Source organism: Lithobates pipiens, unplaced genomic scaffold (assembly GCF_037356315.1).
Source record: "Lithobates pipiens isolate NorthernLeopardFrog02 unplaced genomic scaffold, aLitPip1_a1.2 Scaffold_8, whole genome shotgun sequence".
Taxonomy (NCBI): domain Eukaryota; kingdom Metazoa; phylum Chordata; class Amphibia; order Anura; family Ranidae; genus Lithobates; species Lithobates pipiens.
The window spans coordinates 531,534,035-531,822,392 of record NW_027507903.1 but is presented as its reverse complement, the minus strand read 5'-3'; the positions used below and the strand labels follow the sequence as shown (position 1 = coordinate 531,822,392).

The 288,358-nt window shown below is 43.8% G+C and overlaps 3 protein-coding genes across 5 annotated transcripts in view; 2 read left to right on the top strand and 1 right to left on the bottom strand.

Annotated features, from left to right (window-relative positions):
• The first annotated feature begins 58,560 nt into the window (after positions 1 to 58,560).
• Positions 58,561 to 201,124, top strand: LOC143960710 (uncharacterized). 3 transcript variants are annotated; one of them, XM_077469537.1, is made up of 18 exons: positions 58,561 to 58,789; positions 87,945 to 88,109; positions 90,536 to 90,584; positions 90,691 to 90,840; positions 130,579 to 130,651; positions 131,852 to 132,046; positions 135,068 to 135,149; positions 135,240 to 135,356; positions 135,544 to 137,226; positions 138,218 to 138,381; positions 158,792 to 158,915; positions 159,190 to 159,369; positions 164,506 to 164,632; positions 170,405 to 170,529; positions 171,742 to 171,927; positions 172,867 to 172,992; positions 181,541 to 181,654; positions 200,498 to 201,124. In XM_077469537.1, exons 1-18 carry the CDS (start codon positions 58,643 to 58,645, stop codon positions 200,513 to 200,515), a joined length of 3,825 nt encoding a protein of 1,274 aa, XP_077325663.1. In that variant the 5' UTR covers positions 58,561 to 58,642; the 3' UTR covers positions 200,516 to 201,124. The 3 variants fall into 3 exon arrangements, 2 of the variants coding, with proteins under 2 accessions (XP_077325663.1, XP_077325661.1); XM_077469535.1 differs by lacking the exon at positions 200,498 to 201,124 and adding an exon at positions 188,506 to 188,858; XR_013270363.1 differs by lacking the exons at positions 164,506 to 164,632; positions 172,867 to 172,992; positions 181,541 to 181,654; positions 200,498 to 201,124 and having other exon boundaries at positions 171,742 to 171,884.
• Positions 188,704 to 248,220, bottom strand: NCAPH (non-SMC condensin I complex subunit H). The gene is made up of 18 exons (XM_077469538.1): positions 248,082 to 248,220; positions 231,385 to 231,625; positions 227,561 to 227,651; positions 223,393 to 223,485; positions 223,180 to 223,318; positions 221,669 to 221,784; positions 217,767 to 217,959; positions 211,454 to 211,545; positions 209,207 to 209,403; positions 206,068 to 206,216; positions 205,580 to 205,683; positions 202,225 to 202,347; positions 202,042 to 202,149; positions 201,809 to 201,946; positions 193,268 to 193,378; positions 191,975 to 192,051; positions 191,814 to 191,889; positions 188,704 to 188,988 (listed from the first exon to the last, which is right to left on the bottom strand). Exons 2-18 carry the CDS (start codon positions 231,618 to 231,620, stop codon positions 188,929 to 188,931), a joined length of 2,103 nt encoding a protein of 700 aa, XP_077325664.1. The 5' UTR covers positions 231,621 to 231,625; positions 248,082 to 248,220; the 3' UTR covers positions 188,704 to 188,928.
• A 27,304-nt stretch (positions 248,221 to 275,524) lies between these two features.
• Positions 275,525 to 288,358, top strand: part of SNRNP200 (small nuclear ribonucleoprotein U5 subunit 200) — a 67,998-nt gene continuing 55,164 nt past the window's right edge. Inside the window, exons 1-4 of the mRNA XM_077469531.1 lie at positions 275,525 to 275,692; positions 286,290 to 286,453; positions 286,878 to 287,049; positions 287,791 to 287,983. Coding sequence (XP_077325657.1) covers positions 275,648 to 275,692; positions 286,290 to 286,453; positions 286,878 to 287,049; positions 287,791 to 287,983 — 574 coding nt within the window. The 5' untranslated portion in view covers positions 275,525 to 275,647. The remainder of the gene's footprint in view (positions 275,693 to 286,289; positions 286,454 to 286,877; positions 287,050 to 287,790; positions 287,984 to 288,358) is intronic.

Genomic DNA, 288,358 nt, shown 5'->3' with positions numbered 1-288,358 from the left:
TCATTGGATCAACATGAAAGCAAGGCATTGATTTTTTGCAGGAGGAGTTCTGCTATGCCTTTTTAGCACACTTTTACTTTAAACTAAGGTGTATTTAAAAGCCGCAATGTCCTAATGCAGGATGTAAGCATAGGCCCCTCTAGCTCACTCAACATCCTTCTATGGTCCATCCAGAAAGGTATGGCTTGTTACTGTTCAATAAATCTCTAATATTTATATAGTATCTCACAAAAGTGAGTACACCCCTCACATTTTTGTAAATATTTTATTATATCTTTTCATGTGACAGCACTGAAGAAATGACACTTTACTACAATGTAAAGTAGTGAGTGTACAGCTTGTATAACAGTGTAAATTTGCTGTCCTCTCAAAATAACTCAACACGCAGCCATTAATGTCTAAACTGCTGGCAATGAAAGTGAGTACACCCCTAAGTGAAAATGTCCAAATTGGTCCCCAAGTGTCAATATTTTGTGTGGCCACCATTATTTTCCTACACTGCCTTAACCCTTTTGGGCATGGAGTTCACCAGAGATTTACAAGTTGTCACTGGAGTCCTCTTCCACTCCTCCATGACGACATCACGGAGCTGATGGATGTTAGAGATCTTGCACTCCTCCACCTTTCATTTGAGGATGCCCCACAGATGCTCAATAGGGTTTAGGTCTGGAGACATGCTTGGCCAGACCATCACCTTTACCCTCAACTTCTTTAGCAAGGCAGTGGTCATCTTGGAGGTGTGTTTGGGGTTGTTATCATGTTGGAATACTGCCCTGCGGCCCGGTCTCTGAAGGGAGGGGATCATCTCTGCTTCAGTATGTCACAGTACATGTTGGCATTCATGGTTCCCTCAATGAACTGTAGCTCCCCAGTGCCAGCAGCCCTCATGCAGCCCCAGACCATGACACTCCCACCACCATGCTGACTGTAGGCAAGACACACTTGTCTTTGTAATCCTCACCTGGTTGCCACCACACACGCTTGACACCATCTGAACCAAATAAGTTTATCTTGGACTCTTCAGACCACAGGACATGGTTCCAGTAATCCAAGTCTGCTTGTCTTCAGCAAACCGTTTGTGGACTTTTTTGTGCATCATCTTTAGAAGAGGTTTCCTTCTGTGACAACAGCCAAGCAGACCAATTTGATGCAGTGTGTGGTGTATGGTCTGAGCACTGACAGGCTGACCCCCCACCCCTTCAACCTCTGCAGCAATGCTGGCAGAACTCATACGTCTATTTCCCAAAGACAACATCGGGATATGACGCTGAGCATGTGCACTCAACCTCTTTGGTTGACCATGGCGAGACCTGTTCTGAGTGGAACTTGTCCTGTTAAACCGCTGTATGGTCTTGGCCACCATGCTGCAGCTCAGTTTCAGGGTCTTGGCAATCTTCTTATAGCCTAGGCTATCTTTATGTAGAGCAAAAATTATTATTTTTTTCAGATCCTCTGATAGTTCTTTGCCATGAGGTGTCACGTTGAACTTCCACTCACTAGTATGAGAGAGTGAGAGCAATAACACCAAATTTAACACACCTGCTCCCCATTCACACCTGAGACCTTGTAACACTAACGAGTCACATGACATTGGGGAGGGAAAATGGCTAATTGGGCCCAATTTTGACATTTCCACTTAGGGGTGTACTCATTTTTGTTGCCAGCGGTTTAGACAATAACGGCTGTGTGTTGAGTTATTTTGAGGGGACAGCAAATGTACACTGTTATACAAGCTGTACACTCACTACTTAACACTGAAGAAATTACACTTTGCTACAATGTAGTCACATGAAAAGATATAATAAAATTTACAAAAATGTGGGGGGCTACTAATTTTTGTGAGATACTGTATATATATATATATATATATATATATATATATATATATATATAATTATTCTGCACAGTAAATATATGTGAGCACTTGGCAGGCTAATAAATAGCAGCTTTGATTGGCCCCATGGTTATTCATGACCACTGTTTGTAAGCAAGAAAGATAGATTTGGGATAACTTAAAGAGGGAGTAAACCCTGATAAGTTTACTTCCTCTTTCATTCCCTGCAAAGGTAAAGCATAATGGACTACTATGCATCGCATAGTAGTCCATTATGTGTCACTTACCCGACACAGGAGCCAGCGATGTCACCGCTGTCCCCTGTAGTCCGGTGCATCCATCTTCTGGGTGAGTGTCGCTGCTCCACCACTGTCATTTGGCAAAGCCGCGATGACGTCACTCCCGCGCTTGCGCACGGGAGCCGCCACGCGCCGCATATTCGCAGTTGACGATGCCGCGCTCAGTGCGCCTGGTGCCTGTCTTTCGGCAAATATCTCCTAAACCGTGTAGGTTTAGGAGAGATTTCTTGGACCTACATTTAAGCCTTAATCTAGGTTTACATGTAGGTCAAAGTGTGTTGTAAGGGTTTACAACCACTTTAAAGAGAATAGGAAGATGTATGGTTTTGAGTACCCATGGCGTCCAGCCAAAATTTAGCTCCAAGCAGCTTGCTGATCCTATGACTTGCCAAACATAATTTTCTCTTTTCTTTTTATCATCTTATAGGTAACCTATTTCAATATAACACAGAAGTATATTCAAAAACAGATGTTCCCCCTTCACACGCTTCTTGTAATAGTCAACAAGCTGTTTGCCTAAGGTGTATTTACATCAGTTTTTTATTTATAACTGCTACAGGGATAACGTCATACTTTGCAATAACAACAATGTTTGCTGACAGTAACCACCCAGATCATATGAGCAATAACATGCTTCCCTATCGATAATATACTTAGTGAGGCCTTTACATTTCATCTAGGTCATAAAAATACATATTTATCGAGTTGCTTCAAACTGAAATAATGCCATCTTCCAAAAAGGGGTCATTTGGGGGAGGTGTTTGTACTATCCTGGTGTTTCAGAGTATGTGATAGGTAGTGAGGAAGCAATATGAGGAAATACACCCTTTGAAAACCTCAAGGTGGTCATTGGATTTTGTTGGCCTGCATGTGGCCTGGCTGCCAAAAAGTCTCTCACATGTGGTATCTCCATACCCAGGAGAAGCAGCAGAATGTGTTTTTGGGTGCAATTCCACATATACCCATGGCAGGTGTGAAAAATATCTCATTAAACTGACAATGTTTTCCAAGAACTTGTGGCAAAAAAATTAATCTTTCATGCACTTAACATGTCTTTCAGCAAATACCTTGGGGTGTAATTTGGGTAGTGTATGTACTATCCTGGCATTTCTGGGCCTCCAAAACTGTGATAGGTAGTCAGGAAATGAAGTGAGGGAATTGTGTCCTTTGATAGCCTGAAAGGTGGTCATTGGTTTTTGGCACCCGTACACAGCTAGGCTCCCAAAAAGTCTCACACATGTGGCATCGAAGTAGCAGAATGTGTTCTGGGGTGTAATTCCACATATACCCATGACATGTGTGAGAAATATCTCATTAAACTGACAACTTTGTTTAAAAAAAATATATATATCATTTTTCAAAAACTTGAGGCAAAAAATAAAATCTTCCATGCACTCAACATGCCCCCCAGCAAATACCCTGGGGTGTCTACTTTGTGTAACACCCTGGAGTTTAGGCAGGGATGCTCCTCACAATTTCCTTGCCAGGAGTAGTTGCCCTAGTCGATTGTTATAGATCTATTGATTTCTACCTAAGTTTGGCCTTGCTCACCTTTCTCTTCTATCCCTAAGTGGCCAGGTACTTGGTGGTACTAGATATGAAAAGGACAATCCAAGGTCAGGTTATGGGTATATGGGGTATCTCAGCCAATGTGCAGGGGTTTTCTTGAATCCCTTGGCCTGCTAGGAGAGCCTATATATTTGGGTGGAGTCAGGTTCATGTTCTGTGCCACCTGGACGGTTGTCTGGGTGGACATGTGTTGTATGGCCTGGGCTGCTAGGCCGGAGATTGGGCCTACCCCAGGCACATCTGGCTGCTAGGCTGTCTGAGGGCCTATCCAGTAGCAAGAGAGAGAGCGGCGCAGGGTTGGGACTGCAGCTTGCAGTCCAACCAGAAGTGACAGTTCTGCCGACGGAACCTGTCATGGTCGAAGCTGTCGCCACTAAGGGACCAACCACCTTATTACCAGGGATCACAGTGAGTAACTGAAGCAAGTATTGGAGCAGTATTCTCACCAACCGGTGACAATGAAGAATCGGGAAACTTCAGTGGGTATCAAGCCAGGGACCCAGCCAGCGGAGGTGATGCTTGCAGAGCAGCCTTGTGTGTCAAGCCAGGGACTGAGCAGGCCAGTGGGGTGACGCTTGTGAGGTATCTTGAGTGCCAAGCTAGGGACCCAGCAGAGAAGCGGGGGTGACGCTTGAGGAAGATACCACTGTGAAGATTGGTGGAGCTCAAGAAATTCAGTGGCAGTGCATCAGCACATCTAGTGAAAGACCGGGAGCTCAGTGGGCTGAAGAACTACAAGGAGAGGTTGTAGTGAAAGAGAAAGGAACTGTTACGTTTGTGTTAGGAACTGTTAAAGACTGGTGCCATAGAAGACAGCATTCGAGCACATGCAGATGTGGCATCTTGCTGGATGGCTGTCTTCCTGTTGAAGTCTTGGAGTCTGCCAATTGAACTTGCAACTACCTAAGGGTGTCCTGGCCCTAACCCTTTTTCCCCCAAAAGTTTGTTAAGAGAAATAAACTCTCTTTTGCATTCAAGTAGTGTTTGGCGTCCAACGACTTTAATCATCTTGCACCCACCATGCCTCACAACCCACTATATACAGAAGGATTTGTCAGCTTTTTCTGGCCCTGGAGGTTCTCATTAGACCGAAGGAGGCCTGGGACATTGCTACATTTGAAAAAAAATTGTCATTTGGGGGTTGTTTGTACTGCCCTGGCATTTTAGCACCTCAGGAATTGTGAAAGTTAGAGCTGCGCAAATTCCAGTATACATGTCATAGGTTGTAGACACTATAACTTTCATGTACCAATATACATATATTGTTTTTTTTTTTTTTTTACCAAAGACATGTAGCAGAATACATTTTGCCCTAAATTTATGATGCATTTTAATTTTATTAGAGAAAAGTAGAAAAAAAAATCAGGTTTTTTTTTCAAAAATGTCAGTCTTTTTTAGTTTAAATGACAAATAATAAAAAACCCAGTGGTGATCAAATACCACCAAAAGAAAGCTTTTTTTTTGTGAAAACAATGATATCAATGTATTTTGAGTACAGCATTACATGACAGTGCAATTGCCAGTAAAAGTAGCTCAGTGCCGAATAGCAAAAAATGGCCTAGTCATGAGAGGGTAAAATCTTTTGGAGTTGAAGTGGTTAATATATAAAACCAATGATATGAATGAAAATATTTAATCCACCACCAGGAGGCAGTAAGATTCAGGTAAAATGAAACCCTTTAACAGTTGCAGCTTATGGAATGCTTGGCATACATATTGTTTCTTTGCAGCTCTACAGCCCAAACAATTCTGTTGCAGATACGTGCAATGCTTCCTTGTGTTGCCTTGAAGTGGATTACTTCAGAAAATGTTTTGAGGCAACCTGATCATGGATAAAAAAATGTTTTTTTTGCATCTCAGTGCAGATAGTTCCCTCCAACATCTTAACGTCTGTCTATGTGCACTCACTGCAGCATCTGCTGCACATCATTGCTCTGGAGCAGCTTCCTGATAGTGACAGCAGCAGGCCATGTCTGCATAATGTGTGTCGACACTGCCTACCCTGGGGCGCATGGGACAGGGTGACAATACAAGAACACAGCGGTCATGCTTTAACATAAAATATCTAGGCAAGGATGGCAGGATTATCCAGTATTCTCTGCTAATTCACTATATGGACTGAACTAATGCAATTTAATATCTTGATTTAAGGTGAATTGCATTAGGGGAGCCCATTTGTTATGAATGGCATGGCAGTGGACAAAAAAAATGACCCTTTTTAAAAACATTGCACCACAGCGCAGATCGTGTGTTCAGGTGACTGTAGAATGGGTGCGTCTGCTATTGTAGTTGTGCATTGTCATACATCCTAAATTTGCAAAGTAAAGTGGTATTAAACCCTAAACCAAAAATGTAATTGTAATACTTTACCAATCATTAGATGTGGTAGCTGCATTAGTTTCCTTTCTTAAGCTTTTTTTTTTCTCCTCTGTTTTCACCTGATGATCTGGCTAGTAACACACCTCCTGTATTAGACTGGGTTCACACTGCTGCGGCTACGAGAACCGGATGTGATTCGCACCGCACTGCAGTGCAAATCACATCCGATCTGTGTGCGATGCGAGTTCAGCCATACAGATAGTATGGCTGAATTTGCATCGCACCCGTCCCAAACTCGCACAGGACCCTTTTTTTGGTCCGCAGCAGAATCGGATCGCATGGGTGTTCACACCATGCAATCCGATTCCTGTCCGAGTTTGCAGATCGCACTGCCATATGCAAACTGATCTGGGGGTGTCATTAACATTTCACTGACACTCCCAGCAGTTCGCATAGGGCAGTGTGAACTGCCGCCGGGAGGCATGCGATGCGGGAACCCACCACGGATTTGCGGCGTTCCCGCATCGCTGTAGTGTGAACCCAGACTTAGTGTGCCTCCACTCTGGATGAAGGAACACAGGGAGCACAGCTGACAGCAGCATTGTTAACCACTTCCTACCCAGCCACTGCACATATACGGCCGGGTGGGTGCTTCCTCCTTCTGAGTGGACTTCAGGAACGTCCCTTAGAAGGAGGGGGAATGCACGCCCGTGTTCCCGCGCAGATGCATGATCCCGATGCGCTCGTGTCACCTGGACACGGCACATCTCGGATCGGCAGGAGGGCTCTGTGATTGGCCCTTCTGATCACATGATGACTGTGTCCAATCATAGCCATCATGTGATGTAAATAGAGTTGCTTTCCCTCTCCTCACACGGAAGTTGTCAGTGAGGAGAGGGAGAGTGGATCGTTGCAGCCGACGGTGATCAGTGAGTATGAGCTGTTTTTTTTACAGCTTTTTACACATTGATCGCCAGCCCATTGTCCCACACAGTAAAAAATCCTGTCCCACATATGTCCCAGTAAAATCACCTATCCCAATGATCATCTGCACACATCTGTCCATGATCACACATATAATTTATTATACACTTATCGAGATTTTTTTTTTTTTACCAAAGACATGTAGCAGAATAAATTTTGGCCTAAATTTATGACAAAATTAGATTTTATTGGATTTCTTTTAACCAGTTGCCGACCGCCGCACGCCGATGTATGTCGGTAGAATGGCACGGGCAGGCATAAGGACATACATGTACGTCCCTTGCCTCCCGCGGGTCGGGGGCCCGATCGGGCCCCCGCCCGGTGTCTGCGGCGGTCGGTTTTCGTCCGGGAGCGATCCGGGACGAGGGGGCGGCCATTCATTCATGGCCACCCCCTCGCGATCGCTCCCGACGAATAGAAATCCCCGGTGACATCACTTCCTCTCCTGTAATGTAAACACAGGAGAGGAAGTGATGTATTCTCTCCTCCGTGTCGGTATTTTTCGTTCCGACACGGAGGAGAGCGGATCGGTGAGTTGCACCAACACTCTACACACACAGTAGAACATGCCAGGCACACTCACACCCCCCCTTTACCCCCCGATCACCCCCCCCAATTACCCCTGCCCCCCCAGTCACAGTGACACCAATGTCATTTTTTTTTTTTTGCATTGGTGTCATTTGTGACTGTAATAACTGTTAGGGCAGTTAGAGTTAGCCCCCTTTAGTTCTAATGTACCCCCCTAACCCCCCCAATAAAGGTTTAACCCCGTGATCACCCCCCGTCGCCAGTGTCACTAAGGCTGGGTTCACATTGCAGCGGTTTATGAGAACGAATGTGATTCGCACCGCACTGCAGTGCAAATCACATCCGATCTCTGTGCGATTCGAGTTCAGCCATTCGCCTCACCCGCCGCACTCGCCACACCCGCCGCACCCGCCGCAAATTCGCACGGGACCCTTTTTTTGGCCCGCAGCAGAATCGGATCGCATGGTGTGAACACCATGCGATCCGAGTTTGCAGATCGCACTGCGATATGCGAACTGATCTGGGGGTGTCAGTAACATTTCACTGACACTCCCAGCAGTTCGCATAGGGCAGTGTGAACTGCCGCCGGGAGGCATGCGATGCGGGAACCCGCCGCGGATTTGCGGCGTTTCCGCATCGCTCCAGTGTGAACCCAGCCTAATAAGCGATCATTTTTCTGATCGCCGTATTAGTGTCACAGGTGACGCTAGTTAGGCAGGTAGGTATTTAGGTTCGCCGCAGCTTTTTATAGCGCCAGGGACCCCCATATACTACCGCATAAAGCCCCCTGATTGCCCCCTAGTTAACCCTTTCACCAGTGATCACCATATAACTGTTACAGGTGACGCTGGTTGGTTAGTTATTTTTTTATAGTTTCAGGGCACCCGCCATTTATTACCTAATAAAGGTTTAACCCCCTGATCACCCGGCGGGTGTCATTTGTGACTAATAACTGTTAGGGCAGTTAGGGTTAGCCCCCTTTAGTTCTAAGGTACCCCCCTAACCCCCCCAATAAAGGTTTAACCCCGTGATCACCCCCCGTCGCCAGTGTCACTAAGGCTGGGTTCACATTGCAGCGGTTTATGAGAACGGATGTGATTCGCACCGCACTGCAGTGCAAATCACATCCGATCTCTGTGCGATTCGAGTTCAGCCATTCGCCGCACCCGCCGCAAATTCGCACGGGACCCTTTTTTTGGCCCGCAGCAGAATCGGATCGCATGGGTGTTCACACCATGCGATCCGAGTTTGCAGATCGCACTGCGATATGCGAACTGATCTGGGGGTGTCAGTAACATTTCACTGACACTCCCAGCAGTTCGCATAGGGCAGTGTGAACTGCCGCCGGGAGGCATGCGATGCGGGAACCCGCCGCGCATTCGTGGCGTTCCCGCATCGCTCCAGTGTGAACCCAGCCTAATAAGCGATCGTTTTTCTGATCGCTGTATTAGTGTCACAGGTGACGCTAGTTAGGCAGGTAGGTATTTAGGTTCGCTGCAGCTTTTTATAGCGCCAGGGACCCCCATATACTACCGCATAAAGCCCCCTAATTGCCCCCTAGTTAACCCTTTCACCAGTGATCACCATATAACTGTTACAGGTGACGCTGGTTGGTTAGTTATTTTTTTATAGTTTCAGGGCACCCGCCATTTATTACCTAGTCTCACTAGTGTACCCCTAAATTTAGGGGTGTCTACTTTCCAAAATGGGGTCATTTGGGGGGGGTTTGTGCCATCTTGGCATTTTATGGCCTTCAAAACTGTAACGCCCTTAGAAAGCCTGAAGGCGGTGCTTGGTTTTCGGGGCCCCGTACGCGGCTAGGCTCCCAAAAAGTCCCACATATGTGGTATCCCCGTACTCAGGAGAAGCAGCAGAATTTATTTTGGGGTGTCATTTCACATATGCCCATGGCATGCGTGAGCAATATATCATTTAGTGACAACTTTGTTAAAAAAAAAAAAAAAGTTTGTAATTTTCCCGCAACTTGTGGCAAAATATAAAATATTCCATGAACTCAACATGCCTCTCAGCAAATAGCTTGGGGTGTCTACTTTCTAAAATGGGGTCATTTGTGGGGGTTTTGTGCCATCTTGGCATTTTATGGCCTTCAAAACTGTAATAGGTAGTGAGAAGTGAACTCAAAAATTTACGCCCTTAGAAAGCCTGAAGGCAGTGCTTGGTTTTCGGGGCCCCGTACGCGGCTAGGCTCCCAAAAAGTCCCACATATGTGGTATCCCCGTACTCAGGAGAAGCAGCAGAATTTATTTTGGGGTGTCATTTCACATATGCCCATGGCATGCATGAGCAATATATCATTTAGTGACAACTTTGTTAAAAAAAAAAAAAAAGTTTGTAATTTTCCCGCAACTTGTGGCAAAATATAAAATATTCCATGAACTCAACATGCCTCTCAGCAAATAGCTTGGGGTGTCTACTTTCTAAAATGGGGTCATTTGTGGGGGTTTTGTGCCATCTTGGCATTTTATGGCCTTCAAAACTGTAATAGGTAGTGAGAAGTGAACTCAAAAATTTACGCCCTTAGAAAGCCTGAAGGCGGTGCTTGGTTTTCGGGGCCCCGTACGCGGCTAGGCTCCCAAAAAGTCCCACATATGTGGTATCCCCATACTCAGGAGAAGCAGCAGAATTTATTTTGGGGTGTCATTTCACATACGCCCATAGCATGTGTGAGCAATATATCATTTAGTGACAACTTTGTGTAAAAAAAAAAAAAAAATTTTTTTTTTGTCATTATTCAATCGCTTGAGGCAAAAAAATAAAATATTCAATGGGCTCAACATGCCTCTTATCAATTTCCTTAGGGGGTCTACTTTCCAAAATGGGGTCATTTGGGGGGGTTTTGTACTGCCCTGCCATTTTAGCACCTCAAGAAATGAGATAGGCAGTCGTAAACTAAAAGCTGCGTAAATTCCAGAAAACGTACCTTAGTTTGTAGATGTGACAACTTTTGCGCAAACCAATAAATATACAATTATTGACTTTTTTTTTACCAAAGACATGTGGCTGAATACATTTTGGCCTAAATGTATGACTAAAATTGAGTTTATTGGATTTTTCTAATAACAAAAAGTAGAATATATCATTTTTTTTCAAAATTTGCGGTCTTTTTACGTTTATATCGCAAAAAATAAAAATCGCAGAGGCAATCAAATACCATCAAAAGAAAGCTCTATTTGTGGGAAGAAAAGGACGCAAATTTTGTTTGGGTACAACATTGCATGACCGCGCAATTACCAGTTAAAGCAGCGCAGTGCCAAAGTGTAAAAAGACCTCTGGTCATTTACCAGCAAAATGGTCCGGTCTGAAAGTGGTTAAAACAGAGTATACATTTTTATTTTTTTCAAAATTTTAGCTCTTTTTTCACTTGTATCGCAAAAAATACAAAAAACAAGTGGTGAATAAATATCACCAAAAGAAAGGTCTATTTGTGGGAACAAAATGATAAGAATTTAATTTGGGTACAGTGTATGAGCGCACAATTCTCATTGAAAGTGCAAGAGTGCAGAAAGCTGAAAATTGCTCTGGGAAGGAAGGGGGTGAAAGTGCCCAGTATTGCAGTGGTTAATCTGGTGGGGGTGTTAGGCATATTAATTTAAATACACTAACAAAATTAAGCCAAACTCCAGCTAACACTGCAATTACACAAAGAGTTACTGCAATAGGATTTTTCTTTTGGGATAAAGGTTGTATATTCTGTAAATAAATAAAAGCTAATCATTGTATGCACTCCTGTCAGTGGTAAATGGTTTGTCTCAACACTCTTAACTGATACATTTACAGGTTATTCTTTTGAAAAACAACAGGCAGATCACCAGATGAAAATAAAAAAATAAAACAAGTACAGCCATAACATCTAAAAATTGGTATGCTGTCATAGGTGTGCGCACAGGGTGTGCCAGGTGTGCTTGGGCACACCCTAATTACCCTATGTGGCGCAGACTCCCCCTGTTTAGACCCCTGATATTTCACCAATGCCACCTAACGGCGGTCCTAACAATACTGTAAAAATATAAATAAATAAATAAAACCACTGACATCAATTATTGCCCTACTGACACTGTCAGTATCTATACACACACACACACACACACACGTGTTTGAGCTATGGGGTGCACATCCTAATACAATAGGCTGTGCACAACTATGTATGCTGCAATATAATAAATGTTTGCTTTTGGGTTTAATACCATTTTGAAAGTTCCAGTCATCCGGAAAGGTCTTGTTGCACTTTCTCATGACAGTATCAGAACCTTCTGCTTGTCTGCCGTCAGAACTTCTGAATATTAAACTGCTAATTAATTCATTTCAGCTGTCATTTCTCCTGCCTTGCACCTGAATGTGCAGAATGGCGGTGCCGGGCGGTGGAGTGTTGCAGGACAATGCTCAAGACTGTGGGACTGCAGAATTTGTATCAAAAGCCAGGGCAGTTCTGCAGAATCTGGGACTGTTTGGAGGTTTGCAGTGCAGTGCCATTCTAACTACACATTACTGTGTGATGCAGTAATGCATGCTAAAAGCTGTGTTTTGCTGCACAATAGCACAATGCACAAGTGTAAATGAGCCATTAAAGTATGATTTAGCCTTAGAGGCAGAAGACATCAGCAGAGGAGGCAGAAAAGCCAGAGAGGGGAGAAGAGATCAAAAGAGACGACGGAGCTGCCTTAATAAATTTGTTTAAAAACCTGTGTACTGTGTTTTATTTTTGACACTTTTTTTTTTAGGTGAATGGTTAGAGGTACAATGTACCCCATACTCATTCACATATCGTGGGGCCCGGGATCTGGGGGCCCCCTGTTAAAGGGGGCTTCCAGATTCCGATAAGCCCCCCCGCCCGCAGGCCCAGACAACCAATGGCCAGGGTTGTCGGGAAGAGGCCCTTGTCCTCATCAACATAGGGACAAGGTGCTTTGGGGTGGGGGGCGTCGGACCGCCGTCTTAACTGGCCCGACTTTGGCATGAGACTTGTGCTCTGAGGATCCTGAATGGGAACTCCACGCTAATATTTTTTTTAAAAACGGCATGGGTTCCCCCTCCAAGAGCATACCAGGCTCTTTGGTGTGATATGGATTTTCAGGGGAACCCCCACGCTGAAAAAGCGGCATTGGGGTCCCCCCAAGATCCATACCAGACCCTTATCCAAGCACACAGCCCGGCAGGTCAGGAAAGGGGATGGGGATGAGCGAAGGCCCCCCCTCCTGAACTGTACCAGGTCACATGCCCTCAACATGGGGGCTGGGTGCTTTGGGGCAAGAGGGCCCTGCCCCCCACCTCAAAGCACCTTGTCCCCATGTTGATAAGGACAAGGGCCTCTTCCCGACAACCCTGGCCCTTGTTGGGGTCTGCGGGCGGGGGGCTTATCAGAATCTGGACACATTGTACCCCTACCCATTCACCTAAAAAAAAATTCAAAAATAAAACACATTACACATATTTTTAAAGTAACTTATTAAGGCAGATCCGGCATCTCTTCTCATCTCTCTGGCTTTTCTGCCTCCTCTGCTGACGTCTTCTGCTTCTGCCGGTTTTTCTCCCCTCTCCAGTTTATCTCACCTCTTCGCTGATGTCTTCTAGCCCTCTCTGGCTCGTCTCCCTCTGTCTGCTGTCTTTTGCCTCTGCTGGGTCTTCTCCACTATCTTCTTGCTCTTTTGCCCGGTCTTCTCCGCTGTCTTCTCCCAATGTTGTTGTGCCACTACTTATATTGGCATGGGGTCACTGGGTGATGTCATCCGGAGGCCCCTTTCCTTATGACGTCACTACAGGGGCATGATGGGCGGTGACGTTATAAAGGACGGGCCCCTGGTGACCCCGCCCCATGCCAATATAAGTAGTGGCACACCGCGCACCCAGCATTAGAGGGGAGAGAGCGTTGAGTCAACATTGGAAGAAGAACAGAGGCAGAAGATAGCAGAGAAGACCCAGCAAAAGAGCGACAGCGGGGAAGACCTAGCAGAAGACAGATGACAGAGGGAGAAGAACCGGAGAAACCTAGAAAACATCAGCAGAGAGCAGAGAAGACCCGGAGAGGGGGGAAGAACGGACACAGTCAAAAGACACCAGTGGAGGAGGCAAAAGAGCCAGAGAGGGGAGAAGAAGTCGGAAGAGACGATTGGAGCTGCCCTAATTATAATTTTAACACCCTGTGTACTGTGTTTTATTTTTGACACTTTTTTCAGGTGAATGGGTAGGGGTATGATGTACCCCATACTCATTCCCATAGGGTGGGGGCCAGGATTTGGGGGTCCCCTTGTTAAAGAGGGCTTCCAGATTCCGATAAGCCCCCCACCCGCAGACCCTGACAACCAACAGCCAGGGTTGTCGGGAAGAGGCCTGGTACGGTTCAGGAGGGGGGGGGGAGCTCAGATAAGGGTCTGGTATGGAGTTCGGGGGGACCCCAATGCCGTTTTTTCAGCGTGGGGGTTCCCCTTTAAATCCATACTAGGCAGAAGGGCCTGCTATGCTCCTTGAGGGGAAAACCCATGCCGTTTTTTTTTTTTTTTTTACACTGTTGATGGAGTACCCCCTAAAGATTCATACCAGACACAGTGCCTGGTATTGTCAGGGATCAAAGTCGGATCCCTGTTCATTGAAGTCGGATGCATGTGGGACTTCAAGTCACAGGGCATAGTCGGATCCAAAGTGATATGACTGTCGTGTCGTACCAGTGTGAACCTGGCCTTAGTCTGTAGGGTTCAATATTGAGTTATCCCACCATTTGCAGCTATAACACAACTCTTCTGGGAAGGCTGTCCACAAGGTTTAGGAGTGTGTCTATGGGAATGTCTTCCAGAAGAGCATTTGTGAGGTCAAGCACTGATGTTGAAAGAGAAATCTCTCTTATTTATCCCAAAGGTGTTCTATCATTTTGAGGTGTAGACCAGTCACGTTTCTCTACCCCAAACTCGCTCATCCATGTCTTTATGGACCTTGCTTTGTGCACTGGTGCGCAGTCATGTTGGAACAGGAAGGGGTCATCCTCAAACTGTTCCCACAAAGTTGGGAGCATGAAATTGTCCAAAATGTCTTGGTATGCTAAAGCCTTAAGAGTTCTCTTCACTGGAACTACTGGGCCAAGCCCAACCCCTGAAAAACAATCCCACACCATAATCCTCTTTCCACCAAATGATTTGGATCGGTGCACAAAGCAACGTCCATAAAAATATGGATGAGCGAGTTTGGGGTGGAGGAACTTGACTGACCTCAACCTGATAGAACACCTTTAGGATTAATTAGAACAGAGACTGCGAGCCAGGCCTTCTCATCCAACATCAGTGCCTGGCCTCAAAAATGCGCTTCTGGAAGAATGGTCAAACATTCCCATAGACACACTCCTAAACCTTGTGGACAGCCTGCCCAGAAAATTTTAATCTGTTAAAGCTGCAAAGGGTGGGCCAACTCAATATTGAACTCTACGGACTAAGATTGGGATACCATACTAAGTTCATGTGAGTGTAAAGGCAGGCTTTCCAATACTTTTGGTAATATAGTGTATATAAATATACAGTATCTCACAAAAGTGAGTACACCCCTCACATTTTTGTAAATATTTTATTATATCTTTTCATGTGACAACACTGAAGTAATTACATTTTGCTACAATGTAAAGTAGTGAATGTACAGCTTGTATAACAGTGTAAATTTGCTGTCCCCTCAAAATAACTCAACACACAGCCATTAATGTCTAAACCGCTGGCAACAAAAGTGAGTACACCCCTAAGTGAAAATGTCCAAATTGGGCCCAATTAGCCATTTTCCCTCCCCTGTGTCATGTGACTCATTAACACACCTGCTCCCCATTCAGGTGTGAATGGGGAGCAGGTGTGTTAAATTTGGTGTTATCACTCTCACTCTCTAATACTGGTCACTAGAAGTTCAACATAGTACCTCATGGCAAAGAGCTCTCTGAGGATCTGAAAAAAAGAATTGTTGATCTACATAAAGATGGCCTAGGCTATAAGAAGATTGCCAAGACCCTGAAACTGAGCTGCAGCACGGAGTCCAAGACCATACAGTAGTTTAGCAGGGCAGGTTCCACTCAGAACAGGCCTCGCCATGGTTGACCAAAGAAGTTGAGTGCACATGCTCAGTGTCATATCCAGAGATTATCTTTGGGAAATAGACATATGAGTGCTGCCAGCATTGCTGCAAAGGTTGTAGGGGTGTGGAGTCGCACAATGCATCAAATTGGTTTGCATGGCTGTCATCCCAGAAGGAAGCCTCTTCTAAAGATGATGCATAAGAAAGCTCGCAAACAGTTTGCTGAAGACAAGCAGACTAAGGACATGGATTACTGGAACCATGTCCTGTGGTCTGATGAGACCAAGATAAACTTATTTGGTTCAGATTGTATCAAGTGTGTGTGGCGGCAACCAGCTGATGAGTACAAAGACAAGTGTGTCTTGCCTACAGTCAATCATTTGGTGGGAGTGTCATGGTCTGGGGCTACATGAGTGCTGCCAGCACTGGGGAGCTACAGTTCTGGTGATGAGCCGAACACCCCCCGGTTTGGTTCGCACCAGAACCTTCGAACGGACCTAAAGTTCATACGAACTTTAGAACCCTATTAAAGTCTATGGGACTCGAACATTCAAAATCAAAAGTGCTAATTTTAAGGGCTAATATGCAAGATATGCAACAGACAACACCAGCAATAAGGGGTATCTTCAGGTGTATACTGTGCTGGAGGCACACAACACCCACTTTAACTCCTGCAGATGCCTGTATTAGAGAACACCAGCAATAAAGGGTAGATACAGGTGTATACTGTGCTGTGCTGGAGGCACACAACACCCACTAACTCCTGCCGATGCCTTTATTATAGAACACCAACAATAAAGGGTAGATACAGGTGTATACTGTGCTGGAGGCACACAACACCCACTAACTGCTGCAGATGCCTTAATTAGAGAAAAACAGCAATAAAGGATAGATACAGGTGTATACTGTGCTGGAGGCACACAACACCCACTAACTGCTGCAGATGCCTTAATTAGAGAAAAACAGCAATAAAGGATAGATACAGGTGTATACTATGCTGGAGGCACACAACACCCACTTTAACTTTAAGATGCCTGAGAAAAGAACACCCTGTCCCTGCCTATCTAGCTCTTTCCCTGCATGCCGGAACACACTACACAAGGCCGCCTCGCTGGCAGCCTTATATAGTGTGGGGCGTGTACTAAACCCCCTGAGCTATAATTGGCCACAGGCATCCTGCCTGTGGCCAATTATGGCTTTCCTCCCTGCCGGCGCTGTGATTGGCCAAGCAAGCGGGGTCACAGTGCATGCTTGGCCAACCATGAGCCAGCAATGCACTGCGATGGTGTAGTGCATTGTGGGCCGTTTGTGCCACACGAATTTGGTGCGAACGGTCCACAAAGTTCTGAATTCGCCAAACAGACGAAAGGCCAATGTTCGAGTCAAACACGCATTCCAGGCGAACACCGAGCTCATCCCTATACAGTTCATTGAGGGAACCATGATTACCAGCTGTGACGTACTGAAGCAGAGCATGATCCCCTACCTTCGGGACCTGGGCCGCAGGGCAGTATTCCAACATGATAACGACCCCAAACACACCTCCAAGATGACCACTGCCTTGCTAAAGAAGCTGGGGGTAAAGGTGATGGACTGGCCAAGCATGTCTCCAGACCTAAACCCTACTGAGCATCTGTGGGGTATTCTCGAACGGAAGGTGGAGGAGCTCAAGGTCTCTAATATCCACCAGCTCTGTGATGTCGTCATGGAGGAGTGGAAGAGGAGCCCAATTTGGACATTTTCACTTAGGGGTGTACTCATTTTTGTTGTCAGCTTTTTAGACATTAATGGCTGTGTGTTGAGTGATTTTGAGGGGACAACAAATTTACCCTGTTATACAAGCTGTACACTCACTACTTTTACATTGTAGCAAAGTGTAATTTCTTCAGTGTTGTCACATGAAAAGTTATAATAAAATATTTACATTTTTGGTGAGGGGTGTACTCACTTTTGTGAGATACTGTAAATACATACTGCAGCATGCACTTAATTGTATATTCATTTGTGCTTAGAGTTTTCTGTTGGTCCCTCTGCAAATTCCTAAAGTCCCTGTTAATTTGGCAGTAAACTCACTTTTTTTATATTTACTTACAGGTAAGCTTATAATAAAGCCTACCTGTAGGTAAAATGAATATCTCCTAAATGTGCACCGTTTAGGAGATATCCTAGCAGGCAGCAGCTGGTGACGTCGCCATTCCTTCAGAGCTGTGTGTCATGGCCGAGACTCCTACGCTCATGCGCAGGAAAGATGTCATCACAGCTTGGCCATTCAATCGGCTTCAGCCCCCTGAACCTGGAAGGAAGACCAGGTGAAGATGGAAGCTGCTGCAGCAGTGACAGTAAACTACTGGAGTGCTTCATTTTAAGGTAAGCCTTTCATAATGTGCTAGTATGCATCTGCCGCAGACATCGCTGGACCCTGGGACAGGTAAGTGTCCATTTATTAAAAGTCAGCAGCTGCAATATTAGTAGCTGCTGGCTTTTAATATTTTTTTTTTAGGTGCAGAACCGCTTTAAGCCTACTAATGAAGTCCACCTATGTAGGCTGTGCCTGTTTGAACTACAGTGGCATGAGAAAAACGTTGTTGAGCCATTACTGTCTGCATTCTCACTGCTAGTTCATAAGCCTGTAGGGTTTCATTCAGTAGGTGGCCACACCTAGACCTGCCTACTGCTTTCTGAACTGTTTGGGTTGGCGTAACTGTCTGTACTGCTGAAACCCTCCTGGGGGAGTGTGTGAGACAAATGAAGGAGAATTTGTACGTTTTTTTCCTCTTGTATCACGGGATTTGAGTCCTGTAAAGACTGCCACACAGAAGCCTTTACATGAATTTTAATGAATACTGCGGGTTTTTCAAGATTGAAATCAGCTTATGAAATTGGATTAATATTTTATGGTTTTTATTAGATTTAGTGATTGGGTTCAGATCAACTTTAATCAAAATATGCGTTAGAAATGTTTTGAATTTAGGTAGATAGGTAGATATGCCCCTCTACTTAAAGCAGTATTAAACTCAAAAGCAAACATTTATTATATAGCAGCTTACAAGTTCTCAGATGTATGGCTACATTTGTTTCCTTTTTTAGGCTGTCTTTCCTTTATTTTCTCCTGGTGATTCTGCCAGTAAATCTGTTGTTTTTAAACAGAACAAATTGTCCTAAAGATGTAGTATGTTGGGACAAATCATTTACTACTGGAAGGGGTGCTTACAATGATCAGTTTGTATTTATTTTTGTAAAACCTTTTATCCCAAAAGGAATAAAACTGTTGCCGTAAGTGCTTAAACAGTGTTATCTGGAGTTTGTCTTTAATTTGCATAGTGTATCTAAATCTTATTTATTACATTTAACCCTCCCCTCCAACTGACAATGCTGCTGTTGCTCCTTCATTCTTCATTTTAATACAGGAAGTGTGTTACTTGCCAGATCACCAGGACAAAAGATGGAAAACAGAGGGGGGGAAAAGCCTAAAGAAATGTAATGCAGCCACCACATCCAGGGCCGTCTTTAAAATTGATTGGGCCCTGGGCAAAAATTTGCTTAGGGCCCCCCTCCCCCCATGCAATTTCGCTCTCCACCTTCTCTGAGACATACAATAAATAGCAGCTAGACTTAAAATCAGTTTACTGTATCAGATCAGGCAGCGATTGCGATTGGTTGCCAGAGATTACAGCATATCATTACTGCTTACTGACTGGTTGCTAGAGGTTACATCACTCCTTAAAGGCTCACTGATTAGTTGCTAGAGGTTACAGCACATGATTTTGGCTTGTTGATTGGCTGCTAGAGATTACTGTGCAGTAATACTGCTCACTGGTTGCTGTAGGTTACAGCACATCATCTCCTCACTGCAGGGGGCATGATATACATATGAATGTTGCCTTATTTACATGTCAATGCTGTTGGCCTCAGCTATTTACATATGCATGTCACTGCTATTTACATATGAATGCTGGCTATTTACATGTAAACACAGGGTCTGCTGGTGAGTCGTCTGTACACAACAACAGGACTAAAACCTCAAGGGACAAGGGAATGTAAACTGGGATAGTTGGCAAGTATGAGGCAGCTGCTTTGGGCCCCACAACAATGACAGGGCCCAGGGCAGCTGCCCCTTTTGCCCTGCCTTAAAGACGGCCCTGACCACATCGAATGATTGGTAAGCTGCAATATATTACATTTTAGATTTTGGGTTAAATACCACTTTAAAGAGGAAGTGAACCCTGATGGGTTTTATGTCCTCTTTTGCTCTCCGCAAGGCCTGCAAATGAAAAGCATAATGGACTAGTATGCATCCCATACTAGCCCATTATACAACACTTACCTGTAAACGAAGCCTGCGCTGTCCCCTGAGCAGGCCACGTCCATCTTTGCCCCTGTTCCTTTCGGGCCCACGGACGCCGGCTCTGTGGCTGGCCGGAGTCGCGTGACGTCACTCTCACGCATGCGCACGAGAGCCCTCAGTCACTGCACATGCTGGGGGAAAAAACATCACAGTGACGACATTGGCGCACTACAAGTGAAATATCTCCTAAATTGCGCACGTTTAGGAGGTATTTCCACTACCTATAGGTAAGCCTTATTCTAGGTTTACATATAGGTAAAAGTCAACAAAAAGGGTTTACAATCACTTTAATGTGGCACTCTATTATTTGAGCTTGACATGCTGGCCAGGTGACATCAGGAGATGCCTTTGGGGCTGTTTGTTGATAGATGTAGAATTTAATATGTTCACTTGCTATGACTGACTATGCAGGGAGTTTTTTTTAATATTCTATGAATACTACAGTGTTAGTAGATTATTTTCTTAGCATGGTGTGGAAACCCAAATTCATGGAAGTGTAAAAATGTTTCAGAAAGCTAAATACTTAATGTGCAAATAATGTGTACAGTGACCTATAAACTATGAGAAGACACAACTACAGAATGCTTCATCAGCCATGAGAGATAAGAAGTTCAACCCCCATGGATGCTATCTCAACCTTACATGATAACTGTCCCTTTGTTCCCTATATGCCAGGCGTTATTAGCTATACAGAAAATTTTAATCGCTTGTGAGTATGAAATTTAACCCCTTGTTGAAAGATATTATAGAAACCAAAGGTTCCAAATCTTTGCAAACCAATACTCATAAAACAATCTAACCACAATAAAGAGCTGCATGTTGTAAAGTGTAAAAAACACCTATAACGTGAAAAAGAAACAAAGGAACCGCGTTCTTATGGCTTATATGTCATAAATTACATATCATGAATCACCATAGTGAATAAACAAATAAATCTTAATTTAAATTATATAAAAACATAAAAATTGTGAAGTTCATGTATAGATCCCACACGTGAATAAACGTCCTCAGTGACTATAGGAAAGGTTCTTCTCCACCCGCATGCAGACACACTATGCACACTATGCACTCACCAGACTTAATTGTCCCGTATATATGTATATATATAAAAGGTTGGATTGCACTTACATCAAAGAAGACAAAGATCAGCATGCATTGTATAGTAGGGATGAGACAAACACAACCCCGCGCACCCCCCGGTTTCGGTTTGCACCAGAACTTGCGAACAGGCAAAAAATGTGTGCAAAGTCTATGGGACACAAACATGAAAACTCTAAAGTGCTCATTTTAAAGGCTTATATGCAAGTTATTGTCATAAAAAGGGTTTGGGGTACACAGGTCCTGCCCCAGGACATGTATCAATGCAAAAAAAAGTTATAAAAACATCAGTTTTTTCGGGAGTAGTGATTTTAATAATGCTTAACCACTTACGTTGCTACCTTGAAGAGTAATACAGTTGTTATGGTAACAGCTAGCTACCATAACCCTGGTATCTTCTTCTTCAGCGGCTGGTCCGCTTCAAGATAAAAGTGGCCTCTACCACGGATTAGCCACGAGATCACTTTTATCAGCAGAGGGAGAGGTCCACCCCCCCCCCCCCTGGAGCTCTCCGGTGCCCTCCACCACTACCGACCGCTCCGGTAAGCGGTTGGATCCTCTTCCTAGCCTGACATGGAGATGACATATCACTGTAGGGCAGGGGTGCCCAACCAGTTGCCCGCGGAGCCCTCTGATGTGGCTCGCGACCTTCTGCTCTGGGATGGCTGGTTGACAAGCCCAGATCACAGGTTCTCAACCCGGCATCCCAGAGCATCAGTGTTGTGAATGAAGCCGGCGGTAGAGGAAGCAATCGGTTACGTAGCAGAGCCACATAAGGCACTGCTTCCTGTATAGCGCCACCTCCTGTCACAGACGGACTGATACCAAATGTACTCTGCCTTGAACAGCAACAGCTGGCGATACCCAAGTTGAAGACTGTTATTAAAGGTATGTTTAATACTATAATCTGCAGTGGTTACTGGGCTGCTTTCAAACTGCACTGAGCCATAGGCCTCTGTTATTACCTACGGGTTTGGTGCGCTTCCAGAAAGTGCACATCACCTGCAGGATATAACAGAATTCTATGGCAAAGTGCAGCTAACTCCAAGAAAAGCCAGAGGTGCACTGCTCTGGGTAGACCACAGCACATCAGTGTGAAAGCAGCCTTAGGCCCCTTTCACATGATTGATCCGACCCAATCAGATCCTCCATTTACCTCTATGGAGCAGAAAATTTAAACAGACTTGTGTCCGTTTACACCTGCATACCTTCAATCCGATCTGCTAAAAGAAGAAAAAAACAGAAGGGAATCTGTCCCCTTCCATCTGGACGGATAGGAGGGCCCATAGAGTAGAGTGGGCTGTGTCCGCTCTGCATATGCGGAGTGTACATGGACCTGTCATCCGCCCACTCTGCTCATTGTGGCCCGCGACTGGTTACCAAGTCACTTAAGTGGCCCTTGCTCTTCAAAAGGTTGGCCATCCCTGCTGTAAGGTATCACTGTAGGGCGGAAGTGACATTTTGACAATGACAATGCTCTTAAAGGGACAATTTTTATTTATTTTTTTCTTATTGCATTTTAGTGTAAATATAAGATCTGGGGTCTTTTTGACCCCAGCTCTCATATTTAAGAGGTCCTGTCATGTTTTTTTTCTATTACAAGGGATGTTTACATTCCTTGTAATAGTAATAAAAGTGACACTTTTTTTTTAAAAGAACAGCGTAAAATCAAAAATAAAAGGTAAAATAAGAAAAAGAAAACTTTTTTTTAAAAGCACCCTGTCCCACCGAGCCCACGTGCAGAAGCGAACGCATACATGAGCAGCACCCCCATATGAAAACAGTGTGCGATCGGTAGAGCAATAATTCTAGCCCTAGACCTCCTCTGTAACTCAAAACATGCAACCTGTAGAATTTTTTTTTTTAAACGGTGCCTATGGAGGCTTTTAAGGTTAAAAGTTTGTCTCCATTCCACAAGCGGCACAACTTTGAAGAGTGACACGTTGGGTATCAATTTACTTGGTGTAACATTATCTTTTACAATATAAAAAAAATTGGGCTAACTTTACTGTTGTCTTATTTTTTTAACATTTTATTCACTAGGGTTTTAGAGAAAAAAAAATATATATAATTTTCTGTTTTTAACTTGTAAACACCAAATCTCAGTCCTTAAGTAGTTAAAGTGAAACAATAAAAAAGTGAAACAATAAAAAAGAAATATTCCTTTAAATATCGTGCCGGGGGGTATCCTTAGTATGCCTGTAAAGTAGTGCATCTTTCCCATGTTAAGAAGAGTACCACAGCAAAATGCCATTTCTAAAGGAAAAAAATTTAATTTAAAACTGCTCGCGGCTGTAATGAATTGTTGGATCCCGTTTTTTTTCCCCCGGTGGTGAACATTTCTTGTTCACCACCGTGTACTGATGTGGCATACAAAGGACATCATGGTCATGCCTCCGACAGAGGGAAATATCAACCTGCCTCCAGCTTCCATCCTCTCTGATCACATATTCCCCCAATATAGTGCTGAATACATCCCTCCTCGGTTACTCCTCAGAAATAAGCGTCCTTGAATGAGCCTCATTCCGTGTACGCACATCTCTGGGAGTAAGCCACTGGTACAATGACTGCACTTGATTCAGTGTATATTCAGCACATACAGTATCTCACAAAAGTGAATACACCCCTCACAATTTTGTAAATATTTTATTATATCTTTTCATGTGACAACACTGAAGAAATTACACTTTGATACGATGTAAAGTAGTGAGCGTACAGCTTGTATAGCAGTGTAAATTTGCTTTCCCCTCAAAATAACTCAAGACACAGCCAATAATGTCTAAACCACTGGCAACAAAAGTGAGTACACCCCTAAGTGAAAACGTCCAAATTGGGCCCAAAGTATCAATATTTTATGTGACCGCCATTATTTTCACAGGTTGCCACTGGAGTCCTCTTCCACTCCTCCATGACAACATCACGGTGCTGGTGGATGTTAGAGACCTTGCGCTCCTCCACCTTTGATTTGAGGATGCCCCACACATGCTCAATAGTGTTTAGGCCTGGAGACATGCTTGGCCAGTCCATCACCTTTTACCCTCAGCTTCTTTTTTTTAAGGTAGTGGTCGTCTTGGAGGTGTGTTTGAGGTCGTTATCCAATTGGAATACTGCCCTGCTGTCCAGTCTCCAAAGTGAGGGGATCATGCTCTGCTGTAGTATGTCACAGTACATGTCGGCATTCGTGGTTCCCTCACTGAACTGTAGTTCCCAGTGCTGGCAGCACTCATGCAGCCCCCGACCATGACACTCCCACCACCATGCTTGACTGTAGGCGAGACACTTGTCTTTGTATTCATCATCTGGTTGCCGCCACACACTCTTGACACCATCTGAACCAAATAAGTTTATCTTGGTCTCATTAGACCAGTAATCCATGTCCTTAGTCTGCTTGTCTGCCTCAGCAAACTGTTTGTGGGCTTTTTTTATGCATTATCTTTAGAATACGACAGCCATGCAGACCAATTTGATGCAGTGTGCAGCATATGGACTGAGCACTGAAAGGCTTACAACCCACCCCTTCAATCTCTGCATCAATTCTGGCAGCACTCATACAGCTATTTCCCAAAGACAACCTCTGGATATGACGCTGAGCACATGCACTCAACTTCTTTGGTCGACCATGGCGAGGCCTATTCTGAGTGGAACCTGTCCTGTTAAACTGCTGTATGGCCACTGTGCTGCAGCTCAGTTTCAGGGTCTTGGCAATCTTCTTATACCCTATGCCATCTTTACGTAGAGCAACAATTGTTTTTTTCAGATCCTCAGAGAGTTATTTGCCATGAGGTGCCATGTTGAACTTCCAGTGACCAGTTTGAGAGAGTGAAAGCGATAACACCAAATTTAACATACCTAATCCCCATTCACACCCGAGACCTTGTAGCTCTAACGAGTCACATGACACCGGGGAGGGAAAATGTCTAATTGGGCCCAATTTTGATATTTTTAACTTAGGGGTGTACTCACTTTTGTTGCCAGTGGTTTAGAAACTATTGGCTGTGTGTTGAGTTTTTTTGAGGGGACAGCAAATCTACACTGTTATGCAAGATGTACACTCACTACTTTACATTATAGCAAAGTGTAATTTCTTCAGTGTTGTCACATGAAAAGATATAATAAATTATTTACAAAAATGTGAGGGGTGTACTCACTTTTGTGAGATAGTGTATAGGTAATAGGATCCTATTAATCACTGTGAGACATTGACGCGCCAATTGGTGAAGGCATACTGTACCCTGGTAGCCAGCATTTGGGAAGAGCTTAGCTCTATTTGTTTTCTTTCAATTCCTCCCTCCAAAAAAAAATGTAGTTTACATTTCTTGTTCTGAAGGATGGGATAGGTTATATTCCTTCCCTAACCTCCAAACCATTGCACATGTATTCTTAGTATGTTTGCATTCATAAATGACAGACAAAATGTTCCACAAGTCTTGTTGCTTGGCACAGTCTTTCAGATGCAGCATTAGCACTAAATTGTCCATAGGGAAAATAAACCTTAGATTGCACGTATTAATCTGAATGTTTTCATTTGTCCCTTCTCCCCTGAATGTTTGTCAGAATAAATTTGCGGTGTAGCATAGCACAGACAAACTGCCAACCAGGTGAACACCTTTCAACCATGTTCCAGAGACCTCTCCAAATTCTCGCTCCACCAGGAATTGAAAAACAAGAACAGAATCAAATTCTTATCCACGATATCTACTCGCTTGCTATGTTTACTTATAGTTCCCTCCTTGGAACCCAGGAACTTAGTATTCCTGGCTTCTGCAACTCTGAACAAATTATCAAAACAACCATTTCTTTAGAATGAACCCACTCGTAAATGGATCCCCAGGAGAAGAGGAATTTTTTTTTTTTTAAATGAACGTTGCTTCTTAAAAATTCTCATTTTAAAAGCTAAAAAAAATGCATTTATCTGTACCTTAAGACCTCTGCACTAACTCCCCTTTCAGGTGGACAAAACCCAAACATTTTGGATTTTTTTCCACCTGAATGAAAATAAAAAATAAAAAACCTAGAATACCTTCAGCGGCTAAAAATGGCTTTCTACCATTCAGCAGCTAATTGAGGGCAAAGTCAATGACCTCCTTTTCAGGTGGACTTAACCAACAATTTGGAGATTTTTCCACCTGAACAAAACTAAAATAAAATAAATGAATAAACATAAAAAAAGTGAGAGAAAATATTTTAAAAAGAATTAAAAATAAAAATAAGAAAAAAAAGCTATAAAAAAATTAAAAATATAAACCCAGGCGTATCCTTGAAAACACTAAAAATACATCAAGGTCCCAAAACTGAAGGCCAAATCTCTGAAACTCACATCTAAACCTTAGAGTCCATTCACACAGGGGCAACACGACTTCCAGCACAACTTTGGGAGGCAACTAGGACATGACTTGAGTATGAATCACAGCGTGATTTGGGGCGACTTCAACACGACTTGGGGTGACTTACAACAAGACTTCAAGTCGCCCCCAGGCCAGGAGACTTTGGCTGTGGCCAATCACAGAATAATCAGCTCTCTAGGGGGAACTCCACAACAAGTTTTAAATAAAGAGCATATCAGGCCCTTAGGTCTGGTATGGATTTTAAGGGAAGCCCCCTATGCTGAAAAACTGGCATGGGGTTCCCCCCAAAATCAATACCAGACCCTTATCCGAGCACGCAACCCGGCTGGTCAGGAAAGGGGGTGGGGACGAGCGAGCACCCCCCTCCTGAACCATTCCAGGCCATATGCCTTCAACATAGGGCCCAGCATGCCCCAGGACTGTGGCTTAATAAGGGGTGGGGTCACTGGGTGACATCACCCGGTGACCACGCCCCATGCCTATATAAGTCATTGCGCAACTCACACATGGCATTACACCGGGAGAGAGCGTTGTGTCAACATCTGAAGAAGAGAAGAGGGATCAAGATGATGGAGAAGACCGAGAAAACCGGGCCACCGCTAGCAAAAGAGTGGTAAAAGATAGCAGAGGAGCCCAGCAGAAGAACTGGAGAGCAGGAGAAGAGGCCGGAGAGAGCGGAGATGTCGGAAGAGTCCCCCGAAGTCAGAAGAAGAGCTCCAGAGCTGCCTAATAAATTACTTTAAAAACCTGCCTAGTGTGTTTTTTTATTGGCACTTTTTTCCCTCAGGTGAATGGGTAGGAGTACGATGTACCCCATACTCATTCACATAGGTTGGGGACCGGGATCTGGGGGCCCCCTTATTAAAGGGGGCTCCTGGATTCCGATAAGGCCCCTGCCCGCAGACCCCGACAACCAACAGCCAAGGTTGTCGGAAAGAGGCCCTTGTCCTCATCAACATGGGGACAAGGTGCTTTGGGATGGGGAGGCCGTGGGGCGCCCCCCTTCCCCAAAGCACCCTTCCCCCCCATGTTGAGGGCATGCGGCCTGGTATGGTTCAGGAGGGGCGCTCGCTCGTCCCCACCCCCTTTCCTGACCAGCTGGGCTGCGTGCTTGGATAGGGGTCTGGTATGGATTTTGGGGGGGGGCCTCAACGTTTTTTTGGCGTAGGGGTTCCCCTTAAAATCCATACCAGACCTAAGGGCCTGGTTTCCCCCTGGAGGGGAACCCATGCCAGTTTTTATTATTAGAGAGGCGACTTTTCCAGTAAAGTCGCTTCAATATAGATGGAGATCCGACTCGGCGACGACTTCCATTGAATTCTATGGGTACAAGTCACCTAGAAGTCGGATTGAAGTAGTACAGGAACCTTTTCTGAAGTCGGAGCGACTGCAGTAGTGTGAATTAAGATGGATCCATTCACTTACATTGATTTTTTTCATGTAGTACGACATGAGGCGACTAGGGGCGACTTGAAATCAGATCCAAAGTTGCCCCTGTGTGAATGGACTCTTATTCATAGCAAAGAAACCTTAACCAGAAATTCTTACCATCCATGTGACTCATTAAGGGCTGTTGACTAAAGATTTGTTTCCCCCAGTGCTATACTATATATACTATACTATACTATACTATATACTATTATACTAATGAATATGCTGCTACCTCCATTTTGAGTTTATGCTGCTATTCTACATAGTGATGCCTTTCCTGCCTTAACTGACTATTTTCAGTTTGTAGTCTCTGCATTTGGGATTTAAAAAGGACACGGGTTTGATTACTATGGCCACTATGCCTTGGATCGCTACCCCATCTCGCAGAATAAACATCATAACGCCTTGGTGTAGTTTTAGGGTAGTGCGATATCCTTTGCATATTATTATTAGCCACCAAACAATTCCAAGCGATGTGACCCCCCTTTTTACACAAAAAGCATTTGAAAGCTGGTCTCCCTGCATAGGCCCTTCTCTGAGCATATGGCAATGGAAACTCACATTGTTGCATAACATTACTATGATTGGAATCAACAGACCTTACACTTTCATTGTCTGAGGAGTCACTAGCAATGGACTCATCAGAAGTCTCCACTGTCATCGTGTTACTATTCTTGAAAAGATCAGGTGCGTTTTCCATTTCAACTCCTGAATCACTTTTGTTTAAATACTCCTACATATTACCAAAATTAATTTCAACCAAAGCAACATCCCTTGCAGTCACAATAGCATTTGGCTTTCCTAAATGTTGTTCTAGAGCAGGGATCTCAAACTGGCGGCCCTCCAGCTGTTGAGAAACTACAATTCCCATGAGGCATTGCAAGGCTGTCAGTTACAAGCATGACTCCCACAGGTAGAGGCATGATGGGACTTGTAGTTTTGCAACAGCTGGAGGGCCGCCAGTTTGAGACTCCTGTTCTAGAGCCTCTATCTTTGCTGAGCACTGCTACTGTTCAGCTTTTGCATGTTTGGAGGATAACTCCATTATAGCTGCCTGTACTCCCTGTAATTCCTTCCTAAGCAGTATTATAATACGCTTATTCTCAGCCTCTCTTTAATTCAAAGAAGCAATGCAATTTTCTCTTAGTTTACACGTTTGTTCCAATTCATCAATTTTCTGTTCCAATACACACTTCTCAGTCACCAATTGTTCAACGTGATCGCAAACATTTGCATCTGCCTTTGCAGCCATTATTAATATATTCTAACTTACACTTTCTATCTGCTCTATTATTTCTGTTCTGTCCTTATACCATTGTATTTCTTTATTTTCAGCAATGCCTTTTATTCTCAATGACATACATATCACATTCGCCATTCTGACTTTCTTGCCTTTCTTCGATGACGGTTTATGATTTATATCATTTTAAATATCACATTGTCTCAATAACTCTTTTAATTGGTGGATCAAAGCGTTTGCCACCGAAGTGTTGAAATTAGCAGAAGCATGCTTTTTAACCACTTCAATACCAGGCACTTAAACACCTTCCTGCCCAGACCAATTTTCAGCTTTCAACGCTGTCGCTAAACAAATAAAAAAAGGCCGAAAATTTTGAAAAAAAAAAGTTTTTTGTTTCAGTTTTAAAACTTTGTAAATAAGTACATTTTCTTCTTCACTGATGGGCACTGATGGGGCTGCACTGACGGGGACTGATAAGGCGGCACTGATGGGCACCGATGAGGTGGCACCAATGAAGTGGCAAAGATGAGGTGGCATTAATGGGCACTGATATGTGGCACTGATAGGCGGCACTGATGGGCGACATGGATGGGCACTGATAGGTGGCACAAATTGGCACTGATAGGTGGCACGGATTGGCATGGATAGGTGGCATGGATGGGCATAGATAGGCGCCATGGATGGGCATGTATAGGCGGCACGGATGAGCATGGATGGGCACTGATAGGCAGCATGGATGGGCACAGATAGATGGCATGGATGGGCACTGATAGGTGGCATGGATGGGTACTGATAGGTGGCACAGATGGGCACTGATAGGTGGCATTGTATTGTACTAATGGATGCCAATCGGTGATGCCCATTGTGAGCACTGATTGGCATCCATTGTGGGCACTGACTGGCATCCCTGGTAGTCTAGGATGGCATACCTGGTGCTGGGCATCGCTGGTGGTGTGGTGGCATCCCCGGTGGTCCAGTGTGGACATCCTCGAGGGGGCTGCACTGATAATCAATCAGCACAGACCCCCCCTGTCAGAGGAGCAGCCGATCAGCTCGCCTCTACTCGCGTCCGACAGACGCAAGTGAGGAAAAGCCGATCAATGGCTCTTCCTATTTACACTGTGATCAGCCATGATTGGACATGACTGATCACGTGGTAATGAGTCTCCGTCAGAGACTCTTTACCGAGATCGTAGTTGCGGGGTGTCAAACTGACACCCCGCAACAACGATCGTCACGATGCACGCCCCCGGGGGCTCGCAGCGCCTCAATATTCTGAGGACGTCATATGACGCCCAGCCAGGATTTTGAAACCACTTTGCCGCCGTCATATTCTGCTATATGGCGGGCAGCAAGTGGTTAAGGAACATTCCAATGAGTTACATTGACATGTTAACTAAGTTCACACTGAAGGTTGTCTAAGCAGTTTTTACAACAGCTACAGACACAAGACATATAGAGAAACAGAGACACCTCTATTCAAAAGCTAATATGGACTTGTAGTCCTCCACAAGGATGAACACACTAACTTTACTATATCCCTATTACCACAGATTTTAGTCCTTTCAGATCATAGGCCACATGTAAATTCTATTGGAACAAAAAGCTATTTGACTTCCACGTGGATATAAAAAAATATAAAATATAATTTATATTTCTCCCACTTTCTCCTCAAAGATGTATGGTTTATTCTATAAATCTGCAGGGTACATCAGTTAACCAAGGTTGATCAGCCCCTCACTTGCCGTCACACTTGACCAGCTGCACAGAACTAACACAATTTGCATTAACAACACAATTAACTTTAAAATATACACATATGGGGGCGTGGCCTGGACATGGCTGAGTGAGGTAGCACGTTTGGAGAGCTCCCGGCCCTATCCCTCACCACCCGGCATTATCCAGCAATGTATACCGGCATGAGCGCACAAAAACGGTACAGGACTAGAGCGATTACTTGGGGCACCCCTTTCGGAGAAAACCTGGGCGAGATCCAACGATATTTTAGGAGACTGCAGGAGATCTCTCTCTCCTATCCTGCGTGGCCCAGCGTGACATCGCAGCGAAGCCTGGAGACTTGGAGCCTATTGCACGGTCGCCGCCTGGGAGCTCCACAGAGGATTCCCCGCTATCCCAGGGGGTGGAGATGGCCTGCTCACAGCCTCCGGAGGCCTCTCTGCTGGACCAGGACATCCGGGACATGCTGCAGGCTCTGCCCACACAGTACGCTATTGAGGCCCTGATCCTCAGGCTGGAGGAAACGCACAGGAGGGACATCCAGGAGGTCAGGGGTGAGATATCCTCTCTGGCGGAGCGGGTTACCACCGGGGAGTCCTCGCTGACCACCCTAGACGCACGTGTGGCAGTGCTTGAGCGAGACCGAGACTGCCACCAGGATACGGTGGTGTCATTGCAGCTCCACCTCGAGAACATTGAGGACCGGAGCCGCCGCAACAACTTGCGGCTCTGGGGAGTCCCTGAAACATCTGAGGTGGAGCAGGTTGGCGACACAGTCAGGGGTATTCTCCGAGAAGTTTTGGAGGACCCTGCAGCAAACATTATTCTGGACAGGACCCATAGAGCTCTGGGCCCCAAGTCCACTGAACCAAGCAGACCATGGGACATAATATGCAGGCTCCATTAGTTTACACAGAAGGAAGAGGTTCGGCGGAGAGCGTGGGAGCAAGGGGATGTGGCGATCCAGGGATCCCCGATTAAAATATTACAGGACTTATCCAGGGCTACCCTCCGACGCACAGCCATCCTCCGGCCAATCCTGGATCTGGCCAAACAGAATGGATCTATGTACCGCTAGGGCTACCCACTATCCGTGATCTTTCACAAGGAGACTGGCTCCTTCATCCTGCAAACACTGGCAGATCAACCAGCCCTGTTCCTATTTCTGGGCACAGAGCCTCTTCAGGTCCCTGATTGGCTACAGCTTGTCCCACGGCAACTAGGCAAGTCGGTACCGACAGCAAACCATGGCCCCCTGCCAGTTTCGCAACCGGGGAAGACGCCGTTCAAGATCCAGGGACGCCCTGCGTGAGTAGGCCTTGAGCCATTTCTGTTTATGACTTGTCCCCTGACCTGGCCCCCCCCGGGCCTTCCTTTGCCCTTCAGCACGGAGCACTTAGCCCGACACTGTCGGGAACATTAACATTGTCGGGCCTCCGGACTTGCCCCCTGCCCTGGAAGGGAGTTCCTGTTCCTCCCTCCCTTTTTTTTTGCATCCCACACACCGCCAGGCCCTGTGGAGGTGGCCTCATCCGAGCCCATCGCATCAGATGACCAGAGCCGGCCTAGGCTACACAGTGGGTCATGCACGTTCGCGGGGAGCGGACGTACCCACCATGGCTCTTCTGGGCGCTCTCCCTATGAACGTCATGCTGGCACAAACTAGACACACATTTTGCCTGTTTTAAGGCTGTTGCCCACGGACCTGATCACCGGGCTGGACTACTTGTGTGGGGGGGTGAGAAGTGGGTTGAGAAGTGGGGGGAGGATGGGATGTTACAGAGTGTTGTGGTGGGCGGGGCTGGGCGGGGGGGCCATTGGGGGTCTTAGCACGATCACCATGTGGCCGGGGGGCGGTATCTGACCTCCCCGCCTCTTCGCTCCTCTTGTGGCGTGCACCTGTTCAATGGATAAATGTTTTATGTTTTATGCTTGGTTCTGCTTTAAATGTTAACTTTATGAAGCCTGTAAGGCCGTTTAGATGTGGGATTTACCCTGCGCCAGTATCGATCTCACTATCCAACACTTTACGCCGGGGATGGGTGGAGCTGGGCATGGGTACATATCCCAGTTCTGTTCTTCTACTCCCCCACTTAGGACTGTGCTCCATATCCAGGGAACCCCTGGGGAGTGCTACAGTCACATAGGCTACCTTAGTCAATCCTTTTTCAGCGATACAGCTCTGTGTCGTTTTTCTTTTCTTTCCCTGCTACTTTCCTGTAACCCTCGCTGCTCCGTCTGAACTCTCCTCACCCTCTTCTTATACCCTCCCCCCCACGAACATGGATTCTCTTCACATAGTATCGTTAAATGCCAAGGGCCTAAACACGCCCGAAAAAAGGCGGATGCTGTTAAACGATATGCACCGGGCCAAGGCGGATATAGTCATGCTACAGGAGACACACTTTCGGGAGAATAGCCTCCTGCTGCTTAAGAATAGATTTTACCTCCTGGTCCACCATTCAAACTATACTGAAGCTAAGTCCAGAGGGGTATCTATCCTTATCTCTGCTAGGGTGCCCTGGACTCTTACAGCCTCACAGACAGACAAAAACAGCCGGTATTTGTACTTAACGGGGACGGTAGGTGACCAAAAGGTAACGTTTGCCAATCTCTATGCCCCCAACGATTGACAGAATGCCTTCATTGAAAAGAGACTGGCCCATCTCTTGCGATTCTCCGAGGGCCAGCTTATTTTAGGAGATGACTTGAACATGCCCCTTAACCCGGTGGAGGACACCTCCTCGGGCACCTCATCCACTTCTCGGGAGACACGCCGGCGTATCGGTCAGGCACTACACAATACGCAACTCGTGGATGCGTGGCGTCTTTTTAACCCTGGCGAACGCGACTACACCTTTTACTCGGCACCCCACCACAATTATTCACTTGTCGATTACTTTTTGATACCCCACAAACACTTACACGCGATCGAGAATACCTCCATTGGGTCAATTACGTGGTCGGATCACGCCCCGATTAGCATCTCCTTCACTCTATCGGACACGAGACCGGGACAATGCCCACCATGGTGCCTTAACGAGGGCCTGTTACAGGATCCGATGGTCCTGGCCTATGTGGTTACAGAGTTGGGTCATTACTTCGCCATTAATGCAACTCCTGACAGTGATAGGGGGGTGGTTTGGGAAGCCCATAAGGCTGTTATAAGAGGGTGTCTTATCAAACATGGCTCCAGACTGAAGCAGGCACGGACAGCTCAGCTAGACTCGTTACTCACTAAACTTCGAGACCTAGAACTTGCACATAAGTCGGCACCGACCGGGGACCTGGGAGCGGAGCTCGACACGGTTAGATCACAAATAACAGACCTTTTACAAATTAAGGCCAAGGCAGCGTTACAGGTATGCCGTAGAAAAACTTACCAAGGGGGGAATAAATGTGGGAAGTTGTTAGCACGTTCCATTGAGACCCAGCGGGCTGCGGCCTATATCCAGCACATCATAAGTGCTTCAGGACAGAAGCTCTCGTTGCCACAACAGATCACACAGGAGTTCAGATCCTACTACAGCTCCCTATACAATCTAACCACGCCCCCACCCTCACGATTGGATATGGCCGACTATCTTGATCTGGCTCAGATGCTGACACTCCTGAGGGAATCACAGGAATCCCTGGAGGAACCCATCACTTTACCCGAGATACAGCAAGCCATGAAAGCTATGAAGCCGGGCAAGGCCCCAGGGCCTGACCGCCTCATCAGTGGCGGAATTATAGGGGTCGCCAAGATCGCCATGGCGACCGGGCCCCTTGCTGCAGGGGGCCTTTGAGGGCCCCCTGTACTCTTCGATAGGAGGGGAGGCTGACAGGAGCTCCCCGATCATCAGCCGAACTGAAATCGGCACTGCGTGGGGAGCTCCGTTCTCACATTAGCCTAAGTAAAAGCACAGTGTGTGCTCTTTGTCTCCCCCTAGAGTGCAGTACCCAGCAGGAAAAGCAGAGGTAAATGTCTGCCGTTTTTTTTTGTTTTTTTTTATAATTCTATCTACTGTATTTGTCTTTATATGTGTGTGTGTGTGTGTGTGAGCATGCCTGTATGTGTGTGTGTGTGTGTGTGTGTGTGTGTGTGTGTGTGTGTGTGTGTGAGCATGCCTGTATGTGTGTGTGTGTGTGTGCCTGTATGTGTGTGTGTGTGAGCATGCATGTATGTGTGCGTGTGAGCATGCATGTATGTGTGCGTGTGAGCATGCTTGTGTGTGTGTGTGTGTGTGAGCATGCTTATATGTGTGTGTGTGAGTGTGTGTGCATACTTGTATGTGTGTGTGTGAGCATGCTTGTATGTGTGTGTGTGAGCATGCTTGTATGTGTGCGTGTGAGCATGCTTGTATGTGTGCGTGTGAGCATGCTTATATGTGTGTGTGTGAGTGTGTGTGCATACTTGTATGTGTGTGTGTGAGCATGCTTATATGTGTGTGTGTGAGTGTGTGTGCATACTTGTATGTGTGTGTGTGTGAGCATGCTTGTATGTGTGCATGTGAGCATGCTTGTATGTGTGCGTGTGAGCATGCATGTATGTGTGCATGTGAGCATGTATGTGTGCGTGGGAGCATGCATGTATGTGTGTGTGTGAGCAGTGAGCATGCATGTATGTGTGCATATGTGCATGCTTGTATGTGTGTGTGTGAGCATGCTTATATGTGTGTGAGTGTGTGTGCATGCTTGTATGTGTGTGTGTGTGAGCATGCTTGTATGTGTGTGTGCATGCATGTATGTGTGTGTGTGCATGCTTGTATGTGTGCGCGAGCATGCATGTGTGTGTGTGTGTGTGAGCATGCTTGTATGTGTGTGTGAGCATGCTTGTATGTGTGTGTGTGTGAGCATGCTTGTATGTGTGAGCATGCTTGTATGTGTGTGTGTGAGCATGCTTGTATGTGTGTGTGTGAGCATGCATGTATGTGTGTGTGTGTGAGCATGCATGTGTGTGTGTGTGAGCATGCATGTATGTGTGTATGTGTGTGTGTGTGTGTGTGTGTGAGCATGCTTGTATGTGTGAGCATGCTTGTATGTGTGTGTGTGTGAGCATGTTTGTGTGTGTGTGAGGATGCTTGTATGTGTGCGTGCGAGCATGCATGTATGTGTGCGTGTGAGCATGCATGTATGTGTGTGTGTGTGAGCATGCTTGTATGTGTGTGTGTGAGCATGCATGTATGTGTGTGAGCAGTGAGCATGCATGTATGTGTGCATGTGTGTGTGCATGCTTGTATGTGTGTGTGTGAGCATGTGTGTGTGCATGTGTGTGCATGTATGTGTGTGTGAGCATGCATGTGTGTGTGTGTGTGAGCATGCTTGTGTGTGTGTGTGAACATGCTTGTATGTGTGTGTGAACATGCTTGTATGTGTGTGTGTGTGTGTTCATATATGTATGTGTGCATGTATATGAGTGTGCATGTATGTATGTATGTGAATGTGCATGTGTTTATCAGTGGCGGAGCATCCAAAAGGGCGCACAGGTACCGCCCCCTCTCTCCAGCCACCCCCTCTATGACCAATGGATAAATTCATGCATAGCATAGCATGAATCTATCCATGGCCACCGCTGCCACCCCCATATTTAGATGTCTGGTCCCTTTTGGGGTGTCGGGTGCCTGAATTACAGCAGCGGGGGGTGTTTTTGCAGCACCTGATTAGAGCCATAGGCTCTAATAGGCTTCAAAATAGGTGAACTGCGAGCGCCATGCTTGACGCTCACAGTCCACCCAGGTGTGTTAGAAAAGTGAATTAATATTCACTTTCCTAACACTAAACCGCCTCTCCACCAATCGGGTCTGTTATCCATCACCTGATAGGCGTCCAATAGCTGCGCCTATCATTTCAGACAATCAGGAGGAGAGGACGGGAGATGAGGATGGCAGGAGATGCATGGAGGACCCCGCTAATGGCCTTTACCCGCTGCCCCACCAAGACAGGGTAAGTGGCAGGCAGACAGCGAGCGGGCGGTGGGGATTCACAGTGGCAGCATTTGATGTGCACAGTGGCTCCATTTGATGGCCACAGTGGCAGAGCTTGATGGGCACAGTGGCAGAGCTTGATGGGCACAGTGGCAGCATTTGATGGGCACACTGGTGGCATTTGATGGCACAGCGGCAGAGTTTGATGGGCACAGTGATGACATTTGATGGCACAGTGGTGGCGTTTGATGGTACAGTGGCTGTAATTTATGTTTTTTTCTGAATTTTTCAGTTTGCTTGCACCCCCCTAAAAATTTTGAGCACCAGCTGCCACTGGTTTATATGTGTGTGCATATGTGAATTTTCCTTCCTGCAGCCGCTGAATGCCTGTGGGTAGGAGAGGAGAAAAAGCGGGGGGAAATGGAGAAATCGGTTCCTTTATAGGGCAGCCACCCACTTGGGACCGGGCCCTGGTGTTCCACCATCGGGCTCGGAGAAAAGAGCCCTGTACGGAGGTGGGGGGGGGCCCTCCATGGTTTCTTGCATCGGGGCCCTGAAGGTTCTAGTTACGCCACTGCGCCTCATAACCTCATATTTCAAAACGCTACTACCCACCCTGGGCCAACATATGGTGACCTTGTTTAACAGTCTTGGCGCTGGGCTCCAACTCCATGCCACTTCACTGCAGGCACAGATTACGGTCATTCCCAAGGAGGGTAAGGACCCTGGTCTGTGCGGCAGCTACCGCCCCATCTCCCTCCTGAACACTGACCTAAAAATATTCACCAAAATCTTGGCATCCAGACTCCAACACCATTTGCCCCATCTTATCCACCTGGACCAGGTGGGCTTTGTCCTGACTAGGGAGGCTAGGGACAACATCTCCAAAGTCCTTAACCTAATCCACCTGGCAACTAGCAGAACGCCGAGCATCTTCTTGGGCACAGATGCTGAAAAGGCGTTTGATTGCGTCAATTGGCAGTTCATGTCTGAGACCCTCCGGCGAGGAGACCTGGGAGACAGGATGATGCTCTGGATTGCCGCAGCTTACACCGCTCCTTCGGCCAGGGTGAGGGCGAATGGCTTCCTTTCTGAGGCCTTCCTGATTACAAACGGGACTAGGCAGGGCTGTTCCCTTTCACCCCTACTATTTGCCCTGATCCTGGAACCGTTCCTGTGGCATGTCCGGCTTAACCCGGACATTACTGGCATTGGCACCAAAGAGCCACGGCATAAGGTCTCCGCTTACGATCAATTTGACATCCCACTCCATAGGACACCCTGGTGTTTCCCTGAACTGTTGCCCGCCCTTGCACACCACCCCCTGGTGGGTACTATGGCCCAAATTTGCTCACAAATACTGTTGAAACCCGGCATCTCCACATGTGCCTCCCCCTTGAGGCACGTCATCAGGCACCCCCGTTTCGAGGCCTGAGGGACAAGAAATTTACGGGCCTTGGGCCTGTTTCAGGCTTCCCACTTTAGTGCCTCGGGGAAGTGGAGGACGCACAGGGAACTGTCTGATCCTGATGGCCAATACAAACTGGACTTTCTAAGAGCTTCACAACTCAGCCATTTTCTTAGCAGTATTCCGCCCCCACCTAATGACACACAACAGCCCCTCACACCTTTGGAGATGATTTGTACAGAGGCTGGGGTAATTTCCCATACCCTCTCTTTGTCCTACGCCTTACTGACAGAAGTTCCGGGGGATTATCAACCCCCTGGTCTTCTCAAATGGGAAAGAGACCTAAGTGACGGCTTCACGACCCAAATGTCCCAACATATCCTTACTTTCACTCATAAATCCTCCCTCTGCACTAAAACCCAGGAAAGTAATTATAAGATCCTCATGCGCTGGTACAGGACCCTCACCCTCCTACATAAACTTTTCCCAGTGACTTCTGAATGCTGTTGGAGATATCAAGCTGAGGAGGGTACTATTTTACACATTTTTTGGTCTTGCCCCTGTTTGCGACACTACTGGACAGAGGTCCGCCGAATAACCCTACTTTTCACGGACCGGCCGGTACTGGATGATCCGGCATTCTTCCTCCTTCATGCGACCAGCGTTCCAGCACAACGATACAAAAAATCAGTGGTTCACCACCTCCTGGACACGGCCAAGGCCTGCATTCCAATGAACTGGAAATCCTCTCACCCGCCATCCATAACTTAATAGCTTCACAAAGTGGATGCAGTCAGCAGGATGGAGGACTTGGTTCTCACCAGTCAATATAAGCAGGAGGGCTACTCCAGGACGTCACAGGCATGAAACGGGACGGAAACTTAGGAGGACTGACTAGTCGATCAGGACTGATGAGATCCGACTCCCTTCCCCTAACGGGGACAGCTGAGAGGGCCTGACCTTGAGGGGCGAGAGCCACCGAATCCATGTTCACCCCCTTCCCCTCCTACCCCCCCCCTCTTGCCTCCCCCCCTTCCCTACCTCCCCAGACTCCCCCTCTTCCCCTCTTTTCTAATTTTTTTTTCTCTCCACTCTTTTCTGCCTACCTCTTTTCTACTTCTCCCTCCTTTAGTGGTCTCGGATCACACTTTCTGCTTTGATAAAGGTTAAAAGTGGGGAGGATGCTGAATCCACGGGGTTTACGTTGCACTCCTATGTTTGTAGGACTTCTGCCTCATGGACGGGGCAATGGAGCATTATATGCGACTATTTTAATGTATACCTGTGACGTCTGTTGTCTCATTTTCATGTATTGTGATCCCTGTGGATCAGTTTTTTCTTTCCCTTGTTATAAATAAAAAAAATATATATATATACACATATACCAGCCAAAATTCGTTCACAGAACTTTCAGGACCACTCAAGCAGGGCTTCAGAATTCACGGAACCAACGCAAATCTTGTCCACAGTAGAGAAATGCTTTCAATTCTGGGTCTCATAAAGGATTTCTCAGCTTATAGGAACTCGAGACAAAATATACATTAGGGTTTGAATTCTGTGCAGAAATAAATTCCACACTCCTGCTGGGGTGCCAAATGAAATAAATATTGGGTGGTTATGGATCCCACCTATTTATTATACATACAGGGCCATCTTTAAGGCAGGGCAAAAGGGGCAGCTGCCCTGGGCCCTGTGATTGTTGTGGGGACCAAAACAGCTGCCTCATACTTGCCAACAATCCAGGTTTAAATAACTTTGTCCCTTGAAGTTTTATTCCTGTGCTGTGTCCCAATATCTCAATGTGAAGTGCTGGTACTAATGCTTCCCAGCTCTGCCCTATTGTTGTGTGCAGCTGACTCACCAGCAAACCCTGTGTTTACATGTAAATAACAGGCATTCGTATGTAAATAGCGGTGACAATACTGAGTAAATAGCTGCGGCTGGTGGCATTGATATGTAAATAAAGGCGGCATTCCTATGTATATCATGCTCCCTTGCTGTCAGGAGGTGATGTGCTGTAACCTCTAGCAACTAATCAGTAGGCAGTAATGATATGCTGTAGTTGCTGGCAACCAATCGCAATTGCTGCCTGATCTGATACAGAAAACAAATTTTAAGTCAAGCTGCTATTTATTGTATGTCTCAGAGAAGGTGGAGAGGGAAATTGCTTGGGGGGCCCCAAGAAAAATTTTGCCCAGGGTCCAATCTATATTAAAGACGGGCCTGTATATATATGTATTATTTTTAGGGATGCACCGAATGGGTTTTTTGGTGCCGAAACGATACCGAAAATGAAAAATACACTAGGCCGAAAACCGAAACCGATACAGAAACAGCACCGATACCGAAAATGACTGTTTTTAAAAAAATATTTTTATACAGGAGGTGGTCAGAGACTGGGGACATGGTACAGGAGGTGGTTAGAGGCTGGCGACATGGTACAGGAGGTGGTCAGAGACTGGCGACATGGTACAGTAGGTGGTCAGAGACTGGCGACATGGTACAGGAGGTGGTCAGAGACTGGCGGCATGGTACAGGAGGTGGTCAGAGACTGGCGGCATGGTACAGGAGGTGGTCAGAGACTGGCCGCATTGGTACAGGAGATGGTCAGAGACTGGCCGCATTGGTACAGGAGGTGGTCAGAGACTGGCGACATGGTACAGGAGGTGGTCAGAGACCGGCGGCATGGTACAGGAGGTGGTCAGAGACTGGCGGCATGGTACAGGAGGTGGTCAGAGACTGGCGGCATGGTACAGGAGGTGGTCAGAGACTGGCGGCATGGTACAGGAGGTGGTCAGAGACTGGCGGCATGGTACAGGAGGTGGTGAGAGACTGCTGGCATGGTTCAGGAGGTGGTCAGAGACTGGGGACATGGTACAGGAGGTGGTCAGAGACTGGGGACATGGTACAGGAGGTGGTCAGAGACTGGGGACACGGTACAGGAGGTGGTCAGAGACTGGGGACATGGCACAGGAGGTGGTCAGAGACTGGGGACACGGTACAGAAGGTGGTCAGAGACTGGGGACACGGTACAGGAGGTGGTCAGAGACTGGGGACATGGTACAGGAGGTGGTTAGAGGCTGGCGACATGGTACAGGAGGTGGTCAGAGACTGGCGACATGGTACAGTAGGTGGTCAGAGACTGGCGACATGGTACAGGAGGTGGTCAGAGACTGGCGGCATGGTACAGGAGGTGGTCAGAGACTGGCGGCATGGTACAGGAGGTGGTCAGAGACTGGCCGCATTGGTACAGGAGATGGTCAGAGACTGGCCGCATTGGTACAGGAGGTGGTCAGAGACTGGCGACATGGTACAGGAGGTGGTCAGAGACTGGCGGCATGGTACAGGAGGTGGTCAGAGACTGGCGGCATTGGTACAGGAGGTGGTCAGAGACTGGCGGCATGGTACAGGAGGTGGTCAGAGACTGGCGGCATGGTACAGGAGGTGGTCAGAGACTGGCGGCATGGTACAGGAGGTGGTCAGAGACTGCTGGCATGGTTCAGGAGGTGGTCAGAGACTGGGGACATGGTACAGGAGGTGGTCAGAGACTGGGGACATGGTACAGGAGGTGGTCAGAGACTGGGGACACGGTACAGGAGGTGGTCAGAGACTGGGGACATCACACAGGAGGTGGTCAGAGACTGGGGACACGGTACAGAAGGTGGTCAGAGACTGGGGACACGGTACAGGAGGTGGTCAGAGACTGGGGACACGGTACAGGAGGTGGTCAGAGACTGGGGACACGGTACAGGAGGTGGTCAGAGACTGGGGACACGGTACAGGAGGTGGTCAGAGACTGGGGACACGGTACAGGAAGTGGTCAGAGACTGGGGACACGGTACAGGAGGTGGTCAGAGACTGGGGACACGGTACAGGAGGTGGTTAGAGACTGGGGACACGGTACAGGGTGTGGTCAGAGACTGGGGACATGGTACAGGAGGTGGTCAGAGACTTGGGACACGGGACAGGAGGTGGTCAGAGACTGGGGACACGGTACAGGAGATGGTCAGAGACAGGGGACACGGTACAGGAGATGGTCAGACTGGGGACACGGTACAGAAGATGGTCAGACTGGGGACATGGTACAGGAGATGGTCAGAGACAGAGGATGTGGTTGTTATATCCTCTGTGTTGTGAGAGACACAAGACTCTGGTCTGGAACAATGGAAGTTTATTTCCAGTACTCAGTGTACACTGCAACATGCATCTCAGGACAGTACATCTTATTAGGCTCTTACATGTGTCCAAGATGGCTACCATACCCCTTGACCCTTGGCATCACTCCTGGGTGGAGCCAGCCTTAAAGTGGCAGTACATGTGGAACCCTTCAGGTATAACACCTTCCATCCATCCCTAAAAAAAACAAAACAAAAAAAAAACAAACAAAAAAAAACGAGAAAAGGCACAAAACATTAACTAATAACTGTCCAATAACAGTCCTCCAAACACAGGAGATGCACAGGACTTTTCCTGCATCCAGATGTGAGAGCAAGATTCCAGGGACAGTTGCGGGGATACAATGTCATTGGATCACTTACGACGGCCCCGTCGAAAGTCTCGTAACCGGTCTTGAAGCTGAAACCGGTCAGGAGGGCGACAGTGTCGTTGAGGGCGGGCACCCATCGACTCGGGATCGGAGGAAACAGGGTCGACTGGAATGGGCACTGGCGGTGCCAAGAAGGGATCCCCCAGCTCAGTGGGTGAACCAACCTCCGGACCAGGGCTGGAGGGCTCTGTTGGAGCTGAGTTCAAAAGATCAGAGTCCCCCCAATCATCAGTTCCCATGCATCCTGATCCGCTGGGAGCAGTTCCTTGCAACACTGGTGGTTCAGCCGGCGACAGGGATTCATGCAGTTGAAAACGAGGGCGCAGTTGGTCCGCATGCCTTCTGCAAATGGAACCATCTTCCAGGCAGACCCTATACATCTTGGGTCCCAAAGTCTCTGCAATGACAGCAGGAAGCCAACGGGTGTTGGAAGCCCCATAAGATCGGGCCCATACCTTTTGTTGGGCTGTGAATCGGGGGATCTCATGGTGTTTGACCATCTTGTCTTGGGACTGCAGTACATGTTCCTGGACTGTTTGTGGGCGGAGCATGTCCAAAACAGTCCATGGCTGCCGACCCAGAAGAAGTTCTGCTGGGGTTTTCCCGGTGGTTGCATGCGGTGTGTTTCTGTAAGCAGAAAGGAAGGAGTCCAGCTGCTGGGGTGACAGGGACTGCTGTTTACTTGTAGCCACTGTAGCTTTGAAATAGCGTTTAAAAGTCTGCACAAACCGCTCTGCTTGACCATTTGTAGCTGGGTGGTAAGGTCAACTTGTGTTTGATGTTGTGGGCAGTCAAGAAACGCTGAAACTCCTGACTGGTGAATTGTGCACCGTTGTCTGTGACGATTTCTCTGGGGTATCCAAATGTAGCAGCGAGATGTAACAGTATGGAAACTGTTGCTTTAGTTGTTGGCTGAGTAACAGGAATGACCTCAGGCCACTTTGAATGGGCGTCCACTATGATCAAGAAGGTGTGTCCTCTGATCGGACCTGCAAAGTCCAGAATGTGTCTCCGGAGGGTCTGTGGAATGATCACTCGGTCTCCCCATAAAACACAGTTACCAGCCACAGTTAATTCCATACGCCTACGGAAATAAGGTTCATAATCCTGTGTGACGGTTGCAGGCCAACCGGACCGTACCCAGGAGAGTATTGTTTTCAGAAAGGTATCCTTGGCTGTATGGGCTGCTATCTCCCCAGAAGACAAGAAGGACAGGCTGGTGTAACGACAACTCTTGACCGGTGGAGAGGAGTCCATTGACCTCCCTGTCAGTCGGGACATTGCGTCTGCATTAGCATTGGCATCATGACCGCGATACTGGATTTTATAACTGTACGCTCCCAAGAACAGGGCATAGCGTTGGAGGCGGGCCGCAGTAGTCTGAGAGATGCCTTTGTCAGGGCTAAAGATCTGAAGGAGTGGTTTATGGTCTGTCAGTATGGTGAATTCCCTACCATACAGGTAAAGATGAAACTTCTTAATTGCCCATATCAGCGCAAGAGCCTCTTTGTCAATGTGAGAGTAATTGCTTTCTGCTTTTGTCAAAGACCTGGAGGCAAATGCCACTGGTTTTTCTGACCCATCAGGTAAGATGTGAGACAGTACAGCCCCCAGACCATAGGGTGAGGCATCACAAGCCAAGGTCAGAGGCTTCTGGAGGTCATAGTGAACAAGCATGCGTGACGCCAACAGCTTCCGCTTAGAGACTTCAAAAGCGCGTTGGCATGCAGCCGACCAGTCCCATCTGGAGTGTTTCTCCAAAAGCTTGTTCAACGGAAACAAGGTGTGTGCCAGATCTGGCAGAAATTTGTGGTAATAATTCAGCAAGCCAAGGTATGATCGCAGCTGCTGGACATTGGTTGGGGCAGGAGCTTTGACTAAGGCATCAACCTTGGCTTCTGTGGTGTGTATACCGTCTGCATCCACAAGGTGGCCACAAAACTCCAATTTTGGCACCATGAATTGGCATTTTGCTAAGTTCACTTTCAGACCCTGCTCTTGGAGTCTTTCCAACACAAGCTCCACGTTTTGCTTGTGTTCCTGGTCCGTCCGTCCCGTGATGAGCATGTCATCTAACAGGCACTGAGTGAAAGGAATGTCCGCCAAAATCTCATCCATCTTCCGTTGCCAAATGGCTGGGGCAGAGGCTACACCAAACACCATCCGATTGTACTCATACAGTCCCTTGTGGGTGTTGATGGTCAGAAACTTGCGGGAAGAAGGATGGACCTCAAACTGTAAATATGCTTGTTTGAGATCAAGCTTGGTGAACTTTTGACCCCCTGCAAGAGAAGCAAAAATGTCATCTACTCTGGGTAGAGGGTACTGGTCTATTTCCAGTTGGGAGTTCAGTGCCATGCGGAAATCGCCACAAATGCGCAAGTCCCCATTCACTTTCTTCACTGGTACAACAGGTGATGCCCACTCACTGTGCTCTACCTTTGAGATGACACCTTGTTCCTCCAGCCGACTTAGTTCTGCTTCCACTCCTGCTCGGAGTGCGAAAGGTACTGTGCGAGCTTTGAAGAACTTCGGCTGGGCGTTGGGTTTCAGCTTGAGTCTCACACAGTCATGCTTTATTTTCCCCAACTGGTCATCAAAGATCTTTGGGAACCGCTGCTTCAGGGACACCACCCATCCCTCATTATCTCCTAATGGAATTGTCACAGTGTTACAGGGATTTATGGCGATGTCTGGCATACCAAAGTGAGCAATCCAGTCTCTCCCAAAGAGAGGGGGTCCCCCATTCTCTAGTATATATAATGGCAGTCTCTTTGTCTGACCCTTGTACAATACCTGCACTTTTGCATAACCCAGTGGGTGGAGTATCTGCTTTGAGTATGTCTGCAGTTTGATTGGCGTTGGGCGGACAGTTGTTCGGGTCTGAAGTTGTCTCCATTGTTTCTGAGTGATAACTGAAACTGCTGCTCCTGTGTCTACATCCATCTTTAGTTTCTTTCCCTCAATGGTTACCTCTACAGTCATTGCAGAGGGTGCTGAATGCATATGATGTATGTCTAAACTGTGGAGCACTTCCTCATCCTCTGACTCAGATGATGATGTATATCTTCCCACCATATAGGTCTTTGTCTTGGGGTTCAGAGGTTGTTTATCTCGCACCTTCTTGCTCCGGCAAACTCGTTTCAGATGTCCTGTTTTACCACAATTATGACAGGTCTGATCCTTAAACCTGCAGACTTTGTGATCATGGTCTGTATTCCCACAACGGTAGCAAGCTGACCCCCGGCTTGGTGGAGGTCTGTATTTCCAGTTTGTGACTGTGGGCTTGACTGCTGTTCTGAAAACTTCTTGTTTCACCTCTTCCCTTCTGCCCTGAGAGTTCAATTCCTCTGTATCTTTCACAGCCATTTCCATCATTGAAGCTATCTCAATTGCCTTTGCAAGGGTAAGGTCTTTCTCTGTTAACAGTCTCTTTTGGCTAGAGTCACAATTCAGTCCCATGACAAACTTATCTCTCAGTGCAGTAGGTAGGTACTCCCCAAAAGAACAGGTAGAGGCTAGTCTGCGAAGGGCGAGCACATAAGCTTTAATTTCTTCACCTGGCTGCTGCTGCCTCTGATAAAAACGAAATCTTTCTGCAATCTCTAGTGGTTTAGGCTGGAAGTGACCCTCTAACAGTGTCAGGAGCTCTGCCAATGTCTTAGTTGCTGGTTTTACAGGGGAAAGGAGATCCCTGAGAGTGTCATATGTCTGAGCACCGACCACTGTCAGAAATACTGCTACTTGCCTTTCACCTGGGATGCCATTTGCACTGAAATACTGTTCCAGTCTCTCCACCCAGGAACTCCAGGATGTCTGTTCTCCATCAAATTCACTTAATGTCCCGATCAATGACATTTTCCTGCTGGGATCTGTGATTGCTTTTATCCAGATAACAATCCACAATGTCTTTGTCTCTCTCTCAGACTGATAGACACTTTGTAAATCCCATCCTCGTCGCCACTGTTATATCCTCTGTGTTGTGAGAGACACAAGACTCTGGTCTGGAACAATGGAAGTTTATTTCCAGTACTCAGTGTACACTGCAACATGCATCTCAGGACAGTACATCTTATTAGGCTCTTACATGTGTCCAAGATGGCTACCATACCCCTTGACCCTTGGCATCACTCCTGGGTGGAGCCAGCCTTAAAGTGGCAGTACATGTGGAACCCTTCAGGTATAACAGTGGTACAGGAGGCATCCCCCATTGCAGCGAGTGTGCCTGTGCCCCATTGCAGCCAGTGTGCCCCATTGCAGCCAGTGTGCCCCATTGCAGCCAGCCTGTGTAGGGAAGAGAGCCGCCTCCGCCGCCTGTTTGTTCACAGAGCCGGGAACATCACAGCTTTCATTTCAATAGCTGTGTGTTCCCTGCCGCGCGCCGTCACACACAGCCCCTCCCCCTTGTCCGGGCACTTTGATAGACAGATCATCCGTCCAATCCTGCGGGTGATCTGTCTATCTAAGTGCCCGGACAAGGGGGAGGGGCTGTGTGTGGCGGCACGCGGCCGGGAACACACAGCTATTGAAATGAAAGCTGTGATGTTCCCGGCGCTGTGATCAAACAGGCGGCGGAGGCGGCTCTCCTGCGCTATACACCCCCCGTGATGGGCGTCACCAGGGGTGGGGGCGGAGCCCTGCCCCCACCCAGGCCACGCCCCATTTTCGGCTCCATTATCGGCCGTTTTTCTCTTTCGGCAAATTGCCGAAAAGGGCATTTTCGGCCGATATGTTTTGGTGGCCGAAATTTCGGTGCATCCCTAATTATTTTGTCTATTCCTATGATTAGCTAGATTATCAAAGCTCTATTATAGTTAAAGTAGAACTCCAGTATTTTCAAAAAATACCCCATTAGTACCCCCCCCCCCACTATTAACCCCCCCCCCCAGACACACACACAAACATAAAACACTAAACAGTTATTACATTTGTGAAATTTCTTACCGTTTAAGAGATATGTCTGATTTATTTTTCAGGAAGTCAGCTCTATGATTAAAAAAAAGCTTAATCTTTTCTGGCAGGGAGGATCTCTTAGAACAGTGATTGCATCATATCCTCTTCTCTCCCTCTAACTGTATTCAGCCTACATTTCCCATAAATCCATGGGATGGGAGTGAATGTGGGAGGTAAACTAGGCTTGTACATGTAAATGTGAACGTGCCCACTTCAACATAAATCCCGCCCCTCCTCATTCTGCAGCCAGCAAGCCATACATAACAAATGGTATGATAGATTACAGCCTTATAAATGCAAAGCATTTTAATATAAATGTATATTAATATAATATTTAATACATTTAATAAATACATTTAAATAAAATTAATAAATTTTATGCATTTAATATAAATGCAAACTAGTGCAGCTTATCGGTGTCCACCAGTGCCGCATGTCAGGGCCCACCAGTGCAGCATGTCAGGGACCACCAGTGCAGCATGTCAGGGACCACCAGTGCAGCATGTCAGGGGCCACCATGTCAGGGACCACCAGTGGCGATTGCCAGGGACCACCAGTGCCGCTTGTCAGGGACCAGCAGTCAAGCACCACCATGCCAAGGACCACCATTTCAGGGACCACCAGTGTCGCTTGTCAGTCTTGTATGACACAGGATCTCCCGTGGTGTCAGGTATTGTATATGAGAACTCCGATCACTGATGCCCCACCTCCCCCATGGATTGTGATTGAAAGCACACTGTCCCTATATAGGCAGGAGGCGGACATCAGTGATTGGTGTTCTCATATACTATACCTGACACAGTAGTAGATCACCGCTGTGTCATACAAGTAATTATGATGATAATCCCCACTCTGCACGGAGATAGCAGGCGGGGGGTGGTGCGGTGGGAACAGAGTGGAGAGGCAGTGACTGGCAGGAGCGGGGAAGAGGAGGCAGGAGAGAGAAGGAGGGCACCTCCTCCATGGGTGGCAAAGACCGTGGGTTGTGTGAGCCCTTCCACCCACAACATGTCTGCTTCCTCCCTGCTCGCTTTCAGAAAACTACAACTGGGTGTGTCAGACCGCTGGCTGAGCATAGGCGAGGAATAGAAGCCAGCGGTCTTACAAACAGGATGTCAGCAGGCAATAACAGTTTTTCAGCAAGTTCAGCAGTCTATTACAGAGGAACTACAGAGCTCAGAAGAACATGGATGGCTTAGTTGGTAAAGGTAGGAGATCAGCAACAAGGACATGGAAAATTTTTAGCACAGAGTTCTGCTTTAATGGTGATTGTACAATAATAAGGTTAGCTATTAAAATAAACACACTGCTTATATAAACAAGGGTCTTATTTATTTCCCAAGAAAATAGGAATGCTAACATAGAATACTAAAAGAAAATGTTACAAAGCATATAAAACAAAAGAACATATAAGATACTTTACGTAAGGTCCTCCTTTGTGTTCAATAGCTTTCAGCTGGGATCAAATGGCAAGAGAGCCATGAGGCAAGAGAGAGATTATCCATTCAGTGAGCACCTTTAAAATGCATTCAGACCCCACCCATATGCAACACCCATCTAGCCTTCTATCCAATGGAAAATAAAGAGGCAGCCCTTTTTAATATCTGTCCATCCTTCAGGAAGCATGCTGTAGTTAAATGATATTAAACCATGTTGCCTTCCAACAGTCTCCTATGCGATAGCAATAAAAGTTATGTACAAATAAATAAAAATTAAACCAAAATGTTTTTAGCATATAAGGATGTTTTAAAGTCCCCCCCCCCCCCATATACACACACACACACACACACACCTACAAAAAATGCGGGCGTTGGGGCACCTACGTATGAAAATGGAGATTGTCCTACATATCTTATATATTGGCGTGCCCACCAGAGTAAGAGCAACAAATTTAGCAGCAGTGCTCCCGCATAACTCTAAACTGATGACCTGTAGGGGCTTTTAAAGCGTTGTGGGCACACACAATTTTAAGGTTTGACACGGGTGTCTATTTACTTGGCGCAACCTTATCTTTTATATTTTACCAAAAGAAAAAGGGTAATAAATATTTTATGCACCTTCGCTTAAGTAGAAAAAAGTCCTTGCACCGGCCTTGTGTGGTATCATTCTCTGTGCTGTTGTAGGCATGTACAACTGCTGAGATATGCCTGCTACACTGTTGTTTCTTCTCGTCAGGGAGCATCCTGAGCATATCTAATAGGGTGCGGTTGAATTGTTCTGGTTGTGGATCTCTTTGCGGGTGATAAGGGGTTGTTCTGGACTTCTGAATGCCCAATAGATCTAGTCGTTTCTTAATGAGTCTACTCTCAAAGTCAGAGTGGATACTTTGAGGCAGGTTGTAATGGACAAAGAACTTCTCTACTGTCAGGAAGGCACTAGCCATACTACAGATAATTACGTACAAAGAAAAAGTGACACTAAATATAGAAAGTACAAAACTTCCCTAAAAGTGTCCAAATATTAAATCATAACAAAACAAGCTGTGTGTAAAAATTTTGTGAAAAATATACACAAAAAATATTTTTAAATAATGTCCATAAAGTGCAAAAAAGTGAATAGATAACATTGATCGATGAAATCCGCCACCATACACCAACACCCAGCATACACCTTTTACCAGATAGCGTGGATCATGGATTATATTAGTCATAAAGGCATGAGGCAACCTGACATCTATAATAGGCAATGGCTGCTCAGCAGCAGCTCCAAATAGATCAAGCATGAAAAAAATGAATAAGCATAGTGCCTGCTACCATTAAAATCCAATTATTTAAATCTATAAGACGTACCTTTAGGTAATTTATAAACAAGCAGAAATCATATCCAGACCAGCAGATTGTCTGTATGTGAGAGAATGCCGTGAGTAGCAGTTGAGCAAGCATGGTGTCATCAGTAACAGCCAATCCCAATGCGTTTTGTCATCAATGACTTCTTCCTTGGAGCTGCTGCAGAGCAGTCATCGCCTGTCCACTTGAATCAGGTTCCAAGCACAGAAAGTCCATGCACACCAACTCCATTTGCTCTTGGCTTTGGAGGTGGCCCATCAGGGTGACTCTGGTGTGTAAAAAATTTCTCTGTATATTTTGTAGGGAGGAATGACAGTAGCCTTCAACTTCAGCCTGTATGCAGGGCCAATAGAAGCAGTCTGCAACTAGCTTAAATGACCATCATCATCATGCATCTGGATTTCAGCCCTCTAAAGCCTTTAAAGCATTTGTTAACCCCCAAAAAATATAGATTTTCTGGTACCTTAAAGCAGATTAAACAGCACAGTGCTTGTGCTGTGTAATCTGTCACCCTCTAAACTATAACCCCCCCCCCCCCCCGCCCCGCTGAATCTTGCACTTTCTGTATCCCCTCTCTAATTAGACCACAAAAATCAGGGTAGCCCCACCCTGATCACTGTGGTCTAATTGTGGCCCTTCGTCATATGCTGCTCTCCTCTCTCCCCCCTCCCCCCTCCTTCTTTCATGTCAGCTCAAGTCTGTGTCTCCGTCTCTGCCCCCTGCTGCTTCTAGTAAAATTTTTAATCTTTTTTCCTCACTGCAAGCAACTTTCATATCCTGGCAGAGCACACTGTACCTTTCTTTTAGAAAAACTAGCACTGTAAATGGGAGAGGCTGACTGGCCATGTGATCTCCTCGGCTGACGTCAGAGGGAGATCATGGCCCCTACTGCAGTATCCATCCATCGGAGCTGTACAGCGGCCTGAAAACAGCTCTAAATCAGTATTTACAATGCTCATTTTTCTAAAAGAAAGGTACAGTGTGTTCTGCCAGGCGCTAATAGAGAGTCTGGCAGAGTTTGGGTTATATGGGTTAACAACCCTTTAATGTTAAACTGCAGCAAGGGTCATTTCTATGATCCTTTCTCAAGTTTTTCTTTGAGATCTTGGATAGGCCTTCATCCCTTACTTGGGAAAAGTCACAATAGTACTTTATTTAGACACCAGCAACTGAGACTCCAATGGCTTCAGCCCCTGTTATTCATCTGGCCTGAAGCTCTACTCCTTGGAACACGGCCTGCATCCCTTCCAATGTCAGTTGAGCCTATTCTTGGGATGGAGTCATAGGGTCTCCTTGATAGGGCATCCACATCTCTGTTCCCGATCCCTGGGCAAAACTTCAGGCTAAAGCGGAACCCCAATAGGGTGGCCAAGCACCTATTCCCAGTGGCATACTTGGCAACTTACTTAACACCATACAAGAAGTCTCTCAGTTTATTCACCACTGCCAACTTCAAGGCCAAGAATTCTATCTTGTGTGTGGGATAGTTCTTCTCAGCAGGAGTAAGACTTCTGCACATATACACAACTGGTCACAAGTATCCATTAGGGAGACATTCTTCTTCCTCTCTATCACATTATGAGATAGGCATTAAAATTTTGTGACTCTCAAATAATGACTGTTCTTTTTAACTCTGTGAATTGTTCACAAAGGTCTTCCAAATCACCCAACAGACTGCTCTTTCTCTAAAGGGCTTGTCTTGTCTTCCTAAAAGCAAATTCCGTGTTGCGTCTTTTTTGTGCAAGTAATTTTTTGGAGAACATCTCTCACCATCTCAAGAGTTGGGGTTTGGCTCTCTCCCTCCATTAGGGTGAAAGTGGGGTGTTTTGAGGGTAGAACCTTTCTACTGGGATTTCATCTTCTGCTCCCCACACCATATCAGATATGAGATTGGATTAGCTGGAATCACTTGTCCAATCAGCATTCAGGCCTAGAGTGTCAGTAAGGTTGCAAACACTGACAGAAATCTTCCCATAACTTTGTTGTAAGGCCCTAGCCGACATTACGCGGTGGTCTTTTACCCCCAATATATGGCTCCAGGGGACAACAAAGGGTCCTGGCTGATCCCAGTTGAACTTGAGTGAATCTCTTAGACAAGCCAATTCCACCAGGTGTGTTTCAGGGTACTTCAAGATTCCACCATCTTCTCAATTTTGTAGCTGAATCATGATGGGGTCTAAGTTCTGAGCTCACATTAGAACCTGTTGAGCCCAAACTTCATCTACGGATCTGGAACCTATACTTTTCTTCAGCAACTGCTCATGCATTATCTTGTCAAGACACCTCATATTCAGACAGCTTCTCCCCCTCTTTCTGATGGGTATGTTCCAACGTGGTACATGAGGTCAGAGGCCTTCTCTGTTTTCCTGAAGACATCTTTAAGGATACTTAGGTAATCATAGGCATTAAAGTACTGTTTTCTGAGTTTCGGGCCGCAAATAGCTTTTGAGGTAGGCCCTCTTCCAAGGCTTGTATGGTATGCTCCAGCCACACCTCAAAACTCTCTTCACCTGCAGGCACTGGCTGTTACCCTGAAAGGGCCCTCGGTTTCTGATACCCAGGCTCAGTGTATGTTGGATTATTCTACCGGCATTTTCCCACAAAGTCTCCCAGTGCGCAATGAATCCAGGCCCTATCATAGCCACAGGTGCTGGAAGAGAGGTTCCTTCTGTTGGAGTCACCTGACTTGGCATCTGTCACTCACAGCTAAACCAGGTGGGTTTCAACATCATAAGTCAGCTGCAGACTAGCCCAGGAAAGTAGGCAGGGATCCCCCTTCTCCATTCCAGAAATACATAGGCATGAAAAGGGAAATCATTTGTTTTCATGTCCAGTACGACTAACTAGTGCTGTCACTACTTTCTGGATCTGCCCTTCAGTCCAATTATCACCGGGCATGTTGACTACCACCCTCAAATCCAGTCAACCATTTTGTTCTTGGCATCACTCGGTAGCCCTAGCAGGATTCATATTGCACTCGGTAGCTGTAGCAGGATCCACATTGACTGTCTCTGGCTCATAGTCTTGGGTGTCTACAGTCAGAACAGATATATCCTGGATGATGGTGCTACATGTAGTGCTACTCCCACTAAAAACTTGGGTTATCTGTTCTTTTGCCTTGACTCTGAGCACAACTTCAGCCCCACTGCCACAGCAAGTGAAGCAAGTGGATGCTGCACTGCTACTGGGAGCACAAATATAGATCTTTAGCCAGCTAGCGTTGGGGCCCAGCCTTTATGGTGGTCCACATGAGTAATGCTGCTAGATAAATGGTCAGTCCCTATGTGCTTAGTCTCTACTAGCAGCAACCGGTTAATGGCAGCAGTGTCCTCTCACCAGTTCCAGCAATACAGCAACAGGGGAATCATTATTCAGATGTCAGCTCTCTCCCACTTTCTCTTTATACCTGGCTCACATTGGAAATTGTAGTTCTATAGACCATTGACTCCCATAGCGTGATCCTTCCCCTGCACTACATCTCCCATGATTAGGATCTCAAATCTCTTAAGCTAATTTTGCTTGTCTGCTCCCCCTGGTGAAAGGAGGGGAGGTGGTGTTAACCCATTGAGCTGAAGTCCGTTGGGAGCACAGAGAGCACCGCAGCACATTGATTTAAATCACGTTGTCTCTAGCCAAACACCTGGTTACATAAATATAATAATAACCAGTTATATTCTGTGCATTTAGAAACAATTCCAACCTTTTTTTTTATCCAAACTAAAGCATTGGTTAGAACTAGCTTTGGAAGTCTATGCCTAACTTTCACAACTCTTTTAGGTTTGGTTACCCAGTCATCTCTATATACCAGTGATGGCGAACCTTGGCACTCCAGATGTTTTGGAACTAGATGTTCTATGATGCTCAACTACACTGCAGAGTGCATGAACATCATGGGAAATGTAATTCCAAAACATCTGGGGTGCCAAGGTTCGCCATCACTGCTATATACTGTATATTTCACCTGGAAGTTTAAGCCATTCAAACAGTATGAGAGCTTAAAGTATAACTAAGGCAAAACATTTTATAAGGAAGAGTTATAACTCGTCAGGTTTTTTTTGGGCAGCTGTGTCCCATAGGGGAGATTTCCCTTCAATTTCTGTTCCATCTCCAAAACAGTTAGTCAGCAGAAAACCCTCCAACGGAAGGGAATCCTGGCATGTCAACAGAACTAGTGTCCCCATTGGAAGATTTCCCCTCTATTACTGTTCTGGTGTCAACCCAAAATTTGGGATTGTCTTTTACTTTCACTTTCGATGATAACGGTAAACAGGACAAATAGAGAGGGTTAATCTCCCCAATGGGGACACAGACAGCAACAAAAAAACAAAAAACTGATAGGTGCTCTAATCCCTCTCCACTCTATCCAAAACTAAAAAAAAAAAAATGTTTTACCTTTAGTTACACTTTTTCTTTTTTTACAAGTAGAAAGCCTTAAGTTACACTTTAGTGAATTCAAACATAGCTGAATGTTATAATGTTTTGATCTCAAAATTTACTGACTTCACGTTTCCTGTATGACAATGGGTATGTGACATCAGGTACAATTATTAAAAAACATTCTGACATATCTGAACTGGCAGTGATGTAATGACATTGGGAAGATGGTATTTGTTCAAATATAAATTATGAATGTAAAACTTTTTATACATTTTTATACATATAACATTTTACAATCAAATACATGGGTAATGGTAGTGTTCGAAACAATGGCGGCCCACCCATGCGCCACGACCCTAATCTACATGCATGGCGCGGTTGTATGGCTTCCAATTGGGTTTTCTTTTTTGAAGCACATGATTAGAGCCTGAGGCTCTAATTGGCTTAAAAAATGGATGTGTTTGCCGCCGACCTAAGATATTAAACACCAGCCGCCACTGGTTCTAGCTCATTTACAATTTATCCCAAAAATAAAACATAATTATGGCTGAAATAAACCTTTCAAATCTGAGCAATTCACACTAAGTCTATAAAGAAAATATTCATAAACAAAGGTTACATTCAGAAGCCATATGTCAAAATTAACAGTATTTCTAGAAATACAGGAAAAGCAAGATTTATGCAAAACTTGGCTTTTTCTGTAAAGACTGGACTTGCCCAAATCCCACATCCCAAGTAATGAGATATCCCCATCACAATAAAGTTAAACTAAACTTTGACTTGTATCCCTGATGTAAAATAGCAGTGCACTTCCTTTGCCTAGGTAATTCTGTTCTGTAGCCTCCCAAGTCTAGCTGTATATCTACAGTGTGAGATCTAAGCTACTTAATGCCTGACTATTTGTCAGGGAGTTCTTGTTATCGCTGCTGTGGTGCTCCCTGATCTCCTTGCTGAAGAGAAAGCTGCAATGCCTGCATCACTTTCTTTTTAATTCATTCTGTGGATCTGTGCTTGTAAAACCTCTGCCACTGAAGCCTAAAGTGATATTAAAGGTTCATTAAAAGAAAATAAAAAAAACATGTTATACTTACCTGCTCTAGGTAGTAGTTTTGCACAGAGCAGCCCCAATCCTCCTTTTTTCGGGCCCCCTGTCGGTGCTTCTCCTCTTCAGCCAGTGCCCTCCATAGCATGCCCTGCTATTTTCTCTGGAGACACTGGTGCGAGCTCGCTTCTAAGCCTGGCTCCATGCGTCCATAAGTCTACATTGGCTCACTGGCTGTGACTGACAGTAGCAGGAGCCAATGGCTCTCACTGCTGTCTCAGCCAATGAGGAATGAGAGACCCAGCAGAAGCTCAGCTTTCGTGCACATCACTGGATCGAGAGGGAGTTCAGGTAAGTATTAGGGTGGGCTGGGGGGGCCGCTGCAAACAGAAGTTTTTTTTTACCTTCATGCATATGATGCATGAAGGTAAAAAAAACTTGAACTTGTAAAACAAAATGTAATTACCGTATATACTCGAGTATAGGCCGACCCGAATATAAGCCGAGGCCCCCAATTTACCCCCAAAAAAACTGGCAAACTTATTGACTCGTGTATAAGCTGAGGGTGAGACATGCCTGTCCATCCCTGTGTGTGTGTCCGTCCATCCCTGTGTGTCCGTCCATCCCTGTGTGTCCGTCCATCCCTGTGTGTCCGTCCATCCATCCCTGTGTGTGTGTGTGTCCATCCATCCATCCATCCCTGTGTGTGTGTGTCTCCATCCATCCATCCATCCATCCCTGTGTGTGTGTGTCTCCATCCATCCATCCATCCCTGTGTGTGTGTGTCTCCATCCATCCATCCATCCATCCCTGTGTGTGTGTGTATCCATCCATCCCTGTGTGTGTGTGTGTGTGTGTGTGTCTCCATCCATCCATCCATCCGTGTGTGTGTGTCTCCATCCGTGTGTGTGTGTGTGTGTGTGTGTGTGTGTGTGTGTGTGTGTGTGTGTGTGTGTGTGTGTGTGTGTGTGTCCAGCCTACCTGTGTCCCGAGCCTTTGTCCCGAGCCTCCGTCCCGTGTCGTGCCTTGCCTTCGTCCCGTGCCGTCCCGTCCCGTCCCGTCCCGTCCCGTGCCGTGCCTTGCCTTGCCTCCGTCCCGTGCCCTCTTCGTCGGCGGCCATTGTAAAATTCAAAAGCCGCGCCTCCTCCTTCGCCTGTGATAGGCGGAACACTGAATTTCCCAGCAGCCTGTGTTCCGCCTATCACGGACGTCGTATCATCCTCGTCCGTAGTACGAGGATGAGCGGATGCCTGTGATAGGCGGAACACAGGCTGCTGGGAAATTCAGTGTTCCGCCTATCACAGGCGAAGGCGGAGCCGGAGGCGCGGCTTTTGAATCATAGAATGGCCGCTGTCTGTCTGCTCGACACGCTGATCGAGCGGGCAGACAGCGATGACTCGAGTATAAGCCGAGGGGGGCACTTTCAGCCTCAAAAAAGAGGCTGAAAATCTCGGCTTATACTCGAGTATATACGGTATGCTTCCATCAGTCATTAGATAACCAGTAATTGGGGGGGTTACAACCATGGTAAGTCAGACCTGGAGAAAGTTCAAGAGACCACAGCTAGCTCAGGGGTCAATACAAATGTAATTGAAAAAGTCAGTCAAAAAAAAATCGCATGCTCTGGATCTAGTGGAAAAGCTATTTTAGCCTCAATAAAGGAAAAGAAACTTAAGCTAAGGCGACAGTTGTCAGAGGGTAACACCAAAGGTTCCGGATACAGTCCCAGCATGTGTTACACAAAGGTCACACAACTTCTATTTGACACGGTTCACTTCTCCATCATAATGATATAAACTGCTTCTGAAACCTGGTTGCCTAACTTTTTTTAAAGCATGGTCCAGCAGTTTAGTCTAACTTCTACATCACTGTCACATGTAAAGAACAGAGAACACTACAGTCAAATTGAATCTAGAGTATAGCAATTATTCCTCTCTGTTGGCTCCAGTACATAATAACAATTTGTGCAGAGACTTCACAGTAACTGGTGACCCCTTCCAAGGAAATGAAGGTATAATCTTGCTACTGCGGCCTGTGATAAGTAAATGCACATTTGCCAGAGTAAGATAAACCAGTAACTGGGTCAAATGGACTGCTTATTAGTTTACTTCCTCAGCTGTATGGGGCCAATCTTTGACCCTAAGAAGGCAGATTATGTCACTGATGATGTGCTATACCCATATGGTTGTGTACTATGGAATCTTAATAAATATAGTACATTGAATTACTACTTGGTCAGCAGAGGTGATCAGCTAGTATTGGAAGTGAACCAGTACGGTAATCCACTTTCCTTTTTCAGCAATGGGCTGAAAAGTGCTGGCTACCAGTTCAGTTATGAAAATAATTTACTTTGTTTTGGAGTTACTTGCGCAAATATTTAAAAAAATCTACCTTTGTTCAACCTATTACATTTTTGGTGAATCCCACTTCAGGCAGATGTATTAGTTTACCATTTTGATATTATGATAATTACAATTGCCACTACAGTGTTCATGCATGACATCTCTCCTATCAAAAGAGAAATTAAGAGAGTGAAAAGGATCTACGGTGTAAGTTTTGATCTCTATAAATAATCAGCAGAAATAGAAAAGAGTAGTTGGCTGTTATAACAATAGAAGAAACATACTTCTCAAAATCTGATCCTACGCAGCCCCCTTAGTGAGGCTTTATCACTAATGAAGATGCGGTGAGGAGGAGGGGAATATTTTGATATTTGGTTTCTGTCACCCATCACCCAGCTTCCTGCACCTTGTGTCTCACTGAGAGAAAGGAAGTATAGTTCTGCCAGATTGTCCACGCTGCTCTGAGAGTATACACTTACAAATGCTCTGAAATTTAAAATTATGGCATTTATCTTAAAGCTCTTTGGATATGGAGGGGATAAGAAGCACGTGGTGGAAAGTCCTTGGCTCACACGTGACAACAATCCAGAACAGACTTGGGAAATTTTGAGTGAGCTAGGTGATGGAGCCTATGGGAAGGTTTACAAGGTAATTTTGCTCACAATTTTGTTACAATGTCATTACATGGCTCTTTACTTCAATAAGATCTTCATCTTTGCTTGACAAAAATTATGTAATGTTTGTTCAGATGACTGTAATACATATGACATTGTTAATGAGCACACAGAAAATGTGGAACTGTTCAATTACTTCGCTTTTAACTTTTGTTTGTAGTAAGCTATGCTTCTCCGATGGGTCCCAGCAGAAGAGGGTGCCCTGTATTATCTAGCTGCATAGTGGTTTATCCAGGCAATGAATGCAACTGGGAAATCATTTTGGATAATTTTACTGCATATATAGTTTATTTTGGTAAGAAAATCAGTTTTAGCAATAACCCAGGCACATATCATGGGACTAAGATGACATTAAAAGGTGTGTGATAACCTAAGCCCCCCCTAGAAATGAATTAATTAACCTGCTACAAACCATCATCTTCTTATTAATCTATTTGGTGGGTTGGTCATTTAACAGATGTACTGTTTATTTGAATACTTGATGGAACACATGTTTCATTCACGATTCTCTTACTATTTTGCAATGCTTCTTGTACTCTCAATGGTCAACTGTAATGGCTCCTATATAGATTCTAGCTTAATTTTGTATTTTTTTTTTCAGTCCAAATGTTGCGTCCTTTGTTTGTCAACTACAATTGTACTCATTAAATAAAAACAAAATAAAAGAAACAGGGTATGCTACATTCGTTTTGCCCAACAGACATAGTTACACCACTATAATATAAAATGTTCAGATTATTTTCTTTTATAATTTAAATTTACAAGATCAGCAAATTTAGCCTTGCACATTAAGTCCTGATGCCATATGTTCAATTTCAAGCCAATACTGTTGTATTTTTTATGGCAATAATGTTATTTTATTGATAAAAAAGCACACCTAAATCAGTAATGTAAGGTGACATTCAGTTGTTAAGTCAGCCAAATACATTAGAATATGGTTAGGCCTTAAATATATATATGTAGTGAGTATAGCCCAGTCTATTCTATGTACAAATGCACAAAAAAAGTGTTTTTGTCCAATTATGGCAGACACCTGCATTAATATATCTTTTATATTTTTGGATTGATGAAAAGATTGGGGAAAGGTGAGGATTAAACACTGTGCAAACTCAATTTGGTGTCAGCTGAATATACGACCCCATCGCTGTAGGTGTACATTGTTATTTATTTAGCATGTCTCCCAATATGTGCTGCAATCTTTTACAACCCATTTCCTGTTCATTTATAGTTGTTTTGAAGTTGCATCTGTAAGGCTATGGCAGTTTGTGTGTATAAATGAAATAGTATTTGGCACAGGTATCTTTCAGTGCAGGTCAAAGCAAAAGATTTGTTTTGATGCCCCCCTGCCCAGCAGTGCTTTTCCTTGGCTTGCTTGTTGCTCCATTTAGCTGCTGAGAGAAAACATCCATTCCTTTCCGTTATGTAAGGAATTTTGCTTAAAGTGGAAGAAAAGCCTAAATTTAACTAAATGTCCCCCCCCCCCCCTTACCTATGCTGCTTAACCTGTATAAAAAAAGATGTGTGTATATACCTATTTAAATCCACTCTAGTCCAGTCACGTGATCCTGAAGCTCTGGCTCAGGGTGCGCTCAATAACAGCTGGGAATCATTGGTGCCGGGACTTCACCCATAGGCTCCCATGGCCAAGACATTGTTAGAGCTACCCTTTCTACCCTTCAGCAGCCACTCACTGACACAGGGAAGTGCTACTCCCATCGGACCCACAGGAATTTTGTCCAGGTCTTCCCAAATTTCAGCCTCACAACCAGGCACACAGTATTTTCAGCAGCCAAATGCAGACAACAATTATGCTTGTTTCTTCAATAACCAGTCTAATGTATGTTGTTTTTATTTTTGGAGAACTTGGATAGGAATGAGGGTAGTGGTGGGATACTTCAAAATTAAGAACTATGTACACTGAGGACCTAAACTTCCTTTCTTGCTTAAGTAGTAGTAAAACTTGTAGAGCAAAGACCCTTTTCTGTAGTGGACAGTATATGGAGTGAGCTGTTCAGGACCACCAGCTGGTGTCCCCTTTGAATAGACCCACAGCTGACTATACTAGGCACCAGAGGGGTAGGTAAAGCACAAGGTCCCCAAGATCCAGCAATGTCGGTAATCACAAGGCCCAAGGACAGATGGTTGCTGCTTGCCAATCTTCCTAGGAATGCCCTCCATTAATACCAGACAGATCTATGGTGAACAGCTCTCCGCAGTCAGCTTCTTCAAAAGCACCTGGGTCTCTGTATTCCTCTCCTTAGGTCGCCCACCTGAGGTCTCTTTCAGCACCTCCCCCAGGCTGGACTCCTCCACTGTGGGACAAGACCCAGAACTAAGTGAGTTCTTTGCATATATACAGTCTCCAATCAGCCTGCATTTCTGGGATAGGCTGGGGCTGTATCAATATTTATGCGGCTATCTACATAGCTCCACACCTATGATCCAGAATGTTCTACTAACTTATGGAAAGCAGAGGGTGCTATAGGCAGCATAGCAGCAGCAGAACACACTGAGCAGACCTAACTAGGACCTAAGATTGTGGTTGCACTGAGTACGTTGAGCCAAATACACTTTTGCCTGTCAGACCAAACATGGCCACACTTTATGACTTATGCCCCCCGTACACACAAGCGAAATTTCCATCGGAAAAACCATCCAAGATTTTTCCAACGGAAATTTCGCTGCTCAAGCTTGGCTTGCATACACATGGTCACACAAAAGTTCTCTGAACTTTAACTGTCATAAACGTGGTGATGCACAACACTACGACAAGCCGAGAAAAAGAAATTCAATGCTTCTGAGAATGCATTGAATTGTTTCCAATCATGCGTAGGAATTTTACATGTCGGAATTGCTACAGACGATTGGAATTTCCAATCTGAACTTTTTCCGTCGGAAAAATAGAGAACCTGCTCTCAATCTTTTACTGGCAGAAATTCCGTCAGCAAATTCCGTCAGCAAAAGTTCGATGGAGCATACACACGGTTGGAATTTCCAACTAAAAGCTCACATCGGACTTTTGCTGGCAGAATTTCCGATCATGTGTACAGGGCATAAGGCCTATGTAAGAAACTGAAGCACATCAATCATAAAGAGAAGCAAAAAGTGGCTGATGACCATGAGTCTTACTTGCCTTATCAGATAACTGGAGTACCGGCTCACCCAAGTATTGGGTGGAGTTCATCTTAGGTTAGACAATACCAATGACTAAAAAGATGGAGTTCTCCTTATCTCAAAAGGTCCCCCCAGTCCGGGTTCATGGAGGCAGGCATGCTGGTACCCTAGGGGATTCCCAGGACTCCCTTCAGCCCCCCCTTATACCCTTTTCAGTCATACCATAAATTGACGGCTAGTAATGGTTAAGATTTGTCGTTGTACCAACATGATCATGATTCCGGGGATATATTTTTAACCAGACAACATTGTCATTTTTTAAAGGAACCACTATGCTTATTGCTTATTGTCATTGTTTTTGCCACTATGTCAGATATATTTTTAAATAAAGTTTAATTTTTGGAGTATACTGCAGCCTGTTCCCTTCTTTCCTTTTGAGATAAGGACAACTTTGGGATCCTATCCCTCCTCCCCCTGCCTCTTTTTGAAGCGCATTAATAACTACAGATATTGATTCCTTTTTTTGGATGGATTTAATAAAATCATACATATTTTATTTTTGAGACATCGTGGTGCTGGATATTTTTCTCTTTGATTAAAAACAGCCACACTGCCTACAGTGTGGCAACTAGATTTGCCTATCAAAACAAAACTAAAGCTAACCTATCTAATACCTAGCGCTTACCTAGGAGGGTGATTATGCAGGATGGGTAGGAGGAAACATTTTTAAGAATAATTTGATTTAGAGCCCTTTCACACTGAGCCACCCCGGGCATCAGCGGTAAAATTCCACTATTTTAGCGGTGCTTTACCGTAGTTTTTGCGTCGCTATTCGGCCACTATCAGAGAGCTTATAACCCCCGCTAGCGGCCGAAAAAAGGTTAAAACCACCCGCAAAGAGCTGCTACAGTGGCTCTTTGCTGGCAGTTCGGCGGTGCTGCCCATTGATTTCAATGGTTAGGGGCGCTTTAGGAGCAGTGAGTTCACCGCTCCTAATGCACTCCAAAGAAGCTGCTGGCAGGGCTTTTTCTGATGCCCTGCCAGCGCACCGCTCTGGTGTGAAAGCCCTTGAGCGTATAGATATAGTCTTCAGTCACGTGTAAGCTCAAACTACAGCAAATAGAAGCTTACACTGGGTTTCCTGTCCACGGTTTGGTGAGTATGTGATGTTCTTTAAAGAATACCTGTTGTTTTGACCTACACGGCAGAGGTTTTCTTAATGGGAATGTGAGGATTACAGGGACAGTTAGTGTTCAGGTTGTAAGGAAGGTTAGAATATGGGGGTCTTAGAGTACAGCATTGTTGGTCTTCCATTTATAAAAGGAGTTAACCAAAGTAGGACTTCAGTGCCAGTAATTTTTAGCAAAGAAAGGTTACTCCTCAGTCCAAAGATTTCTGGTTAGGTTTATTTAAAAGAGGATTTGTGATAGGATTGAGGTTAAGTTAGAGTTGGAGTTAAGATTGGGATTAAGGGAGGGTTAGTGTTAAATAAAGGCTGCAAGGGAAAGAAGGGAGCGCTGACAACATTTGTGCCATCCCTGAGTCAGAGATGCAGGATCACATGACCATACAGGAGTGGATTAAAAATAGGCAAGTATACAGATCTTGTTTACACATGCCTAGACAGAATAGGTAGGAGGAGGGGGGAGAGAACATTTTAGGAATAGTATGACTTTAAGCTTTTCTTACACTTTATAGTTTCAGGGAGAGTTATTCTGAGGGTTAGAAATACATAGTGTTAGGGTTACAAAGAGGGTTAGTGAGGTTAGTGTTGAAGTGATTGTAAAGCTTTGTTTTGTTTTTTTGTAAATAACAAACATGTCATACTTACCTCCACTGTGCAGTTTGTTTTGCACAGTGTGACCCCAATCATCCTCTTCTGGGGTCTGCCAGAGGCTCCTCCCCACATCGTATAACTCCCTAGGAGAAGCGCACTTGCGGGGGGTTACCTTGTGGGTGCGCTCCCGAGTCCAGCATTTGCATCCATAAACACAAAATGTAAGACTTGGCCTCGCCCCTGGGGCCCACATCATTGGATTTGATTGACAGCAACAGGAGCCAATGGTTGCGTTGCTATCAATCTATCCAATCAAGAGCCGGCAGAGAGGTCCAGCGTGTCTCTGCCGAGGGATCGAGGGGGGGTAGGTGAGTAAAACAGGGGTGCTAGGGGGCCGGTCACTGTCAGAAGTAGGTAAAAAAACACAACTGTTTCCAACCCCTTTAAGATAACAGGGAGGGACAATTATAGGGTGGGTGGCTTCAGGCAGGGTTCGTTTTAGGGTTGCAGGGAAAGATAATGTAAAGGAGGCTTTGGGGTAGGGCCTCACTCTTTGTTTTGATGCCAAAAACTACACCAAATCTCTGGTAATGGAAGCTTAATGAGTTGTTAGTTACTATTGGCTATAATTAATTCTAAGATGGAATTTTGAAATAACATTATCTACAGTTGAGTCAAACATTAGTCAAGAAATTATCTTTGTTTGTTTTGCAAAAAAAACTTAACTGCTTGTTAAACACTGGGGTAAAGAAAATAAGCAGTGTTCTCCATGTTTGTTGCCCCAGAGAAGTTGTGGAATATGATTGCTTGTTGTCAGCATGCTTTTTTATTTTTGTATCATGTAATACAAGGCTGAACTAATGGAGAAAAAGGAGAGGAAGAAATGTTTTAAGGCGAAAGAGAGAATTTTTTTTCTCAAAGACCTTTTTATACACTTCTGTCAGGTATCCAGCAAATGGATCCTAATTTCAAGGGTTACAATCTCGGTAATTCACCCATTCCAGCATGCTTAATTTACCAGGGTTAGGGCCCCTTCAGGGGACAGCCCTAATGCTGCTCCAATACTATTCACCTAAGGATAAAGCATTATCAGGCGACAGCCCTACCACTGCTCCAATACTATTCCCCAAAGATAAAATATTACCAGGAGACAATCCTAAAAATGCTCCAATACTTTTCACCCAAAGATAGAGTATTACCAGGAGACAGCCCTACCACTGCTACAATTTATTCAGCATGCAATCAACACATCTATTCTCATTTCTCTCATAGGTCCCTGTTTAAAGTGGTTTAAACCCTTACAACACACTTTGACCTACAGGTAAGCCTAAATTAAGGCTTACCTGTAGGTGCAAGAAATATCTCCTAAACCTACACGGTTTAGGAGATATTTGCCGAAAGACAGGCACCGCGCACTGAGGGCGGCACCCGTCAACGGTGATATGCCGCGCGTGGCAGCTCCTGTGCGCATGCGCGGGAGTGACGTCATTGCGGCTTTGCCGAATGACAGCGGCGGAGCAGCGAGACCTACCGAGAAGATGGATGCCCCGGACTACAGGGGACAGCGGTAACATCGCTGGGTCCTGTGTCAGGTAAGTGACACATAAAGGACTACTATGCGAATATGAGAAATAACATAAAAGAAGAAATAGAAAAGAAAGAGGGGAAAGAGAGTTTAAGGAGAAAGATAAGAAAGGAGAAATGGGAAGGTAAAGTAGTATCTCAATCATCAGCTCAGGGCGGGTCCTCTGTGATGCCACTCCTCTCAGGCCTTATCGTGCATTTCTAGCCTATCCTGTAACCCAGCTGTCATTTTTTCCATAAGCTCCACATCTTTTATTCTGGCATACAGAGCATCTTGGGGGGGTGGGCTGTGCTGCTTCCAGTTGAGGGCAACCAGACATCGTGCAGCTGTAAGGACTTGTCTAAGTAGCTTCTTGCATGGTTTGGCTAATTGTAGTGGTAACACACCAAGCAGGAAGAATTTTGACGTCACAGGGACCTGTACCCCAAAGAGGCGGGACAACAAGCTCTGCGTCGCAGTCCAGAAGGACACTATCATGGGGCAACTCCAGTAAATATGGTAGAGGTTACCTTTGTCTCCCTGACAGCGCCAGCACCGATCAAAGCTAGAGGGGTAGATAACGTGGAGTACCAAAAGTAAAGGATTTTATAAGCATTCTCCTTGTAGAGCATACAAAAGGAGCTCTTAGCTGCCTGGGACCAGATCGTCTGCCACGTCATCTCCGGGATTTCTTCCCCCTAATATCTTTTCCCAGCGGAGCATGTAGGCATGTTTACCCTGATTTGGTATAGAGTAGGAATTAAGTAGCCTGTATATGTCAGAGATCAGACCCCGGCACGCTGATCCCTCTAACATTACGTTCTCGAAGGGGGGTGGTGCTGAGAATTGCAGATATTTTTCCTGGAGTTCAGTAAACGTTAGTAAATTACGTTATCTAGGGTCTACCAAATGACCAAAGTGGAATAAGTTCTGCGTTGCCCAAGGTGAAGACATCTGGTGAGTGAGACTAGCAGGCATCTTGGGGTTGCAGAGGAAAGAGGTCAACAGCGACTGTTCTGAGCTAAGCTGATGTTTGCAGGATATTTTGCGCCAGAGCGATCTGAGTTGAGACATAGACCCCAAAAGCCTATCAGGGTCCACCTCCACATTCGTACTCCAGAGTACGCTAATTGGGTGTATAGGCGCAAGCCATATCTTTTCAATCTCTGTCCATTTATTATAGGATCTTTGCGGGAACCAGGAAGTCAAGGCACGCAGTTGGGTCGCTTGATAGTATTTTACCAGGTTAGGGGACACTAGTCCCCTCATCGGAGCGGGACGCCATTAAGACTGAACGGGGTATCCTGTGTCTCCTGTCGTTTCAGACAGAGAGTATCAGATCTTCTTGAAGCTTTCTTAAATGTGCATAAGGGACAGGGATAGGCAGTGTCTGGAATAGATACAGGAGTTTAGGGAGAATGGTCATCTTCACAGAGGCCATTTGCCCCAGAAGGGAAATGTGGTGGGTCTTCCATGTTTGCAGTAGATCTCTTATGGAGCGAAACAGGAGGGAAGTTCACTTGATATAAGGTGGGAAAAGTCGGGGTGATATGAACCCCTAGATATTTCAGGGCTGAGGTCTTCCAATTACAGGGGAAACATGTTTGCAGGTGGTGCACTTTGGCTGCCGGGATGTTAATTGGAAGGGCCTCCAATTTGGTCGCATTTATTTTATAACCCGAGAGGGACCTATAGGTGTCGAGTTCAGCTTGCAAGTTGGGTAGGGAGATTCTGGGTTGAGTCAATGTGAGTATAACATCACCCGCAAACAGTCATAGTTTAAACTCCTTCCCTCTGACTAGGATACCCGAATGTCTGGGTTTCTGTGAAAGGAGGCCGCCAGGGGTTCAACACATAGTGCAAACAATAGAGGTGAGAGTGGGCACCCCTGGTGGGTACCATTAGCAATCGGGAAAGAGGGAGACAGAGCAAAAAGAGTTTTCACTTGATGTAGGGTTGGTATAGAGGTGTAGAATAGCCCGTAGAAAGGGCCCCTGGAATCCCATGTGGCGTAAAGTGGCAAACAAGAAAGGCTAACCAAGGCGGTCAAAGGTCTTTTCCGCATCCAGACCAAGGACTAAGGACTCCAGGCCATCCCTGTTTGCCACATCAATTTAGTCTATAACCCTTCTTGTGTTGTCCCCTGCCTGACAGAGAGGGACAAAGCCCACATGATCTTTGTGAATTAAAGAGGGTAATATCACGTTCAGGCATATTGAGAGAAGTTTAGTAAAGATTTTCAGAATTCAAAAGTGCTATAGGCCTATAGCTAGTACATAAAGAGGGGTCTTTGTCTGGTTTTGTATTAAAGTAAGGAATGATCTTTGCATGACTGAGGAAATGGGAGTCTGCTGAAGGGAGGCGTTAAAGAGTTTACACATATGCGGTATCAGTATGGGAAGAAAGGATTTATAATACTCGTAGGGGAGACGGTCTGGACCAGGGGATTTACGCGTAGGTAGGGTTTTGATGGTTGACATGAGTTCCTCCTCAGTGATGGGTGCATTGAGGGAAAGGAGGTCCCAAGCCTGAAGTCGGGGGATTCCACTCCATTCTAGATAGTGGTTCATGCGGTCAACTAGTTTGGGGGGAGGGGAGTCATGAGGGATCTTAGGTTTGATGTATAAAGTGGTGTAGAACTCCTCAAAGAGGGGGAAAATATCCTGAGGATGAGATAGTAGGCAGCCCAGTCTGTTTTTAATTTAATGTAAAGTAGTCGTGTGAGAGCGCTCAGCCAATTTCAGAGCTAATAGAGAGTGGGCCTTATTACGCTTATCATTATATAGTTGTCTTAGCCTAGTCAGGGCCTAGTGCCAGGTCTTTAAGAGTCATACGGAGACGGATGATTTTTTTTGAGCAGGGGTAGGGATGGGGAGGTTTGTAGTCAAAGTTATAGGGCCCTAACTTCCCTCTCAGCTTGTGATTGGGTGGCCCTTGCGTCTGTTTCCTTAGCCGAAGTGTGCGTAATGCAGCAACCTTGCTGTTTATGCAAGTCACACCTAAAATCGCACAGGAACCTTTTTTTAAATCAGTGCGGCAGCCCAAAGTCGGAGTCACGTGGATTTGAACGGTTCTATTGCCGTCAATAGGCTGTGACTTTCCATGCAATTTGAAACTGTCAAATAGCATGACAAGTTGAACGGGGGTTGAGACCTCGTTCACACAGGCATACTTAACCATGCACCCGTGCAAGGGCTGTGTTTGTCTGCACAGGATAAACAGGTGTTCCTTACTTCCTTGTGTGGTGCATTCTCATTTATGTCTATTAAGAGCAGTGGCTACACGGACACTGCTCCTAATTTGCCAACTCTTTGGATGTGTGTCCCTGAACGCACACAGTGTGAGTAAGGGGACATGCACCCAAAGTTGCCCAGATCTTAAACTGGGAGCAGTGCCACTGCTCCCAATAGACATGAATGGGACTGCCCGCACGATGATGCATGGGTGTACGCTTAATTACACCTGTGTGAATGAGGCCTAACTATTTATTGCCCATCTTCTCATTAACAGCACATTGGTTTCAATGATGCTAATTTACTAAAGGAGTTGAGAATCTTTACACAATCTGCAGATTATATAATTATTCAAAAGGTGAACCTGTAATTTTGCTTCTTACATAATTGAATAACTGGAGTGAATATTTACTCAATTTATTGTGTGAACATTCTCAACTCTTCAGTAAATCAGATGAAAGGTGCTTCAAATGAGAATATTGCTATCGATTAGTTAAATATCTCAATTGAAAAGAGGTGGCCAGTGTAGCCCAAGTCTTCACAGTACAATCCTAGTTTAGACTTTATAGAGTAGTACATGCAAATTGTTGAACTTACAATGTATCACTTTGAACACGAACAAGGGTTTACAATAAATCTTGTGGGACGTGATGCAAAGTAAAAATTATTGCCCCGTGACATCTCATTGTTATTAATAGTATATCATATTTACACGGATGCTTTACACAACACAACTTGTGCGCAACTAAGATTCTTCTAATTTGGGCTCTCAACTGCTCTTTTAGGAGGAAAGTTTCTTCAAAGTGATGTTCTGTCGTCCTTCAATTTTTCTCAATCTACAAACCCCAAACATTGAAAAACACCAGCTGTAGAGTGTGTGCAGAAAGCCAGAGGCTTGCTAATATGTAAATTAGAACTGTGATCACAGCTGAGATTTAGACAGATGAACAGTTTTACTTGTCAACATTTTAATCATTCTATTCAGCTACTGTTGTAATCCACACACTTCTGCCAGACAGCATAGCCAGAAGGCTGACGCCCCTATTTCCAGTTGCAAATGTATGTATCACTTGCCTGCTCATTGAGTTACTGTATATCACAATACCAAGCTGTTCTCTGTGCAACTGTTCTCCTGTCATTTAAATACATCCCTCTATGTAGCCCCCTGTACCTGGAAGCATTATGCCCCATACATATGACCGGACTATCCGGCGGGCCAGAGTCCGCCGAACAATCCGCCCGTGTGTGGGCTCCGGCAGACTTTTTTTCCCAAAAGTCCGGCGGACAATCAGCCCGTCTGTGTGCTAGTCCGCCAGACTTTTGAAATGAACTGACTTGCCCACACACGGCGTAAAGTCTGTTCATTTTGAACGTGGCTCCAGGTAGACGAAACTAGTGCAGGAAGTCAATGTCGCTGCTTCCATCGGCGAGATTGACACCTCGCTGGCCCCGTCACATGGTATGGACTTAAAGGGGAAGCATTACGCCAAAAAAAATGTCCCCCCAAAGTCCATATCAGACCCTTATCCGAGCACGCAGCCCGGCCAGTCAGGAAAGGGGGTGGACGAGCAAGCGCCCCTCCCCCCCTCCTGAGCCGTACCAGGCCGCGTGCCCTCAACATGGGGGGTGCTTTGGGGAAGGGGGAGCCCTGTGCCCCCCCCTTCCCCAAAGCACCTTGTCCCCATATTGATGAGGACAAGGGCCTCTTCCCAACAACCCTGGCCATTGATTGTCGGGGTCTACGGGCGGGGGGCTTATCGGAATCCGGGAGCTCCCACCCTATGTGAATGAGTATGGGGTACCATGTACCCCTACCCATTCACCTGGTGTAAATAAAAAAAACACAACACATGTTTTTAAAATAATTTATTGGACAGCTCCTGTGGTCTTCCGTCTTGGGGGGTCTTCTCGCCAGACTCCTCCGCTATCTTCTGCTCTTTTGCTAGCTCTTTAACTAGTGGAGGAGCCCGGCTTTCTTCTTCGTCGTTGCCGCTGCCACCCGGGGTCTTCTTCCGACTTCGGGGTCTTGTCCCACTCTTTGAGGGTCTTGTCCCCCTCTTCGGTTCTTCTGCCGGGCCTCCGCTATCTTCTTCCAGCTCTTTTACTAGCTTTGGCCCGGTCTTCTGTCGCTGTCGCCGCCTTCTTCTTCTCTTCTTCTTCTTCTTGCACGAACCAAGAAGAAAAATTAGGGAACATGTCAGCCTTTTCAGTGGTGACAGTACAGTGCTGGAAGGCTTTGTTCCAAGGTGGAGTATTTCATAATGTGCTAGTATGCGATGCATACTAGCATATTATGCCATTACCTTGCAGATGTTTTTTTTTTTAACATCCACGGTTTACAACCGTTTTAACCTTACTTTTATGTAATGAGCTAAAAAAATGTTCTTTAAGACTCAGTGTTGTCAAAATTTTGGAAATTGTTCTTGTGTTCATTAACCACTTCAGCCCCAAGCCTTGTTTTGAGATTTGTTGTTTACAAGTTAAAATCATTAATTTTTTCTAGAAAATTACTTGGAATTCCCAAACATTAGGTATCTTTTTTTTCCAGACACCCTAGAGAATAAAATGGCGGTCATTGCAATACTTTATGTCACACCGTATTTGCGCAGCGATCTTACAAGAGCAATTTTCCCAGGCACCCTGTGTGCACGGCTATGCTAATGTGTATCAATATATGTATCTTCTCCCAATTACTTTGATTAGATTAATGATTCATGTCCCTGGAAGGGAATCCCCTCTGTTCACAGAGGCCCTGTCCTGAGTGAAGGCTCTGCCAACTTTATTATCAATATATAGAAAACATAAAGGTAGCCAAAGTGCAAGAATCAGTAAATCCATAGCAACATTTAATAAAAAAAACACATATCCATGCTTATATTGGGGCAAGAGAAGTGCTGTTTGAACATAGAGGGAAAGCAATGCATGTTGTGGCTGGAATCCAGTGTCTGCAGAATACACTGGATTCATAGTCACACCTATAGTCCTTTAAATTTGTGCTGCAGCTGGGATGCCTCATTTTCTGTCAGAAAAGGCATGCAAATTCTACCATTTACAAAGCTTTATTAAACTCAGTCCACTTTGGTCTGGAGGATTTTTTTCTCTAAGTGGCAGGGCAAGATCCCCGATCTTGATTCGGAAGACTGGGAAGACGCCTGGGAGTATCCTTTTCTACAACTTATCTCCATCAGAGATCAGTTGATACAATTTAAACTGATTCACAGGGTTTATTTGTCACCCCAAAGATTATACAAAATGTACCCAAATTCCTCCTCCAACTGTTGGAAGTGTGGCTTAGCAGATGCTGACTGCAACCATATGTTATGGTCCTGTCCCATCATCCAGTCCTATCTGACAGAGATCGCAAACTTCATTGAAACTTTGATCATGATCCATGTTCCCCTGAATGTGTTTGCTGGGTCTGGTGGGCTCCCTGGGCCGCCATCGACCAATCAGTACTCCAATATTACTCCTATTATTTTATGCTAGGATGGCTTTACTCATAAAATGAAATGGAAACAACCAGAGGTACCCACTTTAAATTCATGGAAATCATTGATCAACTGCCCAGCTAAGTTTGACTAAATTTGGCACGTGTGGCACGTGTGGTTAGAATAAGACATCACAAACGCAACACAATAGGATCTGGATCCCTTTGTTTGTTTACTATAACTAAATGTCTTGTAGCAGCGAAGACCTAAATTTGCTGTTATCTGATGGTACACCTAGATGCGTGCATTATCCTCAACCTCAACATCTCTCCCTGAAGTGGTTATCCTTCCTCGTATCCCTCCAATTTAACGACACGAGTAGTTTAAGTTTGTAGTTGTTTCAATAGAATACATTAGAACTTATAGGACTGTTACAATGTATGTTGTTTAAGCCGGGGTATGCCCAGAGGCTTTATTATGTAACCCTTTTTTTCACATGAAAACTCAATAAAAAGCAATAAAAAGCATTAAAAAAAAAAGAAAAGGCATGCAAGTGATGTTGTGTGGGCATTACTTATGGAGGAAGAGGTTGACCTCACAGTACACCAGTGCTGAATCAGTCCGCTCCTCCTGTCTGGCCCGTAGAAAAGCATTATGGAGCGACATTGCAGCTACTTCTGCCAGGCAATAGTAGCTCCAGCTTTGTCAAAGAAGATTTTCTATGCTGGGAAGAGCGGAGAAATTCCAGCACCACTGCGACTTTTAAGCCAGACTGACAACTGTGTGTGACATTAGACTTGATTGTCAGTGGCACCCTTAGAGCTGCAGTATGTGTTGTCGGGCATGCCACTGTCCCCCATGCCACTGTCCCCCATCCTCCCCCAAGTACAGAGCTCCCACCTTCCCAGTACACAGAGCTGCCCTCCTCCCCAGACCCCTCAGAACAGACCCCCCCTCCTTCCGCCCCTCCCAGTACACAGAATCCCCCCAAGTAAAGTGGTACTGCAGAACGCTCCATGCCTAGCATCCTGGCAGCTGTTTCTCCTAAACTGAGCAGCAGGCGCTGTCACATAAGGCACACTGCCATTTGTAAACCCAGGATCAGTGCAGGAAGCTGTCTCTGTGTTTACAAGAGACAGTGGCCAGTGGGTAGCGCAGGGCTAAAGCCGGACATTGGCTGGAAAAAAATCACTGCTGACAGGAGTCACTTCTGTCAGTAAGAGGCTGAGAGAGGGGAGCTCCCAGCCCCCCCCCCCAACTGCACATACAGTCACCTTTCCCTTATGCCCCTCATTGTCCCAACTCTATCTATACAATTAGCACTGTGTCCTGTTTTGGGTGGGCCATTTCTCAAAACCCTCCTAAAAGAGGGCTACATATTTATTCCATGTGGGTATTTAGCGGTTTGCCTGGAGCTCCATTGTAAATGAAACTGCTTAAAGTGGCTGTAAAGGGATTTTTTTTTTTAAATAACGTGTTATACTTACCTCCACTGTGCAGCTCATTTTGCACAGCGTGGCCCCGAACCTGGTCTTCGGGGGTCCCACGGCGGCTGTCTCGGCTTCCCCCCACAAGTACTTCTCACGTTCATGCGAGTACCCTCACATGGTGAGAAGTACTTGCGTGGGCACTCCCGTGATATATCCGGCGGCTATAGCCGCTCACTGTATCACTCGGCCCCTCCCCCTGGCTCGCTGCGTAATTGGATGTGATTGACAGCAGTGCGAGCCAATGGCTGCGCTGCTTTCAATCCATCCACTCTAGCCAATCATCGGCCAGGCTGAGTGGCGAAGAGGATGTTGGAGGCGAGCGCGGGACTTTCGAGGGGTCAGGTAAGTAAAACGGGGGGCTGGGGGGGCCGGCACTGTCAGATGTTTTTTCACATTAATGCATAGAATGTATTAAGGTGAAAAAACTTTTACCTTTACAACCACTTTAAAGTGAGCCTGTCAAAGTAAAAGATAATCCTAAAGAAATGTTTCCTGCAAAAGAGGAGATTATATACTTATTCCCAGCTGCCTCTGTGTCCTACCTTCCCTCTCTCCCAGCACAACAGCCTCTGCCAGTTTCTTTTCAAGGTGAGAAGGATGGAAGATAGATTAATAACATATTGAAAGCAGCAACTGTGTGCAGTAACCCATGATCACTGCATCTGGTTAGCATTTTTGGCTAAGAAAAATGCTGTTTCAGAAATGGACATCATTCATAAATCTCTTATTATTATCACTTTCTGATCACTATCTGCTTTTATTTATAATTTGGTCATATAAACCCTGAATTGATTTTATGTTAAAAAAATGCTGTGCAGCTCGCTGTAAGATGAAAGTAAGATAGCTACGTGATGCTCTGCTTTCGGAAGCCAGTGTGGTTTTTCTACTACCTGGAAGGAAATACCCAGACAGACTGAGCAGACTGAGCAGTTAAGTCCATGCAGACAAAACAATGATGATGGTAGCCAGAAGAAGTTGCCACCAGCTCATAACATAACTAAAAAAGAAAGTAACCCTACTTTTTCTGAAAGCTACAGTAGTTTGGGTCACTTTTATTTTATTTATTTTTTGTTAAGTTGGTGAGCTTTTAAGCTTTTTATATATTTTGCAGTTCAAATAAAATTTTTGTTTTACAAATAAAAATGGAATACAAATGGAAACTATGAAAAAGTATTCCCAAAGTTCTATAGGTTTTTCAGGTTTAGATGGTGATGTGAATTTGCTTAACCACTTGCAGACCGGACCATTTTGCTGGTCAAAGACCAGACCACTTTTTGCGATTCGGCACTGCGTCGATTTAACTGACAATTGCGCGGTCATGCGACGTGGCTCCCAAACAAAATTGACGTCCTTTTTTTTCCCACAAATAGAGCTTTCTTTTGGTGGTATTTGATCACCCCTGCGGTTTTTATTTTTTGCGCTATAAACAAAAATAGAGCGACAATTTTGAAAAAAACACATTATTTTTTACTTTTTGTTATAATAAATATCCCCCAAAAATATATAAAAAAAATTTTTTTCCCTCAGTTTAGGCCGATATGTATTCTACATATTTTTGGTAAAAAAAATCGCAATAAGCGATTATTGATTGGTTTGCGCAAAAGTTATAGCGTTTACAAAATAGGGTAGTTTTATAGCATTTTTATTATTAATTTTTTATTATTATTTTTTTTACTAGTAATGGCGGCGATCAGCGATTTTTATTGTGACTGCGACATTGTGGGGGACCCATCGGACATTTTTGACACATTTTTGGGACCATTGTCATTTATACAGTAATCACTGCTATATAAATGCACTGATTCCTGTGTAAATGACACTGGCAGTGAAGGGGTTAACCAGTGGGTGGCAGTGTAGGGGTTAAGTGTTCCTAGGGGTGTGTTACTAACTGTGGGGGGGTTGGGCTTTCATTTAGTGAACACTGATCTATGCTCCAATCACATGGAGCAGAGATCAGCGTCACTAGTTGCTAGGCAGAATGGAAAAATGCTGTTTACACGGCATTTCCTCCATTCGGCCGCTCCGTGAGATGTTCGCGGGGATGCCTGTACGCCAATATGCCTGCCCGTGCCATTCTGTCGACGTACATTGTCGTGAGCTGGTCGGGAAGTGGTTAAATGAAGCAAGATGAAGCTTATTATCGAGGATTCACTGACTATAAGAGAGATTATTTTGATCTGGGCACAGAATGTTTTTGGCTGACTGTATTACTGCAAAATCTGCAACTAGCGAGGCATCTTGTGATACAAATTGCATTTATTTATATATTTCTTTACATTATACATTTTGTGGTGAAAGTTTGTACATTAAATGTGTTAATATTATTTAATGATGTAGCATATAAATGTATTGCTAGTGGTGGAGGGGTGTATTGATTTACTTATATAGAAAATATTACAATATACTGTATTTACAAACGGCATCTCTGCTATTGAAACTAAACAAAGAGCAGAATGCACACAGTAGGTAGGAAGGGAAGGAATCATGCTCTCTCATATATATCACTGATTTAATTCCAGAGCATTTTACTCCTGATGATTGGCATGAACCATGAAACTGATGCTTAGACATTTTTTGGCTTACCATGAAAAATCGATTATGTTATTTGAACTTTTATGAATGGATGAGTGTCCTTTTGTAACTATAATGCTTATTATGTTTTATCTTAGGCCGCGTACACACGGGCGGACAGTCTGTCCAACTTAGTCCGCTGAAACGTGTTTCAGCGGACAATCCGCTCGTGTGTGGGCTTCAGCGGACTTTTTCAGCGGACAGTCTGGCGGACTAAGTCTTTCGGAATTTCCGTAATACAGTCCGTCCAAACTTGGTTTCAGCGGACAGTCCGCTCGTGAGTAGGCAAGTTGGACGGACTATGTATGGCGCATGCTCAGAAAGGATTTACACGGCCGAAGGTTGTATTGCAGTGTATTGGACGTCGTATTTCTAGTCCCTTCGTACGTGCTGTACACGTCATCGCGCAAGCTTTCAGCGGACTGTCTGTTCATCGTGTGTGGTCAAGTCCGTTCATTCAAAAGTAGGACGGACTGTCTGTCGGATTGTCTGACGGATTTAGTTGGACGGATAGTCCGCCCGTGTGTACGCGGCCTTACTCTGTATAACTATTACATATTCATGCAAATGTATTACAGTATACTGTGTCCTGTATTTCAGATTGACACCCTCTATAATGTGATTTTTTATGAATAACAGGATTTTTAAAACAGTTTACCTGTAAAATCCTTTTCTTTGATGTACATCGGGGGACACAGCGCCATAGTACTTACTATGTGGGTTATAGGGGCCACTGATAGGTGATGGACACTGGCACGCCCTAAGAAGTGTACTCCCTATATAACCTCTCCCACTACTTGGAGTCCTCAGTCCTCAGTTTTGTAGCCAAGCAATACAAGTGTTTACCAAGAAGGGAAGGACCTCTGTCTCCCCTTTTGTACATCAAAGAAAAGGATTTTACAGGTAAGCTGTTTTCTTTTCTTACATCAGGGGACACAGAGCCATAATACTTACTATGTGAGATGTCCCATAGCAATGGCAACTGAAGGGAGGGAGACACAAAAAGTAGACCAGAGGACTCATACTGCAGTACACTGCGCCCAAAGGCAATACCTCATGACCTTTAACATTGATTTGATAAAATCTGGTAAACTTATGAACTGAAGACCAAGTTGCGGCCTTACAGATCTGAGCCATAGAGGCCTGATGATGCACCACCCAAGAGGCACTAGTCGCCCTGGTTGAGTGTGCTTTAACATGAAAAGAAGGAATTTTCATCTTTAAACCATAAGCTTGAATAATGACTTGACAAATCCATTTGGAAATAGTAGATTTTGATGCTGCCTGTCCCCTTTTTGGACCTTCTGGCAGTACAAATAAAACATCTGTTTTGCGAATCTGAGTGGTCGCCTTTAAATACACTCTGATTGCTCTTACTACATCAAGGGAATGTAGTGCCTTCTCTTCCCTAGTTTGAGGCTCTGGGAAGAAAGAAGGAAGAACAATATCTTGGTTCAAGTGAAAACCTGTCACCACCTTTGGTAGGAAATCAGGGTAAGGACGTAAAACCACCTTATCCTTATGTATGATCAAATACGGCTCTTTACAAGACAGAGCCGCTAGTTCTGATACTCTTCTAGCAGAAGAAATGGCAACCAGAAAGATTATCTTTCTAGTCAAAAGAACCAAGGGAATTTCACGTAAAGGCTGATTCTGCAAAGCCGATAAGACCAAGTTTAAATCCAAAGGATTTAGAGGTTCCTTGATAGGGGGATTAATTAGTGTTACCCCCTGTGTAAAGCTATGCACCAGAGAGTGAGAAGCCAGAGGCTGTTGAAAAAATACTGACAAGGCAGAGATCTGGCCCTTGATAGTACTCAAGGCCAGCTTCATCTCTAATCCCGCTTGCAGGAAATCAAGGATCCTACCTATGACATATTTTCTGGGGCGCCAACCCCTGAATCCACACCAAGAAACATATGCTTTCCAGACTCTATAGTAAATGATTCTGGAAGCCGGCTTCCTGGCATTAATCAAGGTAGACACTACTGAAGGAGACAACCCACGATCCTTTAGAATGTGGGTCTCAATAGCCAAACCGTTAAATTTAGTGTCTGTAAGGTAGGATGGAATACCGGACCTTGTGCGAGAAAGTCTGGCCATAATGGCAGAGTCCAAGGGACTCCTACTGCCATCTTTATGATCTCAGCAAACCAAGATCTTCTGGGCCACGCTGGGGCCACCAGAATTACCTCCTTTCGTTCCTGCTTGGTCCTGCAAAGAAGATGCGGAAGTAGCAAAACTAGAGGAAATGCATAGATCAGTGAAAACTGATCCCATGGGAAGACTAATGCATCTGTTCCGCAAGCTAGCGGATCCCTTGTTCTCGACACAAAATTGTTGACCTTGTTGTTGAATCTGGACGCAAACAGGTCCACGTCCAGAGTACCCCACCTCTGACATATTGCTAGAAAGATGTCAAGGTGAAGAGACCATTCCCCCTGAAAAAATTGTTGGCGACTTAAGTAGTCCACCTGCCAATTTTCTATTCCCGGAATAAATATTGCCGATAGGCAAGGAATGTTGTGTTCTGCCCAAGCTAGAACATGATTCACCTCTTTTTGAGCTGCAGGACTTCTCGTGATTGATGTAAGCCACAGCCGTGGCATTGTCAGACTGAATGACTGAATGATCTGGCTATATATACATGCACACATGTGTGTTTCAGCTTTGGGGTGCACACCCTAATGCAATAGGCTGTGCACACCAGTATGGGACTAAAGCAAGTTTTATATACCAAAAGGCCATAGTACATCTAATGTACAAATAGGTAATATCAACAAAGGGCCCAACAGAAGTGCTGGTGGAATAGTGCACATACTGTATATCCAGGTATATAAAGTTATTGATAGAGATACCTCCAGATGAATGTTGCAGCAAAGTCCAGTTACAGGGGTACCTGAGGATGATCACTGTGCAGCATACATTTTTTTGTCAAAAACCTGAAGACATAAATGATGATGGGAGCTCATTCAACCATCATCCAGCCAGCCTAGAATATGCAGCTTCTCACCAGCAGAAACTATAGTGTGATACTGGAACTCAGAGTCAATCTCTGCCATGCATGTGGATCTCTAACTACTTAAGTGGCTATCGGATGCCTAACCTGGCTGTTTTTTTTTTTTTTTTAAACTCCGTTTTTTATTAATAATATTTGGCACAGACATATATAATAAGCAGACTGTATACATCTTTGTGGGATATAAACATAACTTGATAAACAATGACAAGCCGTACAACAATAATTGCCCTGTACCTCAGTTATATCAAAATCATATTCCACTTGTATTTTTTATTTCCACCCTCCCAACAACAACAAACAACCCAACAAAGAACAGATGCACTCATAAGGATGCCAATTAGGTGGGTATGAGGTCTAGAACCTCAAATCATCCTGTCAAGGGCCTAGAAATCCCATGGCAGCGCTAATTACCGCACAACAGATCATAGAGGAGCAGAATTACATGTATCTATCCCATCCACCCAGTCTCCCCATATTTTGAGGAATTTCCCTGGCTTACCCCTTGTTTCATACGTTATTTTATATATTGGCAAGTCTTGGTTAATTAAAGCTTTCCATTTGTTCAGGGAGACCAATGATGTGCGCGTCCAATGTAATAGGACCGTCTTCCTAGCATAATAAAGGAGAAAACGCAAAAATTGTTTCTGATGGTTACTAATGCCAACCTCCTCAAAAACTGAGAGGAGGCACCATTTAGGGCTACAAATATTGGGGAGGTCAAAGGTAGTCGCCACAAAGTGGGTCACCTGAGACCAAAATGGTCTTATCCGCTCACAGTCCCACAACATATGTAGTAGGTTACCTTCTTCCCTACCACATTTATGACACAGAGGAGAAGGCAGTTTCCGCATACGGAAAAGGCGTAGAGGAGTATAGTATATCCTATGAAAAATGCGTATCTGGATCATCTTATCTCTGGCGGAAATAGCAGTGCTAAAATAAGTATCTAGAAGTTCCTCCCAATTATCGTCCGACAGGTCAGGTACATCCCTCGTCCATTGTTGTCTCAGGATTTGCAATCTAGAAATTTTAGGCTCATTCAATAATTTGTAATAATTGGAAACCAGTTTAGTATGTTCTGGTTGGGCAAGCGCCCCTTCCAAAGTAGAATTCTGAAAGGTAACAGCCCGGAGCCCAAGTTGAGACTCGGCCGCATGCTGCAACTGTAAATATCTAAACCTCCAGGATTCAGGTATACCCAACTCTTGTCGGAACGCCGGGAAGGTTTTAAATCTACCCTCCTCGTACAATTGGTGGACATATTTCAAACCCCTTTCGGCCCAATTGCCAGCGAAAGGGAGATCTCTAAAATGTGGGAACACCGGATTATTCCATATGGGTTGATTAGGAGAAATCGTGGGGTGGGGTTCAGGCACCAGTGTCTTACATATCTTAAAGATTTTGAGAGAGTTTGCAATCATATCTGTACCCCTCCTCTCAGAAATCGCTCCTCTAAAGATCACATTTGACAGTGTTTCATAGGAGGAGAGCAACGCTGCCTCTGTTGCAGTAGCAGCATTGTTCAACTGTGGAAATAGCCACCAATGAACATATACCAACTGTGATGCATAGTAGTACAATCGCAGATTCGGTATTGCTAGCCCCCCTTTGTGTATAGGTAATTGTAAAGTAGCCAATGCAATCCGTGGATTCTTGGGAGACCATAAAAATGTAGATATCAAAGAGTCAATCTCTTGAAAGATCTTCTTTGGTACATACACTGGGCAATTCGCCAAGACATACAGCAACTTAGGGAAAAACACCATTTTAAATAAATTAGCCCTCCCCATCAATGTAAGAGGTAAACCCACCCAGTTATTGAGTTTAGCCTTAAGCGAAGCTATACAAGGAAGAAGGTTATCCTGGATGTATGCCGAAATCGGTAGCCTAACCACCACCCCCAAGTATTTAAACGATGTTGTGAATTGAAGCGGACAATGTTGTGGCAAGTGGGCAGGGGACTCTGAGTCTAACGAAAATACAGTGGACTTAGTCCAGTTAATCTTCAGGCCTGAATATACGCCAAAATCAGTGATCAACCTCAGCATTTTGGGAATCGTGTATTTAGGGTTTGACAAGTAGCGCAACATATCATCAGCATATAGCGAGATACGTTCTTCCAAGGAGCCAATCCACATGCCCTGAAGTTCCGGAGAACTCCTCAATAACCTCGCTAGAGGTTCCACTGCCAGGGCATACAACAGGGGTGACAGAGGACAACCCTGTCTGGTGCCCCTGTGGATTCTGAAGGGTCTAGAAATAATCCCATTAAGCCTAAGACGGGCAATAGGTTGATCATACAATATCCTAATCCAGGTGATAACATTCTGTCCAAAACCGAATTTTTCCATAATATATATAAGGTACGGCCACTCCACGGAATCAAATGCCTTGTGGGCATCTAAAGATACAATAGCTCGGGGGACAGACAATTTATTGGGGGCTTGTAAATTAGTGTATAATCTGCGAATATTACTATAAGTGGACCTACCAGGGATAAAGCCAGTTTGGTCTGGATTAATAAGAGCAGTAATGATGGTATTTAGACGGGTGGCCAAAATCTTAGATTCAATTTTTAAGTCCGTATTAATTAACGAGATGGGTCTGTAGGATTCACAGTATTGTGGGTCTTTATTGGGCTTGGGAATTAATACAATTAGGGCCTCCTTCATAGATGATGGTAAGCAGCCTTGCTCAAAAATAGTCGAGTAAAGCTTTCTTAGTCTAGGGATTAGGACATCTTGATATTCTAAATACCACTCTATAGGGAAGCCATCTGGGCCTGGAGTTTTATGTTTAGCAAAACTTTTAATGGTAAGCAGTATCTCCTCGGCGGAGATAGGTGATTCTAGAGACATCTTTTGTTCTAAGGGTAGTACCGGGAAGTCAATTCTATCCACATATTCATATAATTCCGGGATGGTATAATGGGCTTGGGAGCGGTACAATTCCGTGTAAAATTTGTAAAAAGTTTCTACGATCTCCTCCTGAGTATCCCTGAGAGTGTTTGAGGTATCATAAACACAGGGGATGAAAATAGGGTCCGGGAGCGGAGCGGCCAAAAACGCCAGCAATTTCCCGCTTCTGTCCCCCATCTCAAAAATCCGTTGACGTTGGTATAGATTTTTCTTTTGTGTTTTCGAGAGCAGTGCAAGTTCATACTCCCTACTAACACTTTGCAGAGTTTGATAATGATGAGGAGAGGGATCTCTAACGTAAGAGTCTTCTGCCCCCTGTAACTGATTGGCCAGAGTTCTCAAACAATCCCCAGTCGCTCTCTTGAAATCCGATACTCCTTGCATATACGCCCCCCTAGAGACCGCTTTGAAAGCATCCCAGGTGATTAGTTCGGGGACCTCTTCCCTATTTTCCTTCCAAAAGTGTGTCACTGCGTCCCTACAAATTGATGCTACCATGGTCTCCTGCAACCAATATGGGCTCATCCGCCACACACGCTCACCCAGGACAATGCCCGCTCTCATAGTCAGTTGTAGAGGTGAGTGATCCGATATAGCCCTGGGTAGATAGGAGATAGCCTCCACCTCTGGCAATGCAGCCCCAGGAAGGAAAAACATGTCCAATCTAGAAAGCGATCTATAGGATGCCGATGCACAAGAGAATTCTCGGGTATCCGGGTGCTTCCATCGCCAGACCTCCTTGAGGTCATAGGACGCAGCCCAGTCACTTAACACCGTAGATGATGGTCTAGTGCAGCGTAGCCTATCCTGATCAGCATTCATGACCTGGTTAAAATCCCCTCCCATAATAAGGTGACCACGCAACATAGGGAGAACCACCGCCATGCAGGCTCCCAATCTTTGTAAATCAAATGGTGGGGGCATGTAAAGGTTTACCAAAGTGTATAACACACCCAGGTATTGCAGTATGACCACTACATAGCACCCCTGCGGGTCAGTCCTAACCTCTAGTATCTGGACAGGTAGGGACCGTAATATGAGTATAGATACCCCTCTAGAATAGGTCGAGTAAGTGGCATGGAAAGCATGAGCAATATGCCTCTTTTTCAGGGCCATAACCTTTGAACCCATCAGGTGAGTTTCCTGAAGCATAATTATTTGCGCCTTAGTGCGTTTCAAATAGTCAAAGACCAGTGATCTCTTAATCTTCGAGTTCAGCCCCCTGACATTCCAAGTAAGACAGTTAAAGCTCATTCGTATAACGCAGTAGTCATATGGAGGGGGGAGAGGAGAGAGGGCAGGACAGCAAAAGGGTCCCACTCCCCTCCCCTCCCCCCCGACACATTATAGACAATAAACCTAAAATGAAAAAGTTGAAACTCCCACCAATATTTTCGGTGTCGTTGCGTGCGTGCATCAGGTATACCAAGGAAAAAAAACAGGAGCAAACATCTCCAGACTAACCTTCCCCATTCCCCCCTCCCCCCTCCCTGCTCATTACCCCCAACCATAATGAGCTTTAGCCCAAAAAGAAAACCAAAAAGGGAAGAAAAACAGAAAAACTGTTTAGTCCAGGGAGTGACCAGTCGTTGCTCCCAGTGTCAGTTTAGTAAAAAAAAAACTATGTCAGATCAGAAAAGAGGAAGCTTGTGCCTCCTCCGGCAAAACATATCACAAATAAGGCACCTGATACAGTAGCCAAAGAAAGATATGCGCATCCCAGAGTAATTGTAGACGCCAGGTCCGGGTCCGCCAGCAGGGCAAAATGGCGGTTCAGTGTCAATTCCGGTGCTTTGGGTAGGACAACTGCAAAGAGGAACAAGAACAGAATAAAGTCAACCAGAAAGTACCGTATAGAGTGGTCGTCCTCCGCCATGTGTATAGAATTCCATCATAAACTGTAGGGAAGGCACACAACGTGACGGCCATGAGAAAACAGGCAGGGACCGGAATGTTACAGTCCATCCAACCAATCCGAGGCTTCATTGGGTGAAAGGAAAAATTGTACCTTGCCGTCATTAACAACTCGTAATTTGGCCGGGTACATCATACTATATGGAAGATTTTTCTCTCGGAGGCGTTTCTTAACATGGAGGAAGGCCGCTCTTTGCTTTTGAGTAGTAGCAGAAAAATCCGGGAAAATGGAGATCTTTTTTCCGTTGTATTGTATATCTTGTAAGTTCCGCGCGGTACGCATAATGCATTCTTTATCCCGAAAATGAAGGATCTTGGCTAAAATGGGTCGCGGAGGGGCTCCAGGGGGCATAGGGCGCATGGGCACCCTATGAGCCCGTTCGATTGCAAACAGAGGTGACAGTGCCTCCCGTCCCAACAGAGTGCTCAACCATTGCTCCAGGAATTGCTCCGCGTCCTTGCCCTCCGCACCCTCAGGGAATCCCACGAAACGTAAATTATTCCTGCGCATTCGGTCCTCAAGGTCTCCCAATTTAGCAGCATGTTCAGTAATCTCTTGTTGATGTGTGCGGAGAGTAGCAGACATAGGTTGCATATTGTCCTCCACCTCACTGATTCTTTGCTCCGCAGTGGAAATCCTAGAGCGAATCTTTTGCATGTCATGCTTAACAATAGAGAGATCCAGCCTAACCGTTTCGATCTGTGTGGTCAGAGTGGTTTGGCATTGATGGATAGCGTCCATAACATGCTTCAAAGTAAGTTCCTCCTCACCCTCTGCCGTTCTCTCCCCCTCCGACCCCCTGTCCACCTGTGGAGTGGGGTCCCCCGGATCGCTGTCTCTCTCCCAGGCCTCACCCTCCTCCCAGGGGTCTACGGCCTGCTCTGCTCTCGGGGACGCTGGGGGGGGGGTATGCTGTCCATGCGGAGAATCCGCAAAATGTTCCCTGATAGTTGTCGGTGGTTTTCGGCTTACCCGGAATACCGGAGGGCACATGTGAGTTCGCCGAGGGGCCGGAGTCAGCTTTCGCCTGTGCCTTGCCTTTAGAGGATTTCCCCGTGGTGGAGGACGCGCCGGCGCCATCTTTGGTCTTGCTGCCCGTCAGCGTGGCCGCCCGGTCCGCGGCGGATTTCTGGCTCGCAGGACCGTTCCGACCCATTCCAGCGGGTGCCCGTGAAGGTAGTGGGCAGTGCGGTGGTGGCTACAAGGTCGGTATCTAGGTAGGGATAACGGATGCTGTTCAGGATGAATCGGTGCCGGAGGAGCTCCGTAAGCTTGCTGCTCACATGTCCGCCGCTGGCCACGCCCCCTAACCTGGCTGTTTACTGAGCCCTGAGCTAAAACTATCTATATAATCCCAAATCAGAAAGGACAGGGATAACTAAAATAACAGGAACTGCATATAAACTCTATTGCAATAAACAGGTTCACCAACTAACTTCAGCAAGGTGATCGCTACACATGCACACCGTATCACAGACTCAGCTATCTGGTATAGTGCATGTAAGAAAACAAAAAGGGGGCTAATACACTTCTGTCACCAGTCTTTCAACATATACATATATGCACCGAGAAGCAATGGGTAACCTTTTAAACATAGGAACACTTGCCCAATAATCCTTGCTTTTGGTCTGGATTTTTCAGTTTCATTTTGCCTACAGGTCTCCTCCCCACACCCTCCCTGTGGGCTCTTTCACGTGGACAATCAGGGGGCGGTAAGAACAGGTGGCTGAGTTGCAGTTTTACATCATTACCCTGGCCGTCCACCCAAATAACATTGCAGCCTGATAAGGCTGTACACATGCCTCGGCCACAATGCTGTGCAGTCGCAACAATTTTAACTCAGGCCGCAGAATTTGATAGGTGACACAGCCTGTCAAGCTCAGACATTTAGATCATAAAGGCTGCACTACAACCACAAGCCAAATTATTGGCTCAGAGCTGTGGCACGGTGCTGAAATGTAAAACAAGTAATAAAAAAAAACAAGAAAACAGTCATCAGGTGGAGCCAGTAGCACCTCCTGAATGCCTGTCAGCCTCTATACCAACCTCTGAAATCTGGAAACCTCTATATTATTGATAAAAAAGCAACTAGTGTTCTGCACCACTTGAGGAATTACCTTTGAGATGGAGATTTGTTGAAGGACTACATTGCACATAGTAATACCTAGTGAAGGGACACTTTACAAGTAACAAATACTTAGAGCAACAAAGTTCACTTATTCTTGCATGCAACATGCCAAAATTGACTGATTCAGGCTCTCAGGGCTAAAAACGAATTTGTTGGCAAAAGAGGCTGCAGAATATAAATTACAGCTCTGGGGACTTTTCATGGGAATCTCAGGTTTTCTAAGCAAGCCTGAACAATTGTGAAACCTACCAATTTTATGAGAATAGAACAGATAAATGGTAACCCAAGTATTAAAACAGAAACAGAAAATAATTAGGAACAGCTCATTAAAAAAACAAGAGCGTACCCTATAAAAAAGACTAGTACACCACATCCTCACAGCTGCACGCTGTCTCATAGCCCTAAACTGAAAAAGACGTCCCCCCTTCCCTTGAGGTCCTTTTCACCAGAATTAAAGATGTGGAATTGATGGAGAAAATGACGGCTAGGATGCAGGACAGACTAGAGGCTTACAATAAGGCACCTTCGGGAAGGCCCACCATGATCAGGTAAAAAGTCTACTATGATGAATTCTTAGGCCGCGTACACACGGGCGGATTGTCTGCCCAACTAAGTTCGTCAGACAATCCGACAGACAGTCCGTCCAAATTTTGAATGAACGGACTTGACCACACACGATGAACAGACAGTCCGCTGAAAACTTGCGCGATGACGTGTACAGCACGTACGACGGGACTAGAAAAACGACGTCCAATACACTGCAATGCAACCTTCGGCCGTGTAAATCCTTTCTGAGCATGCGCCATACTTAGTCCGTCCAACTTGCCTACACACGAGCGGACTGTCCGCTGAAACCAAGTTTGGACGGACAAAACCAAGTTTGGACGGACAAAATTACGGAAATTCCGAAAGACAAAGTCCGTCAGACTGTCCGCTGAAAAAGTCCGCTGAAGCCCACACACGAGCGGATTGTCCGCTGAAACACGGTTCAGCGGACTAAGTTGGGCAGACAATCCGCCCGTGTGTACGCGGCCTTACTTTCTTCTTTCCCTCACCCTTTCCTTCCCTCTCACTTTGAGTATTCTCATTGCTTTATATAAGTTGCTACATGTTACTAAAAGAAACCATGATACATATACAACCAAGTGATAACTCTAAATATGTAACTACTACTGTCTTTGAGCATAGTGCAAGAAGTTACAAGTAAATGTCTAAAAGGATTGATGCACAATATGTTTTGTGCCTTTGAATTTGTTTTTTCTTGTATTGCAAATACAAACAATAATAAAAAAAAATTACTTTGGGAAAAAAAAAAAAAAACAAGAGCATAAATACAACTACTCAATGGATCATTAACACAGGATCATAAGTACAGTTCATGGGGCCACAAATTTTAATGGGTGCCCTTGGCAACCTCTGTCTTTTGAACCCTCCAGTGCCACTCCCCTGGACACATAGCAGATACCAGGGCTGCTATGGCTATTGTTATTAAAAACAAATAATGTACCAAGTGCAAAAAGGTTCCAAGGGGATAAGTAGATAATCACAGTGAGGGCAGTTTCAACTATCTGACCAGTAATGGGACATGAGCACAAAACAACAAATAAAGGAGCGCTCCCAGCCCTGTAGAAGTCAATAGAGCCCTACTGTAAGCCCAGGAATAGATAAAAATCGAAATTCACTTATAAAGTTTTTTACAATAAACTGAATTTAGATTTTTTTTCCTGGGCTTGTTGCTCTATTGACTTCCACAGGGCTGGGAGCGCTCCTTTATTTTTTGTTTTATGGCTGTTATACCACCCCATTAAGAGTAATGTGCAAAAACCAGTAACTTTAGAAGGCAGTTAGCAAGTAATTTATATCACTCTCAGGTTCGTAAGCTGATGAAAGAGAAAACTCATTGGTTGCTGTTGGTTTCTGCAATATCTTATTTCAATTCATTAAATTATCCTTTTCATATATTATTTAGGTACATCACAAAGAAACGGAAGCATTGGCTGCAGTGAAAATACTTGAAATTTCCTCTGAAGAAGCTCTAGAAGATCATATATCTGAAATTAATATTCTGGGACAGTGTCAACACCCGAATGTTCTCAGACTCATAGAGGCAGATTTCTGGGGTCGACAGCTGTGGGTAAGATGGTAAAATGGAAGATGAGCAGAAATGTATCACTGTGCAGACAGAGTAACATTTTTAAAACAGGAGAAGATGATGCACATAGGCATGGAAGGAAAACGTGTACAACTGACACAAGTGGTTTTGAGGAGAAAAAAAATATATAGGACTAGCTAGAGGGTATAACCAGAGAAAATAAATTCAGAACTAGGGCAGAAGGCATAGAGGAAGAAATGACAGCAGAGAGACACCAAGGTGGCATAAGAAGATTTAGGCAAGGTCTCTGCAGGACTGCTTTAGAGGGTTTTAAGAAAGAAAAAAGATGAAGGGAAGGCATCAGTGGGTAAAGAGAAACAAAATATAAAGCAATGCTATCAAAGGACATAAAAGCAAAATATTCATATATAGCTGTCAGACATATCAAACGCGTGTTTTCAGAGCCACATACAGGCCTCCCACTCCTTCCTTGCGGCCCTCAGCCAGTTTGAGAATTTAGAATGCATGAGACACCAACTAATAAGCCAAATGTGTCAAATTATGTTTCATGGACCTTTCCCAGGTTTAAATATTGCAAGTAACAGTTACTACTTTAATGGTAATTACCAAAGTGATGTCATTTTTGAGTTTGACATGCCTGATATAGGGGGAGATTGTGAACAAAAGATTGATGATGACAGAGCATAATGAGGGGAAAAAAATAATACATGATTGACATGAGATACAGAATTATATACAGGGCTGTATTTAAACATCAAGCTTTTCTTGGCATACCTGAATGAGGAATTCCCTTTGTAAAAGCTAAATCTAATGCTGAAATGTAATGGAGGCAGCAGGCTGTCTACTTTATATGGAGAACTGTAAAGACCAACAAACAGGGGAAAAGAGAGAACGTTTCCTGTTTCCTGAACTATAAAGAGTCGTGTGACTCTTGCAACTTTATTTGCACTCCATTATCTTCAGAGTTATCTTGCTTAATTTAGCGAAAAATGTTCAGGTGAAGATTGAACCAAAATAAAGAAAAAATGTTATTTCAATTTGGAAATTTTAAGGCTTTGTGATGTCCACAATACCTCTCTGCACTGACCAACAAGTGTATTGTGGTAAACAGAGCAATAAATATACAAGATTTAATAGCATTAGGGGGAGAACATTAAGAACAAGAACAATGGGGAAAAGGCACACAAGGGATTGACAGAAGAAGGAAAAAGTATACATAATGTATATACAACTGGAAGCAAAGGGTATCGATGAGGAACATACACACATGCTTCAAAAAGACAAAGCGCTAACAGGCTTTCTGGAAAAAGAATAATCCCACACAGGGCTGAAAGTTGAGGGCACAGAACAAAATAAATCATAATCAACAATCAGTATAATGGGCATAGAGAGCAGAATGATAGCAGCAAATGGGACAGGAGTTATAATCTTGGTAAGGTTGAGATACCTCAGCAGATATATACATGACTACAGCCAGTGTTTCTGAACAATATGGGGGCAGTGTAAAGAACGGTACATGTCAAAATCATAAGTGATAACCTGTGGACATAATTGGTAGCAGCATGTAGGAGCGACCAAACCAGTATACCCAAGTATTGAGTAAACACGCTTGGATACCGAAATTGTGTTTATGCCATAGCAATTGAATGTTCACAGAAATAAGGCAATTTACAGTTCTATAGTTGTTGCAGGTCATCCAGGCAGAAGTGGGAACTGTTTATCCACAGGGCACTTTCCAATAGTAATATTACAGCAATAGCACTGCATATGTTGCAGGTCATACCCTTCTTCAGGCAGAAGAGGGCACTGTTTATCCACAAGGCACTTTGCATTAGTAGTGTGTCAAGCACTTACAGACCACATGATGCCAGAGGAGCACTTCCCTTGGAGGGGGCTAGTATATTGATTGGTCACACTGCTGTCCCCAAATTTCCTTGCAGCCATCCAGCTGCAAGTGGAAGACTGTTCCAGGAAGCTGCCAGAAGAGACAACCCGTGATGGGATGCCTATTTTTTCCCTCCTTAGCAGTTACCGCTCACTAATGCTACTCCTACTCTCTCCCTACCCAGCTTAGGGTTTATCCCTGTCTTACTCCCCCACTGCAAGCACCCTGAATGACACAGAATCTCTAATATAATTCTGTGTGAAGATGGCCACCCAAATCTCAAAGGATTTTGATATCCAGTAAGATATGCCGTCCTCCCCAAGATGGCTGCCTAGAGCCTATAGTAAGGGACAATTAGTCCTCAATCCTCAATGGTCTCCTGCCTGACTGGAGGAATGGCACAGTGCCACCTTCAGGTTGGAGGATATATTGCAGAATCCAACTGCCTGCAAGCAGATAAAAAAGTGCAAAGGACTGGCAGAATTTTACACATACCAGTAAAGAAAAACTATATTGAGTAGAAGCATGTAAGACTGACAGTTGTGGTTTCTATTTTTCTCAGATCATGGTGGAGTTCTGTGCTGGAGGAGCACTTGATGCTGTCATGATGGGTCAGTATGCAGTATTTGCTGTATTTTATTGTAGTATTGTGGGAAGAAATCAAATGACTATATCAATCTATGTGATCATCTCTGTTCAAATCCCCCAAATATGCAGAGCTGGGCCATGGGCTGTCAGAGAATCAGATTCGTGTAGTCTGTCTACAGACCCTGCAGGGACTCCAATATTTGCATTCCCATAAAATCATCCATAGGGACCTTAAAGCTGGAAATATCCTCCTCACACAACATGGAGACATCCGATTGGGTGAGTATGTTGTATATTATTGAATATTCAATTACATCATTACTGATTAAATGCTCAAATACATCATAGCTGATTTATGAATATGTTTTACCGTCATGTACCACAAGCAGGTTGCTTTACACCAAAATGTGGACAGAAACACCTATGTGATTAAATAGCTTGATCAGTCAATGTTACGAACATCTTAGATGGCAGATGTACTTGCTGCAGAACATATGGAAACTCCTGATCCCGTGTGTAAATATTGTTGATGTGTATTTGTAGTTAAAGCCTTTTTTTTTAGTTTTGGATAGAGTAGGGAAGGATTAGAGCCCCTGTCAGTTTTCACTGCTGTCTGTGGTTTCATTATAGAGAGTTACCATTACTCACTGTCCTCTGGGCAACCTTTTAATCAGATAAGAAGTCAATGAAGCCATTTGCAAAAGAGAGAATAATAAAAATGCTTTTTTGTAAATTAACTAGGGGAATGCTAGAACTAATTTCAGCTTTTTTATTGGTCTCAGTTGTTTCTCTCACTTCTTCTCTGGTTAGCAGAAGAAAAATTGATTTGAAATCTTTCTAACAGAGCCCTGGATAGTAATAAAGCCTAGCAGGGATTCTAGCTCATCCCCATTCTGTCTAAACTAAAAAAAGGTTTGGATACAGATACACTTTAAGATTGGTGATATGGTTACAGTTAGTAATTTTAGTTTAATGTTGGCTGTGAAAGGGGTCGTGTATCAAAAAAAGTTATTACCTTTAATAACTGTAGCAGTATCAATGTAAGGGTTCCAGCCACAAAGCTGCTGCCTGATTCTGATAACCTTTATATGCTCAATAAGAGCTCTTGTGCTTTAAAGGTAGCTCAAAGGTGTGTTATGAATGCAGTAGGCAAAATCATCAGGTGATCCCTCTCCCTTTTGTCACAGCAAAAAATGTTTGTTTTTTTGTCCTGCACTGAATATTAGGCATGGTAAAAAGGGGTGTGGTTAAATAGAGTTTTAGACAATTGTAAAAAAGCACACAGAAGGGCGCAAATGACTAGTGCATTACTAAAGGTTTATTATAATAAATAAAACAGCCAAATGCATACTCACAAAGATGAAAAATATGCATGCCTTGTATTACACCAAATCACGATCCAGTAGGGATAACATGTGGCCTGACCTGATGTACCAAAGAGTTGGCACGTTTCAGGGGGACGCACTCCCTTTTTCAGAGCTATCATATTCATAGCTCTGAAGAAGGTGGAGCGTCCAACGAGATGCGTCACCTTGCCAATGCTTTGGTGCATCAGGTCAGGCCACATGTTATCCCTGTTGGATGGTGATTTGCTGTAATACCAAGCATGTATATTTCCCATCTTTGTGAGCATGCACTTAACTGTTTTGTTTTTTTATTATAATAAATCTTTAGTAATGCACTAGGCATTTGTACCCTCCTGTGTGCTTTTTTACAGTTATCTGTCAGAATCCCCCATCTGAAAAGGGCTGCACTGGTGAAGCATACCAGAAGAAGTTCTGCATACGACTGTTAATGGTCCGCATAGCATTAGGACTTTAAATCAGTACTCTAAGCACTGTAGGTGTTTTGTATGTTAAAGTTTTAGGCAAATTGCATAGTATAGTGCAGAATGTACAGACAATATACAGAATGGAACAGTGTCGAATAGGGTATGTACAGCACTGTATTAAAGAATTTGGCTCACAGTGGGATAAAATAAGCTCCATATTATCGGTGTCAATAGAACAAAATAAGCCCCATATCAATAGTGTCAGTGAGATTAACTACACCTTAAAACCTTAATATTATATGAACACTATACCAGTGTCCAGAACCCCATCCTCCAGAGTGCTGCAGAGCACCTTCCTACGCTGACTGCAGGGGGGGTGGGTAGGGACACTGATACTATTGTGGCTGCATGAGGTGGAGCGATCTATGGCACTATGATCATGCCACAGACACCCACTCCTCTGCAACGACTAAAGCTCTTAAGGTCCCTTTTACATGACTATTCCGATCAGGTCCACCTGTCAATTTTTCAGGCTGACCTGATCGAACAGTCTATTCACCCCTATGGACCAGTGGGTGTAAATTGACTTGTGTACGTTTACACCCGCCTACCTCTGATCCAGAGGCGTAACTAGCATCTTCAGGGCCCCGGTGCAAGAAACCATGAAGGGCCCCCATCAAGGTTGTTGCTAGGTCTACAAAAGATCTGGGGCTAGAGCCCATAGCAGCGAAGAAAATAAAGTCATACACTTGGGCGGGCTTACGCATGTATATTAGAGATATACATTGCCTTGCGAAAGTATTCGGCCCCCTTGAACTTTTCAACCTTTTGCCACATTTCAGGCTTCAAACATAAAGATATAAAATTTTAATTTTTTGTGAAGAATCACCAACAAGTGGGACACAATTGCGAAGTGGAACGAAATCTATTGGATAATTTAAACTTTTTTAGCAAATAAAAAACTGAAAAGTTGTGCGTGCAAAATTATGCGGCCCCGTCTCAACGCATCATCTCCTTGGCCCATAAGACCTCCTGTTGTACGAAAATACAAGAGACAAACTTTAAAATACTTAAAACAGAGGGATAGGGTGCGCTATGGAATCTGTTATACAGAGAGTATGTAGTGTAATATAGGTAAGAGCAGCCTCTATTATGTTTCCATCCAGATGGATGGAACAGTAAAATAGGTGAAAGAAGGAAAATAGATGTGGCGCTATACCTTATTAAACTCACAAAAAAATTTAAAATGTAATATACTATAAATAAAATTGTACACATTTTCCAGCTTGCTGGCTAGTATTTTTTAAAAAACAGCGAGAAACCTTAATGGACTGTATAGTAAAATCAATAGTAAAATCAATAAATAATAAAGTGCTGGGGGTTAGTCCTTATTAAATAGTGAATGCAAAGTGAATATAAATTTTCCAGCCTGCTGGTTAGTAAATGCAATAAAACTGTACGGTCCACTCAAATTAGGTAAAGGTGAATAAATAAATAGTTAAATAAATAATTAGTAAAACTATCATGAATCAATCAATATACAATAGTGAAAACTACTAAAGTTGCTTGTGACTATGATTGTAGCACAAACAAATGAATGAACACAAGGGGAACAATCAAACCTATATAGACGTGAATACTGGTGGGGTGGTGGGTGTAAACACACTGTGTCAAATCTCAAAACATGCCGAAAATACCACAATATAAAAATAGAAAAATAGAAAATTAAATACAGTTAGGAAATGAAAAATAATAAAAGATTAAAAAGTTTTAGTCCAGAAAGTAAAAAGTAAAAAATCTTGCGGTGACAAGTCTAATATGAAAGTCCAATTGAATAAAGTTTAAAATTAATATTTAAACATGAAACGAATATTTGGTGGTGAAAAAAGTAAGTGAAGAAAGTGACTTCAATATTCGTTCGCAGTGAACGTTTGCAGTGAACGTTTATGGATTTTGCTCTCACCAGAGATATGACCCCGTCCGGGGTGGATCAGCCTCCACAGTATAAGCCACTGTGTCGCTTCTTGGGCTGTCTCTGCTATGCTGCTGGGGAGATCCCTCGTTCTTCCGTGGGGATGTTGTACCTCGTTTACATGTGATAGAAAAGAGGACTGCCCATGGTGTAGTATGTTTGAAACTCAGTTTATTTGAAACAACCTTAAAAATACTCACATTTAGTACGAAAAAAACACGTATTGTATTAAAAGCGTTCGGAACATCCACTCGGCTGACACGCCGTTTGTGCTGAAGGTGTACGTATCTGGCCACGCCCTACGCGTTTCGTCATTCAGACGTCATCTGGAGCCCAGATGACGTCTGAATGACGAAACGCGTAGGGCGTGGCCAGATACGTACACCTTCAGCACAAACGGCGTGTCAGCCGAGTGGATGTTCCGAACGCTTTTAATACAATACGTGTTTTTTTCGTACTAAATGTGAGTATTTTTAAGGTTGTTTCAAATAAACTGAGTTTCAAACATACTACACCATGGGCAGTCCTCTTTTCTATCACATGTAAACGAGGTACAACATCCCCACGGAAGAACGAGGGATCTCCCCAGCAGCATAGCAGAGACAGCCCAAGAAGCGACACAGTGGCTTATACTGTGGAGGCTGATCCACCCCGGACGGGGTCATATCTCTGGTGAGAGCAAAATCCATAAACGTTCACTGCAAACGTTCACTGCGAACGAATATTGAAGTCACTTTCTTCACTTACTTTTTTCACCACCAAATATTCGTTTCATGTTTAAATATTAATTTTAAACTTTATTCAATTGGACTTTCATATTAGACTTGTCACCGCAAGATTTTTTACTTTTTACTTTCTGGACTAAAACTTTTTAATCTTTTATTATTTTTCATTTCCTAACTGTATTTAATTTTCTATTTTTCTATTTTTATATTGTGGTATTTTCGGCATGTTTTGAGATTTGACACAGTGTGTTTACACCCACCACCCCACCAGTATTCACGTCTATATAGGTTTGATTGTTCCCCTTGTGTTCATTCATTTGTTTGTGCTACAATCATAGTCACAAGCAACTTTAGTAGTTTTCACTATTGTATATTGATTGATTCATGATAGTTTTACTAATTATTTATTTAACTATTTATTTATTCACCTTTACCTAATTTGAGTGGACCGTACAGTTTTATTGCATTTACTAACCAGCAGGCTGGAAAATTTATATTCACTTTGCATTCACTATTTAATAAGGACTAACCCCCAGCACTTTATTATTTATTGATTTTACTATTGATTTTACTATACAGTCCATTAAGGTTTCTCGCTGTTTTTTAAAAAATACTAGCCAGCAAGCTGGAAAATTTGTAAAACTTTAAAATACTTACCCGCTGGTACCTGACACCCTCCAGATTACAGAAATGCTTTCCCACCGCCACGGACAGATGTTGGCGCTGCAACGAGGAGAGGGGCACCCTCCTCCATATCTTCTGGTCCTGTCCCAGACTGCAGGGGTTCTGGGGGGAAGTTCGTCGTATCTCCCAGAAGTTTACAGACTATGAAATCCCAGAGGAGGTGGCCTTTTTCCTCCTGCATCATTCCAAGATTCCTGTTGCTCGGTATAGGAAATCGCTATTGAGACACCTGCTCAATGCAGCCAAGGCTTGCATCCCCCTCCTATGGAAGCAACAGACTCCCCCATCCATAGCACTTTGGCTGCGGAAAGTAGAGGAAGTGAGAAAATTTGAAGACCTGATACTCACTGCGCAACATAAGCAGGAATCCTTTAAAAAAACTTGGGACGTCTGGAATGTTTTTATTTTCTCTGTGGAGGGCCAGCACCTTCTGGAACAGGGTTGAGCTCCCCTCCCCTACCGTGATTCTCCCCTGTTTGAAGTCGGCTTAGTGCCAGCCGCTGCCGTGCCCCCCCCCCTCTTCTACTCCCCTACCCCTCCTTTCCCATTAGTTTTCCCCCCCCTCTCTTTCTCTTTCTCTCTTTCCGCCATTGTTATTTACCTTGACCCCTTATCCTGTTTAGAAAATTGGAAACTGGTGGGGGGACCCCCGCACTTCGGCACGGGGAGCAGTACGCCTCTCCAGCTTTATAGCGGAGGTATTTGTACTTCTTATTTTAATTTTACTCTTTCTTGCCCCCGATTCAAGCACCAATTTATATGTTATATTCATGTTCCTCTTAGTGTGCTTGCTACATGGACATTCTATGTACTTCTGTTTGTAATGCGGGGTCTCCGCCCCACGGTTGGTGTTTTTTTTTTAATAAACTTTATATTTGCAAAAAAAAAATTATGCGGCCCCTTTACTTTCAGTGCAGCAAACTCACTCCAGAAGTTCAGCGAGGATCTCTGAATGATCCAATGTTGTCCTAAATGACTGATGGTGATAAATAGAATCCACCTGTGTGTAATCAAGTCTCTGTATAAATGAACCTGCTCTGTGATAGTCTCAGGGTTCTGTTGAAAGCGCAGAGAGCATCATGAAGACCAAGGAACACACCAGGCAGGTCCGTAATACTGTTGTGGAGAAGTTTAAAGCCGGATTTGGATACAAAAAAGATTTCCCAAGCTTTAAACATCCCAAGGAGCACTGTGCAAGCAATCATTTTGAAATGGAAGGAGTATCAGACCACTGCAAATCTACCAAGACCTGGCCGTCCCTCTAAACTTTCAGCTCAGACAAGGAGAAGACTGATCAGAGATGCAGCCAAGAGGCCCATGATCACTCTGGATGAACTGCAGATAACTACAGCTGAGGTGGGAGAGTCTGTCCATAGGACAACAATCAGTCGTACACTGCACAAATCTGGCCTTTATGGAAGAGTGGCAAGAAGAAAGCCATTTCTCAAAGATATCCATAAAAAGTCTCGTCTAAAGTTTGCCACAAGCCACCTAGGAGACACACCAAACATGTGGAAGAAGGTGCTCTGGTCAGATGAAACCAAAATCGAACTTTTTGCCCACAATGCAAAACGATATGTTTGGCGTAAAAACAACACAGCTCATCACCCTCAACACACCATCCCCACTGTCAAACATGGTGGTGGCAGCATCATGGTTTGGGTCTGCTTTTCTTCAGCAGGGACAGGGAAGATGGTTAAAATTGAGGGGAAGATGGATGCAGTCAAATACAGGACCATTCTGGATGAAAACCTGTTGGAGTCTGCAAAAGACCTAAAACTGGGACGGAGATTTATCTTCCAACAAGACAATGATCCCAAACATACAGCAAAATCTACAGAGGAATGGTTCACAAATAAATGTATCCAGGTGTTAGAATGGCCAAGTCAAAGTCCAGACCTGAATCCAATCGAGAATCTGTGGAAAGAGCTGAAAATTGCTGTTCATAAACGCTCTCCATCCAACCTCACTGAGCTCGAGCTGTTTTGCAAGGAAGAATGGGCAAGAATTTCAGTCTTTCGATGTGCAAAACTGATAGAGACATACCCCAAGCGACTTGCAGCTGTAATCGCAGCAAAAGGTGGCTCTACAAAGTATTAACACAAGGGGGCCGAATAATTTTGCACGCCCCACTTTTCATTTTTTTTATTAGTTAAAAAAGTTTCAAAAATCCAATAGATTTCGTTCCACTTCACAATTGTGTCCGACTTGTTGGTGATTCTTCACAAAAAATAAAAATGTTTGAAGCCTGAAATGTGGCAAAAGGTTGAAAAGTTCAAGGGAGCCTAATACTTTCGCAAGGCACTGTATATATATATATGTGATTACATATCTGAGTACGGCTCCCCCACTTACATCAGGGTCCCCAGAGAACTTTCCTACTTATATCAGGGACCCCAGAGAACCTCCCTACTTATATTAGGGTCCCTAGAGAGCCTCCCCTTACATCAGGGTCCCCAGAAATCCCCCCTTACATCAGGATCCCCAGAGAGCCTCCCCTTACATCAGATTCCCCATAGATCCCCTCCTTACATCAGGATCCCCAGAGAGCCTCCCTTACATCAGTGTCCCCAGAGAGCCCCTCCTTACATCAGGGTACCCAGAGAGCCTCCCCTTACATCAAAGTCCCCATAGATCCCCTCTTTACATCAGGGTCCCCAGAGAGCCTCCCCCTACATTAGGTTCCCCAGAGAGCCTCCCTCTACATTAGGTTCACCAGAGAGCCCCCCCTTACATCAGGGTCCCCAGAGAGCCCCCTTACATCAAGGTCCCCAGAGAGCCTCACCCTAAATTAGGGTCCCCAGAGAGCCTTCCCCTACATTAGGGTCCCCAGAGGGCCTCCCCCTACATTAGGGTCCCCAGAGAGCCTCCCCCTACATTAGGGTCCCCAGAGAGCCTCCCCCTACATTAGGGTCCCCAGAGAGCCTCCCCTTCCATCAGAGTCTCCAGAGAGCCCCCTCCTTACATCAGGGTCCCCAGAAAGCCCCCTCCTTACACCAGGGTCCCCAAAGAGCCCCCTCCTTATATAAGGGTCCCCAGAGAGCCCCCTCCTTACATAAGGGCCCCAGAGAGCAACCCCTCTTACATTAGTCTCCCCAGAGGGCCCCTTCCTTACATTAGTGTCCCCAGAGGGCCCCCCTTTACATCAGGGTACCCAGACAGCTGACCCCCCCTTCCAGAGGTTTCTCTGTACCTGGCTGGTGGAGGTGGGAGGTGGCGATCGGGAACTCTATGGTGTCCACAGGCAGGGATCCCTGGGGGTTGTAGCTCTTCTCCCGAGTGTATACAGTGGAGAAGAGAGGGGCCTCTGACCAGGGCATGTATCAGAAACAGTGTACAAGCAGAGCGACTCACTGAAAGTGAAACTGATACCTGCCAGGGTCAGAGACCCCTCCCCTTTCCTCTCCACTGTATACACTGACACTCGGGAAGAGAGAACTACAAGCCCCAGGCAGATCCTGTCGCCCACAGGCAGCATAGACCTGCCGATCGCCGCTTTCCACCTCTCACCCCAGTGTTTTCTAAAGTGCCAGCCAGAGGTGCAGGGGAGATGCCAGGTCTTGGGCCCCCCACAGCGGCAGAACGGCAGGGCCCAGTCGCAAGTGCGACTGCAGCGACCCCTATAGTTCCGCCGCTGCTCTGATCTGATCTGGCTAGCTACAAATAAACAGAAGGGGATTTATCCTCTTTCATCTAGGCAGATCAGATCGGAGGGCAGTCAGGTGTAAACGGACAGTGGAGTCAGTTTATACCCGGCCGTCCCTTAGAGCAGAGCAGGCTCTGTCTGTGTCTGCATAAACTACGCAGACACAGACCTGCCATCTGCCCACTCTGCTCTGATCCGCAGGGCATCAGCAGACAGATCCCCTGCTGATCAACAGGGGCCCGCCCTGTGTGAAAGGAGACTTAGACTGCCTATCCATTTCCAAACTCCCCATCCCACCCTAGTGATTTCTAACCCTTACATATACCCACCAGTGGCGGCCACTCCATAATCTACTGTACATGCAGGGCGCCAGATGCATTGATTCCAATTAGTTTTTGTTTTTTTCAATCACGTGATTAGACCTTGAGGCTCTGATAGGCTTCAAAAAAGGGTGGGCTCAGGGTACAGAGTACTGCGCCCTGAGCCCACCCACTTGTGTGACAATAGCGAATGAATGAATATTCGGTATTGTCTTCCTCATTCTCCTCTCGGCCAATCAGGAATCCCCTATTGGCCAGGGAGTCTCCTGCATGGGGGGTGTTGGTTTGTAACCTCTCCTTTAGAGCCTTCTAAGCCCTTGTACACACGGTCGGAGAATCTGTCGGAATGAGTCTTATCGGACCGTGTCGTCAAATAATCCGACTGTGTGTGGTATGCATCGGACTGATTCCGTCCGAATCTCCGTCCGACCCAATTTTCCAACATGTTGGAAATATTTCCCGACCAACTGGGCCGGACGGACCTAATCCGATCATGTGTAGAGCATTTTCATCGGACCAAGTGCCACGCATGCTCATTTCAAATTCCTACATCAAAGCTATTGGCTACTAGCCTGAGTGTAGTCCCATCGTAACGAAATTACGTCATCACGTTCTGAAAGATCGGATTTTTCGCCAACTTGGCCCGACCGTGTGTATGCAACAGTTTCGGACACAATCCGTCTGACTAAATCCGACGGGCAAAATCCGACGGATTTGGTTGGCTAAATCTCCGACCGTGTGTACGTGGGCTTAGGCCCCTTGCACACACGATTTAAAACTACCACTCTTTTACTGATCTGTTTATAGATGCATTGAGTAAAGATGAGTAATACAGCCATGAGTACAGAGCCGCAAAACATAAAAAGAAAATTTTACACCTGATTGCATACTTGTGTTTATGTGTGTATATGCCAGGGCCAATCCTGGGTGGGTGCGCAGGGTGCACTGTACGCAGGTGCCGCAGAGGTGGGCACCAAAGTGACAGAGCGCTTTCCTCCCTCTTCTTCTGTGTGTCTGAAATTCCTGGTGTTCTGGCAGTGTCAGGATCAGTGGGGGGCCCCATGAGCTTACTATGGGGACAGCAGTCATTGCTTCTAACTACATACACTGCCCAGCAGTGTATGCAGTAGTTAGAAGCTCCGATCCTGGTGTCTGCCTCCATCTTACCCTATAGTCTTCTGCACTCACTGTGTGATCTCTGCTTCACATCCCCCCATCCTCTCCCATCAGCAATGCTGTGGGCTGGGAGAATCGGGAGACAGAGCACACTGCAGGAAGGTGAGCTGAGCTGTTCTGGGGGAAGTATGGGAGTATGGGGAGGTAAGCTGAAAAGCTTCTGCTAGGGGGTATTTGTTTTTCAGTGAAGGGTCCTACTCCTATGTGACAAGGAGAATTGGAAAAGACAGCTAGTGTGTGTGTGTGTGGGGGGGGGGGGGATTAATCTGAGTCAGCAGCAACCCCCCAGAGCTGACAGACATTTCCCAAACTGAAACACAGCCTGTCTATATAAACAACCCCTAATTATTTTGTCAAGATAATGTGAACCTAAAGAGAAGTAAAGGATTACATTTTTTTTCAAATTTATACTTACCTAGGTGGATGCTGCATCTGTCCCCTGGCGCTTCTGCACTGAGAACCGAGCGATCAAATACCGTCGATTGCTCCGTTTTTACAGCTCCGTGAGTAGAGAGCTGTAGATTGTCAGTCACAGCTCTCTGCTTATCTCCCTCTGCTCTCATTGGAGTGTTGGGAGGCTGGGTGTCAGTCCAGGCCCTTGGCAGATCTAGCCTCCCCTTGTCGTGACGACGTGGTGCCTGGACAGACATTGGTGGCATCAGCAGAGAGCGGACCTTAGTCCACTCTCTGCTGAAAATGGGTCACAGGAGTGCAAAACAAATTGCACTCCTGTGATCCATAGGAGAAGCACATCCAAACAAGCCCAGGCTGGACTTGTTTTAACTCTGTGTTAACCAAACTCAGTACAACCCAAAACTCACCATCTAAACACTCGGAACATAAAATAACAGTCCTTGACCACTTTCCGCTGGCTGTATTTATATACGTATCCTAAATGTAAACATTTGGCGGGCATGTCCAAGATGGCGACGGGAGTGGGCGTGTTTTAGAGCTGCTCCATCGTTTGGATCTCTTGCCATGTGTTACTGCAGTGCAGAAAGACTGTCACCTGCCTTGTCTGGCGCTCCTGGCTGCCCGGATTTGACTGTCTATGCCCGGATACAGACGGGGCGGCTCCTTTCGCAAACAAATCAAGAAAGAGAACTCTCCACATGCCGAGGGTAAGGCCACAGCCATAACCTTCACTACTATGGCCTCTCAGATGGAGGAGGTGAGTCAGACGACCGCAGCTCCTTTGGCTCCTCCGGAGCACACAGCCCTCATAGAGCATATTAATGCCTGCAAAACTGCCCTGATGGAGAAAATGGATCATGTATATCCTGAACTGGGGCTGATTACGAGAGACATTGACACTTTTAGGGGTTGGGTGAATGAGGTGGAATAGCATGCATCCTCGGCAGAGGATGCACAGCGGGAACACACGGCAGACCTCCGTACCCAGAAAATTAAAGTAAAACACTTGGAATCGAGGGCTGAAGACACCAAAAATCGTAACAGGTGCAATAATTTGCGCATTCTGGGGTTGCCTTAGGGAGCGGAGGGTAATGACACTACTCTATTCCTGAAACACTGCTGCTCTCTCTCCTACATCGTGCCTCAGGGTAACTCAGGGAGCACCCCCACGCACCTTCATCTTTAAATTGCTGAACTTTCATGATCGTGATCTGATCCTGTGAGAGGCAAGAAATCTGGGTGAGCTGAAAGATGAAAACGCTAAGCTCCTTATATTTCCAGATTATTCCATTGAAACGGTTTGTTTTCTTGGTTATTGTTTTACTGTTTCTAATAACTATGTATGTGTGACACAGTCAGTTGTGCTCAACTTGAACCTGACTTTATTAGGCAACTTAGCTTGTGGCATTTTGCTGGGTGCTTTTGCTCCATCTGGGTCAGTACTGATCCCTGACTCCGCTCCTCTAATTATGTACAGGGTGAGTGAATGGTATCTCTTAGGCCCCTTTCACACTGGGGTGGTGCGGGCATCGGCGCTATGTTTAGCGGCACTTTACCGTCGTTTTAGCGGCGGTCTGCGGCCACTAGCGGGGGTTAAAAGGGCTTAAAACCGCCCGCAAATCGCTGCTGCAGCGGCGCTTTGCCGGCGGTATAGCCGCGCTGCCCCATTGATTTCAATGGGTAGGAGCGGTTTAGGAGCGGTGAATACACCGCTCCAAAGATGTGGCTAGCAGGACTTTTTTCACCATCCTGCTAGCGCACTGCTCCAGTGTGAAAGCCCCTCGGGCTTTCACACTGGAGTGAAAGGGGCCAGTTTTTTCAGGCACTACACAGGCGCTATTTTTAGCGCTGTAACGCCTGAAAACCTCCCCAGTGTGAAAGGGGGCTTACTGTAAACTCCTGGAACACCAGAGGCCTCAATTCTCCTATAAAACAGTCCTTGGTATTCCAATTCTTGAAGAGCTATAATCCTCATATCTGTGTCTTCCAGGAGACCCACTTGATGGGGAAAAAAACCCCAGTCTTAAGAAACCCTGTGTGGGACACCAGTACCACTCGAGCTACTCCAATTTTGCCAGGGGTGTCAGTGTTCTGGTATGCAAATCCTTGCCTTTTAGACTTTTGGATCTTGTACTTGACCCAGATGGATGACTAAAGCCGCATACACACGGGCGGATTGTATGGCCTACTTAGTCTGTCATACAATCCGACGGACAGTCCGTCCTACTTTCGAATGAACGGACTTGACCACACACGGATGCACAAACAGTCCGTCGAAAGCTTGCGCGATGACATGTACAGCACGTACGACGGGACTAGAAATAGGAAGTCCAATACACAGCAATGCAACCTTTCGCCGTGTAAATCCTTTCTGAGCATGCGCCATTCTTAGTCCGTCGAACTAGCCTACTGACGAGCGGATTGTCCGCTGAAACCAAAGTATGACGGACAGTATTTCGAAAATTCCGAAATACTTAGTACGCCAGACTGCACGCTGAAAAAGTCCACTAAAGCCCACACACGAGCGGACTGTCCGCTGAAATGTGTTTCGACGGACTAAGTAGGCCATACAGTCCGCCCGTGTGTACGCGGCATAATTTGTAATTCACGCAATGGTGGAATGTTTAGAAATCATGCTGGTGGGACTATACATACCTCCTTCTGCTTCGATTAGGTTGCTCCACAAGATAAATTCTCTTGTTGCCAAATATGCAACAGACAATGTGCTTCTTATGGGGGATTTTAATATGCCATCTAACTCTGAGCTTGACTGATTTGCCTCCTCAGGGGGGTTCTACTTCAGACCTCTCCGGATGGGTGGAGGCATATGGGCTGACGGATCTGTGGAGGTGGAGACATCCCCTCGAAAGGTCCTTCACGTGCCACTCTGCAACTTATAAGAGTTTATCCCGCATAGATCTGATGTATGTGGGTGGTTCCATCCTACCCAGGATCCAGCAGGTTTAAATTTTGCCGAGGGGGATCTCTGACCATTCACCGATGCTGCTCCAGTTGTCCCTGGAGGGGTCTCCCTTGGATAAGTTGTGGAGGCTGTCGAGGTTCTGGATCTCCGACTCCAGGGTGGACTCTGGGTTTCGCCAGCAAATGCTTGTGTATTGGGGCCTTAACCCGGGGTTTGCTTTGAATGCTGTAGTTTGGGACACCTTTAAGGCCTTCTCCAGGGCCACTACCAGTCACTCATTGGAGGGGTGCATAGAAAGTTGAAGGCTGACATAGTTAGGGCCGAGGGACTAGCTACTTCCTTGAAGCAACAATACACACAAACCAAAGAGCCGTGATTCATGATCAGCTTCAGGAGATTACCAGGGCAGTTCTTATGCTCCGTACTTCCCTGACCAAAAAGAAAATGCTCCAACAGTCTCAAATTATTTTTGAGAAGGGTGAGCATAGCGGTAGACTGCTGGCCTGGTTGGTGCGTGAACAGTCGCCCTCTATGAGTGTCCCCTTGGTGGTTGACAAAGACGGAATTAGACAGACTGCATCTAGGGCAATCACTGACTGTTTTGCTTCCTACTATACACATCTTTACTCCTCCCGGGTAAACTATTCAATGGAAGATCTTCACATATGACTCTCTGATGTTGACTTCCCTGTCCTGACTTCACCCTATATAGATCAGCTTGACTCCCCTATTACCCTTAAAGAGGTTCGCCAGGCCATGTCCTCTCTCCAGGCTGGGGAAACGCCTGGCCCTGATGGATTCGCCAGTGAATTTTATAGCATATATACTCAGACTTCACTCTATGATTTTGTTTTAGTTTAGGAACGGGTCCTTGCCGGCCTCCATATCTGAGATTGTGATAGTGGTGATCCCCAAGCCTGACAAAGACCAGAACTCTGTAAATCTTATCGCCTGATCTCCCTGATAAATGTGAATGCCAAGCTTCTAGCAAAGATATTGGCTAATCGGCTGAATACGGTGATCACGGCTTTGGTGTATCCGGTAGTCTGGAATTCTAGACAAACCTCTCCCCTCCATCTACTTTTGTCTGTCTATGGCCCACTCAACCTCTCTGATGAAAGTGTATGATAAGTCGAAGGCTGATATCCCAGGACTGACTGAGGAAGATTGGGAGGACTCTGTGAGTGGTTATATACTACTATGATCTCTGCAAAAGATCGTTCTTCCAAATTAAGTTTCCCCACCGAGCCTACTACACCCCTGTGAGGTTGGCCAGCATTTATTCTGAGATAAGTTACCTCTGCTCCAGGTGCCTGTCCTGAATATGGTGATCACGGCTTTGGTGTATCCGGTATTCTGGAATTCTAGACAAACCTCTCCCCTCCATCTACTTTTATCTGTCTATGGCCCACATGATCTCTCTGATGAAAGTGTATGATAAGTCGAAGGCTGATATCTCAGGACTGACTGAGAAAGATTGGGAGGACTCTGTGAGTAGTTATATTACTACTATGATCTCTGCAAAAGATCGTTCCTCCAAATTAAGTTTCTCCACCGAGCATACTACACCCCTGTGAGGTTGGCCAGCATTTATTCTGAGATAAGTCCCCTCTGCTCCAGGTGCCTGTCCTCCCCGGGTACATTCTTTCACATGGTATGGACTTTTCCTTTGATCTGTCCTTTTTGGGAGAGTGTACCTTTGGCCCTGAGTGCCTTTGGAGATTGGTCCCTTGGCCTGGACCCGGACTTGGCTCTACTTGGCAGTATTGAAGATGTGGTGGCCTCTAGACACCTGAAATTATTCCTCTTTTATGCTTTGTATTACGCTGGAAGAGAAATTCTCCTCAGGTGGAAGCAAATTACACTGCCTGTGCTTAATATGTGGAAAGCAACAATTAACTCTGTCCTGCCACTGTATAAACTGACCTATAAGAGCAGGAACTGCCCTAAAAAATTTGATAAGGTATGGTCGCAATGGATAGATGCACATGACTCAGAACCCTAAGATACCTTGGGATGTTTAATATGCTACACTCCTGTTTGCATCCTAATCCTGTAATGAAATGTAATTTTTATATATATATATATATATATATATATATATATATATATAAATATATACTCCTATGATTTTATCCCCCCCTTTTACCCCTCCCCTCCCACTCCCTATTAGGGGATTAAGGTGGGTGTGATTGTTGTGATGCTCGTTCTGCCTGTAGCTGTGTTAGATGCGCCGCTCATTAGTAGATTCACTTGATCTCGTGTCTTCCTTTTGGCTTTATGTTTTCATGTATTAACTGTGCACTGTGCCAATGTTACTGTGTACATTTACAAATAAACTTTATTTCTGTTAATAAAAAAAAAATTCTGTGCTACGACTGTGCGCACGTCACACTTCAAGCATATTTACTAACAAGAGCTGAAACAGTCCCAATGCATTCCCTACCTTCCCATCATCCCTCCCTATTCACACCTCAGACACAGCCAGTAAAATAAATATCTCCCCAAGTAAAAGACATCCCCCCACAACTGCCTTCATACCATATGCACTTCCTTGCTGCATGCAGTAATCCCCTACACATTCCTCTCCTGTACATACCACCCACTATCATACCCTTCACACTCTTCTCCTATACATACCACCCACTGTCATACCATCCACACTCCACTCATGCACATACCGCCCACTGTCATACCCTCAACATTCCTCTTCTGTGCATACTGCTGGTGGGCACTGGCATGCTGCATCTGGTGGGCACTGGCAGGCTGCATTTGGTGTGCACTGGTAGGCTGCATTTGGTAGGCACTGATAAGCTGCATTTGATGAGTACTAGCACTGATAGGCTGCATTCGATGGGCACTGATGAGGCTGCATTTGATGGGCACTGGTAGGCTGCATTTGATGAGCGCTTCTAGGCAGCATTTAGTCGGCACTAATGAGGCTGCAATTGGTGGGCACTGGTAGGCTGCATTTGATGCATCGATCTCTTGTATCCTGTCTGCAGTCTCTGTCCATCTCTTGTATCCTGTCTCCAGTCTCTGACCATCTCTTGTATCCTGTGGGGGAAAAAAACAATCCTCGCCAAAATAAACTTCTTCCTCCTATAACTAAATGTGTAAAATCACCAATGTATGTGACTGCACAGCTTCTGAACACTTACAGTGATATACCACACCAAATTCAATATTGTTTTCTAAATCTGTGTCTGCGTCTCAGTAAATAATGTGCATACAAAATGTATATTAAACATTTAATGATCAAAAAAAAAAAATTAAAATGGCAAAAAATTGGAGAAAACAACAGTTGATCTGTGTCAATGCTTCCAAAACAATGACCGCTGTGTGTGTGTTCATCCTCAAAAGGACCAATATCCAGTGCACACCTCCACCAGCTAAAGTGCCTGCTCACCTCAAAGATGAATGTAAATGCATAGACAAATCACTCCCTGTGTCCACCACAATGGATCAACTTTCACTCTCCAATGGTAATCCTACAGTCTCCAGGCTGCTCCTCTGTGTGGGTAATCAGTGTTTGTATTGCCGTCAGACAAACCTTCCTTCACTTTCTCATAAGTGTTCAATCACCTTATTACTTCCGTAGGTTATAGACGTGAAACAACAAACACAAGTGCCATAGTGTACTCTGTTTGCCTGTTTATTAAAACCCCCCAAAACAAATACACTTTGGCTGCACTATTTAGAAAACAATATTGAATTTGGTGTGGTGTATCACTGTAAGTGTTCAGCAGCTGTGCAGTCGCATATATTGATGATTTCACACATTTACCCTGTTATAGGAGGAAGTAATTTATTTTGGTGCTGATTGTTTTTTCTTTTCCACAGGATACAAGAGATGGTCAGAGACTGCAGACAGGATACAAAAGATTGATGCATCAAATACAGCCTACCAGTGCCCACCAAATGCTGAATATATATATGTATATATAGTGGCAGGTCTGTTATTCTTCGCTAGCTAGTTGGTGCTCGTTAACTGTAATCTGTTTGGTTGCATATGAAAGGATGGATTCCAAGTGGTGAAGGCCTAAGGAATCTGAGTGCAGTGTTCCAGCTATGCAGTAAAGTGTTCTTGGGTAGGGATGTGTGCGCACTGTGTTCTGTAATGGTGGTAGTGAATAGATAAAGATCGAGCAGCTTTCTCTCACACCAACGACCCAAATCAATCTTCAGTCTTCTGGACAGGAACATGGATGATGACACTCCGGAAATGGATCCTCTGTCTTGGCCTTCTGTAGTGCCTTTCTCCACACGTCTGCACCGATAGGTAGGCGCTGTAAATGATGCTAGTAACAGGATGTCCGACAGTGGGTAGCAGGACTAGGCCTCTCAGGCCTCATGGTGGAAGCAGTGTTCCGCGTGGTAGGCTGCGACATCTCTCTCTCTGTCACACAGAGAGGTCCATCTTGTGTCAGGCCCAGGAGGAAGAGAGCCCACACTGGGTTCTAAGCTCCTTTTATCACCCCACCCAGCAACCTTCAGGCCACTGCAAGGGTCCCTGGGATTTGTAGTCTTAGGTACAAATTTTTGTCTCATAGTTTCATAGTTAGTTAGGTTGAATAAAGACATCAGTCCATCCAGTTCAACCTGAGTGAGTGTCTACAATTATCCCTATCCCTGTACATTGCACACTTACATCAGTCCCTACCCTCAAGGAGCCCACAATCCAAGGTCCCCATTCATATACTAGGGCCAATTTTTGGACAGAAGCCAATTAACCTACCTGCATGTCTTTGGAGTGTGGGAGGAAACCGGAGTACCCGGAGGAAACCCATGCAGGCACAGGGAGAACATGCAAACTCCAGGCAGGTAGTGTCGTGGTTGGGATTTGAACCAGCGACCCTTCTTACTGCTAGGTGAGAGTGCTAACCACTACACCACTGTGCTGCCAGTGATAGTGTTGTCGTTATAGTCCTTATCGCTACATCCTCCCCCCCACTTGAAAGTCTTTGGTCCTCAAAGACAGGATATGACCCAAATTACTTTACTGCATTAGCTAGTCAATTATTTGTCTACTAAATTAGAGGTGGCAACAGCTAATAACTGGCTTAATGAATGATCCTCTGATAATAAATTATATACATCAGTAGGGGAGGAGATCATATTAAGTTTATGACAGGTCAAAAGTAGATCAGTGGCCCACCCAGTAGTGTCAGGGAGTGGATCAAGGTCATCCTTTACCAAAGACTTAGCAAAAGAGGCAAGTGCTTGTGTGGGCCGATGAGCAGTGGGTATGAGTTGATCAGAGTTTTCTCCAAGAGTATCATAGGTCAACCTCTTTTGGGGGCCATATTTACCCTCTCAGTTGAGAGTGCACGTCTTCCACAGAATCAGGTCCCTGTTCTGTTCCCCATTAGCTGCATCCAGCTTCTGGTTCAGACTCTGCCCCAGTCTCTGGTCCACTTCAGGTTCTGGTTCAATCAGAGGTTCTGACTCTGGTTCAGGCTCTGGAGTTATCTCTCCTTCAGTTCTTTCAGTAAGAGGGAGGGTGCATCAACTGGAGCAAGTACTTCACTGAGTTCCAACTTGACTTCTTCAGCTTCCAACAGTGGACCAGAAGTTATGGCCTCAGTATAAGGCATGTGAGGGCCTGTCCTTAAACTGGTTGAGCTGCAGGGTCTAGAGGATCATCTCCCATAGAGTGGACCCACAACCAATCCAAAGGTACTTCCTCATCATCATTTTCCTCTTCTAGAGATGTGAGGGCACATGGTTTTCTGTTCCGAAATCTCAATGTTGGAGGCTGAGATGGCTCAGAATAAGGAGCAGAAGTTTCCCATACAGCCTCTGAAATAGGCAATAGGTGATTCCGATTCCAAGTCTGATTTGATATACAGGAAGTCCCGGTAGTCGTAGACAAACAATGTACGGTTGGGAACGCCATCAATCTGATAGTTTATGTTTTCCTGGCACTCCAAGATTGCATAACACCCGATCCCCAGGTTGCAGATCTTGAACTCTTACTTTAAGATCAAAGTTCCTCTTATTCCTTTATTCTCTGATATGAGAGGCTTGCTTTGCCTGTTCATAGGCTACCTTTATATTCTTCCTTAGCCTGTCTACATAGCCCTTGTAAGTGGCTTGAGAGGTGTGATCAGTGGAGGTTCCAAAGGCTAGATTTACTGGTAAGCGAGCCTCCCTCCCAAACATCAGTTTGTAAGGGGAGTATGCGGTAGCATCATTTGAGGTACTTTTGTAGGCGTGGACTATTGCAGCAATATGGTCTCCCCAATGCTGTTTCTTCCCTAGTGGGAGGGTTCCCAGCATATTCAAGAGTGTACAGTTAAACCGGCTGTGGATCACCGTGAGGGTGGGGGTAGTTCTCGGTTTCTTTATGTTCAAGAGTTCACACAGTCTGCGGACTAATCGACTTTAGAAGTCTTTGCTCTGAGTGTAGATGCTATCAATTGATACTGCACTTGGGTGGGCTGGGCTGAGCTGGGCGAAGGGGCTAAACACCAGTATCTGGGCTGATCCCACTAACACTGCATTTTTGGGAACCCTAAACTGCTGGGGACGCTAGTATAGATTTGATCAGATCAGATATTGATCCGTTCAGACACTATACTACTAATGGAGGTGTATGGCACGTGCTTGGGTTTTAGCGCTACTGGCACTGACGCTGCCTGGGGTGACGCAGACCCTATCTGGCACTAAAACCTAACTTATATCACCCGGGCGATCAGGGGGTTAAACCTTTATTGGGTAATATACGACGGGTGCCCGGATGCTATAAAAAGAAAACTGACTAACCAGCGTCACCTGTAACACTAATACGGTGATTACTGGTGACAGGGGGTGAAAGGGTTAACTAGGGGGCAATCAGGTGGTTAAAACCTTTATTAGGTAATAAATGGGGGTACCCAAGGCTATAAAAACCTGGCAGTGAAACGAATCACCTAACTGACTAACTAGCGTCACCAGTGACACAAATACGGCGATCAATTAGTGACACTGGCGACAGGTGGTGAAAGGGTTAACTTGGGGTGATCAAGGGGTTAAACCTTTATTAGGGGGTTTAGGGGGGTAACCTAGACCTAACGGGGGCTACTACTAACTGCCCTAACAGTTATTGAAGTCACAAATGACACCAATGCAGTGGTCAGTGAAAAATCTGAAAACTGTAATTGGTGACACAGTGACAGGGAGTGAAAGGGTTAACTGAAGGACGACCTGGGGGTGATCAGGGGGTGGAAAGTGTACCTATGTGTGCTAATGTCAGTGTTCTGTTGGTGTAAATCACGTTTAGCTGTCTCCTCTCTCTCTTTAGCTGTCTCCTCCAAAAGACTCCACAAGGAGAGATGACATCATTTTCTCCTGCCTGTGTTTACACTTACACAAGCAGGGGAAGGTTTTCATTTGTTGGGAGCAATCGCCCTCTAATGAACCCAACCGCGGGGTGGGGGCACAATCGCGCATACGGGGGGTGGGATGTACAGGTGCACCCATTTTCCCACCTGTGCCATTCTGCCGACGTATATCGGCGTACGGTGGTTGGGAAGGGGTTAAAAAAAAGCAGGATGAAAAATGCTGATGGCGCTTTTGTGCCAGCTTTTATTAGCATTTTAGTAGCTTTTATGAGCATTAGCATTTTTCTAGTGTTTTTGCAGTGCATGAAGAGGAAAAACCCTCCAAGAAACACAAAAACAATAACAATTTAGTTTCTGCTCCTAGACACGGAAGCTCTAAAAATGCTAATAGCCTAACGTAGTGTGCATGCACACATAGGATAACACTATTTATCTTCTAGGACCAGAAATAAAAATACTAATAACAGCTTCTAGGAGATTTAAAAAATGGTGCATGGAGACTTACTTGTACTAGTTTCTTCCATAAAGCAGCATAATCACATCATCTCATATTTACCAAATACAATTAGAAACATTCTATTTAGTTTCAGTCACTCTTCTTTAAATATTACATTCCATAGTACAAACCGAGTTATATTAAAAAAGTATACTTTTCCTATGAGAGATTAATCAGTTGTTAAAAATAGAAAAAGGCCAAGGACAACTCTCTACAAACTGAGATTGTTCCTGGAAATTAGAGATAGTTGTCAGATACTCTTCTATAGCCATGTTTTCCTTTATGGACCAAGGCTAAATACCTATTTTTTAACAAAGAGCATGTGGAATTTCTCCAAAGGCATGCATGTTAATGTGCCTATTGAAAAGAGGGCATCTTCAATGGTCAGACCATTTGTTCGTCTTGTCTCAGTCCTGGGCTTTCAGTTGCAGACAGGAGGCAGAGAATCCCTTATGCCCCATACATACGGTTGGATTTTGAAATGGAAAATGTTCGATGGGAGCTTTTTGTCGAAAGTTCCGACTGTGTGTAGGCTCCATCGGACATTTTCAATTGGAATTTCTGACACACAAAATTTGAGATCTGGAGAGCGGATTTTGTTGTCGGAAAATCCGACAACAAAAATTGTGTGTACACAATTCCGACGCACAAAGTTCCACGCATGGAAGCTCTAAAAATGCTAATAGCCTAACGTAGTGTGCATGCACACATAGGATAACACTATTTATCTTCTAGGACCAGAAATAAAAATACTAATAACAGCTTCTAGGAGATTTAAAAAATGGTGCATGGAGACTTACTTGTACTAGTTTCTTCCATACAGCAGCATAATCACATCATCTCATATTTACCAAATACAATTAGAAACATTCTATTTAGTTTCAGTCACTCTTCTTTAAATATTACATTCCATAGTACAAACCGAGTTATATTAAAAAAGTATACTTTTCCTATGAGAGATTAATCAGTGGTTAAAAATAGAAAAAGGCCAAGGACAACTCTCTACAAACTGAGATTGTTCCTGGAAATTAGAGATAGTTGTCAGATACTCTTCTATAGCCATGTTTTCCTTTATGGACCAAGGCTAAATACCTATTTTTTAACAAAGGGCATGTGGAATTTCTCCAAAGGCATGCATGTTAATGTGCCTATTGAAAAGAGAGCATCTTCAATGGTCAGACCATTTGTTCGTCTTGTCTCAGTCCTGGGCTTTCAGTTGCAGGCAGGAGGCAGAGAATCCCTTATGCCCCATACATACGGTTGGATTTTCAAATGGAAAATGTTCGATGGGAGCTTTTTGTCGAAAGTTCCGACTGTGTGTAGGCTTCATCGGACATTTTCAATTGGAATTTCTGACGCACAAAATTTGAGATCTGGAGAGCGGATTTTGTTGTCGGAAATTCCGACAACAAAAATTGTGTGTACACAATTCCGACGCACAAAGTTTCACGCATGCTCAGCATCAAACAGAAGAGCTGCACTGGCCATCAAACTTCATTTTTATTGGCTCGTCCTACGTGTTGTACGTTACCACGTTCTTGATGTTCGCAATTTTCTCAACTTTGTGTGACCGTCTGTATGCAAGACGAGTTTGAGTCAACATCCATCGGAAAAAATCCATGGATTTTGTTGTCAGAATGTCCGATCAATGTCCGATCGTGTGTACAGGGCATTACAGTTCAGTAGCAGATATGAGCCTAGCAGGTCACAGACACTGAGTGGTGGGTCCATAGTCTAGCACTGCCTTTTTAAAGATCATAGTCCTAATCCTGTTGGCAACTTTTTTGCAGCAGACACAGTGAAAAACTTGGTCAAAACTGCAAGTAAGAAGGCACATAAGCATGGCCAACAAAAGAAACACGTAAAAGATGACACAATGAATAGAACAAAAAGCGCCACTCTAAGCGCAATAAGTCTGGTTATTTTAATAAAAGGCCAAAAGCATGATACTCACAAAAGTACAAACATGTCAGGCATATAGACATGTAATGCCGCATGTCCGTAGGATGAATTGATTTCATGAACTGGATGGCAGCAGTATCCGGAAAGCAGGCTGGAACGAAATATGCTGACACTTCCTGTGGGTGGAACGCAAGCCGACAACCAAGAGCACAACGTCACTTTCGGGAACAGCAGCCAATAGGCGAAGCGTTTGCGGAGCTACGCTCCTTCCTCAGGCCTAATGTAGGCTGTAATTGGGGCAGTTTTTATGTTACCAGAGAATAGTTCCAATTGGTTGACAAGAAGTGCGGCTCAATGGATGACGTTGTGGTCATTCACAGCATAGAAACACTGACAAAATTAAATACATAAAAATTATTTCTTAAAAATATATCATCTGGTTAAAAGAGTGAACTGGAAAAACAACAACAGCCTAAAAAGCACAATTTGGAAGAATATATTTTGTCTTATCTTAATCTTGTGTACAATAATCATGTGAAAACTGATATGAGTAGGTAATGGAGAAAATGTGAGTGTGTGTATTAAAACTGATTGTGGATTGGTTTGCTGGCATTTTTGATATGAGAGATAATTACTGCGAATATACATAACTGATTTTAATTTTATATAATTGATTTTAATTTTAATTTGCTATTACGGGCTGAATGTAATGTGTACTAACAGTGTTTTAAGGAAAAAATACACTATATTGTCTTTGGACGGACCAATAGTTCTAATGCCGCGTACACACGATCAAACAATCCGGTGGAAAAGTCCAGCAAACTCAAGTCCGCCGGACAATCCACCCGTGTGTAGCTTCCGGCGGACTTTTTTTACCCAAAAGTACGGCAGACTTAGAAAGTAGTTTTGCACTCCAATCTTGTCCCCATGTTGATGAGGACAAGGGCCTCTTCCCGACAACCCTGGCTGTTGGTTGTCGGGGTCTGCGGGCGGGGGGCTTATCAGAATCCTGAGCCCCCTTTAATAAGGGGGCCCCCGGATACCGGCCCCCCACCCATTCACCTGTGGAAAAAAGTAAAAATAAAACACAACACACAAGAGTTAAAATAGTTTATTGCACAGCTTCGGGGGTCTTCTCGCCGGACTCCTCCGCTATCTTCTGCTAGCTCTTTTGCTAGCGGACGAGCCCGGCTTTCTTCTTCGCCGCCCTCTTCTTCCGACTTCCGGGGTCTTGTCCCCCTCTTCGGGGGTCTTGTCCCCCTCTTTGATTCTTCTTGCCGGGCCACCGCGCCTTCTTCTAGCTCTTTTACAGGCGGTGACCCGGTACTCTGTCGCCGCTGTCGCCGTCTTCTGTTAGTCTGTTCTTCTCTTCTTCTCTTCAGATGTTGCCTCGTTGCATCCTCCGCTCACAATGGCAGGGACGCTGCACGCGGTGACTTATATAGGGACATCACCGGATGATGTCCCCGCTCATTATGATGTCACAGTCCCAGCATCCTTCTTACTTGTCACCATCCAAGATGGATCTAAAATATTCCAAAAAGTCAATTTTGCAGACTGCGTAGAAATTGCACTAGAGAATCTGACTATATCACAGAAGGATTACTGTTAAAACAAAAATTCAATGAAAAATCATTTCCACCAAAACTTATTGAAGAATCCTTTGAGCTATATCTGACAGAGCATCCAACTTCCACCAGGGACACAGACCAATACCCAACCTGTTAGATTTGTGACTCAATTCCATACTCAACATAAAGCAATGGAACGTATTTTGAACAAACACTGGTCCATCTTACACCAAGACCCTCAGTTAAAATCTATAATTACATCTAAACCTAAATTTACATATAGGAAGACACAAAATATTAAAAATCTGTTAGCACCTAGTAAATATAAGTCCCAACAGGGATCCACAATCACATTTTGATGTCTTATTCCCCTAGCAGGCATGTATCAGTGCCGCAAAAAACTGTGCTTGATATGTAAGCACATCGAGCATGGTCAAAAAGAGTTCACGAACAAAGGTAAAACGTATCAGATCAGTAATTTCTACAATTGATCTACAGAGTTTGTAGTTTACTGCTTGATCTGTCCGTGTGGGCTGCACTACATGGGCAGAACCATACGCACTCTGAGAAAGAGGTTTGGGGAGCACCGCCGTCTCGTAGAGGCAGAAGACGACACAAAGAGTGTTCCCCTACACTTTCTTAGGAAACACGATCATTCTTTGTCAGGCCTTAGGGTCTGGATTATTGAGTCCATTCCGTTCCCACTGGCAGAGCGTTTTAAACTTGTAGTACCATGCAGGAAGTTTGGTAATACAGTTCTTAGTTCTAATGTAAAGAAATATATCTGAATTTGGCAAGTGAAATTCTTTTTGAAGTGAGGGAAATGTTTTAATTTCCCCATTATCAATTAGGTCACTTAGATATTTTATACCTTTCTGTACCCATGAAATTATGTAGTGTTTCCAAAGGAATTTGGGCTGCGGTTACAAGAGGATGTGAAGAGGTAGGTTTTAGAAATCGGGTCCAGGATTTAAGAGTTGCTGAGACTGAGTTGCGCGAGACTGTTGGAGACATACGAGATGGAATCTTGGAACCAAGTGCTATAGAAGGTATCCATAAAGATTAATTACCCCCTGGGATTTTTGCAAATTCCATCTTCCCCCATATTGTGGATTGAGAAGACATAAACCATTCTTTGGATTGCGTGAGTACTGAAGCCAAATAATAATCTTGAAAATCTACATAACCCGTACCACCTGCTTGTCGACGTTTTATTAGGTTCCCATGACCACATCTGGATTTTTACCCTGCCAAATAAATTTAGAGAAGATAGTCTGGAGTGATTTGAAGTATGTAGATGGTATTTGGGAATGTCCTAAAGAAATATAAAATTTGGGGGAGGTGTAGCATTTTAAAGGCTGCCAATTTACCCATCCAGGAGAATTCATATGATGCTAATTTGGTGAGGTCTCCCTTTAATTTAGTGCGGAGTAGCATATAGTTGTGTTGAAATAAAGATTTGGAAGAGTTAGACAGTTGAATCCCTAAATATTTTATTGTATTTTTGGCCTAAAGAATAAGGAAATGTTGTTTTTAGATGTTCGCTGGTGTGCTTATCTATACCCAAATTGAGAATATATGACTTAGTATCATTAATTTTATAATAAGAAATATTACTAAACCAATTTAGAGTTTTCTGAATTTCTGGTAAGGAGATTAAGGGGTCTGTAACCATGAGGATGACGTCATCCGCAAAAAGGCTGATTTTATGCTCTTGGTCAGCAATGGAAATTCCTAGAATTTTCTGATTGGTCCTAATGCTTTCAGCCAGGGGTTCCATAATGAGGTTGAAAATGTATTTTAATTGTCTCGTATCATTGGTGATTTGAAATGGCAGCGATAGGGAATACGTTGTGTATACTCGAGCTGATGGGACAGAGTATAAGGCCATAATTTCTTTATGTATTTGACCCTGTAATCCAAATTTTTTGAGTGCTGATGATAGGTAACCCCAATGTACTCAATCAAATGCTTTTTCCGAGTAAAGTGATAGAATTAAGGATGGTGTCTTTGTAATTTCTACATTGTGGATCGCATTTATTACTCGCCTGGTAGCATCTGATGCTTGGCGACCCTTTGTAAAACCCGATTGATCTCTGTGTATAAGAGAAAGAAGAATATTTTCTAATCTTTTGGCTATCGTTTTCGCATATATTTTCAAGTCCAAGTTAAGCAGGGATATAGGACGGAAATTTTTTGGCGATGAAGGCTCCTTGTCTGGTTTGGGGAGGGTCACAACTAAAGCGTTAAGCATTTCAATGGGGAATGATGAAGTATCGGCGGCTAAATTAAAGCTCTTACACAAATTATGAGCTAAGGTACATTGACATTTTTTTATAGTATTCTCCAGTGAAGCCATCCGGACCAGGGGATTTAGCGTTAGGAAGATTACGGATGACTTGTAGTATTTCTTGGACAGTGAAGAAATTATTAATTTCTTCTTGGGAAGGTTGGTGTGTAGTAGCATGATCTTTAATGCTGTACAATTCTGTATAATATGCACTAAATGCATTGGCAATAGAATCAGGTTTGAGCAGTTTTTCATTATTATGTGGATGATAGAGGAATGGGATTTTAGTTCTTGATCTATAAACTTTACTTTGCAATGACATTGCTTTCTCAGCTTTGTTTCCCGTTGCGTATGTAGTGACTTTGAATTTTTTATATGATTTTTAATACGTCTCTAAAAGTAAGGATCTCAATTCATGGCGTAATGAAAACATTTTTGATTTAAGATGAGGAGGATTATTTTTGTTAAGATCCTCAGTATGAGCTATTTCTTTAGTAAATTTGTCTAATCTCTGGGTTCTCTTTTTCTTTGCTCTAGCGCCTAGTTGTATAAACATGCCTCTCATAACAGCTTTATGAGCATTCCACATCACCATCGGATCGGACATATCCATTGAATCAATTGAAAAAAATTAATCTAGATGTTGTTGAAGAATCGTGGAGTAATAATCGTTTTGGCGGAGATAATTATTAACTCTCCAAACGTACGAATTAGGTTGAGATGATTTGGCGGCTAAAGTAGTGCTAATAGGTGCATGGTCCGACCAGGTGGCAGTGTGGATTTGGGAAGCTGAAATGTTCTGAAGTAACCATTTGTCCGTCAAGAATAAATCTATTCTCAAATAAGTATTTGACGTGGCGATAAATAGGCATAATCTTGTTTGCTAGCATGACAGCATCTCCATACATCAAATAAATCATTAGAGGTGATTAACTCAGCTAGTGGAGAAGCATATCTTTTGGAAGCAGCAGTGGAGTCCATATCATTTTTAGGAATTGAATTGAATTCTCCACATATTAGGAGATGTCCTTTTTGGACTTTTTTCGCTGCACAGATTGTTTTCTTAATAAAGTGCATTTGTTATACATTTGGGGCATAAATGGATACCAATGTATAAGTTATGTTATTAATAGTGCAAATTAAAAATACATATCTACCTTCCGGATCTGTAATACAGTTGTCTAATTGAAAAGAAAGAATATTTCTGACAGCTATCAACACACCTCTCTGTTTTTTTAGAGTAATTTGATTGAAAAATATGTGGAAATTGTTTGTGTTTGCATTGGGGAGATGCATCTTGAACAAAATGTGTCTTTTGGACACTTAAAATATCACAGTTGAGTGATAAAGCAGACCTCCATAGAGAGGAACGTTTTGCTGGATGGTTCAGTCTACCTGCATTTAGGAACAATATATTAATGGACATACTGAAATATATATATAGGTAAAACACAATTATATAAAATATAATCCTAAAAATAATTCTCGGCTATATCTCTAGGTATGAGTTTTAAGAAAGATAAAAGAGATACAATAACTAAACTATTTAGATGACACTATAAGAATGTCAATAATTCAATACTTGTTGTGAAAAGTAAGCAAACAGAGTTAGCACACTACATATAATGAATAGTTAATATATGTTACTAGTAGGCAAGTATTAATCAAAAAAGAAAAGAAAAATAAAGAAAAAAATATATAATTATCAATAACAAAAAAATCAAATAAATTAAACAATAAGTAGTTCAAAAAGGACAGGCACGAAAGTCAGCAGTAAATGACTCTAGGAGATGCTGACCTACAAAAGGGGGAAAGTTCAGACAATAAGATTTCGAGCATAAAGCCTGACCGGACATGTAACTATTAATCAATAATTATCGGGCAGGAAGATTTCACTTGTATTAGGCTTTGCTCTGTTCCTTGTTATGTCCGAAATGAAACACTTTTGTTTTTTCTCGCAGGTCATGAACATTTTGTGGGGGGTCTAGTATGATACCCCATGAATAGAGTAGCTGCATACCACCATCAATAGTAGATATGGCATGTTGTTTGCCATTGTAGGTGGTTAGTATAGTGGCTGGGTGGAGCCATTTGTAAATAATTTTATGGTTGGATAGTGCTTTTGTTATCGTCTTTAGTTGATGTCTCATTTGCAATGTAAATTGCGAAAGATCCACAAAAAGTTGTATATCTGAATATGGAGCTGGGAGAATTTTTAATTCTCTGGCTTTTGATAGGATTTGAATTGATCAGGCTTGATAGAAGTGAATTTGCAGAATGACATCTCTGGGAATCGATTCTTCTAGGTGTCGCGGTTTGGGAAGTCTATGAATACGATCAATAGTAAGTTAAATTGGAGATAAATCTGGTAGTAATGTTGAAAACATTGTGCTGGCATAGTTACGTAATTCCGTGGGTGGAACCGACTCTGGTACTACTCTTATTTTAATATTATTACGTCGAGAACGGTCTTCGAGATCTGCCAGCTTTGCCTTGACCCACAAGGAATCATCCTTTTGTTCCACATATGCATCAACTTGTTTGTTAACTGTAAGACCCCGTACACAAGGTCAGAGATTCCGACAACCAAATCCGTCTGAGTTATTCCGACGGATTAATTCCAGAAGAGGTCTGGAAGTGATGTTGCATACACACAGTCAGACTCAGTTGTCAGAAAATCCGATTGTACATAACGTGATGACGTTATTTCGTTACGACTGGACTACGTTCAGGCTAGTAGCCAATAGCTTTGGTCTAGGAATTTGATCTGAGCATGCATGGCACTTTGTCCGTCGGAGTAGGCTACACATGATCGGAGTATGTCCGATAAGAGCATTTTGTCTGAAAATTTTACCGGCAAGTTGGAAAAGTTGGTCCGTCGGATATTCCGACGGAAACAGTCTGATGGAGACCACACACAGACGGAATATCCGACAAAAAGGTCCGATAGGACACATTTTTCCTTCGGAATGTCCGACCGTGTGTACAAGGGCTTACAGTGCATTCCTCCATTTTATCTTCCATATAATGTAATCTACCATCCATATGTTTCATTTCTAGGGAGAAGTTGTGAATTAAGGAGGATAAATTTGATACAATTGAGGATTTCAATGACATTAGCATATATTTCATTGTGGTATCCAAAACCGGCTGTCCTGAGGTTGGGAAAGCAGCAATGGATGATTGCAGTGAAGATATGGTACTCTCACTTTGTATTACTGTATTCATTGCGTCCGTGTTCTGGTGATATGAGTCCATTTTCATGTGTGATTTTGCGGGGCTCTGAGAAGTCGGCGATGATTTCATTCATATGGCCATGTTTTTGATCAGTATATAGCACTGTATTATTCTCCTCAGCTCCAGCGGCGCCATTTTGTTTTTTCCTCAGCGCACCGCTCTGTTTAAATGAAAAGTTTGTGAGCTTTTTTGGACCCCCGTTCCTGGCTCCTTTTAGGAGACATAATGGTCTCCGATAACTGGGGAGTAGTTTGCATAGTTAAGGCGGCACTAATAGGCACAGATAAGGAGAAATGTTTAAACTTTTCCCATTAGACATCCTTTTGATGTTCATCCAGATCGTCCCCAAATAGCCATTTATCATGAAAGGGGAAACTGGCCAAGAGTTTCTTACATGGTGCTTCGGCTGACCAATTTTTCAGCTACAGAACTCTGCGAGAATGCACTAGTCCTAGCATAAGCCGTGAGGCTTGGATGATAGAATCTTTCATAGCATCTACTGTGAAACATAGTGCGTCTGATACGCCAGCCCATTGCTGGGCTTGCTGATCAGGCAGAATCTTAAGTATCTCCACAAACTGTTCCTTAATGGACTGAGATACACAAATTGCCCCAAGAACTGGCTGCACTACTGAACTTGCTAAAGACATATTGCTTTTAGAAAGAAGTTCCAACTTTTTACCTGTTGGATCTTTTAACATCAGCGCATTATCCACTGGACACGTGAGACTCTTGTTCACTGAGGCAATTGCAGCATCGATTGCTGGAACCCCCCATTTCTTATAGAGATCTTCCTCCATAGGATATAGTGTAGACAACTTTCTGGGAGGATAATACTGTTTATGATGTTCCCATTCAGAATATATAAGCTTTTTTAGCCATAAATGAATAGGAAAAGCATCCCCAGATGGGGGAGGTTTTAGTGATCCCAAACCAGAGGTGAGTTCATCAAGAGCCTGCGCTGTAGGCAGCAAAAAGTTTGAACGAACCAATTTCAAAGATCATTTTTACAGCAAATAAAAAAAATATCAGTTGATCTTGCCAGAAATGTGGTGTCCTTGTTGCTTCCTGTGAGATACACTGGAAAACAGTGTTATCTTTCTAGTAATCCCATTACCCCATTACCCCTATGTAATGATGAACAAAAGTTAACATGTTTAAAGTTCAGAGTGAAAATGAATGATTTGACTCAATACTTACCTCATTCTTGTGGGGGTCCTCCCCCACAAGGATCTTGTTGAAGACCCTAAAACTGCCCAGCACAGGGGGAGGCCTGGTACTTCCAGACTTACCAATATGTTATCTGGCTGCGCAGTTGTTATACTTACATTCGTGGATGTTCCTCCTCTTGAGCAACGTGGTGATAGCAACTGAGGCCGAGGTGGCATCCTCCTATGAGGCCCTACTGGATTCATTATATAGGCATTCAGTGCCTAGATCTGAGGGGCGGGAATTTTTTCCATTTTCTTGGAAAATCTTTGTGCTGTCTTCAAGGTAGTGGAGGATGCTCCTTTGTCCAGGTCACCTAATGCTCCCCTATGGCTCAACCCACTATTGCAAGAGTTTTACAAAGTGGAAGGGGGTCATTGGTGTGCACAATATAATGATAAATACACTCACCAACTGTATGTGGATGACACTTTTGTTTATGACATATACAGTTAGAAAAAGGGGTCCTTCCAATACTTTCAAATAAAACAAATGGTAAATGCTCAGTTTGGGGGAGGGGAGGTGCCCCTTCAAATGACTCGGTTAGAACAATTGTTATTATCCCTTGATCATTCTAAGTTGGTATCTCAATACCTTGCTTACTGGAGAGAATAGAAGTACACATGCAAGACAATGATGGGTGGGTGCGTTGCCGAGTTTATCGCAAAAGTTATGAACGGAAATCCTCAATACTTATTTAGACACTGTTATCTCATTGAAAGATAAGATGATTCAAATGAGATATCACCACCACCAAACATACTTTACACCACTATGTTTGTTCAAAAAGGGGAAGAGAGATAATTCCTTTTGCCATACGTGCAATAATGCAAAAGGTTAATTTATACAGATGCTTTGGTATTGTGACAAAGTGAGAGATGCTTCTTGGGTCTGATAGAAGATGAGGAATTGGATGCTGCCACAAAACTATTTCTACGTATACAATACTCCTACACAAAGAAGGTGATAGCTCTGACCAGGTTGATATACAGTGGTGTGAAAAAGTGTTTGCCCCCTTCCTCATTTCCTGTTCCTTTGCATGTTTGTCACACTTAAGTGTTTCGGAACATCAAACCAATTTAAACAATAGTCAAGGACAACACAAGTAAACACAAAATGCAATTTGTAAATGAAGGTGTTTATTATTAAAGGTGAAAAAAAAATCCAAACCATCATGGCCCTGTGTGAAAAAGTGATTGCCCCCCTTGTTAAAACATACTATAACTGTGGTTGTCCACACCTGAGTTCAATTTCTCTAGCCACACCCAGGCCTGATTATTGCCACACCTGTTCACAATCAAGGCATCACTTAAATAGGAGCTGCTTGACATAGTAAGGTCCACCAGAAGATCCTTAAAAGCTACACATCATGCCGAGACCCAAAGAAATTCAGGAACAATTGAGAAAGAAAGTAATTGAGATCTATCAGTCTGGAAAGGGTTATAAAGCCATTTCCAAAGCTTTGGGAATCCAGCGAACCACAGTGAGAGCCATTATCCACAAATGGCGAAGACATGGAACAGTGGTGAACCTTCCCAGGAGTGGCCGGCCGCCCAAAATTACCCCAAGAGCGCAGCGACGACTCATCCAAGAGGTCACAAAAGACCCCACAACAACGTCCAAGGAACTGCAGGCCTCACTTGCCTCAGTTAAGGTCAGCGTTCATGCCTCCACCATCAGGAAAAGACTGGGCAAAAATGGCCTGCATGGCAGAGTTCCAAGGAGAAAACCACTGCTGAGCAAAAAGAACATCAAAGCTCGTCTCAATTTCTCCACAACACATCTTGATGATCCCCAAGACTTTTGGCACAACATTCTGTGGACCGATAAGACAAAAGTGGAACTCTTTGGAAGGTGTGTGTCCAAGTATATCTGGCGTAGAAGGAACACTGCATTTCATAAAAAGAACATTATACCAACAGTAAAATATGGTGGTGGTAGTGTGATGGTCTGGGGCTCTTTTGCTGCTTCAGGACCTGGAAGACTTGCCGTGATAAAAGGAACTATGAATTCTGCTGTCTACCAAGAGATCCTGAAGGAGAATGTCCGACCATTTGTTCGTGTACTCAAGCTGAAACGAACTTGGGTTCTGCAGCAGGACAATGATCCTAAACACACCAGCAAGTCCACCACCGAATGGCTGAAGAAAAACAAAATGAAGACTTTGGAGTGGCCTAGCCAAAGTCCTGACCTGAATCCTATTGAGATGTTGTGGTATGACCTTAAAAAGGCCGTTCATGCTCGAAAACCCTCTAATGTAACTGAATTAGGACAATTCTGCAAAGATGAGTGGGCCAAAATTCCTCCAGGACGCTGTAAAAGCCTCATTGCACGTTATCGCAAACGCTTGGTTGCAGTTGTTGCTGCTAAGGGTGGCCCAACCAGTTATTAGGTTTAGGGGGCAATCACTTTTTCACACAGGGCCATGGTGGTTTGGATTTTTTTTCACCTTTAATAATAAACACCTTCATTTACAAATTGCATTTTGTGTTTACTTGTGTTGTCCTTGACTATTGTTTAAATTGGTTTGATGTTCCGAAACACTTAAGTGTGACAAACATGCAAAGGAACAGGAAATGAGGAAGGGGGCAAACACTTTTTCACACCACTGTAGATGCTTTGAATAAACTGATTGATTCAAACCTTCCTTTATATAAAGTGACCTATGAAGCTTGTGGTTATCTCAAAAAAATTAACAAAATATGGTTTAGATGGGTAGATTTACAAGATACCCTGGAAAACAATTGAGCCCTGTGTAGTGGATGTGAACACATTTCCAGCAGTTGAGCCTTGGGTAGAGAGGGAGAAAACTGTACTTGTAATAAATTTGATGCAATCCACATTTTGTTTTTGTTTTTTATAGGTTTAGTCTATTGCCTTTCTTATATTGTATGTTATACATATACTGATGCCAACTATGAACATTACAGAATTCGGTGTATTTCGATGTCTAGGCTTAAACTGGCTACAAGTTGCTATACTCCTGTACAACTCTTCCTAAAACATTCTGGAGAATTGATTGTACAGTATAAAGTGACTTCACAAGCACTGTAAAATATGGAAGGTATCTCTTTATCTATGGCAAAGACTGTGATTGCTATGTGTAAATAAACCTAAAAAAAAAAATCCTGCTTGGGTGGCAAGATTATGGGGAACTGTGTCAAATGCTTTTGCAAAATCCAGATATGCCACGTCTACGGGCCTTCCTTTATCTAGATGGCAGCTCACCTCCTCATAGAAGGTTAACATATTGGTTTGGCGAGAACGATTCTTCATGAATCCATGCTGATTACTGCTAATGATACAGTTTTCATTATTAAAATCTTGTATATAGTCCCTTATAATCCCCTCCAAGAGCTTGCATACTATTGATGTTAGGCTAACTGGTCTGTAATTCCCAGGAATGTATGTTGGCCCTTTTTTAAATATTGGTACTACATTGGCTTTTCTCCAATCAGCTAGTACCATTCCAGTCAGTAGACTGTCAGTAAAAATTAGGAACAATGGTCTGGCAATTACTTGACTGAGTTCCCTAAGGAGTCTCGGGTGCAAGCCATCTGGTCCCGATGATCTTTTAATGTTAAGTTTTCCAAGTCTATTTCTAATTCTGTCCTCTGTTAGCCATGAGGGTGCTTCTTGTAATATGTCATGAGGATAAACACTGCAGTTTGGATCACTGAAGCCCCCCGATTCCCTTGTGAAGACTAAGTACATAGAGAAAGAGGTCGGGACTTTAAATGAGGTGTCTATATTGTGGCTAATCGAAGGAGTCAAAGTGAAACATGAACAAGTATTTATTTGTTTGTCATGATTCAGTAGGTAAATGGCAGACAATACATGCAATAATGGCAGATAATATAACAAATCATGTATCCAATACATTTACATGTTAAAAGCATGAATAGAATATACAATAGTATTGTCCTCAATAATATAACAATCATTATAATATAACAGTTATAATCCAAGGCATTGCCTGAATCCAAAGACCATGTAAGTATGTATGCATTGCATCTAGTTTAGGTCTGACGCGTTTCATGGGATCTATCCAATCTTCAGGGGCAGATGCATGCTACATCTATAAAAATAAGTATATCAAAATCAACCATTCATAGACAAAAATGGAAAAGAATGAATATACATACAGGGAGGATGATATGGTCATCCCTATAAGACTCACATATGCTTAGTGTGAAACAAACACACCGCTGGGGTGCTAGGGCCAAAAGGAATGCCTGGTCCGGAAGCTGTGGTAGTAGGGTCCAATAGGAACACAGGGAGCATGAGTATAGATGTAACCCAGAGTATCTGGAACAGAATGACAAAGGGGCTCCATTCTGTGGATCAATAAAAAACATAAACTGATATCAAGGCAGCGTAAGTCCCCAGAAAATTTAATAAAATCCTGGGATTAAAACCACATATGAAATAAATGTCATAATGCTAGTGGTAGTTACCTAGTGTTTCTGATATAGGAGTAAAAGTAAGCGATGTCTGGTGCTGACTGCACAGGATGTGTATCAGTCAGAGGACTGACTGTGAATGAAAGAAGTGTGTTTAAATGCTCCCTGTGTAATGAGCGGACCCCGTCCAGTGGGAGTGTACACCAGTAGTAACAGGTGCAGACTGCACAGATTATGTATCAATGTGAGAACTGGCTGTAAATGAAAAAAGTCTATTTGGATGATCCCTGTGTAGCACGCGGACCTCACCCAGTATCACACAAGGCATGACATTTAGGACGGGTGCCAGAGTCAGGGCAGAAACCGCTCATTGAACCCCAGACATCCATCCCACCGTCAGCGAAGATGGTAACACCTGCTTGTGTCAGCAAAAGATGCAAAGCATCGACTGGAGATGCATGTTACCATGCTTGTGAGACTAAGGAGAAGAATAAATTCAATACCTTCGCCATCTCCCCATCCTTTGTAACCGGATTTCCTTCCTCATTCTTTATGGGGCCAATATGATCTGTCCACACACTTTTTTACTATTTATATACTTAAAGAATTTCTTGGGAATTTTTTTGCTCTCCTCTGCCTTTCGTGTTCTATCTTAGCCACCCTAATTGCACCCTTACATTTCTTGTTACATTCTTTGTAAAGTCTGAATGCTGATGATGATCCCTCAGCCTTGTCTTTTTTGAAGGCCTTCTCCTTTGCTTTTATATGCATTTTTACATTGGAGTTAAGCCATCTAGGACTTTTTTTTGCTCTTTTAAATGTATTTCCCAATGGCATGCACTGGCTAAGATACACTGTGTTAGATACACTGTAAGTGAAGCTTTGAGTTTAGCAAAAGTTTTCCTAAGGTTTGTCTTTAAAAATAAAGGATCTGACGTGTATCTATCGGCATGAGCATGTCAGTTTTGTCTTTTATTATAGGAGAATGATTTTTTGTGCAGTCTTGCTGGTGTAAACAGTAACAGCAGGTGTTGAGTGGTACCTAGAAAAGAGGAACTATCTTTCTATAACTAAATTTACCACTCAATGTAAAAACAGCATCAATACATTTTTTATTGCTGTGTATATATAATATAACATACATATGTAGAGATTCTATTGGATCTCTACCATTAAGTCTTATTATGATATTACAGGATTGTATTATAATACAGGATTTATATAGTGCCAACAGTTTGCTCAGCGCTTTACAACATGAGGGCAGACTGTACAGTTACAATACAATTCAATACATCGGTAGTACCAGTATCAATAACATATGTGAAGCAGCTAGAGACATTTTTGGGGACATTCTCTTTTGATACTCATCAGGTCAATCATAGAACACTTTGCATTCACTGAGAATGCAAATGTGGAGAAGTAGGGAAGTAGGGAGATGATGTCATGATCTCTACTTTATCTAATCAGGGAACGCTTTGCATTCAAAGGGAATAATGGAAGGCATTCTGTGAACAGTGTGTGTGCCACACAAGAGCCCCCTGTGGTTACTAAGCAGCAGGGAAGCCACTCAGCAGAAGACCCAGAAGTCAGTGGCGATAATTGTAGTAGCAGTGAATACTACAGTGATTCTCAGTTTCAGCAGTGGTCCCACATGTATGGCATATGCTTACTTACATTGGTACAAGCCACACCATTGTATCTGTAGCACTGTATATTTGGTTCTGTACTTTGCCTCTTAAAGTTGTAAACCCTTACAAACCACTTTGACCTACAGGTAAGCCTAGATTAAGGGCTTACCTGTAGGTCCAAGAAATATCTCCTAAACCTACACAGTTTAGGAGATATTTACAAAAAGACAGGCACCGTTGTCTACGGCGCAGGCGCACTGGGTATGCCGCTGCTAACGGCGATATGCCGTTAGTGGTGGCTCCCGTAGACATGCACGGGAGTGACGTCATCGCTGCTCCGGTGCTGTGCACATACCCAGAAGAAGATGGACTCTCTGTGCTACAGGGGACAGCAGTGATAACGCTGGCTCCTGTGTCAGGTAAGTGACACATAATGGGCTACTATGCTAAACAGTAGACAAATATAGCTCAAATAATGACTGTGAATCAAAAGCAATAGAACTCTATGGTACTATCTGGATGATTTCAGGGGACTCCTCAAGATGCGTAACCCTGAGAGCAGAGGCAAAAACTTGAAAAATCCACAAATCACTAAATGGCAGACACTGTAATGGACTGACCACCTCTCTATTTGGACTGGGCTCAATGAGTCCAGGGAGGAGGAGAGCAGAAGAATGACCCTTTCTTATATCAGACCTTTTCCTCTGTCCCCTGGCACCACAGGCCCACAAATTCATAAACACTGCACCTAGTTCCGTGGTTAATAGCGTAACTCTCAAGCCAGACTACCCCGCTCATGCACTACATATACTGAGCCCCAGGTATGTGTGTGCGTGCCCGTATGGCACCAATAACTTCAGTCCCTTGGAAGAAGAAAGCCTTGAATCTTCGGCTAGCCACTTTAGTAGGAGCGATGCGAAGTGTACTGTGCGACTCCTGGAGCAGAAAGAACACTTTTACTGCCTGGCAGTGGGTGAGTACAGCACAGTGTTCTTTTTATGTAGGTAACCACAGGCAATGTTGTCTGCATGTAGTGTCTCTGTATCTCTGTAAAATGGGCAAGTGCCCGCTAAACAATCCTGCGATCGAGGCCCAAACTAAATGTCCTGGATCAAGAAAACTCTTCAGGTAGTCTGACTGGTCACCTCACAACTGGAACGCTTCACGCAACACCTCTCCCCGAGTCTGGTCTTCTCCTTGCCTCGTAATATCTGCCCCAAGCCTCAACTCCCGGTCAGCCTCCGGGTCTCTCTCTTCTTTTTCCCCAGAGCATACTGGGGTGTCCCGTTCTGTTCCCATAGAAGGCTATGAGGCTGTTTGTGTTAAGGACCACATGTTCCACATAAGGTAAATCTAGAAGAAATGTGAAAAGGAGGGGATAGGTATGGCGCTGCTCTTATTAAGAGGTGACCTACAACCTCTAAATACTTGAGGGGTGTGTGTCACGGGTGCATTTAGTGAAAAAAGTGACTAAACGTGCACAAAATAAATATTAATCATAATACAATCATAATACAATCACAATGTACAATCATTAGTGCGTGTTATAGCACACGATAATGTGCATTGCCTTAAAGCAGCCCGTTCATAGTGAATGGGCTGCCAACAGAACACAGCAGATAAAAATTTGTGTGATGCTTTTTTTTAACAATGCGGCACAACATATGGTATTGTGCGTTAGGCTCTACTGTACACTGCGTTTAGGGTGCATTCACAATGAATGGCACCACACATAGGCATTGCCCTGCGTGGTAACACGTTTAACATGTATTGCCACAATGCAGAAGGATAATTAGGCCCTCACTGTTTGCCTTCATACAGGAAACTATTTCAGAAGAGATAGATAGAATTTGATTCACAATGTACGCTTCCATAAGTCTCTTCCCATTCCAAAACATCAGCCTCATCCCCCTGCTGCATGTTATAAGTCCTGATGCTGCTCTGTGGTGGTGCAGTATGATACATTTTGAGTGTGCTGTGAATGCAACAGACAAAAAACTGGATTAGCTTCATTATTTCACTGTAGCATGAGCGTTGTAGTGTGCTGCAGGCTACTGTGCTTGTACTTTTGGGAGCCATTCTAAATACTGGTCCAAGATGCTAAAAGTGTAGAATTAGTATTCTGTTAAGTGAAATAGTTACATAGATAGTCTGGTTAAAAAAAGACACAAGTTCATTTAGTTCAACAAATAAAAGGGAAATAATTCAGGGCAATAATGTCCATTGGAAAGATAGTGTCTGATAAGACTGCTAATTTTTACTTACTGTTTTTTTAATTTTTTACACATATGTATAATTAAGTAATTTGTGTCCTTTTTATATAAGCGGATTTTGGTGTCTCTGCGGTGAACAACCAGGCGTTACAGCGACGGAGCTCTTTTATTGGAACGCCTTACTGGTGAGTACAATTAATTATGCAGTACAGAGTTTCTTTAACTGTACATTGTAATAAGCATAGAATGACTATATGGCTTTGAAATTAAAGGGGATATCTGGATTGTTTAATTCTGCTTTAAACACTGTGATCTTGCTTCTTTTTGTTCTTGGGCAGGGGCTTATAAAACCTTAATGATATTACCAGTTCATCAGAGTCTGATAAGCACCAATATAATTTAGTGAACCTACCTCTTTTCAGTTGTACTGCTCCTTTTGACCCGGGGCATTGTGCATTCAGTCTTGTGACAGATTTTTTTTATGTGTTCCCATTTTGCGGACATGATCGGATAGTGGCGGGTGTCAGCGGATCAGGTTCGCTTGAAAAACTGACAGGCGGACCTGATCACACAGCCCCTGTGAAAGTGGCCTTATGGTATACATTAACTCTCCAGCCCTCTCCTTAACATTGAACAGCAGAGGAAAAAAGTTTTGGAGTTTTTCAGAAAAGAGCAAGTAAAATGTAAACAGTAATTTTTAAGATTTATTTTTATTTTTATTTAAGTTATGCAATGCGAATGAGAACATGACAAATTTAAAGTAGGTTTTATTTGTTTCTGGTTGTCCATGTGTATTTCACCACCTGCAGATTGTATAATGCCCAATTTTCAGGGGGTTGGTTTATTTACTAGGACCAAAAAATTCATATTGTACCTTCACAATACAATTATCAGACCCATATATGTCAAGATAATAATTGCCCCTATTATTGCAATGTTTTATTGTATCACTTTCCTGCTGCCTCTTTTCTCCTCAGCTATTCACCTCTTTCCCTTTCCTACATTTCTCTTTTCTCTAGAATCTCAAGTTAAGATTGCCCATTTCACAAATTACATTTGGTTTTGAGTATCCATTGACATGTACAGTGACACCTTTCTGCTGCTTTTGTCAATTATCTGGATATGTCAATGATCATAATACTCCTTCCATTCTTTGTATACCATTCTGTTTATTGCCAATTTAAGTTTTACAGTTTTGACACATTGCTGGATTTCTCTTTTGTAAAACCAATAAAAACCACTGAAATTACAAAAAAATAAACTTCTATTATAATCCACTCTAATTTTTATAATTGGTCTACTGCTTTGAAAAGTGCATTGTTCTGTTTATAGCCCATATGTCAGAGCCCTACTTTACATGGCACTATCTCTTCTCACGGTTACAGGATGGCACCGGAGGTTGTGACCTGTGAGACGTGCAAAGATGCTCCATATGATTATAAGGCTGATGTATGGTCTCTTGGTGTCACTCTTATTGAGCTGGCTGAGACTCAGCCACCAAACCATGAAATGAACCCAACCCGTGTCTTGCTGAAGATTCTCAAGTCCCAACCACCAAGTCTAAAGTATCGTCATTTGTGGTAAGAAAGCAACTCCTATTTACAACTGGGTGATACATTCTGAAATGTATCAGTTATCAAACTAAATTAATAACCTGACCAATTCTGTGGGAATCTGAAAACTCTTCCTTTTACACAAGGATATATGAAAATTATTATGTTCGCTTATCATAAAGTGCATTAGAGTTTAATGTTTTTATTTATTCATTCATTTATAACCATGTGGGCAGGACTTAGGTGCCCATGTGGGGGACAAGTGGGACTGTACTCTCTAATGCCTGAACTGGGAGCTGCGGTCATGTGACAGTCAACATTGTGACAAGTGTTACTAAACCCAGGAGTCTGCATTCACTATATCTGGTCTCCCATAGTACACAGTACATGGAAATGCAATTGTTTTAGTAAATATAAACTGCTAAATACCTTTTCTCATCAGCAGTATATAGCAATCTTGAGGCTTCTATCAGTTCCTGTTAAAGCTTGTAGGAGGAGTTTTCATACTATACTGAGCTGTCCTACCAGGATCCAGAACCTTTTATCCTCTGTCTGGACAGTGCTGATTGGCCCTGTGCCAATCATATGCACTCTCCCAAGAAAAAAAACCTTTCTAGCAATACACACCAAACTGAGCATGTGCAGCCTGACTCCAAAGACTCTGCCTTATCCGGACATGTTTTGGAGTCAGTGGAAGAAGAGGAGGATCTGTGCATACAGGATCACACAGCCTTTTTACACAATGCAGAGGATTAACTCCTTAGGTTCCACTGTGAGTATAATAAGCATGCTTTACTACATATACAGACTGATTTTACTGTTGTGGGTTTAGTAACACATTAAGGCAGGTCTCCTGGACTTAGAAGCGAGCTGCAATTACACTTTTAACTTGTTTTCCCTGTAACTTTATTCTGATGACACTAAGCAATTCAGACCCTCTCATGTATAGAGAACACCTCTTACCAGGTGTACAGCATTTTGAGGCCCCTATCACTGAGCCTATACTGGGCTCAACCAATCCAGCAGTTCAGGTCACCTCTCTCCCAGTGACACATCCAATGGTTGCTATGGGATACAGGAAATGTGCTCTCTCCCTCTAACCTTTGTGCTTGCTCTCTTCTCCAGGGGCCCCTCTACAGTACATACTCTCTTCCATGACTAAAGGCTGTGTCCCTAGGCACTCTGTGCCACAGGTCTGGTCCCAAGGAGTGGGGAACCAACCGCTAGCAGGGGTGCCAAACACTTAACCCCCTCCACTACCAGAGGAACTGCCACCCTTCTCCTAGATGATTTGCTGCATTGCATGTGACACAAACACTGCAGTCCTTAGCAACAACACATTAAAGTGGTTGTAAACCCTTACAAACCACTTTGACCTACAGGTAAGCCTAGATTAAGGCTTACCTGTAGGTCCAAGAAATATCTCCTAAACCTATACGGTTTAGGAGATATTTGCCTGAAGACAGGCACCGCTGTCTACGGCGCATGCGCCATAGACAGCAGCGTGCAGGCGCACTGAGCGCGGCATTTCCAAGAACAGAGCTGCCGCACGTGTCGGCTCCCGTGCGCATGCGCGGGAGTGACGTTATCACGGCTCCGCCGAATGACAGCGGTGGAGCTGCGAGACCCCACCGAAAAGATGGATGCGCCGGACTACAGGGGACAGCGGTGACATCGCTGGCTCCTGTGTCAGGTAAGTGACACATAATGGGCTACTATGCGATGCATAGTAGTCCATTATGCTTTGCCTTTGCAGGGAATGAAAGAGGAAGTAAACCCATCAGGGTTTACTTCCTCTTTAACTTCCACTCAACAGTACTATGCGTATTAGGCCCATATAGTGCATCTCCCCTTAGCCCAGTCCCCTTGTTGTGTTGCAAGCCCTGTACCTTGATAGACCAGGCAATTTAATTAACAGTTAACAATATCTATACTGAAGAAAGGCAAACATACAGGAACAGTTTCTGTAAAGCAGCTTCTCACACACATTCCTGTACAGAGGTGTTCATAGCCCATAAGGTAATCCTACCTGAATACAAGCAGAGAGTCCATTGTTTTTTAGAGGCAAGTGTCCATAAGGCAAATAATCCACAAAAGGCAGCAAGTATCCTTAAAACAATAAGTCCACAGCTGGCAGTTAAGAGTCCACAGAGTCCTTAGGCTCCCAGCCCCTCAGGGAACCCCAACTGAAATCCCCCCTCCCCCCACCCCACCCCAGCAGAGAGGGGCAATGACTGACAGAGTAACAGCCTACATTTTGGCAGTGTTTGCCTCTTGAAAATCTAGCCAATCACTTCCTCATATCAACCACACATCACATCCACATTGTAACAATTTGCACCTGGCTGGCTCAGTAAACTTGCAGACATGAGCCCAGACAGGAAGAACAGCACAGCTTGAGACAGATAGTTGCAGAACAACAGAAAAACATTAACCCCCTTGTAGGCACCTGCCTACAAGCTTTTACTCTCAAACCTGGAGAGGACAGCCCAACCCAAAAGACCCAGATACTGGTGCATACTGAGAGGAGCCCTTTTCAAAACCTCAAAGCAACACAGCAGTGAAAAGCACAGAACAGCTTTGGCCTCACTTATATTGAGATATGTACAGATTTGATCAGTAAAGGTAATCCAACCTGATGTCTATAAAAAAAAACTGTTGTGGGAGAATAAAGAGGCTGCCTTTCCTTGCTTCTCCTTCTGAAAATAGTAGTTTACAACTGTGATGCTCATTCAGTGCTTTCCGTAGCTTTGGAATCACTGGCCAGAAGCAAGCATGTAGAAAGATTCTGCATGCCCGTTTCACCTCAGTGACCCAGAAATAATTAAAGCAAAGGAACTAGTATTCTTAGAATAATTTCACCCTCCAAATTTCTCACAGAACAGATTTGCTTTGGATGAATGTGGGAAAGCTAACAGATTGCTTTATACATAAGATCAGCTAATCTAAATGGCCCTGAGACCAATAGGTTGTAGGTTTAGTGTCTTTAACCTCATATGATCATTTATCATGGTTTGTTTACTAAGAATGTGTTTTAACTCTAATTAGGTCACCAGATTTTTTGAGTTTTCTCCACAAATGTTTACAGAGGAACCCTCAGGATCGATCCTCAGCTACTGACCTTCTTGAGGTTAGTTATAATGAAGAATACCCATTGATTCTGGTTACAAATTCACAAAAAACATCAGTAAACAAAAAAAATGCATGTTTTTTTTCCAAGCATCCATTTGTGTCTAGTGTCACCGACAACACCCCTCTGAGAGAATTAGTGGCTGAGCTTCTTGCAGACATCATGGAGGAGGAAGAAGTTGGGAGTCAGAAGGATGGCATTTCTGAGGCAAGCAAAATGAAAATGTATTGTCAACTTGAATGTATGATTTATTTTTCAAAATATAATAGGAGTAATACAACTTTGAAAGTATTGTCTGTGCCTAAATCTAATGCTAACAGAATGCCCCAGAAATAAGTATAAATACTGTTTCTGTTGTCTAGCACTCATTAACACCTTGCAATATTTCCTGCAGATTGATCTTCCACTTGAAAGCAACAGTGAAGATGACAATGTGAGAGATCCTAAATCTCCAGCAGAGAAGTCTTCCATTAAAGCAGAGACTAAATGCACAACAAATGGCTCGCACATGTCTATTCAAATTCAAGAAGACCCCGTGAAAGACCTTAACCAGAAGCCACCAATTCCAGTACAGAGAGGGACAAGTTTCTTGAAACAGATGCGCAGACTCTCTGCCCCCTCACTTTCCAAAGAAATCAGGGCATCTGTAAAGTGGAAAGTTGATAGTGAGCACAGTCACATAAGTGAGAGAGAGCTGGCTAAATGGAATAACAACCGCGCTTTCCAGAATGTTGCAATTACCCCACCCAGCTCAGAAATGACAAAACATTCCTCTTCTTCAACTCTTGGTGCAAAGGTGGAGAACACCCAACTTATAGAGGAAATCAGCAGAAATTATATGAATGTAGAAGAGGGTTCTAAAGAGATTTCTGAAAAATATATACATGACACACAGAATTTACTCCCAGAAAATGTTCAAGACAACAGTGTTATTATAGACCATTCCGATTTCCTCAATACCAAGGAAAAAGCCATACAAAAATTTGATCCCGTTTCACCTGTCTGTCCCATGCCAGGGTGGAGAAGTAGTGAAGACCTCTGTATTTCTTCTAAGAAGATAGGTAGAACATTGTCAATGCCAGGCCGTTTAAAAAAATGTTCTTGGATAAAACTTAAATCAAATGACTCTACAAGTAAATTAGATGGTGCAGAAGGAGAAACTACTAAGCACACTGACCAGCAGAAACCTCATGAGGATTTAAGGAATGACAAAAATGAGGTGGTGATTGAATGTTCTTCATCTGTTTCTGCAAAACAATCTGATGTACAGCAATGGGACTATTCAATTTCAAGGGAGAAGAGAGCATCAGTAAAATGGGAAAGTGAAAGAGGTCAGGGTGCAACAAATATAAAAGTAAATCATGTACTTTCACACAATCCACACAATATTTCTGGCCTTGGAGAAACCCAAGAATGCAGCCAAGAAATAGCTCCAAATATTTCTGAAAGAGAATGTATAGACACTATACTCTGCCAGCCACAGATATCCACATATATATCAGCTAAGGAACATGGAGAGTCTGCAGAGGCCATTGTAACCAATATTGCAAATGCAAAGGACAGTAATGAAGTAGTAAACTACAATTACACCGACACATGTGGACAAACATATGCAGATTCAGTGTCACCTGACCATATTAGACAGATCAGCAGGGACAAGGCAAATTTGCCGAATTCCTCTGGGAAAGTCCTGCGGAGATGGACATTACCCCTTTCAGAAAGTGAAAAAATGATTTTGCCACAGGACACATCTCAGGAAACAAAGCCAGAATTTAAAATCATGGTGGGTATTATTGGTCTGGACAACAGAAAGTGTTCCTCAACCAGAGGACACAGAGTGAGATTTGAGGAAAATGTTATTGTGCAGGCTGTGGGAGAGAAAACAGTCAGCACTGGTGAGCAAGGTGTTGTTAAAAGATGTAATAATAAAACCACACCAAAGAAAAAAATAAACTTTGCTCGATGTTCATGGACTGTCCTACCCAGTGAGCTCAACGATGGGGCTATTGAGGAAAACGAAGGACCTGCATATCTTCGAGATGGAACATTGGACTCAAGTTTGCAGAATGCACAGGAGGTAGGGGACCTCTGTAATCTTATGTAAAGCTGGCCATACACTGGTAGAATTTTGATAGCAATATTTTATTTTAATAACCTTTGTTCAATTTTCTAATCATTGTGGATGTCAAATCAATGTTTATTTTCGACCTCAAAAGACAACAAATTTCGAAGAAGATAGGTTAAAAGAGCTAATGTACACTTTCCAAAGTACGTGCTCCCTTTGAAAAGTAAATGTGAGTAAATTCTGGTAAAAATGTCTGTGTTCATTTTTAATACCCAATGATGTGTAATAAAAAACAAAAAAAACAGGGTTTTTGGTAGCACACGATTGGGTATTCAAAGTGAACATAGGTTCACCTCTACCCTTTTGTTAAAAGAAGTATGGGATTTTGCTTTTATCAAGAATCATACTTACCTAGGTGGATGCAGCATCAGTCCAATGCTGCATCTGTCCTCCATGGTCTCAGACTCAGAACCGAGCTATCAAACAGCGGCTCTCTGCTCTAACATCCCCCACGCGGGCGTTCAATGGAGCACTGGGCTGTGGAGGGGGCAGGAGTGACCGCCTCAGCCTCTCAGCAGCTTGCTGAGCTGGGTGCCGGTCCAGGCATGTGGGTGATTCCCGACCATATGGTCGCAATCTTGCCCAAGCCTGGACTGGCCATCAGCCAGCAGTGGGCTTCAGCCCACTGTCTGCTGAAAATGGGTCACAGGAGTGCAGAACAAACTACACTTCTGTGATCCACAGGACAACTACAGCCAAAAGAGCTTTGGCTGTACTTCTCCTTTAAATCAACTCCAGTGTGTTTTAAATGTACAGTAATCTTTTAATACTTCTATAATCTTCCATAATCAGGTTTTTTATTTTTCACGCTCTTTTAATTTAGTTCTTCTAGTTGTCTTTGGGGAAACACCTGGTCATAGCAGCCCAAACATATCTTATGAAATTACAATGAACTAAAGAGAATGTTTATAGCAAAGTAATCTGATTTTCTTTTTCTGCTCAGGGGGTAGAAATGCATTTAGATCAAATTGAAAATATTACCGAACATGCTGGCAGAACTGTACGGATTACACGGAGGTTCGTGGTGGATGGAAAGGAAATGAAAGTGTCATCCTGTAAACGAAAAGCTGATTCAAACAACGTAGATATAAAAGAGCGTTCAGTTAGGTGAGGATGTAATTTCAAATCTTTTCTTCATCTATTTAGGTTGTGCTGATATACTTGTGATACATTTAGTGCTGTAGTGTATCTCCCCTATGATGATCATAGAAAAACTTTATGAATAACCAAAAAAGACTTAAGCTAGCCATACACACATAGGTTTTTTTGTTGTTGTTTGCCTGCAAGTTGGTGAAAAAATTCCACCCATGCTTAACAGTGCAGATAGACAAATCTGCTGCAGATATTGTATTCTGACAGCTGGCTCCACCTGAACAGGGCCAACATCAAATTGGAAGCAGTCATTGTTTGGTTAACAATTTTCTGACGGCTTCTTTGATTGCTCGATTACCTTGTACACACTGCTAGTTTTGTTCAACCCCAACATTCGACTGCCATACACACGGGCCAAAGGTGGGCCGGTTTCTATTGAACTGGCCAATGCTGCCTAAAATTTTAAATTTGGCTTAAGATGCCAGCAGGACCATGGAGCAATTTTTTTTACCAGGAACTTGCTGATATTTTCCCCCCGTGTATGGCCAGCTTAAGTTATCCATCTAGACTTCCTGTTTTAGGGTGGCCAGAACTGGTCTGATCTTTACAACTGATGCAACAAATTCAAGAATGGCTTCAGATGATCGAGCCATGTGGATCATGTTTCCTTAAAGTGGTTGTAACCCTAAAACAATATATATGACCCTGTTCCTTTAAAGCATGAATAACAGCACAGTGCTTGTGCTGTGTATTTTGTCCCTTTCTATCATCTAAAATACATGGCTGATCCTGCCTGGTGCTACCCCCCCCTTCTGTAAACTGACCATGTTTATCATGGCTGCTGAGCCCTGATACCATGGTAAGTTTATGTGTCTCTATCAGCCTGTACCCTCGCCTCTCCCGTGAGCTATCTTCTCCCCGCCCCTCCCCTCCTGCTGCTATACTATGTAATATAACTATCTGTACTCAGTAAAATCGCCTCTGTTATATCCTGCTATATTGCTCACTGCTTTTTTTAAAATAAAAATTAAGCAGCGCAATACCTTATTAAAGAGTGCCACTGTGCGGTCACGTGACCGCCCGCTGCTCTCCTCCAGGATGATGTCAGAGGGACCCTCAGCCCCTCCCGCTCTGTAGTCCTCAGACCGGGGAAGAACAGCCCGGGATGCCAGCTGAGTGCACAGGGGCGCTGTAAAATAAGGTATTGTGCCATATCATTTTATTAAAACAAAGACACTGAGCGATATAGCGGGATATAACAGGGGATTTTACTACGTACAGATAGTGACTTTACAACCACTTTAACAAAGTGTACTGCTGACTGTAGTCAGTACTCTGAAGTTTAAAAAAAAAACATAATTGTCACAGTAATTGGCCAATGCAGTGGAAATGCTATATTATTTTTTTGGCCTACTTTCCCTTCCCTTCAGTGTGAATGGAGGAAATCCAAAAAGTGGCAAACAACTAACCACCAGCAATAACTTCCTGTGCCATCACCCACTTTTATTCCCTCTAAATTATCAACCTGTATCATGGCGTAGCTCTAGTTGGAATGCAGCGGGGTCTGGAAATAACTGAATGACAGGAAATTCACAAATTAGCTGCCAGCTTTGGAATTTGCAATGTAATTGGGTGCCTGTACATCGGATAGAAGAGAGGCAGCTCATTCTGTGAACCTCTCCTGTGCGTTAGCATTGCTTTCATTTGTCACAAACAACAAAGAACTATGGGAAGAAAGTAGCATGTCTAATGGAAGATGTGTCACTGAGAACTAGGAATGAGAAATCTGCTGGTCTTCAAATGACTCAACTCTGTGACCCACAATGATCACCTTTGATCGCAATGATCGGTTGGACCAATTAATACATGTGGCAAAGATACAGTGAAAGCTTTGGTAATTCCTTTCCATGTAGAAATGAAATGATTGGCATTCAGGTAACATGTATTAAATACTTTTGTGTAACAATCATTTCCGATGTGTGAAAATAATTTTTCCACGTGTATGAATATTCATTTTTAGTTAGTGGCATTCAGGGTTGAATTTTCCACTAGGTACATTAGGCATGTGCCTACAGGTGTCCTTCCTAGAGGGGCGCCCATCGGCATGAGTTTTTTTTTTAACCCTTTTTCTGCCAAGTCTGTACCAGCAGGGGTTTCACAAACAATCTGATGAATGCAGCCACCGATATTGTGTGTAAAACTGACAGGCAGACTCCAATCACTTCCACGCACCCCCTGTTACCGTCACCCCACTCTCATGCGGCCCCACCTCTTCTTGCCCATCTGCGGGCCCGAGACTGACATGGCGGCGTGCCGGCAAGTGGAGAGGAGGGAGAACAGCGGACATACATCCGCTCTCATCTCCTTCTTGTTCATGATCCGCAAAACGTTGTGTATGATGTCACTTTCGGTTCACACGGCCACTTTCTCCAGCTAGCATAGCTGGGAAGGGATATATTGCAATGTTTATAAGATAAAAATGTGATTTGCATTGCAATATATGCAGTGGAACCCAGAGGAGACATGCAGGGTCTTTTAGTCCCTGCATGTCTCATTAACCACTAAAGGACAGCCCCTAGGGCATGGGAGCCAATCACAGGTCCGGCAGACGTGATGTCGGCTTGGAACCCATCGATCGTTCATAGAGAGGCAGAACAGTGGTTTGGATGTAAACAAGGCAGATTGCTGTTCTGCTAGTAAGAAAGACAGAGATCTTGTGTTTCTGCTAAGCAGGAACACGTACCTCTGACTTTCTTTAGTTAATCCATCCCCCACACAGTTAGAAAACACTCCCAGGTAACACAGCCAACCCTTTGATAGCCCCTGATGTTAACCCCTTCCCTGTCAGTGTCATTTATACAGTGTCAGTGCATTTTTTTCTAGCACTGATCACTCTATTGGTATCACTGGTCCCCAAAAATTGTCACAGGGCCTAGGTTCACGCTGAGTGCGGGAATGAAATCATGTGAGTTCAGCTGAACTCGCAAGATTTCATTTCCACATGTCAGATCCCCGATATTGGGGGCAATTTCAGAGACATCTGTGTGGGTTTCTACACAGATGTCAATGGAAATCGCACCCCAAAATTACCAAAAGTAGTACAGAAACTACTTTTGGAAATAGGTGCAGCGCTGCAAATGCTTCGTCGCTCCGATTGGGATAGTGCCATTGCCAGCAATTGCCACCAATTTGGCATGCGATTTGACACGTCAAATCACATGTCAAATTGCACCAATGTGAACCAGGGCTTAGTGTCAGATTTGTCCGCCGCAATGTTGCAGTCTTACTAAAAATCGCAGATTTTCACCATTACTAGTAAAGAAATTGGCATTAAAACAAATTGATGAAGAAGTTATTGGATGTGTTTTATAGCAGAAAGTAAAACATTTTTTTCTTTTCAAAATTGACAGTAATTTTTTGTTTATAGTGCAAAAATGATCAAATACCACCAAAAGAAAGCTCTATTTGTGGGAAAACAAAAGGACATACATTTTTTATGGGTACACGACTGCGCCATTGTCAGTTAAAGCAACACAGTGCAGTATTGCAAAAAATGGCCTGGTCAGGAAGGGAGTAAAAACTTCCGGAGTTAAAGTGGTTAAAGAGAACCTCAAAGAAACTTTGTGGAAAAGTAAGTGTACCGAAGTAAGCAAACCAACCTACTCCCAGCGCAAAAATTCCAAGAAATATATTATTCTAGAAGCTTCTATAATAAAGTTAACAATCAGAAATAAATATGCTGAATAAAATCCAACATTAGCAGTGCTCAAATTAAAATTGTTATATAACAATTTGAATTTGAGCACTGCTAATGTTGGATTTTATTCAGCATATTTTCTCTGATAGTTAAAGAGAACTATTACCTAGAAATCATCATATAGGGGACTTTTTGTCCCCTATGGGATGAAAAAAGTAATTATTTTGCAAAAAAAATAAAGTTACACCCAAGGGCATAAAATTCCCCCCCACATATACACACTAATGTAAATGCATGCATCGGGGCGCCCACACGTGAAAACGTTGATTCAGTGCGAGCAATAATTCTAGCACAAGACCTCCTGTGTAACACTAAACCGATGACCTATACTGAGCTTTTGAAGCATCACCTATAGAAAGTATAGGGTACTGAAGTATGTCGCCATTTCAGGGGTGCACACAAATTTAAGGTTTGACATGTTGGGTATCTATTTACTCCGTGCTACCTGGTCTTTTATTTTTACCAAAAATGTGGGTGGTGTATTGCATTTCTTCACCCTAAAATTCACCTTAGTGTGCTTTTACTGAAAGTTTGAGTTTCCTAGACCTTTGTGGTAATTTATCAAGAAAAAAAAGTCAGTCTTACTGGGGGAGGGGGAGCTTCAGAATTCTCTGCCCATAGGCTTCTAAGATGTAAACTCGGTCCTGGTGACATTGCTTACTTTCATTGGGCAATGTACTGTATGATTAACCTTACATCTAATGGGCAGCCTGGCAGTTGAAAATTTACTAAAACTGTATCAGACAAAAATGGAGAATAGTAACCAATTAGCTTCTAGCCTTAGCTTATTCAGTTTATCTTTGAAAGCCAGAAACTGATTGGTTAACACGCACAACTGCTCTGGATTCTGGTTGCAGCTGTTTTAAAATCCCCTCTATGGTTCAAGACTAAATGTATTTTCACGTGAACATCATCCAGGAAGTTTATCTGTTAAGCTATCAATCTGGAGGACGGTTACTACATCTTCCCATGTACAGGATTTAGTCATCATGAGGTTGTTTTGTGCAAATTACCTTTTTAGACTTAACAACAATTTTAGCATACCGTCATTTCATAGCTACTTTTTGTGTCTAGATAAGTTGAACTTCAGTCAATGTGATGTTTTCTGGTTGTAATATACTGTATGTGTTTGCTATTACTAGAAAATTCAATGCCACATTATAAACACCCCATCAAGTAAAGTGTACAGTGGGTAATGTGCAGACTATAGATGCTCCCATTTTCCAGGCTATACCAAAATTTGTGAAGTTGCAGGCAGTTCATCTGCATAGGACCTTCCATGTTATTAGTGGCTGATTGATTGCCTATTACCTTATAAATCATATCAGAATTCAGAATGGCTGCCTTCACTGTGTCCAGCCATTTTTATCAAAGTGTACCTGTCTGTCATCAACAAACAGTGATGCTTACAGTAAAATGTACCCAGAAAGTATTCACAGCGCTCCACTTTGTCCACATTTTGTTATGTTATAGCCTTATTCCAAAGTGGATTAAATTAATTATTTTCCTGCAAAATTTACAAACAATACCCCATAATGACAATGTATAAAAAGTTTGTTTGAAATCTTTGCAAATTTATTAAATATAAAAAACAAATAAAAATCACACGTACATAAGTATTAACAGCCTTTGCTCAATACTTTGTTGAAGCAACTTTGGCATCAATTACAGTCTCATGTCTTTTTGAGTATGATGCTACAAGCTTGGCACACCTATTTTTTTGCCCCATTCTTTTTTGCAGGACCTCTCAAGCTCCATCAGGTTGGATGGGGAGCGTCGGTGCACAGCCATTTTTAGATCTCTCCAGAGATGTTCAACCGGGTTCAAGTCTGGGCTCTGGCTGGGCCACTCAACGACATTCACAGAGTTGATTCAGCCACTCCTTTGTTATCTTGGCTGTGTGCTTAGGGTTGTTGTCCTGTTGGAAGATGAACCTTCGCTCCAGTCTGAGGCCCAGAGCGCTCTGGAACAGGTTTTCATCAAGGATGTCTATGTACATTGCTGCATTCATCTTTCCCGCCATCCTGACTAGTCTTCCAGTTCCTGCCACTGAAAAACATTTCCACAGCATGATGCAGCCACCACCATGCTTCACTGTAAGGATGGTATTGGCCATGTGATGAGTGGCACCTGGTTTCCTCTAGACATGTTGTTTGCCATTCAGTTCAATCTTCGTTTCAACAGACCAGAGAATTTTGTTTCTGATGGTCTGAGAATCCTTTAGGTGTCTTTTTGGCAAACTCCAGGCGGGCTGTCATGTGCCCTTTACTGAGGAGTGGCTTCCATCTGGCTACTCCACCAAACAGGCCTGATTGGGGGAGTGCTTCAGAGATGGTTGTTCTTCTGGAAGGTTCTCCTCTCTCCACAGAGATACGCTAGAGCCCTGTCAGAGTGACCATCGGGTTCTTGGTCACGTCCCTAAGGCCCTTCTTCCTCAATCGCTCAGTTTGGTCAGGCGGCCCGCTGTAGGAAGATTCCTGGTGGTTCCAAACTTCTTCCATTTACGTATTGACATGGAAATGTATAGATAGGCAACTCCTATCCTCATATTGATTATTAGTTTCAAATAACATAGTAACAGATTTAAATCAGGACTCGAAAGAATGCAAACATGTAATGAAAACATTATAAGTGCCATGCGCACAGTGAGGGCAGTGTGCAATACATACAAAATAGAACACAATTATATACAGAACTTACAAATTTCCTTTACAGTCTCCTCTCTTTTGATCAATATTTTGATCACTAACCATACCTGCTATCACCTTTAACCTGGAACCTCCACACGCTTAGGTGGAGGTAGTCCTGGCCAAAGAAGAATGGCATTCTAGCTTAATTGTTGGCATGCTGACTTATCAGCATATGTAAACAGAGACAATTCTACATATAATGGAAGACATAGAAAAGACAAATATGACTTCAACATGGCTAAACTATATATATATATATATATATATATATATATATATATATATATATATATATATATATATATATATCCCTTACAATTAAAGTATTTGAATAAATAGTACCCTAGACTGTGATCGCAAGAGGAAAACAAATCAGACAGATATTTCTTTAATTTAGTCATTTTTGCAGTGTCTGGTGTGGATCCAGGTGACTTTTCCTTCAAGATTTGCAAAAATGTACATGAAATAGATGCTGTATTGGGTCCAAAATGTCCTCATATATAAATGTCTCTTAACAATCCACAAGTCACCTGGCTTTAGTTTCAGATCCTTCCAAACTGTTAGGATCTGGAATTGGAGAGAAAACACATAAATGAGTTTGTCAAAAACCTTAAAAGATCAGCAACATTCTCTCTGTGGGATCCGAATGGAGGACTTCAACCGCTGAGACAAAATATAAGCAAGTAACACACTCCTAAACCAAATCCCATAGGGAGAGAGTCCCACATCCCCTTAGGGTCTTGATAAAATATAAGAAAACATTTAGGCAAAAGTTTTCTAGTTTCTTACACTTTTTCTTTTTCTGCTACATTGTAGAGGGAGTGTAAAAATAGGATTTTTATAACAGCTTACCTGTAAAATCCTTTTCTTTGAGTACATCACGAGACACAGAGCCAGAAGATTTACTGAATGGGTTATACAGGCACCTCTAGGTGATGGACACTGGCACACCCTAGACAGGAAGTTTAGCTCCCTATATAACCCCTCCCCTTAATGTGGGTGCCTCAGTTTTGTAGCAAAGCAATATATGTGTATTAGAGGAGGGGAGGGACCTCTGTGTCCCAGAGATGTACTGGAAGAAAAGGATTTTTCAGGTAAGCTGTTATAAAACTCCTATTTTCTTTTTCGTACATCACGGGACACAGAGCCACAGTATTTACTGAATGGGATGTTCCAGAACAATGCTACCTGAGGGGAGGGAGATACAAACAAAAAGTAGGGTGCAATCAGACCTGAGGACCTTATACTGCTGCCTGCAGCACACTGCGCCCAAAGGCGATATCCTCATGTCTTCTCACATCCACCTGATAGAATCTGGTAAAAGTATGGACTGAAGACCAAGTTGCGGCCTTGCAGATTTGAGCCATGGAGGCCTGGTGATGCACTGCCCACGAAGCACTAACAGCCCTGATGGAGTGCGCTTTGATTTGAAAAGGTGTAACTTTCCTCTTCATCCATAAGCTTGAATAATTACTTGCCAAATCCACTTAGCAATAGTAGATTTCAACGCTGCCTGTCCTTTTCTAGGACCTTCAGGCAACACAAACAAAACATCTGTTTTTTTAACCCGAGCAGTCGCCTCCAAATAGATTTTGACCGCTCTCACTACATCCAGAGAATGTAGTGACCTTTCTTCCGTAGAACAGGGTTCTGGAAAAAATTAAGGCAGAACAATATCCTGGTTTAGATAAAAATCTGAAACCACCTTCGGTAGAAAGCTAGGATGAGGATGCAATACTACTCTATCCTTGTGAATGATTAAATATGACTCTTTACAAGAAAGAGCCGCTAATTCTTCTTGCAGAGGAAATGGCTACCAGAAAAACGAGCTTCCTTGTCAAAAGGACCAAGGGAATATAATGTAGCGACTCAAAAGGCTGTTTCTGTAATGCCGAGGGTTCAGGGGTGCTCTAAACTGTGCATTGAGCCGTGTTACCCCCTGTATAAAGCTTCGGACCAAAGCATTAATCAAGGTAGATATTACTGAGCCCTTAAAGCCCACGATTCTTCAGAATGTGGGTTTCAATAGCCAAACCGTTAAATTTAGCATTTGCAAGGTAGGATGGAACACTAGTCTCTGCGATAGCAGGTCTGGACTTGGTGGTAGGGTCCATGGGGCCCCTACCTCCATCTTTACTATTTCTGCATACCAAGATCTTCTGGGCTACCAGAAGCACCGACTTCTTTTCCTGCTTGATCCTGTGAAGAAGTTGTGGTAGCAGCAGAATAGGAGGGAATGCATAAATCAGTGAGAACTGATCCCATGGGGTCACCAACGCATCTGTCCCGCACCCAAGTGGATCCCTTGTTCTTGACACAAAGTTGTCAATCTTGTTGTTGAACTTGGACGCAAACAGATCTATGTCCGGGATCCCCCATCTTTGGCATATAGCCAGGAAGATGTTGGGGTGAAGAGACCATTCCCCCGGGAACAACTGCTGGTGACTTACAGTAAGTAGTCTGCCTGCCAGTTCTCTATCCCTGGAATGAAGCTTGCCAATATGCATGGCAAATGCTTTTCTGTCCAGGTTAGGATCTGGTTTACTTCTCCATGGGCTGCATGACTCCTGGTGCCCTCTTGGTGATTGATATAAGCCACTGCTGTGGCGTTGTTGGATTGGATCCTGACAGGACAACCCTGCAACCTCAATGTCCAGGCCTTTAGGGCTAGGTACGCTGCCCAAATCTCTAGAATGTTGATGGGTAAGGTCCTCTCGGTTTGGACCATTTCCCTTGGACAGTCGTCTCTTCCAGAACTGCTCCCTAACCTCAAACGCTGGCATCTGTTGTTACCACCTTCCAGGTATCTAGTAAGGATTTCCCTTTCCGCAGATTCTCGGGTACCAACCACCAACTGAGGTTCTAAGCACTATTGGCGACAAATGCATCAGAAAATCTAGCGCCTGGACTTTCTTGTTCCAGGCAGACAGGATACTGTTTTACATAGTTACATACATAGTTACATAGTTAGTCAGGTTGAAAAAAGACACATGTCCATCAAGTTCAACCAAAAAATAAAATAATAATAATATCATATAATCCCATATATCCAATTCTATACCCACAGTTGATCCAGAGGAAGGCAAAAAACCCCAGCAGAGCATGATCCAATTTGCTAAAGCAGGGGAAAAAAATTCCTTCCTGATCCCCCGAGAGGCAATCGGATTTTCCCTGGATCAACTTTACCTATAAATGTTAGTACCCAGTTATATTCTGTACACTTAGGAAATAATCCAGGCCCTTCTTAAAGCAATCCACTGAGCTGGCCAGAACCACCTCTGGCGGGAGTCTATTCCACATTTTCACAGCTCTTACTTTGAAGAAACCTTTCCGTATTTGGAGATGAAATCTCTTTTCCTCTAGACGTAAAGAGTGCCCCCTTGTCCTCTTTGTTGACTGTAAAGTGAATAACTCAACACCAAGTTCACTATATGGACCCCTTATATATTTGTACATGTTGATCATATCCCCCCTTAATCTCCTCTTATCAAGAGAGAATAAATTCAGTTCCTCTAATCTTTCCTCATAGCTGAGTTCCTCCATGCCTCTTATCAGTTTGGTTGCCCTTCTCTGCACTTTCTCCAGTTCCCCAATATCCTTTTTGAGAACTGGAGTCCAAAACTGAACGGCATATTCCAGATGAGGTCTTACTAATGATTTGAACAGGGGCAAAATGATATCTCTCTCTCTGGAGTCCATACCTCTTTTAATACAGGAAAGGACTTTGCTCGCTTTGGAAACCGCAGCTTGGAATTGCATGCTATTATTGAGCTTATGATCTACCAAAACCCCCAGATCCTTCTCCACTATGGATTCCCCCAGTTGTACTCCCCCTAGCATGTATGATGCATGCATATTCTAAGCCCCCAAGTGCATAACTTTACATTTATCAACATTAAACCTCATCTGCCACATAGTCGCCCAATTAGACAGAGCATTGAGGTCGGCTTGTAAATTGGAGACATCCTGTAAGGAGGTTATTCCACTGCATAACTTGGTGTCATCTGCAAAGACAGAAATGTTACTTTTGATCCCAGACCCAATATCATTTATAAAGATATTAAAAAGTAAGGGTCCCAGCACTGAACCTTGGGGTACACCACTGATAACCTTAGACCATTCAGAGTAAGAATCATTAACCACTACTCTTTGAATTCTGTCTTTTAGCCAGTTTTCTATCCATTTACAAATTGATCATTCCAAACCTGTAGACTTTACCTTACACATGAGCCGTGTGTGCGGAACTGTATCGAATGATTTCGCAAAATCCAAGTATACCACGTCCACCGCCACCCCTCTGTCCAAGGTTTTACTTACCACCTCATAAAAAGAAATCAGGTTTGTCTGACAACTTCTGTCTTTCATGAATCCATGCTGTCTGTTGCTTAAAATATTTCTTTCCTACAAGAACTCACCTATGTGGTCTTTTAATTATCCCTCCAGTATCTTCCAAACTATATAAGTTAAACTAACAGGTCTATAGTTACTTGCTAAAGACTTTGTTCCCTTTTTAAATATAGGCACCACATTGGCTGTGCGCCAATCCAGTGGTACTATTCCTGTCATTAATGAGTCCCTAAAAATTAGATACAATGGCTTTGAAATTACAGAGCTCAATTCTTTTAGGATCCGTAGGTGGATGCCATCAGGTCCAGGTGCTTTATCCACCTTAATTCTGTCCAAATATTTCTGGACCTTATCACTTTTGAGCCATTGTGGATTTGGGGCTGTGTCACTACCACCCCCATTATAGACATGAGCTCCCCCATGCTCCTTTGTATACACAGAGCTGAAGAAAGTATTTAATAAGTTAGCCTTCTCTTTGTCCCCAGTCACCCACTCCAGATTATTTTGTAAAGGGCCTACATGCTCAGACTTGACCTTTTTACTATTAATATATTTGAAGAATTTTTGGGGGTTTGTCCTACTATCTTTTGCAATCTGTCTTTCATTTAGAATTTTTGCATCCTTGATTTCCTTTTTAAATATTCTGTTATATTCTTTGTAACATTTAAATTACACTAGCATTCCTTCATTTTTATATTTTTTAAAAGCTCTTTTTTTTTATAGTTTATAGCTTTTTTAACTTTGGCCGTGAGCCACATCGGTTTTATTTTTAGCCTTTTAAACTTATTGCCCATGGAAATATACTTTGCCGTGAGATCACAAACAGTCTTTTTGAAGAATTCCTATTTCTGTTCTGTGCCCATTGATGCCAGTATTCCCTCCCAGTCTAAGTCCTGGAGAGCAGCCCTCATCCTTATAAAATTTGCTCTCTTGAAATTAGGTGTTTTTATCTTCCCCATATGTGATTTTTGCTTACAGCTAACATCAAATGAAATCATGTTATGGTCACTGCTACCCAGGTGTTCCTTTATCTGAACATTAGTAATACGTTCTGCATGGTTTGAGATTACCAGGTCCAACAGAGCATCATTCCTAGTTGGGGCCTCAATAAACTGGACCATAAAATTGTCCTGTAATAGGTTTATACATTTTTGCCCTTTAACTGTCCCAGCAGTGGCATTACCCCAGTCAATTTCTGGGTAGTTAAAATCCCCCATTATTATCACTGTCCCAGCCCTTGCAGCCCTTTCTATCTGTGCAAGGAGCTGAGTCTCCACCTCCTGTTTTGCAGAAGTCTTGAATGAAACCGAGCATAAAGAACCGCTTTGAATGAAGCCACCATCTTTCCCAACAACCTCATACAAAGGCAAATAGAAGGACCTTTCTTCGCCTTTCTTCGCCCTGACTATCTATAACCAGACACAAGTACTCTAGTCTTATTACTGGTTTTAAAGAAGACTTCTCTAGGTTGAGGACCCAACCTAGGTATTCCAGGTAGTTGACTGTGGTGACCAAGCTTTGGTCTAAGTGGGCTACCGACCAGTCTATTTAGAGCAGGTCATCTAGGTAAGCTATAATCTTTATACCATGGGCCCTTAATCTGGGCAGAGGAGGGGCCAGGACCCTTGTAAACACCTGTGTAGCAGCTAGACCGAAAGGTAGAGCTACAAAATAGGGGAAAATAGGTACATGCAGGTATGCATCCTTGATGTCAATTGATACCAGAAGTTCTCCTTGTAGGATGGAGACTACTGATCGGATCGATTCCATGTGAAAAGATCAAATTTTTAGGAACTGGTTTAGATCTTTGAGATCTAGAATGGGTCTGACATCTCTATTTGGCTTTGGCACCGTGAAAAGGTTTGAATAAAACCCTAACCCCTGCTCTTCCATGGGAACCACCATAATTACTTTTTGCGACAAAAGTCACTCCAACACTTGAAAGAGAGACTTTTTTTCTCTTGGTCTTTGGGAACATTTGATCTGAGGAAACGAGGAGACGGGAATTCTCTGAACTCTAGTTTGTAACCTAGTTATTGTGGAGACCACCCATCTGTCCTGGAAATCCTACTGGCAGACCTTTGAGAACTGTAGCAGCCTTCCCCCCACTCGAACAAGCGGGGGCGCCCCTTCATAAAGAGGCTTTAGCGTTCTGTCTTGTAGATTTCCTCCCCCATGACTTCTTTTGTCCTTGGGGTTGACTCTGAATTTTACCTCTTGAACCTGACAGTGGAGGCCGTCGCAACTGCCTGGAGGCTGATGCCCCTGGCACTGGAGAAAGAGCCCGTTTAACCACTTAAGGACCGCCTCACGCTGATGTACGTCGGCAGAATTGGATGGCTGACCACAAGCACATACCTGTACGTTGCTCTTTAAGTGCCCAGCCGTGGGTCGGGAGCGCGCTGCCAGCGGCGCGCTCCCAATCTGGTCCTGAGCTCCGTGACCATGGCCGCGGTCACAGAGCTGAAGAACGAGGAGAGGTCTGTGTAAACAAACCTCTCCCTGTGCTTCCTACTGTGGCTGTCACCGATCGTCTGTTCCCTGATATAGGGAAAGACGATCAGTGACATCACATGCCAGGCCACGCCCCTACAATAAAAAAACACATAACGTCATACAGAACCCTTACACTGCCCCCTAGTGGTTAACTCCTTCACTGCTAGTGTCATTTACACAGGAATCAGTGCATTTAAATAGCACTGATTGCTGTATAAATGACAATGGTCCCAATCTTCCTTCTCTGACAACATATAAAATATTCTGTTTTAACTCTCATTTCTCTGTTTTGACTTTACTAGTTGTAGTGTCTGACCCCAAATTCATCCCACAACTTAACATCAAAATTTCCCTTTCTGTCTAGTGTTAATTGACACCCTTGATCCACCCTGCTCACATAGATACCTGTTTCTCTAGCTGTTTCCTCTGCATGATTCTTAGTCTCTGTGGACTTTGGTAACCCAGTTACTCATTGTGGATCGCTGTCCACTCGGAAACACACCTTCAGTTCATATAATTTATAGCACTCCTCTTGCGCTGGGCATTTTTGAGGGTCTCTTACCCTTCATTCATTTAATGCCCATAATGACTGTCTAGTCTTCTCTCTTCTCTACTTGTGCCTATACCTTCTTGTCTCTAAACTACTTTATCTAGCAGATGTGTACTACATATACCTGTGAACAGCACTATTCTTCCCTTTCTTATCTATAACACTCCTATGGACAGTAGACAGTGACAACATGACATATAACCACAATCAATACAGTTTGATTAAGGGGAGTAAAATAGGTACCATTTGTCCCGAAAATGCTTTACCGATCAAGGAAGTCTTATAACTCAAATGTGAGCAAAAGGCGTTCCTCAGCCGGCTGATTATCAGAAATTCCCGGATCGTCCCAAGCTCCTTGTTTCAGATTCTCAGGGCCACCTGTAAATCCCCTCCCAGGCAAAACTTGCCATCTGACCTGGAAATGTATAGATAGGCAACTCCTATGTTTAGTGGTTCCAAATTAATAAAAACTACTGCAGTAGGGAACAGACACAAAAGTTACACTCTGCATCTTTCCAAATAACTGTTCTGCTTTATTATGATGCAATTGAAGGTTTTTATACACATGATTACATAGGTATCACATTAATATTACAATTGTACATTAATAGTTACAAGGGGCTTAACTTAGGCAGACTAATTCTAATCAGGACTCTAAAGAATGCAAACATGTAATGAAAACATTATTAGTGCTGTGTGCACAGTGAGAGCAGTGTGCAATACATACAAAATAGAATACAATTATATAGAGTACTTACAAATTTCCTTTACAGGATGATGGAGGCCACTGTGCTCATTGGGACCTTCAATGCTGCAGGATTTTTTCTGTACCCTTCCTCAAAATTGTGTCTAGATACAATCCTGTGTCAGAGGTCTACAGACAATTCCTTGGACTTCATGGCTTGGTTTGTGCTCTGACATGCGCTGTTAACTTTGGGACCTTATATAGACAGGTGTGTGCCTTTCCAAATAATGTCCAACCAACTAAATTTACCACAGATGGACTCCAATCAAGTTGTAGGAACATCTCAAGGATGATCAGTGGATACAGGATGCTCAATTTTGAGTGTCATGGCAAAGGCTGTAAATACTTATGTACATGTTACATAGTAGGTGAGGTTGAAAAAAGACACAAGTCCAATGTATGTGTGTGATTATATTTCAGCACTACATTGTAAATCCCTGTATGTTGTGGTCGCTTACTTGCGTATCTAATAGTTTTTTTAAACTATCGATGCTCCCCACTGATACCACCGTCTGTAGAAGGGAATTCCACATCCTTGCCGCTCTTATAGTAAAGAACCCTCTACGTAGTTTAAGGTTAAACCTCTTTTCTTCTAATTTTAATGAGTGGCCGCGTGTCTTGTTAAACTCCCTTCCGTGAAAAAGTTTTATCCCTATTGTGGGGTCACTAGTATGGTATTTGTAAACTGAAATTATATCCCCTCTTCTGCAGAGAGAATAAGTTCAGTGCTTGCAACCTTTCCTCATAATGAACATCCGCCAGATCCTTTACTAGTTTTGTTGCCCTTCTTTGTACTCTTTTCATTTCCAGTACATCCTTCCTGAAGAATGGTGCCCAGAACTGGACAGCATACTCTAGGTGCGGCTGGACCAGAGTTTGAGCATTTTATCTCTGGAGTTGATACCATTTTTAATGCATGCCAATATTCTGTTTGCTTTGTTAGCAGCAGCTTGGCATGCACGTCATTGCTGAGCCTCTCATCTACTAGGACCCCCAGGTCCTTTTCCATCCTAGGCTACCCCAGAGGTCCCCCCCCCCCCAGTGTATAAATTGCATTCATATTTTTGCCACCCAAATGCATTATATTACATTTTTCTACATTAAACCTCGTTTGCCATGTGGTTGCCTACCCCATTAATTTGTTCAGATCTTTTTGCAAGGTTTCCACATCCTGCAGAGGAGTTATTGCCCTGCTTAGCTTAGTATCGTCCACAAATACAGAGATTGAATTGTTTACCCCATCCTCCAGGTCTTTTATGAACCAATTAAATAGGATTGGTCCCAGCACAGATCCCTGGGGGACCCCACTACCCACCCCTGACCATTCCGAATACTCCTGGAATCACCACCTTCTGAACTCGCCCTTGTAGCCAGTTTTCAATCCATGTACTCATCCTTTGGTCCATACCAACGGACCTTATTTTGTACAGTAAACGCTTATGGGAAACTCTGTCAAATGCTTTTGCAAAATCCAGATACACCACTTCTACGGGCCTTCCTTGGCAACTCACCTCCTCATAGAAGGTTAATAGATTGGTTTGGGAAGAACGATTCTTCATGAATCCATGCCGATTACTGCTAATGATACCCTTCTCATTACTAAAATCTTGTATATAGTCCCTTATCATTCCCTCCAAGAGCTTGCATACTATTGATGTTAGGCTAACTGGTCTGTAATTCCCAGGGATGTATTTTGGGCCCTTTTTAAATATTGGTGCTACATTGGCTTTTCTCCAATCAGCTGGTACCATTCCAGTCAGTAGACTGTCAGTAAAAATTAGGAACAATGGTCTGGCAATTACTTGACTGAGTTCCCCAAGTACCCTCGGGTGCAAGCCTTCTGGTCCAGAGTTTCCCAAGTCTAATTTTAATTCTGTCCTATGTTAATCATGGAGGTGCTACCTGTGATGTGCCATGAGAATAAACACTGCAGTTTTGGTTACTGAAGCCCCCCCAATTCCCTCGTGAAGACAGAGGAGAAGAAATGAAATACCTTCTCCATCTCCCCATCCTTTGTAACCAGATGTCCTTTCTCATTCTTTATGGGGCCAATATGGTCTGTCCTCCTTTTTACTGTTTATATACTTAAAGAAGTTATTTTTTGCTTTTCTCTGCTATGTGTCTTTTTGTGTTCTATCTTAGCTGCACCCTTATATTTCTTGTTACATTCTTTATAAAGTCTGAATGCTGATGATGATCCCTCAACCTTGTATTTTTTGAAGGCCTTCTCCTTTTATATGCATCCAGGACTTTTGTTTGCTCTTTTAAATGTATTACCCAATGGCTAATTGGCTAATGCCCTTATTTAATATGCTCTTAAAGCAAACCCATCTCTCTTCTGTGTTCTTTGTTCCTAAGATTTTATCCCAATTTATGCCTTCTAGTAAGGTTTGTAGTTTAGGGAAGTTGGCTGTTTTGAAATTCAGTGTCTATTATATTCCCCTCATGTTTCCTATTTGTGTGATTTATACTGAAGTAATAAAAATAGTGTAGCGCTTCAATGGTAATAGATATAGTCAACATAAATTATAAGGATAATCATATAACAGAGATCATATAAATGATATAGATGCCTAGAGAGAAAAAGTCCAAAATTGGGCACACATTCCACAATGTAGCTGGCAGGGGGGTAACCGAACCGTCACAGAAGAGGGAGGAATCACACTAGGCGAATGTATTCATGTAAATCTGCTTGACTGTAAACATCAGGGAAAGTAGATAAATACTTCTTACCAACTCTGTTGGACTCACACAGTCGTATGACAGTTGAGTCTGAAAAGGCTTGAGGTCACAATCTGGGACCAAGGAGTATAAGGAGGGAGGTCTGTTGAGCTGATGAAGGAACTCCAAACGGCTGTATGCCCGATAATATATTTCTCAGATGGAACGTCAAGGTTGTTTGTAGTCCAGCTCGGACACGGCCCGTTGCACTGATACTCCAATCTCCCCCGAATGGGGAGGAGGATATTTGGGGGTTTAGACCAAAGAAACGGAAAAAAAGGAAAAGAAAAAAGGGCTCCACATGGTGCGGGTCAAACGGTATAAAAATGGTAATTTATTAAAGTCAAAAGGTTATTAATGACTTTGTGATCACAAAATAGAGTAAAATGAAATTAAAAGCAATGTAGGGTGCCAACAGCTAGCTGTTCGGGCTAGCTGTTGGCACCCTACATTGCTTTTAATTTCATTTTACTCTATTTTGTGATCACAAAATCATTAATAACCTTTTGACTTTAATAAATTACCATTTTTATACCGTTTGACCCGCACCATGTGGAGCCCTTTTTTCTTTTCCTTTTTTTCCGTTTCTTTGGTCTAAACCCCCAAATATCCTCCTCCCCATTCGGGGGAGATTGGAGTATCAGTGCAACGGGCCGCGTCCGAGCTGGACTACAAACAACCTTGACGTTTCATCTGAGAAATATATTATCGGGCATACAGCCGTTTGGAGTTCCTTCATCAGCTCAACAGACCTCCCTCCTTATACTCCTTGGTTCCAGATTGTGACCTCAAGCCTTTTCAGACTCAACTGTCATACGACTGTGTGAGTCCAACAGAGTTGGTAAGAAGTATTTATCTACTTTCCCTGATGTTTACAGTCAAGCAGATTTACATGAATACATTCGCCTAGTGTGATTCCTCCCTCTTCTGTGACGGTTCGGTTACCCCCGTGCCAGCTACATTGTGGAATGTGTGCCCAATTTTGGACTTTTTCTCTCTAGGCATCTATATCATTTATATGATCTCTGTTATATGATTATCCTTATAATTTATGTTGACTATATCTATTACCATTGAAGCGCTACACTATTTTTATTACTTTATTTGCTGGACTTTGTTTGTTTTTGGTGTTGGCTGCTGTTTTGGCTGTTGAGGCCTTTACTTTACATACATCTAACTATAGCGCAGTGTTTTCCCCCTAATTGTGATTTATACTGAAGCCAATCGACCTGTGATCGCTGTTTCCTAAATTGCCCCGTATTTCCACATCGGTGATCTGGTCTGCATTGTTGGTAATCAGTAGATCCAGTAACGGTTTATTTCTAGTTGGTGCATCTACCATCTGAACCATGAAATTGTAAATTGTAAATTCTTTAGGACTCCATCTGCCTCTGACTTTGTCATTGGTGCCAACGTGCACCATGACAGCTGGGTCTTCCCCAGCCTCTCCCAGTAATCTGTCCACCAGATTTGTGATGGGCCAAACCCGAGCGCCCAGTAGACATCATACAGTTTGGCACTTAAGGTCTTTGTTACAGATTGCCCTCTCTCTCCTTCTAAGAATTGAGTCACCTACCACCAAAATCTGTCTTTCCTTTCCCTTTGCTTCCCTCCCACTCTCACTGGAGGAGTTCTTCCCCTGGCAGCTAGGGGAGTCCCTCAGCTCCAGCAGTGCTGGTCCCTGACTGGTTTTACCAATGTCACTCAATGGAGTGTACTTATTGGGATGCTCCAGCCCTGGATCGGCCTTCCTGGCACCTTCCCCTCTACCCTTCCTGACTGTCAGCCATCTACTCTTTTCTAGTGCCTGCCCCTCTTTGTCTCCACCTGCCTCTGTGCTGGCCCCCTTTCCTGGCTCTCCTTTAGTATGGCGGGTCTTCTTAGTGCTGACAGTTACATCCCCAGATTCAGAATCTGGGCTTCCAGGGAAACAATGTGCTTACATTTTGCACAGCAGTATTCGCCCTCTGATGATCAAGGAACGCATAAATGCCGCAAGTCGCATCCACACCTGGCAGGCATCGTACCTCCAAATTACCTAACGACTAGCTTCCTAACACTAATACTTAACACAATACACACGTATACACAATACACAAGTACTAACAATCCACATACATTACTCAGACAACACTCAGGAACTCACAATACACAGGTACTACCTCACACTAATACTCAATACAGCCCACGTGCACTCCTAGCACTCATGTACTTACAATACACAGTCAAATCACTAATGTAATTTTTTTGTTTTTTATTTTTAATCATTTTGCAAAGATTTCAACCAAACTACTTTCACATAGCCATTTATGGGGTATTGTTTGTAGAATATTGAGGAAAATAATTTAATCCACTTTGGAATAAGGCTGTAACATAACAAAATGTGGAAAAAGTGAAGCGCTATTAATACTTTCCGGGTGCATTGTATATACTACAACAAATCACAAGGTACTAATCATGCCAGGATAGGAATTCCAGGAGTCAAAGAGCCAATGTGCATAAAAATATGTCATCTGGAGCCTTTCCTATTCATATGAATAGCTCTGTTTACTCTGCAAAACCCTGTGAAATATCTGATTGCTAAATAAATGAATTCAATAAATTTCCTGGCTCTTGGATTTGACTGCCTGGTTCCGGCATTCTTTGTCAAAAGGGCTACTGTATTATATACAAACAGCCCAATAAGGCTGCAGAAACAACAATAACGATATGCTATTAAGCACAGCAGCCAATCAGATCAGTTGCTATGGATTACTTGCATTTGCGCGTTATGAATGTTCTTCGCGCTGCCTTAGTAAATAAAAAAAAAATGGATTGCTGCATTTTGCATATTATTAATGCTCTTTGCACTACCTTAATAAATAATAAATGAGCCAGAAAGTGACGTCATTGAGTCAAAAGAAACAAACAAACCTTTTCATCGACCTCAACACAAAAAGGATGATTACATTTTGCGTAGGCAATGAATATATACCATTTGAACGGAAATCTGTCACAGTGTAGCTGTGCAGCTGTTAACTGCCTATCTGCTGTATTGTCAGTCTGTGTCCTCTTTATGTTCTTGAGCAAAGGGCTCTTAAAAATCAACGGATGAAGCGCTCATCTAATGTATTTTGCAGGCGTCAAGAGCTCCAGCAGTTGAGACTGTTGCAGAAAGAAGAGATGAAAGCCCAGAGTCAGCTGGAGCAACGAATGCAGAGGGAGAGGGAGATCATGTTCCGTCACATCGAGCAGGAGATCATAGTAAGAAGTGTCACAATACATAGATGTTGATGATGCTGGCGTGTTCCCATAGTAATCCCTGAATGGAGGATGTCAGGGCACCATCAAGGCCAGACTAGAAATGTTTAGAGGAATCTGTTGCATTGTGTTAAACTGACAATAGGGAAGATCTGATATAGATGAGGGAAGTGCTTAGATGGTTTTACCCAAGGATCGAGAATCATTGCAGAGATTAGTCAGGGTTAAAGCTTAGGCCTGCATGTGTTCGGTGTTAGTGATCATTTTGCACTCCCAGGGAAAGAAGCAGTATTATGAACGGGAGATTGAGGCCCTGGAGAGACAGATGGAGCAGACACGAGCACGGAGGGAGCAAGAGCACACCAACCGCCTGCGACAAGATGCACTACGTCTCCGAGCTCAGCACCAGAAGGTGAGGAGCAAGAAGAGGGCAGAGCTAAAGGACAAGGTGCAGGAGGTGAGATTGCTTTAAAAACATTTGTCTTTTGCTTTCCTGTTGCTACTGAAAAAAACCTTAACATTGATTGTAACGCATAGTCTTTGATGAGTTGTATAGCTTAACACACCATTGCTGCAAGAATCAACAGGAAAATCTGCTTGTCTCTTTCCTTAGTGCCTCTAGGTGCTTGTCTCATTAATCAATATGTCTAAAATAAGTTGTGTCTGTTTTCCACTTGGCAAATAATTAAATTATGTTTAAATGTTCAAACCTGTACTGAAAAAAATGACAGTTGTACCTAATTCTTAATACTATACAGGATTTATAGTGTGCCACCGGTTTGTGCAGTGCTTTACAGAATAAGGGTAGACAGTACCATTACAATAGAATTCAAGACAAGCTTCATTGCCATCTGGTCCTTTTTCTTCATGAATATGGATATGTTAGACATCAATTCACTAAAGCATAATGCATGTTGTTCAGTATTGTGCATTATTTGTTACGTTTTATAAATAAAATGATATATTCAAACCGCTTTTTTAACATTATGCATTACATCAGCTCATTAATACGCTGTGTTATGGCGCTGATGCACAAAGAATTGGATGTGACTCCTTTTTCACTTCAGGGCACCAAAAATGAAGACATGTATAGTGTTGCTCTGCCATAAGGGTGCATTGCCCATTACTGTAATGTTGTGGTGCTATTCAAAGTAAAAATGGCAGCCCAACGCATGGCAGTTCGTGTTTTACTGTGCGTGGTGGTAATGCATGTTGCACCACGCATTCATAAAATGCATAAATATGAATGGACCCTAAAAGTCTTATCTTATGGATCAGTTGAATTTACTATATAAGTTGTAGAATATCATTTTTTATTGTATTTTATATACACAAATTCTAATACTTCAATGTTTTTTTCACACCTGTCAGTAGCTAGCTAGGTTTAATGCATTCTCTAGAATAATAGATCAGTGTTTCGCAAACCTTTTTTTAGTCCAGGCACCCTTTAAAATAATAGACAATCTCAAGGAACCCTTTAAAATTATGGACAGTCTCGAGGTACCCCTTTCTAAAATGTAAAAAACTATTCTAAGAGCTTTACATATTGCAGCAACATTCACAAGTAGGACACCCAACGTTAGAGGTGATTTATTCTTCCAAAGCAAATACACTTTGGCACACTGGTACTGACTAGTATTCCATTGTTTCTTTTCTCCCTCAATTTCTCTCCATCAGTCAGCTAGTATCAACCCATTGCTGAGGGATAAGGGCATGGGAGGGTCAAATAAGGATGCTGTGGAGGCAACAAACATCCTCCTTATTAACTGATGTCAACTTTGTTTACTGTGTAACTAAAAGGCAGGCTTGATCCACCTGCTGGCTTGTATACAATTTTTGATACATTTTTAGGCATTTTGCCAAGGCACCCCTAAAGAAACCTCAAGGCACCCTATGGTGTCTGGGCACGCTGGTTGAAAAAGGCTGTCATAGATAAATATCAGGTAAACGCTTACCAAAAGCTTCTCAAAGCTTTGGAGAATTGTTTTGATAGGTTTTTCAACTTACTCCCACTACAGACCTTAGGAAGTGGTTACAGACTTTGACACCTGTTTAATGGTGGACAACAAAAATGGCGAAGGGCGCATTAGCCTAGTGCATTACCAGTGGTACCATTTATGTTGTATTAAAATTTAAACTCTGAAAATTATATTCACAAAGCCAAATGAGTGTAAGTCAAATAACACAAATTAGAAGACAACTCCAATTATAGTCTCATTTTGTAGTTCTAGATAGGCACAAACAACAGCCAATATAGAGGAGACGCTGGTGCGTTTCAAGGGTAAACTCTCTTCCTCAGAGCTCTACTCGGATTGCCCAAAAGTGCCAGCTAGTATCATAGAGATGGATGCAAGATGCCAGGCACCAATGAAAGAGACATAATCTCAGAAGAAACAATAGTATCCAGAAGGAAAAATTAATTGTCCATGTATCAAGCATGACACAGAAGGCTTCAGATTTACATTTCTCTGCAATGGCTGGGAAAACTTCCTACAGTTCACTTCAAACGTTTAGAGTTTGTTGTTTGATCAACCCCTCAAATCATAGCAGTATCTCTTCTCCTTACATATACACTATATTACCAAAAGTATTAGGATGCCTTCCTTTACACGCACATGAATTTTAATGGCCTCCGAGTCTTAGTCTATAGGGTTCAATATTGATTTGGCCCACCCTTTGCAGCTATAACAGCTTCAACTCTTCTGGGAAAGCTGTCCACAAGGTTTAGAAGTGTGTCTGTGGGAATGTTTGACCATTCTTCCAGAAGCGCATTTGTGAGGTCAGGCACTGATGTGGACGAGAAGGCCTGGGCTGCAGTCTCCACTCTAATTCATCATAAAGGTGTTCTAACGGGTTGTGCAGGCCAGTTAAGTCACTCCACCCCAAACATCAGTGCCGGACCTCACAAATGTAATTCTGGAAGAATGGTCAAACATTCCCATAGACACACTGCTAAACCTTGTGGACAGCCTTCCCAGAGGAGTTGAAGCTGTTATAGCTACAAAGGGTGTGTCAATTCAATATTGAACCCTATGGACTAAGACTCGGAGGCCATTAAAGTTCATGTGCGTGTAAAGGAAGGCAACCCAACAATTTTGGTAATATAATGTATGTCGAGGATATTTAGAAGACCCTTCCATTAATATGCTGCTCTATACGTTTTGTTATATAATTGGCTACAGATTTTTTATATCCTGTACTTCAATATCAAGAAAACGTTCAGATGACAAAGCGAGAACAGATGTGTTTTCATTTTTACGTTGTAGTTCTTTAGATTACATGGCTTTTAATTAGTATATATCACAGCCTTCTTTTCCAAACAGTGTTTATTAAGGTTATAAACCAAGGAGATATAAAACTGTAGAATACAGCAATGGTTGTTAAGGAACCGGTAAAACGCTATTTTGGGCTATGATTATAATTCTGAACAACAGAAGACATATCTTCTGAAGAGGAACTGCATGACCAGGGGCACTCTCATCTAAGACAAGGGGTTATCTCAGCCATGAATTGATCATGATAGCTGATCATTATGTTTGAATAGACAGCCCGCAAACGGGGAGTAGGGCCAGTGGCAGTCAACCACAGTCCTACATCACTCCTCAAACTACCAAAGGGTTTAATAAGTAGTAAAAAAGAGGTGATGGGAAGGGAAGAAAAGGAAAGAGAAAGGGATAAAGGAAGAATAAAGAGGAAAGAGACAGTGAGCCTCTCCTGGGGCACAAAGAGGTTAGCCCCAGATCTGATGAGGCTATCCCTGTCAGATAGGTGATCCAAGGTTTTTTCTATTACCACCTTCTTTAGGCACAAACTGTGGTGTAGGTAATAAGTATTCTATAGTTTACAGTGGTAGTGTCACTAAAAAGTAGGTCTACTGGGTGAAATTGTAGTTAAAGGTAGGGCTCGGTGGACTGAGACGATCACTTCTTAAATGTTTTGGTAATCTAACTGTGAAATCTCCCTGCTTTAGTTGATAACCCTCTTCCCGTCTACCTGGGCATTTTGGTTGTATTTAACTACTTGCTTACTGGGCACTTAAACCCCCCTCCTATCCAGACCAATTTTCAGCTTTCAGCGCTGATGCATTTTGAATGACAATTGCACAGTCATACAACCCTGTACCCAAATTACATTTTTATAATTTTTCCCCCCAAATAGAGCTTGCTTTTGGTGGTATTTGATCACCTGTGCATTTTTTTTTTTTGTTAAAAAAATGTAAAAAGACCACATTTAAAAAAACAAAAGTTTTTTAAAAATTTTTTATTTCGTTCTAAAATTTTAAAATAGGTAATTTTTGTCCGTCATTGATGTACGCTGATGAGGCAGCAATGATGGGCACCGATAGGTGGCAGTGATGGGCACTGACTGGTTACACTGATAGGCAGCACTTCTAGGTGGCACTGATTGGCACCACTTGTGGGCATTGATAGGTGGCACTTGTGGGCACTTTCATATGGCATATAATGAGGCATAATTGGCTTTTCCGTTTCGGACCGATGTCCCTTTAATATGAGCTGGTGATCCGCTGTCAGCATGAGGAGAACAAAAAAGCGATCGCCAAGCTTTTGTTTTGATCATGTGATCAGCTGTTATTGGCTGATAGCTGATTACATGGTAAGGGGCCGGGACTGACCCCTTACTCGGATCAGTGATCACCCGAGTCTCAGTGACTCGGTGATCACAGCGCTCTTCATGCTTGCCCTATAGGGCACGCACAGGGGAGGCCGATCCTGGAATTCACATCCGTGCTCATAGCGCGGATGTCAAGTGGTTAAAGTGGAAGTAAATGTCAATATTTAAATTTTACCTATAGGTAAGCCTATAATAAGGCTTACCTATAGGTAGTGCAAATATCTCCTAAACATGCACTTTTTATTAGGTATTTACTGTACATGCAGCCAGTGACATCACGGCCAGCCGTGCCATTCCTTCAGCGCCCTGTGCTGTGAACAGTGGCTCCCACGCTTGCGCGGGAGTGACATCATCCCGGCTCCGGCTACTCACAGAGCTGAAGTCCGTGAACCCGGAAGCAAGATGGGTGAAGATGAAAAAAGCCTCCAGCGATGACATTGTATCACTGGAATGCTTCGTTTGCAGGTAAGTTTCACATAATGTGCTAGTATGCGATGCACACTAGCACATCATGTCTTTACCTTGCAGATAAGAAAAACAAACAATCAGCGGTTTACAACCGCTTTAATCACAATCTGTACAGCAAAGTGGCTTGTTGTCCTGTCAAGATCAGCAGGCAGCTTAACTCAGAAGATACAGAAGTAGAATCCAATTTAATACAGTTGAATCTAGCTATAGAAGATGCACATAATGGGGGGGGGGGGAGACACTAAAACATAAAACCTGTAATATGAACCTGGATGCATCTGGCAGCACAATTACCCCACATATGTATGCAAGTGGAATATGAACTGCCTAGGTTTTGTTTAAAAAAAGGGGTTTTGTTGCCTTTGACACATGATCAACTGGCTAATTTGAACTCTTCTCTAATATTATTATCTAATATTATGAAGGGCATTAGGCTTGTTAGAATTGTCAGTGAGTTTGTGAGATGACCAAAAAACAACTGTTCTCTCACTAGGAGATGCTCTTTTTAGAGCAGCAGCAGGAGTTGAACGCAACACTACAAAAAGTGGTCAATGAACACAAGAAAAAGGTCATGAGTATTGAGAGAGAGAACCTCGGCAAAATTCACAGCCTCAAAAGTGGTAAGTGTGAAAAACTGGCCCAAAGATGTGGAACTCTCATACTTTTATGTATTCGGTTAGAAGTGTGTTGTATTCCAGGATGGGTTTCCAGAGTTAGTAAATCCATTGCTATTAGGTCTACAGTCATTTGATCAAAACTTGACTTCAAGGGTCCCTGAAGATCTGTATTTTCTGTTGTCTGTTATGTATACTGATAGTTGGTAGTATTTCCTATGCTTGAATTAACTGTAAAGGAATACCATTTAATAAATACAACTCAGATCCTCGCTTCTAACTGGACTGTAGGGGTTCAAAAGTAGGGGTTACATTTTCAATCATCCTGAATAACCCTGATAACATAAAAGATGTTGTACAAGCAAAACCTAATAGACTAATATGATTATTAGGTTTTTATTGTTGTAATTTAATTATACGGAATGCTACAAAAGCCCAGCAGGATTGCTGGCAATTTATAATTGACTTCTCTTTTTTCACACGCGTTTAAACAAATTTATACGCATATAAGCCTCAGTTCTGATTCATCCTCTTGATGAAGGGAATTCAGATTCCCCTCAACACATTAATCTCTGTAAACTAAAGGCCTGTACACACAATACGAAAATCGGATGTAAAATTTAGTCGGACGAACGATCTGCCGATTTTCGGATAGTTAGTATGGTGCTTTTGACAGCCGATTCCGGTTTTTGATCTGGCAAAAGCTGGATGTGCAGACTATAACATTTTTGTCATGCGTGAACTCTAAGGCCGCGTACACACGGGCGGACTGTTCGCCCAACTTTGTCCGCTGAACAGTGTTTGGGCGGACAGTCCGCTCGTGTGTGGGCTTTCAGCGGACAGTTTCAGCGGACAGTTGGACGGACAAGGTTTTTCGGAATTTCCGAAAAACTGTCCGCTGAAACCTTGTTTCAGCGAACAGCCCGCTCGTGTGTAGGCTTGTTCGTCAAACAAAGTTGCGCGCATGCTCAGAAAGGATTTTCACGCCGAAAGCTATAATGCAGTGTATAGGACGTCGTATTTTGCGTCCCGTCGTACGTGCCGTTCACGTCATCGCGCACGGTTTCAGCAAACTGTTCGTTCGTCGTGTGTGGCCATGTCCGTCCATGCTAATTTTGAGCGGACTGTTTGCTGAAACTGTTGGACGGACAAAGTTGGGCGAACAGTCCGCGCGTGTGTACGCGGCCTAAGTCCAATTTTCGTTTAATCAGTATGGTTTTTGTACAAAAAAAAATGCAAGAGCAAGACTACTCATGCTCAGAAACGAAAGAACACATACAAAACTATTCAACACCTGATGTCATTTCTAAGTTGTATTCTGTCCTATGAGAATTTTCGTATGGTGAATAACCTCTTCACGTTCGACATGAGACTAGCATGCAACAAAAAATGGATGAACGGTCGTCCGAAAATCTGATCATGTGTACGAGGCTTTAGCTATAACTATTAGCCCTTGTACACACGGTCGGAAATTGTGACGGAATGTGTCCTATTGGACCGTTTTGTCGGATATTCCGACTGTGTGTGGTCTCCATCAGACTGTTTCCGTCGGAATATCCGACGGACCAACTTTTCCAACTTGCCGGTAAAATTTTCCGACAAAATGCTCCGATCGGACATACTCCGATCATGTGTAGCCTACTCCGACGGACAAAGTGCCACGCATGCTCAGATCAAATTCCTAGACCAAAGCTATTGGCTACTAGCCTCAACGTAGTCCCATCGTAACAAAATAACGTCATCACGTTATGTACAATCTGATTTTCCGACAACTTTGTCCGACCGTGTCTATGCAACAGTTTCGGACAAAATCCAACGGATTTGGTTGTCAGAATGTCCGACCATGTTTACAAGGGCTTAGGGATATAAGGGGTTTGATCCTTTCTTTAGCATTACCCCTTTACCACGAGTGGCACACTTACAATCTATTCCTTTTCTCTTTAGGTTTACATTGTTGTTCTTGTTGGATAACTTTGTCCTCTTTTCCTGTACTGTCTGACACCCTTCACATTGAAAGAAGTGAGAGAAAATCTCTTCATTATTTACAAAATCTCTACATAAATTAAAATCAGATGATACTCATTATGCGTACCTTCTATAGTAAAAAAAATGTTTTAGTGGTGTATTTGTCTCTTTTAGGGAGACTTTATATAGACCAGTTGGTACAGCAATAGAAAAACCTGATGGAAGTTTTGATCCCTCCCTATTTTAAATTATTAGAATTCCCTGTGTCCCTGCTTCCAGATTTTATTGTGAAAGCCTAATTGAGCAAGTTGAAGTTAAAAGCTGATTGGTTACTATGCACAGCTGCACCAGATTGAGCGTGCACCAGTTTTAGTAAATCTTCTCCACTGTAACCAGAGCCGGAGAGCTTGCACCTTCATTAGGCTGGGTTCACACTGCAGCGATGCGGGAACGCTGCGAATCCGCTGCGGGTTCCCGCATCGCATGCCTCCCGGCAGCAGTTCACACTGCCCTATGCGAACTGCTGGGAGTGTCAGTGAAACGTTAATGACACCCCCAGATCAGTTCGCATATCGCAGTGCGATCTGCAAACTCGGACAGGAATCGGATCGCATGGTGTGAACACCCAAAAAGGGTCCTGTGCAAGTTTGGGCCGGATGCGATGCGAATTTTCAGCCATACTATCTGTATGGCTGAACTCGCATCGCACAGAGATCGGATGTGATTTGCACTGCAGTGCGAATCACATCCGATCTCATCACCGCTGCAGTGTGAACCCAGCCTTATTAACAAGTCAGCCCCATTTTTCTATCCTCACAGCTTCCGTTAAAGCAGATCATGCAATATGTTCAACAATCTTTGACAATGTTTTTAAAGTGTCTTAACCTCTTTCTTGTCTTTTTTTGTACTCCTTGTGATATGAAGCCATGTTCTCCTCCATCAGTTTGGCCAGAGTATCTGCCTATTTACTTCCAGCTTAAAACTGTACTCCAAGGAAAGTCAAAATCCTCCCTTGCAGTGGGGTTGCCCTTACACGTTAAATGTTCATTTAGCCCTTGGGGAACCCGAAAAGCAGTTCAGTTTTAGCAAAGTATTATTGGAATATATTCTGTTCTTTCTGTGAGACTTCATTCATATAGTCAACCTTCTCAGCATTGGTGTAGCATAAGGGGTTGCAGAGGTCACAATCGCAACCCTGCTCCTAGCTCCAAGGGGCCCCTGCAGCTTCCCTGTCATATTATCATATCCTCCACAAAGTCCGGCTCCGACATACCCTAGGGCCTCACAGGCACGCTCCAGTACTGGGCTTCCACTTTGCCTTCCACAGTCCCCACCCCTCTGTTCTCATTGGCTGGGGAGAAGCTGTGAGCAATTTCCAGAATGGAGAGGAGCACGGGGTGAGAACAGCCCAGGATGGGGAAGTGTCAGTTCTGTGTGCTGGCAACATGGAATGGTAACAGAGTTAAGAGGAAGAGAGTGCCGTCATGTAGCCACAATGGGACCAATGTCACTGGTGAGGTAAGACACCACTCAGTGTCTTCTAGCTGGGATCATCTGTACCCCCCCCCCCCCCCCCACCCGGGGATGTCTGCTTATCCCACTTCACTGACAATTGGGGAAAAGACATGCACCTCCGGGAGGTGACCTTCCCCAACACCTGCCAACACTGACAGAGAAACCTTCAGAAATTGCTAAAACAAATCCCTTAACACCTCCTGAGGGGCTGCAGGCTCCAGATTTCGCTTTACCCCCCCCCCCAGATTTAAGTTGCCCCCCCCAAAGCCCCCTGACTGCCCCCTCCACCCTGTATACTATGCTCCGCTGCTGAGCTTCCTTCCCAGTACAGCACTCTATACTGCTCCGCAGGGCTGAAAGCACATTCCTTTACGACACAGCCAGCCAGCTATGATCTGCATAGGGTGTATATGCCTACTGCAACTACACTGCCACCCCGACCAGGGGATTTCACAGGTTAAAGCGGCAACATAAAAGCCAGATACACCCTTTGAAGGCTGGTAGACTGTGTGTAAAGGAATGTAATTTCAGTCCTGTGTATTGTGGGGGGGGGGGGGGGTAGAGAAGGAGCTGTTTACAGTGCTGGAATGGGAAAGGAGCTCTGCCAGATGACCTTGCAGAGGTCCCTGTCCTCTGATTCTCCAGGGGGAATCCCTGTCCTCTAATGTAATGAGGAACTCTGGGAACTCAAAACTCTTAAGCTACTTTGAGTATCTTGGCGTGTGGTGGGTGTATCTACACACACAGTGGAAGTGATGGGTGGTAGAGGGGGGGGGGGGCAGGTCAACTTTTGCACCGGGGCCCACAAGCTTCAAGCTACGCCTCTGCCTCTCAGTACTGTCAGAGTACAACCAAATATAAGCTAGATCACCCAGTGAAAGATACTCCATTGCAATTCAAGATCTTCCAATGACACTACAGAATTGCCCCTAGTACTTGCTGATTCCATGTATCCATCCTTATTAAAACCCTGACCTTAAAAACATCCTTTCTTTTGGCTATGGTAACAAATAAAAACATTTGACATATTTGAAGTTTTACAAAGATATTAAAGTGGATGTAAACTCAATATCATCCTTTCTAAACTACTGCCTCCTGCATGTATCTTTACCTGTCAAATGTCTCCCCTCTGTCTGCTATGAGACCCGAAAAACTGCATATTCTGTGGGTGTGTCTGTTGTCTGGAGCTCGGTGGGTGGAGTCGTGATGCAGTAGACTCCCCGCCCACCTCTACACTCCCCTTGTCAATATGCATATTCTCCTTTGTATTTCTTGCACTGAACTTCTGCTATGATCTCTAACATCCAGTGAAAAGACGGGAAAGTAACCACGTGACTTCAGCATGCCCAATCATGCTGAGGTGGGGAACATCCAATTCTGGCAGAGCAGCAGAAGAAAGGAGTGGGAGGGAATTAAAAAAATAATGCATTTCTCTTAGGCTAGTGCACAAGATATGTAAATTACCTGTCACTCGCAGCAAGGGGGAGGATTTGACAAAGTTTTTCTGTTTGTCAAGATTTATCTGACTGAACAATAAAAGAGGATTGCTCAGAGATGGATTGACTCTTTGTGGCAAGACTGGATTAAAATGATAGGAAATCTTCTACTCTACATTATGACATCAAAAAAAAAATATTTCAGGTTTACATCCACTTTAAGCCTGCACCAATTACAAAATTAGGTTTTAAGAAAAAAAAAATGTTAAAAAATGTTTAATGAATGTAAATGTTTCTGGCTAACAGTCCTCTCAACTTTATGTGCTAGTCATTGAGATGTGCATTATTTTCTCAGTTTTGCCCATTATTGTACAAGTTGGATGTTGCATCCCAAGGTCTTTTGGGTTACAATGAAACACAAAAAAAAAGTTGTTTCATATCATAATTCATCTTTTTGTCATAAAGAGTAATAATCCTATACAGTGCAGGTACCAATAAGTCTCAAAGCCCATGAAACCAAAATGCTTATACGCCTCCCTTTAGGATAACTACAGAGTATTAGCTTAGCACTCTTTCAAATTATTCATTAATTATTTTTGTCATCCCAAAGCAGCACAAGTTAGGAGGCATCCCTAGCAATGTTATTAGCTTAAGTGCTTTGGTAGTTTCATCCTCATTTTAGAATGATTTTGAAAGATATTAGTAAAGGCACTCAACCAGATTACGGAAATACCCATATTAGAATCAGTTAAGGTTTTGCAAAAAATAAAAAAATGTAGTCCAGGCAATATAGAAGGTTTTCTGTTCTTAGTGACATTGTTTTTAACTTTAAAGTGAGATTTTTTTTTCATGTCCTTGACAGCTCGTGAGTCTGTCATTCTGAGACTGGAGGAACGCCATCTACAGGAGAAGTATCAGCTTTTCCATCACCAGGTGGTTGAACAAAACACTCTGCAGAGGCAACAGCTACGCAAAAGGCATGAGAAGGTAAGAGCATGTAGGGAGTATCGAAAACCATTACGAGATGATATTAGTACATATAGTTTGTTTATGAAGCAAATTTTGATAATGAAGATTGCATTTTGATTTTTACAAGGTCTCTCTGCCTTGTCCAATCAGGGAATGCTTTGCAGCCATTCAGAAAATGCAAAGCATTCTCTGAATGGCACCTATTCTAAGTGGCCAACCTCCTGTGTTCAGAATACAACAAGCAGGCCTCTCAGCACAGGACCCAGAAGCAAATGGAGATCAATGGCATAGTGGTGTCTACTTCTGTGATTTCCAGCATGCAGTGACATCAGTCAGGTATGGTATGGTATTTGCATTGAATGATAAAATCAGCAGAGCTTCCCCTCATTCCAGATCTACCCCTCAGATTTACAGCGACTACACTTCCAAGTGAACTTTGCACTTGTAGTGCAAAGTGGATTTGTCTTTTGTAAATAACCCCCAATGTCTATGAACCAGTCAGATAAGACAGGGCTGACAATCCTTTAAAACAGTGGTCATCGACCCTGTCCTAAGGGTCCACCAACAGGCCCGGGTTTTATGTATTACCTTGTGGAGATGCAGACTAGAATACTACAATCACTGAGAAGCAAATGAAATCACCTGTGATGTATTTCAGTTATCCTGCAAACTTGGCCTGTTAGCGGGCTCTGAGGACAGGGTTGATGACCACATACAGTCACTTCCAGAGCTCATAAATTTGCCAAAGACAAGAAGTATAGTAAGGATGACATCTGTCAGGAATGCTTCACTAATATAGCCCTCCTCAGATGGGATAATCTAATACAAATTATAAAAAAATAAATAAAATTAAAAAAACATACAGGAGGGTGCAAGCGCCTAGTGCATTACCTGAGATTTATTATTTGGAACAAAGTCATAAGCAAATGGATACCCCCAAAGATAGGAAAGCATTAAAAACTTGAAGCACACTCTGGTGCAGGAAGCACGTGATGAAACAAGTGATGCCATGGTACTGGCAAACTGACGCATTTTGGGGCGCAACCGTTTTCTCAGAGCTGAGCCCTGACAAATTCTTTGGTAGTTGAAAAAATTCACATTTGTCTACTTTAACTGTGTGTACAGCCATTTGCCTTCAGTTCATCTTTTTGTATGTTAATGTTTTCTAAAGCAGTATGTGGGGAAAAAAATTTACTCCTAACAATATGACTAACAATATAAACCTGTCAGGAAATGGAGCGGCTGAAACATTACCAAAGCATCTTGCTGGAAGAACTAAAGAATCAGCAACAGCAGGAAAGATCCCGAGCGCAGAAATCTCAACGCGTAGAAGCCAGGAAACGCCAAGCTATGTTCAAAGAGAGATTGAAGAGCCAAGCCATGAGTGTATCAGAGCAGAAAGAGAGGAACAAGCAGGTAAAGTGTACAATACTCTATATCCCAAAAGCCCCATACACACTATCAGATTTTCTGCTGACTTTTTCCTTCAGATTTACCAAAACCATGTAGTGCAAGGGCCTGCCTGATTGCATACAAATTGAAATTCCTAAGGTTTGACCTCAATTATATGGTTTTGGTATATCTGAAGGAAAAACTCAGCAGAAAAACTGATAGTGTGTATGGGGCATAAGATAGCATTTCCAAAGGGCCCTGTACTGGGAAATGTCCCTGGATGATAAAGAGCAAGGTCTTCTGTTCAAAGTACGGGGTCGAGCACAAAGAAGAGGACACTTTTGATCTGTGGTCATGGTGTCTGTTCAAATATTGCCACTTTACTGTTAGTTACACTAGAATTAGCATTGTGTTCCAATTAGAAATAATGGTTTCCCCCTCTCTACAATGGGACTTTCAAGGCATAAGAGTAACAAAAGTTTATATTAAAAATGTAAACGTTAAATTTTTACAAAAATTTAAAAAACATATGAATTATGAAAATTACAATACAAGAGGTATATATTACCACAACCTATAATTGCATAATGGTTGTTTAATATTGTTAAGAGCAGTAGAGTAAAGAGAGATGGGTACATCACTGTTTGACATTAGGAAAAAAAAAAAAATAACAGTTAAGGCAAAGTTCTGAGTAGGAAGGGTCATGTAGGTGGCGGGAAGGTGGAGAATAACCCAGTAGCCAAACAACGTACTATCCTGTATCCTGTGATGTACAAATAAAGAAACTGAGGCATGCTGTTTACAGTGTCTAATCCTTCTGTAGGTGGCCATATAATTCAAAAGTCTCTGAATTCCTGTGTCCCTCAACAAAAGAGAAAGAAAAACATATTTTTATTTTTTTAAGGTTAAAAGTACACTTTGTGTACTAGAAAAAAATGTTTCTTTACATTTTTAAACTTCTAGTTTCAGCAGCAAGAGGCTGCCCGGCAGAAAGAAGAGACTCAAAAGCAGCAGCAGAGACAAGAACAGGAACTGCAGAAGTTCAAAGAACATCTAGAAGAGACATTTAAAGAACTGACACAGATACAAGTAAGATCTGCTTATTCTTTTTATTAGTCTCCAAGCTTTCGTAAAACTGTAACTTTCCAAGTATTGTTGTTTGGGACATTTTAATAGCATTCAGTCTGCAAGCATGTGGTGTTGCCAAGCTTAACTAGTGATGTGAGATTTTTACAAATATTAGCTATTCCTGCAAGAACCTGTAAAATTCTCTTAACAATGACTTATTTAAATATATTATCAAATGTGTGACTGTTCATGAGTGTATAAATGTTAAATGTGGTTTAATATTCTGTGACCAGTTCATGCAGCAGGGAATCCGTGATCATTTTTGGACACAGATATCACAAAAGTGACCTCTATTTCATTCTCCAAACCTGGTTTTGTGGCATGTAACATCCAGAACTTTCCAGACACCTCTCTGACCTCCCATGTTTAGGTCCAAAAAAAAATAAAAAGATACAAACCCTTTCCTTTTTTTGGCCCTGGTCAGACTTCGAAGGTAATCTTGACTTTCGTCCATTTACCGTATATACTCGAGTATAGGCCGACCCGAATATAAGCCGAGGCCCCCAATTTACCCCCAAAAAAACTGGCAAACTTATTGACTCGTGTATAAGCCGAGGGTGAGACATGCCTGTCCATCCCTGTGTGTGTGTCCGTCCATCCCTGTGTGTCCGTCCATCCCTGTGTGTCCGTCCATCCATCCCTGTGTGTGTGTGTGTCCATCCATCCATCCATCCCTGTGTGTGTGTGTCTCCATCCATCCATCCCTGTGTGTGTGTGTCTCCATCCATCCATCCATCCATCCCTGTGTGTGTGTGTCTCCATCCATCCATCCCTGTGTGTGTGTGTATCCATCCATCCCTGTGTGTGTGTGTGTCTCCATCCATCCATCCATCCGTGTGTGTGTGTCTCCATCCGTGTGTGTGTGTGTGTGTGTGTGTGTGTGTGTGTGTGTGTGTGTGTGTCCAGCCTACCTGTGTCCCGAGCCTCCGTCCCGTGTCGTGCCTTGCCTTCGTCCCGTCCCGTCCCGTGCCGTGCCTTGCCTTGCCTCCGTCCCGTGCCCTCTTCGTCGGCGGCCATTGTAAAATTCAAAAGCCGCGCCTCCTCCTTCGCCTGTGATAGGCGGAACACTGAATTTCCCAGCAGCCTGTGTTCCGCCTATCACGGACGTCGTATCATCCTCGTCCGTAGTACGAGGATGAGACGATGCCCGTGATAGGCGGAACACAGGCTGCTGGGAATTTCAGTGTTCCGCCTATCACAGGCGAAGGCGGAGCCGGAGGCGCGGCTTTTGAATCATAGAATGGCCGCTGTCTGTCTGCTCGACACGCTGATCGAGCGGGCAGACAGCGATGACTCGAGTATAAGCCGAGGGGGGCACTTTCAGCCTCAAAAAAGAGGCTGAAAATCTCGGCTTATACTCGAGTATATACGGTACATTCAACTGCCCACAGGCTATCATGGAGCTTCTAAATAGGTCTGCCTGAAAAACTAACAGGCAGACCTGATAAGATTGCCTATATGAAATGGGCCTTAAAGTGGTTTTAAGGGCAAAAGTTTTTTTTTCAAATCTTAAAGCAGTATTAAACCCAAAAGCAAACATTTATTAGATCGCAGCTGGCCAATTCATATATGCGATGGCTGTGTTAGGGAAAAGAAAGCCTAAAAAAAGGAAATCAGTCACCTGGTGATCTAGCTAGTAAGTCTGTTAACAGAAAAGCTCTCCTGCAGTTACAGTAAAAAAAAAAAAGGGGGGGGGGGGGTTTGGGACTTTATATGAAGCAATGACCGGAGGCCATGTGCCTCCACCCCTGTCTATGTGAGAAAGAAAAGAGGGTGGGACTTAGAATGAAGAACGAGGCTGCGACTGGGTAAAATGGTCAATATAAAATGCATTCATTGATTTATATCTATGTGTGTCAAAATACAATACAGTAATACATGATAAAAATGGTTGGTCTCCTATTGAATATATATATATATATATATATATATATATATATATATATATATACACATACATACATACACACATATTGCAAAAACTGCACAATCGTGAATAGTTAGATGAGTATGTAACCTGTAGGCTCTCTAATCTACATGGATCATAGTTTAGATAAAAATGGCACAATAGCGAAAAATTCATATATAGGAGCTTGGAAACATGATTGATTTAACACAACATCCCAAAATATCTACGCGTTTCGCAGATCTACTCTACTTTCTCCGGAGCAGGTGCGTGGTGTATATAAAACAGCTGTTGATGATGTGATACTGGGAGCATCATCTCCAGGAGCTGTGGCAATATAGTCCATGACAGTAACCCAACCATAGCATCATCCAAGATAGGCAATATCCATGAGTGTGATCCTCAAATAGTGACCAGGGGTAGTATCAACACCATTTCTAGAAGGCATCTCTTATGTAGAAACATAGGAAACCAGAAGGAAGTGTATAGTGTCCAAGAGGAGAGAAAAATAATAATTCTGGTTGGTTTTTCTCCTCTTGGACACTATACACTACCTTTCGGATCTTGGTTCCCGTTTCCACATAAGATGTCCTCTAGAGATGGTGTTGATACTACCCCCGGTCACTATTTTGGGATCACACTTTTATGGAGGCTATTCAGTTCGCATTGTGCGCTATACAAGTATTTCATTCATTCATTCATTCATGGATATTGCCCATCTTGTATGATGCTTTGGTTGGGTTGCTTTACAGACTACATTGCCACAGCTCTCGGAGATGATGCCCCCAGTGGGCTCCCAGTATCACATTGTCAACAAACAGCTGTTTTATATACACCACGCGCCCGCTCCTGAGGAAGTGGATTAGATGCCGTGTTAAATCAATCATGTGTTTACAAGCTCCTATATATGAATTTTTCGCTATTATGTCATTTTTTAAATAAATTATGATCCATGTAGATTAGAGAGCCTACGGCAGGGGTGCCCAACCAGTGGCCCGGGGGCCACATGTGGCCCGCGGAGCCCTCTGATGTGGCCTGCGACCTCCTTCTGTGGGATGGCAGATTGGCAAGCCCAGATCATGGGTTGCAGACCCGCCATCCCAGAGCATCTGTGTTGTTAATGAAGCCGGCAAAGCAAGCAGCTGTGGAGCAGAGCTGTATAAGCTGATGCTTCCTGTATAGCGCCGTCTCTTGCCACAGGCGGAGTGATGTCAAATGCAATGTGCCGGGGACAGCCCCAGCAGGCAATACCTGAATGGAAGACTGTTATTAAAGGACAGTTTATTACTAAAATTGCAGTGTATATATGGGCATATCTGCCCAGTGGTTACTGGGCTGCTTTCAAACTGATCAGCAGGTGCAGTGCACCCTCAGGTTACCTGCACTGAGCCATAGACTTCTGTTATTACCTGCGGGTTTGGTGAGCTTTCAGAAAGTGCAGCACACCTGCAGGATATAATAGAAGTATATGGCAAAGTGTAGCTAACCCGCAGGAAAGACTGCACTGCGCTGCATTAGTGTGAAAGGCCCCTTTCACACAATCGGTCCAACTCAGTCAAACCCCCCATTCACCTCTATGAAATGGCAGATGTAAACAGATTTGTGTCCTTTTACATCTGCCTACCTAAAAAACAAAAAAAAAACAGACGATCAATCCCCTTCCATTAGGGTGAATCGGATCGGAGGACCCATAAAGTAGAGTGGGCTGTGCCCGTGTCCACTCTGCATGGACCTGTCATCCGACTGCTCTGCTCGCATTGTGGCCCGCGACCGGTTACCAATTCGCTTAAGTGGCCCTCGCTCTTCAAAAGGATGGGCACCCCTGGCCTACAGGTTACGTACTCATCTAACTATTCACGATTGTACTGTGACATGATACAATACGCATGTTTTTTTATATATATATATATATATATATATATATATATATATTAATTTTTAATGGGAGGCAAACCATTTTTATCATGTATTACTGTATTGTATTTTGACACACAGATATATATGAATCAATAAATACATTTTATTTTGATCATTTTGCCCAGTCGCAGCCATGTGCTTTATTCAAAGTCTCACCCTCTTTTCTTGCAGTTACAGGGATGAGACAAACCATTTAACGCTGACAGGGCTGCTTACAATGGTCACTTTTTCATTAATTTATGTAAAATGTTCATCGCAAAAAAAAGTTTGTTGTAATGTCTTATAAGGTATTAGCTGGAGTTCAGCTGCATTTACTATATTTAAATCTTCTAGTACTTCTAACACTCCCCTCTCCCCAGACTGACAATGTTGCTGTCCAAATCTGCCCCCCATACTTATTAATCCACAGTGGTGTCTGCATCTCCCTTATCGCCTCAAACACTTACCTGACACCACTCCCGCACTGTCCCCGCTGGTAGCCCTGCTCTCTTCCTGCATGGGCTTTACTGAGAGCAGCGGAAGCCATTGGCTGCTGCTGCTGTCACAGTCAAACCATGTTATCAGGTAGCAGGGGGCAGGGACAAGCCATGCTATATGTGTCTATGGATGCACACAGCCTGGCTGAGGAAAGAGCTTGCAAGTGTGTCTCCATAAGAAGCTTCCTATGGTGGCACACCAAGAAAAGGGGTAGCCAAAGGTACCGGCAGGGGACCCCAGAAGAGAAGGTTTAGAGAGAGGTAGTATAACCTTTTTTTTTTTTTTTTAACAAAGAAGCTTTACAATCGTTTTAATCTGGGTATCATCGTATATAAATTTAGCCCCATAAGTTCCCTGCAAGGTGAGCCATTCAGTAAGACCTTGCTCACATGGGTGTACTTAAAGTGGATGTAAACCCAATTCATGAAATTTGAGCTGGGCACATACAGCATCTCAAAAAAAGTGAGTACACCCCTCACATTTTTGTAAATACTTTATTCTATCTTTTCATGTGACAACACTGAAGAAATGACACATTGCTGCAATATAAAGTAGTGAGTGTACAGCTTGTATAAGTGTAAATTTGCTGTCCCCTCAAAATAACAACACACAGCCATTAATGTCTACACCACTGGCAACAAGTGTGAGTATACCCCTAAGTGAAAATGTCCAAATTAAGCACAGTGTGTCAATATTTTGTGAGGTCACCATTATTTTCCAGCACTGCCTTAACCCTTTTGGGCATGGAGTTCACAGGCTGCCACACTGGAGTCCTCTTCCACTCCACCAACTCCGTGATGTCGTCATGGAGGATATTAGAGACCTTGCGCTCCTCCACCTTCCATCTGAGGATGCCCCACAGATGCTCAATAGGGTTAAGGTCTGGAGACATGCTTGACCAGTCCATCAACTTTACCCTCAGCTTCTTTAGCAAGACAGTGGTCATCTTGAAGGTGTGTTTGGGGTTGTTATGCAGGAATACTGCCCAGTGGCTAGGTCTCAAAAAGGGAGGGCATCATGCTCTGCTTCAGTATGTCACAGTACATGTTGGCATTCATGGTTCCCTCAATGAACTGTAGATCCACAGTGCTGGCAGCACACATGCAGCCCCAGACCATGACACTCCCAACGTCATGCTTGACTGTAGGCAAGACACACTTGTCTTTACTCCACACCTGGTTGCCACCACACACGCTTGACACCATCTGAACCAAATTAATTTATCTTGGTCTCATCCGACCACAGGACATGGTTCCAGTAATACATGTCCTTAGTCTGCTTGTCTTCAGCAAATTGTTTGCGGGCTTTCTTGTGCATCATCTTTGAAAGAGGCTTCCTTCTGGGACGGCAGCCATGCAGACCAATTTGATGTAGTGTGCGGCGTAGTCTGAGCACGGACAGGCCCCACCCCTTAAACCTCTGCAGCAATGCTGGCAGCACTCATACGTCTATTTGCCAAAGACAACCTCTGGATGACACTGAGCATGTGTACCTAACTTCTTTGGTTGACCATGGCAAGGCCTGTTCTGAGTGGAACCTGTCCTGCTAAACTGCTCTGTGGTCATGGCCACTGTGCTGCAGCTCAGTTTCAGGGTTTTGGCAAGCCTCTTATAGCTTAGGCCATCTTTATGTAGAGCAACAATTCTTTTTTTCAGATCCTCAGAGAGTTCTTTGCCATGAGGTGCCATGTTGAACTTCCAGTGACCAGTATGAGAGAGTGAGAGTGATAACACCGAATATAACACACCTGCTCCCCATTCACATCTGAGACATGTAACACTAACGAGTCACATGACACCAGGGAGGGGAAAAATGGCTAATTGGTCCCAATTTGGACATTTTCAAGTAGGGGTGTACTCACTTTTGTGGTCAGCGCTTTAGACATTAATGGCTGTGTGTTGAGTTATTTTGAGGGGACAGCAAATTTACACTGTTATGGAAGCTGTACACTCAGTACTTTACATAGTAGCAAAGTGTAATTTTTTCAGTGTTGTCACATAAAAAGATAATAAAATATTTACAAAAATGTCTGGGGTGTACTCACTTTTGTGAGATACTGTATATCTGTAGTGTTTACTTATCTCTCTTCAAAGGTGCTATGTTCCATAGATGTCTCCTGCTCTGTTCTTCTGTTATCAGCCAGATAACTCCTGACAAGTTCCATGTCACATATCATAAAAGAAGCCAGAGTTTTGAGCTGGGGAGAATGCTAAAAAAAATAGATTAGCAGAGCCCTGAAGGATCCAAGGGACAGAGCTGAAAGTCTCTACCTATGAGGAGAGGGAGTAGGTGCCTTTCCTCCAATTTGGGCTGTATGCCCAGACTTCACTGCAGTAAATCTCCCAACACGATTTGCACTTTCTAAACAGTATATAAAGCTGAAGACAGCGGATATACATGTAATACTTATGTAGGGAGATTTGTTTCATTTCTGTGCAGCATCTGAAGCTGTTCACTTCACTGGGTATATGTGAGAATTTACATCCACTTCAAAGTGTGTGTTAGCCCAAAAAAAAGAGCATGTTCCCTTAAAGTGGCGTTCAGTAAATTTTTTTTTTTTTAAGTCAGCAGCTCGGCTCTTGGGTGGAGGCGTCGCCATCTTCGGTAAGGGAATCAGGAAGTGAAGCCTTGCGGCTTCACAGCCTGGTTCCCTACTGCGCATGTGCGAGTCGTGCTGTGCGTCATCACTGGTCTCTGCTGTCTTCTGGGACCTGTGTCTCTCCCAGAAGACAGCGGGGGACGGAGGAGGGGCCAGACATGGCATAGATCATCATGGAGCCTGCAGTGATCTATGCCCTGAAGTGGGAGAAAATACCTGTATACAGGTATACGCTTCCCCCCCCATGAAAAGGTGCCAAATGTGACACTGGGGGGGGGGGGATCCGATAAGCGGAAGTTCCCTTTTTTGGTGGAGCTCCACTTTAAAGCTCATTTTACAGCATAGTGCTTGTACTGTGTAATTTGGCCCCCCGTATCACCTAAAAAGCCTGGGTGATCCTGCCTGGCTATACCCTTCCCCCTTGTAAACTGACCATGATTTATCATGGCTGCTAAGCCCTGGTCAGTTTACGTACCTCCGTTATCTGCAGCCCTGCTCTGTCTTCCTCTCCCCCCGCCTGTCTGTGTCAGTGCCTGACCCCCTCCCCTCCTGCTATTATAACTACCATAAAGACTACCATCCCCTCTGTAACAACGATGTGTACCTCATATCAGATCGTCTCCTGGTGCTCACATGACTCCTCGGCGCTCTCTCCTCCCCAGCTGGACAGAGGAGAGAGCCAAGAAGGCACGTGAGCTCCGGGAAACGTTCTGGTATAGGTACAAATCGGTAGCTTTTTATTTTACATACCACAGGCACACTGTTATGTTAGAGGGGATGGGAGGCTTTTATTATATTGGCTAAATAACCACTTTAAGTGTATGCAAAGGACATGTTTGCTCACACAGGGAGAAAGATATTCTGTGCATCCTTGTGAAAACTCCTATTCATGTCAATTAGAATGAAGCAGCTGCACGGACACAACCTCTGCTCCCAATTTGACACCCGTGCAGGACCCACATTCACACACGGCTGTCAAATTGGGAGCAGTATTCACGCAGCCACTGCTTTCCAATAGACATGAATGGGACTGCCTACAAAGAACATGCACATAACCACAGCCCTTAAACAGGTGTAAACTTAAAGTGGATGTAAACTCTCGCATATGCCCAGTGAAGTGAACAGCCTCCGATGATATACAGAGATGAAAAAACCCTCCTACATAAATTTTATATGTACGTCTGCAGCCAAGCCATACTGTGAAAAGATGAGCTCTCTGCTTATCCATATTTAAACACCCTCCCCTACACAAATTTTCAGCTGCTTTTATAGCGTGTCTGAGAACTTGTCAACGTTATTATGCTGATAACAGAGGAACGGAGAACACAGGGCTCAGAGCTTTGGCTAGAGAAGTAAACACTACAGATATATGTGCCCAGATCAGATTTCATGAATGGGGTTTACAACCACTTTAAGTACAGCCATATGAATGAGGCCCAACACTGCACAGAAAGAATGAGAATCACTTGCAGAGTTCACTACCCTAGAGTCAGACTCCCATAAAAGCACATACCAGCTTGATTTACAGAAAATGGAAAGGGCCATTGTTTTAGGATGGGGATAACAACCCTCTTTTTGTGTTGTCTTTTTAATAATCATTAAAATCACAGGAAGAAAAACTAAGAACATTGCAAGAACAAGAAACAAAGAAGCTACAGCGACTGGAAGCAGAGCACAGCATGGAGGCTGAGCAGTGGAAGGAGCGCCTGAGGCTTAGTAAAGAGGTATCTCTAGACTTTGTAAATCCAGTGCCTATTTATGTGAAATGGAGGAATGAAAAAGTGGTGGTGCTGTCTGTCACAGACATTCTTATATTTAGTTTCATGAAGGCTGGATTTCAACTTTTGTGCTATGTCACCCAAACGCGTGTTGAAACGACTTACTTTAAGGCAGCCTATTTCAACAAACTCCAGTGTAAGAAAAAAAAAATGTACATAGCCTCTTTGCAAACCAGTGCAAAGACTCTTTTTTTGTTCAAAGTCAGGACTCCCAAGCCAGGCATAACCCCTCCCAGCTCAGCTAAGCATCGGTTTTGCAGCAAGCAATAAAGAACAGACAAGAGGGGAGGGTTCCTGTGTCTTGTGATGTATTGTTCTTCAAGAAAAGTGGATACATTTTAAAAGCAGAGTAGCAAGGTGGGACTTTGTATGAGGCACGAGGTGTGTAGGGCTAAGTGCCTCCATCCCCGATAATTGGAACAAAAAAAAAACCCTAAATAAAAAACAGGTGGAACTTTATATGAGGCATGCACGATAATGATGAATATAGCAAGGTACTCAAAATAATACAATAGAACCAAAAATGTTGCATAGAAGCATCACATGACACCAATTGGCATTATATGATTTTATATAAAATATAACAGAAGTAAAATTAATATAATTTATACTATAAAAACCCGAATTCTTTGGAATTGGAGACAGATCTCCAATTGTATAAATAATATAACAGAAATAAAATGAATAACATGATTAGTTCATACTGTAAACACTATATAGAAAACAAATTCATTAAAAGACAGGTCTCTATGATAGATGACTGTATCCTCGGTTAATAATATCCAATTGATAGGTAAAGGTAAGGTAATGGTGCAATTGTAAACATAAGGGGGCAACTATTGGCTCACAATCCCATAGTAAAGCAACATAATTGGTTCATACCCTAAACATTGTAGATAACCAAATTCACTGAAGCGTGTCTCCATGATAAATAATTAGTCGTAATTTGCTGGTACAGTCCAGTTGGTGTATAAGGTAGTAAACAGTGATAATATAGAAGAAAGGGCATCTATTGGCTAAACGTGTTGCATGGTGACGCCACTCTTCAGGAGCAGGTATGAGGTAGGTATCTATAAATGCAGTAAATGGAAAAATTGGATTTTTGTACTCGCCATAAAATCCTTTTCTCTGAAGTTCATTGACGAACACAGCTCCTTATTTCTTGACCTTAAGGTCATCACGCCACCTTCAGGAGAAGACTAGGCAGAACATGAAACACATGTAAAAACAGCAATACTGCACAGCACCGCCAGGGGGCGGTCCCTCTGGCTATGACCCCTCACCCTGCTTCCTGCAGCTCAGTTTGTCGAAAAGCAGTACAAACAAAAATAGGAGGGGTGGGTGCTGTGTCCGTCAATGAACTTCAGAGAAAAGGATTTTACGGTGAGTATAAAAATCCCATTTTTTCTTTTGTTCATTGGCGGACACAGCTCCATTAATTCTGGACCTTAGGGATGTCCCCAAGTGTGAAAACCGCAAAACATAACACCCACAACAAAAGGAACATCTCAATAGAGGAGTTGCCGTCTTAAACAGCCGCCATTAAAACCCGCGGCCAACTTATGCATCAAAAGATGCATTTACAACAAAACTTGTAACTTAAAAAAGTATAATTTGCATCCTTACACAGCCACCTGAAAAACCTTGCGGCCAAAACAAACATCTGAAGATGCGCTTACGTCAACCTTGTAGAATTTAGTGAAAGTGTGAACAGACGCCCAAGTCGATGCCGAACACCCCTGGGAGATAGACGCTTGATGTCTGAAAGCGCAGGAGGTTCCAATTACCCTGGTGGAATGAGCTGTGACAGGAAAAGGGGGCACCCCACCACTTTAAGACATAGGCCTGAACCAAGATCTGTCCGATCCACCTAGAAATGGTGGATGACAAGACTGCCAGACCTTTTTTCAGACCAACCACCAAAACAAACAGACTTCTGGAAGGGAGCCGTAGCAGACAGATACACCCGTGTCTGGACCATGTCCAGGGAATGTAAGGCAATCTCTTTAGGGTGTGTCGGCTTAGGACAAAGGGATGATAACACAATGTCCTCATTTAGATGGAATGCAGAAACCACCTTTGGAAGGAAAGAGGGCTGCGGACATAGCACCGCCTTATCCTTGTGGACCAGGTAGGGAGACTTGCAAGACAAGGCCGCCAACTCAGAAACCCTCCTGGCAGATGTAATAGGCGCTAGAAAGACTACTTTCTGAGAGAGCGTCAATAAGGGAATTTCCCTAATGTTTTAAAACTGCGGTTTCTGAAGCACCGAGAGCACCAGATTCAAATCCTACAGAGGCAGCAGTGGTCGAACCGGAGGGGCCACATGTCGAACCCCCTGAACAGACCTACTCACCAATGAACGGGTCGCCAAAGGTTGCTGAAAAAAAAAAAAAAAAAAAAAAGACAGCCAAAGCTGATACCTGCCCCTTAATGGTGCTCAACCTCCCTGGCGGTATGATTATTTCAGATTTTAGGTGCTGAAAGCAGTACATTATTTTGCATGGAAATTTGGCGTTTTATATTGTAGGCCTGTAATTCTTAGAAATAATTCACTTAAATCCATCCAAACAAGAGTCTAATAAACATCCCGGGTATGATAAAATTTGAAATACGAAATCATAAATTATAGTTATATATTTTTTTTTTAACAATAATATAATAATAATAAAAATGATTTAATAATGTAATCAAAAACACTGAAGTGTGCCAAGTTGCAGAATTGTCGCTGTCATTACTTTTAGTTTGATTACGAGTTTGCCCACGAATTACTATCGCCCAATTCTGCAAGTGATTATAATTTATTTTCGCTGTTTTCTAGCTGGTCTATAACCACTTTTGATGCAAAACTGAAATTTTTTTGGTTGCTATAAACAATCTCCGGTTTCCTGGCATAAAGAATAGTATTTATAATAATATAAAACTGCACGCAGGACACTGGACAAACCACTACGGACAAAGGGGATGTGTAATTATTTGATACAGTATACTGTAATCTGTAAGATTACAGTGTACTGTATACTGTTTTTTACTTTTTGAATTTGGCGTTGAACTCAGTCCCCGTGCGTCGCAACACTCGCAGGGAACAGAGCTCTGCGCTTTTACAGATCGAGCGAGACACGGCAGCTCGCAGATCACAGCGGGGAGACATCGCTGGATCCAGGGGACAAGGTAAGTAACCCCCTACATGGATCCTGCGATGGGATCCAGAGTCTGGCTCGGGAATACCGCTTATGGTAATGAAATCTTACCCCAAGCCAAACTCGGGAATACCGCCAGGGAGGCTACTGCAAAAAAAAAACAGCAGGATCCTGGAAACTGAATATGTACGCGGACGCCACTCCATCGCTTCACACATGGAGATGTAAGCCTTCCATGTACTATGATAAAATCTTCTGAGAAGAGGACTTCTGTGCACTCAGCATAGTGGAGACCCGCTGTGGGCTTCCCCACTCCTTGTAAATAAACTTATCAAAATAAGTTAGGTAGGGAAACACCTTAGCAGTGTGGGCCGGCTTGTGGGACCCAAAAGGGACCAACATCTCTGCAAATGCCCCCGCCGTATCCTCTATCGTTAGGGTATCCCGCACCGCTGTGATAAATGCTCCTGCCAGCGCTTTTTCCTGTGCTGACTCAGACACTGAATCATCCTCGCTGTCCGAACGGTCCTGGTCCACATCCTCTGAAATGTCAGAACAGGGACCACCTGTCAGAGCAGGGCCCGAGTCTGAATCAGAGCTTCCCCAGAAGACGATGGGGGACGGGGGCATTTTTTTACCCCCCGTCTGGGGAAGAAGCACCAGCTTCTGGACGCCATGCTGACCCACTGTCACCACTTAGGGACCTAAGGCAAGGCACAGCAAAAACCCACCCTCCTAGATGCCACAGACTGAGGGGCCCCCCGCAGGACTCGCCACCCTGACCCAGGTACTGTGCTGCCGCCATCTGCTCTCCCCTGTGCCAGCCATGAGGTGTTCTGTGTCAGTTTCATGCTGTTCCAGACTGAAAAGCCACCCATCGCTAGAGTGAAACAAAATGGAGGCTACTAGAAAATGGCTGCCTCAGCAAAAGAGATCGCTGGGAAAATGGCCGTCGGACTTTCCAAAAATGGCCACAGTTAAGAAAACTGGCTGCGGCTACAAGAAAATCTCCAAGGTTAAGAAAACTGGCTGCAGCTACAAGAAAATGGCCACAGATCACGCGGCGGGCAGTCCTCACATGGCAAAACACAGATATGCAGAAAACAGCCTAAAAACAGGGAGAAAGCGAGCGGACCACCAACTGCCCAGCGCAGCCCCTTGCCAGGACTCAGAGACCCCCCAGCCAGGTATGTGCACCGCACCCCCTATGCCCAGTCACACAGTAGCCCATAGCATGGGGAGTAGGGAAAGGGACAGGGAGAGAAGAAAGGGAGCGTGAGAGACCCCCTAGTCAACCTCCCAGGGAATGCCCAGCTACTCCATCCTGCAGAGACAGGTGGAACCATACTTATCCCTGCTGCAGGGACTGCTGGATGCATTCCACGGACAGACCCATCACCCGAGCAGTACGGGGTGGCTGTCAGCCACGGGACACTGTGACACGGACAGCAGTAGCCCGGTCATACGTGTGCCCCAGAGCATAAAGCTCACCGGTCTGCACACGCTTGATGGCCAGGCTGGGGAGACTACCAGGCTCTATATTATCCAGCCTGTCACCCAGCCCGGCTGTTGATTGTAGATCAAAGGAATCAAAAACAGAAAAAAAATTCCGAGGACCAATGGTCCTCACAGGGAGCCAGGTGCTTTTATACTAGGCAGAAAGAAACTGAGCTGCTGGAAGCAGAGTGAGGGGTTATAGCCTGGGTGGTACTGTGCAGTTTTGCTGTTTTTACACGTTCTGCCTAGTCCTCTCCTGAAGGTGGCGATATAACCCTAAGGTCAAGATTAAAAGTGCTGTGTCTAACAATGAATGAAGGAGAAATCCGGATGTGCAGGTAGGCATCTTCCTGATGTCCAAGTAAATGAAACCCACTGGTGAAGCAAAGCAATCACTCACCAGGTAGATAAGAAATTTGGTAAGATCCTTGAGGTCCAGAATAGGCCAATGTTTCCTATTAGCATGGGAAATGCAAACAAGTTGGTATTGAAGCCAAGGGATCTCTCTCCTTCTGGCATGTGTGATGACCCAAAGACAGCAGCCTTTCCAGAGCAAGGAAAACAGCACATTTGTGTGGCACTGAAGGGATTATTGAGCACATGAAGCAACAAAACACATGTTTGTCACCTCTGGACATCACACTGCAGACCCAGTTGTCCATGATTTCCTGAGTACAGAAAGATGCAAAGAAGTGACTCCAGACCTAGTAGACTTGGGGTTACAGAACTGGAACATAGGCTTATGCTTAAAGCCCAAGGCTTGCTGCCAACAAAAGAAAAACACTTCTTGGATTCCAAAAGATGGCACCAGTTCATCACCTGTCTCCTATAGGGCCAAGAGCATGCTTCTACCCAGTCACCTTCTGAATTAAGGCATCCAGGATGGTCCAAATAAGCGCTTGCCCTCAAAAGGACAGCCTCCTAAGTTTTTTCTTGCAGCGAAGTGCTGCTAACCAATATTTGAGCCAGAGGATCCTTCTCATAGACAGACATGGTGTGCAACCTGAAAAATATGGCATCCACCAGGAAACTCAAGGCGCTTTAAAAAATCTTCCTGGAGCTGCCAAAAATGGAAGCCTACACTTTGCCCAAACGTTGAGAACTTGACAAACTCCCACTGAAGCCACCAGTGGCTATAGAGCTGCCCCCATTAGAAAGGTCATCTTAAAGAAGGTCTCCAACCTCTTATCTGTGGAATCCTTAAAGGCCAGGTCCTCATTCAAGAACAAAAATCCTAGGTCAACAGCCAGAGAACCCAATTTCTTGTAGAATTCCTTCTCGATTGGGTACTGGTAAGAAAACTGCTTTGGTGGCGAGAACACCTTCTCTGGGTAAATCCAGGACCCAAATCCATTGAATTTGGGAGAAATTGACTCCAGGAGTGGCAACTTCAAAATTTGTTCACTTCACATCTGCCATGAAGCCAGGTGTGGTCTTCTGCAGACCTTGAAACTCCTGAGTGGATTCATCCAAAGAGGACTCTCGATCCTCAACTGCTTCCTCCTCTCCTCCTTATCCAGAAGATGCTCCTCTGACACTGCAAAACAAGTGTCCCAATACTTGCAGAGGCCAGCAAGTGGAGTAATTGCTGTCAAAGGCTGCGGTTCAAAATCATAGAAGCACTAGCGATCACACATGTCCAACTACCCAGAAAACCCCAAGATAGTGTCAGCATAGCACTGCACCATACAATACCAGATGCCTCACGCACATTAGGGTGCATGGTTCCACATGAGTCCACCGCTTCCTCTTAGCATCAATATTGTGATTGTGCACTCTCCCCCAGGGATGCCAACACACATCAGAAGGATGAATATTATAATCAAGTATTTATGAATCTGATGACACCCTGTAATATAATCGATTAGGAAAGGGTTGCATTTTTAGTGTAATACTGCCCCCTCCCCCCTTTCACAAGGGCTTTTCACAAGATTTTGGAGTTTGTCTATGGAACCGTTATTACAAAAGATTGGTTGACGTAAGGACTCCCCCATCTGGTTTCAGTTCTGTATTTTTTTTCTGACTTTCAAAGAACCAGGTATAGCCGTTGTTTTCCTTTTATAATAATCTTTATATAAGCCAAACCTTGTCACTGGAGTTTTATAAGACCCTATAACCAAGTTCATGCTTTTTTTACTTCATGTATGTCATCTTTTTTAGAAGCTGGACAGCGAGTTAGCCTGCAGACAGCATCAGATTGCAGACACTGGAAAGCAGCTGCACAAGGATCACGACAAACGCTTTTCCTGGTTTTCACCTTCTTGACAGCCATGGGTGAAGAGAGACCTCATAAAAACACTCATAAAATTCCCCTTAAGGCAAATGCCTGTGTGGCCATCATAAATACAAACACTGGAGTTTGATTGACAACCTTTTTATTTTCCTTTTTTATCTATTAGGTACATATATGGGTGTAATAAAAAATGTAAAATGTCACATAAATACATTATTTACAGACATATTCTGCTATAGTGCAGATACTGACAGAAGAATAAAATAATTCATTTATCACATTCATTGGCGTTTGTGTGATGATTCCCTAGGCCTAGGGTGTCAATGAGATTGCACATTCCTTCATTCTGATCAGTCTCCTTGCATTATCAACACATCAGAGAGATCTTCAACTTCCTGTAGTTTTAAAGTCTATAAAAAAAAAAAACAAGAAAATTAAAATTATGCATAAAATACTGGGATGAATGAACTTGGTTCCACATGGAAACTCCCATTTCTATTTTTTATCCTTTTCTGTTTTTACTTTGCATTGAGGTGAAACAAGGAGAAGTATCAGTATATGCACACCACCAAACTGAGAAGCTTACCTGAAGCTAACCTCTACCTGCACGTACATTGACAATTAGCAGCTCTGGATATGTTTAAAGCCACCTTAGGGCTGCTAATGCAACTTTGTTGCCCAGCATTTTGTCAAAGTTCTATCCACTAAACGCAAGATTTAGGTCACGAGATTGAAACCTGGTAACTAGTCAAGGTAAATATGATCAGTAACTGACACTATATATATGCCGCTATCAGCGATATCTACTCATGAGATGGTTCTGCTACCTAATAATAGCAAAAATGTTGCTAACATTAGAACATTGATTGTATTCCAAACAGCCACCTTGCCAATCTCTAAAAGGGGTTAAATGGTACTTAAAGCGGTAGTAAGCCGCTGAAAAAAAACCCTTGCAAGACAATAGCATAATGTGCATCCAATACTAGCACATTATGAAATACTTGCCTTAGAACAAAGCTCCCACAGCATGCCCGGTCACCGATGAGGGAGCTGACAAGCTCCCTCAGCGTCTCTTCCAAGATCGCTGGCTCTTGCGTTATGAGTGGCCGGAGCCATGACGTCACTCCCTGCACATGTGCGCAGGAGCCCTTCGTTCTTACAAGTTCCGGCAGGAAACGCCGGACATGCAGAGTGCATGTGCCACTTATTATAAGCAAAAATCACCAAGCAGGCAAAACAAAAAAAAAAAAAAAAAACACCACACACACACACGGGATGCCTCTAAGAGTTGTGCTCACATTGGCATACAGCTAAGATAACTCATAGGTTACTGGAAAAACCTCAGACATGAAATACGAACAAAGCTCTCTATAGGTTGTGCTTGTCTCAATCCAGAGCACCAAGGCTGGGTTCACATATATGCAAACTGGATGCGTATTACACCGCATCCAATTTGCGTAACATGTGAGTGTGACCGGCTTTCAAATGGCAAATTTTAAAAGGGTTCTGTGTGTTTTTTGGTTGGGTTCAGGTGTGAATTCAGGAAAAAAATGTGCCCCTGTATCACACCTGTACCCAGTTGTGAACACAAACGCACAGGGCACCAGACTGCAAACCACAGCCAGTGAACCCAGTCTGGGTGTAATTTCTGTCTACGGCTTCCTTCTGCTATCAGTGTGAATCACTTCTGGCAAGTTTTCCTGACACCAAGAGAAAAAAAAGTGAGAGGGGAGCAAGCTCCAGCTGATTTATGGCCTCAGCTCTGTTTCTGTGTGTGATGTGAAGGGGAGTGTCTCTCTTCCCTCCAATCAGCTGTCAGAGCGGAGCTCTGCAGAATGCGATTTCAGCTCCTCTCCGCCCCCTTTTTTCTGACCTCTCAGACAGGCTTTAGATTTCTGTACTTTGGATATAGAGAGGACTTCAGAGAATGCAAATCATGTAGGCGGATTTGTTTCATCTCTGTGTATCACCTGGGGATAGTCCCATCACTGGATATATGAGCGTTTACAACCACTAAGAAAACAGCACTTCCAACATGAAGTAGATTGGTAATGAAAGGAATCAGTAATCAGTTGGTCTGTAGGTTTTTCCTCTGTGGAATATTTATCTGCAGGACTGGATAGACCAGAGGAATGCAATTTCATGAAAATTAAATGAATACAAAATATACCCAATAAAAAAACCCTTTTAAAATTACGCATTTCAAATTTAGGCCTCTTGCACACGATACTCCTGTTTGAGCATCTACTTTTCCAGACGTTTTCTTTTGTATTTGCGCAAATTTTCACGCATATGCATTCACGCCATTTCACACATGCAAAAACGTATTCTCGCGCTTTCGTTATGCACAGTATGTAAATGAATATTTCCGCATACTCGCATGCATGAGGTGTAAATTACTGACCAAAAATGCTGATTTTTCTACTGAAGAATGCATGGCGCTTGCTTACCTGCCTGTGTGCATAGGCACATTACAATTAATGGGCTGCACTTTAGCTCAATAAATAAAATAAAGCTGTACTGAGCTTTTTCAAGTTGCAGTGTGCAAGAGGCCTCAGACCCCTTCACTTACATGTTAACAAATCTAGGTAAGCATTTCAATGATAGTGTGTTAACCATGAATTCAACTGATACATTTAGAAGCGATTTCACCTTAACAGAAATTTTGTCATCAATTGCTGAAGATATTCTGAGCACACAGATTGGATGACAACTAAAACTTCTCATTACAAATCCCCTTCATGATGAAGGTGCCATTTTCTTAAGCCAGTCTGCCATGTTACATGTTATCCATATTTATTTGAGAATGAAGAGGTGAGCACTATTTGTTAATGTAAATATTCCAGTGGAATTACTGGCACTCTCATATGTGACATTATTTTTTGGATTTCTTGCCTCAACTATTATATCCATCTGGAGTCGTGACATCAATGCTTATTTTTCAAATAGCACCATTGGTGGCAGTTGTTGGGTTATCACATGAAACAGGCCTGTACATGTTGAAGTTTAGCAGCTGACTGTGAGAGTAGATTAAGAGGTAAAAAGGAAGAGCATTACAAATCTCTACTCATTTGAATAAAAAGTAAATCGTACAAGATGCACCATCTGCAAGTCTATTTTTCCAGAGAATAATAATAAAAAAAAAAAAATGTAACGAGCAACATGAAAACTGCAATCATGACTTCAGCAATGTTGATAGTTTCCTACTCAAGCAAGGCTGGCTATGTTTACTAACCTTCTCATTAGCTAGATGCAAGAGGCAGGCAAAAGCCAGTGGGACTGATAGATTCTGCGCCATTGAAGTGGGCAACCTGTTGATCAAGCAAAGTACATCAGTATAATAGATCAAGCAAACATTGTACACCAAACGAAAAAAAAAAGAAGATTGTTCTATACCTTTTGTGCAGTTCATTTGTGATGCTGCTGAAACTTCTCTCTTCCTTAATAGCTGCATCCTCAGGCATATGATTTGGCTTAAATTAAATAAACAGACAAAGAGTTTAACATCTGCCTAAGTAAAGAATATTCCAGTCTTAAAGAGGAGCCGCCCCCTCCCCCGAAATTAAAAGTCAGCAGCTACAAATACTGTAGCTACTGACTTTTACTATTTGTCCATTTACCTGTCCAGGCATCCAGCGGTGTCTTCACCCAAGCCGATTCTTGAATCGTCTCTCAGGTGTTGACATCGCCATCTCGACTAAGGGAAACTGGCAGTGAAGCCAGTTCCCTACTGCACATGCGCAAATCGTGCTGCGCTCTGAATGGCCTGGCGAGGGGAAAGAGAGGGGGCCGAAATTCTGGCTCACTTTGCCATGGAAAAACTCAGCCAAAAGTGAGAGTGGGAAGTAAGTGGGGAGTAAGATGGCATTTCTCATAAGGGGATCAAACCATTAAAGCAGAAATCCATGATGTACACCGAAAAAAGAAGGAAGAAAAAAAAAAAAAAAAAAAAAAAAAAGGGTGTAGTATTGCAAAACAGGACCTTTCAAAAAACAAAAGCCAACTAATCTTTCCTAATCACAAAATAAGCAGCTCCTGACCAGAAGACTTGAGGATATCACTGAATGGAAGTATGCACAGAGGAAATCACTGTAATAAAGCTCTCTCTACTGGAAGCAGGCAGTTCACATTCAACTATGATATCTTTATCTGTGTTGACAGTACTCGCCTGTACTAAAGCAACATTACCAAAAGAAGTGAGGAACAAATCACTAGCAAAAACATGTGACAATGTCATCTGTGTCAATGGTGGATCTGCTACCCATGCGGGAGAAAGATCCTGGCCAAAACTATGGCTTACAAATCAGGAAGGAGGCACCCACTGGAGCTGTACCATACGGGCCCTTTCACACTAGCAGACTTATCAGGTCTGCCTGTCAATTTTTCAGCCAGACCCAATAGTTTCCCTCTATGGAGCGGCAGGTGTAAAACTTCTAAAGGTAAGTATTTGATAATGTGCTAGTATGGGATGTGTACTAGCACATTATGTCATTGTCTTGCAGTTTAACGGCTGCGGTTTACTAACGCTTTAAATTACTGTCTTTATCAGAGGTCAAATAAAGTACAAGTCAAAGTTGTTTGTAATAATAAGCAATGGTCATAATCTAAATCTTTGTAAACCAATAGACATGTTCCCATTTTTATGTTTCCTACTCAACATTTAATGTTCCCTATGAAACATCAACTTACCTCATCTGCTTTTTCTGAGTTATTTGCCAGCAGCCCCCACATGCTCATTTTGAGATGCTTCATGTCCATCTTTTTGGCTGTTTTGGCATAGTTAATCTCTATTTTGTTCACCTGCATGGAAAGGAAAAACATTTTGTGCTCTTTAGACATATGCATACTGTAAGATTCCACTAACAAACTAAGTCTTACAAAGGCTGGTGTGATAGTGATTGACAAATGCAAACAGACCTAAAAGGGGGAAAAGGCAGATTTAGTAGAGAAATGACTGTGGGTGCAGGAGGTGCTCTTGGCCAGGCTGTGGTTGCTGCAAAATATATCTTCCTTAGACATAAAGAGTTCTTGAATTTTTGAACTGAATGGTACTCAAAAGCTTAGCCTTCAGTGCTACAATTCATGTTTCCAGTTGTGGATCTGCACTTGATAGAACAGCTTAGAGTATGTGGAGATGTGCAGGGCAGACATGATAAAGGCCTCATGCACGCAAGACTTTTTTTTTTTTTTAAACTCTCCTAGAAGCCAGCAGCATTTTTTCTGAAAAAACATTGGACACTTCTAAAAGCAACTAACGCTTTTACAAGTGTTTAGGTGAGTTTACAGGCACCAAGCGCTTGGGCATTAATTAATTTCACTGGCCAGAATAAATAATTTAATCTGGCCATTAAAATAAATGAACACTCAAGCACTAAACACTCCTAGTGTTTAGAGGTGTTTTTCTACCTTAACTGCTGCTCCTGGACACACTGGCAGAGAGTTTTTTTCTTCCTGCCTCTAAACTCTCCGGCCACTAAATGTTGCTAAAAAATAGTAACACCTTACCTGTAAAATAATTTTCTTTGAAGCACATCACGGGCCATAGGGCCATAGTACTATGTGGGTTATAGGCCACCTTCAGGTAATGGACACCGGCACGCCCCAAGACAAAAAGTGCACTCCCTATATAACGCCTCCCACTGCTGGGAGTTCCTCAGTTTTGTAGCAAAGCAATACTCATGTATACCAAAGAAGGGAGGGACCTCTGTGTTCCGTGATGTACTTCAAAGGAAAGGATTTACAGGTAAGCTGTTATTCAAATCCTATTTTCTTATCATACATCACAGGACACAGAGCCACAGTAGTTACTATGTAACATGTCCCGTAGCAATACCAACTGAAGGGAGGGAGACACAACAAAGTAGGACACAAAGAGACCAGAGGACTCATACTGCAGTACACTGCACCCGAAGGCGATATCCTCATGACCTTTACATCTACCTGATAGAATCTGGTAAATGTATGGACTGAAAATCAAGTTGCGGCCTTGCATATCTGAGCCATGGAGGCTTGGTGATGCACTGCCAAAAGAAGCATTAACAGCCCTGGTGGAGCGCACTTTAACATGAAAAGGAGGAATTTTCCTCTTTAAACCATAAGCTTGAACAATCACTTGACAAATTCATTTTAAAAAGGGTCGATTTTGATGCTGCCTGTCCTCTTTTAGGACCCGTCTGGCAACACAAACAAAACATCTGTTTTACGAATCTGAGCGGTCACTTTCAAATAGACCTTGACTGCTCACACCACATCAAGAGAATGGAGCGATCTTTCTTTCACAGAACGAGGTTCTGGGGAAAAAAATAAAATAAAATAATGAAGGCACAATATCCTGGTTCAAATGAAAACCGGATACTACCTTCGGTAGGAAATTAGGATGAGGCCACAATACAACCTCATCGTAATGAATTATCAAATATGGCTCTTTACAAAAAAGGAGCAGCCAACTCTGATACTCTTCTAGCAGAACATATGGCAACCAAGACAATTATTTTCCTTGTCAAGAGGACCAACAGAATATCTTGTATTGGCTCAAAAGGCTGTTTCTGTAATGCCAACAGGACTAAATTCAAGTCCCAAGGGTTCAGAGGTGACCCACCTGGAGGATTAATCCGTGTTACCCCTTGAATAAAGTTACGAGCCAGAGAGCGTAAAACAGGTGGCTGTTGAAAAAAAAAAAACTGATAAGGCCGACACCTGGCCCTTGAAAGAATTCAAGGCCAGTTTCATTTCTAATCCCATCTGTAGGAATTCAAGGATCCTAACTATTAGATATTTCCTGGGGTGCCAACCCCTTGATTCACACCAGAAGACATATGCCTTCCAGACTCTATAATATAGGACTCTGGAGGCCGGCTTCCCAGTATTAACCAAAGTAGAAACTACTGAAGCTGACAACCCACTTCAGAATGTGAGTCTCAATAACCAAACCATTAAATTTAGCATTTGTCAGGTCGGATGGAATACCGGACCTTGCGAGAGGTCTGACCACAGTGGTAGGGTCCAAGGGTACCCTACCGCCATCTTTACGATCTCTGCAAACCAAGATCTCCTGGGCCACAAGAAGCACCTCCTTTCGTTCTTGCTTGATCCTGCGAAGAAAGCGCGGAAGCAGCGGAACAGGAGGGAACGCATAGGTCAGTGAAAACTGATCCCATGGAAAAAACCAAGGCATCTGTTCTGAATGCCATCGGATCCCTTGTCCTTGACACAAAGTTGACGATTTTTTTCTTTAACCTGGACACAAACAGATCCACGTCCAGGACATGCCATTTTTTACATATTGACAGAAAGATGTCGGGGTGAAGGGACCATTCTCCCGGGAACAATTGTTGGTGACTCAGGTAGTCCTCTTGCCAATTCTCTATCCCTGGAATGAAAATTTTGATAGGGAATGTTGTTTTCTGCCCGAGAAAGAATATGATTCACCTCTCCCTGGGCCGCACAATTTCTCATGCCCCCTTGGTGATTGATATAGGCCACTGCTGTGGCATTGTCAGATTAGATCCTGACAGGATAATTCCGTAGTCTGAGCGTCCAGGCCTCTAGCGTCAGGCGTTCTGCCAAAATCTCTAGAATATTTATGGGCAAGGTCATTTCTGATTTGGACCATTTCCCTTGGACAGACACTTCTTCTAGGACTGCTCCCCAGCCCAAAAGGCTGGCATCTGTTACCACCTTCCAGGTAACTGGTAACCAATTGAGGCTTTGACGCACTTCGGGGGATAAATGCATTGGGAAGTCCAGAGCTTGGACCTTCTTGTTCCAAGTTGACAGGATACTGTTTTGCAGCAGTCTTGTACTGTCTTGAAACTGCGCATAAGGAACGGCCTCGAAAGAAGCCACCATTCCCCAATAACCTCATGCAAAGTCGAATAGAAGGCTTCTTCTTTGTTTTCACCAATTGAATCAGTTCCTTTATGGAACTGACCCTTTCATGGGGCAAAAACACCTTCTTCTGAACTGTATCTATGATCAGCTCCACGTACTGCAATCTCCTTGAAGGTTTTAGGGATGATTCACTAGGTTGAGAACCCAACCTAGGCATTCCAGGTAGCAGACTGTGGTAACCAAAATTTGGTTTAAGTGGGCTACCGACTGATCTATCAAGAGCAGATCTATTAAGTAGGCTAGTATCGTTATACCTTGAGCCCTTAGGCTGGCTAAAGAAGGGGCCTGGGGACCTTTGTAAACTCTTGAGGTGCAGTAGCTAGACCGAACGGACAATGATACAAACTAAAAATGAAGATTTTCTACCTTGAATCGTAGAAATTTCTAGCGATTGGGGAAAATAGATAAATGGAGATAAGCATCCTTGATGTCGATTGACTCCAGAAATTCTCCCCCTTGTAGGATGGAGACTACTGATCGGATTGACTCCATGCGAAAAGAACGGATATTGAAAAACCGATTTTAGATCTTTGAGATCTCAAATGGGTCCCGACATCCACGTTTGGTTTTGAAACCGTGAAAAGGTTTGAATAAAACCCTATTCCTTGCTATTCCAAGGGGACCACTGATATCACTCTTTGAGAGAAGAGATGATCCAAAGCTAGAAAGAGAGACTTTTTCAATGGATCTCTGGGAACGCTCGACCTGAGAAAACGGGAACTCTCGGAACTCTAGTTTGTAACCTAGAGATATTAAAGCCACCCATCCGTCTTGACATTGTTCCTGCCAGATCCTTGAAAACTGTAGATGCCGTCATAGGAAGGCTTTAGTATTTGAGCTTTTGTCTACTGGACAAGTCAGGTTTTTGTTTACAGAGGATATAGCAGAGCCAATTGCTGGAAGTCCCCATTTTCTTATAAAATTCTTCCTCCATAGGATAAAGTATTGGAAACTTTTTCAGAGGAATAAAACGGTTTATCTGGGTGCTGCCACTCAGAATACATAAGCTTTTTATTTTAGACCATAAATGGACAGGAAAAGCATGAACCGATTGGGGAGGCTTTGGTGAACCAAAACCAGAAGTGGGCTCATCGACTGCGCTGGAGCGGACCAATTCAGTGAGAGATTGTACCAATAACCTTTCCTGCGAACCTGATCTTTCCGTATTAGGTTCTTCGGAAGAGGAGACATCAGCCTCTTCCTGGTCCCCCCGAGAGAAATTAGTCAACTCCCGCCCCTTGTTCCTCAGCATGAGGGACCTAAGCAAATGAGATGCGATTAAGCATCAATTTTTTGCTCCAAACTAAAATGGTTGAAGGAAAAAACTCCTTAGTAACACAGGGGCTGCAGCGTTAAGAGCAGCTGCAACATTTGCCCCTCCTGATGGCTCACTCTGACCAGCCATATTATGCTCAAGGGGAGGATGCCATCTTTACTGAGATGGTTCTAGGCTTCCGTGTGACTGTAGAAGTCTTTCTAGAGCCCCTTTTGAGGTGTTTTTACCCCCCTTCTGACTATAGCCCTATGCACAAAGCAGAGGTACCACTAGAAGGAATGCATCCACTTGCTTGAGCAATAGTCCCAGCTCTGTTGCTATTAATACCCAGCCTGATGTAGCAGTAAATGTGTCAGAGAATGCCTGTGTCACCAAACCTTTAATAAGCCACCTTTGCTTGTGTCCCTCCGCAGCCTGCAACAGCAAAAATTGTGCTTTTTAAAACACTCCTGGGAGCTGGAGGATGCCAACACTGCGGTAAACCCCACCCCCCCCCCCTTTTTTTTTAAAGTTCTTTCCCCAAGAGATTCACAGGGAGGGAAGGAGGAATGGCAAGGGGGGGTATGGAAGCAGCCGATCGCTCCGTTATATTTTTTCAATTTCTTGTAGCGCTCTTTCCCTGAGAAGAGGGGAAGAAAAAAAAAACCGCACAGGGGGGTGTCTGGTGGGTAGAGGGACCCCCCCCCCCCAGATTTACCGGAGGTCTTGCTGCTGGCTGGAGGAAGAGAAATCTGCTGCTTCCTGTACACAACTTGAGCTCTCTGAGAAGCATGAGACGGTAAGTGCTCAATACAGCCCCCAGTATTGACACATAGGCATGACAACACTTACTAAATTTAAAGGAGACATAAGAAAGTTTAAAACATTTTAGAAAACTCCACTTACGCTTCCCGCCGCCAGGTTTTCTGTGGTAAACCAACAGCCCCAATCTTCACCCTTCACGGTGGGTTCCGTTAAAAACCAGGGATATGCAATTAGAGGACCTCCAGTTGTTGCAAAACTACAAGTCCTATCATGCCTCTGTGTGTCATGCTTGTGGCTGTCAGTCTTGCTATGCCTCATGGGATTTGTATTTCTGCAACAGCTGGAGGTCCGCTAATTGCATATCCCTGCGTTACACCTTCAGGAGCTGGGGATCCTCAAGGAAACCCACAATCCTGGACCTGTAATAGCACCACCGCCAGTAAAAACTTCATGGCCTTAATACCAAAAAGTACTGGATCCCGGGGGCCAGCTCTCTAAAAAGAAGCGTTACAGGCAAGACCTTGTTTCTTCGGGATACGAGTCCCGGGTACCATTCAATTCAGCCAAAAAGACACTTTTAATGGATCCAGCTGCATGGCTAGCCCCAGCAAGGTTTGTTCCAATGAAGCTCAGCACAGAACATCTTCACTCGTGACCAACACTGTAGACCAGGGCTTGACAAATTTGCTTGGAATCTAGGAGCCAGCTTAAAAAGTTAGGAGCCAGGTCGGTAACGGCAAATCTGGACCTGTCCCTGGCCTGACATGGAGAAGAGTGAGGGGAAGATAGCGCCGCCGCCGCCGCCCCCCCCCCCCCCCCCCCCCCCCGTCTCCAAGTCATTGCCCATAGCTCTTAGAGGGACATTTTATTTATTTTTTTCAAATGACAATTTTTTTTTTTTTATTGCATTTTAGTGTAAATATGAGATCTGAGGTCTCTCTGACCCCAGATCTCATATTTAAGAGGACCTGTCATGCTTTTTCTATTACAAGGGATTTTTACATTCCTTGTAATAAGAATAAAAAAGTGACAAATTTGTTTTTAAAAGAACAGTGAAAAAAAAAAAAAAGTTAAAGAAAAAATATATATATTTATATTTTAAACGCGCCCTGTCCCACCTGCATATGAAAGCGGTGTTCAAACCACACATAGGAGGTATCGCCGTGAACGGTAGAGCGAGAGCAATAATTCTAGCCCTAGACCTCCTCTGTAACTCAAAACATGCAACCTGTAAAAAAAAATTTAACGTCGCCTATGGAGATTTTAAAGGGTAAAAGTTTGTCGCCATTCCATGAGCGGGTGCAATTTTGAAGCGTGACATGTTGGGTATCAATTTACTTGGCGTAACATTATCTTTAACAATATAAAAAAAAATTGGGCTAACTTTACTGTTGTCTTATTTTTTTTATTAAATAAATTATTTTTCCCCAAAAAAGTGCGCTTGTAAGTCCGCTGCGCAAATACGGTGTGACAGACAGTATTGCAACAACCACCATTTTATTCTCTAGGGTGTTAGAATAAAAAATATAATGTTTAGGGGGTTCTAAATAAAGGGAAGGAGATAGGCAGACAATAAAAAAACAGGCAGAGGAAGCTCCATTAGCATTGCTGGTTGTCATACCAACGGCCACCACAAGAGGGCGCCAGATTCCAGAAGGAATCATAGGACCGCAGAAGGCCTCAAAGCCACAGCCTCAATTACCGTCCGCCAGCGGAACGGCCCAGCGCGATCATGCCGGGGGGGTCCACGGAGACAGGATACCCCAGGTCGCTAATTCTAGTCGCAAATGCAACCTGGCGCCCGGGTTTTGTCGAGCCCTGCCTTAGACACTGGCGAAAAAACTGAGGAACTCCCAGCAGTGGGAGGGCTTATATAGGGAGCGCATGTTTTGTCATAGGGCATGCCAGTGTCCATCACCTGAAAGTGTGTCAGGGTTGGCTTAGCCCTTCCTTCTCTGGGCTGGCTGCTCAGCTGTCAGCTAATTTCCAGCTCTCATCTCTCTCCACAGTTACCCAGCTGTTCCTGATAAGAGAAGTACCACCACTCTAGGCAGATCCAGAAAGCACAAAAATAGCTTCTCCCGGCAGAGAGATCTGGGTGCGAGCCACAGCATGCAGACAACGTAGGTAATTAGAAGATTCCGGACGGCCACACTCCAAAACAAAATCGGTGGCTTTATTTATAAAAAAAAAAAAAAAAAAAAAAAAAAAAAAAAAAAAAAAAAATCACAGGAGCACTATAAGTGACATCACAGCAAGAAGCAACAACAGCTAACGCATTTCACACTACAGAGAGTGCTTATTCATAGCCGCTTCTGATGTTGCTCGTCTGACCTGCCTACTTAAAGCTGTCCAGCTCACTTCATCTCTGCCTTCGCCTTGGTCACATCACAAGAAACCATCTCCTGCGTAAAGACTGGCTTGCTGACATCCCTTCTGGCTCCTTATCCTGTTTGCTGTTGCTCCACTTGTATCCCTGACTTCTGGCCTGGCTGATTACCAGATATGGTTATTGAACTCTGGACTGGCTGACTACTCGATTTGGTTACTGGACTCTGGCTATGCCTTGACTACACTTACTCCATTTACCTTTTTTTCTTTTTTTTTAATTAATAAACAAGTGTGATTTAATTGTACTTCTGTCTCAGTCTGATTCATGGTTTCTGACAAGGCAGCCTATAAACACACATAGTTACTACTATGGCTCTGTGTCCCCTGATGTACAATAAGTCTATGTGTGCATGGACACAAAGCTAACCATGCAGGGAAGTTTAGGAGGAAAAAAAAAAAAAGCCAGGCACCCCTATAACCAGCTTCAAAAACATCCTGTGTGCATGAGGCCCAACTCCCAGGTGGTGTCGCTGGTATCCACTTTTACGCAAAAAAAAAAAAAAAAAAAAGGAAGTAAATCCAACATTTCACATACCTGATTATACAAGTACCATGTACTTGTATGAAAATGTATCCTGTTCTTTGTACTGTTTCCTTTGTGTGAAATCCCTGGTGTTCCTGCCAGTCACCAGGCTTTCCTATTAAAAACTGACCACACTGGGCATGAGAGCACACAGCATGGTAAATTCTCTAGCTGTGTTCGGAACGCAGCCTGTTTTGCAGTGATTAGACTTGTCCTGACAAACACCCTCAACTTTTCACTGGGAACTTCAGTATACTATTGGCTTCCCTCCCCTCAGCTCTAATGCAGCTGAGAACAGAGGGAATGTATTACACAAATGTTTTGCCTTTCATTTCTATGTTAAACTAAATGGGCTGTTTTCCCATGTGAGGGTAAACAATCACTTTATGCTTAGTGCACTGCTTACCTTCTGTGGTTCTGCGATTAAAGTGTGTTCCCCATCAAAGCCTCCCCTCTTCTCATCTATTCCATTCTGTATGGGAAATTCTGTATATTCATCTGTGGCTCCCGCAAAAGGGCCATCATCATCGTCACTGTCTGCAAGCTACAAAATGAGGTAAAAAAATAAATAAATTAAAATGTAAATTTTAAGAAAAAAACTGCTATCAAAAAGAATTCTGCTTAAGCAACCGTCCTCACCCGCAAGGCTGGACAGAAGTTTGAAGTGTCATTGGGATTGTTGTAGTCATATTCTCCAATTTCATCTTCCTGTTCAGGAACAGAGTTTCCAGGAGCCATCCTCTTGATCTGGAAGGCAAAAATACATTAACCTGCACTGATTAGGCTCAAGTGTAAAAAAGAATGAGTTAGTTTACACCTTACCCTGTCCACTGGTCTTAAGCTCATCCTTGCAATGTTGTCTGGATCATAGTGGAAATCAGCAGGCAGGGTCGTGGTTTTTTTCTTTTGGGTCTCAAGTGTGCTTTTTGCAAGTGTTGTAGCTGCCTATTTAAATATACGAGATCAAATTAAAGAGAGGGTTATGGTTTCAGTATCGTATTTTAGAAATACAATACACTTTTGGCTATACAGGGAGCAGTTGTTCATAAAAGCCAACCGAGCTTCACTGAAAAATAAAAACAATTAGTTGCTATGGGTAGGTGGTACATTTCCTCTCCAGTTCCCATAAATAAGTCCTACTAGAGCTTACTACCTACAGAACTCATCTGGACCGCTGTGGTTATTTATGTTTTTTCTATTAACATAACCACCTCTGGGAAAGAAAAACATTTGAATAAACCTACTTTGGTCAACTGGCGAGGTTAGATCCCGTTGGATTAGCCATTCATTGACTCAACCCAACTCTGGGGCAGCAAATGTGAACTTGAGTCACTGTGCCAAAGCTCATAATCTACATTAATATAGAAGTAGTCCTGTCACATTGTCTCTTAAAGTGGTTTAGGAAAAAATAAATAAAAAATGTAATGCCAGCCCCGCTCTTATCAAGACATAACAGACAGTGCTACCAGTTTTTGTAAAATGATGTAATTACCTTATCTCAGAGCTTTTCTGGCCAGTCACATGACCACCGGTCGCTCCCCAAATCTAAGGGCAACAGTGGGAGGGGCTGAGCGGACAGTACAGCAGTCACGTGATCTTCCTGGCTGAGGTCAAGAGGAGGATCTCGGCCACAGGCAGGGCCGCTGATAGAAATCATTGGGCCCCCTACAGCCCACCTGACGGGGCCCCCTTTAGCCCCACCCCTGGTCCCTCCTTCAGCCCCACCCCTGGTCCTGCCCCTGGTCCCTCCTTCAGCCCCAGCCCTGGCTGCTTCCCAGTGAGTTAGGACACACAGGGGTCTCAATATAAGGAGTTAAATCTCCCCCATCCACATGACATGACAGGGGGTCGCCCATTATGAGCACACTGTTCGCAGGACACACAGGGGGCCCCCCATTATATGAAGTACAGTACACCTCTTCATACATGTTCTATCACTGTACACCTATTCACACATGTGCTGTCACTGTACACCTCTGCACACATGTTCTATCACTGTACACCTCTTCACACATGTTCTGTCACTGTACACCTCTTCATACATGTTCTGTCACTGTACACCTCTTCATACATGTTCTGTCACTGTACACCTCTTCATACATGTTCTGTCACTGTATACCTTATCATACATGTTCTATCACTGTACACCTTATCATACATGTTCTATCACTGTACACCTCTGCACACATGTTCTATCACTGTACACCTCTTCACACATGTTCTGTCACTGTACACCTCTTCATACATGTTCTATCACTGTACACCTATGCACACATCTTGTCACTGTACACCTCTTCACATATGTTCTATCACTGTACACCTCTTCACATATGTTCTATCACTGTACACCTCTTCATACATGTTCTATCACTGTACACCTCTTCATACATGTTCTATCACTGTACACCTCTTCATACATGTTCTATCACTGTACACCTCTTCATACATGTTCTATCACTGTACACCTCTTCACACATGTTCTATCACTGTACACCTCTTCACACATGTTCTATCACTGTACACCTCTTCACACATGTTCTATCATTGTACACCTCTTCACACATGTTCTATCACTGTACACCTCTTCACACATGTTCTATCACTGTACACCTCTTCATACATGTTCTATCATTGTACACCTCTGCACACATGTTCTGTCACTGTACACATGTTCCATTGCTTTCCCCTCATGTCATGTGTCATCGCTACACATGTGTTCCCTCAGTGCACCCCTCTGCCCACATGTTCCATCACAGTACACCATTGATGGTAAACAGGGTTGAGTGTACAGCTATAACAAGTGAGGCCACTGGCTCTTACCACTCTTGCTTCAGCAGACATTTAAATCTCCAGGCTGCACATTGTATTTCCTGCACAGACTGGAGGTCAGGAGGAGGCGGTGCAGCTCTGAATGACAGAGCAGCAGACCAATTGGTTTGACATCCTGCTGGGAGGCAAAAATCTGTAGATAGCAGTGTAGGAGAGGCTTCCATGGTGCTGTTCTCCTCACTGACACAAGGGACATGAGCAGAGATGTGAGTGGAATGTGAGCAAGTCACACATGCAGGCTACCTGCCGTCGGTGCTGTTAAACTGAAGTCAACCCCTGCCTTGAGTTTACTCACTGTCTGGAAAGTGTTCTCCTCCTCCTCTCCAGCCTCTGAGTGGCGCCTGCCGCTCCTCACCTCTCCGGTGGTCAGACTCATCTCGTGCTGGCTGGAGAAATATATATATTTTTTTTTTCTTTCATTCTCTGCTCAGATTGCCCGGGCCCCCCCTGCTGGCTGGGCCCGGTACAACAGGGCCAATTGTACTGGCTTATCAGCGGCCCTGGCCACAGGTCACGTGAACAGCCAGAAAAGCTCTGAGATAAAAGATAATTACAGGCATCGTTTTACACAAACAGGTATGTCTTGATAAAAAGAGAGGGGCTGGCGGTAATGTTTATTTAAACTTTACTACCAGCTTCTAATAGCAGCAGGGGGAGAGGGTAGGGGCTGCTCACACACAGGAGCAGACAGGCAGGAAGGGAGGTGGAGAGAGGAGAGCAGCAGGGTGACGGAGGCACGTAAACTGACCACGGTAATCAGGGATTGGCAGCCACGATTATCGTGGTCAGTACAGTTGGGGGGGACACACAGGAAGTGGCATGATCAGGTTTTTTACAGCTTAGAAAGGAGTAGATTAAACAGCACAAGCACTGTGCTGTTTAATCTGCTATAAAGGAACAGAATTTTTTTTTTTTTTTTTTTTTTTTTAAGAGTTACAACCACTAACATAACTAATTTGCTGGTTGTAGGTTTGAACAGTGGGCAAAGGCTCTGGAATCTCAGATTTTTAAAATGCTGTCTGAGGTTTTGCCAAGACGATTTCTCTAACATCTTGTCCCAGTGACAGTTTTATCAGGCCAAAAGTGTGAAGGAAGTCTCCAACTGGAATACAGACAATAAAAAGCTGATGGGGCTATAGCCATCTCCTCTCCGTTGGCGATTTCCTCTCATGTCCTGTACTGGTCATTGACAGGCAGAGATGGGTAGTGTGGGGCCACAGTAAGCTGTAAAGTAAAGTGGCAATACATACTTACAATACTGTATGCCTAGTAAAAGTCACACAGCTGATCACATATTCTTAACGTGGTACTGGAAGAACGTGGTGGGTTCTTATATTAAACAACTTACCCTAGTTTTACAGAAGTGCGTTTCAAAATTAATGTCATCTTCAAAGTTCAGTTCAAACATTTTCTTTGCCTTCTTGATCTTCGGTTTGTCGCCAACACTCTCAACTGAAAGTTGAATAGATTTAGATGAACAACAATGCTACAGACCCGATGAATAAAGATGGGTATACATATTCAGTTTTATTTTGTTCAACGGAATGAAAAAAAAATAGACAGTTCCCTGTGTCAACACGATGTGTGATGCACGCATCTCTCCTGCTGAGATATTGTGTTTTTGCAAAAGGGACACTCTACCATTGGCTGCAAGCACTGATCAAATCATGTTTTTTCAGCAGGACAGTTAGAGGGAAGCTGGCCATTAGGCAGACTTTTGTTGAACAGACAATGGTACACATGTACCGAAAAATCAGCCAGTATATGTACACAGTGTACACAGTATGTATGTGCACATAGTTCCTAAAAGACTGTTGGTAAAGGAAGGACAACTACCTTTTTGTCGAGGCCGGAAACGCCAATGTTCAGGGCCTGCCCACATGGACATAGTACGAGGACTGAAGTAAGAATACTCTCCAGGACAAGAGGACAGCTGTAGGCACATAGTACCAATATCGGCATCTGCAATCTGAGTAATCTGTGATCTAATGGGGGGGAAGAAAGAGACAAAAGATAACTTGCATCCAAAACTGAGAAAAACAGAAGAATTCTTGTAAAATCTAAACCTGTCAGGGCAATTGCATTTCTTCTAAATAGGGTTCTGCTGACACCTGCAGGTGACTGAACACTGGCAAAACACAAACTGCAAAAAAATAAATAAATACATTTACACAGTAAGAAGTTCTCTCCCAGGCATAAGCCCTCCCTTGTGATAAGGGTTTCAGCAAGCCATAGACAGAGGGGGAGGGATCTCTGTGTCGTGTTCCTGACAGTCACTAGTCTCTGCTTAGAGCTGACCAAAAACGGAGCAATCATGTGATTGCTCAGCTCTCGGGCTTCAAGCAAGAAGGGGACTGCTGCTGCAGCATGGAGGCAAGTGTGTATGTTTGTTTTTTTATGTACCCCAAACTTTTTCTTTCACTTGGGCTGGTTTACAGTTTGTTTGCCAGTCTCCAATCCTCCTGTAGGTGATAGTATAATCCAAAAAGTTAAGCGACTTCATGTGCCACCCAGTGGAACAGAAAGGATATAGCCTTAGACAAAAGGGAATCACTCTTAAGTCTTCATCCAAATCAAGTCAGGCAATGTCAGAACAGAAAGTTGAAAGAACAGCGGGGGTGGGGGGACAAAAAAACAAAAACAAAAAAACACCATCCCTGCTGCTGTCAGTCAAATTCTGTGAAGCAGTAAAGGGGGGGGGGGGGGTAGCTGAGCCACGCAGTGTGTATATGGAAACGCACATCCCAGGTTTGGAGCATGCCCACATAGCACGACACTTCGTATGGGAGCACCCGAAAGAAGATCGAGCGGACATTGCCAGTGGGGGCTACCTAAGAGGCAGTAAAGGACCACTCTGTACAATACCAATGCATAGGCCAGGCAAGTATAACATCTTTTTTATTGTAATAAAGAATAATTGCCCTTAATATCACATTTCTCAAATACCATCTCATCGGCCTTAAACTGCCCTCGGGAACTTTTTAAAATAGTTGCTCAGTCGATAAACCCGGTATGCTTAGAGTCCCCAGCAAACTAAACCCAAGATTTCTGCAATGAGTTATCAGATTTTTTCATAGACAAAATCGACAACATCCGGAAAACAATTCATCAGAAAAAAACAACCAACCTCAGTCAACCAAAGTAAAAAGAAGATATTGACAAGAACATCCCACAACCACCGAAGTTTTCTCTGACCCCAATTACCACGGACACCACAAAAAAATAAAAATAAAAAACCTTCGAGACACCACATCACCAATTGACACTATCCCCACAAAACTCCTGAAAGAATGTTCTGAACATCGTGGCTCCCACCATAACTCACCTCATAAATCAGTCGTTTAAAGAAGGGATTGTTCTGGGCGCCCTCAAACAAGGCATCGTCAAACCCCTGCTAAAGAAACCCAACCTCGACCCTCAGGACCCCAACCACTGCAGACCGATATACAAGCCTTAACACCATCTCCAAGATTATGGAGAAAGCGGTAGTACAACAGATACAGCGCCACCTGGACACACACACAAACTCCTGGAACCGCTGCAATCAGGCTTCCACTCAGGCCATGGAACAGAAACAGCACTCCTCAAGATATGGGACAACGCCCTCGAAGCAGCAGATGACGGAGAATCATGTCTCCTCTCCTGGTACTGTTGGACCTCAGTGCAACATTTGATACAGTGGACCACAATACTCTACTCATCCGCCTCACAGAAGTAGCAGGAGTCACAGACTAAGATCTACAATGGTTCGCCATCCTTCTTAGGAAATCGTTCTCAGACAGTGAAAATAGGAGCATTCACCTCTGAAACCCAGGCAATCTCTTGCGGAGTCCCTCAAGGATCACCCTTGTCGCCAGTGCTCTTCAACATATACATCCGCCCACTCCTCAAAATCATCAGAATATCAGACCTCTGCTTCCACTCATACGCTGACGACACGCAACTCTACTTTTATATCACCGGACAAAAAGACCATCAACTAGAAAATTGCCTCACTTTGATAGATGACTGGATGACCACTAGCTCCCTCAAACTCAATGAATCGAAAACAGAGCTTCTTATCCTACACGCAAACCAAAATTCCCAAACCAAGATCCCTTGGACACCACCCACCATCTTTGGACAGACCATCTCCCCAAGGTCCAAGAGTCTCGGAGTCATTTTTGACTCCGAAATGTCAATGGATGCACAAATAGGAGCAGTAGCAGGAGTTCTCACCATCTGCTCCGCCTGCTACACAGACTCATCCCCTTCATTCCAAAGGAGGACAAAGCAGTGGTAGTTGGAACAGTCATTAATTCACGACTTGACTACGCAAACTCCATTTACATAGGATTACCCAATATCAACTTGCGTGCTTACAACTTATCCAAAACACGGTGGCAAAGCTGACAACAGGAAAAAAAACGTGGGAATCAATCTCCCCTTCCCTGAGGAGCCTACATTCAAGACCCTCTGCCTCACCCACAAATGCACACATGGAGACGATCCTCAATACCTACTCGAGAAAATATAACACTATACACCCAATCGCAGTCTTCGGTCATCTAACCAAAACCTCCTCCTCATTCCCAAATCTCGCTACAAATCAAAGGGGGAATGGAGATTCGCTGTCCAAGGGCTATGGAACGCTCTACCGACCTACAGCCGCATGGAAGAAAACCATCAGGCCTTCAGGAAAAAAAAAAAAAAAAAAAACTCTAGACCTAGCTCTTCTAAGAAGCTTAACAACAAAGCACGAATACAGCGACTTGAGGCGATTCAGTTCGCATTGTAGCGCTATACAAATTATTCATTCACATCACAAGGTCAGGATGAGAAAATCTAGAGTGACCAAAGAAAAACCTATATATACATACACGCACACACACACACTTTTAATCTTTGTCACCACTAATTCGCTTTTACAAGTTTCCCTTGTTCTGAAAAAGATTAAAAATAAAATGTGCAATTTAATGTGCAAAGAAAAACTTACCCTTTTTTTCCTGATCGGCAAGCCTCCCGTCGCTCTGCAAACTCTCCCAGATCTTCTGCTTCATTCCCATCACACATATCTGCATCAAAATCATCCATCTCAGGACCTGCAGGCTCAAGACCATCGTCCTCAATCTCTGCATTGATATCAAAGGCATGATTGCTCTCCTTGTATTTATCTGTTAATGACAACACACTCTGCAGAAAGACAGAGCAAAGGATAAGACCTTTAAAAATAGTGTAGCTTTTTATTTACTAACTAATCAACAATCCACAAATGTGCGTAATCCTCAAAGCTTTCTTATCACTAAGTGGTATAAATCAATCCAAGGTACTGTTAATTCCCAGTATGTGGTTTCAAGTTTATTTAATCTTTAAGTGATTCAAGCACTAAGACCTGCAGTGATTAACACTGTTCTGCTGCTGCAAGCAGTACTGAAATGCACCCTTTTACCTAATCCTACACATCAGTAGCATTAAGTCTTAAAATGTAATATAGTCACTGTGGACAATGGGCATAAAGCGCAGGCATGGTTTTGTTTTCCTGCACTTTTTTGTATCTATAGAAGCAGTTTAATACGGCCCTTAGAAGATGCTGTCTAAGACAGGATACTTAAGTAAAGTGTTTAATAGAGATGGCAAGATAGGGCCAATGATTTCAGCAAAAAGCTTACCAGGATGGTAAATCATGTAACAAAACTGCATTCAGTAAATTAGTTTGATGTTTCTGCTGATCTCAGAATCCCAATGCACTGCAGCTACAAGGATCTGTTTTTCTTATTAACCACTTAAATACAGGGCACTTTTAACCCCTTCCTGCCCAGGCCAAAATTCAGCTTTCATCGCTGTAGAATTTTTAATGACAATTGGGCGGTCATGCAATGCTGTACCCAAAACGAAATTTTTATAATTTTGAGACAGAGCATTCTTTTGGTGGTATTTAATCAATACTGTTTTTTTTTTTTTAACTAAACATTTGAAAAAACAAATGACTTTTTTTGTTTTTCAAAAAGATTTTTTTAGTTTGTTATACAGTTTTATAAAAAGTAGAAATTGTCTCCTTCACTGATGTGGTTTGATGAGGCTGCACTGACATGCAGTACTGATAGACAAGACACCGATAGGTGACACTGATAATCATCCATCCTGCGAGGAAAGCCGCTTATCAGTTTTCCTTTCCTCACTCGCTGTCAGAGTAAGCAGAGGAAAGCCGATAACCAGCACTTTTTATTTACACTGTGATTGGTAACAGCTGATCACATGGTAAAGAGCATACGTCATAAGCTCTTTATTGAGATCGGAGATGCGGTGTGTCTGAGCGGCACACCGAACCACTGATCGCCACGCTGCGTGCCCCCGGGGGAATGCACGAGCGGTTTGTTCCAAGAGACGTCTAATGACATCCACTCAGAACGAAGAAACCCCATGCCTGGCCATCATTCTGCTTTAGGCCAGGGGGGGAGGTGGTTAAAGTGGAACTTATTTGACAGAAAGACTTTTAGTCAGTGACTCAAATACTGAAGCCTTTGGATTAGCATATAAACGAGGAAGTTTACTGGAGAGAAATCAGCAATGGCAGACTATATATTATTCAGTACAAATTTTCGAATAACCTCTACAGTCTGAGGGCTGGTTCATGCAAGATGAAGTCCAGTGTGTTTTTCTCTGCATCAAAACAGGTCACAACAGTGGAGTGCATTACAGTGCAGTAAAAAAAAAAATAAAAAAAAAAAAGCACTGGAACATTGAAAACACACCAAAAAACGCACTGAAAACACATAGAAAAGAAAAACATCCAGACTGCATTTCTGTGGTGTGAACCGGCACTGAAAGTTTTACCTCTAGCTGCCCCCCAGCCCATTAAGAGGATCTAAATGCCAAGAGGCGGACTTACCCATCTTGTGAACGCTTGATAGGCTGTCAAATAATTGGAAGCTTCCAATTGCAAGTATGCATTGGGAGCTGCCCGTGACAACTAGTTACTGTGCCGAGTGCGCAGTGAGCACCCTCTGAGCACAGAAAAGCTGTTTCCCATTGACGCATCTATGCAGCTGCTCGCCATTAAAATATACCGGCCCACCGTCCGCATATCTGTGTACAACTGGTGTGATTTTGTTAAACACAAAGGTTGTTAAAAAGGAACTTGTCTCAGCTGTTTTTAAAATATATAGGGCTGTTATAAATGACTAAAAAGGTCCAAAAACTGCACAAATATTTTGACAGCACAAAGAACGCATGGTGGGTATACCTCCTGCTTGGCATCGCTGTCTAGCTGCATTGAGCGAAATTTTGCAAGTGATGGACATAAGGAACGTTTTTCCACGCACTGATCCAGAAGAGCTGCAAAGAAGAAGTTTTCCCAGATAAGATTCCACTAGGGAATGAAAAATAGGTCACACAGCAAAATGCATTAAAATTTCATAGCTGTAGCTCCTTTAAAGTGAGTGTAATGCCAAAACATTTTCTTTCCGTTTTCAATAAAGTGGGAAAGGTTTAAAACCGGTCATCACATTTTTAACGTTATCGGAGGTTCCCCTCTCTTCCTGCCCTCGTGACAATGGCACCAGTCAGGTAGTGAGGGTAAATTTCTAACAGCAACTCAGACAGTTAGTCCGTGAAGCCATTTTTATTGCTGCCTGTGTCCCTAAAGAACATTTTCCCTCATCCGTCTAGTAAAATGTATCATTGAGACATATACGGAAGAAGAAAAATCTGTAATGGTGGCACGAATAGCAGTAAAAATCCAATGCTCTCTTGCTCTATGCAAAAGTAAAACAATTTGGCTGGATAGAGTGCATCTGGAAAGTATTTGCAGCACTTCACTTATTCCACATTTTATGTTACAGCCTTATGCCAAAATGGATTAATCTTTTCAGCCCCTGGAAGGTTTTACCCCCTTAATGACCAGGCACTTTTTTGCAATACGCTACTTCGTTATTTTAACTGACAATTGCAGAGTCATGCAATTTCCCTACAAATAGAGCTTTCTTTTGGTGGAATTTGAACATCTCTGCGTTTTTTATTTTTTTGTGCTATAAGCAAAAAAGAGCATCAATTTTAAAAATATATTTTTTTTTTAACTTTCTGCTATAAAAAAACACATCCAATAAAAAACAAAAACAAAAAAAAAAAAACCTAAAAAAAAAAAACTAAAAAATCTAATTTCTTCATCAATTTAGGCCAATAAGTATTCTGCTGCATATTTTTGGTAAAAAAAATAAATAAATCCCAATAAGCGTATACTGACTGGTTTGCGCAAAAGTGATCACATCTGCAAACTATGGTATATTTGTATTTATTTGATTTTTTCTACTAGTAATTACGGCGATTTTTAGTGGGACTGAAAACATTGCGTTGAACAAATCGCACACCTGACACCTTTTTAGGAACCAGTGACATTATTACAGTGATCAGTGCTAAAAATATGCAGTTACTGTGCTGACAGTGGCAGGGAAGGGATTAACATCAGGGGCGATCAAAGGGTTAAGTGTGTTCCTAGGGGGTACTTGCCAACTGCGTGGGGGATGGTCTGACTGGAGGAAGACAGATTGGTGTTCCTGCTTATGAGAAACACAAGATCTCTATCTACTTCACTGTCAGAACGGAGATCAGCCTTGTTTACATAGGCAGATCGGCGCTCTGTCTCTCTGGGGAACGACCGTGGGTGGCTGAATGGCTCCCCCCCTCTGTCCAATTAGTATGCATGTGCCCCCAGTGTCTATTTTTTAAAATAACAAACATGTTATACATACCTCCACTGTGCAGCTCGTTTTGCACAGAGTGGCCCCAAACCTGCTCTTCTGGGGTCCCTCTGCGGCTGTCTCGGCTTCCTCCCACAGAGCTCCCTCGCATGGTGAGAAGCATCTGCAGACACGCTCCCGTGATACAGCTGGCGGCTATAGCCGTTCGCTGTATCACACGACCCCACCCCCCTGGCGCTCTGCGTCAGTGGATGTGATTGACAGCAGCGCGAGCCAATGGTTGCGCTGCTTTCCATCCATCCACTCCAGCCAATCAGCAGCCAGGCTGAACGGTGGAAAGGACGTCGGAGGATGAGCGCGGGACTTTCGAGGGGTGAGGTAAGTAAAACGGGGGGCTGGGGCAGGAACTGTCAGATGTTTTTTCACCTTAATGCATAGAATGCATTAAGGTGAAAACACATTTACCTTTATAACCCCTTTAAACGAAGGACCACCGCTCCACCCCTTGTTTTTGGAGATATATATATTTTTTTTCTTCTTACCTTTTTTGAAGTACAGAAAGGTGTACTTCCATCCAAGCCTTGCCACAGCAAGGTATGTCATTTCTTCTTCTGCCTTGGCCCCTCCTTGTTCCCCCGGCTGACACACACACACAAGTCCCAGAAGGCGATGGGGCCCTTCAGAAAGTGCCACACGACTCGTGCATGCGCAGTAGGAAACCGGCAGTGGAACCTGAAGGCTCCACTGCCAGTTTCCCTTAGTTGCAATGGCGGCACCTTCACCCCAGCCAATGGACACATTAGCTCTGGGGGGGGGAGGGGGGGGGGTGTATGGCAGACAATGCTGGTTCCCTGGACAGGCAAGTGTCCTTATTAAAAGTCAGCAGTTATGCCGCGTACACACGACCGGACTTTCCATCAGACTAGGTCCAATGGGATCAGTTCGTCGGACAATACGATCGTGTGTGGGCTAGTCCGTTTTTTCGGGGGAAAAAAAAAATTTGAGCAACATAGAAATAAAACAGGTTTCAAGTTTGGTGGGAATGCCCATCGCTAACAGTTTTTTGGTCTCAAGTACGCAACATCCTTCACACTATAAACTGTGCGGCCTCGAATCTAACCCCCCTGGATATCCTTCTTGGGCTGGCGATTCCATCCTGGCCCAAAAAGCTACAAACAATATCCACCCACGTTCTAATTGCTGCAAGATTGGCTATCGCTCTTAGGTGGAAATCTTCTCAACCCCCAGACCTCCGAGAGGTGATATCCATTCTAAACTCCAATTTCGAAATGGAACACATCTTCTCTAAAACACACCTCTCCAAAAATAAATTCCTCAGGGACTGGGAACCTTGGATCAATGACCCAAGGAGCATGCGACTGATTTGATCTCTAGCACCAGATTCGTTCACCATAACAGTCTGTTACGAACTATGCCTACATTGTTCTCCTTACAGTTCCAGCTAGGTATACGTAACTCTTATAATTGTTTTAATCGATGGCTGTATTCTATGTTATATCCAAATATGTTGACCAATAGGCCTTTCAATTGCAGCCATGTCTGAATTGTTGCTATATGTTTTCTATTATTTCAGCAATGTTGTTATCAGTCTAAATACCGATCGATGTAGACAAAACATGATTCTGTAACCTGGCCTTTCTCTTTTGTTCTTTTTACGTGATAAAATGTATTCACACTTTCCTTTCTGTGAAACATGTCTATGCCTCTGTACTGCGAATATTATCAATAAAAATCTAAGTTAAAAAAAAAAAAACAGGTTTCAAATCTTTCCGACGGACTCGGGTCCGGTCGAAAAATCAGTTCGTCTGTATGCTAGTCCAACGGACCAAATACGACGCAAGGACACTATTAAACTTCCTTGTTTAGTCCCGTCATCACGTCAAAACGAACAGACTTTCGAACGGACTTAGTCCGTTTGTGTGTGGCCAAGTCTATTAGTTCGGAAAGTCCATCAGACCTCCGCTGAAAGTCCGTCTGACCTAGTCCGTCGAAAAGTCCACTCGTGTGTATGCGGCATTACAGTATTTGTAGCTGCTGCCTTCTATAAAAAAATAAAAAATTGAGGGTGGAACTCTGCAATTCATTATTTTCCTCTAAATTCTACAAACAATACCTGACAATGAGAAAGAAGTTTGTTGGAAATGTTTGCAAAGTTATAAAAACTACAAAAACCACATGTACATAAGTATTCATAGATTTGCCACGACACTTAAAATTTCACTCATTCCGTTTCCACTGATTATCCTTGAGATGTTTCTACAACTTGATTGGTGTCCACCTGTGATAAATTTAGTTGATTGAACATGATTTGGAAAGGCACATACCTGTCTATATAAAAAGGTCCCACAGTTAACAGTGCATGTCAGAGCACAAACCAAACATGAAGTCCAAGGAATTGTCGGTAGACCTCCAGGACAGGATTGTATTGAGGCGCAGATCTGGGGAAAGGTACAGAAAACTTTCTGCAGCCCTGAAGGCCCCAATGAGCACAGTGGCCTCCATCAACTATAAATGGAAGAAGTTTGGAACAACCTGGCCTTAGTCAGGGAGGTGACCAAGAACCCAATGGTCACTCTGACAGAGCTCCAGCATTTCTCTGTGGAGAGAGGAGAATCTTCCAGAACAACCACAATCTCTGCATCACTCCACCAATCAGGCCTGTATGGTAGAGTGGCCAGACGGGAGTCAGTCCACAGTAAAAAGCACATAACAGCCCACCTGGAGTTTGCCAAAAGGCACCTAAAGGACTCTCAGACCATGAGAAAAAAAATCCTCTGGTCTGATGAAACAAAAGATTGAACTCTTTGGCCTGAATGGCAAGCGTCATGTCTGGAGGAAACCAGGCACCACTCATCACCTGGCTACAGTGAAGCATGGTGGTGGCAGCATCATGCTGTGGGGATGTTTTTCAGCAGCAGCAACTGGGAGACTAGTCAGGATCGAGAGGGTAAGATGAATGTAGGAATGTACATAGACATTCTTGATGAAAACTCCAGGGCCTCAGACGGGGGTGAAGGTTCATCTTCCAACAAGACGACGACCCTAAGCACACAGCCAACAAAGGAGTGGCTACAGGACAACTTTATGAATGTCCTTGAGTGGCCCAGACTTGAACCCGATTAAACATCTCTGGAGAGATCTGAAAATGGCTGTGCACCGACACTGCCCATCCAACCTAATGGAGCTTAAAAAGGTTCTGCAAAGAACAATAGGAGAAACGGTCCAAAAATAGTCGTGCCAAGCTTGTAGCATCATACTCAAAAAGACTTGCGGCTGTAATTGGTGCCAAAAGTGCTTCAACAAAGTATTGAGCAAAGGCTGCGAATACTTATGTACATGGGATTTTATAGTTTTTTAATTTTTTTTTTAAATTTGCAAAGATTTCCAACTTCTTTCATGTTGTCGTTATTATGGGGTATCGTTTGTAGAATTTGGAGTAAAATGAGGAATGTAATCTATTTTGGAATAAGGATGTAACAGAACAAATGTGAAAAAAGCGAAGAGCTGTGAATATTTTCCAGATGCACTTATATGCTTTTTTTTTTTTTTTTTTTTTTATAAAAACCCTTCATACTTACCTCCTCTGTGCAGTTGGTTTTGCACAGAGTGGCCCCAAGCCTCCTTTTCTGTGGTCCCACGGTGGTGCTCATAGCTCCTCCTCTTCTCGATTGCACTGTTGGAGAGCCACTTTCCCTCAGGGCACTCGTGCGTGCTCACGTGTCCTGCTGCTGCATCTATTGACACAAACAGCAGGACTCGGCCCCCTCCCGTCAGTGGATTTGATTAACAGTGGGAGCCAATGGCTGCGCTGCTATTAATCTATCCAATCAGGACCCGAGACACCGACTGGAGCTGGTGTGCTTGTCCCTGTTGCTGGAAAGACTGGGTTCAGGTAAGTAAGAGGGGGTGTGCTGCATCACAGGTGGTTTTACAACCCCTTTAATATATAATAAATGCAATATTTTTCCAGAAAGCCTGCAAAAAGGTCAAGCCTTTTACTGGAGCCTGCAAAGTTGTTCAAATCAAAATGTCAGACTCCTGCAAGCATGCCCTCCAGCTTTCAACCTATAGATCTGTACAGGTTTCCCATTAGAAAGCCAGAGGAAAAGTCAGTGGACTACAAGGGTACTCATTAACGCCCTCATTGTCCACTGAGAAGCACAAGTCCATCTACCATGGTGGAAGATGGGATTGTAGTTCCTTTATTCACCAGATCCCTGTGAATGAATGACACAACTGTGCGTGTGGAGCGCCGTGCCAAATTTAAATAAGACAGCGGCTGCGGGAGGAAAAGAACCTCTGCCCGCTAATCACAGGGGAAGGAGTGAGGGGGGTGAGCAGGCATGAGCTGAATATGTTACACCCTAAATACGGTTGTAACATGTTCCAAAAGGTGAACTTAGCTTTTAAAGTGGAACTTACACTAAAACCCAAGGTCTGCAATGTTATTCAGGGTCCTCATTCCCATGTCAAAAAGTGCATCAAAATGTTAAGTAAATAAATTTATATGAATGCAACTCTGACTATTTTTTCTGCCACTTTTTTTTTTTTTTACTTTAAACTTTAACACAGCATGGTATGAGGGCAAGGGTCCTGAGTAATAACGTGGACCTTGATTTTTAGTGCATTGTATGCATTCATGAAAATACATAAAATATTATTTTAAAGATGTCGGAACTTAGCATGCATTGGCCTAAACATGTTAAAAGGTGAAACTTTAATGATTTGAGGTTAATTTCATTTTATAATTAAGTACATCTCTTAGCTACTTCCCATCCGTCTCTAAGAACATACTTCTCTTTAAGAACAAAAGAATAAACACTGTAAAAAGTAAGCTACCTTTCAGCTCAGTTGTGTCAACAGATGTTGGAGGAGTTGGAGCTTGTTCCTCTTGGATAGTGGACAGTGGTATCACATAATCATCAAAGTGTAGCTCACTGTGATAACTGGAACAGCGCAGAGCAGTTAGGAAGACACCTACTGTACTGCATTCATCAAATGAGGCAGCTGCTTTCTGAAAGAGAGGGTCAATCTGCAGAAACACAAAAAATGTGATAGTCAGTAAATGTGTGCTTGGATGTTTATGCAAGTCTGCAGTCAGACACCCATGTTTTTTTATTCTCATAACATTCATGCAACTCATGTAGTTTCTTTTTAAGTTTTAAAACTTACGATTTTAAAAAGTACTTGAACTCAAGGTTTTAAAGTGCTTGTTACCCCAACACTTCATATTCCTGATATATGCCTGTTGTACAGTGCCGGACTGGCCTACCGGGATATTTCCAGGTAGGCTGCCTGCCCTGGGGCTGCTTCGCAGCTGCACTACTCCTCTCTCCTGCTCTCGTGTATCATAGCGCTGGCTGGCTCTGTGTTCGGCGGCCACGCTGTAACACAGTCCCGCCCCCTAGACTGGCTTGTGTGAGAGAAAATCAGTGTCTCGCCTATCACACAAGCCGGTCCAGGGGGGGCGGGACCATGTTACAGCACGGCCGCCGAACACAGACCCAGCCAGCGCTATGATACACAGTAAGAGATGCCGCCCTGTGTGCCTGGATAGGAGGAAAAGCAGGGCATATAGAGGAGACAAGCCGTCTATATTCCTCCATGCAGCCACTGAATGCTTGCAGGAGGGAGAGGAGAATCAAGCATTCAACGGCTGCATGGAGGAATCTAGAAAGCTCATCTCCTCTATATGCCCTGCTTCTCCTCCTATCCAATCCGACTTTTTACTGCCCCCCCAGTTCTCCTTGTGCTCCCTGCCCTCCTCCCCCACCACACTCTCCAGCCCCCCCCCCCCCAGTTTTCTCAACCCCTGTTCTTTCTGCCCACCCCCCCTACTCCCAGCTCTCCCCATCCTTCTCTAGCCACCATCCCAGTGCTCTCCAGCCCCCCCCCCCCCCCCACAGTGGTCACCAGCCCTGTTTTTTTCTGCCCCCCCCCCCCCGGCGCTCCCAAGCTCCACCCATTACTCTCCAGCCCCCTCAGTGCTCTCTGCCCCCCGTGCTCTCCACCCTTGTTCTTTTTGGCTCCCCCTGCATGCTCTCTCAAGCCCCCCCCCCCCAGCACTCTCCGCACCCCACCCCTGTACTCTCCAACCCTGCCAGTTCTCTCCACCCCCATAGTGCTCTCCAGTCCCCTGTGCTTTCCACCCCTGTTCTTTCTGGCTCCCACTGGTGCTCTCAAACTCCCCCATGCTCTTTGTACCCCCCAGTGCTCTCCAGCCCTGTTTTTCTGCCCCCCAGTACTACTAACAAGCTCCCCCCAGTGATTTTCGCCACCCCACACTCTTGGCCCCCTCCCCCAGTGCTCTAAGCCTCCCATACTCTCCACCCCAGTTCTTTTTGGCCCCCACCATTGCTCTCAAGTTGCCCCCCAGCACTCCCCACCCCTGTGATCTCCACTCCCCCCTGCTCTTTGCCCCCACCCATGTGCTCTCCAACCCCACCAGTACTCTCTGCTCCCCTTTCTCTCCACTTCCCCAGGACCAGAGAACAGGCTGACTGGGGCCGAAAAATGAGGATGGCTGAAGGTGCAGGTGGCCAGGGACCACACCATCTCACAGCAAACAGATCCTCAGTAAGGAGCACGGTCCCCATACAAAACGAGAACAGACCCTGTCTGCTGCTGGGCGTCATGCATATCCTGCTGGCATGCAAGGTACCGCACCGAGCATCAACAACACACCTTCTCACAGACAGGGACTGCAGACTGGGACATGGGGCACAGTGAGACTGCATTCACGGCACAGTAAAGCTGCATTTGATGGGCACAGCGAGGCCCCATTTGATGGGCACAGCGAGGCCACACTGAGCTCTAGTATCATGTCTGCAGTCTCGGACCTTCTCCGGTATTATGTCTGCAGTCTCTGACCATCTCCTGTATCAGGTCTGTAGTCTCTGAGGGAGTCTGGAGAGGAGTCAAGAGTGGGAGCGCCAACCAAGCTGGAGCCATCTGACTGAGCCCTGCACGTGCACCTGAAAGGTCATCAGTGACAGCACCACCAGGCCAGTCTAAAGGGGGGGGGTCAATGATGTAAGGGGGGTAGTGAATACCATAATGGCACCGATATAAAAAGTGCCAAGAAAATACTGCCATCATGCTGTTCCGCTGTTATAATAATGCTGTGGGGCTGGTATGAAATTTTTTCCAGAGCTGGATTTTATTCCCAGTCCAGCCCTGCTGTTGTACCATGTACTTGTACGAGAAAGTCTCCAGTTCTCGGTGTGTTGCTTCCGTTATGTGAAATCCCTGGTGTTCCTGCCAGTCCCTTTGCTTTCCTAATAAAAACAAACCACACCATGGTCAGTTCTCTAGCTTTGCTGGGAATGCAGTGTGCTCTCTTCCAATGAGCAGACTTATCCTGACACACCCCCACTGCACAGCTATTCACTGGTAAGCTCAGTATGCTGCTACTTATCCTCCCCCCAGCTTTTGTGCAGCTGAGAACAGAGGGAATTGTGATCACTTATATATAAAAAAAAAAAGGGGGGGGGGTATTTATATCTATAAACAAAATGTTTTGCCTTTCATTTCTACTTTAAACTGAATAGGTTTTAGAAGGTGATCATTTACTTTAAGTTCACCTTTCCAGAAAATAGCGTATGCAGTCAAAGGCCCACAGTACAGGACAAAAAAAAAAAAAAAAAAAAAAAAACACAACACTATGCGGCTTCGTAAAACGTTAATACGTTTTATTGTCTTACCTGTAAACTATTTGGGCATCCTCAGAAGCCTAACCAAAAAATGCCATGTTAGCAATCACCACATCTGCCCAGTTGCTAGGGCGTGAAAACCATTGGTTTTTCACCCCTATAATGTTGGAAATGATCATCCAACGTTTTTCACATGCTAACAAGGCAAAATGTGGAAATTTCTAACAGTTTCTCTGACAGGCTTCTGGGCCAAAAGGCCTACAGATACAACAATAAAATCAATGAACATTTTACAGGGGACCAATAGGCTAATTTCTTGAAAAGGTGAGCACAGCCTTTAAATATGGGGCTTATATGTCCATCTGCTGGCTGAAAATAGAAATATTTGACAATATATATTTCATATGGCGATTATAAAATGCTTTAGTTTATTAGTCTTCATCATACCCAAAACCACTGTTCTGTCCCTTTAATCCCTTCCAGCAACCCTTTAGGTGGGTGTTGAAGCCAGGAGGTGAAATCTCAATTTTGACCCTCACAGTGGACACGATAGGGAGCGCGTCCCCGTTGGCTCACAATCACAAGGGCTCAGTTCGGTCAGTGTGTTGGGATCAAGCTTTTAGCATGGAACCAAACGACACATCCCCCCCCCCCATGGATACACGAGCCCCAGCTGACCATTAAAACCCACCCGCAGAATACGGCATTATGGAGGCAGGAGGAGGCTAAAGAAAATTTGCTGGCTTATCAAAATGTCTATCCTGGTATTACGAATAATCAAAAGAATAAGCTGGCTGGTGTGGAAAGGCAATTATGCTCATATCCCCAAAACAAAGCCAGGGTATTGTCAAGTGGAGGTGTGGGAGAGACTGGGAATGCTGCCTTTGCTTATGCAAATTCCAACATTTAGAAACCTGGGTTAACATGACTCAGGGTGGCACTGAAGTAACACAAAAACTGTCAGTTTAGACATTTTAGAGAACCTTTCTAAATTAGCTCAAGCATTTACTAGATAATACACGTTGAAACACTGCCTTAAGCCCCCATTCTTTGCCTTTTACATTACAGGGTGCTCCTAGAGATTTTCACCTGATCAACACGGTCTGTTCCTGAGCGAGTGATGTTGTTCAAATTCTGTTCAATCGTATCCACAGAGTGTTGCCTCTTTTTACGTTTCGTATTTTGAGGCTCTGTACTAGAAACACCTTTAAATAGAATATCATCAAGATCAATCCATGCACACTATACATATATAAAACAAAAAGCTTTCTGCAACACATACAGTGGCATATTTATGGGAAGGCGATACCAAGTTTCCTCAGAAAGGAGTGTGTTACACAATTGGGCCCTTTTCCCTCAGGTCCGCCCATCAGTTTTTTTTTTTTTTACGGATCTGAACGGATGATCCATGCAGTTCTATGGAGCGATGGTTGTCAGCCATGACATGTCCGCTGACATCCGATCCGCACAATTCAAACAGATAAAAAAAACTATTTTCCACCCGTCAGGCGGATCTGTTTTCGGCCGATGTCCCATAGCAGAGAGCAGAGATCTGACAGGTCCATCTCTCCACAGTGAGCAGAGACAGACCTGTCATCCGCCAACTCAGCGAGATCAACGGAGCGATCCACGCTGAACAAACTGAGTGCCTATTCTTAAAGCGGAGTCCCGCCCAAAAATGGAACTTCCACTTCAAGCACTCCTTGCCCCCTTACATGCCACATTTGGCATGCATTTTTTTTGTGGGGGGGGGAGTGGGGGCTTCGTTAGAAGAGGGACTTCCTGTCCCACTTCCTCCTTCTGCCCAGGGACCTCCAAGGCGACTCCTCCTTCGTCTTAGGTGGCCCCTCCCACTAGGCGATCTCTTGGGACACGTGACAGGTCCCAGGAAATCGCCTATCCACTCAGGGAGCACAGCGCAACTCGCTCAGAGTGACAATGAAGGCGCCAGCGGAGAGGAGCGACACCCCGTTCGGCCGCATCTCTGGACCGTGGAATAGGTAAGTGTCTGTTTATTAAAAATCAGCAACTACACTTTTTGTAGCAGCTGACTTTTAATAAGCCTGGAACTCCACTTGAACAGTTACTGCAAATTAAAACATAACACAAAAACAAGTGTATTTACAGAATATTTCCTTGTATAAAGGTCGGGGGTCACCCAAAGAAATCTTAGGGAGGAGCTTTACTTCAAGCTCCTCCTCTTCGCCAAGTGCCCCCATGGAAAGCCACTTCCCAAGTCATCATGTCTGCGTCTAATGACACACAGCTCAGCCTCACCCCCCACACGCTCAGCATTTGATTGACAGCAGTGGGAGTCAATGGCTTCCATTGATACCAGTCTGCCCAGGGAGGAGGGAGACAGCAGCGAGAGCCGTTGCTCCCGTGCACATTGCTGGATTGGATTGAGCTCAGGTAGGTAAAGGGGGGGGGCCTGCCAGGAATTTTTCACCTGAATGTATTAAGGTGAAAAACCTAATGGTTTTAGAACCACTTTAATGCATTTTATGATTGATATAAAGTGACAGCAGCAGGAGCCATTGGCCCATTAGTGTTTTTTGAGCGCAGAACATTTCCGATTACACAAAATCAAGAAAACATACCAGCTTCCTGAGCCTCTGCTTGCTCTGGCCCTTGTGATTCCTTTCCAAGACCTCCTAATACCTTGTACACATCTGCATGCACTGCATCTACTCGCACAGCATAGATCTTAGCACTAGCATCTAGTGTCCCAGCAGCAACCTGTAGAAAGAAACTCCATCAATATAAAAATAGCCAACACAAATGCACATAATTGGAGTAAGTGACAAACATACCTTGAAGTTAGTAAGTTCACTTCCTTTCTCCTTCAGAATGTCACTCATGTAGTCAATCAGATGTAGTCCAAATGCATTCTTTGTTGTTATTCTCTTAAAAAGGGAACAAAAAACATTAATTTAATACTGCAGCTGTGGATTCCCTAGTCATAGCAATTGTGCAGGGAAAAAAAAAAGGATTTACATTAAATACCCGCAGGATTGAGTATTTAATTTGTAAATCCATTCTGTGGATAGTCTCTGGGTCATAGTCTCTCAAATTTTAGGCTACACCATAATTAAGACTCTAGTTTAGCAACCTTGTTTGGAATAGATAAAATAGAACCTGATTGGAGGGGGAAATATGACCCAGAGAAAATCCAAGAATGAAACAGAATGGTTTGACAAATGAAATACACTCACTCCTGCGGTTATTAAAGTGGAAGTAAACTCCTCTATCGTTTTCAGCCAAGGAAGCTGCCATATTTGCCTCTGTTTAATCTTCAACTGCTATGGTGCTGCACATGTGATTCGTTATGACACCAGCCATTGGATGGTTTGATAGTTTGGCTGAGAGCACAGCCAATGTGCAGTTAGCATTCCCGTCATGCCTTTTTTTTTTAACTGCTTAAATCGATGGGTTTACTTCCACTTTAATGTAGCTATAAACCTGAATTGCTATTTATCCAATTATTAGACTGTAATTTAATTTATTTGAGCGGTTCCAATTGGATGGACTCCCAATCATCATAGATCGCCACAAGATGGCGCATAGGTTTTCAACTTTCCCGGTTATCTTGTTTCCTCACTTGTGGTTTGTTTTTGGACCACAAGATGGCACAATTTTGTATTAAGTACTAGTTAAGCTCTCCACTAGAGGGCACTCGCATGGTTTACATTTTTTGATCCAATTTTTTTTTATTTTAAATTGACCCAAAGTCCAATTTTCTTTTGAAAAAGAGGAAATTGGCCACATAACACATTGAACATTTTGATTGGGGAATTTTGTTAAATTGCCAAGAAGGATTAAATCGGATTGGAAATCCTGTCTGGGCGGTTTTGTATATTAATGGAAGAGATGTATTGGGTCACATAACCCCTGATGACGTCAGAACATGCTGATGAAATGCTTAGGGTTGCTTGCGAGCGATACGTCACTTCCGCCCTCAGTGATACGCAGTTGAAGCGCATACGGCGTCCCTGCATTGCATGTACCGCATGTTTGCGATGGAACTTTTTAATAAACATTTGTGACGAACTTCACTATGGGAGCCCGTTTCTCCCTTTCATTCCCCCACGGATGTCTGGAGATTTGACGTAACGACCCAAGCACGCTAGGACCCCCTCTGGTTAATTTGTCTGGATTATCTATAGCTTCTGCACATGTGACTACCTGTAATGGGCGTCATGGCAATCTGGCAAGTAGGATGTGCAACAGGTGTTGGTGGAGGAAGATACAGTCACTCCTAAATTTGGTTTTCACCAGGATCACGGATCTTCACTTCTATATGTAGCACCATATATTTTATGGACATTACACCTTTTTATAAATCAATTTATTGGTTGTCACATATGTATGCATTTGCACGTTATTGTATGAATTTATCATTCTGCTGATTAATGTCTATTGTCACACACTGGTGACATCAAGTACTCTTTGTTGACATTGCACATTCACGGTATGACACAGCAATTAGCAAACACTTCGAGAGAATGGTTTAAATAAATTGAATATTGATTTCTTTTTGCACATAATAGTCCTTGTCTGAAAAAGTGTTTTTAACAATGGATGAATGTATACCCAGTTTTACCAATTACAGTCTGATATATGTCTATGGACGATTGGTAACCCCTGGACAAACCCCCTTTGCCCACTAGTACTGGAGTAACAGATTGGGGGAACCTATCGCAGATGAAGCCAGAACCAGCCTAATGTTGTCACCAAAGGGAAAGCACTTGTTTGTGCCATTATTGTTGGGTCCTCGTCCTCTGTCAGGTTTACCTTAAAGTAGAATTCCAGGCACAACCTAACTACTTAAAAATGTTCCCTTCTTCCACCTAACCTGTATAAAAAAATAAATAAAAAAAAGATCTGTTTACTTACCTACTTTCAGGCCACTCTGGTCCGATCAAGTGATCCGGCTTCCCTGTGGCAGCCAGAGACTGCTGCAGGGAAGAGGGGGAGCGCCAACAAATGGGCCATAGGAGCCTATGAATGAGATCACTGCTGCCAGGCATTACTAGCTGTTGTTGAGCGGTCTCTCCTCTCCCCTTTAGCCAATTAGACACTGGAAAGATCACAAGACCAGACCGGAGTGGTCTGAAAATAGCTAAGTATACAGCTCTTTCTTACACAGGTTAATCAGAATAGGTATAACAAGAAGCAACCCGACAAGAGGCACCGGGGAAAGGGTTACTAATGACAGCAAGAATCAGATCATATTAAGAGTTTATCATAAAAAAATCTTAAATTGTATTATTATAGAAAAAGTGGGCATAATCTCTGTCCCAAGTATAGAAACAAGTATTAAAAGTACAGCTTCACATAGACACAAGACATTACAAACAATTAAAGGAACACATCCAGACGCCGTGTGACGACACGCAGGCAAGCGATCAAATGAATAAAAACACATCATTGAGGCGATTCCCGAGTAGAAAACTGCAAAGCTTGATATGACTATATCATTAACTGATGGCTCAGCTGCGTGTGGCCCCAGGGGAAATCTCAATAGAGAAAATAAAGGGGGGGGTTTAGTAGAGAGTACTAATATTAAAAAGGAGCCTGAGCGTGCTCACAATATCATAATAGGAGATTTATTCCTGATTGGTCCATCTGGGTAATAATCATGACCAGCTTATAACGCGTTCATAAGAGAAAAAAGGAGAAGATTACTTTTCTTCCGGAAGTAAATCCTAGTTGTAGGAGATGTATCTCATATAAGTCCTGACATCAGTATCAGATTCATCCTTGGTTATGGGTAATTATCCGAAATGGGTCTTTTAATTGGAAACTGACAAGCCCAGATAGTAAGTGAACTTAGTCAGCCATCAGTCCACATAAATGGCACAATTATATTCATCACAATGTGGCAAGGTAACAAAGTAGGAGTAGAGGACGTGTGATGTACACAGGAGACTCCTGATATCGATTGGCTTCTTGCCGAATGTCCATCCATTGGAAACCCCCGGACCACAATCCTATAGACACCAACAGGCACTAAAAATGCAGGTGCCAACGCCACGCTTAAATCCCCGAACTGGGATGCCGAGGGATCGAGACATGCAGACATCAATAACATAGGACGGTAAAGTAACTCAATTACAGGGCCTGGATGTTCTGCTCTATCAATTTATTGCATAAAGAAAGATGTCTTTACTCCTACTTTGTCACCTTGCCATGGTCACGATTATTATCCAGACCAACCAGGATTAAATCTCCTATTATCATGATATTGTGAGCAAGCTCAAGCTCCTTTTAATATTAGTACTATTCACTATACCCACCCGCGCCCACCCCCCCCCCCCCCCATTTCCTTTCTCTATTGAGATTTCCCCTGGGGCCACACGCAGCTGAGCCATCAGTTAATGTTATAGCCATGTCAAGCTTTGCAGATTTCTACTCAGGAATCACCTCAATGATGAATTAATTTGATCGCTTGCCTGCGTGACGTCACGCAGCGTCCGGGCGTGTTGCTTTAATTATTGTAGCGGTACTTTTAAATACTTTCTATACTTGGGGCTGAGATTATGGCTACTTTTTCTATAATAATAAAATTTAAGATTTTTTTTATGATAAACGCTAATATGGACATAGCGCCCCATGTCAGATTTTTATTGCCGAATGGGTCCTCATTGAGGAGATTTTCGTACAATACCCACTGACACCATGAGTGGCACATACTATGTGTTATGGCACAAAAAGCGAGGGGAAATCTCAGTGAGAATCAGGCACGGTAGAGCTTCTAAACACTCTTGACTTCATCCAAAACAGAGCTGGACTAAGTGGCATTACAAAAGCAAGCTGGTTACTACAGGTATATGGTGCTGAACTGAATCCAAGTTCATGATAAATGATGCAAATAGTATTAAATAATTATGAAGGTATATAGATTAAAGTTAATTTGTCAGCAACAAAATACATCAGTGAAGGATGTAACAAGCAAATCATTGGCAGCAGATAACTTACATTCTCTTGAGACAACTTGATGCAGGTGGAGTAGTGGTCCGATATCTGGTTATTTGACAGTTTAGGCAGGAGTAGCGAGTTGGACTCAGATCTGTAGACACAAAGCAGTCAATTAACATGGACTGCTGCAGGTGCAGCTATGGTAACCAAATGCAGTTAGTTGCAGCAAATAGGTGGTCAAAGACTAGGCCACGAGGATAAATATGTAGAGCGTTAAGCTTACCACACATTACAATTGGATTGCTAAATCTCTGAAAGGTCTACCAACATGCGGGCAGTGCAAGGGCCTGCATTAACTGGATACAAATTGATGGGATGGTTGAGGTAGGTCCTCATATTACATAGCTTTGGTAGCTCGGGGGTTGATTGTAGATTTTAACGTTTATGGGGAGTCAAAGTCCCTTTGCCATTTATTGTGCAGCCCTAGGGGAAGGTTTGGTGCTTGTTCAAACTAGCGAAGGGAAATTTTTTTAGACTGGCTTCTAGCAGGTAAATACGGTAGTTTTGTGCAATATCTGACATCTTTCTGTAGCATTAAAAACCTTGGATGTTGGGGCTGCCCTTGAAGGCTCCTATATAAAGCAAGTTGACAACCACCAATTGTATTCCATTACCAGTCACTTTTCTTTTTTATGAATTTGCAAATATTTGGGGTTATTTCTGCAATGTTTCTGTAAACTCAAAATTATGAATAATAAGCCAACACATATAAGGAATCTTAAAGTCCTGTCTTGTATAAATGTATTCTATACAATTTTTTTATCCCATCTGTTCTTAATAAAGACCTAGTGATCCTTCCAGTTCCACAGGGCCCACTGTCAAACTGATGAAGACAAGCACAGAACCAGGCTCATGCTGGCGTAATCAGTTTGTCTCTTGGATTGCAGCTAAGAGATACAGAAGGCTGTACCTACTTATACCCTGTACACGGTTGGACATTCCGACAACAAAATCCGTCGGATTTCTTCTGACGGGTTTTGGCCCAAACTTAAATTGCATACACACAGTCGCACAGAGTTGTCGGAAAATCCGATCGTTCAGAATGAGGCGACGTAAACCACGTACGAGGAGACTATAAAGAGGGCAGTAGCCAATAGCTTTGGTCTCGTAACTTATTCTGAGCATGTGTGGCACTTTGTCCATCAGAATTGTCTACACACGATCAGAATTTAAACGATCAGATTTTGTTGACGGAAAATTTTAGATCCAGCTCTCAGACTTTGTGTCGGAAATTCAGACGGAAAAAGTCCTATGGAGCCCCCACACGATCAGATTTTCCGACAACGCGATCTGATCGCACATTTTCCGTCGGAAAGTCCAACCGTGTGTACAGGGCAAAACAGTGTGTCTGTATTCCCTGTAGTCAGTTTTGCAACCTCGCCTCCTGTGTTGTAGGCGCTGCTTGTGAAAGCATGGATCCGTCTTCAGGAATCCAGCGCACAGACCGTGATGTACTTCACTGCACTGCAATACTTCACATGCACTAAAGTTTAGTGTGAAAGAAAAAGGGAAACTATACAGACCCTTTCACACCTAGATCCGGGCATTCCCACTCCATTTTTTCCCCCTCCCAAAACAAAAACATTCCCCTCTGGGTGATCGGTGACCATTGCATGTAATGTTAACATCCTTTGTTGCAGATTTCTACCTTTTGTTAATCTGAAGAAATAACTGTTTGTGTCCACGTGCAATGTGAATGGGAGTGAATTTAGAATTATCCACCATTCGGTAGGGTCTGAATGCCTTCAAAATGTGATTAACGCCTAGGGAGTATCTCACCAAAACTGAAGAAAAAGCAAAGGTTGCAGAGGAAGCACAAAATGTGACTTGCATCTTAATGCAGACTTCTGGGAAAATCAGTAAGCCAAATCACACTTGCAGGAAATTACATTTACGTGGGGCATTCCATACACCATCTGTATACAGAATTCCTTCAGGTAGCCAGATTGCATTCTACAGAAAATTACCATACTGCTGATTGAAAGGTAAAGGTCATTTTTAAAATGTTATATTACAGTATGGCTTGTGTCACAATTGTAAATGCTAAAATAAAAATATATATATTTGCGATATTTGTTTTAAAGGAGTTTATTTTATTTTTATTTTTTTTAAAGGAGTTACCCTAAAGTATAAGTTGACCTTTTGTAACATGTTACACGTTTCACCCTTATTTAACTGCTTCCCGAATGGTGCACAACGATGTACATCTGCAGAATGGCACGGACAGGCACATGAGCGTACAGGTACGTCCCTTTAAATTTGCCGCCGGTCGGGACCTCCCTGAGTCAGATTGCGGCGGTGATACCCGCGATCGTCTCACAGGGAGATGCTAAAGTAAACAAGCATCTCCCCTTTCTGCCTAGCAACAGTGACACTGATCTATGCTCCTTGTGATTGGAGCAGAGATCAGCGATGTGTAAAACACAGCCACGCCCCCCACAGTTAGCAACACACGCCTAGGACACACTTAACCCCTACACTGCCACCTCCTGGTTAACCCCTTCACTGCCAGTGTCATTTACACAGGAATCAGTGCATTTGTATAGCACTGATTGCTGTATAAATGACAATGTTCCCAAAAATGTGTCCGCCATAATGTCGCAGTCACAATTAAAATCGTTGATCGCCACTATTACTAGTAAAATATCTATCTATATATAATATAAAATGCCATAAAACTATCCCCTATTTTGTAAACACTATAACCTTTGAGCAAACCAATCACTTATTGCGTTTTTTTTTATTTTTTTTTTTACTAAAAATATGTAGAAGAATACGTATCAGCCTAAACTGGGGGGGGGGGGGGGGGAAATGTTTTATACATTTTTGGGGGATATTTATTATAGCAAAAAGTAAAAAATAATGCGTTTTTTTTTCAAAATTGTCGCTCTTTTTGTTCATAGTGCAAAAAATAAAAACCGCAAGGGTGATCAAATACCACCAAAAGAAAGCTCTATTTGTGGTAAAAAAAAGGTCAGCAATTTTGTTTGGGAGCCACATGGCATGACCGTGCAATTGTCAGTTAAAGCGACGCAGTGCTGAATCGCAAAAAGTGGTCTCGTCTTAAGCCAGCAAAATGGTGTGGTCTGAAACTGGTTAAAATGGAACATGTGACATGTTCCAGCAGCTCCAGTCTCTGCCCCCTCCCAGTGAGAGCAAGTGGGCATCTTCTCCAGATGCCTGCTATCACGGTTTGGAAACAAAGAGGTCGATTGGGGCTCTGCCCGTCGGCTGCGTCATTAATTTACAGAATTCTGTGAAAGGGAAAACTATAAGTATAGACAGGCTTTGCAGCCGTCAGCTTGTAGTTCTCAATGAACTACCATGGTGCTGTTGAGTGCTCTGGTCTCTTCCTGTCAGTGTGCATCTGCCTGCCTATACGAGGCACGAGCAAAGATACACTGAGAAGTCTGCAGGAGTCCTGCATGGCCCCCGTGATCAGCAGTGCTTTACAAACTTCAAGCAAAAAATAAATAAATGCACTTTTTTATTTTTTTTTAAAAGGTAAACTTATCCTTTCAGCTGAAAGTAATGATTTTGCCACCACATTTTTACATGTAGAATCTTCCATGTATTCGTTTTAGAATTATATATAAATATAGGTTAATTAATGTGAAATCTAGCCTAGCTGCTTAACAACTGTTGAGATATAAAATATTGACAAAGAATTGAACCTAAATACCGAAAAAAGATGCACGAATAAACTCCTATGAGGTCTGGCTACTGGTATGCAAATTGTAGTTTACTCCTGCGCCATGAAAACATCAAGATTGTGGTAACTACACTGGAGTTTTTTTGGAGGGCAGAAATGACAAAGGACTTACCTCTGCGCAGGGGAGATTGTAGATGCCGGAGAATCAGCATTACTAAGCTGTAGATCAATCACCCTGGAGCGCCTCCTCTGTTTTCTTTCCCATTCATCATCATTACTGGTGAAATTTTGAAGAGTGGGGGTGCCTGCTGCACTGACCGGCTGCGGCCTGGTAGCTGGAGACAAATATTCTCCGCCCGGGGACAAGGGCTTCTGACGTCCCCCCGACTGAGGAGTAGAGGTGTTCATATTGTCTGGTAAAACAAAATACAGAAGGCATTCAGCACAACAATGTATTTCTACACATATTTGAATAAAGAATAAAAAGCTAAAAACTCCTTTAGCTATACATATCCTCATCTTTTAACCACCCTCATACGGAGCCTGTGAAATGCAGAACAGTATTCTCCCTGGTTCAAGCTTTGGGCTTGCTCAGAGACCACAGTGGAAGCATAAAAAGGATCATTTACAGTATAGAAATGTGCAACAAGTGGCTGTCCCAACAAGAAGCCTTGTGGGAATGGTAGCTAGAGCGGGTAGTTTATCTATCTCCTCCCTAGTCTATCCAAAAAAGGATTAGAGGGGAAATCTTCCAATCAGGACACTAGTTATGGTGACCTGGGGGGCTCCAAGAAATTCCCTCTCACTTACGGTTTAGTTATGGGGCAGGAAGGGAAATCTCTACAATGGGACATAGATGGCCAAAAAAACAAAAACAAATGGGTTTTAACCCTCCCTTAGGGCTGGTTCACACCACAAAAACGCATTCCAGATGCGTCTCTGCATGTACGTTTTTAACTCGTTCCGGTGTGTTTTTAGATGCACTCTAGATGCTTTGTTTTTTCCTCGTTTTCTTTTCACTGTACTGGGGTCCAGTGCGTTTTTGATGCGTTCCAGTGGATTCTGGTGCGTTTGCTGTGTCTTACTACGTTCCAGTAGTCTACAAAAAATGCAGCATGTTCTACTTTTTTTCTGAAACTAGAATGCACTGGAACTGACCGCACTGGTGTGAACTATGCCATTGGAAACTTTCCATGCGTTTTTGCTGCAGAAGAAAAAAAACGTACTGACAGCATGTGGTGTGAACTTGCCCTTACTCTATTTTGCTTATAGTTTGGGTACAGCGTTGCACGACCACGCAATTGTCAGTTAAAGTGTTGCGTTGTCGTATTGCAAAAAAAATGGCCTGGTCATTAAGGGGACAAATCCTTCCAGGGATGAAGTGGTTAAAAACAATCACACCATCTTTTTCCAGAGCAGCCTGTATTTCTCCTGGGATTAGCTGTGGGTTTTTCTTTGCATCCCGAACAATTCCCATCGCAGTTATGGCTTAAAACTTTCTTGATCTATCTGACCTTGGCTTGGTATCAAGAGATCCCCAAAATTCTCTTATAATTAAATGATTGAACAGTACCGACTGGCATATTCAAGGCTTTGGATATCTTTTTATATCCTTTTCCATCTTTGTAAAGTTTCAATACCTTGTTACGCAGGTCTTTCGACTTCTTTTCTGCTCCCCATGGTCTGTACCAAGGCAAAACATTCCAGGGTATGCAAACTTTTCATTAGGGCGATTCGGGCAATTTCTGTTATTATGATTTTAAAAGGATCCAAAAAACTATGCGATAAGTGGCTTCATGTGACCACGATACTTAACTGCTTGCCGACCAGCCACCTTGATTTTACAGCGGCAGGTCAGCACGACCGCGAGAGCCGCTGTGGCTATACGTCGGATCGGGATAGCAGGCATGCGCGCGCACCCACTGCATAGCGGAGGTGCCGATGCTTGTGGGTAGAAGAAGCAGAACAGGGACGTGTTGTGTGTGTGTGTGTGTGTGTGTGTGTGTGTGTGTGTGTGTGTGTGTGTGTGTGTATAAACACACAAATCCTTGTTCTGTGAGGCGTGACAGATCTCGAGTTCCTATTAGCGTGGAACCACGATCTGTAATTTCCTCTAGGTCAGTCACCTCCCCCTAAAATTACAAACACACATAGGGAAAAGTTAACCCCTCGATAGCCCCCTACTGTTAACCTCTTCCCTGCCAGTGTCATTTTTATAGCACTGATCACTGTATAAATGCCAATGGTCCCAAAAATATTTCAAAAGCATTGGTTGTGTCCACCATAATGTCACAGTCCCGATGGGGGGGCGCAGATCACCGCCATTACTAGTAAAAAAAAAATTATATTATTAATATTAATACCAAAAAGGCTATAAATCTATCCCCTATTTTGTAGGATGCTATAACTTTTGCGCAAACCAAACAATATACATAGTAAGGTTGAATAAAGACACCAGTCCATCCAGTTCAACCTGAGCGAGTGTCTACAATTGTCCCTATACCTGTACATTTTTTGTACATTTTTAAGTGATTCATATTCATTCTTATGACGGCTGTGAATACCACTGGTGCATCTTCCACTGTCCAGGATGGTTAAGAGAGGTTTTTATCTTCCCCTCTCACCATTGCACACTATCTTGATTGTGCGATTTATTGATCTTCTGTCACCATAGTGGTGAGTGATGTCTGTTGTCTTCTACCACTAAATATATGAGGGAGAGAAAATCATAATAATAAAAAAATTATATAAAAGAGAAGGAAGGGGAAAAAAGAAAAATAAAAAAAAAAAAAAAAAAAAAAAAAGAAGGAGAGAATTTTTTTAGAAATGTATTTTTATTTTTTTCTTCCTCCCCTCATACATTTAGTTATCCTGTATCTAACCCTGTTTCTCTTTAACCACTTGAGATCCGCGCTATAGTAAAATGACGTGTATAGCGCGGATCTCAATTTTCAGGACTACGTCTATTGACGTCGTCCCCTTTAAGAGTTCCCCGCGCGCTCCCGGGAGCGCGCATCGGGGAAAATCTGTGTTGGCCGTGTCCGCTGGACACAGCCAATCACAGATCGCTGTAAACGGCCAATCACAGCGGCCGTTTACAGCGCGATCGCCTCCTCCAATGGGTGATGATCTCAAATGTAAACAAATGAGATCACCCATTGCCAAACGTGTCTCCTCACACAGCGATAGCGTGTGAGGAGACCGAATGTGCCTTGTGAGTGTAAAATTGTCAGTAAACAGATAAAAACCCCACCTGTGCCCAGATCTACCCTGCCAGTGCCCTGCCAGTGCCCAGATCTACCCTGCCAGTGCCCACCTGTGCCCGCCTGTGCCCACCTGTGCACCGCCAGTGCTCCATCTGTGCACCGCCAGTGCCCGCCAGTGCCAATCGGTGCCCATCTGTACCAATCGGTGCCCATCTGTGCCGCCTCAGCAGTGCCCATCTGTGCCGCCTCAGCAGTGCCCATCTGTGCCGCCTCAGCAGTGCCCATCTGTGCCGCCTCAGCAGTGCCCATCTGTGCCGCCTCAGCAGTGCCCATCTGTGCCGCCTCAGCAGTGCCCATCTGTGCCCATCTGCTGCCTTATCAGTGCACATCCGTGCAATAAATCAGTGCACATCTGTGCCGACCTATCAGTGCCCATCTGCCGACTCAGCAGTGCCCATCTGTGCCGACTCAGCAGTGCCCATCTGTGCCGACTCAGCAGTGCCCATCTCTGCCGCCTCAGCAGTGCCCATCTCTGCCGCCTCAGCAGTGCCCATCTCTGCCGCCTCAGCAGTGCCCATCTGCCGCCTCAGCAGTGCCCATCTGCCACCTCAGCAGTGCACATCCGTGCAATAAATCAGTGCACATCCGTGCAATAAATCAGTGCACATCTGTGCCGACCCATCAGTGCCCATCTGCCGCCTCAGCAGTGCCCATCTGTGCCGCCTCAGCAGTGCCCATCTGTGCCGCCTCAGCAGTGCCCATCTGTGCCGCCTCAGCAGTGCCCATCTGTGCCGCCTCAGCAGTGCCCATCTGCCGCCTCAGCAGTGCCCATCTGCCGCCTCAGCAGTGCACATCCGCCGCCTCAGCAGTGCACATCCGCCGCCTCAGCAGTGCACATCCGCCGCCTCAGCAGTGCACATCCGTGCAACAAATCTGCACATCTGTGCAATAAATCAGTGCACATCTGTGCCGACCCATCAGTGTCCATTTGTGCCACCTCAAAAGCGCCCATCTGTGCCACCTCAAAAGCGCCCATCTGTGCCACCTCATCAGTGCCCATCAGTGCTACAATGGCTAAACGCGTCTTTTCCGCTGAGGAGGCGTACCAAATTATTTCCGCGGCCGACGAGAGCAACGGGGAGCTCTCCTCTTCCGATTCCTTTTCGGATTCTGAAGCCGACGTAACTTATGAGCCAGTCCTCAGCAGTGAAACACTGACTGATGAATCCGAGGAGGAAGATATCCGGCCCATCAAGCGAAGGCGTTCTAGTGAGGCAGTGCCGTCCACCAGCACCGCAGTGCCGTCCACCAGCACCGCAATGCCGTCCACCAGCACCGCAGTGCCCCAGCAAGAAAGGCCAAGTACCAGTGGGGTGTCATCTCAGCCCCAAAGGGTTAGGAGCCATGCTGGCCTTCCCTATGCCCTTCAGAACCCCTTGTGGCTTCCTCCTAATTCAGGAGAGGCCAATGTTCCCCCTTTCACCGCCCAGCCAGGAGTCCAGGTGGACACGGAGAATTTTAGCCCCATCGATTTTTTTAATTTAATTTTTACGGAGGACATGTTGGCGTCAATTGTGGCCCAGTGCAACCTGTATGCACAACAATGTATTTTTCAAAATCCAACCTCCTATTATGCCCGTCCCTACGAATGGAGAGACCTAACGGTGGAGGAGTTCAAGCTTTTTTTAGGCCTCACATTTAATATGGGACTCAACAAAAAAAACCAATTACGTACCTACTGGTCAACCCACCCCCTCCACCACTCACCGCTCTTCTCCGCGGTAATGCCCAGACACAGATATCAGATGATCCTGAGGTTCTTACATTTCAGTGACAATTCCCAATGCCTTCCACGAAATGATCCAAATTTTGACCGCCTTTACAAAATTCGACCAATACTAAATTATTTTTCAGAAATATTCCCCAAATTGTTTACCCCGGACCAACACATATGTGTGGATGAGTCCCTTATTAAATTTAGTGGCAGGCTTAGGATGAAGCAATTTATGCCCAGCAAAAGGGCCCGCTATGGGGTGAAGGTCTACAAATTATGTGACCGAGCCACAGGGTACACATATTCCTTCAAGGTGTACGAAGGGAAGGACACCCAGCTACAGCCCCCTAATTGTCCGGATTATTTGGGATCCAGCGGAAAAATTGTTTGGGACCTCATATACCCCCTACTGGATAAAGGCTACCACCTCTATGTAGACAACTTCTACACATCTCTGCCCCTGTTCCACAACCTTCACCGGAAGAAGACGCCAGCATGTGGCACTGTAAAAAAGAACCGGAAGGGCTTTCCTCAAAGTCTGGTGAACAAGAAGCTGCGGAAAGGAGAAACCGCAAGTCTAAGAAACAAGGAGGTTCTGGCAGTGAAGTGGAGGGACAGAAGAGATGTGTACATGTTATCTTCTATCCACAACGATACCTTCGTAGAAATCCCCAGAAGGAATGGCCCCGTAAAGAAACCCAAATGTATTTCAGAGTATAATTTGTTCATGGGAGGAGTCGACTTCAACGACCAAATGATGGAACCATATCTGGTCTCAAGACGGACATATCATTGGTACAAAAAAGTAGTAATTTATTTTTTTCAATTGGCCATTTACAATTCATATGTAATTTACAGCAACGCCACCCAAAACCCCAAACGTTTCTTTGGCTACCAGGAGGAAGTTTTCACAGCCCTTTTATTCCCAAACGGCCCACTAGAAAATATCCGATCAGACGTTGTTAGTCGACTCTCCGAGCGCCACTTTCCGGATAAAATTCCCCCCACACCAGCAGGCAAAAGACGCCAAAAAAGATGTAAGGTGTGTACCAAAGCAGGAGTCAGAAAAGACACATATTATTGTGCACAATGTCCTTCCCAACCAGGCCTCTGTATAGGCGACTGTTTTCGGCGTTACCATACTTCAATAAATTTTTAGTGAAGTATGGTAAACATAATCCTCAGTTCCTGCCTTCATACACCTTCACACCCCTTATGCCACTGCCTGCTCTGTAACGGACCCTGGCTTGTTATTTGACCACTCTTATGCCTGCCGATTCTGTACATACCGCTGCCTGATCTGGAACTGACCCTGGACTGTTATTCGACCACGCTTCTGCCTAACGATTCTGTACATACCTCTGCCTCATCTGGAACTGACCCTGGACTGTTATTCGACCATGCTTCTGTCTAACGATTCTGTATATATCTCTGCCTGATCTGGAACTGACCTTGGACTGTTTGACCACGATATTTGCCTGCCTCTTGGACTGATCTTGTATTCTGCAACTGGACTAGTGGGATTCAACACGGGGTCTCACATATGTGAGGGGCTCCAGTATAGTTTTTCTGGAAGAAGAAAACAATTTTCTTTGTTTTCTTATTCCTAGATTAGGGTCTGGAGACTCGGAGGCTTCAAAGAGATTTGGGAGGGAGAAGCCTCTACCCCTATCCCCATTCTGTCCTGAACGAGGCTCTACTTTTGTCTGCTGCCTGTAGGACTTACTGCCATCATGCCGCACTGACCACACCACAAGGACCTGCCTACTACCAGGACCAATATTTTTGGCACTGCTGACATCTCTGCACTAACCCTGGACTGTAATATGGACAGTATCCCTGCCTGCTGCCTGAAAAACTGTGTTCGCTGTTGCTGACCAAGTCCCTGCCTGCTGCCTGGACCAGTGATATCCTCCTGTGGACAACTGCGCTTCTAAAACCACAGGTAATCTTTTCTTTACCCTTTGCTCAGCATAATGTATTTGGGGGTGTAATTCTTGGTATGTGCAGGCTATGTGTCCCTGGAACGCCGACGGTGTTTCTTGCATGTTGCGCCTCTGTATTTGGTCAGGCTGTGTAAAAGTCTCACACATGTGGTATCGTTATACTCAGGAGGAGTAGTAGAACGTATTTTGGGGTGTTATTTTTGCTATGTAAATGCTATGCGTTGGAAATATCTTATAAACGGACAACTTTGTGTAAAAAAAAATGCGTTTTCATTTTTTTCCACATTTTCCGAAAACTTCTGGAAAAAAATGAACCATTGAAAAGACTCATTATGCCTCATAGATTATACGTTGGGGTGTTAGCTTTCCAAAATGGGGTCATTTTCTGGACGTTTCCATTGCCCTGGTGTTCCAGGGCCTTCAAAACTGTAATAGGTGGTTGAGAAATGAAATGTGTAATTTATGCTCTTAGAATGCCTGAAGGTGCTACTTCAAAATTAGGCCTCTGTATGTGGTCAGGCTGTGTAAAAGTCTCACACATTTGGTATCGTTATACTCAGGAGGAGTAGTAGAACGTATTTTGGGGTGTTATTTTTGCTATGTAAATGCTATGCGTTGGAAATATCTTATAAACGGACAACTTTGTGTAAAAAAAAATGCGTTTTCATTTTTTTCCACATTTTCCGAAAACTTCTGGAAAAAAATGAACCATTGAAAAGACTCATTATGCCTCATAGATTATACGTTGGGGTGTTAGCTTTCCAAAATGGGGTCATTTTCTGGACGTTTCCATTGCCCTGGTGTTCCAGGGCCTTCAAAACTGTAATAGGTGGTTGAGAAATGAAATGTGTAATTTATGCTCCTAGAATGCCTGAAGGTGCTACTTCAAAATTAGGCCTCTGTATGTGGTCAGGCTGTGTAAAAGTCTCACACATGTGGTATCGTTATACTCAGGAGGAGTAGAAGAATGTATTTTGGGGTGTTATTTGTGGTATGCACATTCCGTGTGGGAGAAATAAGCTATTACAATGAAAATTTTGTGAAAAAAAAAAAAAAAAAAATCGTCATTTTGCAAAGAATTATGGGAAAAAATGACAACTTAAAATAACTAACCATGCCTCTTACTAAATACATTGGAATGTCTACTTTCCAAAAAGGGGTCATTTGGGGGGCATTTGTACTTTCCTGGCTTGTTAGGGTCTCAAGAATGGAGATAGGCCTTAGTACATCAGATGTGATCTTTTTTTGCAAATCTTTATGATTTGCACCATAGCTTGTAGACTCTATAAATTTCACACAGATCATATAATATGCAAAAATTTGGGTTATTTTTACCAAAGATGTGTAGTAGTATAAATTGTGGCCAAAATTTATGAAGAAAAATTGCTAATTTGCTAAATTTTGTCACAGAAACGAAGAAAAATTCATTTTTTTTCAAAATTTTCGGTCTTTTTTCATTTATAGCGCAGAAAATAAAAAACCGAGAGGTGATCAAATACCACCAAAAGAAAGCTCTATTGGTATGAAGAAAAGGACAAAAAAATCATTTGGTTACAGTGTTGCATGACTGAGTAATTGTCATTCAAAATGTGAGAGCACTGAAAGCTGAAAATTGGTCTGGGACTGAGGGGGGTTTAAGTGCCCAGTAAGCAAGTGGTTAATATATCAATTTTGTTGTATTTTTTGTCTTCAGATATCCTGTTTTTTCCCCCTTTTTTTATGTGATACGATTTTATACACCCCTGATGAAGAGACTTTATTGATGTAAGATCTCGAAATGCGTTGGGTTCGCTGTTCTCCGTCCACTGCAGGGTCTTCTACAGATGGATTGGGGTAGCACACAACATAACAGGATATGCACAATTATTTGTTGATGTTTGTAAACAGATGCCATGTATATTGCATTTTGTCAATTTTAATGTTTCTATATTTTTAAATTACGTATTGCTATTTCAATCTTATCTTGTATATTTTGTATGGCCACTTGCCCATGTTAAAGTCCTCTCCCTAGAGGAGTAAAAGTGTGTTTCTTTTCAAAATATACCTGTACATTGCACACTCACATCGGTCCCTACCCTTAAGGAGCGCTTATTGTGATTTTTTTTTTTACCAAAAATACGTAGAAGGATATCAGCCTAAACTGAGAAAAAAAAAAAAAATATGAGCTTTTTAAAATATTTTTGGGGATATTTAATATAACAAAAATTGTCGCCTTTTTTTTTTTGTTTATAGCGAAAAAAAACAAAAAACACAGAGTTGATCAAATACCACCAAAAGAAAGCTCTATTTGTGGGGAAAAAAAGGACGTAAATTTTGTTTGGGTAGCGTCACATGACCGCGCAATTGTCATTTTTTGGCATGATCAGTCATATGTTCAATATTAATGCCAAAATTTTCACAATTTCTGCCGGGGTATGCAAACTTTTGAGCACAACTGTACATTATAAACTGAAGAGAAGAAAAGTGAATTTCTTAAACCTGTAAGGAAATTTACAGTGAAAGAAAGCGTATCCTTCTCCCCCCTTCCCCAGCTTATCGTCCCAGTGATAAAAAAAAAAAAAAAAAAATTACTAAATCTGTAGACATGCGATGTGTCCCGTCCTTTGGGTTGCCGCGCTGCAGTCAGGCAATGTGGACATTTTAAGCCCTCAAACTCTGGCTGAGGTGCGGTGACACCATGAGGGGCAGAAACAAGGCCAGTTTGCAGTGGGCTTGGACTGCAGCAGTGGAGTTCCAGTTTACATTCCTAGAAGAGGCGCTGGAGGGCAGCATTATGGCGGTTTCAGGTACATTAAAAAGGGCTTAGGATTTTTATTTATTTTTTTCCAAATTTTCCTAGAGACAGCCATTAAAAGGAAGTCTATATATGAAAAACATGCAAGCTTCCTTTGTTGATGGGCAACACTTCAGAAAATGTTAGTTGCCTGTTTGTCACCGACTTCAAACCACTAACGTTGAACCAGCTTGCTGCAGGTGAAGTCCCAGAAGTAACTTCTGATTTGCACGGTTGTTATAGTCAGTAACGCAAAATATACTTATACCTATGCATTAGTGTAGAAAGCAGAGTATCCAGTTTAGCCCACGTTCACACTGGGCCGATTTGGCATGTCAAATCGGTGGATATTGCCTGCAATGGCATCGTCCGAGTCAGTAAGCCGCAGACTTTGCATTCCCAAACATGGTTCCTGCAATACTTTTGTTGACTTCTAGGGTGATTTGAATCTGTCTGTCAAGTCGCCTCCGAAGTTGGACTGTATTGCTGGTTTGCAATGGTGCCAGTTCAGCTGAATTGGCATGAGTTCTAACCCACAGCAATGTGAGCCTACAAGTAGATAGAACCCTTAAATTAATGATAGTCTGCTAAAGAGCGACACGTTAAACAAATGCCTTTTTAAACATTTGTTGATACTCTTTATTGAACCTTGGTGCTGTTGCTCTCCTATAGTCAAGCTTCATGCAGTTCAGTCACAATTGCATGGAATTTCTCAGAGTGAGGTTTGTGATGGTGACAAAAAGTGGACCATGCCTGCATGCAAGTTGAAAGCTACTTGTGGTCCCCATTTGAAGCTGATGTAACACAGGAAAATAATTGAGAGACAGGATTACAGCATGTCATTCTGTAACAACTATAGACCTTCATGTCCACGATGCCTGCCGCTGGCACCAACGGGCCACTATGCCTGCCTCTAGCACCAAGAATGGGCCACTATGCCTCCCACTGAAACCAATGATGGTGCACTGTTCCTTCCACTGACAACTATGTGACCCTATTCCTCCCACTAATACCAATGGTAGGGGCATATTCCCCATCCTACTGACCACAGGCATTATGTTATTTTATTTACTCCCATGGACCACCAAGTCTTAGGCATTGTTTCCTCCTACTGACACCAGGACATTTTCTACTCCCACTGGCCACAGTCCAGCCCCTCTGAAGTCTGAACAGTAGTAAACTGGCCCTTTGTTTAGAAAAATGGAAGATCCCAGCTCTAATAAACCCAACCTGGGGTTACCATGAAAAAATTGAAGCTCAGTTGATTTTTGTGTTGTCACTACCAGCTTCAAAGCAAATCACAACCGGGATCACTGCAGCACCGAAATACATAGTCAGATTTTCCAAGTTATCCCTCATATTAAAACAAAGTCATTGATAGTGACTGTTAACCTCCTTCTTTACTTGGAATGAGAACATAGCCAACGAAGTCTAAAAAGTGTCTATTCCAGCCCTGCATATCTCCCAGTCAATGCCTCACTAGATAGAAAAGCCATGGAGATGGTTCCTTTATAACAAGTCAGTAAAGGCAAGTCCCATATAGCTTTGTCCTTAGCTTTTCCTTTAAAAGTCTCCAGTCATGAGATAAATATAAAGTATACCATTAATGACCTACACATGAAAGTGCTGGTTATCTTTGTCTTCAATATTTTCAGCATCCAGCAAATGAAGTCTTAGGCTCCGTGCACACTGAAGCTCAAAAACTGTAGTTAGTACTTACCGGTAACTCCTTTTCCGGTGGTCTTCCAGGACAGCCCTTGAGAGATGGAGTACCTCCCATCGACACAGGAAACACATTGCCACAGTTCAAAAGGTGGTCCCTCAGGTCCCTGGTCAGTCATTCACCAAGAACCGAAGGATGGAACTGCAAAACATATAAACCATAACAGGTAATAACATTAGTACATCACTATAATCAAATAAAGGGTGGGATCGTGCTGTCCTGGAAGACCACCGGAAAAGGAGTTACCGGTAAGTACTAACTCCAGTTTTCCCAAGTGTTCTTCCAGGACAGCCCTTAAGAGGATGCCCAAGTACTTACCAGATTAGGGGGGGACCACAGCCTGGGGGACTTTCCTCCCAAAGGCCTGATCCTGACTAGACATTAGGTCCAGTCAGTAATGCATTGTAAAGGTGGAAAAAGCTTGACCATGTGGCTGCTTTACATACCTGCTCCGGGGTGGCACCAGCTCTTTCTGCCCAGGATGCAGACAACGCTCTTGTGGAGTGAGCTTTCACACCCTCAGGAGGATCTCTATTCAAGGCCTTATACCCTTCTGCTATAGCTAGCCTAATCCATCTAGCTATGGTTACTTTTGAAGCTTTTTGCCCCTTACGCTGCCCGGAAAAAAGGACAAAAAGGGAGTCAGAGATTCTGAATGGATTTGTTACTTTTAGATACTCTAGAATACACCTCCTCACATCCAATAAATGAAGACATTCTTCTTTCTCATTTGCTGCAATTTGACAAAATGAGGGGTATGAACCCAGGGTCTGTCTTTAGAATGACTGTCTTCTAGGATCTATCATATCATGTCTGGATAACTGAGTTTCTTCCTCCTCAATTTACAGCGTATCATAGATAGCGCCCATTAGCTCATCCACTTCCTCAAGAGGCAGCTTATACTTTGAGGCTTTAGATGTTGCTTGATCCTCATCCTGATCTGAATCTGCATCAGAGGAATCAGGGCTAATCAATGTGGGGCTAGGCTCCCTGACCATACGGGGCTCCCCTGAGCTGGGTGTTGTAAAGCATGGTGAGGAGAAAATTGCAGTTGTTCTATTAGTGGAGGCAGCTGAGCCTACATCGGTGATTAACTCCCGGAGGGACTTAAAAGTCGACGACATTTCCTCTTTAAAAGGAGCCCAAAATTTAGCCAAAGGGGAATCTGCCTCAGATTTAAGCAAGCTTGCAATAACCTATTCCCACAATTAGGGCACTTTCTGCAGCCTGCATTGTCTTCCTTTGGGAGATCTTTAGCCTGAAAATAAGAAAACAACATTTTTAGCGTCAGCTCCATGTGCCTCCTTAGAATCACCACCAACTGCATACATCCTTAAAGAGGAAGTAAACCCTGATGGGTTTACTTCCTCTTTCATTCCCTGCAAAGGCAAAGCATAATGGACTACTATGCATCGCATAGTAGCCCATTATGTGTCACTTACCTGACACAGGAGCCAGCGATGTCACCGCTGTCCCCTGTAGTCCGGCGCATCCATCTTTTCGGTGGGGTCTCGCAGCTCCGCCGCTGTCATTCGGCGGAGCCACGATGATGTCACTCCCGCGCATGGGAGCCGACGCGCGCCGCAGGTCCGTTGTTGGAAATGCCGCGCTCAGTGCGCCGCTGTCTACGGCGCATGCGCCGTAGACAGCGGTGCCTGTCTTCGGGCAAATATCTCCTAAACCGTATAGGTTTAGGAGATATTTCTTGGATCTACAGGTAAGCCTTAATCTAGGCTTACCTGTAGGTCAAAGTGGTTTGTAAGGGTTTACAACCACTTTAACTGTGAGTTAACCACCACCGTGGGGCACTACAGATTCCAGCCTACAAACACCACAACTCCTTAGACCACCAGAGTAATAGCATGCCCAGCAGCCTACCTGGGATTGGCTGGTGCCTGACTCTGCCGAAGTGTCCTGGGGAATAGCCTCCATGGTCCCCCTCTGCCGCTCTGCCGCTAGTTCTGTATCGCTGGACGCTGGTGGGGACTGCACAGGCACAGCGCTGGCTCTCCCTCTCCTCCCTGTGCCCTAGAGACCCGGAAGTCTCGGCACGCAGTGATGACGCGGTTCCGCCGGAAATGACAATCGGCGTCTCCGACCCCACCGCAACAAGGAGCGGAGATGGAAGGTTCCACTCACCGCTCCTGGGGGAAACCAGCGTCATTCTGCCCCTGGCCACCTCGACACTGGAAGGAGGAGGGTAACGGGTCTGCTCTGGTTCAGCTGGATGGTACCCGAGCCACAACAAACAAGGTATGGACCCCACTGTACCCAAAAAACAGGACCCGGTCCCTTATGGCTTACAGATTCTTCAGGCAGCCCCTGAGAGGGGCCTCCAGGTTCCTGGCAACATGTTCCTCCAACGGAGGAAACACAAATGACTGACCAGGGACCGCCTTTTGAACTGTGGCAATGCGTTTCCTGTGTCGATGGGAGGGACTCCATCTCTCAAGGGCTGTCCTGGAAGAACACTTGGGAAAAAGCTTTTTCTGGATTGCTGGCAGAAAAAGCTGGTTGAAAAACGTGCTTTTAACAGTGTTTTGTACTAGCGTTTATGAGCGTTTTCAATAAAAATACACAGTGCATTCCAAACTCCCACAATGCATTGAAAAAATAGAATGCCAAACACTAATGCGTGTTTATGAGCGTTTATTGGCGGTGAAAAACGGCACTTTGAACGCGAATTTCAGGCGTTCAGAAAAAGAGCCCATAAACTCCACTGCTCATTAAAGCTAAAAAACGTCCATGTGTGCGTGGACACATAGGTTAACATAGAGTGGAGTTTATGGGCTTTAAAAAAAAAAAAAAAAATGCCCAAACTCCAATAAACTGCAGTTTATGAGCTCCAGTGTGCATGGAGCCTTAAAATGATTAGAGGAATACATTTTTTTGTAGATTTGGATAGAGTGAAGGCATAGCCCCCCCGTCAATACACCATGATACAATAAATACCACATTCATTATAAAAAATTTTTTATATATATATATATCCCAAAGCCAAAACTAAAATGGAAAATTGAATACTTAAGAGCGACGCTAGCAGACATATCTAGAGAAATAGAGAGGCGTCTTGGTGTTCAAAGGCGAAGCAAAAAGGTCTATTTGGGGGTGACCCCATTGTTGATAAATCCAATGGAACAGTGATTCAGAGACCACTCGTTGGCCAGATTCCTGGACAACAGATCGGCTTGGCGATTCTGAAAGGCTGGGATGTAGGTCACACTGAGGTTCAGCAGGTTCCCCTCTGTCCATAACAGAATCGGCTCCACTCCCTGCATCAGGGATCTGCTGTGAGTACCATCCTGGTTTGGCACATAGGTCACCATTGCTCTGTTGTCCATAAGTATCACTCAGAGAGGAGGCCAGAAGAGACATGGCCCATCCAGGTTGCTCTCAGCTACAGCACATTCGATACTACTTGCTGGTGTGCAACCATCATCTTTTTATTCTACAGGCCCTCTACTTTCAGAAAACATATATTGTTCTGGGAGTTTGAGTAAATTTATTGCCAAAAATTAAGATTTTTACATGTATCACAACGATGCAATTTGTCATGAGACTTGACAGTTCCAAATAACATAAGTCACACCCCATTATTGGTAAAGGAACCATTCAAATGGTTCCTGTGCTACTTTATGCCAATTTCATTGCGACTTCCAAAGACTTCTGTTAAACAAAGTCTTAATGAAATCGTAGGTGAAAATTGCTCTGATCTGCGGGTTTGAAATTGCCCTATTTTAAAGTCGCACCCGTGTGAACCAGGGCTTAATCGAGCACTGCATGGCTGTAGTCTGCTAATGCCAAATGTGTAGATTTTGTCTTGTTCAGCTTTCCTTAATTCAGCCTGGCTGTCAGGAGGTGGCACTGTCACCTCTGCTATTAGTGTGCGATCACACAGTACGTCTGGATTACAAATATGAATATATTTTCCCAGCTCGCCACTAGGAGATTCCTTTGCCAGAGATGCTTTATATATAAAAGCATATTGGGTAAAGCGGATTGAGCCCACACGAGTGGTTTGCTATGGGGGAATGCAGAATGCACGAGAAGCCAAGAGCGATAATGGGGGACCCCAGAAGAGAAGGATCGGGCTGCTCTATGCAAAACGATTACACAGAGCAAGTACATATGACATTTGTTATGGGGGGTGGTGTGGTGCGTGTGCTTGGTGTGTGCGCGTGCGTATGTGCTTGGGGTTTGCGCGCGCTTGGGGGGGGGGTGTGGGTGTGTCTGTGTGCTTGGGGGAGGTGTAGGTGTGCGTGCGCTTGGGGGGAGGCGTAGGTGTGCGTGCGCTTGGGGGGAGGCGTAGGTGTGCGTGCGCTTGGGGGGAGGCGTAGGTGTGCGTGCGTGTGCTTGGTCCAAATTTACACTCTGCATGCCTAGGTGAGCAGATGGAGGGGTTTGGAGGAGGCTGTAATAGGAGAACTTCCTTTTTAGTTGAATTGATTAATCAAATGTTTTGCTGGATTTACCTCACTGTTTTTTTTTTTGTTTTTTTTTTTGCTTGTTTAAAAGGTTGTGGCATTTACTTGAAATTCAATATTTTGCTTTGCGGAATTGACTAAATTGTACGCAATAGAAGGAAAAAATAAAAAATAAATAAAAAAACACACACGATTATAATTGCTCGTGAAATCATCCTAGGAAGTGAAATCTCTCTAACAAAACTGCGGGTTTTAACCATTGCCTAGAAGTTAGAACCCCCAAACACACTATATATATATATATATATATATATATATATATATATATATATATTTTTTTTAGCAGAGACCCTAGAGAATAAAAAGGCGAGTGTTGCAATATTTTATGTCACACTGTATTTGCGCAGTGGTCTCTTTTAAAAAAAAAAAAAAAAAAGGAAAACATTAAAGTTAGTCCAATTTTTTGTATTATGTGAAAATTGACGTGACGCCAAGAATCGTGATCCTTATTCTAGGCAAAAAAATTGCGATTCTCATTTAATGCAGAATCATGTAGCTCTAGTGGGAAGCATTGTGCCCCATCATTGGGGGTCAGCGGGAGGCATTGTGCCCCAAGGGCCAGATAAAAACAAGGAAGAGTGCAGAGTTCGGAGAGAGATGTATGGCCATCTTTAGATTTACCAAATAACAGGACACCCCCTCACCTATCCCATCAGACAGGCCTTTCTACCACATAGTACAGCTGAAGGCGATTATATGGTGACACACTTACTTTACATACAAAGTCTCGACTCAGTGTGTACTATAATGGAGCTCATCTATGTCAATTGTTTCCTCACAACAAGCTTTATTCATATACACACAGCTGCAGTCCGTACAGTGCGAGTTCCGTGTACTGCAGCAGCCCAATCCCAGTGACAGCGCTGCGCGCCGAACCTGAAGCTGGCCGGACGCATCATACCACCCCTATACTCTTCATATGCCCCGTTACCGATCCCCGGTATACCCAGACAACACACGTACCTCCCGGACGCCTGATTTCCGGCTCCAGAGCTTTCAAAAATTCCGCGCTATCGCACGGCGTGATGACGTCACGAGATAACGGCTCGAGGCGGTTCTACAGAGCTGTGGGCAGGGTACTGGGCGGATCATGGTGGACGGGGAGGGTGACGGGCGCCATGTTTGTTTGGGGCGAGTGCCAGCACGGTGCTGTCGCATTACGGTGCTGTCGCATTGGTCCTGCTCATTTCCTCCTATGATTGTCGTAACGGTGCCGTTTGTTGTTGAAAAAAAAAGGTTACTGTAATGTATATTGAATTTGGGAACAATACAGTGACATGAAGGACAGGATTTACACTTGCAGAGATTCATCTGAATTTATAATAAAGGATCTTCTTCCCAATAAATATATCTACCCTATAAATTCTAGTTTTAATTATATTATAATGCTTTGTTGACCTAGTGGATTTGTTCATGTTCTGTTTATTTGTCACAGTCTTTAAAAAAAGAAAGAAATAATAAGTTGATCTGAAAGGGTTGTTTCCTGGCACAAACAAGACAGTCTAAAGCAGGGTATACACTATTTGTTTTTTTCCGTTTTGTAAAAACGAGCTTTGTAAATACCATTTTAGCGCTGTCTTCAGGTCGGTCACGTGACTCTCAGCTTTGATTTAAAAAAACTCTTCCTTACAAATGTGCACTTACAAATCATATAAAAATATCAAGCATATAAACGGTGTTCCCGGGTTGCAATCCGAAAACACTGCTCCTTGAAAGAACAGCAGAGTGGTGAGTGATAGACACGCGAGTGAGATGGGATTGATTTCCATATGCCTGATATTTTTATACGATTTTTAAGGGGGGATTTTTTAAATCATGAAATCTTTACTGGATTACGCTATATGTACATTCCTTTCTTGTTACGAGAAATATCTAGATGGAAGGATGCAGTGCCTGTATAAGGAATTGATTGATACAAATTTTCTTGATTCATCTGGTAAATTCATTACCACAGGAGAGTTTTCACATGCGGTGCGGTAACGGGTTCAATTTGAACTCATACCCCATATGAACTTTATTGATGGACTTATGATTCATTCATTTAAATTTGGACACTATGGAAGCTAGATGCTACCTTTGGTATGAACCCAGGGTCTGTCTTTAGAATGACTGTATTCTAGGATCTATCATATCATGTCTGGATAACTGAGTTTCTTCCTCCTCAATTTACAGCGTATCATAGATAGCGCCCATTAGCTCATCCACTTCCTCAAGAGGCAGCTTATACTTTGAGGCTTTAGATGTTGCTTGATCCTCATCCTGATCTGAATCTATAGACACTGTAAGCTCACGTACACATGGTCGGAGATTTTGCCAACCAAATTCATCGGATTTTGCCCGTCGGATTTAGTCCGGCGGATTGTGTCCGAAACTGTTGCATACACACGGTCGGGCCAAGTTGGCGAAAAATCCCATCTTTCAGAACGTGATGACGTAATTTCGTTAGGATGGGACTACATTCAGGCTAGTAGCCAATAGCTTTGATGTAGGAATTTGATCTGAGCATGGGTGGCACTTGGTCCGATGAAAATGCTCTACACATGATCGGATTAGGTCCGTCCGGCCCAGTTGGTCGGGAAATATTTCCAACATGTTGGAAAATTGGGTCGGACGGAGATTCGGACAGAATCAGTCCGATGCATACCACACACAGTCGGATTATCTGACGACACGGTCCGATAAGACTCATTCCGACAGATTCTCCGACCGTGTGTACAAGGGCTAAGGGTGGTGATCAGCAACTTATAGTGTGGCTGTGATAGGGAGGTGGGCAATCTGGCGCTAACAGACACTATCTGGGAGGGTCACTAACTGATGCTGATACTGCTAGTGACACTAATACATTGCTAATATTGTACACTGCCACTGTACTAATGACACTGGCTAAAAAGGGGTGAACATCTAGAGGCAATCAAGGGGTTAGCTGTATGCCTAACAATGTGTAATGTGTGCTGTTTTTACTTTTCTATCTGGCTGTTTTTTCTCTCTGCTTTGCAAAGAGAAGAAACAGCCATATCGCTGTTCCCTGTAAACAGAGGTCTGTGTTTTTGTAAAGACAAAACTATGTGTGTGATTGGACATAGCTGATCATAGCATACTTCAGCCAAAATTGTTGGCGGAAATCAGTGCCCCTCGCGTCCAGTCACATCATAGGTAGGCAGGGGTGTGGTGGGCGTGCACGCCACCGAACCTGGAAGATTCTGCTGAAGTAGGTTAAATGAACAGTAAGCTAATTAACAACTAGTCATTTATCTTTTTATCTTTGAGCACTGTCTGAATCTTGCTGAATATCAACAGTGGTATAATATCCAATGGAACCATTTGGAAATATTGAGTAACACCTGGGATCGATCCCAGTTTACATCATACAAGTGCCTATCATTCCCTTAAAGGGGCAGGTGCATTTTGACTGATATATAATATAAGATGAGCAGATAGTGGTGAAGGCGTGTGCATCACATGGTTTATTCACAGAAGATATTTGTGAAGCATGAATTGGAATTGTTAGGATCATATTTGAAAAAAAAACGCATTTCATTTTATTTTTTTATTATAATTTGTATGTTTTTAATTTAATTTGGTGCGTGATTTTTAATTTTTTTAATGTGAATGTTTAAATTATCACATTGCGCAGCGCTGGATTATTTTGATTAAAATAAAGGACTTGTGTACGTTGGCATTTGTTTGAATCAGAACTTTTTTTCTCTCCATAGATGTCACAGAATGCAAAATCAGCTTGATGCATCTTAGAAGGAAATCAGAAGAATCTACAGACATCCAAGCCTGCAAAAACTATTTTCAGGGAGGTTGCAAACTCATTTCAGGGAGGTGGCGCTTCGTGCCCGCAAATGACCCCCCCCCCCCCCCACGGCAAAATATTTTTTAAATCACTTTCTCAATATTTTTTCTCAGTGCTTCTGGGGAAGGGGGTGGCAGTGGATGGCGTCAGTCGTTTTTTTTATTTTTAATAATTGATTTTTTTTTTACAATTTGATTTGTTTTTTTAATGTTTTTTTCACAATGCTTTTTGGGGGAGGAGGTTGGAGCAGTGGACAGTGTTAGTAGGGCAGGGGAGAGTGGTGTCAGTAGGTTGCGGGGGGGCAAGGGGGGTGGGTGGAAGAGAACAGGGGGGGCGGATAAGGACATGGAGGGGGCCAAAGGAGAACAGGAGGGGTGTAGAAGGACATGGAGGGGGGCGGTGGAGGAGCACACAGAGCAGCTGGGGATGATCAGTGCGGCTGGAGGGACAGCTGTGATCACTGATCTCCCTGTATAGCTTTTTAGCCTTCAGCCGCGGGAGGGAGAGAAGGGGAAGCTAAAAATCTATACAAATGAGATCAGTGTTCACAGCTGATGCCTGAGGCACCTATCATTCCTGGGAGATCAGGAGGCATTTGCGGGTGTGCGGGAGCCACTGCAGAAATGCGGGCGTCTCCCGTACCTTCTGGGAAACTTGAGATCTCTGCATCTACAATCCATTACAAACGCAAGATGAATGCACCTTAAAATATCATGGGTTTTTCAACTACATAAGCCCCACAAAAGCAGAGATTCTCACATAACTGTATGTAGCACCTTGATGTTTAGGCAGGCTTGCTATCAAATCTATTGCCAAGTGATAGTTGTAAGGTCAACTGATTTTGCCCTAATTCTGGAGATTGCTGCACTTCTCTCTTCAGTCGCTAGCTAGCCAGGGATCTGGTGACATTAGATAAGAGAAGGGCATTGCAAGGACAGATTAGGAATAGATGGGGCGTCTCAGCCAATGGGCAGGGATTTTCTTGAGTCCCTTGGCCTGCTGGGAGAAACTATTTATTTGGGTGGAGTCAGGTGATCGGGCTTCTGTGCCACCTGGGTTGCTGTCTAGGTGGACGTGTGTCATATTACCCCGGGCTGCTAGGCCAGAAAACTAAGGCCGATCCTAGGGACATCTGGCAGCTAGGCTGTCTGAGGGCTATCCAGAAGTAGGAAAGCAGTGTACGGGTGGGACTTGCGGGCTTTTAGTCCATCCAGAGGTAACTGTTCTGCCGGACCGGAGATAGAAGGAAAGCTTTCGCCACTAAGGGACCATCCACCTGGTTACCAAAGACCATTGCGAGAAAGCTGAATCCAGTACCAGAACAGACTTCTCGCCATCCAGGGACAGTGAAGAAGTGGGAAAAGTTCAGCAAGTGCCAAGTCAAGGACCCAATGGGACAGCAAAGGTGATGCTTGTGCCAAGCCAGGGAGCTGCCGTGTCAGCAGGGGTGAAGCAGGGGTGAAGCTTGAGGAGTATCTGTGAGTACCAAGTCAGGGACCCAGCAGTGAAGCGAGGGTGACGCTTGAGAAAGATACTGAGTGCTATAGTGAAAGAGCTCAGGGAATCTAGTGGCTAGTGGATTTGAAGTCTAGTGAGAGTGACCTGGAGCTCGTTGAGTGAAGACCCACAGTGAGTGAGTGTGCAGTAAAGAGAACTATTTGTGTTGCAGATAGTTGAATACCTTTAATGTTATTAACAGCTACAAGATTACCATAAGAGGCGGCGGTCCTATATATACAGAAGCGGTGTCCGGGCCGGAGGCCTTCGCCTGTATAGCTGTCTACCTATACAAGTCTCGGAGTCTGCTAATTATCTTTGCATCTACCTAAGGTTGTCCTGGCCCTAACCCTCTCTCCTACAGTTCTGTTTAAGAGACAATGAATCTCTTTGCATTCAAAAAGTGTCTGGCGCCCACCTGTCCATCTTGCATTACACCCACCATGCATTGTAATCCACTCTACTCATAATGTCCACATTTCTTCAATATACATTCCTCTCTAAAAAATAAAAAATAAAACAAAAAAAGGAAATACGAAATATCATGAATGTACTTGTGACATACTGTACACACCACAGGTAAGAATTCGTCCATCCAACCTATCTGAACGTACAACAACGCAAACGACTTTAAACTTCACTCGGGTGTGCATTCCCCATTGAACAACCAACTAGGCAGAAGGATGGAATCCCATCTGACTCTTGCGTCTCACAATCCTTAAACATAATTAATTTTTCATCTCTTACCATCACACAGGCAGAAACTAGACTATTATCCAAAGGTCTTAGTTTTTGTCCTGAACAAAACCTTGATATTTTCGAATGTGTCACCGACTTGCATGTTTTTGCAATGAAACTGTTGCTAAAATGTCAACATGCACCTCAACCATGCAATGAAATTGACAACACAGACTGGTCCAAATACTCTATGCGGGAATTCAAAGCACTCCGAGACTTAACAGTATTGTACAATGAAAATAATACAGAAGATCTCATTGATCAATTAGACTTGGAAGCCTTACTAGCGGAAGCAGGCAAATGCACTCCCAGTTTCAAATTTTCTTTCAAAAAACCCTCATTGAAATTTCCACCTCTTAATACTAACTCCAGTGTGAATATCTTTGTCAAACAGGTTTAAAGAGATATTGCAAAAATACAATGTGGTCGCCGTACCGCACGCAATTTGCCTGCTGACAAGAATCGGGCATTAAAAACACTACAATCAAAGGATTCTTTAATAATTAAACCATCAGACAAAGGGGGAAATGTAGTCCTTATGGACAATGTGGAGTATAGATCTATGTGTCGGAGGATCCTTGATAATAAAGAATGGTACAAAGTTACACATTTAAGACATATAGAGCAATCTTACCTCAGTTTTTATGGCCTAATCGAAAAGGCCTACAATGAGGCAACGATAGACAAACAACTCTATGAATACATTAAAACTAGACATCCTAAGGTGCCAACCTTTTATAGTATTCCCAAGATTCATAAAAGTTGCAGCAATCCGGCCGGATGCCCCATAGTGTCCGGCAATGGAGGCAAAATTTAAGCAGGGTTATAGTCGCATATCTGCAACCCCTTGTAATGGCGTTACCATCCTTTGTTAAGGACACCATTCACTTTTTGAAAATAATAAAAACATTACAAGTACCATCCCAAGCAATCCTTGTTACCATTGATGTAGAATCATTATATTGCTCGATCCTGCATGATTTGGGCCTTTCGGTTATTCAAGATGTTCTAACTCGCAACTCTTGCTACAAACGGACATTTAACACATTCATTCTAAATGGTCTTCATTATATTTTGAACAACAATTATTTTTTCTTTGATGATTCCCACTACCTCCAGGTGCAGGGCATAGTGATGGGGACATGTTGGTTGTGCCCCATCCTACGCCAATCTGTACCTGGGGGAGTGGGAAGGATCCCTCCCCGGCGACGGGGGTCTCGGAGAGTACCTGGGCCAGGTCCTTATCTGGCTCAGGTACATCAACGACATCTTCGTCATCTGGGGACGTTCGGAGGAAGCTCTTATGGAGTTTTTTGATCTTCTCAATATAAACAGATTCAATTTGAAATTTACTATGAATCATAATGCTAAATCGGTGACCTTCTTGGATGTCAAAGTAGATTTGGATTCGTCAGGCAAATTATTAAGTACTTTACAGAAAAAGTACTGCCGGCAATACGGTACTACACGAAGATAGCTTCCATCCGCTCTCCTTGAAGAATTCCACACCCTATGGACAATATCTCAGTTTGAGGAGAAATTGCTCTAGTGACTTATCATTTAAAATAGAAGCAGGCAAACTTCAGAGTCGTTTACGAGATTGTGGTTACAGTCGCAGCTGCCTACGCAGAGCGTATAACCGCACTCTCTGGCAAACCAGAGATTCCTTACTTTCTAAAACCAATTGTAAAAATAAGAAAGATGAACTAACTCGCATTATAATGCGTTTCTCTACACAACATAAAGAAAGTAACACAATCATTAAAAGACATTGGCCTATTTTAAGGGATGATGAACTAGTGAGGCAGTTTGTTTCTCCATTCCCTTCAATTACATATAAGCGGGCCACATCCTTTAAGGATAGACTAGTGAGAAGTAAGTACACCAAACCGAATAAGAAACACTGTACTGCACTGGGCACCTTCCCTTGTGGGAGTTGTGCCCATTTTCCGTTGATAAAGAAAGATAAAATATTTACTCTACCCAATGGACAGGTCTTTCAACCAAAGCATTTTGTGAATTGTCAAACTCAAGGGGTCGTATATTTAATGACCTGTGAATGTGGGGCCTGCTATGTAGGGAAAACTAAACAACGATTTTGGTGTAGAACCTCCAAACACGCCTATTGCATGCAGATAGGGAATATCCATCTTCCCCTTGGGAGACACGTGGTGATAAAACATAATTACAGTATGCCAAAATGTCCTTCGCTGCTCTCTACAGGGTACATATTCCCAGTCGAGGCGGCGATTGGAACAAAACACTATTACAAATAGAGCAAAAGTGGATATATACACTTCAGGCCACACAATACCCGGGCCTGAATGAATCAATTTCTTTTGCTCCTTTTTAAAGGGATATAGCTCGGGCAAGACCAGTTAATGCTGGAGAAGTTGAAAATTGAGGGATTGGGCTCTAGAGTAGCCCACGTTAGCCCCTTGGGAGGCAACTATTTAAGACAAATACATAGCAACGATAAAAAATAATTATTAACATGACTTAAAGAGGGATTCCACCAAAAAAAAAAAAAATTAAAAGCCAGCAGCTATAAATACTACAGCTGCTGACTTTTAATAAATGGACACTCACACTCCAGCGATGCCGGCAGCCGAGGCCGATCGATCACTCGGCCCTCGGCTGCTGCCGCCACCATTCTAGGTGAGGGAATCAGGAAGTGAAGCGAATCGGCTTCACTTCCCGGTTCCCTACTGCGCATGCGCGAGTTGCGCCGCGCAATAGGAAATCTCTGCGCTGTCACTGGGACCCGTGTGTGTCCCAGCAGACAGCGCGGCAGGGCAGGAAATGGCGTAGACTCCCACGGGAGTCTATGCCCAGAAGTGGGTGTAAATACCTGTCTTTGACAGGTATCTCCACCCCCCTCCCCCCTGAAAGGTGTCAATTGTGACACCGGAGGGGGGGAGGGATCCGATCAGCGGAGGTTCCACTTTAGGGTGTGTGGCAGCACGCAGGTAAAATCACCTGGTTGTATTCAGGATGGGAAATATGTGTGTCCTAGATTCAGGCTTTATGCAGACTTTTACAATTAGAGGGGAAGAGTTAATGAGCCCAGCTGTAGTAAGTGGGCTCATTAAGGCCTCTACAAAAAACCCCAGCATGCATAGGGAGATGCTCCATCCTGGAACCAGTTTTGTGTGTATAGACTGGGGAGTCTGAGATCTGTTCTGTGCGGTGAGTTAACGCCTGTGTGGCAAACCCCTACAATAGAGACAGGGACTGGGGCAGCACAAGGCTGCACCCAGTTGTTAGACAGGGAGTCTACGTGTGTAGTTAGAGGTCAAGCTGACCAGGATTTATTTTCTTGTTTTATTTTGTTTGGCTGTTATTTGTATCACTGCATGTAGCAAAAATAAACCGGATCTTTTGTTTTTTGAACCTACACCGCTGTCTGCTGTGCCTGACTTCGTGTTGTGAACCCATCCAGGGGGTCACACACACCCGCTACCGAGCTAACCCCTCACAGTTGGTGGAGAATTTTGGCAAGTTTTTTTTTCAATTTTTTTTAAGGCCAGCATGGAAGAGATACTGAGACAGCTGGCTCTAGCAAATGCAAACCAGCAGCAAGCAAATGCAAATCAGCAGCAAACAAATGCAGCTTTACAAAAGAGCCTTGCAGCCCAGCAGAAAGCTCACCAGCAGAGCCTGGAAGCTCAGCAACAAGCACTGCAGCAATCTGAAGCCCGTTTTATAGACCTATTGCAGAAACAAGAGCAGAATTTTCAACAGAAAATAGAGACATTAATACAGCAACGTCCGCAGACCAATGAAGCAAGTGGTTACAATAATACCGCATCCTTTGGTGTGAGCCGTTTATTGACAAAAATGACTGGAGAGGATGATCCGGAGGTGTTTTTGACCACATTTGAAAGGACTGCTGAAAGGGAAAAGTGGCCTAAGGAGCAATGGGCTGGACTGGTGGCCCCTCTGTTAACTGGGGAATCGCAGAAAGCTTATTATGACCTAGAGCCTGACCAAGCAAAAGACTATGTGGTGCTAAAAGCAGAAATATTGGCACGGCTGGGTGTCACCCTGGCCGTCCGGGCTCAGCGTGTGCATAACTGGACTTTTCAGGTTGGAAAACCTCCCAGGTCTCAAATGTATGATCTCATTCACCTGAGCAGGAAGTGGCTGCAGCCAGAGACTTTGACTGCACCAAACATTGTGGAGCGTGTGGTTATGGATCGTTTCCTGAGAGCTCTTCCTACTGCCATCCAAAAATGGGTAAGCCATGGAGACCCAGAAAATGCAGATAAACTTGTGGATCTGGTTGAGAGGTACTTGGCTACAGAGAACCTGACCACCTCTTCCAGGGACTCACGGACTTTCCCCCCTAAGACCAGATCATCCCCAGTGGCGGGTAAGATGACTCCAAGGGGTGAGGGTGGAGAGAGTGAGAGGGTGGGAGTTCTACCTAAGGTCTGGCGGGAGCCGCCCAGGAAGCCCATGCTGCAAGAGGCAGCGAAAAAGATTATTTGCTACCACTGCCGGCAAGAGGGACATATTGCAGCCAATTGCCCAGTTGTGGATGAGCCTATGCAATGTGACTTTATAAGGGAGAGACGTCAGTCGCTGTTTGCGACAGTTGCATGCACTGCCATTCGGGGACCTGAGAAACATTTATGTAAAATGTGTATTAATGGTAGACCTGTTGATGTGTTGCTAGATTCAGGTAGCCTGGTAACATTGATAAAAGCTGAATTAGTTACTACAAAGGTCTCTGGGAAGAACAGGGTGGCTGTTATTTGTGTGCATGGGGACACCCGAGAGTATCCTGTAACTTCAGTGTTTTTTGAGACCCCCAAAGGTAACCTCTCTCATCAGGTGGGGTTAGTGTCTCACTTACCACATGATGCTATTGTGGGAAGGGATTTTCCAAAATTCTGGGAACTCTGGGATTGTCCTGAGCCCCCCACTGGTGCCCCTATAAACCAGGAAGATGACCAGAATTCCTCTGGGGGTGGTGAGGACTCTCCTGAATTTCCCTTGTCGGTATTGGCGGGGGAAACTCGAGAAACTGGGGAGGAGCCAACATCCTCAGTTGAAAACATGCCGTCTGTGGAGTTTTCGGATCTTGAGGTTCACAGGGAAAATTTTGCCACAGAACAGTTAAAAGACCCCACCCTAATAAAGGCGCGGGAAAATGTGGTGAAAATAGATGGCGAGTTAGTGAACCCAGATAAGACTTGCCCTTATCCTTACTTCACTATGGAAAGGGACCTGCTGTATCGAGTGGCTCAAAGGGCAGAAGAAACCATTGAGCAACTTGTAGTGCCCAAACCTTACAGGAAGTTGGTGTTAGAATTGGCCCATGGGCACATTCTGGGAGGTCATCTGGGGACCGAAAAAACCAGAGAGAGGGTACTGCAGAGATTCTATTGGCCTGGGGTCATGAAGGAAACAGAAAATTATTGTTCCTCCTGCCCTGTGTGTCAGAAGTCGGCACCTATGCCACATTTCCGTAACCCGCTGGTACCTCTTCCTATCATTGAGGTCCCCTTTGAAAGGATCGCCATGGATTTGGTAGGTCCGATAATGAAGTCCGCTAGGGGGCATCAGTACATTTTGGTTATATTGGACTATGCCACCCGTTATCCGGAAGCAATTCCTCTTCGAAATACCTCGGCCAAAACCATAGCCAAAGAGCTATCTCTGGTTTTTAGCCGCGTGGGTATTTGTAAGGAACTGCTTACGGACCAAGGTACACCCTTTATGTCCCGGGTTATGAAGGAACTATGCAAGTTGTACAAAGTGACACAATTGCGTACATCTGTGTATCACCCCCAAACAGATGGGTTGGTTGAAAGATTCAACAAAACCCTAAAACAAATGTTAAAGAAGGTGGTGGATAGAGATGGAAAGAATTGGGACTGTCTAATACCCTATCTGATGTTTGCCATTAGGGAGGTACCCCAATCCTCTACGGGTTTCTCACCCTTCGAGTTGCTCTATGGGAGACACCCAAGAGGGCTGCTGGATATCGCCAAGGAAACTTGGGAAAATGAGAGTTCTCCTCACAGGAGTGTGATTGAGCATGTCGCCCTGATGCAAGATAGAATTGCACAGGTAATGCCAATTGTAAAGGAACATTTAACCCAAGCGCAGTTAGCACAGCAGAGAGTGTACAACCGTGGGGCCAAGACACGTACTTTTTCCCCGGGGGATAGGGTCTTGGTGCTAGTCCCTACGGTTGAAAGCAAATTTCTGGCCAAATGGCAAGGTCCATACGAAGTAATTGAAAAAATTAGTGAGGTGAACTACAGGGTTAGACAGCCAGGAAGGCGAAAGCCGGAGCAGATCTATCACGTCAATCTGCTGAAAGCCTGGAGGGATAGGGAATCCCTAGTCGCGGAGACTTTGTCACAAGTACAGCCTGATTGCTTAGTTCCTAAGGTTGGAATAGCAGACACCTTATCGAAACCCCAACAACAGGAGGTTAAAGAGTTTGTACTTCGTAACAAAGAGATTTTCTCTGAGCTGCCGGGACAAACATCTGGCGTAGAGCATGACATTATCACCCCGCCAGGAGAAAGGGTAAAACTAAAACCTTATAGAATACCAGAGGCCCGACGGGAGGCAATACGTGGGGAGGTTCAAAGGATGCTGGAATTGGGTGTGATAGAGGAGTCCCAGAGTGACTGGTCCAGTCCTATCGTACTAGTGCCCAAACCTGATGGGAGCTGGCGGTTTTGTAACGATTTTCGACAATTAAATAAAGTTACAAAATTTGACACCTACCCCATGCCGCGTATAGATGAGTTGATTGACCGGCTGGGAACAGCCTGATATATGACAACTCTTGATCTCACCAAAGGGTATTGGCAAATTCCCCTGGCCGAGTCGGCCAAGGAGAAGACTGCGTTTGTAACCCCAGATGGGGCATTCCAATATAAGAGAATGCCCTTTGGGTTACAGAATGCACCGGCAACATTCCAGCGGAAAATGGATAAGATTCTGAGGCCCCATCAGAAATATGCTGCAGCTTACCTGGATGATGTGATTATCCATAGCACAGACTGGGTCTCACATTTGCCAAAAGTACAAGCAGTCCTAGACTCTATCCGGGGAAGCTGGGTTTACGGCCAATCCAAAGAAGTGTACCATTGGACAGGAGGAGGCCAAATATCTTGGGTACACTATTGGGAGGGGGGTGATAAAACCCCAAGTCAATAAAGTCGAGGCCATACAGAGTTGGCCACGTCCCAACAGCAAGAAACAGGTACGAGCCTTTCTGGGAATCGCTGGCTATTATCGACGATTCATTCCCCATTTTGCTTCTCAGGCTGTGCCCCTCACCAACCTGACAAAAGGGAAAGAGTCGGTCATGGTTAAATGGTCCCCAGAGGCTGAAGAAGCATTTCAGTCCTTAAAAACAGCCTTATGTAGCCAGCCAGTGTTGTACTCACCAGACTTCTCTAAGGACTTCGTGGTACAAACTGATGCATCAGACGTTGGGTTAGGAGCAGTGTTATCCCAGGTCTGGAACGGGGAAGAGCACCCAGTCATTTACCTCAGCAGGAAGTTGAAGTCCCATGAGGTAAATTACTCCACGATTGAGAAGGAATGTTTAGCAGTGAAGTGGGCTCTAGATTCCCTTCGGTACTATCTGCTAGGTAGGCACTTTGACCTGGTGACTGATCACGCTCCTTTAAAGTGGATGGCTCAAAACAAGGAGACCAATAGAAGGGTAAATAGGTGGTTCCTGGCCCTACAGGAATTTAACTTTACAGTTAAGCATCGCCCTGGTGTTAAAATGGGGAATGTGGATGCTTTGTCTCGGATACATGCGTGTCTGGCTGCTTGTGTTACAACCCCAAGGTTGAAACAAGAGGGGGGGGGTATGTGGCAGCACGCAGGTAAAATCACCTGGTTGTATTCAGGATGGGAAATATGTGTGTCCTAGATTCAGGCTTTATGCAGACTTTTACAATTAGAGGGGAAGAGTTAATGAGCCCAGCTGTAGTAAGTGGGCTCATTAAGGCCTCTACAAAAAACCCCAGCATGCATAGGGAGATGCTCCATCCTGGAACCAGTTTTGTGTGTATAGACTGGGGAGTCTGAGATCTGTTCTGTGCGGTGAGTTAACGCCTGTGTGGCAAACCCCTACAATAGAGACAGGGACTGGGGCAGCACAAGGCTGCACCCAGTTGTTAGACAGGGAGTCTACGTGTGTAGTTAGAGGTCAAGCTGACCAGGATTTATTTTCTTGTTTTATTTTGTTTGGCTGTTATTTGTATCACTGCATGTAGCAAAAATAAACCGGATCTTTTGTTTTTTGAACCTACACCGCTGTCTGCTGTGCCTGACTTCGTGTTGTGAACCCATCCAGGGGGTCACACACACCCGCTACCGAGCTAACCCCTCACAGGTGGAATCCCGCTTTAACATTCCAATGATTTATCTTTCACGTCTGCCACTAGGTGGCACACAATGGAGATTGGAATGAATATTGTAAATTTAGGATAATTTTAATTATATATCACACATACCCTCAATACATACTCTCCTCCAGCATTAGCGCCCATCAATAATTAACAATTAAAATATAAAAAAATCTTCAAAAAATTTAAAATTGTATTGGTAAAATTATCTATTTTTCCTGGACCTAGAAATATAGATACAATGCGAACACAATGGCTGTTCGTTTTTTGTCTTTTCTTTTTCTTTCTCTTTCCCCCAGGGACGTAATAAACATCAGTAAAAAGGTATGATAAGAGAAACAATGTTATGGACTACCTTTAAAAAATAATGAGATTAACATCCATGCCATCTATTATATTATTGTTAAAGTCCAAATTAAGATAATTATTTTGTAAACACTATTTATAGTTTTATTTACAAAAAAAATATTTTTCTTCTTTTTCCTATGTTTTAGGCCGCGTACACACGGGCGGACTGTATGGCCAACTTAGTCCGTCAGACAATCCGACAGACAGTCCGTCCTACTTTCGAATGAACGGACTTGACCACACACGATGAACAAACAGTCCGTTGAAAGCTTGCGCGATGACGTGTACAGCACGTACGACGGGACTAGAAATAGGACGTCCAATACACAGCAATGCAACCTTCGGCCGTGTAAATCCTTTCTGAGCATGCGCCATACTTAGTCCGTCTAACTAGCCTACTCACGAGCGGACTGTCCGCTGAAACCAAAGTTGGACAGACAATATTACGGAAATTCCGAAATACTTAGTCCGCCAGACTGCCCGCTGAAAAAGTCCGCTGAAGCCCACACACGAGCGGACTGTCCGCTGAAATGTGTTTCGGCGGACTAAGTTGGACAGACAGTCCGCCCGTGTGTACGCGGCTTCAGGGTGCTACGGGTGTTGCAGTGTTAATAATCCATCCCAGGGGGGGCGCCATCGGAGGTATTACAGGCTTCCCGGCACGGGGAGAGGTGGGAGAATATCATTATTATCTCCCGGCATCCTATCCCCTCAGCCATATCTTTTGGACTGGGGGAATAATCCCTGTGCCGGCGGCGTTCCTTGATCTCCGCTGGACTGTGCGCGGTGCGTAGGGCGTGTGCGCGAACAATAGCCCTGTCTGTATGGGGCAGTCTGTATTGCGCACGCGTGCGCAAGGCGTGATGTCACGCAGATTGCGGTGGAGGAGACGGAAGTTTCGGGCAGTGTTTGCCTTCCGGAACGCCGGGGAGATGACAGGCGAGACGGCGCGCCGGCTCAGGTGTTCCCCGCGGTTCTTGGAAGGGGAGGATCAGTGTGGGCTGGATTCGGTGCAACAAGGTGGAGAAAACACACATGAATACAATTAGTAATCAAGTAAGTGGTACAAATGTAGTGCACACACCAGGATTCCTTAGTTGAACCCTGGGGTGCCATAAGACAAGAGCAGCATGGACAGGTATAGTAATGTCTTGAAGGCTTAATGTCATTATCTACAACTTTTCTCTTCAAACAATGTGAAAGGTTATGCTAAGCATCCATCTTGTTTCTGTCAGCCATCTTAATATTCACAAACTTCCATTTCACAATATGTACAGTTTGAACACCCCTTTAACTTCTCAGATAACTGTCTCAACATGAGATTCTTCTAACCCGTGTGTTCTCACACACTTATCTATAACCTTCACACTGTTTCTCAGCATTGCTTTAGCTACAGAAGGAATTATGTATCTTTTTCTTATATTAATTCAGCTAGCTTAGAACAAAGAACAATAGCGATTTGTCTTGACCAGCTGTAATCGTCTTGATGTCTACTGCGCATGTCTTATTCTGTATGACGTAAAATACACTATATCATTTGCTTTGTAAAATCTCAATACAATTAGTTCTCGAAGGACGCCATGGTGTGTGTGTGAATTTATTTGTCCTTTGAGAATTGATTCCAGAGTACTCTGAATTTATACAATACATTGGATCTAAGGTCTGAGAGGTTGAAGGGACCCCCCTAGACACAGAATTAACCCTAACAGAACTGGGAGCTCGTCTCGGGATGGATGTTAACCCTTAATAGACTTGGAAAGCTACTAACGGCTCGGTAAGTGAATTCTATTCTTATTGAGTGAAATTGACTTGCCGGAGTCCAGGTGTCAGGTGTGTGACTTGGCTTCCATCCCACAGAGATTGCTGTTGGGTTATAGAACCTCTCATAAGTATACATAAGTTGACCGGTCATGACCTTGGAGGTCATATAGTGTTTTGGGGACACTTGTAAAGGTTTTGGTGACCTTAAAAGAAAAGGTTTTGGTAATCTTAGAAGAATAGGTTTTGGGGACCTAGAAAAATTTACAGAGTACTCTAGAGTTTTCGTTCTGTTCGGCACAGAACTGGTGACTGACGATCAATGTATTGTGTAAACTTTGTGTATGATTGTATAACTGCTTTGCTTTAAATGTATCACGCTGAATGAATTGCGCTGAGTGTGTATATGTGGACTGCTATTTTGTTTCCAGAACCAAAAGGCATACTTGGTGAGTAGTATTCCTGGAGGTTATAATGTTACAATTTGGGTAAAGCTATTTTGTGAAAGGTAAACAGATTAATGTACATTGCAAGTTAAATTCATCTGTGGTTTAAATTTGTCTGAAACAAAACAGCAGCTCCATGAGCAAGATTGTGTGTTTATTGTATCTGAAATACTCTTGAACTTGTTCCAAATTTATTCTGTTACAGTCTTGAAGTGATTGTAGCTGTATTAGTACAAAAAAAGTATCACGGACAGTACTGATTTCTTTTTGGTAAAGGAATCTAAGTTGAGGTATTGTCTAATTGTCTGATTCACACCGTTGTCTGATTGTCTGCACCGCTAGGTGGCAGTCAAGCAAGTAAATTGTTTTGTTTTCATAGGAACACTAAATGTACGGAGCGATACCTAGTTAACTCTTAGGTGGTTCATATGGCAGGATGGACAGAAAGCCAGTTTGGGTATTGTGACAACTTTGGATCCATTATTGATCCAGATTTTCCTGAGTAATCTCAAACCCCATTTAGTGGTCCCAGTCAAACAAATGATTACTGAATGGTCAACACTTTCTAGAACTGACTTTGGCAAAGCTCTTTCACAGAAAGATGTCTCCACACAACATTTCCAAGGGAATACGAAGGGGAACTTTAGAGGCAGAGGAAATTTTAGAGGCAGATTTAGAGGCAGAAATGGAAGAGGGATGAGTCGCTCTAGAAACAATGGATGTTTCAATTGCGGTGCTGAGGATCACTGGGTGAGTCAGTGTCCTCACCCCACCCCTTCTCAGGCTCCCGATTCCAGCTCTGTCCCTAACCAGACACAACAACCACAGGCATCCATCCAACAAGGTCCAACATTTCCAATCAAATGGGGAAATCAACAACAATGATGGGGTCCGGAGGGTAGTGTCCCAGCTTTTCCTTTTGTCTCAGATGATTTCACTGACAGTCCAATGGTTGCTATTTCAATAAATGGGAGACTCCTCCCCTATCTTGTTGATAGCGGGGCCACTAGGAGTACTGTTTGTGAAGATCATTTCAGAGGCAAATGGGAACCAGCGGAACCCTCTTTGGGAATTAATGGGATACTGACAAAAATATAGGACTCCACCCCTACCAATAGAAGATGATGAAGGGTACACCATATGCACACATTCTTTCAGGATAATACCAAGGTGTCCTGTAAATTTGTTGGGAAGAGACTTGTTTGGGCCACTAGGAATCACAATTAGAACCAACTCAGAAGGAGGTCTAGACATTTCCTCAGATAAAATCACTATAGTAGCATGCAAACCAGGTTCATTGATGCTGTCACAACAAAATAGTGAAGAAGATTTTGAGGATATAGACCCCCAGGTCTGGTCTACATCAGATCTGGATGTAGGACTTATTTCATGCACACCATACAAGGCCACTCTCAAAGAAGGTGCATTTCCTATCTATCACAAACAGTATCCACTCTCTAAAGAAAAGATGGATGGCATAGTGCCAATGGTGAAAAAGTTTCTGCAGGATGGAATCCTGGAGGAAATTATTTCTCCATACAACACACCTGTTAACCCTGTAAAGAAGCCGGATGGCTCCTTCAGATTTGTACAGGACTTGAGGGCCATAAATGACCTCATAGTCCCAATAGCACCCATTGTACCTGATGTTCCATCTCTGCTGTCCTCCATTCCAGCAACAGCCAAATGTTTTACTGTGATTGATTTAAAGAATGCTTTTTTCTCTGTCCTTGTAGACAAGGAGACAAGGCCACTCTTTGCTTTTACTGTGTCGATTGACCAACACAATCGCCAGTTTACCTGGTGTAGAATGCCCCAGGGATATATAGACTCACCTGTGGTCTATTCTATAGTACTCCAAGCCACCCTCAGGCCTTGGACTGCCCCTCATGGTTCTGTACTGTTGCAATATGTTGATGATCTTTTGATTTGTAGTTCTTCAGAGGAGGACTGCCGAGCTGATAGCCTATCCTTATTGAAATGGTTACATACGTGTGGTCACAAAGTGTCTAAGAAAAAATGACAATGGTGTAAACAGGAGGTTGAGTACCTAGGGTTTGTGCTGTCTCCGGGAGTTAGGAAAGTCAGTCACAAAAGAATTGTTGCTATAGTGGGTCTGCCCCGCCCACTTACCAAGAAAGACCTGCTAACCTTTCTTGGAATGATTGGTTACTGCCGCCAATGGATACCTGACTGCTCTTTCTATGACAATATATTGAGACAAGCAACCCTCTCTGAAATGTCTGATATTGTAAAATGGTCTGATGAAATGTTAAATGCTTTTACCATGTTGAAAAGTGCAATGGTTACCAGCCCGAGCCTCGGCCTCCCTGATTTTAGCAAAATGTTTCACTTGTTTGCTAGGGAAAATTGCAGAACCATGGCAGGAGTACTGGCCCAGGAACATGGTGGGAGACTGCGCCCTGTAGCTTTTTTTTCAAAGGTGGTTCCAGTACAGGTGCAAGGCATGCCTGCTTGCCTCAGAGCGTTGGCTTCTTGTTCTATGGTCGCAGAGTTGGCAGCACCATTTACTTTGGGCCATAACACTACTTTATACACCTCACACAGCGTTACCACACTCCTCAAAACTTTACATACTCAGCATATGTCAGCACAAAGATTGAGTGGGTATGAAGTCATCCTCCTGTCCAATCCAAACCTGAAAATAAAAAGTTCAAATATAAACTCTGGCCCAGCTCCAATTTTGAATGCCTTATTAGGTCTTAAAGGAGAACAGGATGACTTACCACCACCTCATGACTGTACACAATCAATACATCAGGACACTTCACCTAGAGCAGATATGCTTTCAGTACCAATTCCTACTGCACAAACAGTTTTTGTTGATGGCTCTTGCAGCAGACCGAGTGATAATGTCTATCATGCAGGATATGCTGTTGTCCAACTGCCGGATACTGTCCTCGAGGCCAATCCAATACCCTATCAGTCTGCACAAGCTGCTGAATTGATAGCATTAACCCGTGCATGCCAGCTGTTTGCAGGAAAAGAGGTAAACATTTACACTGATTCCAGGTATGCTCATGGTGTGGTCTGGGACCATGGTGTGATATGGCTTCGCAGAGGATATGTGGCAGCAGATGGAAAGAGCATCTCACACTCTGACCTAGTCACAGCATTACTAGATGCAATTCAGTTGCCTTCAAAACTAGCTATCATGCACTGTAAGGCACATACAGGCCAAATGACTGATATAGCCAAAGGTAATGCACTAGCTGACAGAATAGCTAAAGAAGCTGCATCTACACAAAAGGCAAACATTCAAATGCCCATGCTGACACCTCAGCCATGTTCCCTGAAAGAGACACATTGGCTCACGGAACTACAGGCTTTTGCCACCCCTGATGATATTGCGCAATGGAACTGTGATGGGATGATACAAAAGGATCCTAAAACAGGATTAATCTTCAAAGAGGGGAAGCCGTGTATTCCTGTTGCTAGCGCCCCCCTGTTCATTGCACAATACCATGGACTGGGTCACAAGGGATGGCATGCCACATGTGAACTTCTAGATGCAGATTTTTTCATTGCAGGATTACCTAATCTAGTCAAAGCTTTTGTAAGGAGATGTGTCACTTGCATTAGGAACAATCCAACAAACCCAAAGAAATCAAAGCATGAACATCTTGAGTACCCAACAACACCGTTTACCCATTTACAGATAGACTTTACACATATGCCCAAAGAAGGAAAGAAACAACAATATCTTTTGGTTATCGTGGACATAATGTCACGCTGGCCCGAAATTTTTGTCACCAACAATGAAAACGCACAAATTGTAGTGAAGATCCTCACACAGGAAATTATTCCTAGATGGGGGTGTCCATTGCAAATAAATTCAGACAATTGCCCAGCTTTCACAGCTAAAATATGCCAAGATCTTGTAAAAGTACTAAAAATAGACTGGAAATTTCACCTCCCCTACCATCCACAGAGTTCAGGAATTGTAGAAAGAATGAATAGAACAATTAAAGACAGGATAAGGAAAGCTACGGGTGGGAATTTTGGCAAGTGGAAAAAAGTTCTCCCAGCTGTATTAGCTGAAATCAGAATGACCCCTCACAGTGTGACGGGTTATTCCCCCTTTGAGGTACTCATGGGTAGGCCATTCCCCACACCGTGGGCTAATCATCCCTTGATGGTAGAGAAAGGTGATTTGGAACAAATACAGGAGGAATATGTAAAAAAACTGATTGAAACTCTTGATATTGTCGAAAGAAGAGTTGCTCGCACCTCTCCTTCTTCTTCACAGATACCAACCCACCCGTTCCAGGTCGGTGATCAAGTTGTGGTCCAAAGGCTTCAGAAAGGTCGAAAGCCGCAAGAGGTTCCATTCGGACCAGTGACCAAAGTGGTAGCCGTCACCAGGACTGCCATCCTTACAGAGGAAAGTCCTACTTGGATCCATGCCAGCAGAGTAAAGAAGGTTGATCTAAGCCCAGGAATTCAAGAAAGGCTGAAAAGAGGTGAAGCAGGTGTTTTAAGTCCTCAAAAGACAAGCACAGACATAAAGGACAGTGATGTCACTCATTTCACCACAGACTTCTGGGAAGGCCTTTTGCCTTCTGGTGATGTTTCTACTTCTGATCTTTGTCCCAGTGTGGATAATAACTAACTGTATTTTTCATCCTGAAGACTTAGGTGCCTTGAAACTCATATGTGGTAAAAGCGAAATACACACCAACCATACTGACTTTCACCTCAGAAATCGCAGTAAAAGAGATGTCTCTAATGAATTGATCAAAGAAACAAGTTTTTCTGGAAAAATGTTACTGTTAAAATTTAAATATGCTTACGCTAGAAAGTCAGGATATGAAAAATGCTGGATTTGTAGTAAGTTGCACCCAGAAACTGCTAAAATCCCACTCTTAGCTGTCCCTCTGAACCTCAAGTCATTATTGGAAAATACTCTAGTCTTAAGTATTAAGAATGTCTCGGAAGGGTACCGCAATCAGAGTATTATGTTTTACACTTTAGGAAAGACACATGAACCTGAGTGGTGTGTTCAGTTAGGCAATACATCCAACGGAATAGGTATGTGTTCCAAGTCTGTATTTAACATTTCAAAGGGTATTCCCTTCCACACCAGTAACATTATCATAGGTCATATGTGTAGTTACAAAAATCAATCCCTTAACAACACCATTAGTGAACTTACTACATACAGGAACACAACCTCTGGGATACTTGTGAGTAAACTTGTTAGTGCTGCATTTGAGGCTGGAACTGAGCCCCAACGTAGTTCTCTAAGAAGTTTTTCATTGGGAAACAATACATACGTATGCTGTGCTAAAATTTGTTACCCATGGATCCCCGCAGGAGTGAAAGGATGGTGTTATTTAGCACAGTTGGTACCAGTCATGTCAGCCCTAGGCCAGAATCAGGAACATCACATACAAGTTACTTCAAGTCCAGTACATAGGTTAACTTATAAATACAAGAGAGAAGCCCCACCTATGTTTTCTACTTCAGATAAGTCATGGACATGGTTTCCATCCTGGACAGGATGGGGCATAACCATGATGGACAAATTAAATAACTACACTAGTTTAATAAATGATGTTATGGAAAAAAACTCCCAAGATATAGGACTACTCAATGTCGAGCTCAAAGCAATTAGAAGACAACTAGAGTTACACGAATTAGCTATTGAAAGCATGAGTGCAGCTCTGACAGGTTTATGCGAAATGACCCAAGATTATGAATGTTGTACATGGTTTCACAATACCAGCCTGGAAATCCCAGACTACTATGATGTTATTAATCAACACCGAACACAGGTAAATGAATTAATGAAACAAGCAAGGGACATAGGTAATTATGGATGGAATCCCTTTTCTAGTTTGGGTTTAGGTGGAATGTTTTCATGGTTAAAGGACATAGTGATTATGATTATCATAGTACTATTGTTAGGATTGATAGGCTACTTGATTTTCAAGCTTATTCTACTTTGTATTAGCAAGTGTACTACACCAGACCAACCTTCTCACGCATATACACAATATCTGCAGCTTTATGTAAAAGAATATAACAAACGTAGCAAGAACCGTAGATTTCAGGAGGCTGCGGATCTGTAGAAGTCATTTCATGACTTAAAGAGGGGGTTGAAAGGTTATGCTAAGCATCCATCTTGTTTCTGTCACCCATCTTAATATTCACAAACTTCCATTTCACAATATGTACAGTTTGAACACCCCTTTAACTTCTCAGATAACTGTCTCAACATGAGATTCTTCTAACCCGTGTGTTCTCACACACTTATCTATAACCTTCACACTGTTTCTCAGCATTGCTTTAGCTACAGAAGGAATTATGTATCTTTTTCTTATATTAATTCAGCTAGCTTAGAACAAAGAACAATAGCGATTTGTCTTGACCAGCTGTAATCGTCTTGATGTCTACTGCGCATGTCTTATTCTGTATGACGTAAAATACACTATATCATTTGCTTTGTAAAATCTCAATACAATTAGTTCTCGAAGGATGCCATGGTGTGTGTGTGATTTTATTTGTCCTTTGAGAATTGATTCCAGAGCGCTCTGAATTTATACAATACATTGGATCTAAGGTCTGAGAGGTTGAAGGGACCCCCCTAGACACAGAATTAACCCTAACACAATGCTTTTTTAATATACAAAAAAAAAAAAATTTATAACTGATTGGAATGATTTTTCAGTCAAACATTTTCATTTTATTCAGTTGCAGTTTCCTCTATAATACTGCAGGGTTTTTTGTATAACACCCACGGCAGAGAATTAAAGCACATTTTACTGGTTATTCCTCAAGCCTAGCAGAAATAGCTAAGAGGTAAAATAATAATTTGCTTATTTTGCAATTATACACCTGCATTTTCATATTTCCATTGTAGTAAATGGCACACCTTTAACACCGGGAACTTTCCTATAATAGTATCATATTAATTCACTCTAATGGTGCACACTAGTTTATCACTAGCATTGTTTAGTTTTATTTATATATTTATTTATTTATTTTCTCACTCATTCAGCCAGGTGCACTGCATTTTCTTTATCACGGGACTTTTAGTCCCTTCACCACCTCCTCTCTCCTTCCCTACAATAATGTTTTTTGACTGATGGATGATTATAAATACTTACAACCTTTAGGATATAAGGCATTAAATGAGACTACGTAATACATTTAGTTTGACATATAAATTTACATTTATCATTTTCTATAGAGAAAATGTTGAATATATGATTTAAAAGTAATTTTGACACATTACTACTTTCAGGTACAGCTACAAATTGGGCGATACTGATCTCCCCTTTGCTTCCCCCGGAAAAACTCCAAAACGCTGTCATCTCCTGTAAGCCTGTGACTTTATATGCCTTTGTGGAACCCCTCCCTTCCCTTTTTTCCTTCCCCCTCTTCCCTCTCCCCCCAATTTTGGTGGGTGGGATGAGTGGGAGGAAATATCACTGTGGCAAACCCAGGATCACCCCCTGGGAGAAAATATAGTCTGTTTTAATACGTTATAATCAAAGTCTCTGGTTCAAGCGCAGGCGATTGGTGCAAACGGTAAATATTGCATGCAAACTATATAAATAATAATTATTAAATTAAACTAATTTCTTTATATATTTTGATTTCTTTTTTCTTCTGATATTCTGCAGAAATGTAATAAAAGTCACCCTTTTACAGTATTGTCCCCCCCTGAAGAAGAACGTAATTTCTAGAGGGTCGAAATGCATTGTGGTAGCAGGGTGCTTTACTTTGAATGATTTAATATTTATGAAAGACTTTGAAGATTTTTTGTAATCATTTCATATGAATTTTGTACGAAATGTCTTATGTATTTCTATCTATTTAGTTGTTTCAATACATGTACACCAGAGCTTGAATTTTAAAATCATTGCGGCTACAATGCCTTTTGGGTTAATAAAATAATTTTATTTTTATCTAACATTGTCTCTCATTGCTGCTCTAAAACCCCAAGGGGAATTTATTGTATATCTTGTATACATCACAGGTATGCAAGCCTTATCTGCTAACATACAAATGATGTCTGTGTACAGATCAATGCACCTGCTCTTGTCCGGAAGTCAAAAGGAAGCACCGGAAGTGTACAGTGACTGTGCGTTTGACCATCATCATCCATCCTCTCGGGGGTACCGCTACATAGTCATGCAAACTTTTATCCCAAAAGGAAGATAAACTGTTTGCTGTAACTTATTATAAAAAGTGAGCTGGAGTTTGACTTTAATATGTTTAGTGTATTTAAATCTGCTAATACAATTAACACTACCCTCACTCCCATGTGGAAAATGCAGCTCTCTGCTGTGCCTCCTAGTCTCATTCCTCCAGAGTTGTGTTTCATTAATACAGGTGGTGTATTACTGATCAGATCAGCAGGTTAAAACAGAATGAAAAGAAAAGGAATGCAGCCACCACATCTAATGATTGGTAAACTGCAAGATATTGTATTTTTGTTTTTGGATTTAATATGGCTTGAAGGCATTTTATTAAAAGACTGCAAGCAGGCAGGCTATTATCGCAGAAGAGACATTAAATGTCTCTTCTGCAACAAAGTACACCTACAGTACCTGCTTACTCACAGTCTTCTGTGGCATGTAAATTGAGCTGCGCATGCACAGCTCAGCATACAAAACCAGCCCACGTGTGCCAGAATGACCGACTCCTGTGCATGCGTAGGAGTTAAATCATCCCGCTCAAGCCAATTTAGTTACCCGAAAACTGTCGCCTAGGGAGAAGATACCAGTACCAGCGAAAGACTTGGTCTGTTATTGGGTAGTTTCACTTTAACCACTTGCTGACCATCCTATAGCAGTGCTACTGCTACAGGGCGGCAGCATGCGCACCCGCTACCCGGAAGAGCCAGATCATGTATATGTACGTAATCCGGCTCTTCTGGGTAGTGGGCATGAATGCATGCTGCCACCAGCGGCTCGTTCCCCCTCTGATCTCTGATTATACACAGCGGGCAGGGCCATCTTTAAAAGGCAAAAGGAGCAGCTGCCCCGGGCCCTGTCATTGTTGGGGGCCCAAAGCAGCTGCCTCATACTTGCCAACTATCCCAGTTTAAATTCCATTGTCCCTTGAAGTTTTAGTCCTGTGCTGTGTCCTGATATCTCAGTGTGAAGTGCTGGTACTAATGCTGCCCAGCTCTGCCCTATTGTTGTTTACAGGTGACTCACCTGCAGACCATGTGTTTACATGTAAATAACCGGCATTCATATGTAAATAGCAGCAGCAATAGTAAGTAAATAGCTGCGGTCAGCGGCATTGATATGTAAATAAAGGCATCATTCATATGTATATCATGCTTCGCTGCAGTGAGGTGATAATGTGCTGTAACCTCTAGCAACTAATCAGTGAGCCGTAATGTGTGCTGTAACCTCTAGCAACAGTCAGTAAGCAGTCTAGCTGCTATTTATTGTATGTCTCAGAGCAGGTGGAGAGTGAAATTGCATGAGGGGGGCCCCAACAAAATTTTTGCCCAGGGTCCAATCAATATTAAAGACGGCCCTGACAGCGGGAGCCGATTAAGGGGTATCACAAACCCTATGTCTGCGGTCACCCGTCAATCATCCTGCAGAGACACAGAACGGCGATCTGCCTTGTTTACATAGGCAGACTGCTGTCTGTGTCTCTGTGGGATGATCGGCGGGTGCCGACAGACATCGAGTTCATGGTAACCCCTGAAAGCATGGATCCTGCGTCTCTGCAAAGCAGGGACATAAATCCATGCCTTCCCCTAGTAAAAGCACCTCCCACACTGTAGTAAAACACAGGCTATGCACACAATTAACCCTTTGATTGCCCCTAATGTTAAAGAAGTTGTAAAGGCAGAAGGGTTTTTTATCCTAATGCATTCTATGCATTAAGATAAAAAGCCTTCTGTGTGCAGCAGCCTCCCCAGCACCCCCTAACACCCAAGCTCCATCTCTGTCCAGCGATGTCCATGAGCCCCTTGGCTGTCTGGGACTCTCCTCCTGATTGGCTGAGACACAGCAACGGCCTCATTTGTTCCCGCAGCTGTCATTCAAAGGCAGTTAGCCAATCAGGAGAGAGAGGGGGCGGGGCTGAACGGCAGCTCTGTGTCTGAATAGACACACAGAGCTGCAGCTCGGCTCAGGTGCCCCCATAGGAAGCCGCTTGCTGTGGGGGCACCCCTCACAACCTTTCCTCATAACTTATATCCTCCAGACCCTTTATTAGCTTTGTTGCCCTGCTTTGTACTCTCTCCGTTTCCAGTACATCCTTCCTGAGGACTGGTGCCCAGAACTGTACAGCATACTCTAGGTGTGGCCGGACCAGAGTCTTGTAGAGCTGGAGAATTATTGTTTTATCTCTGCAATTAACCCCTTTTTATTGCATGCCAATATTCTGTTTGCTTTGTTAGCAGCAACTTGGCATTGCATGCCATTGCTGAGCCTATCACCTACTTGGACCCCCAGGTCCTTTTCCATCCTAGATTCCCCATGACCGCACAATTGTCAGTTAAAGCAGAGTTCCACCCAAAAATTGAACTTCCGCTTTCAGGATTCCTCCATCCCTCCAGTGTCACATTTGGCACCTTTTAGGGGGGAGGGGAGCAGATACCTGTCTAATACAGGTATTTGCTCCCACTTCTGGCGAAAGATCGCCACAGTATCCACGATGATCCGGCACCTCCTCCCCCCCCCCCCCCCCGCTGTCTTCTGGGAGACACACAGGTCCCAGAAGACAGCAGGGACCACTCAGAACGTGCAGCACGAGTTGCGCATGCGCAGTAGGGAACCAGGCTGTGATTTCCCGATTCCCTTACTAGCAATGCCAGCACCTCCACCCAGAGCTGAGGAACAGGTTGGCTTTAGGTGAGGACATCACGGGCGCCCTGGACAGGTAAGTGCCCTTATTTTAAAAGTCAGCAGCTGCAGTATTTGTTTTTCTGCTTTAAATTTTTTTTTAGGCGGAACTCTGCTTTAAAGAAACGCAGTGCTGTATTGCAAAAAATGGCTTGGTCATGAAGGGAGGTAGATCTTCGGAGGTGAAGTGGTTAATGTTCATTTTAGTAACACACTGTCCGCTTCCCAGAAGTGTGTTTTGCCTGTGAAATGTTGGATTTCCCCTCATTGTCTCTCTCCTTCATAATGGACATTCACCAGTGAAACCAGAGGGGGTGAATCTGTCCAGCGATAAAAAACTTAACAGAGGGTCTCCCTTCCCAAACTTTATGCAGAACAAAAGAAAAACAGTTTTGCCTGAAGTTACACTTTATTCTATTGACGTCAGGCATCATACTGCAACGCTGTTTATTTAAAATTTCAATAAAGCTGTACAACAACAAAAAAAAAAACAGTAATTTTTTCATAGCCTGGAAGTAAACGTTTGTGACGCTGTTGTGGAAGAGTATGGCGGAAGTTGTTAATGAATGGCCCGGAAGTAGTATGTTGTGACAAAGTTTTTACAAAATTACCCGGAAGTAAAAAAGTGCGGCGGAAGTTTCGTTTGCAGCGCGTTGTCCCTACCTGCGTGTGAAGTGCAGACCGGGGAAGGAACGGCAGAATGGCGGACGTTACCGCCCGTAGCTTGCAGTACGAGTACAAGGCGGTAAGTAGACACAGCATAATTGCCCATATACCAGTAAGCCGGGAGAGGGAAGACTGAGCAGTCGCAGTGGGCTCTCAGGGGGTCCTATTGAGGGAGTACAGTGGGATGTCTTGTAGATCAGCCGAATTAGGCAGCTTTATCCCACATTTGATAACTTTTCCAGCACTCTTTGTGGTTGGCAGTCTTTTACTGGGATCTCCAGGGCCATTGGCCCCTTGGCAGGTCTCTGGAAATCTGGCCCCTACATGTTACATTCCCCTTCAGTTTTTATTTAAAACCGAATCAACTTGTTTTAGGGCTTGAGAAATCCCAGGTCACTACGGTCACCAGAAGCCACATCCTGATTCATGGGCCCCCACCAGCCCATCACCTGGCGGTGTTGTGTTGAATAGTGCCTCTCCCCGGATAATGCCTCAGACGATCTGTGCATGGGTGGTATGCAACGTTACGTATCTCCCAGCTGGCATGATGTCAACAGTGCGTATGCGCGATCCTCTGAGGCATTATCCAAGTTTATAGCTCCCAACTCTCCCTGATTTGGAGCAACGTCCCTCTGTCCCTTCTTCCCCCCTCATTTCTCCCTCATTTTGGTCTGATCTATATAGTTGTATATAAAATGCACTTTAACTTTCAAAACCTTTCCCAGGGCTAAACCTTTCACCCAACTTCTAAATTACTGCAGTTGTACATGTTAAAAGCCAATACAAAGGAATAGTAGTGGTAAAAAAAAGTCCCTGTGGATTTACTAACTTTATTTTTTTTGGTTAATTCTCCTTTTAAGGGGGTGTGGCGGGGAGCGTTTCCTATTCCTACATATTTTTGTTAGGTGTCCCTCATATCCATCTCAAAATGTTGGGAGGTATGCGACTATCAGCAAAGCGCGGAGGGAGATTCTAATTGCCACATCCTGCCTCATTGTCTTTGTGAATGCGTGAGACATCAGCGCTCACATCACAGGCGGAAGGCGATCGTAACTATTCAACAGAACACTGCGCTTTGCTGATCGTCAGAAAATGCATTTGATGATCTGTGCATGCAGAGTGCTGACGTCATGCAACCTGATCAAGAGATCAGCTGGTGTGACGTTACATCCTGCACATGCGCAGATCTTCGGAGGCATTATCCGACGGTCTACACACCCCTGCTCTACACTATTGAACAGAGCACTGGCACCAGACGTGACCAACTCCTACTGCCTGAGCGGATAGATCCTGTTCTAATGCCCTCACACCTCCTGTCGCCAGGGGGTGCGGCTCACCAAGCACATCCCTTCCCTTCCCTGCACATGCTGGAAACCTCTATCTCTATCCGGTCACATGATACTAGCTTTTCTCCGTGTGTGTCAGCGTGCTCCTGGAGTCCAACCTGATCAGAGAGCGCGTGCACATGAGGCGCATCAAAGATCAGGATATTAAAGATTATATCAGGGGAGAAGGGGTATCCTGTGGTGTGATGTTGGGATGCATACCCTGGGGTGTCTGTAGGTGCGGGGGATTTATTGTGTCACGGTGGGGGGTGTCCTGAGGTGTTAGGGAGGTGCAGAGTTGTATCCTGTGGTGTCATGGGAGGGGGTGCTATCTTGTGTTGTCAGGCATTGAGGGGTATCCATAGTCATCATAGAGGGGGGTATCCTATGTGATGTTGGCTAGTGTGTGTGTGTGTGCGCGCAAAAGTAAGTCATGTGGTGTCACTGAAGTGCAGAAGGCCATCCCGTGGTGTCACAGAGGAGGGGGCTTCCTGTGATTTTAGTGCAGAGGGGTATCTTGTGTTAACGGGGTGCAAAGAAGTGCCCTGTGCTTTCTGGGGAGGGGTATGTGGAGGAGTACCCTGTGGTGTCATGGGGGTGCGGAGAGGTATTCTAGAAGGGACATGAGCAGAGTCCAGCCCACATAGCCTACCACACGCACCAAAAACCCCAGGGGTTAACAAATGTTAAGGACTCACACCCCTAGAGCCCCAAAGGTACATGCATCCCCTGAAACCACCCATGAGAAAGCCGTCCCATCCAGCAGCACACCCAGCGCCAGTCCCCTCCAAATCTAAGATCTGCCACTTCCGTCGCCAAAAACAAAGCCTTGCTAGTCAAAAAAAACTGGCTTCTAACTTTAGCTGGCTCTTAGATTCAAAGCAAATTTGTCAAGCTCTGTACTAGTTTGTGTAATACGATTGTGATAAGGACGAGGCTTCCTCATTGTGTTTAGTTGGATTTAAACCCCCTATCCTTATCAGCCAAGAAAGCTGCCATCTTGGCCTCTGTTTGATCTTAAGTTTTAATGGTGGACAGTTATGACACCAGCCATGGTTTGACAGTTTGAGAGCACAAGCAAATGTGACAGTTACTTTGCTGGCATGACTGTAATGTACGGTAACTGTTTTTTTGAAACTGCTAAATTGAGGGGTTTTGTTATGCATTGAGGGAAGAGTACGTTACAGTAAGTATTCTCAGCAGTTTGCCTAGGAAGGTAACAGCATTGCCATCAAATGATCAGCTTATTGGAGCTCATGTGGCATTTGATGTATCGGGCATCAGAAATTAAAACTGTGATAATAGATCCTATCAGGGCCTATTAACACTAGAAACTGCAGACTTTTGCATGCACGTTGGTTCCAATTTTTTTTTCTTTTTTTTTTACATGCATTTGCCCTTTCAATTTTTTTAAGCTTGCATTTCCTTTGAGGTCATTACCTTCTTTCTTATTTGGGCTTTTATGTGCATCATTGCAGTGTTTTTCTGTGCATTTGTGGTGCACTGTAATGGTGTTGACTATGCCCATAGGATATCCTAGTGTTTTTGGATTGTCTATGTAGTGGGGATAAGTTAAACAATGCATTCCACTGCATCTGGTGTGAATGTGTGTGTCCTTGCCTTCCCAGCAGCCCATGTGGCCTGCTTCACCCATGTTTCAGTGCTTCAGCCTCTGGCTGCGTTTTCAGCATTTGGAACTCGGGGGGTGTTACATACAGAAAGTATTCGCCCCTCTTGAACTTTTCAACCTTTTGCCACATTTCAGGCTTCAAACATAAAGATATAACATTTTGATTTTTTGTGAAGAATCACCAACAAGTGGGACACAATTGTGAAGTGGAACGAAATCTATTGGATTTTTGAAACTTTTTTAACTAATAAAAAAAATGAAAAGTGGGGCGTGCAAAATTATTCGGCCCCCTTGCGTTAATACTTTGTAGAGCCACCTTTTGCTGCGATTACAGCTGCAAGTTGCTTGGGGTATGTCTCTATCAGTTTTGCACATCGAGAGACTGAAATTCTTGCCCATTCCTCCTTGCAAAACAGCTCGAGCTCAGTGAGGTTGGATGGAGAGCGTTTGTGAACAGCAGTTTTCAGCTCTTTCCACAGATTCTCGAATTGGATTCAAGTCTGGACTTTGACTTGGCCATTCTAACACCTGGATACGTTTATTTGTGAACCATTCCTTTGTAGATTTTGCTGTATGTTTGGGATCATTGTCTTGTTGGAAGATAAATCTCCGTCCCAGTTTCAGGTCTTTTGCAGACTCCAACAGGTTTTCATCCAGAATGGTCCTGTATTGGCTGCATCCATCTTCCCCTCAATTTTAACCATCTTCCCTGTCCCTGCTGAAGAAAAGCAGGCCCAAACCATGATGCTGCCACCACCATGTTTGACAGTGGGGATGGTGTGCTGAGGGTGATGAGCTGTGTTGCTTTTACACCAAACATATCGTTTTGCATTGTGGGCAAAAAGTTCGATTTTGGTTTCATCTGACCAGAGCACCTTCTTCCACATGTTTGGTGTGTCTCCCAGGTGGCTTGTGGCAAACTTTAGACGAGACTTTTTATGGATATCTTTGAGAAATGGCTTTCTTCTTGCCACTCTTCCAAAAAGGCCAGATTTGTGCAGTGTACGACTGATTGTTGTCCTATGGACAGACTCTCCCACCTCAGCTGTAGTTCTCTGCAGTTCATCCAGAGTGATCATGGGCCTCTTGGCTGCATCTCTGATCAGTCTTCTCCTTGTCTGAGCTGAAAGTTTAGAGGGACGGCCAGGTCTTGGTAGATTTGCAGTGATCTGATACTCCCATTTCAAAATGATCGCTTGCACAGTGCTCCTTGGGATGTTTAAAGCTTGGGAAATCTTTTTGTATCCAAATCCGGCTTTAAACTTCTCCACAACAGTATTACGGACCTTCCTGGTGTGTTCCTTGGTCTTCATGATGCTCTCTGCGCTTTCAACAGAACCCTGAGACTATCACAGAGCAGGTGCATTTATACAGAGACTTGATTACACACAGGTGGATTCTATTTATCACCATCAGTCATTTAGGACAACATTGGATCATTCAGAGATCCTCGCTGAACTTCTGGAGTGAGTTTGCTGCACTGAAAGTAAAGGGCCCGAATAATTTTGCACGCACCACTTTTCAGTTTTTTATTTGCTAAAAAAGTTTAAAATATCCAATAGATTTCGTTCCACTTCACAATTGTGTCCCACTTGTTGGTGATTCTTCACAAAAAATGAAAATTTTATATCTTTATGTTTTGAAGCCTGAAATGTGGCAAAAGGTTGAAAAGTTCCAGGGGGCCGAATACTTTCGCAAGGCACTGTATGTGTCCCTTGCCATGAATTTGTGGTGACTTTCTCAGACTTCTTGGTCAATGGAGGACTCGGTAGTGATGTAGGATTGGGGGATGAAGCTGCAACATGCAGTGGGTGGACGAGACTTCCAATACTGCCTTAAGTGTTAAATGCTTAAGGCTCTGGCAGAGGATGCAGTGCTGAATCGGGGGGGGGGGGGGGACTTAAATGCCGAGAGGCTGCATGTAGACGTACCTAAGGATAAACAGAGCAGATAGCACGCTTCCTTCACAGTTAACGGCGCCTAACAGAAAGCAAGTAGAGATCGGGAGCTTTTCTATCATGTGACCACTATGACAGCCAATCATGGCGGTCACATGATCAGAAACTGCCCCGTCTCCCAGCATCCGAAACCTATCAATGGGCCGGGGGGTCAAAGCGAAATGTTTACCCAGCTTCAAGTTCCTCTTCTTTCAGTAGCACAGACAAGGAAATTTCAGGGCACCGTAGATTGGGTGCAGCCTGCAAAATGACTGTGGTGGGGGGTATGGGGCAGCTGTGACCAGTCAACCAACACATTTACATATAGCCTTTTTATATATATAATATATTTATATAATATAGGGAAAGTGGAAACCATATAGAAAAGCTGGCAGAGGCACAGTTGCTTAATGTTCTTTCCCCAGAAAGCAGCCTTAAGGCCCCTTATACACCTGAGCATTTTGTAGCTTGAAGCCTAAGGCCTCATGCACACGAGACGCAGTTAAACGCGCGTTCAGATGCAGTTGGACAGTTTTTTTCAACTGCACCTGAACTCATTCAATGTTATCCTATGTGTCCATGCACACAGTCTCGTTTTTTTCCGTTTATATGCAGTTGCGTTTAATCTCGTTTTTCCAGAAGCAAAAAAATGCGTTCAGAAACAAAAATTTCTGCGTTTCAGACGCAAAACGCGGCTAAACGCGGCACCCGCGTTTAGCCGCGTTTGCGTTTATATGCGTTTTTAAAGGTGACCCTTTTTTTTACATTAAAAATCTCAAAAATGATTGCAAATGATGAAAAACCATTAGAAAAATATTTTAAACAATTGCAATTGCAAGTGGACAATCCACAACTTGTGGCAAGTGACGTGGCAAGTGGACAATCCACAACTTGTGGCAAGTGACATGGCAGGTGACATGGCAGGTGGCAAGTGATGTGGCAAGTGGACAATCCACAACTTGTGGCAAGTGACGTGGCAGGTGAAGTGGCAAGTGACGTGGAAAGTGGACAATCCACAACTTGTGGCAGGTGACGTGGCAAGTGACCTGGCAGGTGACGCGGCAAGTGACTTGGCAGGTGACGTGGCAAGTGGAAAATCAACAGCTTGTGGCAGGTGAGTGGCATGTGACGTGGCAAGTGGACAATCCATAACTTGTGGCAGGTGACGTGGCAAGTGACGTGGCAAGTGGACAATCCACTTGTGGCAGGGGACGTGGCAAGTGGACAATCCACTTGTGGCAGGTGATGTGGCAAGTGACGTGGCGAGTGGACAATCCACAACTTGTGTCAGGTGACGTGGCAAGTGGACAATCCACAACTTGTGGCAGGTGATGGGGCAAGTGATGTGGCAAGTGGACAATCCACTTGTGGCAGGGGATGTGGCAAGTGATGTGGCGAGTGGACAATCCACAACTTGTGTCAGGTGACGTGGCAAGTGGACAATCCACAACTTGTGGCAGGTGACGTGGCAAGGGACGTGGCAAGTGGACAATCCACAACTTGTGGCAGGTGATGTGGCTGGTGACGTGGTAAGTGGACAATCCACAACTTGTGGCAGATGGCATGGCAGGTGACGTGGAAAGTGGACAATCCACATCTTGTGGCAGGTGACGTGGCAGGTGACGTGGCAGGTGACGTGGCAGGTGACGTGGCAGGTGACGTGGCAGGTGACGTGGCAAGTGGACAATCCACAACTTGTGGCAGGTGATGTGGCAAGTGATGTGGCAGGTGATGTGACAAGTGGACAATCCACATCTTGTGGCAAGTGACGTGGCAGCTGACGTGGCAGCTGACGTGGCAGCTGACGTGGCAGCTGACGTGGCAGCTGACGTGGCAAGTGACATGGCAAGTGGACAATCCACATCTCGTGGCAGGTGATGTGGCAAGTGACGTGGCAAGTGGACAATCCACAACTTGTGGCAGGTGACGTGGCAAGTGACGTGGCAGCTGACGTGGCAAGTGACGTGGCAAGTGGACAATCCACATCTCGTGGCAAGTGACGTGGCAGGTGATGTGGCAAGTGACGTGGCAAGTGGACAATCCACAACTTGTGGCAAGTGACGTGGCAGCTGACGTGGCAGCTGACGTGGCAGCTGACGTGGCAGCTGACGTGGCAGCTGACGTGGCAAGTGACGTGGCAAGTGGACAATCCAAAACTTGTGGCAAGTGACGTGGCAGGTGACGTGGCAAGTGATGTGGCAAGTGGACAATCCACAGCTTGTGGCAAGTGACGTGGCAGGTGACGTGGCAAGTGAACAATCCACAACTTGTGGCAGGTGACGTGGCAAGTGACGTGGCAGGTGATGTGGCAAGTCACGTGGCAAGTGGACAATCCACAACATGTGGCAGGTGATGTGGCTAGTGACGTGGCAAGTGGACAATCCACAGCTTGTGGCAGGTGGCATGGCAGATGACGTGGAAAGTGGACAATCCACATCTCGTGGCAAGTGACGTGGCAGGTGACGTGGCAGGTGACGTGGCAGGTGACGTGGCAGGTGACGTGGCAGGTGACGTGGCAGGTGATGTGGCAGGTGATGTGGCAGGTGATGTGGCAAGTGGACAATCCACAATTTGTGGCAGGTGATGTGGCAAGTGGACAATCCCCAACTTGTGGCAAGTGACGTGGCAAGTGGACAATCCCCAACTTGTGGCAAGTGACGTGGCAAGTGGACAATCCACATCTTGTGGCAGGTGCCGTGGCAAGTGACACGGCAAATGCAAGTGTACAAATGCTCTCTATGCTGCTGCTGCTCACTCTGATCAAAATAGCAGAAATAGTTAAAAAAAATGCTTTGAGAGCTTGGGGAGGGTCTACATGATGTTATCTTTATAAACGCGGCATGCAAACGTGGCAAAACGCGCGTTTCAGCTTTTTTTTAACAGAGGTTTCATCTGCGTCTCGTGTGCATGAGGCCTAAGAGCCAGTTCACACTGCGGGCGATGCGAGGCGACACGACTTGCCTCGCCTCGATCTGACAAGTCGCCCCCGTTCTGTACAATGGAACCGTTCTGAGAGGAGCGACTCGAGTCGCTCCGACTCAGAAAAAAGGTTCCTGTACTACTTTTGGGCGACCTCGGGGCGACTTGCATTGACTTCTATACAGAAGTCATCTGCAAGTTGCCGCTGAGGTCGCGGCGAGGCAAGTCGGTGTCGCCTCGCATCGCCTGCAGTGTGAACAGGCCCTAAAGCTATAAAATGCTGGAGGGGAAAAAAAAAATCAATTATTCTCCATGGAGATGGTTCACATCTCCACTCCAAAATGCCTGAAGATCAAACAAGTTCTGGAACTTCTTACATCTTTAGGCAGATTTGAGCATTTTTCCGCATTTTACATTGGCGACCCTTTGACCTGTACAAAATCGTGCGACTTTCTACCTGAACACGCTGTGATCAGGTGTGAATGGGGCCTAAGGGTGCCATAGACATCAGAGGGTAGTCAGACATTCAGGCATGTTAGGGCAGCTCTTTATTTTATTTTTATTTTTTTAAACATGCCCATGCTGTTATGTGAGCAGTTTTGTTGGACCTTCAATAAGAGCCAACTTAAAAGTCTCATAAGGGAATTTGCCCTTATAGTTTGAAGCTGTTGTTAAATAGCTTGTTAAAGTGGTTCTAAAGCAGGGTTCGACAAAGCCAAGGTTACCAGAAACCGTGTCCTGGTGCCTGGACTTCTGCCAGCCAACTCGCTGCAACTTCCATTGCCTGACACCCCAAACATGTATCTGAGGGCTAGGCAGCCGGTCTCTCCCCCCCCCCTCTCTCCCCCCCCCTCTCTCCCCCCCCCTCTCTCTCTCTCCCCCCCTCTCTCCCCCCACTCTCTCTCCCCCCACTCTCTCTCCCCCCACTCTCTCTCCCCCCACTCTCTCTCCCCCCACTCTCTCTCCCCCCTCTCTCTCTCCCCCCTCTCTCTCTCCCTAGCCCCCCCCCCCCCTCTCAATGACGATCTGGTCCGCGCAAAGGCCCTATTTTAGGCCTTCCTGAGATTAGTACGGCAATAGTCCCATGCTAAAATGTAGAAATGTTGTAGAAATCCCTGTCTTCTGTGCAGTTACGACTAGGGCTGGGGAAAATATTTATTTGAATCTTGAATCGAGTTGAGAGGTCAAATCGATTAAAATTTTCAGCAAACCAATTATTTTTTTTTCAACAGGACCGGTGCTGACAACGCACCGGTCCTGAGGAGTTGCGGGTAGGATTTTTTTTTGCGAGGCCGCGGCTTCGGCCTAGTTCGCGAGGCCGGACGCCACGGCCTCGCCTAAAAACTCCTGCCCGCAGCTCCTCAGGACCGGCGCTGTGTCCATCAAAAAAAAACTCGATTAGAATCCAGTTTTTTTTTTATTTTTTTATTTTTTTGCTTTTTATTTTTTTTTTTCAAATTGCAGATTTTTTTGGGGGAGAAAATCGCCCAGTCTTAAATAGGGATGGGGATAAGAGCTGGAGGCATGGAGGGTTTTTTGATGATTTTTAAATTGAGAAAAGAGATACGATCATAATAGTAATCATAAGTAAATGTAAAATGTAGGTTAAACTCATTAGTATTTAAATGTTCGATAAATTTGATTAGTGATGATTCTGTACCCGTCCAGATAACAAATCGTCAATGAACCTGTACCAACATGGCACATGGTTCAAAAATGATTGTAAGGACTCATCCCCAAAAATTGATCTCTCCCATACCTACTTGATTCAACACTGTGCATGAGAGCAGCATCTCTCTGCCCTCTCACTCCTGCTTCTGTAATTTAAATTCTGTGATGGGAGTCAGGGCCGTGCCAAACTGTCTCTCTATAGAAAACAACTTTATATGGTGGTCACTCGGTGAAGAGGAGCAGCCCGGAGCTCCAGTGGGGAACCCCTGAAGAAGAGGATTGTGGCTGCTCTGTGCAAAACCGTTGCACAGAGCAGGTGAGTATAACATGTTTAATAAATTTAAAAAAATTAAGCTTTACAATCACTTTAATTAAAAAAATTCCAATACTGTTACCTGATATTGGTGACCTTTGGTACCATGACAGAAAATTAATGTGAATAGAAAATTTCAGAGTCATCAATAGGACTGGATGAGCTGCCTTCAAGTGTGGATACTTATTCTAGGTAACCCCAGTCAATGAATGAATGAATGAATGACTTATATAGCGCTACCTATACGAACTGAATCGCCTCTGGGCGCTTTTTCTTGCCACCGGTGTCCATCTGCAGCTATTTATGTGGTCCTTTAACCTGTAGAGTCCCGACACACTTACAACATTGACATACACATACACATATTATGGCCAATTCTTTTTGGACAGGGTCTAATTAACCTACCAGCATGTCTTTGGAGTCAAAGGTGGGGTTTTTTTTCCCTTGTTTTGGGGAAATTGCCTGTCCTTTTGTTTTTCCTGTCGTGGCTCTGGGAAAATAAATCCCACTGACTTTGAAATAGACATGGGTAATAACTTGATAAAGGTTCTAACTGTTCCCATACTGCACAAAACTAAAATAATTTTTGTATGTCGTTGCTCTATTAAAAAAAATAAAAATAAAACACTAATTAAATAGAAAATGCAGTAACTTTGCAAAACATATATATATATATATATATATATATATATATATATATATATATAATATAGCAATGCCAAGATATAATACAAATGAGAGCCTTACATGTGCAATATGGGGGGGACACATTTGAGCTATATATATAGGAATATACCCTGGCATATAAGTATTGTATATTAAATTGTATTTTTCTACTGAAGTCATCTTTTTGTTTATTTTTATTTTTTATCCCTACACAGAACTCCAACCTTGTACTTCAAGCAGATCGTTCTTTGATAGACCGAACCCGACGCGATGAGCCCACTGGAGAGGTGTTATCATTGGTGGGGAAGTTGGAGGGGTCCCGTATGGGTGACAAGGCTCAAAAGACCAAACCACAAATGCAGGAAGAAAGGAGGGCTAAGTGAGTGCTTTAACCACTGCCTTTTAAAAGTAATGTTTGTGTAGACCTGCGAAGCTGGTAAAGCGTTAGGTCAGGGATTTACAAAATAATGCAAAATGTAGGAGGAAGTCAGTAAGGGCCAACAAGAAGAAAAAAAAAAATTACGATAAGATTCAATTTTGCAAGTATATTGTAGCAATAGAATCTGTAACAAGTTTTCTGCTGTTGGTAAACTGTACATTTCATTATAATTTGCTGCTCTTGTCATACTGTTTTGAGAACTTTGAAACGAGTAAAGACTCAAAGGACAAGTTGTAAATAATGTGCACATTTCTAAGTGTAGAAAGCATTCCTCTAATTTGCAAAGCCTGAAGAAGTAAATTGTATGAGCATTACAGACGGAGAGCTGACAAGTCACTATTCCAAATGCTGCCATCTCTTTCAGGAGGAGAAAACGAGATGAAGACAGACATGACATAAACAAAATGAAGGGATTCACCCTTCTGTCAGAAGGCATTGATGAAATGGTGGGAATTATCTACAAACCCAAAACCAAAGAGACCCGTGAAACATATGAAGTCCTACTCAGTTTCATTCAGGCTGCTTTAGGAGATCAGGTACATTTCTGGCTTTACCTCTTAACTGCTCAGGCAGTGGTGTTTTATTTTTCTGTGTTGAAACAATTCACATTTTACTGGCTTACAGCTTGCTAGATATAAAGTTCCTTTTTGGAGAATCTTTCTGTGTACCTCCTGCATTGTCACGATTACACTTTCTTTAGGGGGATAAAATGTAATATAAAACATAACATACACATAAAGTTACTTCTGGTGTGAAGAGCTATTCAGGATCTGAATATCATATGAAAATACCATGAAAGCACATGGAAAATATTAGCAAATAAAGCATTTTTTTCTTTTTTGAGAAAGGAAGGGTTACAACCCTTCCTATTTGTTGTTTTGTTTAGTTATCTGTGCTCCATAGTCACTCCATGCTCACTGATCCCAGGGTGTCAACAGAACTAGTGTCCCCATTGGAAGATTTCCCTCTATTCCTGTTCAACTGTCAACCCAAAATGTGGTCTTTTACTTTGAATGATAATGGTAAACAGGACAAATATGGAGGGTGAATCTCCCTAATGGGGACACAGACAGCAATAAAAATCGGCAGGCGTTTTAATCCCTCTACATTATCGAAAACCTAAAAGCAAGTTTTGGCTTTAGTCATGCTTTAAATCAGTTTTGACCAGAGGCAGTGTGTTAGGTGTGGCAGTAATGTGTGAGACGTTGTAGTGATATGAGCTAGAAAATCAGAAGACATCTGTGTAGGTATTTCTTTACATATCTCTGTCTTTCCAGCCCAGAGATATCCTGTGTGGTGCAGCAGATGAGGTTTTGGCTGTGCTAAAAAATGACAAACTGCGAGATAAAGAGAGGAGACGAGAAACGGAACAACTCCTGGGACAGACAGATGACACACGTTACCATGTGCTGGTCAACTTGGGCAAGAAGATTACAGATTACGGAGGGGACAAAGAAATTCAAAATATGGGTGTGTATAGTTTTTATTGCAATAAAATGCATAGATAATGAGTTCATACTTGAAATGCAGAAATAACTAAATAAGTAGAACTGCGTGTGCCTATGTAAGGTCTCAGTCACACCATGGTGCAGTGATGAGTTTTTCTGCATGCCTTCTGCAAGGGCACCAAAAAAATAAAAACTTGTTCTCTGTGCCCCTTTTCACATCACAACACTGGTATCATGTGGATTTTTTCTTCGCAGGAATCTGCAACATGTATGCAGTTTTTTGTGCGGGGGAAAAAAAAAACTGACATGACATCAACATTGCTGTAAATGGGGTACATAACTGACATGCATAAAAACTGATGTAAACTGATGTGAAACTGTTGTCTGCGCGGTTTTC

Coding starts and splice junctions, on each gene's coding strand:
- LOC143960710 (XM_077469535.1), top strand. CDS start 58,643: ATGGCATTTATCTTAAAGCTCTTTGGATATGGAGGGGATAAGAAGCAC. Junction 137,227..138,217: donor GTTTGCAGAATGCACAGGAG/GTAGGGGACCTC, acceptor TTTTCTGCTCAG/GGGGTAGAAATGCATTTAGA. Junction 158,916..159,189: donor ACATCGAGCAGGAGATCATA/GTAAGAAGTGTC, acceptor TTGCACTCCCAG/GGAAAGAAGCAGTATTATGA.
- NCAPH (XM_077469538.1), bottom strand. CDS start 231,620: ATGAACACCTCTACTCCTCAGTCGGGGGGACGTCAGAAGCCCTTGTCC. Junction 206,217..209,206: donor TGCCGATCAGGAAAAAAAGG/GTAAGTTTTTCT, acceptor CCCCCCCATTAG/ATCACAGATTACTCAGATTG. Junction 191,890..191,974: donor ACAAATGAACTGCACAAAAG/GTATAGAACAAT, acceptor CTTGATCAACAG/GTTGCCCACTTCAATGGCGC.